General features: G+C 36.7%; 1 protein-coding gene and 1 long non-coding RNA gene across 8 annotated transcripts in view; both read right to left on the bottom strand.

Moving 5' to 3' along the window:
* Positions 1 to 33,421: 33,421 nt before the first annotated feature.
* On the bottom strand, positions 33,422 to 225,443 carry LOC118968704 (uncharacterized). 3 transcript variants are annotated; one of them, XR_012123672.1, is made up of 5 exons: positions 225,288 to 225,443; positions 159,466 to 159,590; positions 76,676 to 76,715; positions 40,679 to 40,735; positions 33,422 to 33,461 (listed from the first exon to the last, which is right to left on the bottom strand). It is a non-coding gene; the product is annotated as an uncharacterized lncRNA (long non-coding RNA). The 3 variants fall into 3 exon arrangements; XR_005056495.2 differs by lacking the exon at positions 76,676 to 76,715; XR_005056496.2 differs by lacking the exon at positions 33,422 to 33,461 and having other exon boundaries at positions 40,678 to 40,735.
* A 53,891-nt stretch (positions 225,444 to 279,334) lies between these two features.
* UBE2E3 (ubiquitin conjugating enzyme E2 E3) overlaps positions 279,335 to 288,358 on the bottom strand; it is a 92,459-nt gene continuing 83,435 nt past the window's right edge. For all 5 annotated transcript variants that reach the window (XM_073218596.1, XM_037000302.2, XM_017668146.3 and 2 more), the window contains 3 exons: positions 284,882 to 285,014; positions 281,611 to 281,758; positions 279,335 to 279,969 (listed from right to left, as the gene is read on the bottom strand). In XM_073218596.1, the coding sequence (XP_073074697.1) occupies positions 279,872 to 279,969; positions 281,611 to 281,758; positions 284,882 to 285,014 (379 nt within the window). In that variant the 3' untranslated portion in view covers positions 279,335 to 279,871. The remainder of the gene's footprint in view (positions 279,970 to 281,610; positions 281,759 to 284,881; positions 285,015 to 288,358) is intronic.

A 288,358-nucleotide genomic window follows, 5' to 3' on the forward strand; every position in this document is an offset into this window, starting at 1 on the left:
ATCAAAAAGACAAGAGAATGAATGCTCATGAAGATGTGGAGAAAAGGGAACCCTGTGCACTATTTGTGGGAATGTAAACTCATATAGCCACTGTGGAAAACAGTATGGAGTTCCTTGAGAAATCAGACACCTACTATCTGATCCAGCAATCCAACTTTTGGGTATATATCCAAAGGAAACCATTATATTGAAGAGATATGAATGCCCATATTCATTGCAGCATTATTCACAACAGTCAAGGTATGGAAACAATCTAAGTGTCTGTAGATAGATGAATGGACAAAAAAAGTGTGGTATATGTATACAATGGAGTATTATTCACCTTAAAACAGGAAATCCGGCCATTACTTACAATGTGGATTAACATGGAGGGAATTATGTTAAGTGAAGTAAGCCAGACATAGAAAGATGAATACTACATGGTATCCTTTATATGTGGAATCTAAAAAACAACTGAACTCACAGAAAAAGAGAGTAGAAAAGTGATTGCCAGGATTGTGGGGTGGAGAGAGATTGATAAAAGGGAACAAATTCAGCACTAAGATAAATAAGGTCTAAGGATTTAGTGTATAACATGGTGAGTATAGTTGATAATAAGGCACTGTATATATGAAATTCACTTAGGGTGTAGAACTTAAATGTTCTCACAAACAAAGAAAGAGGGTAATATGTGAGGTGATGGATTTGTTGGTTAATTAGATGAGAGAGGTGAATCTCTTCACAATGTGTACAGATATTTAATCATCATGATGTACACTTTAAATACCTTACAATTTTATTTGTCAATTAAACCCTGATAAAGTTGAAAAATAAAGAGTGGATGGATGATTGCCATGTTTTATACTGAGTAACTGAAATTAAGTTATATAATACTTGTAAAGAACTTAAAACAGTGTCTTACAGTATGGATTTAATAAATGTTAGCTTCCATCATTTCTAGTTAGTCTGGGTTAGAGTTTGGTTAGTGAAGAAAGTCCAACATGAGTAATACCAAAAAACTATGTACAAATAGTATTAGGAAGTTTAATTTTGTCTCTTGACATTAGTCTAGTTTTTGTTTCCTTTATCCCTTGACGTTAGTATAGTTCTCACTTCCTTTTTAACAAAACTCTGTAGAAGAACATATAAAATGTCTATTATTAATTCCTTCTCCAATAGATACTCACTGAATGTCAGACATCATGCAACATGCTGGGGATATAATCTACTAGTAAATAAGATACCATCACGTCTCTCAAGAATGAACTTATAACATAATAAGACTTACAGGTAAAAATATAATGACAGTGACTGACCCTCCCCACCAGATACTTAAGGAGTCAAGGAAGTTTTTATTACCGAAATTCAAAGTAAACTAAGGACCTGATGGGAAATTATGGCTACACTGGAAAGGGCAGGGAATAGTGGATTGTGGGAAGATGTGCAAAAGGCAGAGTTTGAAAACCAAGACCCATAGTGGATTCCCAGTGTTCCCTGAGGATGGAGGATGGCTAGAGCACAGAGCTGTGAAAGACAGACAGGCTGGAGAGGCAAACAGGGTCCAGGTGATGCTGGGTGTGGTAAAGCATCCCAAGGATTTTAAATTTTATCCTTATGTTGATGGGAAGCCACAGAAGGGTTTTAAAATAGGAATAATCCATTCTGATTTGTGCTTCAGGAAAATTACATTGGCTTTACTATAGAGGACTAAAGAAAGTATGGACCAAATTAATACAGGTAATGCAGTGGGAATGGAGAAAAGTGAAGGATTACACAAACTCTTGTAAAAGCATAAAATTCAGGGACTAATTTGGACACCAAGGCTGAAAGAGCGATAATAAGAATGATGACCTCATTTCTAATGTAGATAATTTGAAGGTTGATCATGCAAATTATCAGAGCTAGGAAATACTAGAGAAGTAACATCTTGGAAAGGGGGATGATGAATACATTTATTTTGGGGGGAGTCATACTACAGAAATGCTAGTAATCTGATATACCCAGCTGTTTTTTTTTAAAGTAAATGTCATTTTCTGAATCACAATTCTTATAATGTTAAAATCTTTTAAGCTTCTTACTTTACAAGTTCTTTTCTTTCTAAGTCTCTTGGCACATTTTTATTGTCAGAAATTGAAACAAAGGACACTGGAAGCAAAAACTGCTCATTGCAAAAATGGTGGTTAATGGCTCATTTTCTTTCTCTTTCTTTTTGTGCTCATGTCAGCCACAAATCTAAGTTTTAGGTGGAATCAAGTTTTATCTTGCAAATTGCTCTCTTTTCTTTCTTTATCCAACTTAACCTATGACTTTGTTTCCTTCCTACATACTTTGCAATTATTCTAATTATCTGGTTATATTCATTTTGATTGTTTTCTGTTATCTAGTACCACATCCCTTTATCCTGAGAACAGAGGGATGCTTAGTTACTTCAAAGTACCCAAATACCTTGGAAAATTCTATGAATTATTTGAGTATTTTAATCAATATTTCCTAAATGACTGAAGAGTTTGTATCATGACTTTGGTTATCTAATAATCTAAGTTCAAAAGAAATTCCATTTTTTTATACTTTTTTTCAAGTCCTTTAGCATCAATCTATATTAACAAAACAGATGATGAAATCTTATTCTAAAATTAGATGGGGGGTGTGGAGAGGTATGGGAAATGGGTGAAGGGAATCAAAAGGCACAAACTTGCAGCTATAAAATAAGTAAGTAATGGGGATATACTATACAGCAGTAAAAAAAGAATAAAAGTTTTATAAAGTAAATTCTTTTACAAAAAAATAAATCAATTAAACTAATCTTTATTTAATCTGTTTGATCTTAATCTTTTATTTTCTTTTTATTTGTTTAACATTAGTCCTTTTAAATATTTATGAGAGAAGATAATTTACCCTTCAAAATGCTTAGTCACCCAGACGTTAGAACACTAAAACTGTCATCGCCTAGGGTGTGAATAAATGGGTGCCTTTTTTGAGTGGTGAGACCACAACATATTTTCTTAGTTGCAAAAGCACCTCCAAACACATAAACCGTGAAAACCAAAATGTATGACTTCCCTCAACCGTCACATATCAGTTGTACATAATTAACATGCTCAGGTGAAGCCATAAATGATGTTACCAGTATTGGTACCACAATGTTGTAATCAGAACTTGAACGGTGTTTTGGAACTGGCCAAAAGTGTGACTTGTGGTGTCGTTAAAACAGATTCATTTTAGGTTCCTCACACTTGCATACTTTCCTAATACCTGAAAGATTCTTGTTTTTTCTTTTTCCTTTAAGCTATCTGATTAAGAAAATAGTGATTTGTGACTTGGGTTCTAGTAAAGGATTTCATCAATTAATATACATGTGATCTGAAAAAAAAATCCATATTTTTATCCAAATGAAAGATAAAAAAGTAAAAGGAAGGTCCCAGAAACCAAGTGTTCACTCTGAGGCACTGCTGAATCTGAGGCAGCACAGCGGAGGGTGGCAGAAGTACCAAGATGATCAGTGTTACGTGAGCAAGGCTCACTGGGCAGCAGGCACTGCCCTCGACTCATGGAGAAATTCATCACAGTGCTTGAGAAGAAAGAAAATACATCCTAGAAGTTTTATCTCTCATGATTTGCTTTAGAGAGGTGTGGTGGTCTATGGGAAAAAATTGTTATAAAATGTCAAACACTGCTTGAACAGAAGTATCCCTTTTTCAGTATCATACAATTTTTCTCTTACAACTTACATGCTTTGAGTAGAAAAACATCAAGCATCACTTGACTCTATCATAGCAATTATGAGCATGGGCAGTTGGCATATGTACTTCTTGCCTTGAGTGCATACATACATAAAGAGGGCACCAGAGCAAAAGCTGAATACATGCCCCGACCTCTAAGTATTCAAAATCTGGTCCTATTCCAAGTCCTACAGGTATTCTTTTGTAAAAATTGAGCTGCTTCCAAACATTTCATATATTGAACTTTTTATAAAATGGGATGTACTCACTAATAAGTTTTCTGTATTTGAGAAATTATAAATTTTATATATGTGATCTGGAAAAGTTGGCCAACAATTGAGTCAGGAATAAATTCCTTGCCTGTCTAGTTTCACAGGTGCAGGCAAACTCTGAAGTCAGCCAGGGAGGGTTGCAGAACTGGCTGCTTATTTTCTCTTCAATGACAAGGCTCTCAACAAGAAAAAGAAGGGCAGGGGATATCTGCTCCTTTGTGAAATAAATTAGGTGTTTGTCTACCTCTGGTTTGGTTCTCTATGAAATATAAAATGTATACCAATTATTTTCCCATATTATCATTTATTCTTTGATGAGAAAAAAATATATGTATCTGAAAATATGAAGTTCTGAGATTGCTTTGTGCCCAGGAAAATGAAATCTTGGCATTTAAGTAAGCACTGAATAGATAGAAACACATACCTGATGATTATAGAGAACATGAGCTAATTAATAGTTTACAATATGAAATAAGAGAAGTACTTGATTGTAAAATCTGAATATGCTGGACAGTTGATGCAAAAAGAATGAACTTCTGGATCAGTCATTATAAGAGTGAGAATAAGGAGAAAATGAAAGCCACAAATTAGAGTAGCTGTGCAATCTGAAGGACTCAGCTACTATTTGAGCACCAACCCTTCTCTGGAAGGTACCCAGAGCCTCTTCTGTGAATGTGACTATGTGCAGACACAGAAACCTACTCTAGAGCCTCCATGTAAGTGCTAGCAAAGACAAAACAAAGCAAACATTCCAGCACATAAAGGATGATAGGGTATAATATCTCATAAAACCTAACCACTCATTCTCAAAAGATCTAGGTAGTCCACATTTAACTGTATTTTGACTTTAACTGGGTTTAAACATTCTGTATGTTTGAAACTCTTTGTTCAATTAAAATCTTACACAAAATATGATATCTGAAACAGGTAAAAAGGAACTTCTTAGGTTTGGGGTGGGAGGTGGGATTGGCCTCAAATCCCACCCACTAGCCACTTTTTTTCCTTCCCTCCCTATGTGGTAGCTCCCCAGAGAAGTTCTGTGGAATCACTATATCTCTGAGGAGCCATATGAACTGAAACATTAAAATGAAACTTAGGCATTTCAATTATAGAGATTGGAAATATTTTCTGTTCAGTTTTGACCTATTATTTGTCGATTCTGGGATCCCTGACAGCAAAGACAAGGCTAGACAACTGTCAACATCTAATTAACATGGCAGACTGAACAAATGTTTATCACTGCTCTACTCCTTAACACTTCTAAAATGATAGTCAATCCGTATCATCATCCACAAAGACAAAAGGGAAAAAAGAGAAGGCTAATGTTAACAAAACCTGGGAAAATAGAAAGTTGAAATCTGTAGGTCCCAGGAAAGTGAACTGATTGATGCCCAGAACCTCAGAAAGGCTCAGGAATTGGAAGCATCAGGTTCAAAGGTGGAAGTAAACAAGAGGATTGTTTGAGCTTGGTAATTTAATTATCTTTCCAAGGAAATAGAAGATTTAATCCCTAGTGAGGCCTCAGACTCAAAGATATCTTACTGTTAAAGAAGGTTAAAAGAAAGACACTCTTTGAGCTCTCTTTCTCTATTTAGCTTTTAGAATACTGGGAATCGGTGATTCAAAACAGGGCAGAGGGAAAAGGAAATCCTAATGCACACACTTCTAGAGAGTAGTCGGTCGAGCTAGAATGTAACAGAGAATGGAGAAGACAAGTCCTTCTCCAGGAATGAGGGCTCTCCTTATTAGCTTTATAGTACTTTAAACAATTAGGTATATGTAAATATGATAAAAATAAATTTCAGTAAAAGTAAAGAATACTGAGTGCTTGGTTACCATTCAAGAGAAACAGAATCATAGCTTTTGAAAAATAGATTTCTAAAAAATCATTTCTTTTTGTTCTTTGAAAAATAGTTACCTTCTCAACTTTGTCTTGTCTAGATTAATAAAATACCATTCTGTGTTTTCAGTCACTACTTTGGAAGGAGGGAAGAGATATAAAAGCTTACAGAAAAATAGGGACTAGCAATAGCTATTGCTATTATCATGGATAATTCACCCACAGATAATCCAAATAGTGTTTTACCATTCAAACAGAATGCCTTATTTGATCAGGTATTGTCCAAATTGAATTTTTGGACATAACATACCATTTTAGAGTACTAACATTAAAAAAAAAAGCCAAATCATGTTTCTTCATACACTGCATAAATGGAATTTGCCCTCTTTAAAGTCTAGAGCAGTTACTTACTTTCTGGCAAAATCATCTGTAAAGATTTCCAACTGGAAATGTATTTTGCATGATAACAGGTTGAAGTCATGAATCACTTGGTAACTCATTAGAGTGACTAGCATCAAAGGATCCCTTAGGAATTTGGGGAAAGGTAGTTATGCAATTAATGAAGTTATTTAAAATCCTGATATGGCTGAGCCTGTTTTGAAGACTGCTAGGGATTAATATTTATTTAATAGATTGTCAGTTTCCATGCCAAAAAAAGAAATGTGACAGAAGTCACCCTAGTCTAAATGTAAAAAAAGTAGCCCATTTGAAGCATATTTTATTGCAGTAGTTGACACCATTATAGTCTGTACCATTATATCACCATACAAAAGCCATCATTCTCAAGCTGAAATTAACATTGCTGTTGTTTTCGATTAGAGGAATTGGCTCTAAATCCAGCAATTCTCTGCAGTGATTTATATTTTAGTAGCTGCCATCTTGCACCAGTAGGGAACATGTCAGAGTATAACTGCTCTCTGATGAGACATAAGGTATTAAAATTGATATGAGATGACAAAATGGGAGAAGAGCATTGTAGGGGCAAAGTTTTCACTTGAGGACAGTCTGTTACGGCTTCATCCGTGAGACTCTCTGCTAATCTTTATGTGTGATTCAGACTTAGTCCTTCCTATGGAAATGAACAGGATGTGAGCCTGGTGTTACATAATTAGCTCTTATCTCTTGCATAAAATACTGAAAATGTATTAAGTGCTAGAAGTATCTCATTTGTAAATATAAATGATAGCTGAGTTGATTGACAGAATGAATGCTCCTAGAGACATTTTAGTAGTTCCCTTCATTGTATTGATTTATTATCATATGTCGTAGCTAACTCCACCGTCTTTTATCATTAATCTCTTTTAAAAGCAATGTAATTAGTGATTTCTACCCTGATGTCTGGAACAATAATATCAGAAAATTTCATAATACTTGATCATATTAGTTTTTAAGTGACCTTTATCCCTGAAAACACTCAGAGCCCTCTAAAATCTCTATATTGAATTTCTCTTGCTTACCCCTGAAGCACTCTGAAACTGAGCCAGTACTAAGAGACAATATATATGAGTTTAAACTTTGGAAGGCACAGACTGCACCTTACTCATTTTCATATGCTTAGCATAATACCAGACACTTAAAGTAATGAATAAAGTGCCATAAGTGTTTGAATTTATGGTAGTATTATTGTTATTATACACAAATATTAAATACCAATAAAAGAAGCATGTTGGGTTTCATTCCTACCTCTGGGTCTTGAAGACAATGTCTTTTAGGGCTGGGAAAGTCCTTACACGTTATTTCCAGGATGCCTTTTAACTCCAGGGCTCACACTCTCTTGTCTAACCTCTAACAGAAAGGAGTTGCCTCTTTATCTCTACCCAAGGTTGGTAACTGTCTCTGTTGTATTATATCCAGTATGAATATCCCTTTTTCCATGAGAAAGAAATAAAAAAATATCATAAAAATAAAATCTTCAGCTTCTAATTCTGCACTGAAGGCATGGTGGTAGCCATGTTGCAATGAAATGAAAAGGTTGGTGATAGGAGAACAGGGTGCTTTTCTCACTGAAGGTACTAGTCAAACGGCTGAGGAGAGTGTGAGAGGAAGACAAAAAACTTCTGGAAATACCAGCTAACCATCAGTAAACTAGCTCTGCTGGTTTAACGACTACAGAACAATAAAGTCAGGTTCTTGAAGTGCAGTCAATGCCCTGTGAAATGTCTTAGATAAGTAAGACAAGCCAGACAATCAGCCAAATAAGGCATATAAGGAATGGTTTCTTGGCTATTAAGACGTATTTAAAAGAAAGCATTTCAAGGGAACCTTCATTCACTGTTGGTCAGAATGTCAATTGGTACAGCTACTATGTAAAGCAATATGAAGGTTTCTCAAAAAATTTAAAATAGAAATACCATATTACCCATCCATTTTGTTTCTGGGAACTTACCTGAAGAAAATAAAATCACTAATTTGAAAAAAATATATGCACTTTTACATTTATCACAGTATTATTTATAATAGCCAAGATATGGACAGAACCTAAGTGTCCATCAATAGATGAATAAGGATGTGTTACTTATATGCAGTGGAATATTACTCAGCCACATTCGCCTCAGCCATAAAAAAGGAATGAAATCTTACCGTCTGTGACACATGGATGGACCTAATGGTATTATGCTAAATTCACTGTCAGACAGAGAAAGACAAACACCGTATGATTTCATTTATATGTGGAATCTAAAAAACAAAACAAATGAACAAACAAATAAAACAGAAATAGACTCATAAACACAGAGAACAAACTGATGGTTGCCGTGGGGAGAGGAGTGAGGGGATAGGTGAATTAGGTGAAAGGGATAGAGGTACAAACTTCTAACTATAAAGCAAATTAGTTATGGGGATGAAAGCACAGCATAGGGAATATAATATAGTCAATAATATTGTAATATCTTTGCATGTTGACTGATGGTAACTACACTTATCGTGGTGACCATTTAGCAATGTAAACAATCGCCAATCACTGCCATATATCTGAAACCGATATAATATTATATATCAACTATATTTTAATAAAAAAATGAGAAAACATTTCATGCCATAGGATTTTATCACTCACCATCATGAATAAATATGATGTCCAAATGATATAATAATGTCACCTCTTATAAGTTAGATAAACTGTTAGGTTCATCACATGGTAATCATTTTTCTTGCACTTAACATTACAGACTCTGAAAATGGGAATCCATTGGTATAAATACTATTCCTTTTACCCCACTTCTCACCACCTCCTTCCTAACCTCTCACTTGACAATAGATAAACCAAGAACCTGATGTTATTGCCCTTAGAAGGTGAAGTGTACCTGGGTAAAAGTCATTGTGTAAAAGGATAGTTATATTACTATATTCAAGAGAAAAGGTCTGAGTAGGATTTTCAGTAAGCAACAATTCAGAGACCCTCTTTATCTCTCTGGAAGATTGGTACCTCTCACCAGAGACTCTATCATAAAGATGAGGAGATATTTGAACTTTTCTCTCAGGTGTTTAAATGTCTAGGTCTCTCACAGGTGTATTTTCCTCTTCACTATGGTTATTTTCCCCCTGATCATAACAATAGCTACCAGCTATCTAACCTAATCTACCTGAACATCACCTGGTATGCTTACTTTCCCTATTCTCACCCTCTGCATGTCTTCTCCTCATACATTGCTTATATTTCTCCATAGAACCACCATTTAAGCTTGGAATTTTATCTTTTTGATTCCTTTCTTTTGTCTGACATTTCTAATCACAGATTCTAAACTATTCTCAAGCTTCCATTATCTCCATCCTTCCTTGATTATAATACTTTCCTAATATTCCATGTGTCACAGATGGTAAGATTTCATTCCTTTTTTATGGCTGAGGTGAATGTGGCTGAGTAATATTCCATTGTATATAAGCTCTTCCCAGTTCCCCACCATCTCTGTGCATTTTCACCATAATCTTTCTAAAATGAATCTCATTATTATTCAGTCTTTTGCACCATAGCAGACACCATGCCCAGTACTGTGTTTACCATACCTATACCTTGTCTTCTTTCCAGGCACACAAAGGACCACGTCTCCCTGCCACTAGACTGGAACCAAGTGGCTGTGTTCTGGTGTACAGGAATATGAACTGACACAATGAATCACTTCAGGTGATGCACACACTGTCTTTCCCTTCTTTGATAATATAGGAAGCAATGTCTTCGGCATCATCAGATGAAGGGAGTCGAGATGTCCAAATGACTGGACAGAGGAAATCATGATCATCTATGGCAGACTTTTCATGAGCAAGAAGTAAACTCTCATGTACTGAGTCATTGACTTTTCAGGATTTGCCTGTTGCAGAACTTGAGGTTACACACCTAATAGTCTCAAAACTTCCATTTCATTTCCAGAAAACAACCTGTTACTCAGCCACAAGGTTCTTCATGATCTGCTCCTAACCAAGGCAAACACTGATTGGGTGCCAGGCCCTACATTTAGCATTTTACATATAACATCTTATTCATCTTTATAACAACCTAACAAGGGAAATTGAGGTTCCAAGAGGTTAAGTAATTAATTTATGCTAGCTCAAAAAGCCAACAAAATGGATAGGACTTATATCAAAACCCACTCTTTTGATTTCTTATCTCTTATGCAAGTTTCTCTCTTGCATAAAATTGCATGGATTTCAAAAGCATTCTCTACAGTCAGATACACTTGAGATTGCTGCCTGCTATACCTTTCTTTAGCCGGAGGTCTAGTTAGCCTTGGTTGCCTGGGAGTGACTACAATCACTGAGGATGGTCTTTCTGATTAGAGGGGGAGCCTGTTTCGTTATGCTCATGAAGACCTACGGAGCACCACAGAAAGGGAGGCAGGTGCACGATGTACCTGCACTAAGCTGGACATGAGGTTTTGTGCCATAGGAGTTTCTGGGGCCACAGCAGGTGTATCAGCAACGAATCAACTACTCTGGTAAAGGACACTGTGAACCAGTGAAGTTATGCAGAACCTTGGGAAGTTATGCAGCTCTATGCAAATGTGACGCAGGGCTGTATATTCACTTTCTCCCCAAGTCTGTTTGGAGTGACGTCACCTGAACACCAGGGTAAAAAATACTGGAACACTTCCATCTCTCTTTCAAACTCATCTCACAATGTTTCCATTAATAGCCGACAAAGCTCCACGGAGAGCTGTGATAATCCCGGGGGCGGAAAGGGTTGGTGTGAGCCATTCTGAAGCACCAGAGTTGGTAAATGGCAGAAACAAAGCAGCAGTGAAAGCTCATCGAGTCCCGGGCTGACCTAGCTTCTTGTGCAGAAATAGGTTTCATGTTCAAAGATTCATATTAAGTTAAAACATCCTTTTTTATTTAAACAGGAAGTCTCTGTTGGTAGCTATTCAACTTTGACCAGATATAAGGTTTGCCATGTGTTACTTGGCATAAGGACATGAAAAAGTTTCCTAATATGATATTCTTGTAACTTGAAAAAATTAGTAACTCCCACCATGCAACCCTTGTAGGATCATGTGCTAATGAAGAAGATGCTCTAATAATTAGGCCTGGAGCCCACTGAATGTAACACCTTCCAATTAGCACTCCCCAGCATGAATACCGCCATTATCATTAAACAACAAAGACAAAAATGGGTATCAATCCACATAATAGAAAATAATTGATGAAGTTGGAGGGCGTGATTATTTGTGATTACTTTACAGTCATGCACAGAAAGTAGGAGAACCACAGCTAGTGGTTAATCTCTGGCTACCTCTTTGAAGATAATGAAATTGGCTTCCTACTGATGATTATTCATTAACAATTAATTCTTTCTCAGTGATCTGCCTCATTTTCAGCTTCTCACTACAAACATGCAATGGAATAATTACAAGTGGAAATGAAAAAGCAATTAGTGGCAGATAATGCCAACATCTGATTAAAAAACAGTAGAACAGATTAGCAGTTCCATAGCTGTACGTCGGCCGCCTTCAGCAGGGAGGTGTGAGGCACCCAGTCATACTGCACTTCAAGCTGTGCTTTCTCTTTTATTGCCTCCCCTCCATCATGGTCTGCCACGTTAAATGTTCTCTTTTATTCTAGGGGGCATTGGCTGTGGTAAATACTTTCTACAGATGAAGTAGCTGTTGAGATGATTTGTGTTCCTACATTCTGAAATTCTATAAGGCGCTGCCTCATAATCTGATAGCTAAACCCTGTATCTATAATGGCTAGAGCCTTTCTTTGGGCATCCCAGAAAATATCACCATCCACTTCTTTACTTTTGTTTCAACTTAACCCTTGTTTAGTGGAGCATCTTCAGAAGAAGAGAATCACTAAACCTAAACAAGCCTCTTTCTTCATTAAGCAGTTTGTCTCCTTTCCTGCCTGCGCCTACTGGTTTTGGAGGTTGGCTTCTCACCTTGCAAAATGGACAGTGAGAGGATTTTTACTTAACATTTATTAAGGGTTAAGATAGTTCTAGCTGCTGTATAAATAAACCCTCAGTAAAAGATTTACCAATTCACCATTCTGAGCAACCTGGTTGGTATGTCAGCACTTCATCTGGCATAGAACTACATGAGCAGTGTCAAAACCATCAATGCAGAAGGTAACAAAGCAATTCTCTTTTAGATACCTTGGAAAATGTGTTAATATGAAGGTCTAGTAAGATCTCAGCTCCTCCCATGAGTGCAGACCAGAGTTGTTTACAGAAACTGGGTTTTGAAAAGAACTGCACATTTAATTATACAATCATTTGGTTATATATGACTTTACCAGATCCATGAAGATCAAAACAATAAAAATGGTACGAAATGGAAATAAAGGAAACTCTGATGAGCTCATATTCGGTTGCTATATACCAGGATGGTGTTCCTTACAATCAGAGAAGCATCTGTTCAGATTGGTCATTTCTTTTCAGTATGGCTGTTGAAGATCTGGAATATCATCCCTGAATGTAACAAAATATTTTTAAGCATCTTTTATGTATCTAGAGCTGTGTAGGGGTACTGATATTAATTACACATGGTGTTTCAGCCTCTCATCAGCTCAAAATCTAGTGGGAGAGAAAGACATGTGAAGAAATGTGTGGATAAAATGCAATGATTGCTAGATTTGGGGCATTTAGAGGGTACAAGTGGGAGCTCCACAGACACAAGCAGGAGCAGAAGTGACTAGAACAAAGTCATAAGCAGAGTATGCTTGAAGTAAGCCTTGGAAGGTATCCTTTAATAGAGCAGTGAGATTTGTTGCTGATAGACCTGTTGTGGCCCCAGATCTCCTATGGCAAAACAGCTGCATATCCAGTTTAGCAGAGGTTTGTCCACCTGCCCCGTTTCCATGGTGCTCTATAGCTCTGTTATGAGTGACACTAAATCAGCTTCTCGTCCAGACTCTTCTCAGTGCTTGATCACTCCCAGGCAACCGGGGCCCTATTTCTAACTCCCTAGGTGTTTTTCAAGATCATCTATATGCTGATGATATCCAAATTTATATCTGCAGCTCTGGGCTCTTCTGTGAACTCAGCTTGTTATTCTCACTGCCCACTCCGCATCAGTATCCAATGTCTACTGAATATCTCAGATCATTATGTTTTAAACTCAACTTTTAATTCCAATTCCTCCCCACATTTTTCATTCTCTCTAAGTTTCCTTCAATGGAAAATGACACCAAAAACCAAAGAGCTGTCCCAGAATTCTCTCTTTCTTATAGTCCATATCTAACCCATCAACAAATATTGTTTACTTTATCTTGAAAAAGTATTAGAATCTGACCACATTTAATCTCTTCTACTGCCACCATCTTCTTACAAGTCTCTTTATCTATCATCTAAATCTTGACAATATGTTTCTAATGGTCTCCCTGTTCCACTCTTACCTACCCTCTCCATTTTAATCCTTTAAAATATAAATCTTAATACTTCCCTGTTTGAAAGTCTCAGATGGCTTTGCGTATCAAAGTAAAATCCAAAGTCTGTGCCATGACCTCCAAACCTAGTCACGATCAAGTACAAGGCTACTCTCCTGTCTCATTTCTTACTACTTTTCCTACCACTCACTCTTCACTTTCTCAAGGTTCTCTGTACAGGGGATAAGAGAGTAAGTTCAAGAATTCAGTCATAGACATATTTATATTAACATCCTTTTGACATGTCCTACAGACATCAAGAAGGCAATTGCAACCTGGATCTGGAGTCTCAGTGGGGAGGTCTGGGACTCCAGATATATATTTGCAAGTCATCTGCACATAGTGTCATTTGAAACTCTTGCAATGGGTGTTGCAAAGAGAGGAGAACCAAGCCCTGGGAACTATAATGCATCATGGCCTACAGAGAAGTATGACATCATACAAGAAACTGACAAGCCCCCAAGAAGTAGGAGGAAAACTGGGGGAGTGATGTGCTACAAGCTCATGGAAGTGAGAAATGAGTGTGCCTGTTATCACACTTCTTTTGAGAAGTTTGGTAGTGAGGCAGAGATGAAGAAGATGCACAAGAGCGATGTGTGGTCAAGGAAAAAAAGTTATTTTTATGGGTGAGATCTGAACATATTAAAAGCTGATAAAATTGTACATTTGAAGGGAGAGTGATAATAAGTAAAATTTTTTAAGGGGGGAAATAAATAGCATCACTAATCTGAGAAGGGGGATGCCGTGAAATCACAAGCACAACTAATGAATATTTGAAGCTAATAACAGAAAACAAACATTTAAGGATGTTTTCAAAAAATATTTACTGGCTGGTTGTCTCAACACAAACCTTATATGTTAAAATTACTACAGAAGAAAATAAATCAATCTTGGATAATACAGTTAAAGAAACAATGAGAAGCAAATAAAATTAGAGAATGAAACTAAAATCAAAGAGAGTGAAGGAGCGGGAGGCCAGTCTATAAATAATGACAACAAAAATGAATAAGATAAATCAATTATTTAAATAGAAGATGACCAAATTTGGTCAAAAGCATAAAAATCCATATGCTGCATATGGAGGATGTGCAAGAGATACATGTAATAAAACAAAAGAAATTCAAAGTGAATATGAGGAATGTTAGACAACATTTATTTATGGAATAAGTTACAAAGATGGTTACAGTCTGTGATGAAGGTGCAGCTGTCATAATTTTAATGCTGAATAACTTAGTATCAAAGTATTTGTGAAGCAAAACTGTAAAAAAGAAAAAACAGAAAAGTAATGCAAAACTTTACTATAGCTGTATCAGTCTTTGAAAGAACAAACATAAAAGCGAATAAGGGTATAGAGGACATGAATAATATTATTAATCCAATTTAATAATTATATCCCAAGTTCTATACCTTACAAAGAGTGGATTCACCATTTTTTTCAAGTTTTTCAAAATTTACCAAAAAATGGCGTTAGGTAACAATCCCAAAATAGCCATTACAAATATCTCAGTGTTGACAAAAATTACGCCATTTTCACAAATCAGAGAATAAAATTCCATACATAACTTTAGCTCAACAAACTTTAGAAGAAGCTATTTTCAGAATATATTCTAATATGAATATGTCAAAGATAATGAAAAAATGTGGAGTTTACCCACTCACCAGTCATTCTCCCTGGACAAGTATGGAGAGATTTATCAAGTGAATATTCATAACTTTCAGAATATTTCAGTTACTTCTTCCAATGAATTGTTCACAAGGTCACTCATAACAATATAATAATCTAGCTCACTCCAGTCAGGGTATGTGTCCCACAGATTCAGGTAACCATCACATTGATTTTCAGTTTCATATGGAATAATAATTGAAATTCACCTGCCTTGAAAGGATAAGTTTAGTTTACCTAAAAGAGGGAAAATAGATCATTAATATGCTGATTGGATAATTGCAGAATCTTGGGAAGCGTAGATTTTGCTACCAGAGGCATGAAGCTTTTCTTCAAGTTACTATAAAAAACAATAATTGCTTGTAATCAATGCTGATAGTTTCTCAAAGCTGAGAAAAAGTAAAGAATTCGATTTGCTTGTCCTTGATGAGGTTGACAATATTTACTGGTTCACTGGGTTCATTCCTTTAATTTTTTAAAAACATCTCTGGCGGTGAGAGCTTACCCCATGCACAAAACACTAAGTAGATCTTGTTTCCAGTACCACAGCTTGGACTACATGGAACAAGCCGTTCTTACTGGATACCATCTCCTTAGCACCATCTGTGCATAACCCAGTACATCATTTGCATGTTATTGTTTATCTTGAAGTTATCAAAAATTTTAAAATCTCCTCTCTAGTTGTCAGAGTTAACAAAGATGCACTAAAAACATATCTTCTTGGGTTCCTTTATTCAGCTCATAACTGACAAACACTGAAAGATCACTTGAGTTGCTTTCATTAGGATTTCATCTTAGGTTTCCAGGGAATATTATGGACTTCTTTGTACTCAGTAAAATAAATGCTGCTCTTCATTTGTACCGTAACTGCCATTGTTTGATAAATTATTGTATTTGACAGAGTTGCCCCATCCTATTTCTTTTCCCCAGCTTTGTTCCAGAAAGCATCACCTGGATGTTTGACAGCCAAATAGTGACTGGTGTCTCACCAGTCATGAGCAGCTCTGACTGTGGTGACTGAAGCCACCACTATACACAAGGCTTCTGCAATTTTTATAGTCTCATCTCCTATCACCCTGTGCTGATGTTTCTGAGTTACTTGACTATTTTCCTGCTTTGCTTTAAAAAATTCAATACTCCCCATGGTCGTCTTTGTTCATTTCAAAACCAGTGTTTGAGATAGAATGCTTTCTCGTCAGAACTTTGAGTATCCCCAGACACACTGTATCTAATGGGAGAAGCTTACACTCATTGTCATTCCACTAAAATACAATTCCAACTAATTTTCACCACATTTTATGATATTTTGTTTTCTTTGCAGCTGGTGTTTATCTAAGTGGTTTCAGGTGATTCATCAATTTGGCCTTTCTGCTATTCTGAAAGGGTATGACTGATTTCATTGCAATCTCAGTGCACCTACATTTCCACCAGCATCTTCAGCATTATGCTTTAAAAGGCTTATTTTTAAAGCATTGATTCATGGTATATTCAAGAAAAAGGGAAATCAAGGAGTATGCAGTCTCATTTGCAATTTATAACTGACATTTTGCATACTTAAATATGTAGGTGCATCACTGAAGAGAATGCCATAATGACTGAAAAGTTCAGCATATGAAAATCCATTTAGTGGCCAATCTATGTTATACTCACATCCTAACAGCTTAACTAGTGAGGGTTTTGAAAGGCATGACTGAGCACTGTCATGAAATTCTTGTGGCCTATGTAGGTTGCTCACTTGTTAACTACTTTAGCTTCATCTCAAGTAAAAGTACTCTGAAATTATGGATTTAATCAAAAGTTAAACATTTAAAAATACACATTTAAATAGGAAATTTTTTTGAAACTTGATTCACCACATACATTACCTTAAGTCTTTTGCATCATCCATTTGGAAACACAGCATGTTTAAAATTATAGGTGGGAAATCAGATTTTTTTATTGTATTTCATCTCTAACACTTTGTAACTGCAGGACATGAAGCAAGTTATAATAACTTCCCTAACTGTTGGTTCTTTTAATCATAAAAGGAATAATTAAAGTACTTTTATCATAAGACAGTTGTGAAGATTGATGAAATATTCCATGTTTAGTGCCTGGAAGATAGTAAATTCTAAGTTAATTTTGACCACTAGGATGATGTAAGCACTAGTTTTTTATAGACTTTTTTGCGGGGGTCAACTAAGAGTTCTAGGATTTGTTTTTGCCTGTCAGCCCATGATCTCCAGTGCCTAGGTAATTAGGCAGCAAGCATACTAGAGAAGAAAAGACAAGTTAGTTTGTCTGTGCTAAAGCAACTTTTAGCTAGATGAGTTAATGACTAAAGCTGAACTTTTTATTCAAGGTTTATGCACAGTTTTATTTGTAAAAATAATTACATAATATTTCATGGTCATGCAATCAATAATATCAACAGATCTTATTTAAGCACCAGCAGTTCTAGCTGCTGTATAGCTATTACCTAAATGAATTCTATCAATATCCCTATGACACTAAGTGTGTATCATTATTTTTCCTATTTTAAAAATGAGGAATCTGAAGAGAAATTATGTAACCTGTCCATAACCACAGAAATAGTAACTAGGAGAACCATGACTCAAAAACTGGATTTAAAGTCCCCAGGATATGAGTTTTTGGCTATTATATTTTGTTGCCATTTATAGAAAACAGAGCCCAGAATTTAGCTGCATAACAATATTTCCTAGGGTTTATCTAGTAGAATCACATTTCCAAAATATTGGGGGTTTCTGAAAATTTTTATTTCCATAATTAATAGAGATTAACTAAACACTATTTGTTTTAAAGTTAATAAATGTTTGAATTTCTCTTTGTTGGATGTTTTATTCACTTTTACAACATGTCCAACTTAAACCTTTGCAAGATGCTAACTTCATCAAAAAATCCTATTTTTACCCGATATGTTGCTAACTTACTAAACAGTGGATTCCTGCTTGCTTTGTTTCACAAGTTCCAAATCTTTTCAGCTGAGAAATGATCTAGACGAGAGAATGGCATTTTTCACAAGTGCCCTTAATTTATATTTGTATATTTTTTTCTGAAGAAGTGTTGCAAAATATTAAGGTTTGTATGCACTCCACTAACAAATGCTTTAGTCTGCTCATATACCCATTTGCTTAAAACAAAAGAGCCAGATTACACAGCGTTTGAGTCTGAACCATCGCCCAGATGAGCTCAGAACTAGGCTGACCCTATTGTAAAAGGCCTATATAGGTTGAAGTAATTGTAGCTCAGTTCACATGTTTTAACTCAAGGTATGCCCATGGAATGTTAGGTCATACTCAGTATAATCTTCCACCTCTATAAATTGGGTAATACATGTCTCTACAATTTGTTTGATAATTATAGTATTTGTATCTATTTCAAAATGTTAAATAGCTACCATTTTGCAATTACAAACTGAAAGAATATTTGGTAGGTCAAGCTTAAATTATTGCTTGAAACTTTTTCCCAAATTTGAAAACAAAGTATTTTTTAAATTCTTAAAAATATTTAACATTTTTAATTTTAAAATATTTCAAAACATTAAAAAATTTTTAATTTAAAAAATTATCCATCAGTAAAACAAAGAAACACTAAAGGTGTAAATTTGGAGTGAATTACAACACTGGGATGTATTTTAAATATATCATAATGGGATTGTACTGTGTTTTGAAATATTCTATCATAAATTTCAATTTTTCTTTCATTAAAAAAATGTGTGTACTAGTTATTTTTACTGGACCATGGGGAAATGTGGTAAACAAGGTAGATAGGGATTTGCCCTCAAGGAACATATATTTTAGTTTGTTGGTACATTCAACTGATAAGAGAATTTCAATAATTTGGAAAAAAATTAAATCATATACTAGGTAAATTTTGAACAGCATTAATGCTAATAAAACTTGGAGTCCTATGCTTAAGTTTCCAGTTTCTTACAAAGAGAAAACAATCATGTAAGTAATACCAAAGAGGCTATAAAAAATCCTATTTTTTCTAAGTTATTTCTTCCTTCTCAAAAATAGGTAAATAATTTTAGAAGTCACAATTTTATTCTCCTTCAGTTTCTTTTCTCAATCAGCAGTATTTATCACTATCATCCAATAGCCAAGGGGATTCAAAATACAGAGAATATTATGGCAAAAAATGCAATAAATTCATTATGAAAAAGAAAAATTGAGAGGCTGAATATTGGTTCCACAGAATACAATGATGTATGATAAGAATCATCTTTTGGTGACATTTTATAAAACTAGAGCTTATCTGGAAGGGCACAAAGTTCTATTACTATGTTTACCAGAATCCATTTATATGGCACTGAGAATATTTGTGGCCAGAAAAATCTATTTAGTGATTTGTGAAGGTATAATCTTAGAGCTTGTACTGTTGGCCGCATTTAGCTTTCATAGGTATAATATAAACAGATTTGCAACTGTTATTTGCTCTATTTCAAGTGCTTTAAATATTCCACCTTGTTTGAAGGACAAGCAGCTATATGGATGAGGCTCCTCTGTGCCAGCAGTGATTAAACAAATTAAAATCAGCAACTCAAAACATGTTAAGTATTCCTTTAACTGAAATTTCATGTGCCTTCTCACTTATTTGACATTGTTTTACAAAATCAAAATCCCAAATTAGTTTAGAAGATGAGACACAACTTCTCAAATACTACTGGAATTTTTGAAAAGCTAGTTTCCTTGCACAACTCTATTAACCTCAGAGGGTTAGGGAAGTAGTTCTCCCTCCAGACTTTGTATTAGATAGCAAAGCCTTACAGAAAAAAGAAAGTGATGCTGGGGCCCCAGCCCAGAACAACTACCCTCTCACTGGGGCTCAGATTTATTTTAAATGTTTCTCAGGAGATTTGAACATACATCAAATGTTGTTAATCACCATGTTAGAGAAATAATGCTAGTAGAGAAACAAGTGAAGTACCACTGATATCTAATAGAAATATTATCAGAGTAATTTTAAATTTTCTAATATCTACATTAGAAAACATAAAAGGTAAAGATGAAATTTACCTTAACAATATATTTCAATTAACCCAATATAACCAAAATATCATTTCAACATGAAATCAATACAGTTATTAATAAAATATCTTACATTCTTTTTACTAATCTTCAAAATCTGGTATTTTATACTTATTGCATATCTCGATTTTGAATAGCCATATGTTAAGTCCTAAGAGATACATATGCCTAGGGAAAAGCATCCTGACAAATTTATTGCATGCTTTACAATATATGACTTAGAAAACCTTTACCTTCGTTAAAAAATATTTACTTTTGAATATATGACAAAATAGTATGAACATGAACAAATGATATAATACTTAGAAAGGCATATTTTATTAGTTGGACAAATTAGGGATAAATATCTCTGCCCCTCCCTCCCTTCCTTTCTTTCTTTTTAAATATACATTTTTCTTACAAATAAGTGCACACTCTAAGTACCTTTATAATTGTTTGTATAGTGCAACGCAGTAAAAGACTAACTGGGCTTTGAATATGGCCTCACTACATTCTCTCTTGGTCACTCCTCCATACCTCAGTTTTTTATCTGAAAAATAGGATTAAAAATAACATATATATCATAGAGATATTTTGAGAATAAAATGAAATTATGCAATTAACTATTCAATAAGTGTTAGGAATTATGATTTTAATGACTTTATTAGTATTATTATACTTACTATTTTAATATTTGATATCATTCCACACTAGGGACATAGCAAAACTTATCAGTTGTCAATGAATGACATTTGGGTTGCTTCTAATCTTTGGTATTATAAAAATTCTGTGGCATGTAATATTGTACATGCATCATTTTATACACAAGCCTATTTATATAGAGGATAAATAAATATCTAGAAATGGAATTTTTAGGGCAAATGTTATATGCTTCTTGCATTTTAGCATATATTGCCAATTGCTCTTCACAGAGGCTCTACCAATTTACCCCCTAATAACAATATAAGACAGTGTCAATTTCTCCTTTCACAGGATGTTAACAATTTAAGGTGTTTTTTTTTTTTAATGACATCTGAAATGCAACCTGATTTTAAAAACATTTCTGTGCTTGATTGAAGAAAGCATATTGAAATGACTTTGAATGAAAGGAAATCATCAAATACTTCAGAGTTTTAAAATGTAGATCTTGGAACTCTTAGAACAACTCTAAGAAGAATGTAATATAAGAGAAAAATAAGGAAAGATATCATCACTTAATTTCTCCAATATTTTTTCTATCTGAGTGGATAGTACTAATATTTCAATGTCTCACGATAATTAGCAAGTTAATTTCACTAATTCATCACTTTGGAAAGTTTAATTATTTCTATAGATCATTTTGGACCACTTTACATTCAATTAGGAAATAAAAGTAGTGGACCTATGGTATTATAATTTAATTTATACAACATTATGGTTTTATAACTAGCTCATATTATTAAAATAACTTATTTCAAAATTGAACTTTTTGATTACTGATCCGTGAATTCCTACAGACTCTGATTATAAAGGACTAATGATGAAGCTCCTGGGAGGCCGCTTTGTCCTTATTCTAGTGAGGCCCGCTACCCTGGGTCAGGGCATGAGCTGTGCCCGAGGAGTGTGCTGTCTCAGGCTTCCCTCTCATTAGCAAGCACAAGAAAAAAGAGGATGTCCCAGGAATTTTCTGGCAAGGCAATAGCATGCACTTACAGTTAAGCAAATTGAATAAATCTGACAATATAATACCTTCATCTTCTAGATAGGGAATGAAGAAGGTTTTCTTTCTTTTTTCCAGTTGTGGCCATTGAAGCTTTGAACACCTGCTTCCTCTCCTGGCTTTGTTACTCTCAATAAAGAAAGCAATTCCTGTTAAGGAGTGAGAGGTTAAGTGCCCAGAAATATTGCACCGATGCATGGTGTTGTAAAGGGAGAAAATCAGCTATAGACTAGCTTCAACTAGATTAGGAGCTATTGTTCAGGGGGGTGTTCATCTTGGAATTTTTCTAATTAAAGGAAAAATAAAGAGGCCAAATTTCAGCACTGTGAATCGAAGTCTTCTTTGGGAATCCTCTTTCCTTTATGAATAAATTAGCCTAATCATCTTATGCGTTCTTCTTGAATAGGAGGGATGCGTCGATGGATGGATAGAGGAAAAATAGATACATGTAAATATGGAATAAATATGAGCTCATGAGAAAGAGAGCCTAAAAAGAAATCAAGAGAAAATGTTTGAGAAATATCTGAAGGAAAGATAGGGAGCCCAGATAACCCACTGTAAAATAAATCATGCTGTTGGTAATATTGACAAGTTTACTGTGTCTCATAATGGATAATGACAAGATTACCCATGTCAAATGCCTCTTAAGGATAATCCATATGTTCATTTGCAGAGTGACACTAATGAGCAATATTCTAACTTTTTTCTTAATCTTTTTTGTAACTTGAAATGCAATATGGGAAATCATAATAGACAACCTATCAAACTGTAAAAGGGGTAGATATGACAGAGAATATTTATCATAACAAACCCCATTCAGGAGAAGTTAAATATATTAGACTAGATATTTTTATATTTTACATTTTAGTCTCAATTGTATCCATATTCTCTAATATGTATTCATTTCTGTAAGGAGTGAAAATGGGAAAAAAATAACACTGTTACTATATTCCAAAACTGGATAAAATGTTGGTTATATATTATTTTCTTTGTCATATTATATACACAGTATTTAGGTTTTATTGCCTCTCACAACAAAAGGAAAAATCATGATTTTTTAAATTGTTTTTCTCTTAGGCTCTATGATATCTGAACACTATATCTAAGATGATTTCCCATTAGGTAAGGTTGTAGCTAAGCTCAAAAAATTCCAATTGAGAAAATTAACCTGACACCAAAAAGTTGTGTATGTGCTTGCCTTTGTAAAATTAAATACCAAAGCAGGAAACAGGAGAGAAAAGGAAATAGGTTTTATAGCTGCTATAAATCAAAAGCATACTCAGGTCTAAAGAAAACAAATCCCCAAACTGCACTACGTTAGACAATTTTCCTATAAGCTAATACTTGGTCTATACATTGATACTGCATTTCCACACTCTTCCATAAAATACTATTCTCATCACCGACATTGCTAAAGTATTCCTTATTTCTGGCTTGTGATTTCACTGGTCCTTTTCCACAATCAGACATCTCTATGCTGTGTCTCAAGATTACCAAGAGAAAAACCAACAAAGCTAAAGAGGTCACCCAAACAGTTAACAGATTCGGCTATGTGTGCATTAAAAGTCAGGATAGGCTGAAGCACCACATTAGAGGAGAAGGACGTATAAGATGATTCTGAACACAGATAGGAAAGAACTTGTCCTCCTACTAGATAAAATAGTGTTGAGGCAGTTATTTTTTATTTAAAGTGATTGTAATCATTGCTTCAAATAGAGAAACTTAATCACTCTGGTAATACTTTTAATAAAGAAGAAACAAATATTGAACGTCACAGTATGAGGAAGAATTCAAAACATGTACTTGAGTGTTTGCATCTCAGAATTTTCAGCAGTAAGTACTGATTTCACAGGTGGTGCCAGAGAATGGAGCACATGGGATACTGAGGAGGTATTTGGATGGTTTCTAGACTGTCATGCTAACTTTACATGACAACCTCTTAGGGGTAGTGATAGTGTGGAAGGAGATGTGAGTAGAGGGAAATTCACCTTTGCTGACCATTACTCACATTACCTCATGCTATTGCCCAAACCACACTTACACAGTCCGATCCTTCTCTTTTTGTCAGAAACAGAGCTGATGTGAGAAGTTAGGTAGTTTTCCTCACACAGCTGAAGGGAATGCCAAAGTTGGAAATCAAGTCAGTGGTCTATAACCTTACCCTATGCCATCATGCTGTTGAATGGTTTATTTGAATTTGTCCCAAACTGAGAAAATCTGATTTAAACAATCTTTAGATTAACAGAAACTCCTTTTCAAAATCCTAATGTTCCCCCTCTGTTGCTGTTGAGCCTTCCATCTGATGTTCTACTTTTCTGAGGCTGGTGTTTATGTAAACCATTGACTGTGTGTTTCCTTAAAGACAAATTCCTCAATGAGAAGCATTGAAAACATTACTTTAGGAAAGCTATAGTTTATCTAAAGCAGGTCCATAAATATGTTTATATTTGTTTTCATTTTTTTATTCACTATTAAGTAGAAACAATACTTTGAGGTTCCTGCCAATTAGAGTGAATGGTTGCAAACCTGTATGATCAACTAAGTCAGTTTATCCCTAGCAAAGGAAAAGGCCACTGCAAGAAACATTTATTGCAGCTGTAGTTCTCCTCCCTGACCATGTGCTGTGATGAAGCTCATCAGGATGCAACCATCCCTCCTGCCAAGTATCTATAATGGAATAAAAAAAAAAAAAGTTAGCCCTCAGGCACCATGCTAGACACTGGTGTGAACAAAACAGAACTTGTCCTCAAAAAGCTTAGAGTATCAAGCTAGGCTGTCTAGTAGTCTCCATTAGCTCCATGTAGCTATTTAAATGTAAACTGATTAAAACTTAATGAAATTTTAGAGCAAGATCATCAGACACACCAGACATACTTCAAAAGCTCAATAGCCACCCTATGGGACAGGTCAGAATTTAGTCCATTTCTATCAATACAGAAAGTTGTGTTGAACAGTCCTGTTAAAGATGAAATAAAATCTAGAAGTGAAGAATGCAATCAAGCTGCAACTGGCAGGAGAGTAACTTCAAGCAGAAGAGTTGATGAGTCAAAGAGACAGCAGATTTTCAGTCCCATATGTACCTGAGTCTAGTTCTACAACTGCCATTTAATTCCATTGGTCCTGCTCTTTGTTATATGCTAGCACCATACCAATTCAATTGTAGATGACTTACAGTATGGGAAAAAATTCAAAACATGCATTTGAGTGTTTGCATCTCAGAATTTTCAGCAGTAAGTACTGATTTCATAGGTGGTGACAGAGAATGGAGCACATGGGATACTGAGGAGGTATTTGGATGGTTTCTAGATTGTCAAGCTAACTTCACACGACAACCTCTTAGGGGTAGTAATAGGTTTTAGTATCTGTTAGAGCCAGTCCCCATTCATAGAGCTTCTATTTTTTGTTTGTTTTGTGCCTTTTATTTCTTATTTTCAATTGAGGTATAATTGACATATAACATTATATTAGTTTTTTGGTGTATCATGTAATAATTTGATATAGGTATTTATCATGAAGTGATTACTACAGTAAGTTTAAATTCCCTCACTACACAGTTATAAATTATTTTTTCCCTGCAATAAGAAGTTTTAAGATCTACTTTCTTGGCAACTTTCACATATACAATACTACAGTCACCATGTTATTCATTATGTCCCCAGGACATAATCTCATAACTGGAAGTTTGTACTTTTTGACCCCCTTCATCCAATTGCTCCACCCTGGCCCCCTCCACCTATAGCAACTACCAATCTGTTCTCTGTACCTATGAGTTCATATTTTCTTCCAGTTTTTTTAGATTCTAGATATAAATGAGATCATACAGAATTTGTATTTCACTGTCTGATTTATTTCACTTAGCATGTTTTCAAGGTCTATCCATGTTATCACAAATGGCAATATTTCTTTTTATGGCTGAATAGTATTCCATTCCACTGTGTATATATAAAAAGACCTTCTTTCTAATATTTTCTTTGTATTTCTATTCTTGTATGTTCATTTTTCTGCATGAACTTTAGTATCAACTCATCTTGCTTCACAGAAATGTTTATCAATATTTTTACTGTACCTTTCATATTTAATGTATTTAAAAAATATTTTTCCATTATTTAATCTGAATTCCTTTTCAGACTATCTTCCATTATGACATGGATTATGTTGTTTTCCTTTAAATGTAAAATTTTATAATAAATAATAAATTAATATAAACTACTCTCATGAAATAGTTATTTCATTTTATGAAACAGTTTTGTATATATGAAGTAAGTTTTACACACACACACACACACACACACACACACACACACACACACACACACACAGTTTCATTCATTCATCCACTGATGGACACTTAGGTGGTTTCCAATAAACATGGAAGTACAGGTATCTTTTCCAGTTAATTTTTTCATTTTCTTCAGATAAATACTCAGAAGTAGAACTGCTGGATCATATGGTAGTTCAATTTTTAATTTTTTGAGGACCCTCTATACTGCTTTCCATAGTCACTGCACCAGTTTACATTCCCACCAACAGTACACAAGGTTCCCTTTTCTCCACATCCTCTCCAGCACTTGTCTTTTTAATAGTAGCCATTTTAACAGGTGTGAGGTGATGTCTGTGGTTTTAATTTGCATTTCCCTGATGCTTAGTGATGTTGAACACCATTTCATGTACCTGTTAGCCTTCTGTATGTCTTCTTTAGAAAAAAGTCTCTTAGGATCCTTTGTCCATTTTTAAAATTTGATTATTTTTTTTTGCTCTAGAATTGTAAGAGTTCTTTATGTATTTGGCATATTAACCACTTGTCAAATAGATCATTTGCACTATTTTTTTCCATTCACTAGGTTGCCCTTTTATTTTGTTGATACTTTCCTTTGCTGGGCAGAAGCTTTTTAGTTTGATGGAGTTCTATTTGTTTATTTTTGCTTTTGCTGCCTCGGCTTTTGGTGTCAAATCCAAAAAAATCTATGTCAAGGAGCTTACTATGTTTTCTTCTGGGAGTTTTGTGGTTTCATGTCTTATGTTCAAGCCTTTAATCTGAGTTGATATTTGGTGTAAGATGGTGCAGTTTCATTCTTTTTGAATGTGACTGCCCATGTAACTTTTCTTTTTAGTGTTTTCTTGACTATTCTTACAAGTTTATTTTCTGCTTGAACTTTAGTATCAATGTATTTAGCTTCATAAAAATATTTGTTGCTGTTTTTGCTTTACTTCTCATTTTATGTATTTTTAAAAATGTTTTTCCCTATCTCAATTTGAATTCTTTCCAGCATATCTTTAGTTATAACATGGATTGTATTTTCTTTAAAAAGTATGATTTTTACAATAAACAAATCAATTAAATCTCATTTTATTATGAAATAGTTATTTCAACTTCAAAATTATATAAATAATGTGTTAAGCCTATTGTGTGCTAAAAGCATTACATGGATTCTTATTGATAAAGACCACAAACATAAAATACAAATTATTATTTAACTTATAAATGAGAAATCTAAGGTATATATAGATTGTACAGCTTGTTTAAAACATTTAAGGTGGGTCTATCTAAAATCAATGCCTGCCATATTGAAAACATGTAATATTGTTCCCTTTAGAAAATAACATTTGTCAGAGTCCAAGTCATGCATGGTTCCATAAAGGGAAGCATTTAATTTCAGTACTGTTATGTCATCCTGAACACCAATACAGAGATGATTTTCACTGAATGTGACTGAAAAAGGTCACTGACCAGTGGAATGAACTGTAATCTAAAATAAAATAATACCATATTAGAACTCAAACAAGCTGATTCCAGCCTAGTTATTGCTACTGCTTAGCCAGAAACACTTTCTTGGGACTGTCATTCTATCTCTAACTCACTGTCTTTTACTGTGCAATGGGGCAACCTACCTACTCTGTCTCTCAGAGTCCTTGTAGCAACAAAATGAGTAAACATGCATAGTAATGCATGGACAGAATAGATATATGTAGGCCAATGATAACTAGAAGCAATTTCAAAAGTTGACATGGAAAACTAATATAAAGCTTCAGATAAAGAGGTCATTTAATAACAAGTCATTTTTCCAGATCACTGCACCTCCCTTAGCACTTTTTATTCTTTTTATACTATATCAAAAGAATGACTAAATGGTCATTTAACATGTTTCTAGGAAACCACATTTCTTTAATTTAGAAGTAGTAAGACTGATATGTGCCACATCTAGATAATATTCATCAGAAGGTCTAATAATTTCAATTAATTTTATGTAGTAAAGTCTACTAAGAGAATTTAGAAGGACAAATTCTTACAAAATGTATGTGACTTTCATTTTCAGTACTTCCTATTTTCATTTAGTATTTTCTCACGGGACTTACATACTTCTGCTTCTAATATGAACATTTGAAACACTAAGTACACTTTCAAGAGGATCATTTCGTATTTTGCCGAACTGACATACATCTCTAGTTTCATTTCTGAGTTGGTATAATCAGTTTTGAGGGGAATTTAAATAGTGAGTAGCTGGGGGAAGGGGATTTACTTTGTTCCATAACCTAGCAACTTTCTGACCCACAGTGTGTTTTCTTTGGAGATATTTTGAGTGATTTATTTCTCTAGAAATATAGCTCACAAACCCATGAAGCACGTGGCCTGCCTTTGTTCCCTTTTGGGCAATGCTGTCTTCCTGCTCTGCCATGACATCACCATTTTCCCAGTATTTTAGTTCGTACGGCTCATCTCTTCCTTTTGCGGTGCCCCTTCCATCCCTGTGGTCCTAATGAGAGAGCCTTGTCCATTTCACAAATGAGAAATATGAGGCATATAGAGATTACGTCACTTGCCTAGGGGATTTAAACTGGGTGTGCCTAGTGCTAAAGCCCAAGAGTATGAGGGAGCCACGTTATCTGTCACTTCCAACCTTATCCAGGCTGCCCCTGTTAAGGACTTTATTACCTCAAAATTCAGCTAGTCTAGCCTCGTGTGGCTCTCTTCTAAGCCACTGCGCATCTTTTCATGGCCCAACACACAAATTCTCTCATATTGCCAGCCCTCTCCCCCAGCCCTAACTGGAATTTTTTTCTCTGTTACCTCTGATCATTTATACCAAGGATTCCCATCTTGACTGAATGTTAGAATCACCTTAGTAGCTCTTGAACCATGTAAATGCCTGGGCTTCACCTCAGATCAGTCAAATAAGATTTTCTTGGGAGTGGAATTCACTATTTTAAAGTACAACCAGGTTTGAGAGTGCCAAACTTAAATCTACACATTCTTTAAATATCTGTCTGAGTCCCGCTTTCTGAGCTATATCAGTCCACTTGGTTCTTATGATCCCCTGAATGACCACCTGATAGTTCCTTGTATTTCTATTACCATGCTTAATTTCTTCAGATGTTTTCATTCATGCATTTAGTGAGTACTTGAGTACTTACTGAATATCTTTTACTTGAAAAACCTTATCTTACACCTGTCATATATGTCATCTTCTCTCAACTAATTGAAACAACCTTAAAGACACAAGTTATATCTCATTTTTATTCCTCTAAGCAAAACATACCTAATGCAGTTATAAGCTCCTATTAGATCTCAATCAATACTTTTTGATGATAGCTCTAGTTTTTTATCTTATTCTTGTTAGCCACCCAGGTTTTCAGCAAACATTTTTTATTGAACTGCTAATTATGCAGAAGATACTTCAATAGATTTTTTTTCATTTTAAAGAATAATCTTCTTCTTGACTGACTACAAATACACTTGTTTGCCTCTTTCATGACTTTCTGTTCTAGTGATTTTTGGTCTTTTCTGTGTTGGACAATGCAACCTGATAATGGAAATTTATTAACTTTGTCTTATATGTCAGATATTCTTCTGAGTTCTTTGCATTTATTAATTCATTCAGTAGTCTAATCATGAGATAGTACCTTCACAGGCAGTGCCTTCTGAGAGGGGAAATAACTTTGTCCAAGGTAACCTGCACAGTACAGGGCAGAGGTGGGACGGCCCGGCCTCAGGGCCTACCAGTTTGCCCTCAGCAAAGAGACACTTTTCTAAAGAGACAGTTTTCAAGCAAGCAGATGTTTCTTCAACTCAGGGAACATAGCCATTGTTCCCTTAGATCTACTGGGTTACATGTGGTTTACTGACTTACTAGAAGAATTCTAAAATAATTATGAAGTAAAAATTGCTATCTCTAGTACTAAAAATTGGTTCTCATTCAATTGTCACTAACAGCACAAAAATGTTTTACAGAAAAAAAGATCTAAGAAATCTTAATATCCAAGAGGAGTTGCCTAGTTGTTTTAAAGTGCTGTCACTTTAGATTATTAAAGAACTTTTTGAATCTCTACAACTGTCCCCAGATGAGGTTTGCATTTTGAGGTGGTTGGAAACAAACTTCTCCCTTCTAACTTCACATTTCATGATTTTTTTTCAAAGAGAAAAAAAAAGCAAAGGTTTCAGTTACAAAATAAACAGTCTATAAATGTACATCCTGTCTAAAGAAGTAGAGAATATGAAACCAGATGATTCTCAAGATTAAAGGGCAAAAGGTTTGCAGCTATTTTACAAATACCTTTATCCTTCTAGACATTTTTCTTTCATCTCCCCTACAGTACTTTTCTCCCTCCCTTTTTCCCTCTTTCAACTTTGATTCATTTCTGAATCTCTTTGCAGCTGTAAACAAAGTTCTCTGAAAATGTATCTGAAGTAAAGCTATTACAGAGAAATTTCAAAATATTTTGAAAGCATTCTTTTCCTTTCTTCAGTTAGGAAATTAGGTGCTTCTTTCTTGGTGAGATGTTAATACCATTCAAAGCCCAGTATTACCTCAATGAACTTAGTATCATCTATTTACAAGGCACATTTAAGGCACAAATTAAGAGAAATTAGTTTTTGAAGTCTGATATTTAGGCAAAATTGAGAACTGAATCAACAGCAAAAGGAAAGAAGACAAGTAACATGAAAACTCTCAGACATGTGTATTAAAATATGCATCAGATAGGCATGAACCTTTTGACTGAATTGTCTGCAAGGTGCTAGATGTGTCTTCTGGGTCTAATCAATACTGCCCAGAAAATACTAAAACGGTAGATAGTGGCAAAAAAAAAAAGTCAAGGTAGTTTCTTCTTGGATCCTAAGAACTGGCTATTTAGGAAACCTCTACCTAAATGGCAGTTGGCTTGTGAAAACTTGTCTTATCCAGAAACCCTCCCGTGGTTTTATACACCAGACCTAAGAAAATAGATATTAGTTACCAAGATGTCGATTACTAAGCCACAGGCAAGACAAGTATTCTGACCTTCCTGTATGTGCAGGAAGAGCACGGTTAGTGCCCCTGCTTCTGGGTGTGTGTGTCATCAGCATAATGAATAGGATTGTTATTTTTGCCTAAAATGAAAGATAAGTCCAAACCTGTCAGAAATAAATACTTCCACTTCACACATAAAAATGGGAATACAACTGAGAAATGGGAACTCTCAGCAAGAATGATATTCATGTATATTTTCTTCACAAACATCTGTTGGGCAGTTAATATGAGATTTGCTGGTAGGCTCTAAAATCAAGCTGCCTGGAGTTCCCCTACTCAGCACTGTGTACTGTTAACTGTAAGAGATTAATACACCTTTTGCAACATTGGCTTACTAATCTCTGGCAGAGTGAGATCGTAGTTGTATTTTATTTGTCCAGGGAAGTAATTAACTTTCAATAATTTAATGGAAATTTAGAACAACCTTGCTTGCCACAGTCAAGAGATGGAGAAAACTAGAAATAACCCCAGAATTGATCATCGTTTTCACTGGTAGATTCATATCGCAAAGAGGCACTAACATTGTCCTTTATCAACACTCACATTGCCAACTGCACACAAACTGTGAAGGAAATGTTGAGACTTGTGCTTTCCTTACAGACCCCTTTCGTCAATTTATCTCAACCGTTTTAATGCATGCTCTTCAAGATAAGGAAACACACCACATTACAGGGATACATACATACTCAGAATTAGTACAACAGCTTCTACCTGTCAATATAGCTCCTCAAACCGCAAAGAGCACCTCCCCCATACAGGGAAAACAACCGAATTATTTTGAGTAGTTCTCTCACACAATGGTTTCTTCTCTGTTGACAGCCCCTCAGCCTCTGCCTTGCACAGAAGGTCAGGGAAACTGAGCTGTATCATTGGATGCCTCCCACCTGTTGATTCCCGTCAGCCCTGCCAGTGACCCACACAAGAGGGCTCGCGAGTGCATGCAGCAGTGCTTTGTGCATTTGATCCACCAGGAGGCAGGTTACGGAGGTTTGGACTTCAATCCACATTTTAATCATTTCCAAGGAAGTATTTACCTAAGCAGACAGTATTTGTCAGTTTAAACCATGGCACTTGCCAAGATAAATTATACTTACTATTCAGCATGCTTTCCTTACCTCTGATGAAAGGAGTAAATGGCTCTCACACTCTCTAAAAATGCTCCCCTTCTTCAAATGGCATTGTTGATATTGATGATTAATTTAAAGATGAAAATAAACAAGATTTTAAAAAAATCCCGAAGTTCATGGCACTGTGATAGACTGAGTATAATTTTTGAAATCAGGATAAGCCCACTTTGGATTCCATTTAGGACCTGTGTGGCCTGAGGCAATTTACCTAATATCTCTGAGATTCAATTTCTTCACCAATAAAATAAGGAGAAGAAATACCTACTCATACATCTGGTGTGGGGTTTAAATGAGGTCAAATGTCAGGTATAATGTGAACATGCAGTAAATGCTAGCTCCCTTCTGTAGTGTGGGGAAAAAAAGTTCATGGGCTTTATCTTTGAGCAACTTTTCTATTATTCTTGAGGGAAATTAACAAATTAAAATTATAATATAAGGAAATGAAGTTCTGAGGCAATTTTTGGGCTCTTCACCTTCTGAAACAACACATCTGATGATCTCAGGATGATTAAACATCAATTTAAGAGGGAGGATTAATTCAAATTCAAACAACCACTTATGTTCTATTATTCAAGGTTTAGTGGTAAAATGAAAAAAGAAAGTTACAGACTAAATATAGTTATTGTCCTTTAAAGACCTGTTTTCCCTGATAGCATTATGGGCCTAAGATGTCTAAATGATTTCCCCAAAAAGAAGAGTCTAAAATGATTTCCCCAAGCTTGTGAAGAATCTAAAATCCATCACTACTACCCAACCAGAAACTAAGTTTTTTAACTTAAATTCTAAAAAATGTGAAAAGCATCCTTTAGCTGTTCCCAATCTCTTGTCAAAGAAGCAAGTTTAAACTGCAATCTGTGAAGATCTATAGCTAGATAAACTCACAAATTTATATCATAGTGGGGGCAATTGATACAGAGGCTCTAATCTTTAGTTCTAGCAGAGACTTCAAAGAATTAGAAAAGTCATACTTACCACAAAAACTAGTGGGTAACCATGGCTAACCAGCAGGCAGCTGTGGAATCAGAGATAACAAAGGCAAAGGGGTCATTTCTGTGTCTCATAAAGAGAAGGGTTGCCATTTGTTGCCACGTTCCCTTTATTGCCTGCTGCTGGGTGCTCTGCAGACGTGGCCCAAAGAGGAGGGCAGGTGGGACTTGACTCGAACTCTTGGATAACACATGGAGTGACAACTGGAAGGAGAGTCCAGATCCCTGGATGTCTTGCAACCAAGCTACCAAGGGTTGGGTAACTTTTTCTGTGCCCCTGACTTCAAATTAATAAATGAAACCTGCTCAGATATAACTGCCTGTCCTTTCCAAACTGACACGTGGACTCTGGAACAATTTTGAATCCTGATTCTGCCACTTTGCTGTGTGCCCTAGGGTAAGCTACTAAACTTTTTTATCTGTAAACTGGGCATTATATTTGTCCCCAGTGCATAGGGCTGTCAGGATGGTTAACCGAGTTAATATCTGTAAAGAACTGGGAACACTGTCTGGTGCACATGCAATTTTTCATAAAGTTTCTCAAGAATACCATACCTCCAATGTAACACCAAGATATTCAGAAAGATAATCTCAAGTTTATGCCAAAAATTAGTCTTTAACTAGGCCAGGAATCAACCAAGATTTTTAATTATTGAAATATTATTTTGCTTATTTTAATAAAAGTATGCATTAAATACCTAAATGCATATATAAATATGTTTAAATATATTTAAATATAAATCACATATACTATACACTATTTACTATTTATTTATCATGCTGACATATAAGTTCCCGCTTTTTAGTGTGACCAATATCAAGATCAGATCAAATGTATGTGTGTGAAAATAGAATGTTTTTGTATAGCTCATAACATTTCTATTCTATAATTGGTAAAGGTTATGACTGACTCTTGTCAACCTATCATCTATACTGCACTATCTTCAAGTAATAAAAAAACTGATTTTGGCAAGTTAGCTGTGCAAAGTAGAGTCATTGACTAAACAACCTATATATACAAAGACATAATCATGATGTGGTCCTAACTTGAAATAATCATATTTGTGGTCTTCAATTTTTTTCTTTTACATTTTGCTTTTGTGACAAGAGGTAGCTCCTTCATCCATGAAAAATATTATAAGAGGATTATTTATAATGAAACATAAGACATTGGGATTCTCAAAATTTATGTTAGAACTTTCAGTATCTCTTGAACATGTAAACTTAAAAATTCTTCACTCTTGTTTGCCACAGGAGCACAGAGCTGAGAAGTGGGTCCAGGTTTTCTCTGCTGTGAATGAGTATCATGTTTCTGTTGATGGACCTATAGGTGGATATTTGAACATACATATTTAAAGCATCATAGAGGTTTTGTTAATCACATCAATGATTATTTTACTCAAAACCATGCTGGCTTAAACCATATCTTTTAAATGATTTTTCATGTTTTACTCTTGAATTTACAAAATATTTCATTGAACAGACCACATATCTGATTTTTACAAAATAAGGCTATATGCCTCAAAATCAATTAGCTTTTCCTATAACTAATGCCCAAATTTACATAAGTGAAAAGCACTAACTATATTCTCATGCTGATGCTGAATGAAATTAATCAGCCCAGGGGTCTGATATATTTCCTACAGATTAGAGGGAGCATACTGCTCTGATTCATACTTTAAGTCAATTTTAGTTTCCTCTGGAGTGGGAGCCGAAACTGATGCATTTTTCTATTTCCCCAGAGTGTTTATTATATATTATATATAAATAAAAGTATGCTAACTCAAATGGGGAAAGTTGAGGGGACACATATGCAGCTCACTATAGAAGGAGCTGAACAGAAGAAATGTGTTTAAGTTATGATCATGCTATTTGAGATAAGGTACATCGTACTGAACATCTTCAATACAGAAAAGTAACAATCACATTTAGAAAAGTAATATTTTCTTATGTGGATATACAAATTCTCTCAAAAATCTGTTGTATCGTATTTCTATTTCCAATAAGAAGTGCTTCTTGGGAATTATGGTGACCCTCAACTTGGGTCGACACACTATTCCTTAAAACATACATACACACACACACACACACACAATGAGTGTCTACCTATTTTCCTCTTGGTCTGGCATTCCTTGCATAAGCTGAAAATGGTTCTTTAGTTATCAAAGCAGTCTAATAATTGGATATTTTTTAAAACTTGAGGTAAAATCAAAGCCCTCAGATGGCATAATTTAGGTACCAACAATATGCTGGATTCGCACTGCAGATGGTGGATCACTAATGGGTAACGCATACATGTTGTACATGTACAGATTTAGCCATATATGGGGATAGGAATTTTATGCCTAATTAGTCATTCACAGCTAAAGTCCATTACCAAACTTTTGTTTATAACCAAGCATAGGATACAATTTATAACCAAGCATAGGATTTTATAGTACAATGAAGAGCATAATAACTACTTCCTAAGACCTCCTAAAAATTTTTATACAAATGATATTTTCAATAATTAGAAAACTTGCAATAATCTAGAAGAAATTAGAACTACTGTAATGGTATTGAGATTGGAGAAAAACGGACAGTTTTGAGACATGTGATAGAATTGACATGTTTTGGTGATCCATTGGATATAGGAAAGAGGGAGAATCTGAATGATGACCATGTTTCATACTTGACTGCCTGGGTTCATAGTGGTGCTATTTATTGAGATCAGAAGCACAGGAAGTGAAACAGATTTGGAACTTGGAAGGAAGAAGACTGAAGTTGAGTGGAGTGTGGGATGTGTTTAAGGTGTGCATGGGACATCCAAATGAGGACAGATATCCAGGAAGCAAGATGTCATTGATGTGGGAAGGAGCTAGACTGGACGTATAGATTGGAAGTGTTGGAACACAGGTAATCATTGAAGCCATGAGGGGTATAAAATCACTCTAGAAGATAATGTACAGGGAAAAGCATGAAAAAGCATACATATCTTAAACTAGTCAAGAAGAGATGTTGCCTTACTGAAACTTTGAAATTTTAAAAATATGCACCATGATAGCATGAAGTGATGCTGTTTAACAACAGTGTAAAGCTGGCAAGGCTGTACATTAATTTTGCTTTCTAACCCCTTCAACATTCTTTTGTTACACAGTGTGGTTTCCTCAAGTTACCACACACATAACTCCCTGGGCTGTTGAGGCCAGCTGGTTTCACTTTATGCCACACAAACAAGCATGTGGCATCAGGTTATATCCTCCTAACTACACATCTTGTTATTTACCTATGTCTTAGAAAACATAGGCTTGCACAACCAACTAATTCACTTAGAATTATAAAAATCTTCTAATTTCTCATAGATAAAATTACCTATGGAAATAATTAGTATCATACATGTTTCACAATGACCTGTTTTTAAACTTCCTCTCTGAATGTTTTTCTATATCAGCTAACAAGAAAAGAAATGATTTTTGAGCTTTTGCCTTGTTTTTAACCTATGGTGAGTAAGACCTTTAAGAGAGTTCAAGAACTCATGAATCACAGGAGATTTATCTCTATTCTTTGCTGGTCCTATCAGTTACAAAGGATATTCTGCAATCATTAAACTCTACAATGAACTTTACCAAAACAGTAGGATTCCATGCATGCCTTATAAATTAAATGTTAAACTATACCAATTTGTCACAAGCAAAGTAATCTCAGGCTATATATATTATTATGCATAATTCTTTTTGTTTTGTTTTTAACATATACAAAACTACTCAGACATTCACATGCACACAACTGGGATATATCAGGTATCTTGAAATACAGTCTATATACAATATTATAGTGATTTAAGGTGTATAGCATAGTAGTTCAACAATTATATACATTAAAAATGCTCACTATAAGTGTAGTTACCATTTGCCAACATACAGATATTATAATATTATTGACTATATTCCCTATGCTGCACTTTCATCTCCTCTCTACTTTATTTTATAATTGGAATTTTGTACCTCTTTATCCCCTTCACCTATTTCACCCATTACCCCCACGCTCCTCCTTTCTGACAACCATGACTTTGTTCTCTGTGTTATGAGTCAATTTCTGTTTTGTTTATCATTTGATTATTTTAGACTCCACATATAAGTGAAATCATGTGACATTTTCTTTCTCTCTCTTACTTCACTCCACACAATATCTTCTAGTTCCATCTATTTTGTTGTAAATGGCAATATTTCATTCTTTTTAATGGCTGAGTAATATTCCATTGTATACAAGTACCAGAACATCTTTATCCATTCATGTATTGATGGACACAGGTTGCTTCCATATCTTTGTTATTGTACATAATGCTGCAACAAACATAGGACTGCATATCTTTTCAAATTAGTCATTTTATTTTTTGTGAGTAAATTTTAGTGTGATATAGTCCCACTTGTTTATTTTGCTTTTCTTTCTGTTGTTTTGGAAGACATATCAAGAAAAAAAGTGGTAAGGCTGATGTCCAAGAGTTTACTGCCTATGTTTTCTTTTAGAAGTTTTAGGGTTTCAGGTCACATATCTAGGTCTTTAATCAATTAAAGCTTATTTTTGTCTATGGTGTAAGATAATGGTCCACTTTCATTCCTTTGAATGCAGCTGTCTGGTTTTCCTAACACCATTTATTGAGGAGACTGTCTTCCTCCACTATATGTTCTTGCCTCCTTTGTCACAGCTTAATTGAATCATACACATGTGGGTTTATTTCTGGGCTCTCTATTCTGTTCCATTGATCTATTTGTCTATTTTTCTGCCAATACCATACTGTTTTGGTTACTACAACTTTATAATATTATTTGAAATCAGGGCTCATGATATTTTTCTTTCTCAATATTGCTTTGGGTATGTGGGGTCTTTTGTGGTTCCATACAAATTTAAGGATTATTTGTTCTAGTTCTGTGAAAAATGTCATTGAAGTTTTCATGAGATTGCTTTGAATCTGTTCATTGCTTTGGGTAGTATGGCCAACTTAATAACATTAATTCTTCCTATCCATGAACATGGAATATATTTCCAATTATTTGTGTTGTTTTTGATTTCTTTCATCAATGTCTTATAGTTATCAGAGATCAGATTTTTCACCTCCTTGGTTAGATTTATTTCTAGGTATCTCGTTCTTTCTGATGCAATTTTAAATGGGATTGTTTTCTTAATTTCTCTTTCTGCTAGTTTGCTATTTGTATATAGAAACACAACAGATTTCTGTATATTGATTTTGTATCCTATGACTTTGCTGAATTTTTTTATTAATTCTAATTGAGTTGGTGGAATCTTTAGGGTTTTCTATGTATAGAAAACAGTGACAATTATACTTCCTCCTTACAAACTTGGATACCTTTTGCTTTCTTTTCCTTGTCTGATTGCTGTGGCTAGGACTGCCAGTACTATGATGAATAAAAGTGGTAAAAGTAGACATCTTTGTCTTGTTCCTGATCTTAGAAGTAAAACTTCTAGTTTTTCATCTTTGAGTAAGCTATTAGCTGTGTGATTGTCAAAAGTGGCCTTTATTATATTGAGGTATGTTCCCTCTATATCCATTTTGTTGAGGGTTTTATCATGAATGGATGTTGAATTTTGTCAAATGCTTGTCCTGTATCTATTGAGATGATCATATGGTTTGTATCCTTTTTATTAATGTGTTGCTTCATATTGATTTGCAAATATTGAACCATCCTTGCATCCCTAGAATAAATCCCACTTGCTCATGATAAATATGCTTTTAATGTATTTTTTAATTTGGTTTGCTAATATTTTTCAAGAATTTTTGCACACATATTCATAAGGACATTGGTCTATAACTTTCTTTTTTTATAGTGTCTGTCTGGTTTTATTGTCAGGGTGATGCTGTCCTTGTAAAATGAATTTGGAAGCTTTCCTTCCTCTTCAATTTTTGGAATAGCTTCAGAAGATAGATATTAAACTCTTCTTTAAATGCTTTATGGAATTCTCCTATGAAGAGAATTCTTTGGTATGCAACAAAAGCAGTTCTAAGAGGGAAGTTTATAATAATACAGCGTACCACAAGAAATGAGTACAATATCAAATAAACAATATAAAACCCAACATTCAAAGGAAAAGAAGAACAAAGCCCAAAGATAGTAAAAGGAAATAACAAAGGTCAGAGTGGAAATACATGAAATAGAGACTAAAAAAGCAATTTGAAAGGTCAGTGAAAGTAAGAGCTGCTTCTTTGAAAGGATAAACAAATTGATAAATATTTAACTACACTCATCAAGAAAAAATATAGTGGACTCAAATAAATAGAATCAGAAATGAAAGAGAAGTTACAACTGAAACCACCAAAATGAAAAAAGATTCTAAGGGATTTGTATGAAAAATTCTATGCCAAAAAATGGGACAACATAAAAAAAATGGATAAATTCCTAGAAACATGCTTTCTTCCAAGACTGAACTTAGAAGAAATAGAAAATTTGAACAAATTACTAGGAAAAAATTAAATGAGTAATCAAAAAGTTCCAACAAACAAAAGTCTGGGACAAGATAGCTTATTATATGTAATCCTTAAACTATATTCTGAGACATTTAGCATTATAATAGTTGCTATATACCATTATGAGATTAGTCCATTTTCTTTTAATAAAATTTTTTAACAGTTCAATAAATCTGAGCTGTTTCATAATACCTAATTCCTCAACCACTCCTGTCCTTTGTGACTGAAGGCAAAATTTCAAGTTCATTTTTTTTTAAGTTACCCTCTTAAGCCTGGTGGCCTTATGAAAAATACCTAATTCCTTGTTAGTTTCACATACATAGAATTGATTTTCATTTATGTTTTTAAATATTGTAAAGTTCCACATTGGATGAATGATTGACTCCTCCTCAGATACAATATCACTAAGTTCTATGATTTAAGATATGTCTGTCACAACATCAGATTGTTTCTGAAGAAAGACTGTAATGAGGACATAATATTCACTAGGGTGGTATGAATATAATACACTTCTATGATCTTCAGTATCACAACATATGTCTCACTTCCTCTGGATTTAAAGAGAAACCAAACGGCATGTACTTTCATAATATTTAAGGCAGGAACTGACTGAAAGTTTTAGATTATTGCAGGTTTAAGAAACTGTGTAAGGTCAGATACTTTTGAAATGCTTTCCTGGCTGTGTTTCCAATAAAGTATAAAGCCAGGTTGAAAACTTCAGGAATTATCATTTTTAAAATAGAATAATATTCAGACTCAGAAAAATAGCAGGGAAACTAATACCTGAGTTTGATCCACAAGACTCAAATTGTTTCTTCATGACTGAGTGAATCTTTTTGCCTAGAACAAAAACAACATAAAAACACATTACCTATGCTCCATATACTCCAACTGGTATGACTTGTTTTCATTAGTAACCTTTCTATAATAGAATGAGGACTGGATAAACAATAATGATGACTGTGATTATATCTGATGATACAGTATTTCTCTTTATTATATTCAGTCCAAATTAAAGGAAATGTTTTCTCTGTCATATGTGTAAAAGAATAAAAATTATTTAATATCTTTACTTTCTGTTTTACTCTAATTTTGAACAGTGATGGGCTGATCTGTCAAAATGTTCAACCTCTACATGATTTAGCTAGACTCACCAAGAAAAAAAGCACTAAAATGAAATCAGAAATGAAAGAGAAGACATTACAGCTTATACCACAGAAATACAAAGTGTCATAAGAACTACTACAAACAATCATACACCAACAACTGGGGAATCTAGAAGTAGATAAATTCCTAGAACCATACAACCTTCCAAGACTGAATGATGACGAAACAGAAAATCTGAGCAGACTGATTACTAGCAATGAAATTGAATCAGTAAACAAAAACATATCAACAAACAAAATTCAAGGACCAGATTCCCAAATGAAGTCTATCAAACATTCAAAGAAGAATTAATACAAATATTTCTCAAATTATTCCAGAAAATAGAAGAGGGAGAAATAATTCCAAATTCCTTTTATCCTGATACCAAAACTAGATAAGTACACCACAAGAGAAGAAAATTATCTCTGATGAACATGTATGCAAAAATCCTATACAAAATATTAGCAAACCAAATTGCAAAATACATTCAAAGGATCATTCACCATGACTAAATAAGATTTATTCCAAGAATGCAAGTATGGCTCAATATCTGCACATCAATCAAGGATAAATATTATGCGATCATCTCAATAGGTACAGATAAAGCATTTGACAAAATTCAACATCAATTTATGATAAAAACCCTCAAAAAACTGGTAAAAATGGAACACATCTCAGCATAATAGCATAATAAAGACCATATGTGACAAGCCTACAGGTAACATCATAGTCAATGATGAAAAGCTAAAAAGCTTTTCTTCTAGTATCAGGAACAAGACAAGAATGTTCATTCTCATCACTTTTATTCAACATAGTACTAGAAGTTCTAAACAGAGCAATTAGTCAAGAAAAAGAAATGGAAAGGAAAAGTAAAACTCTCACTATTTACAAATGACATGATACTGTATATAGAAAACCCTAAAGACTCCACCTAAAAACTCTTAGAATAAATGAATCCTAATAAATGAATTCAGTAAAGTTGCAAGATACAAAATCAATATACAGAATTATATTATATTTCTAAATACTAATAACGAACTAGGAGAAAGAAAAATCAAGAAAACAATCCTTTTTACAATTGCATCAAAAAGAATAAAATAGAAATAAATTTAATCAAGGTGAAATACTTGCACACTGAAAACTATAAGACATTGATGAAAAAAATGAAGACATAAATAAAACATATCTGTGTTCATGGATTAGGAGAATTAATATAATTAAAATGTCCCCACATTATCCAAAGCAATCTATAGATTCAATGAAAACTCTTTTAAAATTCCAGTGGCATTTTTCACAAAAATATAACAATCCTAAAATTTATATGGAACCACAGAAGACCCAGAACAGCCAAAGTAATCTTGAGAAAGAGGAGCAAAGCTGGAGGCATCATGTGCCCTGATTTCAAACTATATTACAAAGCTATGGTAATCAAAGCACTATGGTACTGGCACAAAAATATATACAAAGATCAATGGAACAGAATAGAGAGCCCAGAAATAAACCCACATATATATGGTCATTTAATTTACAACAAAGCAGCTAAGAATATACAATGGGGAGAGGACAATCTCTTCAATAGATGGTGCTGGGAAAACTAGAGAGCCACATTCAAAAGAATGAAAGTAGACCCTATCTTATACCATACACAAAAATCAACTGAAATTGGTTTAAAGACTTGAATATAAGACCTGAAACACTAAAACTCCTAAAAATAAAGATAGACAATAAGCTTCTTGACATAGGTTTTGGCAATGATATTTTTTTTGGATTTGACACCAAAAGTAAAGAAAGCAAAAGCAAAAATAAGAGGGACTAAATCAAACTGAAATGTTTCTGCACAGCAAAAGGAGTCATCAAGAAAACAAAAAGGCAGCCTACTGTAAGGGAGGAAATACTTGCAAATCATATATCTGATAAGGAGTTAATATCTAAGATATATGAAGAACTCATACAATTTAAAAAAATCTGAGTTTAAAAATAGCAGAGGATCTGAACAGATATTTTTCCAAAAAAGACATACAGAAGGTCAACAGGTACCTGAAAAGATGCTCAACATGACTAATTCTCAGTGAACTGCAAATCAAAACCACAATGAACTATCACCTCATATCTGTTAGAATGGCTTTTATCAAACAGACAAGAGATAACAAGTGCTGGTGAGGATTTAGAGAAAAGGGAACCTTTTTGCACAGTTGGTGGGAAGTAAATTGGTGCTAACACTATGAAAAAGAGTATGGCGGTTCCTCAGAAATTTAAAAATAGAATTACCATATGATCCAACAAGTCTACTTCTGGGTGCCTATCCAAAGAAAATAAAAACACAGATTTGAGAAGAAAAATGCACCCCATGTTCACTGGTGATAGCCAAGATATGGAAACAACCTAAGTGTCCACTGGCAGGTGAATGGACAAAGATATTGTAATATATGTACATCAGTACATACACACACACACACACATACACACACACACACACACACACAGGTATAGACAATGGAGCATTATTCAGCTATAAAAAAGGAAATCTTGCCATTTGTGAGATGTGTGGGTCTTCAAAGGATTAAGCTAAGTGAAACAAGTCAGAGAAATACAAATATCATATGAACTCTTATATGTGGAATCTAAGAAAAAAAACAGGAAAGAAAAAACTAAGTTTATTGGAGAACGAATTGGTGGTAGCCAGAGATGGGGGTGAGAGGTGAGCAAAATGTGTGAAGGTGGTCAAATGCTACAAACTTCCAGTTATAAGATAAATGAGTCATTGGGATATAATGTACAGCATGGTGACTATAGTTAATAATATTATATTGCATATTTAACAGTTGCTAAGAGAGTAGATCTTAAAGTTCTCATCATAGGAAAAAAAATTCTGCAACTACATGTGATGATGGATGTCCACTAGACTTATTGTGGGGACCACTTTGCAATATATGCAAATATCAAATAATTATGTGCATATATGGAACTAATAAAGTGCTGTATACCAATTATATCTCAATAAAAAAGAGGGATTTGGTTCACAAATTAAGATGTAACAGTAAAATGAATGCTAAATATCCATTAAAATATAAAAAAGAGAACTATATAACTTTATGTGAAAAGAAATTCCTACCACATCATAGGGTAAATGATACAAACTTCAAAAAACTTAGCCAAATATGCAATTGCATCACATATCAATGATAATTTAGCTTACACCTGCCAGTCACTGAGCTACACAACAAATGCTGCACATGCAAGTGCGCACATGTGCACACATCACATATTCACATATGTATGTGTGCCCACGCATCAGATTTTTATTACCTTTGTGGAGTGGGATATTGGAGCAAAGGGTTGGGTAGAGGGAGAGGGTTTTTCAAGAAGGATAGTTCAAGAAGGATAAGGTTCCCTTACTATTACAAAGATCAGTATTTTCTTGAATTATTTTTATTATGGACATGTATTTGCTTAATTATCAGGGGAAAACAATCAGAATGCTTCATTTTGAAAGAGACATAGGAATATATGATGTGTATTAATTCTCCATTTATTATATTAAAAAAATTAACTACACTTCCTGTGTGTGTGTTGCTTTTTCAAGTATGGCACCTTGTTTATATTTGTATACCATGTAGTTTTTTCACATGACTAATTATTAACAAATGCTGACTCAACTGAATGACAAGTGACCGATATTAGAAAGTCTGAGGAATGATAAAGTTTGTTGATTGGATCTAGTTCCCATTACATTAAGAAAGTAATGCTATAAAAGTTTCCAATTTTTTTAAATGTGTATTTCTCCATAATATTCCCATTTCAAATAATAACCAAAAGTACAATTTTAGTTTTGTGAGTAATGTAACTCTGTGGACATTAAATGTTTCAACACATAAACATAGCTTTTAGTCTGTTCCCTTTGGCAAATTTACAAACTACATGTTATAAACAAACATATATGCACATGCATATTTCGGGTATCTTTAACATACATATTCTGAAACTGGTATATTCTGAGATTATTTAGAAAAATCGTTTGTCTTCCAAGAATGCCTCCAGCAAACGGTACCTTCCACCATCACTCCCACCATCCTGTTTTAGGATACACTTGGGCTCACAAACATGTAATTAAAATGCTTTGTCAGATAATAAAATGCCTTGGTCTAGGGGAAGACTTATTCACCCAGATTGAAAATGTGGGGAATGACATAAGGGGGTCTTAAATTCAATTTTAAAATTCACGAAAGGTCACTGCCACAAGAAATATTTATAACCAAAGGCTTGACTTTTTGCTTTTCTCTATCACTATCTTTTGTACCAGTTGTGTTATGAAATATGACATCAACTCTAAAGAAGATCATTCAGTCAAACAAAATCAAATAACCTGAAAAGTTTTCACTTCTGTGGGGTGGAGAATCACCCTCCAACTGTCAGGCAGCCATGTTTCTGGGATTCTCTAGATCAAGGCCTTCAATGTCTTTTGGAAAAAAAAAATCTAAAGCTAAATAGTATTATACTAAAGTCACAAACAGAAATATGTGGACTTGAAAATCACAAATACAGCACATTGAAGGACCCATTATTTGACACCAATTCACCCACCTGAAAATAATGCCATTATTGTGGAAGTGTGTGTTAAACAACACAGTAAGTTTCCTTTGTAAATTTCTGAACTGTTTTCCAGGTATACACTGCTAAAATGATTTTGACTGAGCATTCAAAGATGTGGAGAGTCTGCCTTATAACAGGACTCTGTTTAATAAGAGCATAAGGGCATGCCTCAACTTCTAAAAGATCCTTAAAAACTGCCATTTCAACTCAGAATTTATGTATTCAGCAAATGTAATTTGCAAATTATATGAAATATGATATTTCATTAGTGAAAACTGTTGAGTCACAAGGTAAGAAGATATTGAGTGACTAAATTACAATCTAGCTATGTTCCCTCTTAATACTAAAAAAGGTCACAAAAGAATGAGTTCTTTCTCACTTATGAATAAGTAGGAAAAATATACAACTAAGAACTGAGCACCCCTAGATTTAAAAGATGTTATGGGGTTAAGATACAAGATAAGTCTTGTTTTCCTGACACCAGTTTGCAAAAAAATTTTGTGAGTATTTTGTAAAAATTAAATCTTGTTGTTTGCATGGCCTAAGACTATTTAAGATTAGGTCAAGGTGGATCTTTGACAGAAAGAATCACTTTTAAGAAGAAAATATTTCAGTTTGTGTTTTGCTTACAAGTGATTAGACTTTACAAGTGAAAAAACTTTTCAGGTTATTTGATTTTGTTTGAATGAATGATCTTCTTCTTTAGAGTTAATGTCATATTTTATAACACAACTGGTGCAAAAGATAGTGATAGAGAAAAGCAGAAAGTCAAGCCTTTGGTTATAAATGTTTCTTGTGACAGTGATCTTTAGTGAATTTTAAAATTGAATTTAAGACCCCCATATGTGATTGTTAATTTAGCCCATAGAAACATCATATCAGCCTAAATGAAAGGTCTTAGTGAATTTTTAAACGTCAAATTAAAATATTATGCCTTTTGAAAAAAAAATTAGAATATGAAAAATGAATCAGAAACCAAGAAGTAACGGTTTGGCACTCAGTAGCACATAAAAAGATAACAGAAAGGAAGACAGTTTGTGCAATTTTTCCAGTGGCTTATGCTTTGTATCCATGTAGTAAGGGGAAAAGTTAAGGACATATCTCAATGTGTTAACTGTATAAAGCCAGAATTAACCAGGTTTTAATCTTCTATATGTCCTTAAAGCTAAGTGTAGGGCTCAGCAATATGAATCCTAGACCACAGGTGCTGTGAGTGAAAAATGTACTCACAAAATCCTAATAGGACAAAAAATAAGAGAGCTACATGGGCTGTAATCTGATGAATCCTGTGAGCAAGAAGTAAAAACAGGCCAAATGTTAGCAATGGGATTTTGAAGGAGCAATGTGGATTGTTCTGCAGTTTTGAAGGGTGAGGGAGTGGGGACGTGAAGGAAATGAGTTTCTAAAGCAAAATCCATCTCCAAAATGTTTCTGAAAAGGATTAGCTCAGTCTCTTGTTTTGAGACTTGTCTGATTATATGAATCACCCAGCATCCTCATTAAAAATACAGATTCTCAACAATGTTCACTCCACCCCAATTCTGACCCAGTAGGGCTGCCATAATCTGTATCTTTGGTAAGACCTCAGGTGAGTCTTACAATAAAGTAGATTTAGGAAATCCTTTCCTAGTCTCTTTAATTGTTCAACCTTGCACTTCATCAACACACTTGATTACTAATAATTCAGTACTGATGAGAGAAAACCTCCCTCACTAAAATAAGCAAGATCTTAAAGGGACAGATTTTACATTACTTCAAAGGGCACCAGCCAAAAAGTAGACTGGTTAATTTATGCCTTTTGCTAGCACAAATATTATTTTTATTTTGTTAGTCACAATGCTAGTAAAAATTGATTACTGAGAGTCATTGCATGCTTTCATACTGTTGTTATTTGACATGGACATTTTAGATAAAAGAAGTAAAGGAATACATTTGTTGTTGAATCCCCAGGCTATAATTCATTTTCCCTAATTTTCTACCAAAAAAAAAAACAATTTAGTAATTCTCAACATTCAGCCCTGGTACTTATGTAATTAAGATTTACTGGCTTTCAGTTTTTGATGTTATGTTCCAGTTATCTCATATTGAGATTCTGAAGCAATATACATATTCAATTTAATGTAATAGGCTTTGAATCAGAAAAAAAAATCAGAAAACATTTTATAATTTTAAAGCTTTTTTAAAGGAGAGTAATGCCTAGTACAAGTAATTCATCTTTTCTGTAATTAGTTCAAGTATCTTCTATTGAGCAGTCCCCCCCCACCCCACTGAGGACCTTGGCCCCTTTACATCACCACAGGGATGCTAATCTTCCCAATAGTTCCTTCCTTCCCCAAGTGCATGACTCTACCCTTACTTCAAAGGCTGAGCTCAAACCTTATGCTCTCTCTCATTGAAAGGCCTGCTGTAAACATTGTCTTAAATAAGATGGCTGCTGCTGTCTCTTAACTTGCTCTAATTACTTCCTTCAATCAATGAACTGGATCATGAAAAGGCTACATAGTTAGAACTGTTTGAATGATAAAGTTATATCCTCATGGATTCAGTTATTACTATTAATGATAAGATTTTGGTTTTTGTCAAAGAAGCAAACAAGAAACCACACATTACAATTCTTTGCTTCAGAAATATATATTGTTGAAAACATGGCCTATCTTTACCATAAATGCCCTTTATATAAACTCTCACATAATAAATCCCTTGAAGAAATCAATAACTAAACACCGCTTTACGTACTTGGTATCTTTTCTCATATACATTGAAAAATTATATGACTGGAGATATTCGTCTTTCTAACGCAGTCATGAATCAGAGGCAAAAAAAGCTCAAATTTGAAAGCCCAAATGAAGTAACTATGTTAGTCCTAACAGTACACAAAGATATACCCCATATAAACCCACTCAATTACATACCCGTACACTGACACTGGCTTCCCTTTTTGTTCGTAGTGTATAAGAGAAACAAAAAGGGAAGACAGTGTCAGTGCTTCTTTTCTTCTGTTTATCATTTTTTAAGTTTTTAAAAGAATTCATTGCAACTATTTTGTGGGACAAAGAAGGATCTTCTAGTTCTATTCTACCGTTAGTATTTCTACTACTACCAGTAGCAGGAATAAACCAGCAACAATTTACTGAGCATTTACTTTAAGCTCTATTATCAGTGATGTAATTATAATCATTTCTGTGTTACAAATGACATAATGGAAGTTTAGAGGCATTAAATAACTAACCCCTAATGTCACTGCTAGTAAATGCCAGAGGCAAGTATTAAAGTTCGGTCCTAGGTCCTAATTTAATCCCATGTACTAACACTGTGATATATTGCAAATTCCAAACAGTGAGATAAAAAAAACTGGTAAATTCTATCAATTTGACAGTATGATTATTTGAAATAATAAACAATTGTTATATATTAATCTTTATTTTCCACAGTAACACAGTTTAATATTCCATTACTATTAATGATAAGACTTTTTGGTTTTTGTCAAAGGAGCAAAGAAACCACACATTACAATTTTTTTGCTTCAGGAATATATTGTTGAAAACATGGCCTATATCGGTATCATGAAATGCCCTTTATAAAAATGTTAATGCCCTATATATAAGTTAGAGACCATGCCTTTCCTATGTTTTTACTTTACAACAATGACAATTCAGGAGCTCAGTTCACAGTTGTGAGAAAGGGAAATGCTACCAAAAATTGTCAACTTAAAAATAAAAACAGCTACCCATTAAACAAAAAGAAATTACTCTCATGTTACTTCACTATTCTAAACTGAAACTCAATACCCCTGGTCTGCTTCACTATTGGGTTACCTCATCACTAACACACTCACACTGCGTTAGACTCCAAAGCGAAATGGCTGAAAGAGATAGCAGAAGAAATCTACAGGGAGTCTGCCTCGCCTGATCCCGCTCAGATTCTAAGGGCCTCCTCTGATCTTCACACCAAACTCTAAGCTGCCGTGTGTAAGAAGTGCATTCTATTATATCTGCCTTAACTTAAAGTTAACTTATTTGCAGTACTCTCCTTTGCAAAATGGATTTGAGAATGGCAAGCAGAACATGGCTGTCCACATGTTCCACTAGTGGTAAGCAAAAATTAGGCTGTGGTTTCTTGGAATACTGCCAAGAAGACAGGTGGTCCTCTACATTTTTATTCAGGGCTCATATTTCTAAGTGCTGAGAAACCACAATGATAGATGACATAAAATGCATGGCTAGATATTCAAGGAATTAGTTGAAGTCAACTATTCATCAATTCTATCTTCTAACATTTGCTCTCTGGAGTTAGAAACTGGATTTTCAGATGCCCTACTCTATCAAGTCATGTCATGTTAGACCTCAAAACTTTGTATGGAATTGTATACAAGGCCTGTTCCTCAGTTCCATAGGGAAATAAAGTCTGTTCTTGTAGATAAAGACTGGTAATTTATACCAGTTTTCTCAAGCTATATATTAGCAAAAGTGAAACAGCAGAAACCAGTCTTTAAAACTGCTTGTATTACATTCGTAATCTGAAAATGTACTTTACTGCTTTACATGTATAACATGGTAGAAAAAGTTAACAGCCTTCATCAACAGCTATTTTTAATGTTATAAAAGTGAATCAAGTCATGGGAGTCTCACATGGAAGGCAGAAATCATTATCAATCATTCTAGCAATCATTATCAAGTCATACTACTTTCTTAGTTTCCATGTCTAATCGATCATAAGGCTACTGACTGAACTTCCTAACAATCTCTCAAACCCAAACTTTGCTCTCCATCACCACTGACATGATTCTTGGTCAGGCTCGCATCATCTCCAGTCCTATTAATTACCACTGTCTCCTCTCTGGGCCCAGGTCTGTCCTCTTTCCCCTCAGCCCACATACTGCTGTCATAGTGTTCTGTCTAAGAATCAGGACCAAACATGCCCCTCCCTTGATTAGAATCCTTTAGTGACACCCACCAGGCCAAAAGGGATAAATCCTTACTCTCACTTTGTCATGCAAAGCCCTTTAGAGTCTGGCATCTGCACACCCTGCTAGCTTTATCTTTCATCAGTCACTCCACTCCTCCACCCCAGGGATTAGCAAAATCGTTTACACTTAGTAAACAATCAGTATTTGTTGAATTGATCATTGAATTGTTTAAAGACACTGATAACACAGAAGAATTAAGTGACTTATGCACTATCGATAAAAGCTATTGTGGCTACCAAACTTTTTTTGACAACTTTTAAGTCTACCAAATAATAAAAGGTAAGCCATGAAATTGCTCTTTACAAAACACATCCAATTAGCTCATACTTTAAAGAGACAAGTGTTTGGTTATGAGTAAAATTTCTTCCTTCCTTCAATAAGATAGATAATAAAAATTGAATAAATTTGGGTCCAGGCTCCGAATCAAATTAAGAGGTTGCTGCTGTATTCACATTCTCTATGAATACCTTCCTCAGTTTGCATTAAACTGTTTATGCACATCTGCTTAAACTATGGTCTGTGAGTTGCTTTGCGTATGCTTCCCCTATGGGCTATTTCAGGGAAATTTCCAACTTTCAAGTGAGGTCTTGGAGTAATGTGTGGGCTCCAAGCAACTGTGTGATACTTTACCATGACCCCTTATGTCTTTGACAATTTGCAATTCTATAAATCACAACATAAACATAACTTTAAAATAATTTTATTCATATGTTCCAACTCTCTTAGGAAATTTTGCTATGCTTCATGAATTTAATAAATCATTAAATAAACCAAATGAAAGCAGAGTGTGATATAAATAGACACGAATGGCTTTCCCTGGATAAAATTTAAGTTTACAAATGAGCCAGGAGACTTGACCAATGGGAAGGCAGGCAGAATGTCTCTAGGGGAGAAAAGGCAGTATACAAACAATTGCATATGGTTCAATGTTAAAATGATTCCTGCTTATTTTCCCTGACATATTGACACAACTATTTAGCCTAATGAGTTTATGTTCCATTTATTCTGACTCTTAGAACTTTCTAATGCTACACTTTGACAGGGATCACCAGCGTGATAATATTTTAGGTTCATGTAAGTTCAGAATAGTGGGTTATGATTCATTCTTTCTGCCCGAACACTTTAAAGCTCTCACTGCTTTTCCTCTGTCCTTGCCAGCACCCCCGATATTCTAGGCATGTACAGTAAACAAATATGACTCCTGCCCTTGGAATTCAGTGCCAAAATATGCTGGAAATTAAGGTTAGTACTATTGTGTCAATCTCTTCAACCTTGAAATCTTCAATTTTGGTTTCGTAAAAGTCCAAGACACAGCTAATTATGTCAATAAATGTTATGTATCCTTAAGAGTATCACTTTTAATTGATTTTATTTAAAAAACATGCTATGCAGCACTTTATGGTAAAAACAAAATTGCTATGAAGAAAAGAGAATAATTTTCTGTATTCATACAGACAGGAAAGATTCAATCAAAATTTCTCTTATATCCATAAATTATGTGATCATATTGATGAATTACTAGGTGGATAATAATGCTTAATGAAGAGAAAGAGAGAATATGGAGATAGATTTTAATTGTCCTGATATACATTTTAGGTCGAGATTCTGTTATTTTGGTTGTATTCAGAATTACAAGGTCCAGTACTGGGTTAAATAAAAGCTAATTCTCAGAAAGCTACCTAATCTCCACTAACCTCCAATCTGTTAATCTGGAAACTAAAAGGGTTAGATTGGAAACTACTCTCTAAATGCCCCCTAAAGCACTCTGTACTTCCACCACTCCACAATTTCATTATTCTTCTTGTACATTATAATTTCTCGATCCCACTGTGCTAATTTTCATACATGTCTGAAATATCTTATTTATCTTATTTATGGCTCAATGTTAGAAGGAATATTTTCTTTGCAAGAACACTGAGGGAGCATAACCTTTCCTATTATTTAGAGGGAAGGAGTACAACCACAGAGAGACAAGATACAGAGAAACTCACAATTATTGCCACTTAATTTATCACAACCATATCTTGAGAATAGGGGATCTAAATCCTTTATTTCTGATTTATAAGGGAGCCAGTTACCTAGAGTGAAGATTTTTTTTAAATTGGCCTTTCAGGAGAATAAAAAATATTGAAAGTCTTATAATGGCTATATATAATATATACGTAGTGTTTATAACCAAAAGATTCAGTGCTTTCAAAAAATGTGATCAAAGAAACCTTCACATCTGGAGTAGTAATACATTTCTTATATGTATCAATATAATGCTGCTAAAGCACCAAGAAAGTTACTGGGTTCTCTGCCTAAGAAAAGCAACTGAAAAAAATAATAATAATGATACAAATATTTTTAAGAAGAAAAAAAGAATAGCAATTGAGTTAAACTGCTTTCTACTGGATAATGCAGAAACTATTGTGTACTGGAAACAATCTCAGGATGTCTGCCCAGCTCCAAACCTTCTCTGAGAAGACCCTCCACTCAGCAGACAATTCTGTGCTTTGCTCCCTGCTCACAGCTGATTGGACCAAAAATAGAAACCCTCCCCTAGCATGATCAATAGTAACTGAGCTATTACAATCAGTACTTCCAATAACTGGGTCAAGAGGCACTATCCATTTACTCAGTGGCACTCAAGTTGGAAGGCCATGTAACCTAGGAATGAGTACCATGTATACCCCAAAGTATCAAGAGATAAAGAAGGGAGAGTTAGAGAGTGCTATATTTCTACCTTTAGGTGTTAAAAAAATCTAGATCCCCAATAAATTTTCTTTAACTCAGTCTAATTTGAATTGGTTTTTCTTCCTTATACCAAATTCTTCCCTAAGACCCAGTGACTCCCAACTCATTCCATTATTTTCCCCCTAAACCTTATTTTATGAGACCAATGTGGTATCTCGTTACTCCTACCAACATTTGCAAAAGAAGATACAGGGATTGACTATTTATAAAACAGTCACCCAGTTCCATAAATGATAGCTCTGACCAATTACATTTAATAAGATGTGATTTTCTTTTCTGAAAAAGATCAATGTACTTCCCAGTTAACTTTGAGAAATAAAGAGTTCAAAGAGTGATTCTATGCAGATTCTAGACTACTGCCTTCTCTGCAGAGAGTAAGCTTTGGCTCTACTAGTTGTTATAAGGATCTATTATAAAAAAGTGATGGAAGCTAAAACTGATTCATGGGAGGTTTTGTTATTTCTAATTATTTCCTAAGCCAGGAGGCACAAAACTAGTCTAAAATGCTTTCATTTTATAAACTGTAATTAACTGGCATGGGGAATAAACTGGCAAGTTTGCATCCATTTTGAAAAAGTAGAAGAATATTACTGACTTCAACAATTGGTCCCTAATTTAAATCCTTTTTCTGTATTTATCTTACTGGTTATATGGGTATATATGGATATATGACATCAATTAGAAAAGCAGAACTATAATGAATTACAAAAAAAAGGGATTCATAATTGGGGGTGATCTTACACAACTGTGGGAGCTGGTTAAGCAATCTTTGTATGACGGTGCTTCTGCATGAGGTGCTGGGCCTGAAGGCATCAGGGCAGGCAGTAAGGAGAGAAAGAGGGACCTGAACTGGGGAGGGCAAAGATAAACTAGAATCAAAGTCAGTCTCTCTCATGGCCTCCAATTCCGATTCTGTGGGTGTCCTGCAGGTGCAGTTCATACTCTTCACCACAGACTCAACACACATCTGGCTGGGTGGCTGGGGAGTCAGAGTCACTGAAGATCCGGCTGAAGCTAGAGAAGCTGCAGGCCCACCACAGGCCCACACCAACAATGTGTGCCAGCAAATGAACAGCAACATTCGAGAGCTGCCAGCACAGAGTTGTGTCATGAAGTGATTTTCCAAGCATAAAACAACACACCTTTCACTTCACTTCCACCTACCAAATCTCACACATTGCGTCTCACATCCTGCATTAAACTGGAAGTAGGTGGGCAGGGATTTCTGAGGAACTTATTTTCAGTTTAGCTAAACTAACATAGTGCAAATCCACCACCCTGGGGCTGTTGCTTGCTAACATCCTCTTATCCATGAGGTGCCCAAATCTTAACTTCTTCATTTATTGACAAGTTATTTTCCTGTTGAAACAAGGAAAATTGTAGCATAGCCAAGTTTCAAGGTAGCATTTTTCTCACTAGAAACTTATGTCAACAGGTTGATATTTAATTACTATTAATGGTTAATGCTAGTAATTCATATTGCTGAATTGAATTAAATTTTATTTAATTAGGTACTTTGCAACCCAAAACTTGGTACTTGACCTGATCCCTTTTCATCTGTGTCAGTGTCCCTTGATCATCAGATTGAGCCCATATTTATTTCTCATTTCCTTTCTTTTCCCAGCTCTTTCTTGAGTAATTGCCAATAACGTACAACATAGTGTAACCTATGGTTAGTTCCCACGGCTCTTTAAATTGTTCAAACTGGAGAGAGGGTGTCTGATGACAAATAGCATGGCCTTCTAAAATATCCATCCATGTGGAAACATTATTACTGGGGTTGTTGTATTGCGCTTGCTTGGAGACATAAGCATAGCACTTACTTTGTTTTACACTTTGGCTATTTACAAAGCTTTTGTGGGTTATGCAGGTCATGTTTTCTGTGAATCAACTTGTCTCCACTAACAAGCTCAACTTGTTAGTGGAGCTCTATTTTCTGCAACACAGTTTGTTAATGTTTGTTTGAGAAATCATGGACCCTCAAGAAAATGTATGAAAGCTATGCACTCTCTTCTCAGCAAAGTACAAATAAATATACACTGCATACAATTTTTGAGGAGTCAGGGATCCTTTGTAGTCCATCCATAGATCCTTTGAAATGCTCATAGACCCCATATTAAGAAATCCTATTCTTGTTTAATGGTGATGGTTATGAAGAATACTTGACATTTCTAGGTTATTAATTCAAATGTATCATATTACATTGAAAACCCCTTGTGAGAGGGATGCTTATTTCACATTTTTAAAAGTCATATAAGCATCTACAATAGTGACTCTGTCATTCTGAAATGATTTTGGGGATTAAAGGCTGCCTCCTTTCATCTCCATCTCAACTGTTATTCATGCTTTCATTACTGTTTGACCGCCCACCCAGTGTTCTAAAACAATGCTTTGCCCCTTAATTGATGCCCAGCTCATGTACTTTAAGACATTTTAAAATACCATATGGTACATGCATATTTTATTATTTATGAAAACGTTTTCAAATTTTTTAACCATATTTTTCCATTTGATGCATGAGCCTCAATGTTATTTTCATCCCATGTGGTTCTGGTCTAATATCAAGGTTTGGACACTGTAGATAATCTCCAAACAAGGACGATGTTTTTGTTCTAGTAATCAAGTCTGGTTGCATTTGGAAAGTAGGTTTCCACAACTTAAAAAAAAATGTCCAGTTTTGCATGGAGAATTTTTTGCAGCCTACACAAATCTGTGTATGTTGTCCATCATCTAAATCACAAAGCAAGGTTCTGATTTTTAATTTGTTCTGCCATGAAATTGAGGGTAACATCTGTTTTGCACATGTTTTACCTTTTTACCCCTTTTGTTCATTACTATAGTTTTCCTACACAAAGTTTTCCAACAGTAAATGTTTTGAAATCTTCATCCTTATTCTTAAAGATTTTTAAAAAATAGTTCACTGTGCTTTAAACTCCATAAAAATGTTACGGCATCAAGTTGAGGAAATCCATGGGCTTGAAAAAACAAGAATTTATCTAGCTTTGTCTAAAACTGGCTTTTCTTTAGCATGAAGGTAAATGAAGATATAAATTATTACTATAGTATTATTATGCCTTGCCGATCGCCAGGGTCCGGCCACATGCAGAGCATTTACACAGAGCAGACAGAGCAGGCCACGTGGGCGCCACACCCCGCCCCGTGGGTACGGCTTTGAGCATCAGCGGGAGTTCCTCCCTGAGCGTTACCAGGTGACTCCCAGAGAAGTAAGGAGAGCGAGAAAAGGCTGTGGGACTGACATACTGCATCTGGACGGTGAGGACCTCACAGTGAAATACGGTGGCTGGAGACACAAGATAGCAGTGCATCTTAAAAAAAAACGAATTTTTTTCACACATTTTCCTTTCCTTCTGCCTTCAGATTTCTAGTCATAAACAGGTTTTTTAAAGGCCTTGTTGCAGAGGTTCTTGAATCAATTCCCTTCACTGTCTGAAGAAATTCTGCTGGGTGGTTGGGAGGGAAGAAGAGGGTAGCTATGCGAAGACCAAAGAAGGAGAGATTCCCTGGGATGGGACACTGGGCAGAAAGAATGGTGTGGTTGGTCCCCATGTGTGCAGGGCTTCCCTGCAGAGGCGCAAGCCACGTACATATAATACTGGTGGGTGAAAACAGTAACCCTCACCCACCAGTGTCCAAAAAAGAAACAGAAGTAAACATGCCAGAAAGTTAAAGGGACTTTTTCTGAAATGTCTTGCTCTTCTTCTACTAGTCTACATTATTGAGATTTTTATAAACACTGCTTTCTTTAAAAAAACAATTTCACAAAACAAAGATCACAAACTCTTTTAGGTCTGTGTTTCAAAACGAGGATGATTGGAAGGGGCCAGTTAGAGCTACATAATTTAGGTGCCTCAAGCTGTCTTTCTCTTAATTACTGCAAGAATTCATCCCAACACCATTATACGGTAACTTTAAATATACCCACACATGCTAAAGCATTTCTTGAAGTGCAATTCTCTATGTAAAATAATGCTAGACACCACAATAAAAGAAGCCAAATATGTGTTAAAATACAAGGTGAAAATTAATAAGAAAGAATTCTCAGAGTAACTTTTTAACATATTCAATATTGTGCAAATTGTGTAAATTTATCAAACTTCTGGTTTCTCTCTACATCTATAATCGGAAAGCTCTAATTTGGGAAATGTCACTTTAAGCACTTTTTCAATTACTCAGTTCTTTGAGAAAGCCCAGTAATTGAAAATATTAATTGTATGATGGGTGAGGAAAATAAAAAGAAAAATAACATGAAATCCATTCTAATACAATGTTGTAATTTGGTTGAACTATATCTCTTGCTGGGCTACTTTCAAAATTAACACTTAAAAAGACTAAATTGTTTTAATGATATTTCTTTTGCAAAAAAAACCTGTAAAAAACACAAAGCTTCCTAAGTCTGCCTGATTATATTTTCACTTACGTGCATTTTTAATGAAGATCTCCATGTAATTGCTAACTTTGGAGTAGTGGAGTATACAGATCTCTTTATTTTTGTTTAAAAAACACACAGCTGTCCCTTGGAGGGCCTTCAGGAGGTGAAGTTATATGATTCACCCATGCAGGAAGTTCCCAGCATTTATGGATTACACACATAATTTTTTTTTCACCACTTGTTCTTTACATTTAGTGAATGGCTAAATTTGGAAATGCTGTGTCTTGTTACTGAAAAATAACACTACACTCTGTAATCTAAAGACTTCTTTTATATTCAGCAAAATTTCTGATACCCAGAGTCTAAACATGGATATAAAACAATTCCATCAGCCAAGTATTGCTGGCTGCATCTTTTAAGTAGCTATAAAAATAAACTTTCAGAGAAACTGAAGATATTTTCACTTGCCGGTGTATAGACCTATAATACTCTTCATCAGTTATGAGGAGTTTTACTTTGAATTAATACAGAATTATGTGTTGAGCAGTTAACAAGATAAATGAGAGCATAACTATAAATAATGAGACAGGTTTTTCTCTACCACAAATGGAAATGTTGGCATTCTATCCATTTCTTACATGACAAGTAATCGTATATTCACCAAATAATTTGAGGTGGGGGAGCCAAGGACAGGCAGCATCCGAGGGAGGGAAGGACAGTATTCAACCCTTGCTGTTCCCTCAGGACACTTACTCACTCTGAGCCTCAGTCTTCTCACCTGTAGGGTGGAGAATATGCTGATCACCACACATAATGATGTGAAGATTGAAAAATGTATCTGGAAAGCACACAGTCCAGGATCCCATGCATTAGTTCTTGATGACTTTGTGATCATTGCTAAGGGGCTGATGATTGGGGCATATGTCTCTGATCTGCTCAGCTTCCTCAGATCCCTTTAGATTTTGTTGGGTAAGTTGTTTTCACTTCAAAAAGCCACACCTTGGACACCTCCTCAGAGGCCTACCCTTGGCCTGTTGAACCTACTTTTCCTGCTTGGACAGAGAACAGAGAGTACCTGAAGATTCACGTCCTCCAGATACAGTCCATGGCTGCTGATTGACCTTGTGTGGGTATAAGCACCCCAATTCCCATAACTGGGTCAGGAGAATCTGCCTCCAGAGAGAGCTGCTTCATGGCATTGAGACAAAGTTAACCTCTCTGGAATTCTGTTTGATATTTCGCCCTCCCTTGGCCTCTTCCCTTCCTAAGCCCACCACTGGCTTCCCTTCTGATATTTTCTTTGGAACATTTCTCTACAAACCACTTTTCTACAAATCCTCATATGAGGGTCTGCTTTGGGGGTCATGATGAAGACGGACGGAGAGGAGAAGAGAAGAGGAGGAAGATGGATGTGTTGGTAACTGGGTCACAAGGTGCTCAGATATTTTTCTGAACACCTCATTTCTGTGTTCTGTCTGTGAGGGTGTTTCTGGATGAGATTAACATTTGAATCAGTAGATTTAGTAAACTTAGTGAAGTACATTTCCCTTCCCAATGTGTGGGGGGATTCCCCCCCACCCCATCTGTTGGAGGTCTGACTAGAACAAAAGGAAGAGTAAGGGAAAACTCAGTCTCTGCCTGATGGTCTTCCAACTGGAGCATCAGTCTTCTGACTTTGGACCTGGTCTGGCATTTATACTATTGGCTCTTCTAGTTCTCAAGCCTTCAGACTGCAAATCTTGTGACTTCTCAGCCTCCCTAATTGTGTGAGCCAATCCTTTATACTGATATATATATATGTGTATATAAATACATATGTGTGTGTATATATGTGTTGGTTCTTTTTCTTTGGAGAACGCTGACACAGGGGAGGATTGAGAACTAAACAAGTTCTTAACATTTTTCACTTCCCTTGAATTAGCCTAAGAGTGGGTCAGAGACAATAAGCTTGCCTAGAGAGGGTATTTCTGTGGTAGCTGATGGAGCTGGGACCAGCCTTCCTCTCTCCCCCCACGAGAATGTAAGAGCGCACACACAAAATATGGATCAGAAGACACATTCCTTCCCTGTTGATTTTTAACGAGTCCGTTTTGCAACATTTCTCTGTATTAGTCTAGAATCCTGTCCCTATGAGGTTGCTTAAGATCAGCTGCTTAAGGCCACCTGTGAATCCCCAGTGCTCATTAAATAGTTGATGCATAAATTAGTGCCTAAGTAAATGAATAGAATGAACTTTACAGAATCATCTCACCAATGCTATATTTTGACACCATAGTTATACTATGTTTCTTTAAGAGAAACTACCTAGCATGATAAGACGAACAGGGGCCAGTCAGGAGCCCGGTATCCTGACCATTATGTTGTCACTATATACTAATCTGATCTGGGACAAGGTGCTATCTTTTTGAGCTTTAGTGTCCTCACTAACATATTGAAAGGTCTGAATTTCAAATTTTCCACTAGCTTTAACAATGTTGTTTGCTACTAGAAAAAAATAGGTTAAGGAGAATAGAAAATACAACTTTTCTATTTTTAACATTTTATAGGATCCAGAATGGTGACTAGCAACAAAACTTGGGACCTGAGGCATATCAATTTTGCCACCCTCTTTAAGAACAAAAAATTATAAATTCAAAACTAGATACAAAGGTATATATTATTTTTAATCAGAAAAATAATAAGAAATTATAAAATTCAAAAAGGCACAAATATCAACATATAAGAACAGCTACCTGGATTTGACAATTGTTAACATTTTGCCATATTTTACTTCATCTACATATTAGGTTTGTCAATTCACAAGTACTGGTGACAATTTTGCATGATACTTTATCTGAACCTGCCAGTCTACCTTAGGTAAAGATGAGTAAGATTCTCTAAGATGTGATATAATATGTTTAGGTACATAAAAAATATGCAACTTCTCACCCAGAGGTATTCACAGTATAATTATAGCAACATGCTCTCTGATATATTCTATTTTGTGTGATTCCCCTATATAAAGCATATATTGCATATTTAATGGTATATGCTATATTAGCCAGTATATTCCTGACAGGAGAGAATTTATATTTTTACTAGGCATGCATGGGAACCAAATCTTCACCTTCCCAATTTATATGCATTCTGACAGGATGGCTTCTCCCAGATTAACTGTGGCTCCATTTATTTTGACCCATGTGTTTCCTCCATCCCTCACATACTCTTTGCACCAGACACTGCAGCTCATGTTGTTTTAAGACTACTAGCCATGGATAGGAAGAGTATGCCAGAAGTCATTAGTACCCCTGGAGAGTTAACTGTAACTTCACTTGGTGCAGGAGTGATTGCAAGCAAAATTAATTATCCAAATGTTTTAAGTGGAATCCCCAAAATATTCACACCCATTCCAATCCCACTGATATGAATGTGTATGTGTATTTGGGGGCAGGAGGTTGTTTGTAAGGGAGGAGAAACCAGATTTAAAATAAATAGTAAGTTAAGCAATCACAGCTAAGATAGTTTTCCTTGGCAAACTTAATGTAAAAGGCTTTTTAAGGAAACATTTTAAGTGAGAGGGCCCGAGGCTGTCATTGCATGAGCTTCATGGTTTATCCTTCTCTGTTTCTGTCTGTCCTCTCATGTGTCTTTGGTGAAAACCAAGTCCAGGACTTCCACAGCTAACACTCTCAAATCAGTCTTGAATGGGCTTATGGTTATGGAGGAAAATTTCTTAATTTTGAAATATTTAAGCTGTAGTATTTAAGCATGAAATATCCTAACATCTATAATTCACATGAAAATGACAAAATTATTGGCAGATATACATGCTTTGATGAAGCAAATATGGCAAAATGTTAGCAACTGTTGAACACAGATAGTGTGTGTATGGATGTCTATTGCAACATTTTTTTCTATTTTTCAGTATGTTTGAAAATTTTCATAATAAAAATCTAAAGATAAGATACCATGGAAAACTGACTTATTTAACTGAAGAGGCTAACTGAGGCACAAGGAGCTGAATGACCTGCCCAAGATCACAACACAAGCTGCTCTGCATTGTGGCTGTTTCTCCTGATGAGAGAAGCCAGGGTTTTCCCTTAGGGGATCAGGTTTATATTTGACTCCTTACTCTCCAATATATCCTTTACAACACAACAGAAATGCACAGGAATTATGATAACAAAGTGCTAAAGAGTATGACTATTATCATCCTCTTGTTAGTAAGTTCTAGACAGTTAAGGTAGCCAGGCTATGGCTCTGCCACCCACTGATAAGCCTGGGAACTGACATAGCACTTTAGCTGATCTCCAAGAGTAAACTTCTTGGTTATATGCTAATTGTGTTATTTTGTTTCTAGGTGTAGAACAGTTTTCTCTAATGGGTATGCGGAGTACTATTTTCCCGAAGTAGAATCACTTGGGGAAATCCAGAGAATGTGTCCTCTTATATGAGGAGTTTTGCAACCATATGAAAATGGACAAAAGAAAAAGGGAAGATGAGTTTTACCTAACCTCAGCTGCCATCTCTATAGCACTCTGTGATTTTATTTTAAAGAAAACTGGGTGGTTGGTCAGTTCACAAATATGTACTGAGTATGTTTTCTGTGTACATATCTATCGTACTGCAAAGCTGTCATAAGGTAGATAATTATTGAAGGAAAGATGCCGGAAAAGACATACAGGCAAATAACACAAGAATTCATCTGTGAATAAAAGCTCCCCAGAACTGGGGACATAGAGGAGACATATGGAGCAACAAGCATCAGAGCCCCAGAGAATGCAAAGATACCAGCTATTGGGGTGAGAAGCATGTCAGACACTTAGAAATGTTCACTTCTGCTATCCACAACTTTTTATATGAACTCCCTTCTCCCAGAACAGCTCTAGAGAGGGTGTCTCTATGCCTGTTTGCTCACCAGGTCAAATAACCAATACCAAACACTCCCTCACATTCAATGTGAGACTTTGAATCATAGGTCCCAGGCATTCCAACTTTTCAGGATAGACTTCAGGCTTGCCAAAGAGCTCTTCCTGAAGCTTGCTTCTGGTAATGCAGCAATGAAAAAAAGACAGCCACTGCCCCTATGGAACTTAGAGTTCAGTGATCCAAAGAAAACATTAAACAACATATTAAAAAGAAATTGCAGGTTCCAAGAGAAAAAGATGGCAGCATGAGAAGTGAGGCAGAAACCTCCCCAAACCACATACAACATGAAAATACAGCAAATACAACTAGTTCTGAAAGAGTGACCCAAAGACTGCTACAGACTGCCTATACTGCGGAAAAGAGAAGACCTCACAGAAAAAGGTAAGGTAGCAAAGCTGTGATCCAGTGGGACTCAAGCCATCCCCAAACCCCAGCTCACAGGTGGGAGGAAGAGAAATGGAGCAGGAAGGGAGAAGAAGCCCAGGAATGCTGAACACCCCCCCTGAGGATCTGCTCTGGGAGCACAAACCCACATTACATGGTGCTCTGGAGATTAGTGGGGTTGGAAAGCAAAGACAGGCAGAATACTCAGAGTCACTGAGATTCCAGCCAGTTGTGGAGAATAGGTACCCACAACTGGTTGCTCCAAGACAAAAGAAAAGCAATTAGTTTGAAAGACTTCCCAACAGTGAGAGGGCTGTGAAGGGTCAAAGATTACACAGAGCTTGCTGCTCAGGAGAAAGGACAGGTGGACAAAACTGTTCTAGCACACTTAACCCAGCAGGTTGGAAACTTTCTGGAGCTTCAGATGCTCCATCCCCTTGTCTGGAAATGCAGTGCCCAGGCCCCTCACTGCAATATGCAGCCTGATGCTCCTTCCTCCAGGGAGGTATCAGTCCACACATCTGCAGCCCCCACCATCACACCAAGCCAGCCAGAGATGGCCCCACCTATGGCAGCTACATGGGCATAATTCAGAGCCTCCACCCTGCATGCTCGGCCCATTGGATCTGGCAGTGGAGGCAGGGACTGCAACCAGGAAGCAGGAAAGAGTTCCTTACTTCTGGCCAGCACTGTGCACCTGCAAACCCCACCATCACTCCAGGTGCTGGGCACCTCCAAAGAATAGAGCTTCTGGACATTAGCAGGCACCACCTACACAAAGTTATCAATAGTAATCATTAGAAATATGAAATGGGAAAGGTATTTACTCCAAAGAAAATTACAAGGAAAAAAAAAGCCAAAAAGAGGTTCAGTGAAACAGATATCATGAATCTTGCTGATAAAGATTTCAAAACAAAAATCATAAACATGCTCATGGAGCTACAGAAAAATATTCAAGATGTCAGGGAGGACTTCACGAAAGAGATAGAAAATTTGAAATATACAGCATCTGAAAGGAAACATACAATGGAGGGATTTAAAAGCAGATTAGAAGAGGTAGAGTAGATGGTAAATGAAACAGAAATTAGAGAACAGGAAAACAAAGAACCTGAGACACAGAGAGGAAAAGGATCTCTAGAAATGAAAGAATGTATGAGACCAATCCAAATGGGACAATATTCTCATTATAGGGGTACCAGAAGAAGAAGAGAGAGAAAAAATGATAGAAATTGTCTTTGAGAAAATAATTGCTAAAAACTTCCCCAATCTGGGGAAGGAAATAATCTTGCAGGCCACAGAAGTGCACAGATCTCCCAACACAAGCGATGCAAGGAAGACAACCCCAAGACATAAAGTAATTAAAATGGCAAAATAAAGGACAAGGACAGAGTACTAAAAGCAGCCAAAGAGAGAAAAAGATCATGTACAAAGGAAAGCCTGCCAGGTTATTATCAGACTTCTCAGCAGAAACCTTACAAGCCAAAAGGGAATGGCATGATATATTTAATGCAATGAAACAGAAGGACCTTGAACCAAGAATACTCTGCTCTGCAAGATTACCATTTAAATTTGAAGCAGGGATTAAACAATTTCCAGATAAGCAGAAGTTGAGGGAATTTACCTCCTACAAATTGTCTCTACAGTATATTTTGGAGGGACTACTCTAGATGGAAGTGCTCCTAAGGCTAAAGAGCTGTCACCAGATAGAATAAAACCATAGTAAAGAAAGTAGACCAATTAATAACTAAGCAAAAAGAAAACTAAATCAACTATTCACAAAATCACTCAAGTTATACACAAAGAGAACAGAATACGACACCTAATGTATTAAGAGTGGAGGAGGAAGAAAAAGAAGGAAAAAAAGAACCTTTATATTGGGTTTGAAATAGCATAATAAGCAAGTTAAGTTAGTCTGCTAGATAGTAAAGAAGCTGCCCTTGGACCTTTAGTAACCACAGATCAAAAGCCTGCAATGGCAATAAGTACATATCTACAGGTAATCAATCTAAATGTACATGGACTGAATGCACCAATCAAAGACACAGAGTTACAGAATGAATAAAAAAAAAAACAAGACCCATCTATATGCTGCCTACAAGAGACTCACTTCAAACCCAAAGACATATATAGACTAAAAGTGGAGAGATGAAAAAAGATTTATTTCATGCAACTAATAGTAAAAAACAGAGTTCCAGTACTTGTATCAGACAAAATAGACTTCAAAACAAAGAGAGTAACAAGAGACAAAGAAAGGCATTACATAATGACAAAGGGGTCAGTCCAATAAGATGATATAACCATTATAAACATCTATGCACCCAACATAGGAGCACCTAAATATGTGAAACAAATACTAACAGAACTAAAGAGGGAAATAGAATGCAATGCATTCATTTTAGGAGACTTCAACACACCACTCACTCCAAAGGAAAGATCAACCAGACAGAAAAAAAGTAAGGAGACAGAGACACTACACAATGCACTAAAACAGATGAACCTAACAGACTTCTACAGAACATTCCACCCAAAAGCAGCAGTATACACATCACATTTTCCTCAAGTAAACATGGAACATTTTCCAAAATAGATCACATACTAGACCACAAAAAGAGCCTCAGTAAATTCAGAAGGATTGAAATTGTGCCAACCAGCTTCTGAGATCAAAAAGGTATGAAATTAGAAATAAATTAGGCAAATATAAAAAAGCCCACAAACACATGGAGGCTGAACAACATGGTCCTAAATAATCAGTGGATCGATGACCAAATAAAAACAGAGATCAAGCAATATATGGAGACAAATGAAAACAACTCAACAACTCAAAAAATCTGTGGGACGCAGCAAAGGCTGTACTAAGAGGTACGTATATTGCAATACAGGCCTACCTCAGGAAAAAATAACAATGCCAAATGAACAGTCTAAACTCATAATTAATGAAACTAGAAAAACAATGAATGAGGCCCAAAGTCAGTAGAAGGAGGGACATAATAAAGATCAGAGCAGTAAATATAGTTGAGAAGAATAAAACAATAGAGAGAATCAGTGAAACCAGGAGATGGTTCTTCAAGAAAATAAACAAAATAAATGAACCCCTAGTCAGATGTATCAAGAAACAAAGAGAGTGTACACACATAAACAGAATCAGAAATGAGAAAGGAAAAATCACTACAGACACCACAGAAATATAAAGAATTATTAGAGAATACCATGAAAGATTATATGCTAACAAATTGGATAACCTAGAAGAAATGGACAACTTTCTAGAAAAATACAATCTTCCAAGACTGACCTAGGAAGAAATAGGTAATCTGAACAGACCAATTACCATCAATGAAATTGAATTAGTAATCAAAAACTACCTTAGAACAATATTCGTGGACCAGATGGCATCACCGCTGAATTTTACCAAACATTTAGAGAAGACCTAATAATACCCATCCTCCTTAAATAAAGTGTTCAAAAAAGTAGAAAAGGAGGGACTACTCCAAAACCCATTCCACCAAGCCAGTATCACTCTAAAATGAAAACCAGGCAAAGATACCATAAAAAAAGAAAATTATAGACCAGTATCACTGATGAACATAGATGCAAAAATCCTCAACATAATATTAGCAAACCAAATTCAGAAGTACATTAAAAAGATCATACATAATGATCAAATGGGATTTATTCCAGGGATGCAAGGGTGGTACAATATTTGAAAAGCCCATCAACATTATACACCACGTCAACAAAAAGGATAAAAATCACATGATCATCTCAATAGACACTGAAAAAGCATTTGACAAAATTCAACATCCATTCATCATAAAAACTCTCAACAAAATGGGTAAAGGGGGCAAGTACCTCAACATAATAAAGGCCATATACAACCCACAGCAACATCATAGTTAACAGTGAAAAGCTGAAAGCTTTTACTCTAAGATCAGGAAGAAGACAAGAATGCCCACTCTTCACCACTTTTAACCATAGTACTGGAAGTACTAGCCACAACAATCAGATAACACAAACAAATAAAAGGTATCCAGATTGGTAAGGAAGAAGTCAAACTGTCAGTGTTTGCAGATGACATGATATTGTACATAAAAAACCCTAAAGAATTCAAGCCAAAACTATTAGAACTAATTACTCAATTCAGCAAAGTTGCAGGATACAAAATCAACACACAGAAATTTGTTATATTCCTATATATTAATGATGAACTAGCAGAAAGAGAAATCAGAAAAACAATTCCATTTACAATTGCATCAAAATGATTAAAATACCTATGAATAAACCTAACCAAGGAGGTGAAAGACCTATACACTGAAAACTACAAGATACTCATTTGAGAAATTAAAGAAGACATCAATAAATGGGAACCTATCCCATGCTCATGGATAAGAAGAATTAATATTGTCAAAATGGCCATCCTGCCTAAAACAATCTACAGATTCAATACAATCCCTATCAAAATTCCAACAGCATTTTTCAATGAACTAGAACAAATAGGTGTAAAGTTCATATGGAACCACAAAAAAGCCCGAATAGCCAAAGCAATCATGAGAAGGAAGAACAGAACTCAAAGGATTACACTCCTTAACTTTATGCTCTACTACAAAGCCACAGTAATCAAGACAATTTGGCACTGAAACAACAGACCCATGTATCAGTGGAACAGAATAATGAGCCCAGATATAAACCCACACATATATGGCCTATTAACATACAATAAAGGAGCGATGGATATACAACAAGGAAATGACAGCATCTTCAACGACTGGTGTTGGCAGAGCTGGACAGCTACATGCAAGAGAATGAAACTGGATTATTGTCTAACTCCATACACAAAAGTAAACTCGAAATGGATCAAAGACTTTAATGGAAGTCATGACACCATAAAAGTCTTAGAAGAAAATATAGGCAAAATTATCTTGAATATAAACACGAGCAACTTTTTCCTGAACACATCTCCCTGTGCAAGGGAAATAAGAGCAAAAATGAACAAATGCGACTATGTCAAACTTCTATGTCAAAGCTTCTGTACAGAAAAAGAACACCATCAGCAGAACAAAAAGGCATCCTAATGGAAAATATATTCATATATGACATATCTGATAAGGAGTTAATAACCAAAATATATAAAGAGCTCACATGCCTCAACACCCAAAAAGCCAATAACCTGAATAAAAAATGCACAGAGGAACTAAACAGAAACTTATCCAAAGAAGAAATTCAGATGGCCAACAGGCACATGAAAAGATGCTCCACATTGCTAAATGCAAATTAAAACCACAATGAGATATCACCTCACACCAGTTAGGATGGCCAACATTGAAAAGACAAGCAACAACAAATGCTGGTGAGGCTGCGGAGAAAGGGGAACCCTCCCACACTGCTAGTGGGAATATAAATTAGTTCAACCATTGTGGAAAGCAATATGGAGGTTCCTCAAAAAACTCAAAATAGAAATACCATTTGACCCAAGAATTCTACTTCCAGGAATTTACCCAAAGAAAACAATATCCCAAATGCACAAAGATATCTGCACCACTATGTTTATCGCAGCACTATTTACAAGAGCCAAGATATGGAAGCAACCTAAATGCCCATCAGTAGATGAATGTATAAATAAGAGTGGTACATGTACACAATGGAATATTATTCAGCCATAAGAAGAAAAGAAATTCTACCATTTGCAACAGCATGGATGGAGCTAGAGGGTATTATGTTCAATGCAATAAGTGAGGCAGAGAAAGACAAGTACCAAATGATTTTACTCATTTGTGGAGTTTAACAACAAAGCAAAAATGAAGGAACAAAATAGCAGCAGACTCACATACTCCAAAAGGAAGTAGTGGTTACCAAAGGGAAGGAGTGGGGAGGGCAGGAGTGGAGGGAAGGAGAAGGGGATTATAGGGCATTATGATTAGTACACATAATGTGGGTGGGTCACGGGGAAGGCAGTATGCATGGAGGAGACAAGTAATGATTCTGTAGCATCTTACTACACTGATGGACAGTGACTGCAATGTGGTGTGAGTGGGGGGACTTGATAAAATGTGTGAATGTTGTAACCACAGTGTTGCTCATGTGAAACTTTCATAAGATTGTGTATCGATGATACCTTAATAAAAGAAAAGAAAGAAAGAAGTTGCAGGTAATTTCAAATTCACAGAGCTTTGCAAAAGAGAAAAGGGAGTGTCAGTCATATAGATATGGACATTGTCTATTCATCCATGAGGCTAGCAGATACACACCAATACATACATTCATTTTACTACAAATATCGTTTTTTTCTTCTCTGGTTACAAAGACTAACTCTGTTAAATAATGGTGCTTCAGACTAAGACTAGATATTCAAATAAGGAAGACAAGAATCTCAGACATCTAGGCAGACTTCAGGACTTGGGGTCACAGAAATGAGGCTTACAGAACCTCTAAAAATTGTGGGGAACTGGAAAGATAGCTGTTTTCCAGGGTAGCTGTTTCTATTTGGTTAACTCTTGTGCACCCCCAGCAAAAGGGTTGTGTTGATGTCAATGATGACACTGCACTTATACTATGGAGTACACATTGTTGTAAATGTTTTATTTGTATACAAGAGGAAGAAACCAAAGCACAGAAAATTTAAGTGACATTTGAAGTTCACAGCCCAGATTTGAATGTGGAAATCTAGCTCCAGAGCGCTCACTTTATCTATTTACTTCTCCTATTACAGTTAATTAACTTTTCTCTGTCTTTTGTCACCACCAGCTAACTACCTTATCCTCCATTCTGGGTACGGCACACACTCTCGCCTGTTAGGAGTTTATGTTTCACAGTCCCTGCCACTGACTCTCCTCTTTGTGTCTTTATGCTCCTGCTCCCACTGCCCACTCACCTTCTGTCTCTGAATTTAAAGTAAAAATTATAGAAAAATTAAATTGAATTGTCCTTTTCAATGTCCGTATGGTAAACCACCTCCTTTCTATAATCTGGCTGTTCTCAGGTCACATGTCTACACGTATTGGTTATCTATGTGTAACAAGTTACCCAAAATTGTATTGGTGCAAAATACCCACTTATTACCCTTGTGAATTTTGTGGATTAGGAATTAGTATAAGGCAGAATAAGGACCACTTGCCTCAGCTTCACTGTCTGAGCCTCTCTGGCAGACTTGGGAGTCTGGGGGTCTGTGACCATCTGAAGGCTCTTTTACTCATATAGCTGGAAATTAATGTTGGGAGTATTCAAACACAGGGGATAGGAACAGATTTTTCCCTTGGGCATCTCTCTTTATGTCTATCTAATCTCTTCAAATGATCTTTCCAGGGTGGTGACTTCAGGGTAGATGGACTCCATATAGTCTTGGAGCTCCTAAGAGAAATACATCCCAAGAGAAAGGGCCAGGAGGAAATTGTATTGATTTTTTATGACTAAGCCTTTGAAGTCAGGAAGCATCATTTCCTTCTAAGTTTCAGGCTTGCCCAGACTCAATGGAAAGAAGCCGAGAGCAAAAATAAGGAAGAGACAGTAACACTGATAAAATTAGATATGAAGCTGCTCATGGAAATACCTATTTGACAATTTCTTCTATGGGCCTTCCTAGCCTCAAAGTTATAATCTGCATCTCCTTTAGAACCTATGCGATAGTCTGCTGGCCCAAATGCTAGAACTATGATTATCCCATTAGAAAATTAAATTGTGTGCTCTGGTAACTGTGTTACTCCCTGAACTTAGCTTGCCATCCTCTTTCAGTATGGAGCCTTAGGAACAAGAAGCCAAGGGGCTACTTATTTTCATTGTGATAGTTTATTGTGAGAAGTAACTACATTATTGCACATGAAGAATATAGATGACTAGGTGCTACTCCCTACCCTAACCCCTCCAGTCTGTGGTATCTTTTCTAATCTTCTGGACAAAAGTCAGAAAATATATCTCCTTCAATTTGGGATTGGGTGAAGATGATGCTCACATTCTACATTGTCCTAAGAGAAAAGGGACTCTGTTTATCCCCTTTTAAAATAATTAATTTGCATGTATTTTACAAGTATCATTATGATTTTTTTTCATTGTTATAGTTCTAATGTAAATTCTCCAATATTAAATTGTGGTTATGTTCCCCAGTCTACAGTATGGCAAGTACTTTGTATAATATTTTTAGAAAACAGACAATTGTCAAGATAATATGGTTCCCTAAACACTAGGGACACATTTGATTTCGAAGAGAGCTAAAATAACACAATCAACCTTTCTCTCTTGGAGCTAATATTTGCAGTTAGATTTATAGAGAATCTCAGGTGGTTAGTTTCATTGCTATATTCAGCAAATCATCTTCTCAAAGAGATCACATTTGCCTTTTAATTTTAAGATGATATATTTGTCCTCCATATTAAATGTGAAAGATAAAATCATTTAATCCAGATAGATAAAATGTGAATAGACACTACTCTTTCAGGGAATTCCCCTCATATATCATTAATATCCTAAGCATGGAATTATGCAAATTTGTAGCAAGACCTTTCTCCTCTCTCCAATATCTCAAGCATGGTTTTCAATGACCACAAAAGTTCTTTGACAAGATCTATAAAATTGATAAACCTCTAGCCAGACTGTCAGGAACAAAATAGAGAAGATACAAATTACTACAGCTAGGAATAAGAGAGAGAGCATCTTCACACAGTCTAAACTATAATAGGATTATGAGGATAATGAAAATTTTATGTCAATAAATTTGAGAATCTAAATGAAATGGATAAATCTCTTTGAGGACACAAGTAATAAAACATCACTGAAGAAGAAATGCTAACTTGAGTAACCTGAATATATATATATATTTATATATATATATTCATATATGTATATGTATATGTATATTAAGGAAATTGAACTTGCACCTTAAAAAACTTCCCACAAAGAAAACTCTAGGCTTAGATGTCTTAGAGATGAATTCTACCAAAAATTGAAGAAAGAAATTATATGAATTTTACACAAATTCATTCAGAAAATTGAAACTTATTCTATGAAGTTAACATTACCCTGACATCAAAACTGGAAAAGACATTATAAGAAAAGTAAACTACAAATCAATATCTTTTATAAATATAGACACAAAAATAACATCAAATATAATCCAACAATATATAAAAGGGCTAATATGTCATAAACAAGTAAAGTATTATCTCAAAAATCCAAGACTAGTTCAGCACCCAAAAATGAGTCAGTGAAATTCCCCATATCTGTAGACTAAAGAGGAAAATCATATGTTCATCTCAATAGATGCAGAAAATGTCTAACAAAATTCACCATCTGTGCATACTAAATTAACTCTCTGCAAATTGGGAATATAAGGGAACTTCATCAAGGTTATAAAGGATATCTAGAATAAATGTATGACCAACATTATGTTTAATTGTGCAAGACTAAATGTTTTCCCCCCTAAAAAAACACAAAGATATACACTTTCACAACTTCTGCTTAAAATTCTACTGGAGGTCGCAGCCAGGGCATTAAGGAAAGAAAAGTAAGAGAAGGCATCTGAACTGAAAAGAAGAAATAAAACTATCTCTTTTTTCATCTGACATGATTGTATACATAGAAAACTCCAAATAATCTACTAAAAAGCTACAAAAATGACTAAGTAAATTCAGCAAAGTTGCAGGATACAAGCTGTATATCCAAAAATCAATCATAAGTTACATATTAACAACAAGCAATTGAAAATTGAAATAAAAAATACAATTCAGAGTAGTTCCAAAAATATGAAATACTTTGTCATAAATCTTACAACATATATACAAGATCTGTCCTTTGAAAACTATAAAACACTGATAGAAAAAAATCAAAGGACACAGAAATAAATGGAGAGCTATACCATATTAATGGATGGAAAAGCTCAATAGTGTTTAGATGTCAATTCTCTGAAAACTCATCTACACATATTTAACAAACATATGCAAAATAAACAACACAGTACTAAATAACCAATGGGTCAAAGAATAGAACACAAGGAAAACTAGAAAATAATTTGAGTTGAATGTAAATTAAGACAACATACAAATACCTGTGGGATGAATCTAAAGAAGTCCTATAGAGTGAAATTTATAGCAAACACCTACATCAAAAAAAAGAAAGATCTCACACGAACAATGTAATTTCCCATGTTAAAATGCTAGAAGAAGAATGTGAAGTCCAGAGCAAGCAGAAATAAAATAAATAAAGATTAGAGTGGAAATTAATGAAGCAGAATATCAATGAAACAAAGGAGAAAATCAATGAAACTCAAACTTAGTTCTTTGAAATATTAATAAAAATGAGAAAACTTTGGCTAGACTGATCAGAAAGAAAAAAAAGATTCAAATTATTAAAATCAAGAATGACCTTACAGAAATGAAAAGTTTTATAAGGGAATACTAAATGCAACTGTATAGAAACAATTTAGAGAAAAATTCTTTAAGCAATACAAAGTATAAAAACTGACTCAAGACAAAATAGAAAATCTAAATAGATTTATAACAAGTAAAGAGATTGAATTAGTAATTTGTAAATTACATAGGAAGAAAACTCCAGGTCCAAATGGCTTCATCAGTGAATTTCACCAAACATTTAAAGAATTCATACCAACTCTTTACAAACTATCCCTCAAATTAAAGGGAACACTTCCCAAATCATTCAATCAGGTATTATCTTGAAGACAAAGCCAAACAAAGACATCACAAAAAAAAAAAACTCCAGACACAAAAATCCTTCACAAAATACTAGCAAATAAAATACAGTAATAGATACAGTAGAACTTATCCATGGAATGCAAGGCTCTTTCAACATCCCCAAATCAATGATTATAACATGTTATACCAATAGAGTAAAGGAGAAAGAAACTCCATTGATTATTTTAACAGATACAAAATTGCACCTTACAAAATTCAACACCCTTTCATGATAAAAACACTAAAGATAGGAATAAAGGGAAACTTCCTCTAAACCTCATAAAGGACATCTACAAAAAAGACCCACTAAAAGCAAAAAACTCACAGCTAACATCATATTTAATGGTGAAAGACTGCTTCAGCCCTTAAATCAGGACCAAAACAAGGATGTCTGATTTCACAGCTTCTTTATAACAATGTACTTGAGGTTCTAGCCAGGTCAACGAGGCAAGAAAAAGAAATAAAAGTTATCCATATTGGAAAGGAAGAAGTAAAACTCTCTCATAGATAGAGAATCCTAAACCATAAACACACACACACACACACACACACACACACACACACACACACATTAGAGCTAATAAACAAGTTCAACAAAGTTATAGGATATAACACATGTACAAAAATCAATTTTACTTCTATCTACTGTCAATGAACATTCTGAAATGAAGTTAAGAAAACAATTTCATTTACAAGCACATCAAAAAGAATAACATATTTAGGAATAAATTTAACAATTTAACAATGAGAATGAAAAGGTACTCTTAAAGCTATAAAACACTGTTGAAAAATATTAAAGAAAACTAAATAACTGGAAAGATATTTCATGTGTATAAATCAGGAGACTTAATGTTGTTATAATGGCAATATTCCCCCCAGTATTCTACAGACTCAATGACATTCTTATAAAAATGCCAGCTTTGTAGAAATTGAAAACTAATTCTAAAATCCATATGATAATCAAAAGGACACATAATAGCCCAAGCAATATGGTAAAAGGCAGTTGATGGACACATCCTTCCTAGTTTCAAAACGTACTACAACACTAAGCAAGACTGTGGTACTTGCATTAGAATACTTATGGAAAAATTGAATAAAATTGAGAGTACAGAAATGAACCTTTACCTTTATGATAAACTGATTTTCAACAAGGCTGACAAAACAACTTAATAGGGCAAGTATAGTCTTCAACAAATGGTGTTGGAACAACTGGAGTTCCCCTCAGAAATAGGAAGTTTGACATCTACCTCATACTATACACATATATTTACTCAAAATGTATCAAAGACCTAAATTTAAGGACTAAAGTTATGAAACTCTTCTATGTTAGTACAGGTATGCGTATTTGTGACTATGCCATGCTTTCTTAGGTATGGCACCAAAAGCACAAGCTAAAGAAGAAAAATAGATAAACTGGACAGTCTCGAAAATAAAAACTTGTGTTCAAGAAACATCAGTTAAGTGAGAAGACAGCCCAGATAGTGGCAGAAAATTTTTGCAAATCAAGTATCTTCTAAGGGGCTTGTATCTGGAACATATAAAAAATGATTACAACTTAACAATAAAAAGAAAAATAGCCCAATTGAAAAATGGGGATAAAGTCTGGATAAATTCTTCTCCAAAGAAAATATATGAGTGGTCAATAAGCACATGAAAAGAGGTTCAATATCATCAGCCATCAGGGAGATGCAAATCAAAACCAAAACGAGACAATGTTTTATAACCACTAGGGTAGCTATGATCAAAAAGTGGAAAATAACAGGTGTTGGTGAGTATGTAGAAAAATTGGAACCCTCAGTTATTGATGAGATTATAAAATGAGGCCGTTGCTTTGGAAAAGAATCTGATGGTTCCTCATAAGGTTAAACATAGAGTTATCAAATGACCCAGCATTTACACTCCTAGGTATATACTGAAGAGAAATAAAAGTATATATCCATGCAAAACTTATATATGGGACCCATAGCAGCATTATTCTTAACAAAAAGTGGAAAGAACCCAAAGAAAATATACAAGTGGCAACAAGCATACCTGTTATTTTAAGAGTTTCATAGTTTTATTAATTTATTCAGTCTATCAACTGAGGAATGAATAAATAAAATGTTTTATATCCTTAACATGGAAAATTTTGGCCAAAAAAACAAAGTATTGATACATTCTAAAACAGGATGAACCTTGAACACATGCTGAGTAAAAGAAACCAGTAACAATGGATCATGTTTTGCACTATTACATTTGTGTGAGGTGTCCAGAACAGACAAATCTATAGAAGATAGACTGGCGGTGGCCTAGAATTGGGGAGTGGCAAATTGGGGATGTTGACAAAGAGATGCCAACTTTCTTTATGGGGCATTAAAGAGTTCTAAAAATTTTTATGGTAATATCTAATTCTGAATATACTGAATTGTACACATCAAATGAGCAAATGGTTTGATATATCCAATATATCTTAATAAAGTTATTTAAAAAACTGATGTATAGAGCCAAAGCAATTCTAATCAACATCCCAACACGTAATTGTATTTTTTAAAGAAATGAAAGCTGATTCTAAATGTTAAATTAAAAGCACCTTAATAGATCACTACATACCTATTAGAAAGTCTTTTTTAAAAATAGCAATACCAGTTGCTGGCAATGATGTAGAACAACTGGAACTCTTGTACACTGGTAGTAGAAATTCAAAATGGTGTAGCCATATAAACCTACCATGTCATCCAAAAATTTCATTCTTGGGTATTTAACAATTAAACTGAAGACCTCTGATCACACAGAAACATGGATGCCATTATTTATATGGGCTTTGTTAGAATTGCCAAAACTAGAAACCATAAAAATGCCTTTCAATTAAGAAATGGGTAGACAAAGTAGGTTACAGCCACATGATAGAAAACTACTCAGCAGAAAAAGGAAGGTACTATGAATCATTTAACAATATATATGTTGCTAAGTACACTGTGCTAAGTGAAAGAATCTAGACACAAAAGGCTACCTACCTTATTATTTCATTTATAGGATGGTCTTGCAAAGGCAAAACTGCAGGGAGAGAAAACAAATCGGTAACTGTCAGGGGCTCAGGAAAATTCACAGATTGACTACAAAGGAGCATGTGGGAACTGGGGAGCAAGGTGACAGTTATTTATTTAGTTAGTTATTTAGTTATTTATTTTGTTATCATTAATTTATAATTACATGAAGAACATTATGTTTACTAGGCTCTCCCCTACCCCAAGTACCCCCACAAACCCCATTACAGTCACTGTCCATCAGCATAGTAAGATGTTTTAGAATCACTACTCATCTTCTCTGTGTTGCACAGCCCTCCCCTTTCCCCACCCACCACATTATACATGCTAATCATAATATCCCCTTTCTTCTTCCCCGCCCTTATCCCTCCCTACCCTCCCATTCTCCCCAGTCTCTTTCCCTTTGGTAACTGTTAGTCCATTCTTGGGTTCTGTGATTCTGCTGCTGTTTTGTTCCATCAGTTTTTCCTTTGTTCTTATACTTCACAGATGAGTGAAATCATTTGGTATTTGTCTTTCTCCACTTGGCTTATTTCACTGAGCATAATACCCTCCAGCTCCATCCATGTTGTCACAAATTGTAGGATTTGTTTTCTTCTTATGGCTGAATAATATTCCACTGTGTGTATGTACCACATCTTCTTTATCGATTCATCTACTGATGGAAACATAGGTTGCTTCCATTTCCTGGCTATTGTAAATAGTGATGTGATAAACATAGGGGTTCATCTGTCTTTTTCATATTGGAGTGCTGCATCCTTAGGGTAAATTCCTAGAAGTGGAATTCCTGGGTCAAATGGTAAGTCTATTTAGAGCATTTTGAGGAACCTCCACACTGCTTTCCACAATGGTTGAACTAATTTACATTCCCACCAGCAGTGTAGGAGGGTTCCCCTTTCTCCACAGCCTCGCAAACATTTGTTGTCATTTGTCTTTTGGATGGTAGCCATCCTTACTGGTGTGAGGTGATATCTCATTGTGGTTTTAATTTGCATTTCTCTGATAACTAGCGATGTGGAGCATGTTTTCATGTGCCTGTTGGCCATCTGAATTTCTTCTTTGGAGAACTGTCTGTTCAGCTACTCTGCCCATTTTTTAACTGTATTATTTGCTTTTTGTTTGTTGAGGTGCGTGAGCTCTTTATATATTTTGGATATCTAGCCTTTATAGGATTTGTCATTTATGAATATATTCTCCCATACTGTAGGGTACCTTTTTGTTCTATTGATGATGTCCTTTGCGGTACAGAAGCTTTTCAGCTTGATAGAGTCCCACTTGTTCATTTTTGCTTTTGTTTTCCTTGCCCGGGGAGATATGTTCATGAAGAAGTCACGAATGTTTATGTCCAAGAGATTTTTGCCTATGTTTTTTTCTAAGAGTTTTATGGTTTCATGACTTACATTCATGTCTTTGATCCATTTTGAATTTACTTTAGTGTATGGGGTTAGACGGTGATCCACTTTCATTCTCTTATATGTAGCTGTCCAGTTTTGCCAGCACCATCTGTTGAAGAGACTGTCATTTCCCCATTGTATGTCCATGGCTCCTTTATTGAATATTAATTGACCATATATGTTTGGGTTAATGTCTGGAGTCTCTATTCTGTTCCACTGGTCTGTGGCTCTGTTCTTGTGCCAGTACCAAATTGTCTTGATTACTGTAACTTTGTAGTAGAGCTTGAAGTTGGGGAGCAAGATCCCCCCCCCCACTTTATTCTTTCTCAGGATTGCTTAGACTATTCAGGGTCTTTGGTGTTTCCATATGAATTTTTGAACTATTTGTTCCAGTTCATTGAAGAATGTTGTTGGTAATTTGATAGGGATTGCATCAAATCTGTATATTGCTTTGGGCAGGATGATGGACATTTTGACGATATTAATTCTTCCTAGCCAAGAGCATGGGATGAGTTTCTATTTGTTAGTGTCCTCTTTAATTTCTCTTAAGAGTGTCTTATAGTTTTCAGGGTATAGGTCTTTCACTTCTTTGGTTAGGTTTATTCCTAGGTATTTTATTCTTTTTGATGCAACTGTGAATGGAATTATTTTCCTGATTTCTCTTTCTATTGGTTCATTGTTAGTGTATAGGAAAGCCACAGATTTCTGTCTGTTAATTTTGTATCCTGCAACTTTGCTGTATTCCAATATCAGTTCTAGTAGTTTTGGAGTGGAGTCTTTAGGGTTTTAATTGTACAATATCATGTCATCTGCAAATAGTGACAGTTTAACTTCTTCTTTACCAATCTGGATTCCTTGTATTTCTTTGTTTTGTCTAATTGCTATGGATAGGACCTCCAGTACTATGTTAAATAACAGTGGAGAGAGTGGGCATCCCTGTCTTGTTCCTGATCTCAGAGGAAAAGCTTTCAGCTTCTTGCTGTTCAGTATGATGTTGGCTGTGGGTTTATCATATATGGCCTTTATTATGTTGAGGTACTTGCCCTCTATGCCCATTTTGCTGAGAGTTTTTATCATGAATGGATGTTGAATTTTGTCAAATGCTTTTTCAGCATCTATGGAGATAATCATGTGGTTTTTGTCTTTCTTTTTGTTGATGTGGTGGATGATGTTGATGGATTTTCGAATGTTGTACCATCCTTGCATCCCTGGGATGAATCTCACTTGGTCGTGGTGTATGATCCTTTTGATATATTTTTGAATTCGGTTTGCTAATATTTTATTGAGTATTTTTGCATCTATATTCATCAGGGATATTGGTCTGTAATTTTCTTTTTTGTTGGGGTCTTTGTCTGGTTTTGGTATTAGGGTGATGTTGGCTTCATAAAATGAGTTTGGGAGTATTTCCTCCTCTTCTATATTTTGGAAAACTTTAAGGAGAATGAGTATTATGTCTTCTCTGTGTGTCTGATAAAATTCTGAGGTAAATCCATCTGGCCTTGGGGTTTTTTTCTTGGGTTGTTTTTTGATTACCACTTCAATTTCTTTGCTGGTAATTGGTTTGTTTAGATTTTTTGTTTCTTCCTTGGTTAGTCTTGGAAGATTGTATTTTTCTAGGAAGTTGTCCATTTCTTCTAGGTTTTCCAGCTTCTTAGCATATAGGTTTTCATAGTAGTCTCTAATAATGCTTTGTATTTCTGTTGGATCCGTGGTGATGTTTCCTTTCTTGTTTCTGATTCTGCTGATGTGTGTTTATTCTCTTTTTCTCTTAATAAATCTGGCTAGAGGCTTATCTATTTTGTTTATTTTCTTAAAGAACCAGCTCTTGCTTTCATTGATTTTTTCTATTGTTTTATTCTTCTCAATTTTGTTTATTTCTTCTCTGATCTTTATTATGTTCCTCATTCTGCTGACTTTAGTCTTCATTTGTTCTTCTTTTTCCAATTTTGATAATTGTGATGTTAGACTATTCATGTGGGTTTGTTCTTCCTTCTTTAAATATGCCTGGATTGCTATATACTTTCCTCTTAAGACTGCTTTCACTGCATCCCACAGAAGTTGGGGCTTTGTGTTGTTGTCATTTATTTCCTTATATTGCTGGATCTCCATTTTAATTTGGTCATTGATCCATTGACTATTTAGAAGCGTGTTGTTAAGCCTCCATGTGTTTGTGAGCGTTTTTGCTTTCTTTGTAGAATTTATTTCTAGTTTTATACCTTTGTGGTCTGAGAATTTGGTTGGTAAAATTTCAATCTTTTTGAATTTACTGAGGCCCTTTTTGTGGCCTAGTATGTGGTCTATTCTGGAGAATGTTCCATGTGCACTTGAGAAGAATGTGTATCCTGTTGCTTTTGGGTATAGAGTTCTATAGGTGTCTATTAGGTCCATCTGTTCTACTGAGTTGTTCAGTACCTCTGTGTCCTTACTTATTTTCTTCCTGGTGGATCTGTCCTTTGGAGTGAATGGTGTGTTGAAGTCTCCTAAAATGAATGCATTGCATTCTATTTCCTCCTTTAGTTCTGTTAGTATTTGTTTCACATATACTGGTGCTCCTCTGTTGGGTGCATATATATTTATAATGGTTATATCCTCTTGTTGGACTGAGCCCTTTATCATTATGTAATGTCCTTCTTTATCTCTTGTTACTTTGTTTGTTTTGAAGTCTATTTTGTCTGATACTAGTACTGCAACACCTACTTTTTTCTCCCTATTGTTTGCATGAAATATCTTTTTCCATCCCTTGACTTTTAGTCTGTGCATGTCTTTGGGTTTGAGGTGAGTCTCTTGTAAGCAGCATATAGACGGGTCTTGTTTTTATATCCATTCAGTGACTCTATGTCTTTTGATCAGTGCATTCAGTCCATTGACATTGAGGGTGATTATCGATAGGTATTTACTTACTACAATTTCAGGCTTTAGATTCATGGTTACCAAAGGTTCCAGGTTACTTTCCTTACTATCTAAGAGTCTAACTTAACTCACTTAGTATGCTGTTACAAACACAATCTAAGGGTTCTTTTCTATTTCTCCTCCTTTTTCTTCCTCCTTCATTCTTTATATATTAGGTATCAAATTCTGTACTTTTTGTCTATCCCTTGATTGACTTTGGGGAAAGTCAATTTAATTTTGCATTTGTTTTGCAATCAGCTGCTCCACCCTCCCTACCGTGGTTTTACTACCTCTGGTGACAGCTATCCAACCCTAGGAACACTTCCATCTATAGCAGTCCCTCCAAAATAGACTGCAGAGATGGTTTGTGGGAGGTAAACTCTCTCAGCTTTTGTTTATCTGGAAATTGTTTAATCCCTCCTTCAAATTTAGACAGTTATTTTTTTATCTTAATTTTGGTGGTAACCATACAACTATGTAAGTTCGTCAAAACTTGGACAATCATACACTAAAATTTGTAGATTTTACTGTATGTAAATAATACCTGAAAATGGAAATAAGAAAATTAAGTGATATTTATAAGGTATAACATTTTCTTACATATTTTATGTTCAATGTTTTTAAATTGAATGCTGATTTTATGTAATAAAAACATTCATGACATAATTCAGAGTCATAGTCTAAGTTTTGGCTTTGACAGATTTTACTGTGTTGCCATGATGCAGTCCGTCTCAGGGAGCCGACTGAGTTTTCAGAATGTCAGTACAAGACAGACTTAATGGCAAAGGGGCTTGGAGAGAATGGAGCAAAGTGGTCCTCTACTCCTACAGAGGGGATCCTAAACCTGCTGCTGAGTGAGCAGTTCACTTTCAGCTAACTTCCTTGGGCGTCTATGGATTTAAAGAGTTGCTGCTTTTTTCCTCTTAACCCCTTAATATTTTAAACCTTCTTATGATGGTGAAATCAACAAAGAGTAACTGAATAAATGTTTATACATATGTGCTGCCTTCAACATAAGAATAGTGCAACTAGTGAACTAGGTCATGTTAGAGAATATGGTGCCTATAGGCGTAGCAATGGCCAGAGGGAGAAACATATAGAATATATGATGATGTGCTCTGACATCTGATATTTTCAAGATGAAAATATTGTTTCCAACTGTACAGGGCTTTCATTTTGTATTTTTAGATTAAAATAATAATATAACTTTATTGAGGAAAAGTGAACTTTATATTTATTTCATTACCTATTCACTATTCTCATCTGAGCAAATCTTAAAAGAATTTCAAAATTGAAAGAGATCTTAACCAAATAACTCTTGCCTGTTGAGGAATCTGAGATTGAGAGAAAATAAGTTTGCAAAGATGCAAATAGTTAATTACAGAATTGGTACTAAAATTCACCAGATTCTTTAAGAGTTTTAAACTATAGTTTAAAAAACTAATACTAGTTACCCTAACATAGAGAAGGAAATGGATAGGATGGGAATAGTTTAAAATACCTTTTTATTAAACTCATAATTTATTTAAGCAGATAATTTAAGGTCATGTTTATAGAACTAATAAAGATAAATTCGATGCAGTGTATAAAATGAAGGATAAGAAAAGTGATTAAGGAAACACAAGATATGGTTTTTGTTATCCAAATTAATGACCACTTTTCTAAACATTTCACCTTTTTTAATGTTACTACAGTAGTTGAAAATACATAGGATGCATTATAGAACACTGTGTCTAACTTTGAATTTTACATAACATTAGTGTAGATACCTTCAAGTCAAGCACACTAGTGTCCTTCCAGAAAGGTCCTTGGAGAATTGATAATAGAACAAAGTAACCAAGTTTATTTCTAAATGATTCATGTAATTAAAGTTTAACATAATTGGACATGAATTGTTATTGGAGTTTCATTTCTGTATTCTGGAGTACACATGATGGGAACCATTAGTAGTAAAGCATCTCCCTCAAGGATGTAAATGCCTTTGACATTGCTGGATGATTTTGTCATGGAGGGAATGGGCACCATCTGTCTCTGCTTAGTTGTGTTGAGAATGTTGACCTGACAGCACACAGGGAAACTGGAGAAGTCTGAAGGAGTATCTCCATTCCTTTTTAACCTAGTAATAAGTTATCTGAAGTATTGCAAAGCTGTATGAGTTTGTGTCTGTGAAATGAAGACAGCAGAATTATTATCAGTTTGCAAAAGATTAATTATGTGAGTTTAGAAAGAGAAGGACTTACACAGAAGCTATCTGGGTTCAGACCAAATAACCTTTCCCAGCTGTCATCCAGGAGGAAAGGGGAGAGACAGAGATTCTCTATTTGCCAAGGATTTAATTGAGACTGCAGAGTTAGAGAACCAGGTGAGAGAACACATGTAAGTGTGAAAAGAGGCTACACTGTTGAGGGTGCTGTATGATTAGATTAGAAAAACGTTGTACTTAATTCCCAACAAACTTGGGAGGATAGGTTTGTAATCATAATTCTCCTTTCCTTTTAGTCTATTTATAGTAAAAAAACAGAAGAGAAGCAGTCACAGATGTCAGGCAATTGCAAAGGTTTTATTTCCTCTGACCCACATGTCTAATTTTATAAGTAGTCAGTTATCTCCACTTATATTACATATGTGTAGCTAATTAACTCATCATATTCTCCTTGAAACATTCTCTTCCTCCTCCTTCTCCTGTGCTCTCACTTTCTATTAATGGAAATAGCATCACTTCAGTTCCAAAGCTTGGAAACATTTTAGCTCCCCCCAGCACCATCAGTTGCTTGGTGACTGATTCTACTTCCAGAATCTCTCCCTTATTTGATCCCTTCTTTTTGTTTTCAGTATTGCAATGCAATTGAAACCTTCCTTTCTTATGCTGTGTTTATTCTCCAAATACTCCACTATCTGGGCTCCCTATCCCCAATCTTCCCTCTAAAACCTGATTTAGGATGCATTTTCCTACAACACAATTCTAGTCATATTTCTGTAATATAAGATCTTTGGTCACCCTAAACTATCTATTGAATAAAGTCCAAATGCAAGTAGGCAATCATCATTTCCAATGCAATAACCCTGTATTTCCTCCATTCTCCTCCATGTTCCCTGCCCCATTTCTTTACCTCTGTACCTTATTTATGAGGTTTCCTCTGCCTGGGATGCCCACTCACTTTCCACTTAACCTTTAATATCTAGATACAATTTTGTATCCTATACAGAACTTTCTTGGATAATACAGCTTTTTTTTTCTATATGAATATTCCAGAATAGGGCTGAAAGTTACCCACCTAAGAATATTATGAGGACTAGATGTGGAAATCACAGAATCATTGGCCAACATATGTATCTTTACAGTTTAGACTACCATGTTAAAAAGAATGACAGATGGCTACTACAATTCCCTACCTTAAGATACCTTCTAAGGAAGGCCCTGGAAAATAAAGATTGGGGTGCCTTCTCCCCACATCTGGAAGTTTAGTTGAATCTATAATGAAAAGAACCACTGTTGAACATTGAGGCACAAAAAAAAATATGAACAAGAGGAACATGTGCTTAAAGGGAAAAAAATGCTTGAATAATCCACTCAATTTCTTTGAAAGGATAGATAGGAGTGAAAGAGATGTGGGACCCACTGGGTATCACTGTTGGACTTTCATGGCAGGGGAATGTCTGTTTCTTCTCCATCCCGATGTTCCCTAACAATCACACAAGGTTCCCCACAGTTCTCTAAGAAAGCCATGCCCTTTCTTACTGCCACGGCTGCTCATCTTCTTCTTGGTTCTTTGGGCTGTATTAAATGTCACCTCTTTTTTTAAGAATACTTTCTTCCAACAGAGGAATAAATCCACTTCCATCTTCAATTTCCAGGCATTTGTGTCCTATTTCAATTATGATATCCCTCACAATGCTGGCCTAATTACTTTTCTTACAGTATACTTCTACTTACAGATAAGCCCCTGGATTGGAGGAACAGAGTTATTATTCATTCTTGGTATCACTAAAATCTAGTCAAGTTGCTTAATACACAGCAAATATTAAACAAATATTGGATAAATGAATGAATGAATGAAGATATGACAGAGACTACTAACCCCAAGTTTCAAAAGGAAATGAGGCTCAGAATTTAAATTACTTGCACCTGTTCAGTCAACTTATCAGTAAAAGAACTAAGATTTAGACACAAGCTTTCTTACTCGAAGGCCAACAGTTATTTTCCAAACAGACTGACTCACATAAACTTGTTTGCCAAATCCTTGAATATTCAAACCAGGTGACTACTCTTGGAGCTTTAACTATCTAGGTTTTTAAAAGGCAAGAGACATACTTCTTTACAGAGGCTGAATGGTAATAGGCCTTTAAAATAAATAGCTCCACATGGCACATTCACAAAAGATTATTAAGGCAAGGCAAAATATATTAAAACAATTCTTAACTTTGAGAAAGCCAGACTCCTCTCCACATGTCTGCCCTTTATTTGACTGAGACAAACAATTGGACTCGATGAATCTGGGTCTGAACCAATATTTGATTCCAACAGATTTCAGCATGATAAAAAAATATGCATGCCCCCTTGATGTTTGTGGTATTGAGGATATTAACTGATTAATGCAGCCTGCTAACTATACCAATTTATTATTTTAGTCAGGCAAAAGAACTATGCAACTAGGTTTCAAAACAAATGGATTGTTTCAGGTTACTTGAGATTTTTTAAGTGCTTATAAGAAGGGTCATAGCAGCCAAATCTTATGCCCATATTGTTAACTGATTAGCCATGTATCCTATTTCTTAACTGATTCCAGCTGGGTCTATAAATTCAGCCATTGAAAAATTCCAAGAAACATTTACACCTACCAACACTATCCTTCTCCATGGCAGGACTATTGGCAGAGATAAGAAAAATTGTTATTCTGCTGTACTAGTACTGAGATAAAACATCCTAAGCTTAACACAGGTAGAAGAGAGCATTTACAAAGGAACCATTCTGCCCCATTTGTAAATACATGCTTTCTTTTGTCGTTGGATTATTTTTTCTACCCAAACATATGACACTGGCTACTTTGCAAATGCGTTCAGACTCTGTGGCTCATTGGTGTGGTGCATCATAGTCACATGTGTGTTTTTGCCTTATGTTCTCCTTATGCACTCTTTTTCTGTACTAATATTACAGAAACATTATGCAATTTGCTGTCATTTTATGCAGAACTGTTGCAGTGTGATGTCATTTTGGTCAAAATTAGATTGAACAAATTCAGAAACCCTAACCTGAGATCATTCAATTTCCCGAATTACTAGATTTACATATTAATAACTCCTAGGGTATTTTTCTTTTCACCAGCTCTAATTGCAACCAGAATTTATGGCTTGGGATCTTTCAAAATCCAAATGCAATGGCCAAGTGCTTAAAGCCTGGAGCCTTGCCACACTGCCGGAGGGATCCTCTGTGGACACCAATCGGAAAGGTTGGGGTTTTGCATTTTATTCTCTTTTCCCCCACGGGATGGTGCTCACTACAGTTTAATATATATTCACATACTTCCAACAAACCCAGTTGCCAAATGACAGCAACAAGAGTATTTACGGCCCACCGCTTCAAAGTTAGTTCACTTTTCTATCACATTCATCTTGATCATGATATACACGTAAAATTCAAGAAATCAGAAATGTTTTCCTTGGATTCATTTTGGCAATTTCCATAGTATCTATGAATTGGAAAAGAAGAAGTGTGAAGTCTGGTTATGTCTGCGTGTCCTTTCTGAACTATGAGTTTTGGATCTCCTACCTCCTTTGAGGTAATAGGATCTCCTGCAAAGGGAATGAGTTAGTAAAGAAGATTCTGATTCACTCCAAATATGCTTATCCTCCTTGCAGCTGGGAAAAGCAAGCATTCTTTGGTGGCATATCTCTCAACCCACTAAACAGAGTTTATATTTGCATGCACATGCTTAACAGTCAATTAAAGAGCCATTGGGAAGGCTGTACTACTTTGGATTTAAATTCAAAACACTCTTGGCCTTATTTAACAGCAGAACAAAGGGCAGTACATTTCTTATTGAAGATTCCTTTTCAATGATGTTCTCTGCAATGGAGTTTGCATGGACAGTGGTGAATCTGAAACCAGGGACGAAAATCTTTAACCAGAATACAGCTGACAGAGGAGCAGGGCCAAGATGGAGAGGCTGAAGTAGGAATTGTGTTCCCCCAAATGTTTCCTATATTAAATTTAGTTCTAAAAATATTGTGAATGACTACTCTGTGCAATGCAAAATCAAAGTTGCTTCAGGGAATGCCCAGATGTAAAATCAATTCCTGTGTTTTTATGGTAAGAAGGAAGGCTAAGACAAGTTCACAAACAAAATACAAAGTGGCAAGTGAGATCTGCATGGGTGAGAAACAAACAATTGCTGTGGAGTTCAGACATGAGAGAGATCACCTTCATTTGGAGAGACAAGAAAAGGCTTTGTGGAATACATTCGTGTACGATGGATTACAGAGAGAGGAAGATTTGGGTAGGTTGAGGGAGGAAAAAGAGGAAGAGAAACAAGATCAACAAATGACCTGGAGTTCAGAGGCATGGGGCAATCTAGGGAATATTACATAATTTGAATGCACTGGTAACTTAACATACAAGAGACAGAAGGGAACTACTTGGGGTCACATGGGAGAGAGCCCTGAAAGCTCTGCAGGACTTTTTACTGTTTCTGTTTACAGTCCTCAAAGACATCTTCAGGGGGGAATTGATTCCTGTTTATTTTGCTGTTAAATAAGAGCAAGGAATTTAGAATCAAACCACAATTTTAAGCTATACTCATTGGAAGAGCTTATTAATATTATTAATATTAAGTTAATTAAGTTAATTTAATATTAAATTAATCTGGCAAGATAGCTTTGGGGGGGTGAATCAGCAGTTAATTAAGAATTGCAGTAGTAATATAGGTAGGGGATAATCTGGGTTCCAAATTGATCCCCTTCTCTATTTGGCAATAATGACAGTAATAGTAGTAATTATAACAACTGTGCATTTGAGTCAGTACTTACTATGTGAGAAGTGCTTTACTTGGGTCATTTTATTCAGTTCTTACCCCTGCCCTATAAGGTGGATACTCATTATTACTTTACAGATGAACTGACACCCCAGATCTTCGTAAGATACCTAAGAAGCCAGGTCAATCTGACCAGACAGCGTGTGCTTGACTGCTGCTCTCTCCTGCCTTCCATTTGGACACCAGGCAGTTCTTTCCCCAGTGTTGGTAGCTGTGCAAGCACTTTTGTCCAAAGAGAGTCTTAGAAGGGCCTCACTAACCCACCTCCTCACACACAAGCACCTTGGCTCTTGGCAAAGCCTGTGTTGTGTTACTCGCCCTCCAGGTCTCCATGTCTGAGACGACCTGAGAGAGGGAGCTGCACACTGGAATGGGCACGGCGTGGGCTCTGGGTCCAGCTGCTGCCCCTGCCAAGTACCCCGTGTGGACTGTGGGCCAATTGCCTTCTACTCCTTGGTGCACTTCACTGATAAAATAGGCTTATAAGGGCACTACCCTCACAGGTTTGTTCTGAGGAATAAATGAGGTAATACATGTGAAAACTCAAAAACTTTATCTGGCAAATATCTAGTACTCAATAAATGTTCATTGTTTTCAACCAAACACTAGACTCATTCTTACACTTCCCCTTTAGGTGCTACAAAAAGGGAATTAGAGCAAGAACATAAGGCACACTGATTCTTCGTTTGGGGACACCTTAGTGCTCACACATATAACCCTCTCTCTGTGTCTGCGACTCTTCTTTATTCCTATGCAGGTGAGCTAGTCCCCAAGAGGGTTGACTGCCCAGGATATGCATGAAAAGTCAAAGGCAAACATCTAAAAAAATATGAGTCTTTTTCATTCCTCGGGCCAGGAGATCGTAAATCATTTACAGAATACAAAATAAAGTTCAGTCCTATATATAGAAGACAAGGAACATAATTGTCTTTTAAAAGCCACCCTTGCATCATGGAAAACTTTCATCCATTCTTTTTAAAAGGGCAGAACTATTGTTTTTCGCAGATGCTCAGCTTTCTGAAAACCAGTTAAGAAGCACATGTTGATGTTGGCAAAGTAAAGAAATGAACAGGGAAGGGGCACTGAAGGTTAGTCTCACCACTAAACCCTCACAGGCTCCATTTTTACATGACCTTTAAGTTCCTGTCTTTCAACAGCAATTTGCAATTATGTTTGGATTGCAGTTACAGAGGTGAAAGAAGTATCAACATTTTTATCTCTATATATAATGTTCTAAAATTTCCTTGGGAGACAGCCATCAAACCTTTAAAAATACTTCCTATTAAGTAAGGTGAGACGGGCTGGAACTGCTTTTTGCTCAGATCTGCTCCAGTCCTGGCCTTCCTCTTGTCTGTGTTGCAGGAAATCACATTTCCCAGGCAACCTTCCCTTCTAGCACCTAGGTAGGCTTGGCCAACGGAGGCGATCATGGAAGATTGGAGGGCAGGCTAAGGAGTGAAGCCACCTCTCCCTGGCTCTCTGCCTCCAGGGACATTGTTAGCACTGACTGAGTCTCCTTCCAGCAGACAGACCCCCACCACGTGGCTCCAGCTTCCATGGCGCAGTCCCAGCTGCTGGGCTCTGGGAAGATCACCTGCTCTGTGTCCCTCCAGCCCTACAGACCTGGGGGTTTCCTCCTCCTGTAATTAATCTCTGGGTTTATTCATTATCTCCTGTTGGGCTCCTTGGCCCTTACATCATCTGTTTAAACAGTGCCCACTTCTGTTTGAGACATTGGCTTCTGTGTTCTCTGACTGACTAATAACACTGTGTAACCCTTTAATCTAAAGGTTAATGGTAGGGTTTCCCTTGCCACAAGTATGAAGCAGGAATGCTGTTTTCCAACATTTCTTCTTTCTCTCTCTGTACCCACATCCCAGTGCTTCCATTCAGAGTCCCAGTGGCGCAGTGTCACCACAGAATGGCTCATCCTCTTTCCTTATCTAGTCTGTGCCTTCTCAGAGTGCCACATTGGCCAGTAGTCAGGAAGTTAACCTTATGTGGACCCTTCCTAGGGTAACTTGCTTAGAATCACCATTTTCCTTCAAAACCTGAACTCTCCCAGTATAGTTTATATTTTTCAGTATCACTTTTGCTATTTTAACTACGCTTGTTCAAAATGTCATGGTAGAGTTCAAATCCACACTTATCATTGTTCTTATAAGCAATTAGCTGCCAATAATAGTTCATCTTCACAGCAGTACCTGTATTTATCACTTTTCAATGTCACTGCCACCCCCAGGACCCCATCACCTTCACCTGGATGATTCTGTGAGGCTCACTTACACTTATGAGTCTGCCCCTATGTTTTGCTGGCTCTCACCAACCCTAAGTAAGTTTAACTAGTCTTAACACCATTTTCATAGTTCTTGACCAGAAGCTTCAATTGTTCTCCTTATAAGACTTATGAGTTCAAATTTCACTTGCCATTCGAGACCCCCATGCTCAGTCAAAACATACATTCCCAACAGTATTATCCTTTTACCTTTCAGATATGGAAAAACCTCTCCTCTGCTCATTCTGAATATCTCAAGTTAGACTGTTTATGATTTGCTTTTTTGGAGGATGATCCCCAAGAAAGACGTGATAGTCAATGAGCAACATACACTTGATTTTTGAGTGCCCCACACCTAAGTGTTGACAAATTCCAAAGTAGTTTAAGTGCTCTGTATATCACTGCAGATTTAGAATCTAGTCTTGTCCTGTCTTGAATCCTTTGGGTTCCTGAGAGAGTCAGGTCTACTGAAGGAGGCACACATGCAGGGGAGTAGATCTGGATTAGAAGAATCCATGGTAAACATAATAATACATTCTAATCCCTTTCTCAAGTATTTTCCCTCTATATATCCCTAAATTCTATATATGAATTAGGGTCCTAGAAGCTCTTTGGACCAAGAGATAAATATCTCATAAAAAGTTAGATTTCTTGGGGAAAACAACTCTGGTCTATACAGATGCCATGAGCTCCTTCAGAAGCAAGAGGGTCTTGGAGATGAGATGAGGTTTATTGGGTGGGTTGGACTATTGTGTGTGTTTGCTCAGAGTGCCCTAAGACCAGCCAACTGCTCTGACATTCAGAACTATTAGAATATTGAGGTTGGTGCTGGTGGTACATATACAAAGTTCCCAAAGGACAGGCAAGCCAGCTGTTGATATTTATGAGACCTCTATAAAATGATCAGAAAGAAAATATGTACTTGAACAGTTTAATATTATTCATAAATATTTTGTTAATTTATTTCAGCTAATGAGAGCTTCCAAAACAGTTCCTAAATCTTTTACTGAACATCTGTGCTAAATGTGAGTGGTTATAAAAGTATCTAACAAACTCAGTTTTTGCTAATTTATTGCCATGAGTTAAAATTTAAAACATAATTCTTTTATTAAAAATAACTTAAGGTACTAAAAGCATAGACCACAATTTTATATGAAGACATAATATGTTTTCTTCATTAGGGTATGTTTTTATCAAATCCAATATTCTAAGGATTAACATAAAATATTTTAGATAAAAAATACCAGAGAAATCCTTATGAATGAATGAAAAGCTGTAATCATTTGCCTACAACTCATGGCACCTAAAGATGGTATGGCTACTTTTGGTTCTCTTCAGATAAAGTTGTTACTTGGCATTCATCACTTCTTCCTCCTTTTACCTTGGGCTGCTCTCCTCTTTTCTTTCCTAATACTAAGCCAGGAGAAATCTCCTGAGCAATGAAGGGCTAAGTGTCAAGAAAGTGGATCCTTTTCTTTGCCTGTGGCTTATAGGTCAGTGATTATAAACTTTTACAGTGCTTACAGGAAAGAGAATCCAGGAGTCATACCTGTACCTATAAAAATCACATTACTTACCTAGATAATATAAGCAAAACAAATTTTTTTTTATCCAATTCGAAAGTATTTAAATCATAGTGTTTTCCTGGCTTTTGTTCCCTAGATAAGCCTTGGTACCTCACACTACTTTGCAATTTTCCAATTGCACTTGGCTTTAGTAGGATAATAGAGTGTGTGGAGATACAGGTAATTTTCTCCATGTCCTAAATTAATGAGTGTGTTAACAAGCTCTCTGGGTAAAAAACAGATTTGATCATTTTTTAAGTTATTTTGATTTAATCTTAAAATTTAATGTGCTTCAAAGACAATGACAATCGATTTGGAGGAAAAGTAAAAATTATTCTAGAAATCACCTAAGTGAAAGTCATGAAAAAAATCCAAGTAAATGCTGAAAAATGAAAGCAGTAAGGAAAATAGCCTGAGCAGATATTTAAGTGCTACAAAACTAGTTTTTAAAATATATCGTTGAACTAGTAAAGAAATAGGCAGGTATATTAATGAAACAGGGTAGAAAGTACAGAAACAAAGGCAAGCAAATAACAACTTAACATATGATAAGGTAATACTTCAAATCAGTTGGAAAAAATGTATAATTCAATAGAATATGTTAAGCTCAAGAGTTGATTATTAAATAGATATATGAGTATATGTATGTATACAAATATATACATGTGTGTATACAGACATATATATGTATATTTATGTTTAAATAGAAATATATGTATTTAGGTACTTACTATACACACACACACACACACACACACACACACACACTCACACATACATATACATGGCTACACTATACTTTCCACCAAATGCCTCCACGTAAAGTTAAAAAAAAGCCATAAAAAACACTTAAAGAAAACAGATGTAATAACTTTTCTTTGGTGAGGGAAAGGACTTTTTATGCTTTACAAAATGTAGAAACCAAAACACATGTGATTGGTAAATTTGACTACATGAAAATATAGAACTCCTCTACAAGTAGCATCATAATAATTATGTTTTAAAAAGGAAAAATGGCAGCACATAGACATTTGCAAAATACATCTCAGGCTCCAATTCTGTTGGATCTAAACATCTGAATCTATATGTCCATATATATTTATAAAACAAATAACACATGTGGAATATCAAAAACAATTCATTTTTGCCCTGTGTAATCTTTGGTTTGTAGTTTCCCTGAGGTGCCCATTTTAACTGCTAAGACTTGTGGATTCAGCTCAAAGGGATTCTTCCATCCTTGAAATTTATTGTCCCCAGAAACACAAAATGACCTCAAAGCACGTTTCAGCTAGACAGGAAGAGAAAGAACAAAATCTGCCTATTCTATCCTACTAGAGTATGGAAAAGAGAAAAATAGGGTAAGTAAAGAATCAGATAAAAGTATCTTAGAACCTCCTTCCTGAACCAAAACTTCAGAAATGAAGGGGTTTTAGAAAGATGGAAAAAGAAGCCATCATCAGGAGAGGCTTGTGCCCTGCTACCAATCTGAAACTCTGAAAAAGACAAAAATGGACAACTGATGGGGTTGGGAAGAGAAAGGGCCCAAATGAACACCGGGCTTCCTTTGGCTCTTGGGCAGTGTTTCCAAGGCTGAAGAGTGGAGCAACTAAGACAGAGATGGGTGAGGGCAACAAGACTCCTGCTAAGGTGGCCAAGGGACTCGGCCCTGAGCAAGCCAAGAGAACAGCTCGAGCTTCAGTAGAATATTCCAGCAGAGAGCCAATAACCAGACAGACAGAAACTTCACAGAGGAATACACAAACACCTTTGTACCCTTTGTTAGAGTAGCTCCACATTACATGAAATCAGTAAGTACCCATCTCTACCAACACATAATCAAACATAATCAGATATCACCTTGGTGAGAGAACAAGGTGAAGGAAAGTATATCTTGAAGTCTGAGCATTTACCTGAGATTAAGTTATTTAAAGAATAAGTCTGTTTAGACTAGAACCATCTGAGTGAGATACATTCACTGACAAGTTTAAGTTCTTCCCCTCGCCGCTTCCACCAACCTCCTCCTCCAGGAGTGGGAGCACATGAGAAAGACTGGACTAGTTATAGAAAATTAATAAACTATATTTCCTTTCTTTCTGGATAGCACTAAAGAAATTTTTTCTCCTACATATATGAAAAGCTCTTTTAAGGCAATGAAAGAGCATAACTAACTCCCTCATAAAAGTAAAAATTACAAACCTACCATGACACCAAGAGTGAACTCCAGTGCAAATTATGGACTCCGGGTGAAAATGCTGTGTCAATGTAGGTTCAGCAGGTGTAACAGATGTCCCATTCCAGTGGCAGATGTTGCTCTTGGGAGAGATTATGCATGCAGGGGGCCAGAGGCATTGAGAAATCTCTTTCTGTTAATTTTTCTGTGAAACTTAAACTGCTCTAAAAAATGAAGTCTACATTTAAAAAAAACTACCATAATAAAACATTAAATCTCACTAAAGCAACATGCTCTTTTTGTCTATAAAACTATATTTATTTTCTTTTTTAAGTGCTCTCTGTTGGTGGAAGTGCAAGGTTGCTGACTAGAATAAACTGGGGTTTCTGAAGGAAATTTAGCAATGTATTTTAAAAGCTTTAAAATTCCTTTTCTGGTGTTTGGGTATGTGTCCCAAGAAAATGATCAAGGAGCTGTGTGACTATCTAACCATGAGATCTTCTTTCACTATAATTTCTTTCTTTATTTTAAGCCTAACAAATAGGGAATTTTATTATTTTTATTGAAGTATTGTTGAATTGCAATCTTATATTGATTTCAAATATATAACACACTGGGTCATCAGTTTCCCATATTATTAAATTCTCACTCCCACTAGAGCAGTTTCTATCTGTCAACATAGAAAGATGTTATAGAATCACTGACTATACTTTCCATGCTGTACTACCATCCTGGTGACCAACTTATATTATGATTGAGAATTTTTGTGCCCCTGTACATCCCTCACCCTCCCCACCACCCACCTCAACCCTGTCTTCAGGGTAACCACCAGTCACTTCTCAGTGTCTATGAGTCTACTGCTGTATAATTCATTCTTTTGCTTTGTGTTTATATTCCACAAATAAGTGAAATCTTATGGTGTTTGTCTTTCTCAGCCTGCCTTATTTCACTAAGCATGATACCCTCTAGATACATCCATGTTGCAAATGGCAAGATTTCTTTCCTTTTTACTGTTGAATAATATTCCATTGTGTATATGTATCAAATATTCTTTATCCATTCATCTATTGATGGGCATTTTGGTTGCTTCCATATTGTGGCTATGGTAAATAATGCAGTGATAAACATAGGAGTGCACATATCTTTTCAAATTGGGGATTTTGTTTTATTCAGGTGAATTACTAGAAGTGGAGTCAATTGGTATTTCTATTTTTAGTTTTTTTAGGAACCTCCATCTGCTTTCCACAGTGGTTGTACCAATTTACATTCCCATCAGCAGTGTTAGGAGGGTTCCCATTTCTCCACATCCTCACCAAAAACTTTTTATTTTTTGTCTTTTGAATAGTATTCTATTCAAATAGCCATTCTAACTAGTGTGAGCCTATATCTCATTGTGGTTTTAATTTACATTTCCCTGGTGATTAGCATCTTTTCATGTGACTGTGGCCATTTGCATTATTTCTTTGGAGAAATGTCTGTTCAGGTCCTCTACCCAGTTTTTAATCAGGTTATTTGTTTTTGTTTCTGTGGGGTGTTTTGGTGTTAAGATATATGAGCCATTTATATATTTTGGGTGTTAACCCCTTATTGGATCGTTTATATTCTCTCATACCGTAGGTTGCCATTTTGTTCTGATGGTGTCCTTTGCTGTACAGAAGCTTTTTAGTTTGATGTAGTCCCAGTTCTTCATTTTTTATATTGTTTTCCTTGCCCAAGGAGATGTGTCCAGGAAAAATTTCTCATACTGATGTTCAAGAGATTTTTGCCTATGTTTTCTTCTAAGAGTTTTATAGTTTCATGTCTTATATTCAGGACTTTGATTCATTTTGTGTTTACTGTTGTATAAGGAGTTAGACAATAATCCAGTTTCATTCTCTTACATGTAGCTGTCCAGTTTTGCCAACACCAGTTATTGAAAAGGCTGTCTTTTCCCCACTGTATATTCATGGCTCCTTTATCATATATTAATTGACCATATATGCATCAGTTTATATATGGGCTCTTTATTCTGTTCCATTGATGTACAGGTATGGTCTTGTGCCAGTACCATACTGTTTTGATTACTGCAGCTTTGTAGTAGAGCTTAAGTCAGAGAGCATAATATCCCCAGCTTTGTTCTTCTTTATCAGAATTGCTTTGGCAATTTGGGATCTTTGTGATTCCATATGAATTTTAGAACTTTTTCTTCTAGTTCATTGAAAAATGTTGTCGGTATTTTGATAGGGATTGCATTGGATCTGTAAACGGCCTGAGTAGGATGGCAATTTTAACAATATTAATTTTTCCTATCCATGACCATAGGATAGATTTCCATTTATTTGTGTCTTCTTTAGTTTCTCTCATGAGTGTTTTATAGTTTTCAGAGTACGAGTCTTTCACCTCCTCGGTTAGGTTTATTCCTAGGTATTTTAATCTTTTTGATGCAATTGTAAATGGAATTGTTATCTTGATTTCTCTTTCTGCTAGTTCACCGTTAGTATAATAGGAATGCAACAGATATCTGTGAATTAATTTTGTATCCTGCAACTTTGCTGAATCTAGTTATTACTTCTAATAGTTTTATGGTGGAGTCTTCAGGGTTTTCTATGATTAATATCCTGTCATCTGCAAATAGTGACAGTTTAACTTCTTCATTACTGATCTGGATACCTTTTATCTCTTTGTGATATCTGATTGCTATGGCTAGGAGCTCCTCTACGATATGGAATAAAAGTAGTGAGAGTGGACATCCTTGTTTTATTCCTGATCTTAGAGGAAAAGCTTTCAGCTTTTCACCATTGAGTATGATGTTGGCTATGGGTTTGGTGTATATGGCTTTTATTATATTGAGGTACATACCCTCTGTAACCATTATGTTGATCATGTTTATCATGAATGGATGTTGAGTTTCATCAAATGCTTTTTCAGCATCCTTTGTGATGATCATGTGGTTTTTGTCCTTCTTGTTACTATAGTATATGATATTGACTGATATATGAATATTACACCATCTTTGCATCCCTGAAATAAATTCCACTTATTTGTGATGGATGATCCTTTTGATGTATTTTTTAATTCAGTTTGCTAATATTTTATTGAGGATTTTTGCATCTATGTTAATCAGAGATATTGGTCTATCATTTTCTTTTTTTGTAGTATCTTTGCCTGGTTTTTGGTGTTAGATTGATGCTGGCCTCATAGAATGAGTTTGGGAGTATTCCCTCCTTTTACTTTTTGCAATACTTTAAGAAGGATGAGTATTAGCTCTTCTTTAAATGTTTTGTAAAACTCAGCTGTGAAGCCATCTGGTACCAGCATTTTGTTTTTTGGGGAGTTTTTTGATTACCAATTTAATTTTGTTATGGGTAATTGGACTGTTCAGATTGTCTGTTTCTTCCTGGTCAATCTTAGAAGGCTGTATTTTTCTAGGAATTGTCCATTTTTTCTTGGAAGTCAGTTTTTGGGGATATAATTTTTCATAGTATTTTCTAGTAATTCTTTATATTTTTATACTATCTGTTGTGACTATTCCTTACTCATTTCTGATTTTGTTTGTGTACTCTCTCTTTTTTTCTTCATAAGTCTAGCTAGAAGTTTATCTATTTTGTTTATTTTCTCAAAGAACCAGTTTTTGGTTTCATTGATTTTTTTCTATTGTTTTATTATTTTCTATATTATTTCTGCTCTAATCTTTTTTATGTCCCTTCTTTTTGGGTTTTATTTATTCTTTTTCCAGTTTCTTTAGTTGTGAGTTTAGACTGTGTATTTGGGATTGTTCTTGCTTCTTGAGGTAGGTCTGTATTGCTATGTACTTTCCTCTTGGAACCACTTTTGCAGCATCAGACAAATTTTGAACTGTTGAAATTTCGTTTTCCTTTGTCTTCCTTTTGATTTCTGCCTTGATTTGTCGATTGATCCATTGCTTATTTACAAGCATGTTGTTTGTCCTCCATGTGTTTGTGGGCTTTCTTGTTTTCCTTGTGTAATTTATTTCTAGTTTCATACCATCCTGGTCTGCGAACTTGCTTAATACAATATCAGTCTTTTTTAATTTACTGAGGTTCATTTTATGGTATAGTGTGTGAACTATTCTGGAAAATGTTCCATGTGCTTGAGAAGAATGTGCATCCTGCTGCTTTGGGTTTGAGTGTTCTGTAGATGTCTGTTAGGTTCATCTGCTTTAACGTGCTGTTCAATGCCTCTGTCTCCTACTTATTTTCTGTCTGGTTGATCTGTCAATTGATGACATCAGTGTGTTAAAGTTTCCTGAAATGAATGAGTTCTAGTTTATTTCCCCCTTTAATTCTGTCAGTATTTGTTTCACATATTTAGGTGTTCCTATGGTGGGTACTTAGATATTTATAACGGTTACATTCTCTTGTTGGACTGACCCCTTTATCATTATATAATGTCCTTGTCACTTGTTTCTTTGTTTTGAAGTCTATTTTGTCTGATACAAGTACTGCAACTCTGCTTTTTTCTCCCTATTATTTGCATGAAATATCTTTTTCCATCCCTTCATTTTCAGTCTGTGTATGTCTTTGGGTTTGAAGTGAGTCTCTTGTAGGCAGCATATAGATGGGACTTGCTTTTTTATTCATTCTGTAACTCTATGTCTTTTGATTGGTGTATTCAGTCCATTTACATTTAATGTAATTATTGTGTACTTATTGCAATTTTATTCATTGTTTTCTGGTTGTTTTTATAGTTCCTCTCCATTCCTTTATTCTTTTTTTGTACTCTTGTTATTTGATGGTTTTCTTTAGTGTTATGATTGGATTCCTCTTTTTTAATGTTTTGTTTATTATATGCTTTTGGTTTGTGGTTACCATAAGGTTTAAGGATAGCTCCCTGACTATATAAGTTATATTAAGTTGATGAATGCTCTATTTCAAACACAATCTAAAAATTATTTTTTCTTCTTCCTCCTTCACACTATGTATTAGATGTGATAATATGCACTTTTTTGTATCCCTTGACTTTGTGTATAGTTTTACTACTTTTGTTTTGTTTTAATTTCATACTTGTTTGGTAAATAATTGGTCTACTACCTTTACAGTGGGTTTATTTTCACTGCTGAAAACTATCTGGCCCAAGGAGCATTCCCCTCTACAGAAGTCTCTTTAACATATCATGTAATGCTGTAGTAGTGGTTAAAAAAGGGGTAGTCTTTGTTTATCTGGGAATTGTTTCATCTACTTCAAATTTGAATGATAATCTTGCTGGGGAAAGAGTCTTAGTTGAAGGTCCTGATTCAATACATTAAATATCTCATGACACTCTTTTCTGACCTGCAAAGTTTGTGCCTAGAAATCTGCTAATAGCCTGATGGGGTTTCCCTTATAAGTAATATTTTTTCTCTCTCTCTGGCTGCTTTCAATACTCTTTCCTTATCTGTAATCCTTGTCATTTTAATTATTATATGTCTTAGTGTTTTCTTCCTGGGGTTCCTTTTGTTAGGGACTCTCTGTACTTCCATGACCTGGGTGTCTATTTCCTTCCACAGATTGGGGAAGTTTTCAGCAATTATTTCCTCAAAGAGACTTTCTATCCCTTTCTCTCTTCTCCTTCTGGTACCCCTATTATGCAAATATTATTTTGTTTGGAGTTTCCAGACAGCTCTCTTAGCAACCTTTCATTCCTAGAGATTCTTTTTCTCTCTGTTCCTCAGCTTCATTGTTTTCCTTTTCTCTAATTTCCATCTCATGGATAGTCTCCTCTACTTGCAGCAATCTGTCCTTTCTTCCATTGTGTTTCATTTCAGTTACTGCACTCTTCAGCTCTGAGTGCCTTTTTTGCAGCTCTTTTCTCTTTGTTGAAGTCTTCTCTGAGATCCTCAATGCTTTTCCATAGGTTACTGAGCATATTTATGACTTTTATTTTGAGATTTTTATCAAGAAGATTGGTGGTCCTCTTTCATTTAGTACTCTTTCTGGTGTTTTATCCTGTAGTTTGTTTGGAACATATTCCTATGCCTCCTTATTTTTTCAGGGTTTCTGTGTTTCTTCCTTTGTATTATATGGATCCACTATGCTTCTTGGTCTGAGAGCAATGGCTTTATGAAGAAGGCATCCTGTGGTGCACAGAAGCTCAAGACTCTTTATTCTCCAGTGCCTGGTTCTCCTTTGTGTTGGAACCCCAGTTGCTGTTGGTAAGCTATGGGTGGGCTGCCTTTCTGTCTGCCTGCTGGCAGTGGTCTTTCTCAGTCTGCCATTGATGGCAGTTCTCCCAAGCCTGCCCTTTTCAAACTGAGCAGTGGAGTTTCTGCTGGATCACTGTTGGGCAGGGCTACCCTCTGCCTGCCTTGCAACAACGGTGGGGCTGTAGTGTTAAAGGGGCAGGCAAGGCAGTTGCAGTTCTCTGGGGCATGACAAGTCAGTGTGAGTCACACTTAGCAGGGTGTGCTGTGGCAGCAAGTATCCTGGAGACCCACTGGTGGTGGCATGGCATGCAGCACTGGGCTTAGCCACCTGCTGGGAGGAAGGAGCTCTCAGAAGTGGCTCCTGCTGGTGCCTCCCTAGTTGGGCTGAGACAGGGTACAGAGAGCTGGGAGAGCCTTGGTCTGCTGAAGAGATAGTGAAGTCTGACACTGCTTGGTTGAGTGGGCTGGCATGTCTGCAGTGTGCAGGGAAGCACCTCAGGGCTGAACCACTATCGAGGGGGATTCAGCATCTGTGGCTCCTGAGAATGCCTGAAATGTTTGGCCAAGGAAAGGCTGTGGAGGTATCATCCACCTGCCCTTTCTCTTATGGAGAGAGCTCCCTCCAACCCTCACCCCTCCAGCACTCCTACCGCTGCTAGCAAGTCTTTCAATCTGCCATCTCTGTTTTGGGTCTCAGCAGGACCAGTGGAGCATACCCATCCTCCAGAAGTGGCTGGAGTCTCACCCTCCACCTGTCCCTGGTTTCCAACTCTGCTAATCATCAGAACCCAATGCAATCTTGCTCCCAGAACCACTCTCCAGGGCCAGGTGTGCAGAGTTTCTGAGGGCCTATCCCCTTCCTGCTCCATTCCTCTTCCTCCTGCCTATGGGCTGTGATGGGGTAAAGGTTTGGGTCCTGTTGGATTGTGACTCTGCCTCTTCAGTCTTTTCTGCATGGTCTTCTCTTCTTCACAAGGTAGAGATGGTCTGTTCTGCAGTCTTCAGGTTGTTTTCAGGTTTAGTTGTATTTGCTCTAGTTGCTTCCTTGATACATGTGTGTGGAGGTTTCTGCCTTGCCTTCCTACTCCTCCATCTTTTTTCGTTCCCCAGCTATCATTTATAATATTGGAAACATAGAAACAAGAAGTGATTTGTAAAATATAGTTCTATAAGTAGGATGATAAAGATTAAAATATCATGGAAGTATAGCTTTTCACAAGAGGAGTTTCACAATATATTGTTGCAGGGAATAAGTTCCAAAAAATATAGGCTTGAAAAATGTTTAAACCATATTTATATAGATTTAGCTAATGCAAAATAGGGTACCAATGAATTAAGGCTTTTTTATACAGAGGAGAAGTGATATTTAAAACTTACTGTCAATTTTTTATCTTTAGTGATGATAATATGTCTCCTTTGATTGTTCTTGGTGGAACCACTTTTGAAAGCTCCTTTATTTATTAGAAGCACTGAAGTTGTAATGGCTAGCACTGAGCCCTCACTATGTACCAGGAACAATGCTAAATGTGTATTCATATATTTAGCTTCATATAACTATATAGTTATATAATATATATAATATTCATATAACTACATATGAGAAAGTTGCAGTTATAATCAGCCTTGTTTTGTTGATGGAGACACTAAGGCGGAGCTGTTGGGTAAATTTCACAAGGTCATCAGCCAGAAAATCAAAGGGCAGAGCTTTAAATGTGACCTATTTGGATCTAGTGTCTGCTTTTTTAACCATTAAGCAACAACCTTCTCTAACAGAAAGGTCACTGAAAGACCAGTACCTAGTCAATGGTCAGAGGAAAGAATGATAATTAGGTTTATTTGGTATGACAAGGCCTGTATCTTAGGTGCTCTTAATTGGTGAAGCCAGAGAGACCTCTTCCCCCAGATGCTCAATTATATCCATAAATTTACATAGGAGCCAAGATGATGTCTAGAAAAAGAAAGTCAAGATAAAAACTCAATTCCTTTTAAGATTCAAATATTTGTTCTTTGAACCTGGGGTAGTGGGAGAACACTGGCTGAGTCCTGATTAGAGGCCAAAACCTAAGCAGCTGGAGCTAGCAGGCCCGGACTGGTGATCCTCTCGCAACACTCAACCTAGGCCATTAGAGGAGATTTGGGTTTGAAAACAGTATAAAGCTAATGCCTGATCTAGTCATCTGAGTGTACCTGGTAGTGTACCTTGAGAAAAAGAATAATAACCATGTGTGGGCGAAAAACCGATTACTGACAGCTCTAACTCTAGGGCTTACCAGTTTGGGAGAGGTCCATGACTGACCTCAATACCCAGGGAAGGTGTCACCTCTCCTGCATGCCAGGGTAGGACTGTGTGGAGTGGAAAGAGTGAGGCCGGTGGAGCATACTGAAGATTACCTAGGTTCTGCATCAAGGTGAGATATAATAGAGAAGTTCTCTGGCTTGAGTCAAAAATCTTGGAATTGTTTGCCACATCCAATAAAACATCATGGAAATGGGAAAGGCAAGTATTCTATAACTATGGGTATACAGGATTGGAAGTATCATAATTTTATTTTTTAAAATTTATTTTTATTTTTTTATTTTGCTATCATTAATGTATAATTACATGAACATTATGGTTACTAGACCTCCCCTATTATCAAGTCTCCACCACATACCCCATTATAGTCACTGTCTATCAGCATAGTAAGATGCTGTAGAATCACTACTTGTCTTGTCTGTGTTATACTGCCTTACCCATGTTCCCCCTGCCTTTACATTATACGTGCTAATCATGATGCCCCTTTTTCCCCCTTATCCCTCCCTTCCCACCCATCCTCCCCAGTCCCTTTCCCCTTGGTAACTGTTAGTCCATTCTTGGGTTCTGTGAGTCTGCTGCTGTTTTGTTCCTTCAGTTTTTTCTTTGTTCTTATACTCCACAGATGAGTGAAATCATTTGGTACTTGTCTTTCTCCACCTGGCTTATTTCACTGAGCATAGTACCCTCTAGCTCCATCCATGTTGTTACAAATAGTAGGGTTTGTTTTTCTTCTTATGGCTGAATAATATCCCATTGTGTATATGTACCACATCTTCTTTATCCATTCATCTACTGATGGACACTTAGGTTGCTTCCATTTCTTGGCTATTGTAAATAGTGTTGTGATAAACATAGGGGTGCATATGTCTTTTTCAAACTGGGCTGCTGCATTCTTAGGGTAAATTCCTAGGAGTGGAATTCCTGGTCAAATGGTATTTCTATTTTTAGTTTTTTGAGGAACCTCCATACTGCTTTCCACAATGTTGAACTATTCTACATTCCCACCAGCAGTGTAGGAGGGTTCCCCTTTCTCCACATCCTCGCCAACATTTGCTGTTGTTTGTCTTTTGGATGTTGGTCATCCTAACTGGTGTGAGGTGATATCTCATTGTGGTTTTAATTTGCATTTCTCTGATGATTAGCGATGTGGAGCATCTTTTCATTTGCCTGTTGGCCATCTGAATTTCTTCTTTGGAGAAGTGTCTGTTCAGCTCCTCTGCCCATTTTTTAAATGGCTTATTTGCTTTTTGTTTGTTGATGTGTATGAGCTCTTTATATAATTTGGTTGTCAACCCCTTATCAGATATGTCCTTTATGAATATATTCTCCCATATGGTAGGATGTCTTTTTGTTCTACTGATGGTGTCCTTTGCTGTACAGAAGCTGCATCATAATTTTAATATTGGAGGAAACATGGCCTTACTTTGACCCTACAAATTAGTCAGTTTTGAAGACCTGTGGTTTATATGCATATTTGGGTTTGTAAGTTGGACAGATGGGAGGTGGGAAGTTGCCTATTGATGTATATAAAAATCTGTATGAAAGAATATATACTAATGCCTTAAGCATAACTATTCTTGGGTCAGTGGAATTCTTATTATTTTAAGTGTTCTTCTTTTGTGTACATTTTCTGATATCAAGTATTGAGGTTTCTTCAACAGTGGAAATCAATTTTATTTTAGGGAAAAACTGAAATCTAGTTAATGTTGATCTTGTTGATGTTTAATTTTTTCCTATCATATTTAATAAGAGCATGTACCTTGTAACACACTCCTTCTCCAAAATGAACACATTTTCATTTGTCCTTTGAAATATTTTTCAATTGAAATGATCTTTTATTTTTCAGCTCATATGAACATCTCCATTTAATGTACATGGCAGAGAAAATATATAGAATTTTCTATAAGAGAAGTATGTTGGAAATGAAACATAAAATATTGTTCAGGTCATTAAAGTTTTATTATCTGGAGCTTGTGTTGTATTCTCAAACTGGTGACAAAGTAGTACAATTAAATCAGATTTGTTAGATAATACTGTTAAATGCTGGGCTGCAAACAATCTACAGCTTCCTCAAGACTTTAAATTATTGGCAAACAACCAAGTTCCCATGCAGGCAAAGCAATGAATGTAAATGAGAGAAGTTTTATTCATGATACAATTTAGTGATGAGGCCTTCTTTTCTTTATGCTCAAAGAAAAACATGAGAGAGATTTTAACATTAATTTATCAACTGCAAATACAGTAACTTTCTGTTGTTTCCAAGTTTTCTCTGCAGTTCCTACTGGGGAAAGGAAACACCTTTGTGAATTCAGTGACTGTACTCCTTTATCTCCCTATTAACTGTATAACTACCAGGACCTGGTGTATTCTATACTATTATGACATTGGGAGCTAGTTACTGGAATCCATGGGGATTAGTGATACACTCAGAATAACCATGTGGAAGGTCTTCAGAGGGAATTATGGAATTAAGACATTGTATAACCAAAGGGACTTGAAAAATCCACTAACCCACAACTGTCATTTTGCAGCTTGAAGAAATAACTAGAGACCTAGAAAGCTGCAATTCAAGTCCACAGGCAGTCTGCTGGCAGAATTCCTTCTGTATGGGGTGGTCAACCTTCATTCTATTAAGGCCTTCAACTGATTGGATGAGACCCACTCACATTACAGAAAGCATAATCTGCTTTAACCAAAATCTATAGATTTAAATGTCAATTTCATCCCAAAGAGCACTTTCACAGGACCTCGGATTAATGTCTGACCAAATATCTGAGCACCATGGTCCAGTCAAGGTAACATAAAATTAACTATCACAAGCAAGACCACCAATTAGGTCAAGAGCTGTCTTTAAAACTGAAATCAGGTTTGGCTTTAAATCACAAGAACAAATTCCTGGTTCCTTTATCACTGATGATGCCTGACTGGATTATTAGTTAGTTGGCTCATTCTCTTGCACCCACCAACAATTAAGAGGATTTGTCACTTCCATGTACACAGAAGAGCTGCAAAGAGATGTGCCTTGCCACAAACTCCAGGAAAATCTAGAGAACCATGTAAATTGGTTTGTGAAGTGAAAGCGCTCAGATTCCCCCCACCCTATTCTAAACAGCAGGGGAGGAATTATAATCCAGTAGATTTTATATAAAGAACGATCCTAATGGCAGATAAAGAGATATCGTGACTTTACAACCCAGACCAGAGCTAATCCTTGTGTGGAAATTAGACATCCACACAATGCCTGACAGCATGTCTGCGTAGAGCCCTCCACAGGGCCTGAACGTTTAGACAAGGTACCCAGTAGTATTCTTAATAAGGAAAGAGGCATGGGCGGTGGGGTGGGCAGGGAAGAAGCTCTCCTTTGAGTAGCCTTGATTTGTTTGACCTATAGAGAGGCATGGCCATTAATTCAGACAATCTGAGGTTGGAAATCAGCCACACTTCAGATGACAACTCCTAGAGAACAGGGTGAAAAAGATGTATTTCTCTCCTTCTGCCTCCATCCACATAAAGAAAAGTCTGGGAGTCTAACTTCAAACACAAATACTATATTACACTAGGTCAATTACATAAATTGTTCAGAAGGGATGCTTACGTGCTCATCTCTATAAACTACTTTAGTCTATTCTAAGTGAGAATTTGACTTTGATTCCCAAGCAATAAATCTTATTCATCTTTAGAATATTAAATTTACTAAATATAAACTACATACTAAATGATATTATACTTCAAGATGTTTCTAGAGTTTTGGAAATGTTAATTGAACACAGATCAGTATCTGGTTTCATACCCTGTTAAGATTCATCTTTCACCCTGGGCTTGAAGAGCACAGCAGGCCATCCTGTTCAATATACTCCCTCAGGCAACATAAAACACTATCATTATTTCCACTAAATTCTTTTGGTTGTTTTCAAGTTTATCTGAACCAAGATAGCTTAAGTGTCATATGATCACTTTGAGCATTAGCAATATAATAAAACAGCAATTAGTTACTCAAAATGACTTGTTGAAATAGCTTATCTTTCTTGATGATGCCTATTCATTCATGAATAAGGAGACACTTTAGGATAACTGGATGTTTTCAGTGCAAAAGATGTCAAGATGAATAACAGTCTGCAGAAAGCATTAAAACTTGAGAAAAATTCCTAAATTACTCTGAAAATTTGAATGTCTCAAATATCAGTTGGTGATTTGGGGAAAAAGGTATATTTCTATTAGGTAATTTTTTTTTCTTTTTTACTTTTCAAAGCAAAGACAGTGGAGAAAATATTTTAGTTTTGATGTCTATCTTGTCAGAGTCAAGCTCATAGGCTCAATTTGAATAAATTCAATGAGCATAATGTTGTTGTCACAATTCATTTTCATTGATAAAAACATATACTCCAAAATTTCCTTTTATTTTTTTCATAGAATATTTTGGCACAAGTTGTCAGAAATAGTCTAACTGTTCATCTAATTTTTTTATCACTTTATTCTTGGAAATTTAATCAGGACCATCTTGAATATTTATTATTTTAAACTTGAATGAAGAATGTGATAGACTTGTAAGTGTACTTACACTTTGCTTATACACATCTATTAACAGAAGAAGCCATATTCACCTAGGAGTTTCCTTTAAAAGTTTGGAAATTAGCCAATTACTGGCTAAATTATCAATATTATGATTCAGGCTTAGTAGTTAAGGTAAATTGTAATAAACATTTTAAGGGATTTTCCCTGTTTAAAGAATAATGCATGTAAACACAAAGGAAAGTTTAACTATGTAGATAACAAAAACATATCCATTTAAAACTGATTTTTAGATTTCAATCTCAAAAATAGTGATCACAGTAATTTTTTTAGTTTAATTTGAGATGTACAAAAATTGAATGAATCTCAGACTTCACTTGAGTCGATGTTAAATAAACTGAATAAGAAAAACTGCCATAAAGTTTTTCTTCTTTTAATATTTTCTATTAAAAATTACTAAGAATAAGTTAAGGAGAGAATCTGAATCTGAAATACAGCTAGAAGTTCTGGTGCTCAGGATTTGGCATTAATATCACCTGAGTAACTCTGTAACAAGAGTTAAAAAATTTTCCTTTGTGCCTCAAGAGTGTCACTGAAGAATCATCCCAGAAATTAAAATACCAAATGCCTAATCTAGACATTTTCATGTTCTCATCCCTTTCTAATCTAGATTGCATAGTTAAGTAGTCCTTCAAAAGGTATAAAGCTGAAAGCTTTTCCTCTAAGACTGGGAACAAGACAAGGATGCCCACTCTCCCCACTTTTATTCAACATAACAGTGGAGGTCCTAGTCACAGCAATCAGACAACACAAAGAAATAAAAGGCATCCAGATTGGTAAGGAAGAAGTTAAACTGTCACTCTTTGCAGATGACATGATATTGTACATAGAAAACCCTAAAGAATCTACCCCAAAACTATTAGAACTAATTACTGAATTCAGAAAATTTGCAGGATACAAAATTAATACACAGAAATCTGTTGCATTCCTATATACTAATAATGAACTAGCAGAAAGAGAAATCAAGAAAACAATTCCACTACAATTGCATCAAAAAGAATAAAGTACCTAGGAATCAACCTAACCAAGGAGGTGAAAGACCTATACCCTGAAAACTACAAGACACTCTTGAGAGAAATTAAAGAAGACACCAATAAATGGAAATATATCCCTTCCTCATCAATAGGAATAATTAATATTGTCAAAATAGCCACCCTACCCAAGCCATTTACAGATTCAATGGAATCCCTATCAAAATACCAACATTTTTCAACTAACTAGAACAAATAGTCCTAAAATTCATATGGAATCACATAGATACCAAATTGCCAAAGCAATTCTGAGAAAGAAGAACAAAGCTGGGGGTATTATGCTCTCTGACTTCAAGCTATACTACAAAGCTGCAATGATCAGAACAGTATGGTACTGGCTCAAAACTAGACCTATAGATCAATGGAACAGAATAGAGAGCCCAGATATAAACTGATGCATATATGGTCAATTAGTATACAAAAAGAAGCCATAATGTACAATGGAGAAATGACAGCCTCTTCAACAGCTGGTGTTGGCAAAACTGGACAGCTATATGTAAGAGAATGAAACTGGATTATTGTCTAACTCCATACACAAAAGCAAACTCGAAATGTATCAAAACCCTGAATGTGACTCATGAAACCATAAAACTCTTAGAAGGAAACACAGGCAAAAATATCTTGAATATAAACATGAACAACTTTTTCCTGAATGCATCTCCTTGGGCAAGGGAAACAAGAGCAAAAATGAACAAATGGGACTACATCAAACTAAAAAGCTTCTGTACAGCAAAGGACACCATCAGTAGAACAAAAAGGTATCCTACAGTGTGGGAGAATATATTTGTAAACAACGTATCCAATACAGAGTTAACATCCAAAATAAATAAAGAACCCACATACCTCAACACCCAAAAAGCAAATAACCCGATTAAAAAATGGGCAGAGGATATGAAAAGACACTTCTCCAAAGAAGAAATTCAGATGGCCAACAGGCACATGAAAAAATGCTCCACATCATTAATTATCAGGGGAATGCAAATTAAAACCACAATGAGATACCACCTCACACCAGTTAGGATGGCCAACATCCAAAAACAAGGAACAACAAATGCTGGCGAGGATGCAGAGAAAGGGAAACCCTCCTACACTGCTGGTGGGAATGTAAGCTAGTTCAACCATTGTGGAAAGCAATATGGAGGTTCCTCAAAAAACTAAAAATAGAAATACCATTTGACCCAGGAATTCCACTTCCAGGAATTTATGCAAAGAAAATAAGATCCCAGATTCAAAAAGACATATGTTTTCACATATGTCTATTACATATCACATATGTTTATCACAGCACTATTTACAATAGCCAAGATATGGAAGCAACCAAAGTGTCCAACCAAAGTGTCCATCAGTAGGTGAATGGATAAACAAAAGGTGGTACATATACACAATAGAATATTATTCAGGCATAGGAAAAACATCAAATCCTACCATTTGCAACAACATGGATGGAGCTAGAGGGTATTATGCTCAGTGAAATAAGCCAAGTGGAGAAAGACAAGTACCAAATGATTTCCCTCATTTGTGGAGTATAAGAACAAAGAAAAACTGAAGGAACAAAACAGCAGCAGACTCACAGACTCCAAGAAGAGACTAATGGTTACCAAAGGGGAGCGTGGGTGGCAAGTGAAGGAGAAGGGGATTATAAGAGCATTATAATTAACACACGTAATGCAGGGGGCTAACGGGGAAGGCAGTAAAGCACAGAGAAGACAAGTAGTGATTCTATAGCATCTTACTACACTGATGGACAGTGACTGCAGTGGGGTGGCAGTGGGGGGACTTGATAATATGGGTGAATATAGTAAACACAATGTTGCTCATGTGAAATCTTCAAAAGACTGTATATAAATGATACCTTAATAAAAAAAAGTGTAAGTACATTTAAGTGTGTTAAATCTTTCACCCTTAAAACACACACACACACACACACACACACACACACACATCTGACATTCCCCTTCAACTACTGCCCTTTATAGCCAGATTCAGAGTTGGCTACATCTAACAGATTTACCTCTTGTTTTCTGTTCATGCCAATGCAATATGAATTCTGCCTCATATTTAATCATAATTCTCACCAATTTTTACAAGTTCATTGCTTGTAAAACCAAGAAAACATTTTAGTGCTTATTTGATTTGATTTCTCAGTTTGGCACTGCCAACCACTTCCTTGTGCTGAAAACTTGACATCCACAGCAATGTATTCTATTGGATTATCCCATATATCCAAGTACTTAGCAATCTTACTGATATACTTCTGTCTTGTGTCAGTTTTAAATCCTGAAGCACATCATGTTTGTCTTTTGTCCCATTTCACTATATGAAAAATAGTGATAATATTTATCATGTGCTGATCAATTCCAAATTAACATTAAGAATAGATGCCTTCTGCTTGCCAAATTCATGTGTCCAATTGTTGACTGTGAAATTCCAATTAAAGTCTCACAGACATCCCAAACTAAACATTACCAAAATATCATCTCCCTTATTACTATGGTGTTCTGACTGATCTTGTCTCCAGTTCTACCCACAGACCAGCACTGTTTTGTTTAGTTTGTTTATTAATGTAAATATTAAATGTTTCTTCTCTGTGGAAAACCCTCCAGTGGTTCTTCACTGTCCTCAAGATCAAACCCAAACTCCTTGTGTTCCTCTGTAGCCTAATCTCTCCCCGCTGCCCTCCTTCCCACCTCGCCTGGCTAAACATACATTGTAAGCTACCTTCAGTCCCTGGACACTCACAGTTCACCCTCACCTCCAAGCTCTTGCACATGCTACTTTGCTCTGCCTGAAATAATCCCCTAAGTCCAGTCACCCACTCACATGTCATGTCTTCTGGAAAGTCTGCGATGATTTCCCAAGGCTGCACTGGATGCCCACTTGTGCTCATTTTGCACTCTGCTCTTCCCCAGGTCATCATCTGCATTGCACAGTTTTATAATTATCCATTTACTTTTCTGCACTCCCACTAGACCATAAGTTTCTTGGGGCAAGCCCCATGTGTTATTCATTGTTTTAGTCCTATTTACAAGATTACTGAATAAATATTACTTGAATTAATGCATATTAATTTTTAGCAACTTGCCTGACAAGAATATATTCCTTCTCAATGAATTACATGTTCCTATTTTGTGCAATGAACAAAAAATATATAAATACACATTCCTCCAATAAAAATAGTAGCAGAATCAAGGGACACATATTAATGGGAGTATGACACTAAAATTACACAAATAGAATGCAAAGACTTGGTTATATTGTTTCAGCTATCTGAATATATTAGAAGCTCCAAATTTTGGTTTTGTGGTGTACAAAGTAAACATAATTTTAAGGAATTATCCATTCAAGGGTAATGTGACAGCTAAAGTCTCTACAATTATGCTGATTCTTACCATCTTAAAATCACTGCCTGTTAATTAGAAAGGAGAGTTTAAAGCAAGCTCACCCTCTTTACTTCATAGATAAAGTTTGAAGGAAATAAAGTGACCTGCTTGAGTTCCCACAGTTAGCTGAATGGCAGCACAATAACCCAAGTTTCCTGCACTTCCTCAATTATCATCAAATTTATGTTCTGTGTCAAAGAAACACTGGCCATCACTAACATGTGCTAAAGTCTTGGTATGCGTCAAGGGAAACACCTCCCTCATTACCCCACATTCATTTCTTATATTAGGGCCCAGTCAGATAACTATGTAAAAAGTAACCACAAACACATTAGAGGAACCGAAGATTGGGTGGGGTCAGCAAGAAGAGCCTCCCCTGGAGTGTCAAGGACTATGGTAACATAATTACTTGCTGTCAACTTATAGTTGGTTCATTATCTCATAATAAATAATATGGACACTTATTCCCAAGCTAAGAAGTGACTTTTCCTTAGAAGAAAGTTTCTCACTCGGTATCTATTGGATTTTAATGAACAACACATACATACAGGTGTTTAGAGGAAACTGGGAAGAAAAATATCATTGACTTCTTTCCATTAAATAGTCATACTAAAAGCCACAAGATGCTAAAAGTTCAAGACTTCTGTTTTCTGAACATACTCAAAAAATGCTTTTCAGTGGTCTTAACCCTTTTTTGGAACTAGGTGGGGTTACTTAGAAATAAGAAAGCAAATTAGATTTTTTTAAAAATATTTGGCTGGTCAAAAATCAAACATTTAAGTGGGCACAATCTGGGAATCAGTTATATTTCAATAACATTCCTTATTATTGTGATTTGGAGATCTAGATGCTGAAAAAAATCGTCTATTAGAAAAAAATCTCATATCATGGCATTAAGTTATATTTTGGAAAAGTTTTGACTTATGAGTTATTATACATATCATATTCTGGTCCTGCTATACAATTCCCTAGTAGGGCTGAAAGCATTTATTAGAATAGTCTTATTTTTTTTCCCAACATATCTACAGGCAACATTGAATTAATCTACACTTTTTAAACAAAGCAATTAGGTATTTGGGGTTCACACTCCTTATCCATCATCATAAAACCATTAGCACCAGCTTCAGGAACAGAAGGAGGACCTTAGATTAAGCCATAGAATCACCCTGGTTCTGATGATAGATACTTGCTTGAAACTAACAGCACTACCAGAATGGGGCTCTGTCCAATGGACAGTAGCGTTTCTTAACTGTTTTTGATGTGCAAAAACTAATCACCTTACCAGCATTTACTCCTTCAGTCTGTCATTATTCCCATTTTATAGTTGAGGAAACTGAGGCACACAGAGTTTAGTAGCTTGCCTGAGACTTAAAGCAAGCAAATAGAGCCAGGACTTAAATCCAGGAAGTCTGGCTCCAGAATCCTCCTCCTCACTACCCTGGTCTACCTTTCCCTATACCCACCTTTCTATTTCATCCCACAAATGTTGCCTTAATGAGAGAACAAGTTCTCCCTCAGTTCCCATTTAATCTTTGCCCTTGTCATCAAAAACCAATAAAACAGCTGAAAATTTTTACTTTTATTAAAATAAGTTCACTTAGTGTAGCAAGGACTCTAAAACTCAAGGCTAGCAATTAAGCAAGTGGGGACCTCACAGGAAATGGTTATTTGTCCCAAGAGAGTCATTACAGCCCTCCCAGCTTAAGAAAGTGGCACAGCATATGCTTTTGAGGGTTCAACATAACCCATATGTCAGCTGCCCTAGCCAGTATTCACCAGAGAATTCCATGTATCCAAGGCCTCATGCTCATGTTTTAAAATGTACCGACAGATAATAACATTATGGCAATGCTGAAAATCAAGTTCCAAATACTGAGCCCAGACACATGGCTTTCATCAGCTCTTTCAAAGCTCAAGAGAATTTTATCACTCCCTGATCAAAAGAAGCATCAGGAGTTGATATAAACACACCTGCAGTGTCCTCCACTCAAGCACATCCCAGCAGAGCCTCTCCAGGAATAGACGGTACATCAGCTTTCGCTTGCAGTAAACAAATGAATGTGGGTCTTTTTAAAGGCAAATCTCCAAATATATCAAACTTAAAATTGGATCCTGATTTAGCCTGGGAGGCCCTCAAGTGGGTGTAAATTGCTATAAGGGATATCTTAGTCGTGTGAAGGTCCTATCAACTTGCTTCCAAACATGAATGGAGTGAAGCGCAAAAATCATGTGACTTCTTTAGTATGCTTAGCTCTGCAAGGATAAAACTGCTTTATTTGGAATTATGGGGATAGAAGAGGGAAAAGCATCTCTAAACCATGAAGCTTATTAAACAAATTTGTTTCCAAAGTACTTGAGGTACTCTCTCAGTCCTAATTAATGTCTCCTGCAAATGCACCGTCATAGCTAACATTCACTTTCCTAATCTAAGCCATATGTTCCTTCCGTCATCTTAACGATAGAAATGGAAATCATTGGTGTTTTCTCCTCTGAATATTTCTATTACAAAAACGTTCTTTCCAGGCTGATGCTCTATGCTGAGATCAATGGGTGAGAAAATCCCTCTTTGGAAAGTTACCCACATTTTTTTTTCCTCTTCTTACTGCTCATATGCAGAGGTGAGGCCTATGTGTGATTTTTAAGTGTTGCAGTAAGTATTTTGCCTGTGTTCAAAGCAAGCTTCTACAAGGGTAGAGCTCTTCACATAAAGAATGAATAAGTTGAAAAGGGGAGAGCTGAGTCCAACAGCCTGCACGCATGAAGTACTGTCATCACATCTCTCATGAGGAAACCAGTTTATGGTTTATGGCGAAGTTCAGAAATAACTTGCATTTTTTCAGAAGCTAATAGCCTAAATCAAATTCCATAATCTTTCCTATCTGCTACTCCATATCTGTTCTCATTTTAAGAAGCAATCTTTATGTAGGTACCTGCAGTAGAGATGCAGAGATCCATGAGGTCTCAGAGTTGGACGAAACCCCTAGTGATCACGCACTTGCATAGCTGGTGAGCCTCACTGTGGACCCCAAACATTTGGTGAGCTTGGAGATTGGTTCTTCCCCAGAGGGATTATATTTCAATTGACCTGAGGCAGACCTGACAGAACCAGATATATTATTTTCCAAAAGCACTCCCAGAGATTGTTATGCGAGGTCAAGGTTGAGAGGCACTGATCTTGTCCACCCATCTCTTTTGGGGCCAGTGATATTAACCCATTCATTCAGCATCTATAGCAGTTGTTTGTGGCAGAGGGGCGACTGTAACCTCAGACTTGCGGCCTCCACACCTGCACATTTTCCTCTACATTTTACTATATCTCTCTTACAATCTATAATTTTTAAAACTAAAATCAGTTTGATGATAGAAATATCTTTAAAAACAAAACAAACCCTAGAACTACTCTCCTCCTGGCCCCTTTACAAGGCCCTCCTCCCTATCTTGTATTTTTCTCTTACAGTAAACTCTCCAGATTGCCAGCTCTAAGCTAGCAGGTGTCACTAAATAACACCGGAACTAAAATGAAAATATTAGTAAACCATTCTAGACTTGCCCAAGAAAATACTATGTTTAAACAGCACAAAACACAATGAAATGACTCCTGTTTGGTCTCGTATTAAAAGTATAACAGCAGCCAAATAAGCTCCCTGTGCCAGGCACTGCACTCTGAGTGGTTGGCCTAGGTCATCTCCCTGCATCTGCACAACAAACTTGTGAGGTCAGTAAATTATTATCCCCATTTCACGGATGAGACAGCTGACCCACCAGAGTTCAGGTAATTTCCCCAAGTCGATTCCCCAAGTTCAAGTAACTGGGCAGAGCTGGGAGCTGGTAGGCAGTTGGTTTAGTTTAAAAAAAAATCAGTGTGAAACTGCCTCAAAAGTGGCTTTCTATTTTTAATCATGATAAACTAATATTTACAAAACATTTTTAAATGGACATTTTACTCATCTCTCATTCTTACGATCTCATGTAAACATTACAAGGTTGGTTAGCACCACTACTTGGCTAAAGAGAAACCAGGGCGCAGGGAACACCAAACCTCACAGGTAGTGGGAGGCCAAGCCCCAGTGTGAGCCTTTGTTCGTGGCGGTGCAGTGGGGCATTCAAGCCACCACACTGCTTTAAATCTGAAGATGGTTTCAAGGCTGTGCTGAGCATTTCATATGATCAGTCCTGCTAGGAAAATAGTGTAAAACTGACTATAAATACCCAAAAAACAAATGCCTTGCTGTTCAGATTAAACTGTTGATTGTACTGAAATTCATGGGTACACTTGGAAACAAAATAAATTGCAGCATATCTCCCCAAAGATTTTGTTGCATATCCTTTTGTTTTTATTCACATCATTTGTGTTTGCTGGGCTGCAGTAAAGGATGCATGGGCTATTTTTATTCAGAGAAAGGCGATAACACCAGCCAAGCATAAGGACCCATCCATGACTAGAATGCAATGGCCTTCATTATCTTCCAGCTCCTCCTAAATGACTCATGGAGAGCGGGCAGATGGTGTTTTCTCTCACCCCTTGCCTTGCACTTATTTAATTATTTTAACTTAGCTTTTGTGCTGCTACCATGATGTCTAAATGGGCAGATATATTCGGGGGTAGGTTTCCTCTTCTAATACTGACAGTGCATTTGGAAAAGTTCTCAAGCACTAAGTTCTGGATCAAGTGAGGGGAGAGAACAATGATGACAAAAAAATGATTAGCAGTAATCACTAACACTTCCTGTGCACAAATGATGTGCCAGATAATGAGCCAATGAATTTGCCTGCATTTCTCATTTTATCACCCAATGACTCACAAATGGGGAGGCTAAAGTATAGAGATGTTAAGAAATCTACTCTGGGTTGAACAGCTAGTAAGTGGTACAGGCGGAGGATCTGAGCCAAGCCCCTATTTTTAATCTTTAGATGACAGTAATGTGGTAGCAGTTATAAGCTCTAAGACCTTGGGGAAATAAACCAATATTGGAATATAATAAAGAAATCCACAAAGTTAATATTCAACCATCGGGAGAGAGAGCAGGCAGTGACTAAGGCATCAAGAAAATGAAGATTTGCCGAAGCTCAGAGATGCAATGTCCTCAGCCCCTGTGCAGCTGCAGGAAGTGCAGGTAGCAGGCAGCCTTCTGCCAACAGTTCCTTCAGGATCTGCTCTGATTGCAGAGAGCCACCTTACCTGCAGCCTTAGCCTACCTAGACCAGTCTGCATCCTGTGACTGAGCCAGGCAGGGGCACAAATGCCCTGTCATTTTGGCCGAAGGTCCTAAGAGGCAACACTCTCTCCACCCGTGCCCACCATGCTAGCTCAGGCTTTGCCAGGTCTGCTTCAAAGTTTGGCTTTTCCTCAACCAGGTCTTAATCTCGTCCCCTCTCCCCGAGGTGTTAATTCCTAACAAATCTCTTGTATCCTAAGAACCTAAATTGTAAAAAAACTTTAAGGGATTTCAAAAAAATAAATAAATATTTTTTTATTGCTAGGAACTCTTTGAGTCTCAAGAATCCATACATGTAGATGTAACAGATAATACATTTTTGAGAACAGTCTCAAGACATAAATTTCCCCAAATTGGGGCATGGCAGGGAGGGAGTGAAAGTAGTAATAAGTCAAGTATCTAGTTAATCCTTCAGACTGGACTGATTAGGTAATTCAGGACCGTATCTCGTTCCAGCACAGGGGCAGAACAATAGTCATCAGGCCCAGAAACCCCCCAAACAAAAGCCCATATAAGCCATCATATCTTTGTGGATCTACAGGGGTAGTTGATAGCCCCATACTATTATCCTAGGCAGTATATCCGGTTCCATGCCAGAAGATGTCTATAAAATTATCTTAAAGATATTTTCATATATAAAACAGTTCTCAATATTCCTTAACAGTTAATCCCTGTCAATATTCCTTAACAGTTAATCCCTGTGTTACAGCTGGACTCAATAGCCTGCACAGAAAGTACTGAATGACATATGATGCGGAGTTACCAGATCAGTCTCCGTTCCTTACCACCTTTCCTTCAGGTACCCTCTCATCCAGTGTACCTGTTATAAGTGCCATTTAACTCTCAGTCACTGTCACTGTTAATTCTACCTTCTAAATGAGGTGATGATGACTAAGCCATGTCAAGACATTTTTGCATTTTTAAAAAAAGGGACTAGGTAAGCCCAAGAAACCTTTCTAGACCCCATAGAATGAAACAATTGTAGTGAAACTAACAGGCATATGGCTCATTTGGGGGACACAGGACTTTCTGTCACTCCCAGCTGAGAGGCCATCTCCAGGCCCTGCGGCCAGGCTTATAGAGGGAGCATGTGTAAAGTAGGAGGTGAGAGGCAGCCATACACATGCTTTCCCTGTCCCTAGTGACCCACCTCACCGGACAGGAAAGGTAAGCTTCCATGAGCATCATGGTTTCCAAGGAAAACTGTGGTCTCCACTTCCTATCAATGGAAACATTGAGGTTTTCAAACTTTAATACTATAAGAAAGGTAAAGAAATAAAGAGAGAGAAAGAGACAGAGAGAGTGAGGGAAGAATGGAAGAAAAGAAAGGGGAGGGAAGAGAGAGAGAGGGAGAGACTGAAGAGTTTAATCTTGATTCATTTATAGAAAATTTGTAGATTCAGGACAGTGGAGAATTAGACAATTTATACATAATATGCCACTTCCATGGATAGTATCTGATATTAGAAAATATAATAAAGAAACAGTGATGGATATCAAAGAGGGAGAAGAGAATAAAAACATTTGGGTATAATTTACAAATCAGTCATTTTTAAATTATTTATTTTTTTAAGCTAGTCACAAATCATGGAGATGGGTATTGACTAAGTTATAAAACTGAAGCAAAAAAAATAGATTTTTGGAACTGAACTGTTTCTCTTAAAAATTTCACAAATTACTTCTAACTCATTCCAATTTTCTTTCACTTTTCAAATGCTAAACTGATTTTAGCATCCTGTCCACTCTGTTGTCAATTTATTTATATTAAAACTAATCTATGAATCTACTATTTAAGCAAATCCTAGATAAAATGGGTTACTTTAAAGGCATATGTTTTTATGAAATACTGTATGTTGCCCCTTTGAAGACAATTATTTTTGTTCAAAGAAAATGCCAACAAAATTCTGCGTGGGAATCAAGGTGCTTCTAATTAAGGACAGAAGCTGTTTAGGGGCTTTCAACGTTTAGTGGAGGCCTCCTAGAAAGTAGACACTTCTCTTTTTAGAGAATTTTTTTTCATGAGGTGAAGAATGGAGCCCATTGGGTCAATGGTTATAGAATGTATAATTATGCCATAATTTTAACAAAGAGGCTATGCTAGCCATTCTAATCAGTTCTAATATTTCATAATAGAGTACAGAGGCTAAATCTCAGATTCCTTTTTTAAGACAGAGACATAATTTCTAAATATATACTAACACACATTTCCTATGTTTATTTGGATTGAAAGAGCATTACTGCACATGACAAATGTAAAAATTACTTATGCAATAGAAAAGCTGTTGAAGGGATCAGTAGAAAGAAATCTCACCTGAACTTTCCATATCCGGTGAAAGTAGAGTCTCCCTAAAATATAACTGCCATAACCTCCTTCTGGGGCAGCTTCTAGCTCCTTCCAGGAAGTATACTGCCCACTAGAACTTCCCACACTCTCACACTGAAGCCCTAACCACCCCCCACCTTTGTGTTAGGCTGATGCATAAACCCTTACCTCTGCCTGTTCTATTACTCACTACTGAGGACTCCCACATGTGTAATCAACTTTTCTCCTAAGAATCTGCCTATTGTGAATTAATTCTTGGACCCCATCACTGGAGCCTAAGTAGGAGCTGTTCACTCTGACACAAGATGAAGGGGGGGAACATCTCCCCACTGAAACTCTACAGACTACCTAACCTAAAGCTAGCCTTTAAAAGGATTGTTTTATGATCTCTATATTCATTTGTGTTGATTTCTTTTTCAAAATCGTATGGAGTTTGGTAAATTTTGTTTTAGAGTTGGACGCTGCTCTTCTATTTTAGGACCACATCAGCATGCCTTTCCACTCTATCTAGTTAATTTTTGCAAGATGTTAAAAAAATAGCATTTTTTTTAATACAAATATGTTTGTGGTTAACATAATTTCTTTGGTCTGTCTAAATTAAAATTTCAAATGCACTGAACCAATTAAAAGCTGTTTTATAGGATGATAGCATCTCAGTCAAAGTAAAATATGTCCAGAAACAAAGCATGGAAAGTATCAGAAGGGAGATGGGTGATCTTGGTTTCATGTACTCAAGTTTTAAGAATCGTACATAAATTGTGGTCACCACACCCAAACAGTGTTGTTTTCATAGTAACTGATCTACTTAAAAAGAAACAGGGGTGATGCAGAAGAAGAAAGAAACTAGAGTAAAAAATAAAAGTAACTAGCCCTGAATATATAATGACAGCAAGAGAAAACACTATAAAACATGTCAAGATGGCATTTTAGCTCAGGAAACTATTAGGAACTTGGAAGATTCTGGAAGAAAAGAGTCATGTCTTTTGTCTGAACCTAAACTATGCACATACTGGGCACTCAAATACTTGAAAAAGAGGTAAAGAGGATAGGGGAGGGAGAAAGAGGAAAGGAGGGGAAAAATGAGAACATCCAAGAAAACAAATTCTCCTGTACTATCAAATCAACAGGCACCCAAATAATAGAGCAAATATAAATGATCATTTTCATCAGCAGACATACTGATCAACCATGAGTACTGGAGGGAAGATACACCTGATTAAAACCTATGATTACAGGTGTTCATAGATGCCATTCAAGTCCCTCTTGACCTCTGGTTGTCCCTGTAATAAGAAAGGCTTAGCCTGAAGGTGAATTATTTTCATGTTTTGAGTCTAATTTGTTTGGCCAGTGTTGAATTTTGAAAAGAGAAAAACATATGTTTCTTTCCCCAGTGGCATTTTTACACTCAAGTATGTCAAAAGCAACTATCTGGTTACTGAAGTAATTTTATAAAAATGCATGATTTTGAAGATTCATATGTTTAAATACACGTGTGTTTTACAGAATGTTTGCCGGAATTTTGGTTTTTCAAATGTGACCTTTGGGTTTTGACTTTTCATTTTGTATTTTCTATTCTAACCTTATCTATCTTTAAGCTTCCAATAGCAATTAAAAATTAAATTGGCCATACTGGAGAGGTTAATTTACTTGTGTTGCAGATTAAGACAGAAATAATTCAGGCTGTATTTGCAAAGCAGTTTGCCTCTGTAAACCTCAATGCTTTATAAAAACATTATCTGGTGATAAGTTTGGAAACATTGTGTTGACTGCATAGAAACTAACTATGTGCTCCTGTGACTTGAATGTGCACACAGATCCCCTGGCATCTTATTCATATGCAGATTCTGATTTAGAAGGGTTAGAGTGAGGCCCAAGGCTCACCATTTCAGACAGCCAGGTGATATTGAAGCTGCTGATCAGCAGACCACAGTTTGAGTAACAAGGCTTTGAAGAACTAGAATCTTTCACTAGATATTTTATATTTTTTTCTTTACAATTTGTGATTGATCCATTTAGAATTTTAACTTTTAGAACAGTGAAGTTTGCCATCCCTTTTCTTAGTACATAAAAGGAACTTTACACATGGAATTTCCTTAGAAAGCTGTAAGAATTGCTCACCCCAAAAGACTGATTTATTTTTTCTATCACTCTTTAGTAGAGATAGAGAGCCCTGATTAAATCCAAATCTTTCAACAAATTTTGCTGCATTTACAAAATGTGCTGATGTGAAAATCTAAATAATGGTCACAGATTCTGAAGATATCTCCAGACATGACCAATAATAACATTTCTGGCAACACATGGAGGAACAGGAAGCTGTAATGAGTTTCTTTTAGCCCAAAAAACAACCACAAACTCTATCTTATACTGTTACTGGAACAACAGAATCAATGCCCTCCATATGGGTCAGCAAAAAAAAAAAAAAGAAAACACCATTAAAATGTTATTGGGACGCCATCAATTGAAAAATGGTGCAGATTAAGAGAGTAATGATACAAAAACAGTCCCCAAACAGGAAGACTGAAAATCTTCAGGAACATTTTCTATGGCCTTGACTCTATTACAAAAAATATACATACACACATGGAAGTAGTTTTCCATGATTTTTTATTTCTAGTTTTAAACTCTCTCTAGTGGAAAGAAGGAAAATCCACCTTAAGAGAACCTGACACTGTGCAGTTGAGCTCATGTATTACAACCTCAATTCATTAAAAAATGATAAAACCCAGGGTAAGTTTGCCCCTGTGAATAAAGTCAGAAAAAACTGGTATATGGTTCTTCTGCTCCTTAACAGAGAGAAAAATTTAAATTAAAATTTACAGCTTCTTTTTTGTTGTTCTCTATTTGTCCACCAGCTTTTAGTATAATCTTGAGTAGGCAGCTAGATTGAATTACCTGGGTACCTACTCAAGACTGCACTATTTAATTAACCTTATATACCTAGGTACTGTGTTACAGCTTTGAATGAACTATACATGGTCAATGAGCAGAATACTTTATAAAGAAAGAGAGTAGAATGAACTTTCATTTATTTCATTTCATACTAAAAGAGAATATAGATCTGACAGCAATGAAAATTACAGTATTTTTCAATAGTTGGATGTTTAGCTTCTTCCAAAACAGATGTACTAAGTTACCTGATTTCAGCTTTGTTAAAAGCTGGTATAGACACTAAAATACTGTTATTAACCACTCCTGCCTTTTTCTTATTTTGTCTCATACCCATGTCTCTTAAGATGGATGGGGAAAATGTACATGATTGACTAGGCACATCAATGTGAGTCAAAAAGGAAGTCAAGTGCAGTTTCGGGTATTTCACTGTTTTCAAAACATCAGTTCATATACGTTGAACTCATCCAAGACTCTAAATTAGTATAAGAATGTAATGTTATCGAATGGGCTCAAAAATTCTTCAAAATGTAGTCCAAAATACTGTATTTGTATCCATGAACAGGATATGATAACTTTGAATGATCTGACTGACTCCTATCTTAAATTGGCAAATACGTTCACTCAAGTTTTTATTAAGCAACTCCCTAAAGCCCAGAACTTTGATAGGCATCACAATCCCTTTTGATATCAGAAAGTAGATTAATATTTTTCATTTGCTATGTGACCAAGGGTAAAAACAAAGATCTCTAACCCATTAGGTTGCACAGAGTCCCCCAGAAAAAGAGGAAGGATAAATTTCTCTCACATTTATTCTGGTATCTTAAGTACTGATGTCCTCATAAGCAAATCATATCCTACTCAGTAGGACATTTCATTGAATTCAGAAAGGAACTTCAAATTTTAACATCTGACAGCAATTTCTCATAAGAAGAATTTCTTATGCTGTTCAACATTTTTAATTTCATATAAAGCAGTTTTACTTACAGGTATAGAAATTGCTCCATATGATGCTAAGTATCTTCCCAGAATTCCAACAGAAATTCATATGGTTTACTTATAATGTAAACAAGAAGGAAAATATTTGCTGAACTTTATGCCTCTTTATGCATGAATCAATTTTTTTCAAGATTATGATAAGGCTTAAATTATATAAATAAAAGACAAAGAAAGTTTCTGAAACACAGTAAGGTCTTAATCTTGACAGTAAGTGATCATAGTTATTAAAAACACTTTCTTTTTAGTTACCTCATGTATCATTGGCTCCATGGCAGGCCCATAAGACCACTCTTTCTCTGATGTAGAGATGGCATCCACTTTCAGCTTAAAAATATGTGTGGTCCAAAGAATATGTTTTGTTTTGGTTTGCTTTTTGTAATTTGAAGGCCTTTAAAAGGGGGTCTCCACTTACCACTTCCCCTAACTCTTCACTCTTCCCTATTATTCAACACTTTTCAAATCCATCACTTTTGTTACCTGTCTGATCTGTGCTCTAAGCCTGGACCCATGAGCCAATGTCAGTGGAAAACCCCAAGTAAAATAGCACCCTCACCTTTCTTGTGACATCCTCACAAGAAAGGAATATGCTTCTTTTCCTTTCCCTTATGCCATGATGAGTAAGTATCCTTTCATTTTATACAACTGCAAGCCAATATTTGAAATGCTATGGAATACACAGCACAAACCAGTTTTGGCAGCATTTCAGCAACTCCTTAACTCTGAGCAACCTGGAAAAGAGTCTGCTGATCTGTATGCTGCTCAGCTTGGTATCTCAGTCTGCTTTGCAACATTATCTTGTATCATTGAATGGAAATGTAAGGTCTTCCCTGTTGTCTATCGCCATCCTCTCTACCCCTTAGACAATGGAATTCTCCATTAGAAAAGTACTTGGAGGAGAAAAATCTGTTTTTGTTCTCCTTCTTCTGTCCACTATAATACAATGCTTTGCTCCTCCTCCTCTTGGGAAATGTAAGGTTGGCTGGCAGTCAGTTTGACAGAAGGAGAGCAGTGCAGCGGAAAATTGGATAACAGTCTAAAAATCTATGGGGCCACAGGAATCCCATCAAAACTGGCTCCTCCTGTCAAAACCCAGACAAGTGACAAGGACAAATATAGAATGTTATTTATATTTAAATATTTCTAATGATATCATAATTATACTTCTGCCTCTGTTAGGCAGTCATTTTCCTGTGAGCCACCATTCTGCAAACCAAATGTTATAATGTTGGAGAAAATCTCCATAAGAATCAGACAGCTTCAATCAGACATCTAGGAAAATCCTATAAACTCCTCAAATAACTTTCTAAAGGACAGAGAATAACAACTTTTTTTTTTCAAAGACATTTTCCTTAGAGTACAATAGCCAAGTTCAATAAAAATAGATTATTCCCAGTGCTTTGAGAAAGGGAAAACAAAGCTATTCAAAAATGTCCTGATTTCTCTCTTTACAAGGTGTCATATAGAGTCATCCCATAGGTCAAGTTACTGACTGATGGCTTAATTTACTAAACTTTTCAACAAGCAATTAGCTGAAATTTAAATTGCCAAAATATGTAAATTTTCTTATTTTAAAACTTGGGAAAAACTTTCATGTATGGACAGAGCCAAGATGGCGGCATGAGTAGAGCAGTGGAAATCTCCTCCCAAAACCACATATATGTATGAAAATATAACAAAGATAACTCTTCCTAGAATAAAGACCAGAGGACACAGGACAACATCCAGACCACATCCACACCTGCGAGAACCCAGCACCTCGTGAAGGGGGAAAGATACAAGCCCCAGCCCAGCGGGTCCCGAGCACCCCTCCCCCCAGCTCCCGGTGGGAGGAGAGGCGTCAGAGCAGGGAGGATTGGGAGCCCAGGACTGCTGAACACCCAGCCTCAGCCATCTGCACCAGAGCGCAGATACACAGTGCGTGGGGTCTTGGATACTAGGGAAACAGGGCAGCAAGACCGGTGAGCGGGTACTGGAGGCCAGCGCTGGAGGACAAAAGAAAAACAAGCGGCCATTTTTGTTGTTGTTGTTGTTGTTTTGGTGAGTGCTTTTTGAAAGTCTTAAAGGGACAGGGACCCAATACTAGGGAAACAGGGCAGCGAGACCGGTGAGCGGGTGCCTGAGGCTGGCACCGGAGAATAAAGAAAAATGAGTGGCTATATATATTTTTTTTTGTCGTTGTTTTGTTTTGGCGGGTGCTTTTTGGAAGTTTTAAATGGGCAGGTCGGGACACTTACTCCAGAGGCAGGGAATCTGGGGAGCTCTGGGCACTCACTCTAATCCCCTGGGCAGCAGGGAGCACGAAGGCCACTTACAGAGATAAATAGCCTCCGGCCACTCCCCCCCCAATGCGACTCCACCATTTTGGAGCACCAGCCCAAGCCAGGCCACACCCACAGCAACAGCAGAGATAATCTCCATAGCAGCTCAGCAGGAAGCAGAAGCCCTGTATGCGCACAGCTGCCCAGCACAAGCCACTAAAGGTCACTGTTCTCCCAGGAGAGGAAGGCCACAAACCAACAAGAAGGGAAGTTCTTCCAGCCGTCACTTGTCCCAGCTCTGCAAACTATTCCTATCACCATGAAAAGACAGAATTACAGGCAAACCAAGATCACAGAGACACCAGAGAAGGAGACAGACCTAACCAGTGTTCCTGACAAAGAATTCAAAATAAAAATCATAAACATGCTGACAGAGATGCAGAGAAATATGCAAGAGAAATGGGATGAAGTCCGGAGGGAGATCACAGATGCCAGGAAGGAGATCACAGAAATGAAAACAAACCCTGGAAGGATTTATAAGCAGAATGGATAAGATGCAAGAAGCCATTGATGGAATAGAAACCAGAGAACAGGAACGTATAGAAGCTGACATAGAGAGAGATAAAAGGATCTCCAGGAATGAAATAATATTAAGAGAACTGTGTGACCAATCCAAAAGGAACAATATCTGTATTATAGAGGTACCAGAAGAAGAAGAGAGAGGAAAAGGGATGGAAAGTATCTTGGAAGAGATAAATGCTGAAAACTTCCCCAAAATGGGGGAGGAAATAATCAAACAGACCATGGAAATACACAGAAGCCCCAACAGAAAGGATCCAAAGAGGACAACACTAAGACACATAATAATTAAAATGGCAAAGATGAAGGACAAGGAAAGAGTTTTAAAGGCAGCTAGAGAGAAAAAGGTCACCTATAAAGGAAAACCCATCAGGCTAACATCAGACTTCTCAACAGAAACCCTACAGGCCAGAAGAGAATGGCATGATATATTTAATACAATGAAACAGAAGGGACTTGAACCAAGGATACTGTATCCAGGACGGCTATCATTTAAATATGATGGTGGGATTAAACAATTCCCAGACAAGCAAAAGCTGAGGGAATTTGCTTCCCACAAACCACCTCTACAGGGCATCTTACAGGGACGGCTCTAGAGGGGAGCACTCCTAGAAAGAGCACAGAACAAAACACCCAACATATGAAGAATGGAGGAGGAGGAATAAGAAGGGGGAGAAGAAAAGAATCTCCAGACAGTGCATATGACAGCTCAATAAGCGAGCTAAGTTAGGCAGTAAGATACTAAAGAGGCTAACCTTGAACCTTTGGTAACCACGAATCTAAAGCCTGCGATGGCAATAAGTACATATCTCTCAATAGTCACCCTAAATGTAAATGGACTTAATGTACCAATCAAAAGATACAGAGTAATAGAATGGATAAAAAAGCAAGACCCATCTATTTGCTGCTTACAAGAAACTCACCTCAGACCCAAAGACATGTACAGACTAAAAGTCAAGGGATGGAAAAACATATTTCAGGCAAACAACAGTGAGAAGAAAGCAGGGGTTGCAGTACTAATATCAGACAAAATAGACTTCAAAACAAAGAAAGTAACAAGAGATAAAGAAGGACACTACACAATGATAAAGGGCTCAGTCCAATGAAAGGATATAACCATTCTAATTATATATGCACCCAACACAGGAGCACCAGCATGTGTGAAACAAATACTCACAGAACTAAAGAGGGAAACAGACTGCAATGCATTCATTTTAGGAGACTTCAACACACCACTCACCCCAAAGGATAGATCCACCAGGCAGAAAATAAGTAAGGACACACAGGCACTGAACAACACACTAGAACAGATGGACCTAATAGACATCTATAGAACTCTACATCCAAAAGCAACAGGATACACATTCTTCTCAAGTGCACATGGAACATTCTCCAGAATAGACCACATACTAGCTCACAAAAAGAGCCTCAGTAAATTCCAAAATATTGAAACTCTACCAACCAATTTTTCAGACCACAAAGGTATAAAACTAGAAATAAATTCTACAAAGAAACCAAAGAGGCTCACAAACACATGGAGGCTTAACAACATGCTTCTAAATAATCAATGGATCAATGAACAAATCAAAATAGAGATCAAGGAATATATAGAAACAACTGACAACAACAACACAAAGCCCCAACTTCTGTGGGACGCAGTGAAAGCAGTCTTAAGAGGAAAGTATATAGTGATCCAGGCACACTTGAAGAAGGAAGAACAATCCCAAATGAATAGTCTAACATCACAATTATCAAAACTGGAAAAACAAGAACAAACGAGGCCTCAAGTGAGCAGAAGGAGGGACATAATAAAGATCAGAGAAGAAATAAACAAAATTGAGAAGAACAAAACAATAGCAAAAATCAATGAAACCAAGAGCTGGTTCTTTGAGAAAATAAACAAAATAGATAAGCCTCTAGCCAAACTTATTAAGAGAAAAAGAGAATCAACACAAATCAACAGAATCAGAAATGAGAACGGAAAAATCACGACAGACTCCACAGAAATACAAAGAATTATTAAAGACTACTATGAAAACCTATATGCCAACAAGCTGGAAAACCTAGAAGAAATGGACAACTTCCTAGAAAAATACAACCTCCAAAGACTGACCAAGGAAGAAACACAAAAGTTAAACAAACCAATTACAAGCAAAGAAATTGAAACGGTAATCAAAAAACTACCCAAGCACAAAACCCCTGGGCCGGACAGATTTACATCGGAATTTTATCAGACACACAGAGAAGACATAATACCCATTCTCCTTAAAGCTTTCCAAAAAATAGAAGAGGAGGGAATACTCCCAAGCTCATTCTATGAAGCCAACATCACCTTAATACCAAAACCAGGCAAAGACCCCACCAAAAAAGAAAATTACAGACCAATATCCCTGATAAATGTAGATGCAAAAATACTTAATAAAATATTAGCAAACCAAATTCAAAAGTATATCAAAAGGATCATACACCATGGCCAACTGGGATTCATCCCAGGGATGCAAGCATGGTACAACATTAGGAAATCCATCAACATCATCCACCACATCAACAAAAAGGAAGACCTAAACCACATGATCATCTCCACAGATTTGACAAAATTCAACATCCATTCATGACAAAAACTCTCAGCAAAATGGGAATAGAGGGCAAGTACCTCAACATAATAAAGGCCACATATCATAAACACACAGCCAACATTATACTTAACAGTGAGAAGCTGAAAGCTTTTCCTCTGAGATCAGGAACTAGACAGGGATGCCCACTCTCCCCACTGTTATTTAACATAGTACTGGAGGTCCTAGCCACGGCAATCAGACAAAACAAAGAAATACAAGGAATCCAGATTGGTAAAGAAGAAGTTAAACTGTCACTATTTGCAGATGACATGATATTGTACATAAAAAACCCTAAAGACTCCACTCCAAAACTACTAGAACTGATATCGGAATACAGCAAAGTTGCAGGATACAAAATTAACACACAGAAATCTGTAGCTTTCCTATACACTAACAATGAACCAATAGAAAGAGAAATCAGGAAAACAATTCCATTCACAACTGCATCAAAAAGAATAAAATACCTAGGAATAAATCTAACCAAAGAAGTGAAAGTCCTATACTCTGAAAACTACAAGTCACTCTTAAGAGAAATTAAAGGGGACACTAACAAATGGAAACTCATCCCATGCTCATGGCTAGGAAGAATTAATATCGTCAAAATGGCCATCCTGCCCAAAGCAATATACAGATTTGATGAAATCCCTATCAAATTATCAACAACATTCTTCAACGAACTGGAACAAATAGTTCAAAAATTCATATGGAAACACCAAAGACCCCGAATAGCCAAAGCAATCCTGAGAAAGAAGAATAGTGTGGGGGGTATCTCACTCCCCAACTTCAAGCTCTACTACAAAGCCATAGTAATCAAGACAATTTGGTACTGGCACAAGAACAGAGCCACAGACCAGTGGAACAGACTAGAGACTCCAGAAATTAACCCAAACATATATGGTCAATTAATATTTGATAAAGGAGCCATGGACATACAATGGCAAAATGACAGTCTCTTCAACAGATGGTGCTGGCAAAACTGGACAGCTACATGTAGGAGAATGAAACTGGACCATTGTCTAACCCCATGTACAAAAGTAAACTCAAAATGGATCAAAGACCTGAATGTAAGTCATGAAACCATTAAACTCTTGGAAAAAAACATAGGCAAAAACCTCTTAGATATAAACATGAGTGACCTCTTCTTGAATATATCTCCCCTGGCAAGGAAAACAACAGCAAAAATGAACAAGTGGGACTATATTAAGCTGAAAAGCTTCTGTACAGCAAAAGACATCATCAATAGAACAAAAAGGAACCCTACAATATGGGAGAATATATTTGTAAATGACAGATCCGACAAAGGCTTGACATCCAAAATATATAAAGAGCTCACACACCTCAACAAATAAAAAACAAATAATCCACTTAAAAAATGGGCAGAGGAACTAAACAGACAGTTCTCCAAAAAAGAAATATAGATGGACAACAGACAGATGAAAAGATGCTCCACCTCACTAATTATCAGAGAAATGCAAATTAAAACTACAATGAGGTATCACCTCACACCAGTAAGGATGGCTGCCACCCAAAGGACAAACAACAACAAATGTTGGCGAGGCTGTGGAGAAAGGGGAACCCTCCTACACTGCTGGTGGGAATGTAAATTAGTTCAACAATTGTGGAAAGCAGTATGGAGGTTCATCAAAATGCTCAAAACAGACTTACCATTTGACCCAGGAATTCCACTCCTAGGAATTTACCCTAAGAACACAGCAATCAACTTTAAGAAAGACAGATGCACCCCTATGTTTATCGCAGCACTATTTACAATAGCCAAGAATTGGAAGCAACCTAAATGTCCATTGGTAGATGAATGGATAAAGAAGATGTGGTATGTATACACAATGGAATACTACTCAGCCATAAGAAGAGGGCAAATCCTACCATTTGTAGCAACATGGATGGAGCTGGAGGGTATTATGCTCAGTGAAACAAGCCAAGCAGAGAAAAAGAAATACCAAATGATTCCACTCATCTGTGGAGTATAAGAACAAAGGAAAAACTAAAGGAACAAAACAGCAGCGGAATCACAGAACCCAAGAATGGACTAACAGGTACCAAAGGGAAAGGACTGGGGAGGATGGGTGGGTAGGGAGGGATAAGGCAGGGGAGAAGAAGGGGGGTATTAAGATTAGCATGCATGGGGTTGGGAGAATGGGGAGGGCTGTACAACACAGAGAAGACAAGTAGTGATTCTACAACATTTTGCTATGCTGATGGACAGTGACTGTAAAAGGGTTTATAGGGGGGAACCTGGTATAGGGGAGAGCCTGGTAAACATAATATTCTTCATGTAAGTGTAGATTAATGATAACAAAAAAAGAAAGAAAGAAAGAAATGGGGATTACTCCCTGATAGGATAAAACTAACTGTAAATCAACGATTAATGCATGCTTTAAATATCCTTAATTTTGATCACTTAAAGAGGGTCAGATGATTGGCTATGGAGGTACATTTTTCTGATAATATTCCTTTCTCTTAAAAAAAAAAAAAGCAGTTCCTGTGTGGTGACCTCCAATGAGTTCTACACAATGGTATAAAGGGCATATCAAAGTGTGGGCAAAGGGTCTGTTTTTGTTTATACAGAGGATCAAAGCCTAATTTGGCTACCCAGAAAATGAACTAAGATACAATATGAAGAAGAACTTCCAACATCAGCACTCTCTGGAAGACTCATACCAGAAGATGATCATCAAAAAACCTCATCAATGATCCAGGTGCTGCTACAGCTGTAGCTGCATTCATCCCACCGGTTCCTGGACTTGCCATGGGAATGAAGAAGGAGATATCTAAGCTGGCCTGTGCATACAGTAAAACAACAAATTTGACTGGATCTATGCTGTTGGAACTCAACCAAGAATTAGGAGAAGTGCAAGTTGTAGCGCTCCAAAATCTTACAACTACAGACTATCTACTTTTAAAAGAACATATGGGATGTGAACAGTCCCCAGGAATGGGTTGTTTTAATTTGTCTGATTTTTCTCAAACTATTCAAATTCAGTTAGACAATATCCATCATATCATTGATAAGTTTTCACAAATGCCTAGGGTGCCTAACTGGTTTTCTTGGTTTCACTGGAGATGGCTGGTAATTGTAGGTCTGCTTTGGTTATGTAGCTGTATTCCTATTACGTTAATGCATGTGTGCAATTTAATTAGTAGTTTAAAACCTATACATGCTATGTTACTCTACAAGAAGATTTGTCAAAGAAATAATCAATCTTCCCATGTTTTCTTCTGTCTGCTACTTCTATAGCTTTTCTTCTTCCTTCCTAATTACAACCCTTAAGTAGAATTCGTGCCTCATAACGAAATTACCGAGTATCATAATTCTTCCAAGTGGTAAAGATACCTCAAGACAAATGCTGGGCATAAAAGCCACAGGACATTAATCTGCAAAGAAGTAAAAGCTAACCTTTTCAAGCAATATGGTTTCTCTCTCACTTACCAGCTTTACATTTCCCTGTATGGCCCCAGAAGATGACTGGTTAGCCAGAGATGGGTAAGATTCCTCAAGGGAGGAACAACCTAAGACAGGCACAGTCGCAGGGGGGCCATCAGGTGAGAAATTGGGGATCAATAGAGGTGAGACTTAGAACCTCACTCGCCCGTTTTGAGAGAAATCTTCTGCATCCGTGGATGTTTTATTGCCCTTGTCTAGCTTGGATTAACACATATCTACAGGCACACACCTGATCATCTACATTTGCTCTCTTACAACACTAAACTATGTTTTCTACCTTTATCTTGCATCTACCTACCACTTCAGCATTTTATTAAAAATAAAAATAATAATAATAATAATAATAATAATAATAATAATAATAAAGGGAGAAATGTGGGATCCACATATAAATCAAGTATAAAAATCAAACAAATATTCATATTTGACCTGATTGTTTATAGTTCATAATGCGTGATCAAAACCAAAAGTTTCTGTGATGACTGCCCTTGCACTGTTCACCATGTAAGAACTTATTCACTATGTAAGAACTTGTTCACCATGTAAGAACTTGTTTGTTATGCTTCAGAAGATTGGAGACTGATGAGAATTAGGCTTGGGGTGGATTAATGATTGTGCATTGAGCATTGAGTCCCCTATACAGAATTTTATTGTTGTTAACAACCATTTGATCAATAAATATGAGATGCCCTCTCAAAAAAAAAAAAACTTTCATGTAGATATTCCAAATCAGTGTGCTTTATAATTAATTATATTATTAAAACCTGACATTTTAGAGTCAATACAAAATACCTTAAGAGAATACACTAGAAGTGATACCAAAGAATTTGGCATCATAATGGAGGACAACATTTATAAATATATACTCTGTATAGAATACAATTCATGGTATATTTCCATAGATCTTTAATGCTAAGATTCCTAAGGACTTATTGGTCATTAATATGTACATACTATTTGTCTTTTATAGAAGGATTGCCAAACATATACATGCATCAGACCTGTGCAACAAAAAACAAAGGACTGTCAGCCTGCAAACTCATTAATTTATATAAAAACAATTTATTTATTGCCTGTAATATACAACATGCCAAGTGCTGAGAGAAACCAAATATAAATGGGTATTCAGTCACAATAATATGTCATCTAAAACTTATGTTCAGAATGCTACAGACAGAGAACAGAGCAATTGAGGATCCTCCATCTGTATGTCATTTCCAGTCTAAACACATCTGGCATGCTATCAAGGCTCCCAACTATCTGAGCCTATTTTACCGAACAAATTTAATTTTCCCCAAATGCCAACTTTTTCCACTTTGTTTTAAAAGATTCCCTCCCTCTTGCTCACGTGCGCTGTTCTCATTCTTGCCTTCTCTTGTTTATGCTCTTCCTCTGCCTTGATTGCCCTTGATCCCTCTCTCTCTTAACCAAAACCTTACTCTTTGGGGTCTAGCTAAATTACCAACTTGTCTTGGAGACTTTTTTGATTTAATACAAATGATTGTTTATCTTGTGTACAGCATTGTTCTACGTGTTTAATATATATGACCTCATTTAATGCCACAAATCCATAAAGAGGTAGTATTCCATTTTAAAAATACAATAAACTCAGAGCAGTTAAGTAACTTGCCTCATTATACACAGCAAAAAAAGTACCAGAGTCCAGATCCATGGTACAATCATTTCACTCAAAGTCCTATATAGTTAGGGAACTATTCTGTGTTTTTGTTACCTTTGTAGTATCTTTTTCTCAGAATTCATGTTGTAGACAGAACTTTATGATTCAGTATTTAATAGTTCTCAAGTTCATATATACCACTCTAGGTTCTTCCATTAGATTATAAATGTGTAGTTTACTTATCCCCTCCTCTAGCCTAATACCAGACATTTAAGTTACTGATGGATTGAATCTAGGAAATCTACAGCATTTTAGTACATTACAAAGAAAGCTGTGCTTTTCAGATTATTGTTAATTTGCCATTGCTTTGGATTATACATAGTTCCACTAGCCCCATGGGACTATTTGCCTTCTAGTGCGATATAAAAGTTTTGTGTGTGTGAAGTCAAAAAAAAAATCTTAATCTTCATTCAACACGTCTTTATTGAGTAATGATTATGTGACAGCATTTTGCCAGACACAGAAGAAAATACTACAGAGATTTAAGAAAATCTCGGCTCTTAAGAACCTTATTATCTTGTTGGAGAGAGGTTTTACGTAGATTAAATTATACATATTAAGTATACGTTAAATGTAAGTATATATGGTATATTATATGTATATGAATTAGTTCACAAAACATACATAAAATAATGCCTTATTGCAGTGCCAAGCATACAGTAAGAGCTAAAGAAATAATATATTCATCCAGTCATAGCAAATGGACCACAGTGAGCAAAATTTAATCTGCCATTATTCATAATAAATGGTTATCATTTATTACCAAATATTTAGTATGTATATATCCTGTGCCTTTCTAGAATTTAGAGTCTGGCAATGTGAATGCTGAGAAGGAGATGTGGAAAACAACAGACTAATTTTTCTTACAGGAGTCTCTCCTAAAAAATGTCTTGTGGGTCAAATCCTTGGTATGAGCTTTTTCCAATATTGTTTTTTTTTTCCTCCTTAAAAGTGGGATGCAGCAAAAAAGGATAACGCTTTTGTACATCTAGTTTAGATAAACTCTGGCTGTGATTTTATTTCAGTATTAACATAAATATATAAATGCTTTCCCTTGTGACTGTTTTTATTACATGAATTTGGATACATTAGCCTAGGGTTAAGTAAATAAATGGAAAAACATCATCGATAGGTCTAGCATCAAAAACAATATGTGGTTCTTGGATTCTGTGAGTTATTTAATGGATTACAATGAGGCATCAGCTAAAGGCTGGTAATTTAAATTATAAGCAAAGGGTTCAAAGTTGTGGCTAATTTATTACTCATACATATCTAGTTGAGGTAGTAATTTAAAGTCATGTGTGTCCCATTAATTGTAATCTTGTTTCCATATGACAAGATAAATATCTCAAGGAACATAATATATTATGGTCATAGGTCAAACCAAATGAACATCTAAAATAGATTAGCACTAAGTGCAGGCAATATGTCATGTTTTATAAATTTTAAAAACGATAAATTGTATTAACATTTAGCAGATTGTTCATTACACATCATCAATGTTTAGTTGTAACTGTATTAATACTCAATTCAGTTACAGCAGTCTTTGAAAGAACCACCCAAAGAGATTCTGAAAACACACCCTGACTGAAAATCTAATATTTAGGGAAAAATATAGAATCACCTAATCTGTACCCATTCCCACCAAGATTTGATTGCTTTATTTCATGTGTATGTGAAATAGACATATTTTGGTAATAAAATGACTCAAACAAGAGCAATGTTAAAATTAGCAAAAAAAGAAAATGGCTGAAATGCCAGGTCCCTACCAATCTGCATCTATATTTATGCTTTTACTTTAAGCCTCTCCATCAGCTGAGACTGGTCAGAACCTCAAACATTCTCCTAGAGAAGAAAACCAAATTGTCTCCCCAGTACTACATGGCAAAATGAGTACAAAGTAAGGATGCAGGCTGACTATTGTAATTATAAAACAGAGACTTAGTTTTCAGATTTGAGCTGAAAATTTAACTGTAGCCATCTCAACACAGATTAACCAGTTTTCCTGCCTATAAAACCTGAGATCATTGGTGAAGTGTTTATCCAACTCTCTCTTTCACCATGTCTACAAGTCATTAGACACTTTTTTTTCTCAGCCAAAATTCCTGCTGTTAAAGAGCTTTGTACTATTTGGATGGCAAATCCATTTTCTAATGTACTTTTTCAATTAATTATGGAAATGGTGTAGAGAGAGGGACTGAAAAAGGAACTGCAAATCAACTAAACCCAGCCCACAGAAACATTTTATTTAGCTGGCATAGGTTTTCTTCTTGCTTTTGTTTGTTTGGATATTTGCTTTTCATTTTTGAATGTCTTTAAAACAAGGCAGGCAGCCTCTAGTTCATCAACATTTCCTCTATTCCCTCTTTCCTTCCACAAAGCCCCATCCCATGCCAATGTTACCTATCAGCAGGAGAGTTTATAATAGATGGCTGCTGATCCACTGATGATAGGACTTTCTTTGCCAAGTGGGGTATGCACAGAACTGAAACGATCAAGACAGCAGAGGGGATTTTTAGATTCTGTGTAAGGGAAGGAGGAAAAAATGACAGTTGATGCTAACAGCAGGAGAGGAATTTTGAGAATGAAAACAAACTATCAAGTGGAGGGATATGCTAAGGTTCTGCTGGACTGGGTGCAATGGGCTTCCTATCCTCTGTAGAGAATAGTTTTAGTAAAATATTAATTTCTCATGAATGCATTACAAAATTTGATATGTTCTGAGGACCCAACCAAGTGCTGAGTGTCTCAGTCCAAGGCAAGAGCTGAGGATACTTTGAATCACTGTGGATTATGTTAACACAAAAGGGTAAATAAATCCTTGCATTGGGGATTCTTTCTCCATCTATATTATTACATGAGAGTTTCCTGTCCCACAGCTTTGGTTTTACCAGATTCACAGGGGAATTTGTTCCGGGACAGGAACCCCCTTATTCCCAGAGCTACAGTAGCTTATACAACAGGAAGATGCCATTTTCTCACATTCCCTAGGCTCGAGTCCAAGATGAAGATGTGGGCAGGTCTGGCTCCTTCTGAGGCTTCCCTCCTTGTCTTACAGATCGCTTCCTCTCTGGTGCCTTTTCCTCTCTTTTACGGACATTGATCACTGTGGATTAGAGCCCCCATACTTATAATTTCATTTAACCTTAATTATCTCTTTAAAAGACTCACTTTCAAATACAGCTACATTTGGGGTTAGGGCTACAGTATATTGATTTTAGTGGGACACAGTTCAGTCCATAAGTACTAACAGTGCCTACCTCACAGGGCTGCTAGGAGGATTAAAATAATTTGTATTTATAAAGTTACCTATAACTGTGATTGGTACATAGTAGAGGCATACAAATATTTATTAAGTAATTTTAAAAAATTAAAGGCTTTTTTCTTAATCTCTTTGAGTTAATTTCCTCATCTGTAAAATAACAGAATCTCTTTTCATGGCAGATAGGAATCAGGCATGTGTATTAGTTATCTATTTCTGCATACCAGATTACCCTAAAACTTAGCAACCTAATGCAAAAATAAACATTTATTATCTCACACAGTTTCTGTGGGATAGGAATTCAGGAGAAGATTAGCTGCCCCATTCTGGCTTATTGCCTCATGAGGTTATAATTAAGATATCATCTGAAGGCTTGACTGTGGTTGGAGTGTTAACTTCTAAGATAGTTGGCTCACATGGCTGACAAGTTGGTGCTGGCTGTTGGCAGGAAGCCTCAGTTCCCGACTATGCTGGCTTATCCAGAAGGTTGACATGCTCTTACAACGTGGCTTTCTCTGAAATAAGTGATCCAAGAGTGAGCAGGGCAGAAGTGACAATGTCTATTATTTGGCCTCAGAACTTATGTACTATCACTTCTGCTATATTAGACACACAGATCAACCCTAATAGAAATGGGAGGGAGGTGCACAGGGGCTTGAATACCAAGTGGCAAATATCAACTGGAGTCATCTGAAAGAATGGCTACCATAACTGATCAATCAGATGCTCTTGCCAGGACTTTGAAACACGTAGAAGTGAAAAAAGGACACAGTGACAGTAGATTAGTTATAGCTCAGCACAAATATCAAGTAAGGAGAGCACCAGTTACAGCATCCAAGCAAACAACTATCCTGGTGAATTTGAATATGTTTTCCATTGTCTTACACTTTTTTATTCTTTCTCATTCTCTAATTTCTAGCCTCCCAATTAATTCTGTGATATGTCCAATATTTTTTCAATGATTTTTTAATCTGCTAATCAATTGTTTTCTATTGTTTATAACCAAGAATCTTCACTGAAACAATCTAGAAATCTTTCCCTCTACCCTCTGCCACTGTTACTCTTTCTCCTTCCTCTGACTGCACATCCCAGCTCACAGGTTATTTCTTCAAGGAGGCCTTCCCTGACCCTTCAGACTAGGACACCAACCTTATATATTTTAATGGCACTATTCTCATCCGCACCTCTGTTACTAAAAGTTATGATTATTCATCTATCATTATATAATCAATTTTCTTCCAGTAGAATTTTGCTCCACTAGGGTAGAAAACATGGCCATCCTGTTCATCGCTGCATCCCCAGCATCTCACATAGTAGGTCTCTCAAAGGATGAATAAATCAAGCACAAACTATTTGCTGTCTTTATTGTCTTTATGGGAGAGGTGACATCCTTCCATCATTTCAGTTTGAATTGGAATGATACTGTCTTCACTTTTACATTTTCTAAATGTACTTTTTCAATTAATTGTGGAAATGGTGTTTTCAAAGCTCAGTTTGATATTGCCATTCTATGTCAATAAGGTTGAATATATACTTTATTCAGTGAATTCTTTCCCTATGGGGAGGCTAAAAGATATGCTTGTTTCATGAACATGGGATTTGGAAATGAAATGAAAAGAGTTAATTATTTGATGTGATTGTTCAATGGCATCTGGCTAAGGAAACTTAAGAATTGAGATATTCCCGAAGAGACACCTGGCATGTCATGAGCTAGCATTCCCTCTACAGGGATGAGAAGTGCCAATGCTCAGCTCTCTGGCCCCCATTCTCTGTTGACCAATGACCCTTGCCCCCTTCCAACTGTCCCATTCTTTCTTTAGGTATGTCATTAACATCCAAGCCCTCATTTGATGGTATGGGAACAATGTATTTAAAGGTAATTCTATGCCTGTTCGGTTTTGGAAGGTAGAAAGGGGGAGAAGCAGAAGCAGAATTCTTAGGAATGACTCTAAGTTTTGTGTGTTACATATATTTTTTAATTAATACAGTAAAATCAGTGTGGCCTGCATCACCAGCTTGAGGTATAATTAAGGTCTTAAATCTTTCTAATAATCAAATTAATTATTCAATCCCCACAGGACCAATTTAAAAGGAAATTCAATGGCTACCTCTTGAAACCTCTCACCTTAACCAACTTGTCAGGAACTGTGGGTGCTTACCCAGTCTTCTGGATAAAAGGTGTCATCTCTGTTTCTTAGTTACTCATGTGTAGCAGGAGAACTGACACAGGAAGACAAGGAGGCAGGGAGGGAGGGCAGGAGGGAGAAAGCCTGAAGAGGATGAGAAGGAAGGCACTCAAGCTGTCTGACTAGTTTCATACTAGCAACATTCAATTGTCATTTCTGCTGTCACTGCTATGCAAATTCACTGCACTAAACTGACCTAGTCCCGCACATTCCTTTGAGACTTTCTACCCTCCCCAGCGACGCAGTGCAAGTTGCAGAGGTGGACCACACAGAGGCTTCCACAGCCACACATCTCCCACCCTTCCAGTCCCGGATATTGTTCCCACAATGTGCCTGTTGTGACAGGGAGGTCTTCTAACCACGGGCTGTTATGGAATGAACCTTCCTTCATTATTTCCTCTAATTCACTAGTCAAATATCTGCCTACTCTCCGGGCAAAATGCTGCTTTGGGGACACAGGTGAGCTTATTTGAAGTTATCTCAATCTATCTGATGTTCCAATAGATGATCTCAAATGGAACGGGGAGATTCTTCTTCCTTCTAGAATTGACTCCACTTTTTTCCAAACTTGCCTAGTATAAGATAAACGGAGGAAATTTTATCAAGCCACAAAATAAACTGACACATATTTTTCCTGAGTCAATATGTTCCTACTTCTTATATTTGCCTAATGAGGAACATTCAAGAAACTCCTCTCAGAATTAAGAAAATGTAATCCAAATTTATCGCCATAGTCACCTAGCAGAAAAGTGGCTTGCAGCTTCTTTCACCAGCCAAGAAATAAAAGTCTGCCCTATATTTTCAGGTATCCTTCATACCTCTTCAAAGAAAATATACTGTCCGTAATTGTTAAATATGTTACAAGAAAACGTGAAACTTTCTTGAAAAGTGTAATATGGTAGGTAATTAGACTATTTAGCATGGAGCTACCCTTGGTAACAGTACTCTAAATACTGTCCAAGTATCAGCTGTTCCTAGATGCAGCCTATGTGTTTGGAAGCAGCTGACTCCCCAGGCCCATAATCTCCAGTGGTAGGCATGTATCACAGGTCCAAACTAATACTTTTTCCCTGGTCACAGTGATTGATCCAGGAATAGGTCCACCACTCAGCATCAGCCTATGATAACCACTCAACATCAGTCTATGATAACCAACTTTTGCTCTGCTCTTGAAAGAGAGAAGCTATCTTTACTATTAGATGAGATCGCCACTAGAAAACCTGTCTTATAATGGAGCCAACCCAGAGAAAGCAGAACTAGTAAAAAAATCCTGGTCAAATCAGATATAGAGTGTTCAATTATTTCTGGTTATTTTGGTTTTTCTATTGCTTACTATCAAAAGATCCTTATCTGATACATACTAACCAATTAGCCTATTAGGAGATTTAAATTGGTGATGTACTGGGTAGAAGGGAAAGGGTGGGGAAGCGTATTTTCTTTCTCTCTTTAAATTTGCACTTCTTGTAACCACTATAACAACAGGAAGTACAGTTTAATTGGAAATAGGCTAACATAGTTCTAAGAATAATCATCTAAGGCTAACTGCCTGGGTAGTTTTGATGTCAGATAAATTGGCTCTCCTGTTATAAAGTGCATCTCTCCTGATTAGTACTTGATTAAATAACAACAAAAATAACCTCTTGGAACTGAAATATCAACAGCTTTCTAGATTCCATTTTTCTTAGCAAGATAATGAGCACAGCACATTGTTTAGCATGTTTTTAATTGGATGAATATCAGATACACAATGTTTTTCTATCATTGATGCCTTATGTGCTAAAAATTTCATTACATCCTGGAATTACTACATAAAATTTCCTTGTATTTGTTACAAACATATTTCTACACACAAAGATAATTGCCACAACTTTGCTATATGTATCTGTATATATACATATATATGTGTGTGTGTGTGTATATAATATATATATATATATATTTTTTAATGTATCTACTTGAAGCCACAGAGCACTTAGTCTTGTTGAAAGATTCTCCCCTTGACCATGATTTGTTCTTTTCAAAATACATATTTTTTTTAAAAAGAGGAAAATGTGAGTGGATTTTTGCTTCATCATTAAGTCCTAAACAGTTACAGGTTGCCCACTCCATGTGGTTGTTTAAGAAGAGACAAAGGAAACTGAAAATGTAATCCTTGCATTTCAGAAGTTTATAAGCTGGTTCATTACAAAATGTGAAAGGTGAGAATTTTTTAGTACTGTGTCCACACCAAAATACAAATAAATTTCATACAGAAGCATTAAGTGATGAGAAAATATTTGGTAAAGGGGCTCTTAGTAAATAGTTATTTATATAACTATATAAGTATATAGTTATATATAAGTATATAGTATTATATAACTATATAAGTATATAGCGTATATAAGTATATAACTATTTAAGTATATAGTCTCTTTAGGGGGAAATAGGTTAGTCAGGAGAGGTTGCTTAAAGGCTGCTTAAATCAATACCGAACGAGTTATATAACACCCCAAATATGATTTTTTAATTCATATATTCAACAAATGATTACATACATTCTCTGTGTAAAATGCTCTTGGTCCTTCTTGTTTTACTTAGTCTTTCATTCTGTAGGCAATCAGTTGTGCAGAATCATTATTCTTGGGTCTTAACACTATCACTGATTCATTCAAGGGCCACAGTTGGGTTATTTCCAGTGTGTTGCTATTATAAACATATGTTCATGTTTCCTGGTACACATGAGTATTCATATATATATGCGTATGTGTATATATATATATATATACACACACACACACACACATAAGGGAATGGAATGATTGAATCATCAAATGATACACAAATGTTTTAATTTACAAGATAATGCAAAAATTATTTTCTAAAGTAGACCTTTAGAAAATTTATATCTTTACCAGTAATGAATATGAAATCCAGTTAATCTACATCCTCACCAACACTTCATGTTGTTAGATTGCTTAAATTTTTCTAGTCTACAGTGTATGAAATGGTATCTCATTGTGGTCTTGTTTTCCTAATTAAACTTAGGCTGAGCATCTCTTCATATATTTTGTGGCAATACATGTGTTTTCTCTTTCTCTATTTTTGACTGTTAATATCCTTAATATTATAGGTACAGATATAGATAACAGAAAAACACATACAAGATCCTAGCAAGTCAGCAAAATATGAAGGATCACTGAAGAGCTACAATTCTCTTATATGCTTTGCTTCTTGATAGATGAAAGAAAACTTGTACTTTGGCCTAGTAATTAAAGGAAATATTAACTGTCCTTATGTAATTATTACTGTCCTTATATAACATTCATTATATTTGCATCATAATTCCTCTATTTCTCAGCATTTCCTATACATCACCTCATTCCCAGAGCTTATAGAATTCCAATCAAATCAAAATAAAATGTGGACAGGGAAGTCCTTTTGACACAGGACTGAGTGATCTAAGACCAAGACCTTTACACACTGGAGAGCTCATGAGTTCCCGGGATGGTCTCAATACTAGCTGACTGGCCAAGCACACAGGATTCATCAGAGCCACCCCTGATGACCATATCAGGGTGACATACTGTGAGTTCAGAAAATCACTTCAATCAAAAGTAGAATTGGAATTTATACCTGAGTCAAAGAGGCAAGGAACATTTGCTTGGAGCACATGGCTGAATACCTGTGCATAAAATTGCAGTATTTCCAGAATCTCTTGCCTGGCCTTAGGGCATCTGCATATCAATAGGTGTTTCCAAGGGGTGAAGAGAAGTAGTCTCCATATCAATAGGTAATTACAAGGGGGAGCGAGGGGGAGGGAGGGCATATCTGGACCAGAGCTGTTTGGTAGGGTCCCTTTCTATAGCTGGGTGCAAGAGACACAGGTGAGCAGAAGCAATGACTGCTTGTAAGCAATACATGGGTTTCTCCCACTTTATTTCTCCCTTTTACTGATTTCAGCTTCAGAGGTAATATGCCCAGGCTGGGAACTTATTTTCCCCCTGGAGTTACAATACCAATTAAAGTCACACTCATTTTTTTCACTTACCAGATGGAAAAAATAGAAAGATAACAGCACAAAAGTTTTTGTTTCACTAGGTGCCTGACACTTGTTGAAAAGCACATTGAAACACTGGAATCGATGTACAGCTATAAAGACAAACCAAACATAATTTAACAAATTACAATAAACATTCTCTCAAGTTTTTAAATGGTGGAAATGAATATTTACACATTCAAGCCAGATTCAGAATCTCTAAACTTTTAAGATCATGTTTTTTTCTTTCAATGAAAGTAAGAAATCACAAAACTCAAGAATCCAATTTCCAAACCAAGCATGAAAGATGGGGGAAGTCTCAACTGTAACGGTCTTCATTTGCATCCACAGACCATTGTCTCAATCCATTCAGGCTGCTAACAAAAAATGCTACAGACTGTATAACTTAGAAACTATAGAAATTTATTTCTGACAGTTCCGGAGGCTGGGAAGTTCAAACTCAGGGGGTCAGCATGGTTGCATCTTGGTGAAGGCCTGGTTCCTGGTTCATAGCCTGTGCCTTTCTGTGGTGTCTTCACACAGCCGGAGGGCTAGGGAGCTCTCTGGAGCCACTTTAATAAGGCATTAATGCCACTCACGAGTGTTCTACCCTTGTAAGAATGGGAATAAGTTAGCATAAGAGTAGCCATCTTAAGGGCCTAGAAGCCATTTTCTAAGTATGTGGCTTAGAAAGAAGAACTGGAACAGGGTAAGGCTTGAAAAACAAGTTAATCATGAACACCGGGTTGTGGGCAGCTGTGACCCTTGGTCAGCTAACCTTGGTCAGCTCATCATACATACCAAGCTTATCGTGCGGAACCACCCTAACAATCGAGGAGTGGTCTTATCTTACTTTTGCTTAACCCCAGGATGTATGACTTGCAAAAATAATGTGTAGCTGTGGAAAATTACTATGAGTTAAGTGTTTTGAAAATGCTATATAAACCCTTGGCTTTGAGTGCTCAGGGTCCTTGCTGAAACCCGCTGTGTTGGGCGGACACTTGGACCCCAGCTAGCTGGAATAATAAACCTCTTGCTTGTTGCATCAATCTGCCGTGGCCCTCGTCTCCTCACTGGGGGGAAGCACAGACCGAAATAAGGCCAGTAGGTCTTACATTTGGGGGCTCATCCGGGATCGCGTGCCCCTCCCCAGAGGAACGACAAGCCAAGGATCGGAGGCTTGCCCCAGCCAGGTATTACTGTGTTTGTATCCGCGTGTCTCTTGTCAAACCTGTAATAACATTTTGTGTTTAATCAGAAAGTGCCTTGCCAGCTGGTGAACGCACTCAATGTTTTTGTTTGCAAACAAGCCTGTATAAGCCTGTAGGAGCTCCAATCTGTATCTGGGTCAGCACTGACTTAGGCGGATGCGCTGGCAGGTCACCGACCAGGGGTCTTGGGAGGCATCCCTTGCACCCATCTGGAGGACGAGGTCCTCATCTGTGAGGAAAGTTGGCTGCCGCTGCAGTCCAACAGGCCCTCAACTTACTTTCAGTTTTGCCTCCGCGGCCACAGTAGATTCTTCTCTGTAGGCGCCTGTTTGTTGGCTATTGTGTTTGTCTTAGTCTTGTTGTTGACGGAAAGAATGGGACAGACGCAGATGACTCCTTTAGACTTGACTTTTAGACACTGGGGAGACGTAAAGAGTAGAGCACATAATCTGTCTGTTCTTGTTAAAAAAAGATAAATGGAACACTCTGGCCTCGGCTGATTGGCTGGTTTTTCAGGTTGGCTGGCCTCCCGGGGGATCTTTATCTCTTCCCCTTATACAGGCAATCAAGAAGAAAATTTTCAGTACCGGATCTCACGCACACCAAGACCAGATTCCTTACATTCTTGTCTGGGAAAACTTAGTCATAGAACCCCCCCTTGGGTTTAGCCCTTCTTCCCCCACCCATCTTCACAGGTTTTTGCGCTCCACAGTGACCTGAAAGAACCGAAGAAAGTTCTGTCTTCACCCCCCGATGCAGATCTCCCCCTCCTCGATCTTCCCCCTCCATACCCTCCTACTGCTCCCCCCCAACCTGCCGCCCCCCCCCCAGTCCCTATTCCTTCCCCCCTTCCTCTCCCGTTCCTCCCATTCCCATCATTCCCCCACCCCCTCCGACCCCCCAGGATAGCGGAGGGCAGAATGTTGGCCCAACCGGAGGAACAAGGAGCCGCTGGGCCCCCTCACCAGGGGCCGCTGTGGCACTTCCCCTTCGGGCCTTCGGCCCCCCCTCCGAGGATGGCCAACAACTCCTACAGTATTGGCCTTTCTCTTCCTCAGACCTCTACAACTGGAAGACCCAAAATCTTCCTTTTTCAGAAAATCCCAGAGGATTGGCTAATTTGATTGAATCTTTACTTTTCATCCATCAGCCCACTTGGGATGACTGCAACCAGTTGTTACAGGTCATGTTTACAACAGAAGAAAAAGACCAGATCCTCCTAGAGGCCCGGAAGAATGTACCGGGGGCCGATGGACGACCTACTCAGAACCCAGCCATTATCGAGGAAGGGTTCCCTCTGACCAGACCTGATTGGGACTTCAGCACCCCGGAAGGTAAGGAGCACCTGAAAGCCTTCCACCAGGCTCTGATGGCAGGTCTCCGGGGAGCAGCGAGGGGCCCAACCAATTTGGCTAAGGTAAGGGGAGTCCTTCAAGGACCTGACAAATCCCCCTTGGCATTTTCAAGAGACTCATGGAGGCTGTTCGGCAGTACACTCCATATGATCCAGTCAGTGAGGAACACAAAGCCACAGTTACTGTAGCCTTTATACATCAGTCTAGTAAAGATATCAGAAGGAAATTGCAGAAGCTAGAAGGACTGCAGGACGAAACCCTGCAAGTCTTAGTACAGGTGGCAGAGAAAGCGTATCATAATAGAGAGACAGAAGAAGAAAGAGAAAGTAGGAAGGTGCGAGAGATGGAAGAAAGGGAGCTGAGGAAGGAAAAACGACAAGAGCGCAACCTCCATAAAATCCTCACCACTGTTGTGAGAGAGACCAGAGAACCTAAACCAGGGCAAGGCGGCAGGAGACAACAGCTAGATAAAGATCAGTGCGCGTACTGTAAAGAGAAGGGACATTGGGCCAGAGAATGCCCAAACAAGAAAAAGAAACCTCAGCCATGGGAAAAACCCATTACCCACCCCAAAATTCTGACCATGCACGAAGACAGTGATTAGGGGGGACGGGGTTCAGAGCCCCTCCCCAAACCTAGGGTAACCTTAACTGTGGAGGGGAAACCTACTCAATTCCTAGTAGACACTAGGGCACAGCATTCAGTATTGTAACAAGCTGATGGACTGCTCTCCAATTGGAAATCATGGGTCCAGGGAGCCACGGGAAATAAATTATATCCTTGGACCACTGCACGGACAGTAGACCTGGGAACAGGACTAGTGTCCCATTCTTTCCTCGTGATCCCAGGTTGCCCATATCCTTTATTAGGAAGAGACTTGCTCACAAAAATGAAAGCCCAGATACATTTCCTGCCAGAGGGACCGCAGATTAAAAGGCCCTCAGAGGACCCCATCCAGATATTGACTGTGATGTTAGAAGATGAGTATAGACCCTTTGAATTCAAAAAAGAGAACCCAGGCTCAGGAGACCTCAGCCTGTGGCTAAGAAAGTTCCGTCAGGCATGGGCAGAAATGGCGGGAATCGGGAAGGCTAAACATAGGCCGCCTGTCTATGTTGAACTAAAACCACAAGCCACCCCCGTAGCAGGTCACCAGTACCCTATGCCAAGAGAAGCCAGAGAAGGAATCTGGCCCTACATCACCTGATTCCTCCAGTTGGGGATATTGCACAGATCTCAATCCACTTGGAATACCCCACTCCTCCCTGTAAGGAAGCCAGGCACAAATGAATACCGTCCAGTCCAGGATCTGCGGGAAGTTAACAAGCAGGTAATAGACATTCATCCCACAGTTCCTAATCCTTATAATCTTTTAAGTTCCTTGCCACCTCTCCAAGGCTGGTATACCATTTTAGATTTAAAAGATGTCTTCTTCTGCCTCCAACTTGCGCCGAAAAGTCAAGAGCTTTTCACCTTTGAATGGAGAGAACCAGACGGAGGAGTGACAGGGCAACTCACGTGGACTTGGCTCCCACAAGGATTCAAAAATTCCCCCACCCTCTTCGATGAAGCTCTCAACCAAGACCTGGCACTATATCGAGAAGCTAACCTGCAGGTAACCTTGCTGCAATATGTTGATGATCTTCTGCTTGCAACTGAAACAGAAGGAGATTGTCTGAAAGGGACGGAGAGACTTCTGGCAGAATTAGGAACTCTAGGATATCGGGCATCAGCTAAGAAAGCACAAATCTGCAAATGACAGGTAAGCTACCTGGGCTATGTGTTACAAGAAGGGAAGAGGTGGCTGTCAGACACGAGGAAAGAGACTGTTCTCCATATCCCTCTGCCTGAGACTCCTAAGCAAGTCAGAGAATTCCTGGGGACTACAGGATTTTGCAGGCTATGGATCCCCGGGTTCACAGAGATGGCAGCCCCCCTTTACCCTCTCACCAAAGCTGGACCATTCTCTTGAGGAGAGAAAGAACAGAAGGCGTTTGATGCCATTAAGCTGGCATTGATGTCCGCCCCAGCTCTGGGACTCCCCAATGTGACAAAACCTTTCCACCTGTTCATGGCAGAACAGGGGAATAGCCAAAGGGGTGCTGACTCAGAAGCTCGGATCATGGAAACAGCCCGTAGCATACCTGTCTAAAAAACTAGATCCAGTAGCCGCTGGCTGGCCTGCGTGTTTGAAAATAATCGCTGCAGCAGCAGTACTAGTCAAAGATGCAGACAAATTGACTCTAGGGCAAAATCTAACCGTGACTGCTCCACACGTGCTAGAAAGCATAATCTGGCAGCCCCCGCATTGGTGGCTTACAAATGCCTGGATAACCCACTACCAGGCCCTGTTACTCAACTCTGACCGGGTGACATTCTCTCCGCCGACCAGTCTCAATCCGGCCACTTTGCTGCCAGACCCCAATCTTGAACCCCCGGTGCATGACTGTCAGCAAGTATTAGCTGAAGCCCATGGGTGGCATAAAGACTTGACTGACCTGCCTTTACCAGACACTGAAGCCACCTGGTTCACAGATGGAAGCAGCTACCTAGACCAAGGAAAGCGTAAGGCAGGAGCGGCAGTGGTAGATGGAGAAAAAATAGTGTGGGCTCAGCCCCTCCCCGAGGGAACCTCTGCGCAGAAAGCTGAGCTCATTGCTCTTACGAGAGTGCTAGAACTGGGGGCCAGGAAGAAAATGAACATCTATAGAGATAGTAGGTGCGATGCCTTTGCGATGGCACATGTGCATGGAGCCATTTACCAACAAAGAGGACTCCTCACCTCCAAAGGAAGAGAAATAAAAAACAAGCCAGAAATCATGGCACTCTTAGTAGCTCTGCACAAACCAGCCAAAGTAAGTATAATTCATTGCCCCGGTCACCAACACGGGAAGTCCCACATTGCTGTAGGCAATAATATGGCTGATCAGGCTGCCTGAGAAGTGGCCTCAAGGACAGTAGAAATCTTCCTCTCTGAAACCCTGCCTGAGCCAAGCCTGCCACCCTATCAATATAGCCCAGCAGATCTAGAACTAATCTCCAAAGACTGTACTCACTATTTTGATGAAAAGAAAAGAGCCTGGTGCACCCACGATAAAAAAATCATCCTACCCCAAGCAACTGCCAAAGCCATAATCAAACAGATGCATCAGTGGACACACTTAGGAGCGCACAAACTTACTCAGACTGTCTTAAACTCCGGGTGGTATGTGCTGAACCTGCAGCAGATAGCTGAATCGGTAGTTAAGCCATGCGTTCCTTGCCAGGAAACAAACTCGCCCGGGAAGAAGAAATGGACTAGAAAACAGGCAAGGGGGAACCAGCCTGGACAGTTTTGGGAAATAGACTTTACTGAAATTAAACCAGGAAAGTATAAATTTAAGTATCTTCTAGTGTTTGTAGATACCTTTTCAGGATGGGTCGAAGCCTTTCCAACAAGGCAGGAAACGGCTGCAGTAGTAACAAAGAAAATACTAGAAGAAATATTTCCTCGATTCGGGATACCTATGGTAAAGGATCTGACAACACACCCACTTTCATTGCCCGGGTAAGTCAGGGGGTCGCTAAGTATTTGGGGACCGATTGGAAATTACATTGCATGTACAGACCCAGAGTTCAGGGCAAGTAGAAAGGATGAATCGAACCCTAAAAGAGACCTTAACTAAATTGACCATGGAGACTGGCTCAGACTGGGTGGTGCTCCTTCCCCTAGCCTTGTTCTGAGCTCGGAATACCCCTACCCATCTCAATCTAAACCCCTTTGAAATCTTGTACGGCTTCCCCGCCCTGCTTACTTGCCTGTATGACCCCTTCCCCATTACTCAGACTGACAACTGCGATTTATATAATAGGTTGAAAGCTCTCCAGGCAGTCCAAAAGGAAGTGTGGACCCAACTAAAAGCAGTCTACGGGCCCAGCACTTCAGAAGCAGCCCACCCATTCCAAGTTGGAGACTTTGTGTTTATAAGGCAGCACTGAGCACAGACCCTCAAGCCACGGTGGAAAGGACCCTACTTAGTGTTGCTGACCATGCCCACAGCAGTCAAAGTCAATGGAATAGCAGCCTGGATCCACGCATCTCATGTGAAACCTGTTGTCTCAGTTGAGACAGCTGATGACCATCTCGCATGGAAAGCCCAATCTACTGAGAACCCTCTCCGGCTTAAAATCACCAGAAGACCCCTAAAGTGACCAGGTGCATGTCCAGAGACACCAACGCCACCTAGCTGACCCATGCATCGTTCTCAAAAACTCTACTCCAAGATGACCATGTCAGCTGGACAAAAATAATCCTCAAAAGCTAAGACTGCACCGTTCACACCTATCCCACTAATATTACTTATACTGTGCCTTTCCCCAATTGCACCCAGCGACCCTAACCCCCATACTCCCTATCAGCTCACCTGGGAAGTAGAGAACTGGGAAACGCATGAAATATACAACAGCACTTCCCACATGACTCCCTTAGGCACGTGGTTCCCCGACCTGTACTTTAACCTAGACAGAGTAGCAGACTTAGAAAGAAGGGGTGGGAGAGTCAGCATTCAGGCCCTCCTCTTCCCTGTGTCCCCCAGCTCCATCCTGTTGGAATGGGAGGGGGAGACTGGCGAGAAAAACAGCGCCGAGTCTCTGTGAGTTGAAATGGGTTTTATGCATGCCCAGGGTTTCAAACAGGGCCAGAAGAGCAGCAGTGCGGAGGGGTTGAGTCCCGATACTGTGCACGCTGGAGTTGTGTTACCACCAATGACGGAGAGTGGAAGTGGCAAGTAACTCCCCAGATCATCACTCTCTCATTTGTTAAACCGTGCACCCGAACCAGGTACAATCCAGACTGTAATCTGCTCAGGCTCCAATTCACAGAACAAGGAAAAAAAGATACCCGATGGCAGTCAGGGTTAACCTGGGGCCTATCTCTATCAGAGCCCTCCTTTTGGAACCCTTATCCGAGTCAAATTAAAAGTTGAGCCAATGGTCAAGATAGCCTTAGGTCCAAATAAATTATTGAAACCCAAAGCACCCAAAACCCCTGGACAGCCCCTCAAGGTGACACAGCCCCCTAAGTCCCTTCCCCAGAGCCTGTTGAGCCCAGCTTGGACACCAGCCCCCGCTATAGAAAGCCAGCAATCCTGGCTCCTTAGTTTAATCAGAGGCACTTTCCAAGTTATCAACAATTCTCGTACCGAGCTAACTTGCTCCTGCTGGTTATGCTATGATGTTGCCCCCCTTTCCTACAAAGGTATAGCATTTGTTAATGCTCTCAACCAATATTCTGACCCCTCCCAGTGTAGATGGCAGCAGAAAGGACCAAGACTCACTTTATCCTCTGTAAGTGGGCAAGGAACCTGCATTGGGAAAGTTCCTAAAACTTATACCTCCCTCAGCAACAGGACAGAAGTATTAAGCACCACCCCAACTTATTATATTCCCCCATCTAACGGGTGGTGGGCCTGCCAAATTGGAATCACTCCATGTGTTCATTCCCAGAAGTTAGACGAAACTTCTGACTTTTGTGTTCTAGTACAATTAATACCCTGCCTCATTTACCATCCTTATGATGAAGTCCTGTCCCAACTAGGCCAGTCTCCGCCTCAAGTCAAACGAGAACCTGTGAGTCTGACTATCTCCCTCTTACTAGGCCTCGGCCTAGGAGCAGCGGGGGCAGCCACAGGAGCATCCTCACTAGTTCTCCAAAACCAGCATTACCACAGTCTCAGAGAAGTCATAGATGCAGACTTAGAAGAAATAGAAAAATCCATATCTACCTTGCAAGACTCTTTAACTTCTTTGTCAGAAGTAGTCCTACAAAATAGAAGGGGTTTAGACATGTTGTTCTCCAGCAAGGAGGACTCTGCGCTGCCCTTAAAGAAGAATGTTGCTTCTATGTAGACCATTCAGGAGTAGTAAAAGACTCTATGGCCAAAGTTAGAGAAGGGTTAGCTAAAAGAACAAGAGAAAAAGAACAAAACCAAGGGTGGTTTGAGTCCTGGTTCGACTCCTTGCCATGGTTCGCTACCCTCATCTCTACTCTAGTAGGGCCACTAATAATCTTAATATTAATTCTAACCTTTGGCCCCTGCATCCTAAACTGCCTAGTTACCTTTATCAAAGAACACATTAGCACCATGCAAATCATGATGTTGAGACAGAACTATCAGAGTGTTGACCAAACAGATGACTCCTAGTTTCATGATTGAAATAGGTGCAAGAAGAAGAAGGGAATGTAAGAATAGAAATAGGTTAGCATAAGAGTAGCCATCTTAAGGGCCTAGAAGCCATTTTCTGAGTATGTTGCTTAGAAAGAAGAACTGGAACTGGGTAAGGCTTGAAAAACAAGTTAATCATGAACACCGGGTTGTGGGCAGCTGTGACCCTTGGTCAGCTAACCTTGGTCAGCTCATCATACATACCAAGCTTATCGTGCGGAACCACCCTAACAATTGAGGAGTGGTCTTATCTTACTCTTGCTTAACCCCAGGATGTATGACTTGCAAAAATAATGTGTAGCTGTGGAAAATTACTATGAGTTAAGTGTTTTGAAAATGCTATATAAACTTTGAGTGCTCAGGGTCCTTGCTGAAACCCGCTGTGTTGGGCGGACACTTGGACCCCAGCTAGCTGGAATAATAAACCTCTTGCTTGTTGCATCAATCTGCCGTGGCCCTCGTCTCCTCACTGGGGGGAAGCGCAGACCGGAATAAGGCCGGTAGGTCTTATACCCTCATGGCTTACGTACCTGTCAAAGATCCTGCCTACTAACCATTACATGAGGCATTAGGATTTTAGTATAGACATGGGCCCATAGAGGGGGGGTTATGCAAAACATACATTTCTGGTATGTTTTCTTCCTCTATACTCCATTATATTTGGAATAGGCAGGTATTTAAATTTGCATTTTTTACCAGTGGACAACTTAAGTCAAATAGAAAGGAGACAATTTTCCACAAAAGCCTCAAGGGGATCAACTCACAAACAGACCTAGAAGTCACATCTTCTAAATCCTACCATGGCCTACGAGTAGGCAAAACTCTTTCAGCTCTTCTTTTGATAAAGGGGTTTAAAGTAAAAAAGTACAATTTCAATATTACATTGATTCAGAACTTCTTTTTTAAAAAGAGCTATAAAAGTGCCATGTGATAAGCAATTTAATTCTGTATGTATATCAGTAATCTGTGAAAAGCCTATGAAATGGTTACTAGCCACCTCAACTCTTTTTTTGTGTGCCCTTATAAAAATTCCCAGATGTCACAATTGTCACACCAACTTGTTAAATTGGAGAAATTCTTGAACCACAGTAAGCAGATGCTAGAACAGATGGAAAGTTTCTTTTTGGGCTGAGAAAAAGAAATTTCCAATTAAGAAATGCCTGGACACTATTTTATCTTCCTTCTAGTTGACTGAACTATGAGATTTCCTTATGTCACAGTAGAATTTTTTTTTAAATTCTATTTCCCACAACATTCTTTATTTCTTCATGCATCCATAAGCATTAGCTTAAAATCTTTCATTTCTATGTCCTCCTTATAAAATTGCTATGGTGCTTTAAAAATAATGGAAAATTAATGAAATATTTTCATGCAATGTTTACATTTAACACCTTATCCATCTCGTGGCAAGTTTGCCTCCTATATTTTCTCTCCATTCACTTTCAAATTTATAACAGTGTCTATTATGTGCTTAACACCTGTTTCCTAGTATGTTAGCCCCCACCTACCCAAAAATAAGCACTACAAAATGCAAAATAAAATTGATCTTTTGTGCAGGTATGGAAGTGGATGCCAGCTTTTCTACCAATTGTCATCCCAGCCCCCCAAGTACAATCTACAATCAACAGTTACCTTCTTTAGTATCTCTCTGGGGAAAGTGAACTGGTTCACTCATCTGCCAGACAGTTGCTTCTCAGACAGGTACTCTTGCTATGAACTCATTCTTTTTGCAAGCTCTTTTTCTGCTTCACTGCTGCTTCCATTCCATGCTCTTCACTCTCTGCAAATTATGAGGGTATGCAAAGCAGCCTTCATAGAAGGTCTGTGGCAGTAGAGGGAGATGTACAGCAGCTTACAGCCTAACAGTATCTTGAGATAAAATAACAGTGCTGTTCTTTAAATGTCCTCATCCATTTAAATCTGCATAATTTTTAGTGTAGTTTAAGTTCCAAAGAATTGAGCAGAAAGTACAGAGTCCCATATAGCCCTTTCTCCCCCATACACACAACCTCCCCATTGTCAACATCCAAGACCACAGTGACATATTTGTTAAAATCAATGAACCTACATTGACACACCATTATTACCCCAAGTACATAGTTCACCAGGATTCACTCTTGGTGTTATTCTATGGGTTTTGACAAAGTCTAGTGACAAGTATTCACCAGTACAGTATCATACAGAGTAGTCTCACTGCCCTAGAAATCATTCTACATTGCCCATTCATCCCTCCCTACCCGCAACCCTTGGTAACCACTGACATTTTCACTGTCTCCATAGTTTTGCCTTTTCCACAATGTCATATAGTTGGACTCATACAGTATGCAGCCTTTTAGCTTTGTTTCTTTCACTTAGTAATATGCATTTTAGTTTCCTCCATGTCTTGACATGGCCTGATAGCTCATTTCTTTTGGGCACCAAATGATATTCTACCGTCTGGATCTACCACAGTTTAACCATTCACCTCCTGAAGGACATCGTGGTTGTTTCCAGGTTTGGCAATTATGAATAAAGCTGCAATGAACATCCCTGAACAGGCTTTTGTGTGGACATAGTTTTCGGTTCAGTAAGGTAAATTCCAAGGAGCACAACTGCTAGATCATATGGCAACAGTACTTGAGTTTTGTAAGAAACTGTCAAACTGTCTTCCAAAGTGGCTGTACCTTTGTGCACACCGCCAGCAATGAATAAGAGATCCTGTTAATCCATATCCTCCCCAGGATTTGGTATTGTCAGTGGTTTGGATTTTGACCATTCTAATAGGTGCATAGAAGTGTCTCACTGTTGTTTTAACTGGCATTTCCCTCAGGACATATGATGTTGAACATAGCTTGTATGTTTATTTGCCATCTGTACATATTCCTGCTGAGGTGTCTTTTCAGGTCTCTGACCCAGTATTTTATTGGGTCGTTTATTTTCTTATTGTTGAGTTTTATTTTCTTTGTGTATTTTGGATAACAGTCCTTTATCAGATGTGTCTTTGGCAAATATTTTCTCCCACTGTGGTTTGTCTTATCTTTCTCTTGCCATATGTTTCCCAGAGCAGAAGTTTTTATTTTAATGAAGTCCAGCTTATCATTTATTCGGATGTTGTGCCTAAAAAGTCATCACCACATCAAAGGATATTCTCCTACATGATCTGCTAGGAGTTATAGAATTTTGCATTTTACTTGGAGCTCTGGAATCTATTTTGAGTTAATGCTTGTGAAGGTGTAAGGTCTGCATCTAGATCCATTTTTTGCATGAGGATGTCCAGTTGTTGCCTCACTCCCATTCATCCAATAGCTAAATTTCCAGCTTCCCTGAGCTCCACAAATTCCTGTTCATTGCTTAATGTGGAATCGTTTTTCATTCATAACCTCTGTTTTCCTAGAAGGCCTAATTTTTATAACCAAACTCACTGATTAAATTGTATCTAAATAAGTAAGATGATCCCTTATACATGTTCCCCATTCAATTATGTTAGGGGATATCTGGGTTAAGGGGGGTGGTCATTGGCTTGGCCAAAATTTTATTTGGGATGCAGATAAAACAGACTCAATGCTATTATATTTTAAAAAATAAATTCTTATGCTGGACATCTTTCTGATATTCATCTCATGCCTTTTCTTTCTTATCTCTCTTTTTTTTCAATGCTTTGAGAAATAAAACCACAAAGAGGCCTGATAACTAAATCCTTGTTTAAGAATTTAAGAGATGAGATATTTACTGTGTTATATATATGGTCTCTATATTTTATACTGAGGCACTTGTTTGCCAATATTTAATAAACTGTCTTAATTACCAAGTTTCAAATGTGTACTCTTCTATCCTAATTGTAGCAATTCTTAGCATTCTGTTTTCTAAGATATATTTTAAATAAGCCAGCACAACGTAGAAAGGAGCTTAATAAGTGACTAAGGCATCTTCTTCCCACCTGCTTCCCAACTTCAGCAGAGCATTTTAAAGAACAACTATTACATTTTTTACACCATATAAGGGGCCAATTACTGAGATTTATTTGTAAGGTATAATAGAAATGTTTCTTAAGAAATGATGTATCATCCCTATTGTTAATGAAGACATGAACTATATGAGGAGAGAGAGAGAGTAGTAAGGGCTTAGTGATGGCTACTGCAGCATAAGTGAGCCCTCAGAAATGTGAGGAGAGCATTAAAACAAAGTGGTTACATAATGCAAGAATTGACGATTACACAACGATACCCTTTTTCTTGGGTTTCCAATTGCATCAGGGTCCATTAAACATGGGTAAACAAAGTTCCGCTAATGTCCCTTAGGTCCTTAGCTTTGAGCCTCTATAAAAATATGTCTTAACTGATTTTGAAAGTTTGAAATATTTTGCAGACACTAACACTTAATGACATAGGAATAATCATTATTATCCTTTTTTGTTTCAGCATCATGTATACAGGCCTTAGAACTATTGGATAAGTATTTATAAATATTTGTAAAGATGTTCTTCATATCATGAAGTTAATTTAGTGTTTTCCTGCCTTCTATGAAAACAGGTAAGCAAAAACATAGAGAAATTAAATGAATTTTTGTAGATAAGAGAGGCAATTGCCTAAAGATACAGAGGTCATCATTCTAAACTATCTTCCCTAGAAACTGTCCCCTTTCTACCAAGCTTCTTGAAACAAAAGGATTTTTTTTAAAGGTAACTATCTAAAATTCAATGCCAAAGGTGTTAGGAATGTTAGGTAGAAAGACAGATGTGAGCAGCCAGAACAGGGGAAGATAAGGTTCAAAGAAGAAGCCGCCCAAACTCTGCCCAGGGACGGGTTCCCATGCGGAGACAGCAAAGGCTTTGCAGGGAGATAACTTCTTTCCCACCAGATCCCAAGGGGCACAATCAAAGGAACTAAGAGCTCCCCAAACCACACCTCAGCATGGAGAAAGGACATGCCCCCTGAGAGGGAGGACTATACAGACGGACGTGTAAATCCAATAACCCCACCTTGTCAAAGAGGTGCCTCCTAACCAGAATGCAATACATAAGCCTCCCACCTAACAGATTGGGGCCTTTGTCTACCTTGACCCAGGCCTGTTCCTCCCTTGGAGTATTTTCAAATAAAACTTTTCCCTCTGCTTTGCTATCGTACCTCTGCCTTTCAATTCTTTGTTGGGGCATGGACAAGGACCGAGGACCGAACTCAACCCGTAACAAAGATAACCTAAAAACATCAACCCATTATTCTGCTCTGGAAATTTAAGCAATAAATTGCTACAGTTCTATTAAAGTCGGCTCTAAATTAAGATTTAGTACCAAAATAAAAGATTAAAAAATAAAACTTTAACTTCATTACAGAATTAGGCTTTATATTTATATATTTACCTCTTTTTCCCTTTAACTTCTATTTAATTTTGTATGTACTTTGTGGGTTTTCTATTTTTCAATAATGCCTTTGTTTTCCCAAATAAAAGACATAATGATCCCACTAATTCTAAATTAAAATTTTACAGTCAAACTGCCATTATGCTTTTATGTTCACTGCTGTCCTTCAGAAAAAAAGTTAAATATCTCCATTACAAGCCAACAAAATAAGATCACTCCTTAAAACTTGTGCCCAATGCTGCATTTGTGGCCTTTTGCAAATGTACGATCACATTTCCATGCCATCAAAACAATAATGATTTCTCCTCCAAATTACTTTGTATCTCCATAACCAAATGGACAACTAAACAAAAGTTTACCAAGGTTGGAGATTGTCCTATTCAGAAGAATGGCTGCTTTAATTTGAAATGAGTGCCTCTTCATTTTTTATCCACTGCAAAAAAAGAGCTCCTAGCTTTTTATTAGCAACTGGGAGAAACATTTAAAGACTGGTAAGTAGCTTTTCAAGTCATCAGCCCAGCTGAGGAATGGGCCATTGACAGCTGGACTGATGGAATATTATGAGTCATCAAAGGAAGCCCATAAGAACCATATGAGTGACATACCAACACTTTAATGTGCCCATCAGAAACTCCCACAGCTTATGGTGCATGCACAGCTGCAGGTTATTAGGAAGGAGCCTTAAATGAACAAGGGAGCCCTCTTTAGGGTCATTCACTATCATAATAATGTTAACTAAAACCTGCTGGTGGTGAAGCAACTTGGTGAAGAACAGTATATCATTGTTTTTTGATGGCTGACATTAGCTATAGGGAATTCAGTCTTTTCTTTTGTGTGTTTTGAGATAGTAACTTTATGTCTGGGTTTTATAGTGATCTCCTGGGGCTAATAAATGTGGGTTTTTACCTGACTTGTACAGCTCTTAAAATTCTAAACCATGTGCTTATTAAATAAATAGAATTTCATTTGAATTAGATACAAAAAAAGCCACAAAACATATGAACAAAACAACCAAGGGAATCTCTAAATAATTTCTTAAATACCTCAGGTGAAAAATCAAATTAATTTATAATTTCCAACCAACATGGAGCTCTGGAATACCATCCTAGGCTTCATTTGAGATGAAGATACAGGAGTAGGTGTACCTCTCTGTAGTTTATCTCTTAGATATTATTGATAACAGGTTAAAAATACATTACAGTTGACCCTTGAACAATGTGGGGATTAGAGGTACTGACCCCCATACATTCAACAATCCAAGTATAACTTTGAATCCCCAAAAACTTAACTACCAACACCCTATTGTTGACCAGAAGCCTTACAGATAACATACACAGCTGATTAACACATACTTTGTATGTTATATGTATTACATATTTTATTCCTACAATAAGAAAAGCTAAAGAAAGAAAACGTTTTCTCAAACTGTCACAAATCTCCAAAAAGTTTTTCAATATATCTATTGAAAAAAAAAAACACTTGCAAATGGACCTGTGCAGTTCAACAGACCTTATTGTTCAAGGACCAACTATACTTATTCATAAAACTCAACCATTAAGTAAAAAGCAGCTTTATGATAAAGTCAGCCTATAAATGTCATTCTATGATGAAGAAATCGGGTTCTTTTCCCATTTGAATTTCAAGTATACAGTTATTCAGAAAAAAGTTATGATAAAATAAAAATCATATGTCATAGTCCAAAAATAATCAATGATTCCCTCTATTGTTCCTTCAACAAACACTTAGTAAGTACCTATTATGTTTAGGAGCCTGAGATCCCCATGATTAATAACTGTGGCTCACTTTAAAGAGCTCTGTTTCTGGACATAGCTAAGAAATGAAGTCAAGTGTTAAGCCGAATGTGCTGGCTTCTGCATCAAGCCAATAAGGGAATACCAAAGAATTGCTCATAGCTCATTATAAGATAATGATCAGATTTTTCTCTTATGTGTAGATGCTTTACTCAATGAGGTTAATACTGCTGAATCAATAAAAGCACTTAATCAAAATGCACAGCCAAGAAACCTATTAAATGAAAGACAGTTTCCAACATTCCCCTTTCAGTTGTAGTGCTTCTCCCTAAATGAACAGCACTTGAATGAGCACCAATCCTAATAGGAAAGTGTTACTCTGATGCAATACCATTCCTTCCATACTACAAACAATTGTCATTCTTCACACACAACTACATGTGGCATTCACACAGATGAGGAGCAGTGAATTAGGGCACATTTAGCTGCTGACAGTCTGATGAGCAAAATGTCTGAAAAGGACATTCTACCGCTGCTGGTTGGACAGTGACTCCCCAGCCCCAGAATACTCCATTGATTCCCCTCTTTCATTTGATTTTTAAGTTTTCTCTTTTAAACTTTCTGGCCTGCTTTGTATGTTTTATGAGGGGCAGCCACAAAAGGAGATAGAGGAGAGATTCAGGAAAACAGTTTATTATACTCACAGGTCCTAGGGCCAGGAGACAGGCAGGGCATGCAGGACAGGAACACGTGGAAGAACACCAGGGAGGTCAGGAGGCAGAAGACAGGGATGAGGGCAGGGCACAGGCCTCGGCCTTTTCTAGGATTTCTGTGGGAAAAGCAAGGCAGGTAACAGTTTAGGATTAGCTAGTCCAAAATTTCAGTAGGCTTTGGGCTATAAGGATGTTTGTCCTGTCACCTGTGCCTGGCCTGAGGTGGTGAAGGCAGAGGACTGTTGCTCCAGCCAGATAGAGGAGGTGTGGCTCAGCACTAGCTGGTTTGCATATCAAAGGCATGCTCTGCCTGGCCCTTTGCTCCAAGAAAGAAGGGGGGGGGGGGGCAGTTTCTCCCCAGCCAGAAAAATTTTTTAGATGTCAAAGTATCATAATATACAGAAAACTTAAAAATATATATAACACATGACCTTAAAATAAACCCAATTGAATAAGCAAGACAAAAAAAAAGAGAAACCTTGCATTATTTTTATTTTTACACAAAATCGTGGTAAATGATGGTCCCTTTTGCATTATGCTTTTCACAGAGCTTTGAGATTTGTTTCCCACCATGATTTATTTTTTTAACAGCAATTTTTATGATCATAAATCAGCAGAAAAGAAACAAAGACTTTAAAGTCCCATGGTCTCAGCTTCACTGCTCTCTCACTTTTGAGTTGTATTTCAGAATGCCCTTTTTCTTTTTTTTCCTTTTTTTTTTACATTGAAAGAAGGTTTGGATATGTAATATTTGTTTCTATCTAAAAGACATTGCAGTGCTGACAACCAGTTCTTTTGATACACACAAGTTTAGCCCAGAGGCCCCTCAGGCTGAGATCCAGGCTGTCAGGCAGGAGACAGAGCGAGGAACTTCGGAGGCCCATTTTGGCCTGGCACCAGGCACTGGGTCTTGCTCTATGTTGATGCCTAAATGTGTAAATGAAGGCTGAAGGCTAAGTAGAAAGGGATGAGCTGTAAATGTTCATGTATTAAACAATGCGAACACCCACAAGAAACAGATTATGTCCACTATTTCCAAAGTGATAAAAGTCCTTGGAAGGTGTTGCTTTCCATATGTCGGTTGCACTGCTAGTTGGCCACAGACGGAGGAGGCCTGAGTCCTCCCTTGCTGGCTTAACCCTGTTGTCTTAGGGTGTTTTGAATAAGTTCTCCCTTTTGTTTTTAAAAGTGACCTGATAGTTTTAGTTCAGATAATATCTCCACAATTTTTCAGGAGAACTGAGACAAGGTGCTTGACCCCATCAGTTTCATCATGTATAAATGGTAATAAATGTGCCTACTTCATAGGGTGGTTGTGAGAATGTATGTGTAGTAATGCCTATGAGGTGCTTAGAATAAATAGTGCCTGGTACTTAGCAAGTGAGAGTTAGCTATGACTTTATGTCTGTGATTTTATTTTATGACTCAAAAAGTATATGTAGTGGTTTCTTATATTATGAATCATCATTAGTTATCTGCCTATAAATATATATGAAATAAAAATCAGGAGACACTGTCTTTAAAGAGAATATACCTTTTTACTGCAGATAATATATAATTTTTGGCCTGGGGTAAACAGAACAGTATCAGTTGATTCTTTAAAATTGGAGTTAGGCATATAATAAATAAATGTAGAGTGTACTATTCATTTGATGCTGAAATACAGTATTTCTTTAAACAATTCTCAGCTCAGAAAATAACTTGCCATCAATGGATATAAAAACTCTGGTATCCTCCATTTCACAAAAAATTTAATTTTGGAGTCATGTGATCTAAATTCATGAAATTAATGATATTTGGATGTATATATATATATATATATATGCATCTGTGTATATAAAAATGCCACCTTCTCACATATGTGCATGTTTGTGTGTAGTGGCTTCATTCATCAAGATATTGATACATTGGGCCATATTAAAACTAAAAGACATTTAGAGAAAGTGACAAGACTAGCCACAAAATGGGAGAAGATACTTGCAATACATATAACTGAAGATGATACTATTAATAATATATAAAAAGTCATGCAGATCAATAAGAAAAAAACAGAAAAATGAGTAAAACGCAGAAATATTTCATACAAAAGAAATACATTTGGCCAATAAATGTATTTTTGTTGATCAATTGATGTTGATCAATGTCATGAAAAACCTTGATGATGCACGTGAGATTACAACACCATATCAAACTTCAAAATTGGTTGCAAAAATTAAGAAGTTTCATAATACCAAGTAGAGAGTGTAACTGTCTTGCCAGTTTTATGAAAATAAGTTATAAAATTTTAAATCTTGTAGACTTGAACACTTGTATACCCTATGGGCAGCAATTGCTTCCAAGGTATATACACAAGATAAATATTTGCATGTTTGCATCAGGGACTAACATAAGAGGCGTCCTGCACCAAACCAGAATTCAGAATAGCAAATGCTTTAAAATTTTCAAATGCCCATTGCAGGAAAATGAATAAATTGTGGTATATGTTCACTATATATTATAAAACATTAAAAAATGAATGGTTTACAGATACAACAACATGATTGAATCTTAGTAACAGTGCTGAATACAAAGCAAGACTAAAATAAAACCGATGTATTGTCTAAATAAATGCAGATCATTTTGTTTATGTATATATGTGATAGAACTATTTATAAATGGAATAAACCCATAATATAGAATATTATTTACCTTTGAGGGAGAAAAAAAGGTTGGAAAAGAGTATACAGATGAATTTAAGATAATATTCCACCTCGTGGGTAGGTTATAGACTCATAAGCTCCTTTACATTATTAAAGCCAACAAGTAAAAGAGGGCCATGCCTGTTCAAATGATAATAGTGTGTCCTGGAGCAAGAATTATGATTAATCCAATTCCAGGCATCTGGAGTCCAGAAAAGGCAGCTACCTTTGAAAGATTAGTGGTGAGTGGAAATATGCTTTTAAAGACTTTCCTTGTATTTTGTGTTGTACTTAGTAGCTTGCGAGAGTCACTCCATATGTCATTACTTTTTATTCAAATGACAAAAGAAAGTTTTACATAATAGAAGAGCTTTTTCCTTTCACATTTTACAAAATCTACTACAGTGATTGCTGCCTAGCAGGCAATGGACACTATGGCTTATGCCTTTAAAGATTCACGAAGTGTTTGGGGAACTTAGCAGAAATAGCAAATGGATCTATTAAAAAAAAACACACACACACACAACAAAGTAGAGAAACCTATCTGCTTTTCTTCTTGCCAGTCACCTTTATTTTGAGATCATAGGTGTTGTGCATGCCATGCACTCCCTATTCCCAGTGAAGATAGTGATCAAGTTAAACAGTCCACTGTCAGATGTTTAAATATGAATGTGTATTCCATTTTTAAGTAAAATCAAAGGGAAAATGTATGGCATAGTTTGTAAAAGACTCAAGAAAGAGCTTTTCAAGTTCATTAATCTTCTAATTTTTACTACCTACGTTTATACTTAAATGTTACAGAAAAGCACAGCTTTAGACTCATGCATCATGCTTGGTAATTTCAAGTTTAAAATTAAAATTCATTATTGTAATCAACCAAATTATTAGCAATTGAACAAAGAATATATCATTTAGAGGTGTAGTAAATATCAATAAAATAGAATGGTGGACCAACATATAGAATATAAAAAGATAAAACCCTAAGTTTGAACCAACTAACAAAACTGTTCACAAATATGTAGCCAGTTATTCACTCTACATCGTATGGCTGTGACTGACTCCAGAAATGAAAAGGCGGAAATGTTCTTCCTGCAGAATTTTAAGAAGACTCTGACAACAGACTTGGCATTTGATCATAATCTCCAAATTGGTGATGTCAAGAAGTGCAGCTGAGGAGCATATGCGCATATGTTTCCTCCCACGGTCCTGTGGCCATATTTCATTACTCATCTGTTTTTATCCGGAGAGCTTTCTAGTTCAAGAGAAGCCGAGAGTGAGGCATAATGAGTAGGAAAGGGGGCAAATTTTCATTCATGCAATAAATATTTATTCCATATCTTCTGCATGCCGTGAACTGTGCTGCCTGCTGGAGAGTAGTACTGAGCAAAAATGGGAAGGCCCCTGCCCTCGTGCAGTTTAGAGTCCTGCAGGGGATGCCGCTGAGCGAATGGAAAACCCAGCTGCGGTGTGCTGTGGTGGTACAGGCTGCCATGCTGTAACACTTCAGCCATCTGAACTCTGGGAATCCACAAACACATTCCCAAACCAGAGAGTGCCACACTCCAGATCAACTTACATGACACTCTCTAGGGATGGGACACAAGCATGGTAGTCTTTTAAGATCCCCCCCAGCTAATACTGAAGTGTAGATATCTTTGGGAGGCACCGGTCTAGAAACAAGAAGATAAAGGGTAACTAAACTGTTCTCTGCATAGTGGTTCTGGCATAATTTTCAGGCTATAAACTCAGATGTATAAAATATATCTTTCACTTTTCTATAAATGACTGCAATTTTTCTTCTAAGTCCCCAGTTCCACAAGGTAGCTGAAATTTGCCTCTCAGTCAATCCATGCTCTCTCTCACTTCTCCCCTGTGTTCTTTCTTCACTGGGGCTGAGGGTAGGAAAAATTATGATGTACCAAGATAGGAGAGAGGGGTTAGCAGGGTGAGCACAGTCCAACTCCCAGCTAACATCCATCCCTGTGGGCTCCAGTGAGTCCCCTCAACGTGTGGCTTCTCCACGGTTGCTGAGATCCTCTGCACAGCTGCCCCATCCCATCCACAGGGGCTCTCGGGCCCTCAGCTTGCTGCTTACAGCCCCACTGCCCCTGGCCCAGTTGCAAGCATTCTGCTCCATCCTACATCACACTGAAGTTCAAGGAGCAGGGTGAGCCTTCAAAAACAGGACAGAAAGTAATCACTGAGAGTGAGAAACACTGTTTAATAATATATCAAAATAAATCATGACATATATTTCTCCTATCATTCACTAATTTTGCAAAGGAATTTTTATATTTGTTAAACTTTGCTTGATTTGTATTATCAGTATTATCTTTGGCCCTCTGCTTCTTTCCTTAAATCTTTTTAAGCTAGTTGTCCATTTTGTGGGGGTTAAGTTTTGTATTAAAAAATATAATCCATAAGTCTACTTAACTGAATGCAAAAAACTGCAATACTGTGCAATATATTGAAAGCTAACACACTAGGAAGATGATCAGACTCTTTGCTCCAAAGAATTTCCAGTATTCGCTCAGGAAACGTCCTGGACTACATGTGACTCATGATTGGCTGACAAGCCACTGGTATCAATTTATTTTTAAGAGTAGTTAAATTTTCCATCAATACAAGTTAAATCCATTTAAGAATGAATCTTGGCCAGCATCTGTCTTGAAATATTTCTTTAGTTCCTATATGAATCTCTTTTTTGCATACTAATCTAGGGATTGTGTTTCTAGCACTGGCAAATAATAAATTATTGAAGTGACAGCCTGTATTTATGGTTGGTGAAATCACTGTTGCTCTATGACTTTGATTTTTTTTTTGATCCCTTGAAAAACTAACCGCCTCAGAATATACATATTTATTTCCTGTATCTCTAGATCACTTTCCATGAAAAAATGCAACAGTTCACTGGAATATATGAGGATGATTTTTGTTAGGTTAGGAAATCTTTAACATGAAACAGCAGTTCAGCAAAAGTTTTTACAAAGTATACTTAACATTAGTAAAAGATAAGTGTAGATTTGGAGAAATGCTGGAAACAAGAAATCAAATGCTTACAAATTAGGTGGCTCAGAAATGTGGGAAATGGGTATCTTTCTTTTAGATTTCCTTAAATCTTTCAATGTTTACTATAATGCTAAATATTTTTAATAGTCCCATAATGCTTATTGTGCTAGATAAAACAGAACTACCACTCTGCTCACTAGAATATAGTGCAGGGCATGTCTGGGCTTGAGTAAAGTTTCTAAAACTGTAACTAAAACCCCCATCCTAGCTAGTCAATAGCACAAGAATTAGGATACTCCTGTTACAAAGGAGTACTTCTTTCTATAAAAGTTTTTCTATATCCGAACATTGAAGGTCTAACTACCGTGGCAAGTTTATTTTTAAATTGCAGTATGGTGGTATAGGTATGTCAAAATATTTATCATTTATTAATAAAATTGTGCTCAATCTGAGCACTTTTAAATACACAAGAGTACATTCCCAGTGTACTCTGCGGTCATTTGATTGCCGTGTAGCAGCCTGCCTGATTGCCTGTTATCTGATCAGTAGAAGTGGTTCAGAACTTGATGTGGTATAGCGCAGAAAGTTCAGGTTCAGAACATTGACTCTGAGAGCTGAGTGATGCTACATGCTATTGAAAGACGAATTAAAAGTTCTCTAAATGAGAATCACCAAATCTGTTGCCTTTTTATTGAGAAAGGAATAGGAGCATCATCCAGGCTTCGATCAACTTTCCAAATACCAGCTGATCTTCCTGTGCACTGATGCTCCCCCCACTTAAAGTAAAGTGAGTTCTTACAGTCACGGTGGAAATGGTATCTGGATTATGGCAGGAAGAAGAGAATCAGAAGGACACACCTTCTTTTGATAAAAAGCAGATCGGTTGCAATTTCCAAATTGAAACAAAATGCCCAAATATAGATACTCTTCCCCCCAACTTTTGGCAAGTTCAAAATCAGGTTTATTGAGCTTCACTATACTTAGGTGCTATATGCGAGGACAGTGGGATTCCAGAGATGATCGCACCTCATGCATCTTATAGTCAAGTAGGAACATGTAAGTATAAACAGATAAAGTGCAAGGCAGAATTAAGGGATGTGCATAGACGAGATGACTTAAAGTTTGTAAGAAAGTTAGATGCTTGGCTGACAGGATCAGGAGGAACTCTATGGAGGGCACAGAATTTGAGGTAGACTGAAATTATAGGTAAGATTGCAATAGGCTGGATATAAAGAAGGCTTTTCTGCGGATAAGAACTGCAAGAAAAAAGACAGAGGGGCCAAGCCATAGAGGTCAGGATGGGAGAAAGTTAAGCCATGGAACATGAAGTCTGTACAGGGAAGTGAGAGAAGCACACTGTATAGAGAGTGAGCACACTATCAGACCATGATCTGAACTTAGCTACCTGATGACATGTTGGACCTTGTCAGATATAGTTTTCTTTTCTAACTGCACAAAAAGAGAAATGGAGAGAAAGGTTTATTTGAATTAGTTACCAGCATTTATACAATGGGAGACTACACATAAAGATCTAAATGTTTGGCTTCTCTTTTAAAAATGTAAAGTTCTGGCAGCAATGCAGGGCCTGTATTGCCACATATCAGTAATGAGTAGATATGAGCAGAAGTGGACCCCTGAACAGGGCATAAATAAATTCAGTTGATGGTCACAGTTTCTAGCACTTCCTATTTCCTCTTGCAAATGTTGGTTGCCATTTATTATTATGACTAGGCTGAATTTTTATATTGTTGTTGTTTGTAGTACAGGCAAAAGTTTTTCTTAGACCCTGATGCCTGTAGGTATTTGAGGTTTTATTTTTTTACCTCCATCATAGGGGAAGGCATATTTACATGTCTGATTTGGGAGGGGAAAAAAGATGGAGGAGTAGGAAGGCAAGGCAGAAACCCCCTCCTATATGCACACCAAGGAAGCAATTACAGCAAATACAACTAACCCTGAAAATGACCTGAACACTGCAGAACAGACCACCTATACCTGGGGAAGAAGGAGAGACACACAGAGAAGGGTAAAGAGACAGAGCCATGATCATTCGGACCCCAACCGTTCCCCCATCCCAGTCTACAGGAAGGAGGAAGAGGAATGGAGCAGGGAGGGGAGAAGCACTCAGGAACTCGGCCCCCGTGGCCCTGGAGATCTGCTCTGGGAACACGAGTCCACACTGCACTGGGTTTTGGTGATTGATGGGGCTGGACACCAGGGAGAGTTGGAGCACTCTGAGAGGCTGAGACTCCATTCAGTTGCGGAGGACAGGCACGGGAGTCCTGCTGAGACCCCACACAGAGGCAGCACTTAGAAAGATTTACTAGCAGTGGAAAAGGTACCTGATGGGTAAGGGTTGGACAGAGCTCTCACCACAGGAGAAAGGGCAGGTAGATGACACTTCCTCAGACCTCCCTCAGCCCAACAGGTCAGACACTTCTGGAAGCCTCAAATTCTCCATCCCCCTCACTGGAAACTCAGCCAGGAAGTGCTTCTCTGTGCAGGGCAGCACCTGCAGGATCCAGCTCGAAGCACTCCCTCCACATGGGTGGCCCAGTGCCATGCTGCATGCCCTGCTTTTGGGGAGTGCTATGCTACAGCCCTAGAGCTGCATGACCACCACCCACCCCTCTAGTTCAGCACCTCCATCATCGCAGAGCAGGTAGAGGGCAGCCCTCCCAACAATGATCCCAGAGAAGCGCCCCTGCTGAGCTCACAAAGGGCAGGCTGAGGCAAACTCCCATCCATGGAAGACTGAGGTGGGTCACAGTCAGCAGACAGACAGAAAGAAGGCCCCACCCATAGCTGACCAACAGCCACTGGGGGTCCACCCCAAAGGAGAACTGGGCACTGGAGAGCAAAGATTCTTGACCTTCTGGGCACCACAGGATGCCTTCTTCATAAAGTCATGACTCTCTAGACCAAGAAACATAGTGGATCCATACAATATAAACAAAGACACACAGAAACCCTGACAAAATGAGGAGGCAGAGGAATATGTTCCAAACGAAACTATAGGATAAGACAACAGAAAGAGGACTAAATGAAATGGAGATCACCAATATTCTTGATAAAGATTTCACAATAACAGTCATAAATATGCTCACTGGTCTGTGGAAAAGTATTGACAATTTCATGGAGGACTTCAACAGAGAGAGAAGAGCTGAAAACAAAGCCACTCAGAACTGAAGAATACAGGAAATGAAATATACAATGGAGGGAATGAATAATAGATTGTTGCAAGTAGGGGAGACAATCCATGAGATGGAAATTAGAGAAAAGGAAAACAATGAAGCTGAGGAACAGAGAGAAAAAGAATCTCTAATAATGAGAAGATGCTAAGAGAGCTGTGTGACCAATCCAAAAGAAACAGTATTCACAAAGTAGGGGTACCAAAGGAGAAGAGAGAGACAAAGGGGTAGAACATTTCTTTGAAGAAATAATTGCTGAAAACGTTCCCAATCTGGGGAAGGAAATAGACACCTAGGTCCTGGAAATAGACACACAGCCCCTAACAAAAGGAACTCCAGGAAGACAACACCAAGGCATATAATAATTAAAATGACAAGGATTAAAGATAAAGAGAGGGTAATGAAAGCAGCCTGAGAGAGAAAAAAAAAGATTACTTATAAGGGAAACTTGTTAAGTATCAGCAGACTTCTCAGCAGAAACTACAGGCCAGAGGGAGTGCCATGAAATATTTAATATAGTGAAACAGAAAGATCTTCAACCAAGAATCCTCTACCCAGAAAGATTATCACTCAAATTTGAAACAGAAATTAAACAATCCCCAATAAATAAAAGCTCAAGGAATTTATAACTACTAAACTGGCATTACACTACGTGTTAAAGGGACTGCTGTAGATGGAAATGTTCTTAAACCTAAGCAGTTTTTACCAGTGAAAATAAACCCACAGTAAAGGTACTAGAACAGTAACTTACCAAGCTAATATGAAATTAAAATAAAACAAAAGTAATAAAAACCAACTACACAAAAAAATCAGTCAAGACATACACAAAAAGTACAGATTATGACATCTAGTACATAATGTGTAAGGAGGAAGAAAAGAAAAAAAGAAGTAATTTTAGATTGTGTTTGAAATAGAGTGATCATCAACCTGATATAGACTGTTAGATAGTCAGGAAGTTATCCTTGAACTTTATGGTAACTACAAACCTAAAGCCTGTAATACATACACAAAAATTTTTTAAAAGAAATTCAATCACAACACTAAAGAAAACCATCAAATAAAAAGTATAAGAGAGGAAGAAAGGATCAGAGATGAACTATGAAAACAATTAATAAAATGGCAATAAGTACATATCTATCAAGAATTACCTTAAATGTAATAGGACTGAATGCACCAATCATAGATATGAATGGCAGGATGCATAAAGAAACAAGACCCATCTAAAAGAGAATCATTTCAGACCCAAAGACATACACAGACTGAAAGTAAAGGGATGGAAAAAGATAAATTATGCAAATAATGAGAAAAAAGAAGTCATAGAAGTACTTATATCAGACAAAATAGACTCCCAAACGAAGAAAATAACAAGAGACAAAGAAGGACATTACATAATGACAAAGGGGTCAGTCCAACAAAAGGACATAACCATTATAAATATCTATTCACCCAACATAAGAGCACCTAGATATGCAAAACAAATACTAACAAAATTTAAGAGGGAAATAGACTGGAACTCATTTATTGTAGGAGACTTTAACACACTGCTCACATTAATAGATCAATGAGACAGAAAATAAGTAAGGAAACCAGAGGCATGGAACAATACATTAGATCAGATGGACTTAACAGGTATATATAGAACATTCTGCCCAAAAGCAGCAGGATGCACATTTTTTTCAAGCGTACATGAAACATTCTCCAGAAAAGATGACATACTAGACCCCAAAATGAACCTCAATAAATTCAAAAAGATTGATATTGTATCAAGCAACTTCTCAGAACACAATAGTATGAAAATAGAAATAAAATACACAAAGAAAACAAAGGAGTCCACAAACACACAGTGACTAAACAACATGCTTCTGAATAAACAATGGATCAGTGAACAAATCAAAACAGAAATCAAGCAATACATGGAGACAAATGAAAACAAAAAAACCACAAAAGTCCAAAATTTGTGGGATGCCACAAAGTGATTTTAAGAGGGAAGTACATAGCAATACAGACATACCTCAAAAACAAGAACAATCCCAAATAAACAATCTAAACTCACAGATAAAGAGACTAGAAAAAGAAAAAAATGAAACCCAAAATTAGTAGGAGGGACATAATAAAGATCAAAACAGAGATAAATTAAATAGAGAAGAATGAAACAATAGAAACAATGAAACCAAGAGCTGATTCTTTGAGAAAATAAACAACATAGACAAACCCCTACCCAGAGTTATCAAGAAATAACAAAATCAGAAATGAAAAAGGAACTATATAACAAATACCACAGAAATAAAGAGAATTATTAGAGAGTTCTATGAAAACTTATATGCCAATAAATCAGACAACCTAGAGGAAATGAACAAATTTCTAGAAAAATACAACCTTCCAAGACTGACCCAGGAAGAAACAGAAAATATGAACAGATCAATTACCAGCAATGACATTGAACTAGTAATCAAAGGACTCTCAAAAAACAAAATTTTATGTCCAGATGACTTTACAGCTGAATTTTACAAAACATTTAAAGAAGAGCTAATCCCATTCTTCTTAAAGTATTCCAAAAAGTAAAAGAGGAGGAAATACTTCCAAACTCATTGTATGAAGCCGGCAAGACTCTAATACCAAAACCAGTCAAAGACACCACAAAAAAAGAAAATTATAGACCAGTATCCCTGATGAACATAGATGAAAAAACCCTCAACAAAATATTAGCAAACCAAATTCAAAAACACATTAAAAGGATCTTCCACCATAGCCAAATGGGATTTATTCCAGGGATGGAAGGATGTTATAATATTTATAAATCAGTGAATATTGTACACCACATTAACAAAAAGGATAAAAACCACATGATCATCACAATAGATGCTGAAAAAGCATTTGACAAAACAACATCCAATCATGATAAAAACTCTCAACAAAATAAGTATAGAGGGTACATAACTCAGGATAATAAAGCCATATATGACAAACCCACAGCTAACATCATACTTAATGGTTAAAAGCTGAAAGCTTTTCCTCTAAGGTCAGGAACAGGAGAAAGATGTCTCACCCTCACCATTTTTATTCAACATAGTACTGGAGGTCCTAGCCTTGGCAATGAGTTAAGATGAAGAATTAAAGGCATCCAAGTTGGTAAGGAAGAAATTAAACTGTCACTGTTTGCAGATGACAGTATTTTACATATAGAAAACCCTAAGGACTCTGCCAAAAAAAACTATTAGAACTAAAAACTAGATTCAGCAAAATTGCAGGATACAAAACTAATACACAGAAATCTGGTATATTCCTACATACTACAATGTACTAGCAGAAAGAAACATCAGGAAAACAATTCCATTTACAATTACGTCAAACTTCACGTGAGCAACATTGTGGTTTCAACATTCACTCATATTAAGTCCCCTACCACATCCCATTGCAACCACTGTCCATCAGTGTAGTAAGATGCTCTAGAGTCATTACTTGTCTTCTCCATGCTATACTGCCTTCCCGCATGACCTACCTATGTTCTGTGCGTTAATTATAATGCTCCTCAATCCCCTTCTCCCTCCTTCCCCACTCAATTCCCTTTGGTAACCACTGGTCCCTCTTTGGAGTAATGTGACTGCTGCTGGAGCTGTGTTGCTTTATAACCCCATACACAAAAATAAACTCAAAGTGGATTAAAGACTTGAATGTAAGACATGAAACCATAACACTCTTAGAAGAAATCATAGGCAAAAACCTCTGTAACATAAGGATGAGCAATTTTTTCCTGAACCCATCTCCTCAGGCAAGGAAAACAAAATAAAATATGAACAAGTGGGACTACATCAAACTAAAAAGCTTCTGTACAGCAAAGGACACCATCAGCAGAACAAAAAGGCAACCTACAGGATGGGAGAATATATTTGTAAACAATTTATCCAATAAGGGCTTAACATCCAAAATATATGAATAACTCATATATACCTCTACACCAAAAACAAGAACAAAAACAAAAAAAACCCACAAATAACCCAATTAGGTGGCTGATTGGAGGGGTCCCTTAAAAAGCTTAATCTAGAAAGGAAAATAAACTTGAAGAGGGAAAACAGAAGTGGGAAAAACAATTAGTGGCTAATTCATCAGTCAAGTAAGAAGTAAAGAGAGTTGGAGTTTGGTCCATGAGTGGCAATGGAAAGAAAAAGACACCTCAGTGATAAAAACCAGGTGACCTACTGAATTAGAAGATCAGATGGTTGTGGGGTCAACTGCAGAATTTCCAGGATCTCCCGCCTGGCCTTTGTCCATTTAAGTATCAGTAGGTGTTTACCGCTGCAGCCTCCCCCAGCCTCTGGGTCATGGGGTGGAGAGATAACAGCCATTCTCTCCTCCCCTCTGTTCCTGTACATAATTGGTCTTGTGTCTGCCAGTCACCAGGGACCCGCCCATGGAGTTCCTCCTAGAAGGGGCTGGCATGAAGTAGACTCACTAAGGACAGAGCCTGAGCAGTGGCTGGAGGAGAGGGACGGGGCCTAGCTACCAGATATGAACAAGCTGTGAGCAATAAAATACAGTTTCTTCCAACCTAGCCTTTCCCTTGACTTATTTTGGTTCCACTGATTTCATAGGGAATATGCCCAGAGTCGGGAACACCCTTCCCCCACAGAGGAACAGATGGAGAAAGAGCAAGTAATGAAAAAATGACTGAGACTCAGACAGAGTAGAATGGTGGTTCCACTAACAGAAATAGAGGTGAGCAAAGTATGGAGTTCTTTCTGATCTTCCCAGTGGAGATTATCACTTGCTTTGAGGCATGGTGAGTTTGTGTTGCCTGCTGGACACACTGGTGGAGAAATTCATCAGGAGGTGGAGCCATTTCTCAAGGTAAATAGAGCACAGCAATTAAAAGCATGGGCTTTTGAGTCAGAGCTGATTCCTCATCTACAAAATAAGGGTAAATAAGGGTAATATTAGATCTTACTTTCCTTGAGAAGCCTAAGAAAATATGTAATCCACAGTGACTGCTTTTGTTATGTATTTGAATTGAGAATTACCTAAATGTACATAAACGCTCATGGAAGCTATGAACATGGAAGAAACAGCTAAAGAAAAGACTATAGAAAGAAAACATTTGATGTGAAAGCCACTTAGAAAACAACTAGAAATGCAGTGATAACTAAGCCAATCTTTTGTTAATTCTGGATTCAACCTAACCTGACAGCCACTGGATGCAGACTAGGGGTCATAATTCCAGGGATATAATATACCTGCTTTTAAATTCTTGAATAGCCTCTTTTGGCACATGGATCATTAAGCTCTATTTCTATGTAGCTGACTTATCTTCAGTAGTGACTACAGACTTCAAGACACATCACTCAAGAGGATTGGTGAGTCAGATAAGTCTTAATGCCTGGAAGGATGGATGAGTGGATAGGGGATAGTACTGCCAAAATTAAAAGGATTTTGTCAAAAAATCTTATTCTCAGTTAGTTTAGAGATACAATAGACTCCTGGCATTAGAGAATTTAACATTTGTATTTTCAACCTCTCACAAAAGTCTGACAAAATAAAATTGGCTAGCGAGCAGGTCTAGTGTCAACATTTTATCTCAACATGTCTCTTGTGTTAAAAAAAAAAAATCCTTTTCCAACCTCTCTTCCCCAAGATAGTAAACCCTAGAGCTGGAAATAGAAGTAAAGAAGCCAGTGAGGACACTGGTTCTCACCCAATGTTCGGTTCAGCAGTGAGTTAGTTACCAGAATCTGAACAGGTCATACAGAAGTAAAAGCAATTGAACAGTTTTCACCTATAGTCCCATCAGAGTAAAAATTGTTCACTTAGTGAGAAGAAAAATTATTGAAAGTCAAGAAGATTGTTAGAATATGGTAGTTTGCATAAACATTTCATGTTATTTTAGGGATTCATGAGATGCCATGTGACAACGTGTGCCATATTGATTGGTTATGGGCATGTCTTTTTAAAATCTGTCAGAAACAAATACCATCTAGAAAGATAGTTGATCATTAGGCAGGGAAATAGGAATTTTAGTCTCAGTTTGCCATATAGCCACTTTTGTCCTGTCACATAAATAAGCTTTGGCAATTATGTCACTAAACCAGCCCAGTTCTCAGTTTACTTAAGGCACAAGGAAAGGAGGTGAATGAATTAAACTGAATGACCTCTAGTTTTGAGAACATTCCAAGCCTGACAATTTATAGAAATGACATGCAATAAACAGGGATTCTGCAATATGTACTATGTTAATCTGCCATTCTTTGCACTCATCTAAATTGTATGTTTGGGATGAGTTAAAGAGTTTATCTGCCTTCACAGAGGACCTTGTTTTTTGTTAATTTCCCTAATACTAGGTTCTGGAACGACTGATAAAATGGAGCCTTCAAATGAAGACAATTATCCTAGGCTTATCATTAGGGTACGCCTAGAGATAGCTTACTAAGTACAAGATACAATTTTGAAGAATTTCCAACTAACCCAGAGAATCACAGGGACTTCTTTTAGCTGCTCCTGGTACACAGTTTATATCCTCAGCCTCCTACTAGTTCTTCAAAAGAGGCCAGCACTGACCAGCATTTTGCTTTGTTTTTCAGGTTCTCCTCTTCGAGCAAGAGGCAATGGTACAAAGTTTTTCAAAGAAAAAAAAATGCTCAAAATTGCCTCAACTTAGGATATGTCATCTGTTTTTGCAGCTCAGTTACAATTCTTGGACAAACTGTGTTAGAGGCAGTGCAGGACAGGCTCTGGGGCCCAGGGAGTCCAAGCTTCCTCATACATACCTAGATTCAGCTAGAACAGGTCCACATAAAACAAAATGAAGTCATCAGAACTGTTTTTCCTCAGGAGATACACTGATTGTTCTTCTTCAACTGAACTCTGTACATCTTGATGTATTGAAAAGCAATTTGTAGTAAGGAAAATAAAACCCAAATTTCTCGATAGTATTTTTATAGTAATAATTTTCACAATTTTAAAGTTGAGGAATTGAAAATGTATTTGAAATATTTGACCTAAGTTGTCAAATTTTGACTGATTTTATAATAAATACTCATACAGCAAAGCTACATTTTTGTGGCTTTCATTACAAAAATGTTCCCAATCTGCAGAGCTCCCAACTAAAACCATTAAATATTAGACACAGAAATCTGCTTTGCTGGCTGGATATGACTGCTAGAACAGTAATATATTAAAGACAAAAAGCATTTTACTGACTAGAGATGGGCAGTGACCTCTTGGAGAGAATACAAAGCATGCTGAATAGATTTCAGGCAATTAAGAGCATAGGAAGTGCATCCAGAATATCACGAATTTATAAGACAGAGGCATTTTGTTTCAGACAATTTTATGGCATGTACTTTTCCCAAGTTCTAATATTTCTTCCTTGAATAAAATATTCACAAAGAAACTCAATAATCAAAATTACTTTGAGCCTCCTGGCCTGGGTCACAAAGTAATTGTCAGAATTTTTAGAGAGCATCTGACAATACTACCTTCAAGATCAGAGCCCTCTAATTTTAGTACTAATCAAACTAAACCGTTTGGAAACAGTCTGATTTGTTACTCCTGTACCTCATTATATTCATTTTCTCACTTCAATCAGGTCCTGGATGATTTGTTTCTATTCTAGTTAGAGCCATGTAAGAATAGTGTAATCCTACTAATAAGCATTGGCCTGATTCTCCCATCCCTATGCTCGTGTAACTTCAACAAAGTTGAAATCCCTTTCAAAGTTGAGAATTTATGTGCTGTCCATATGGGAATATTTGTGCACCTTTAAGCTGATTGTTTCTTTGTTGCTATTATTTATCTTGTCTAAACAAATAGAACAAGTAGGGCATGTCATGCCCCTATTTTTGAGAGAAGAAATTCTAGAAAGTACTTAGTGGTCCAGCTGGGAAACATTCTAACAATACAGTCTTTCCTGGTTTTTCAATTTACTACAGGTGGATAATCCCTGAAAAACCCAAGACAGTGAACAGATTGAATCATTTTTAACAATTTGGATCTTGAATAAATTCCAAAGTGCTTAGAGTCAAGCTGTTTTTCCTCTCTTTAACTAATATCTCAAAGATTAAATATTTTTTCTTTGAAAATTGGTCGAAAGTACTGGAAAATGTCTGCTTTAGAAAACCACTTTCATTATAAAATGAGCATTTGGGCATTACAATTACACTGATATTTTAATTGGTGTTCATAAACTTAGGGGGAGGAACCATCTCTTCAAATCTTTCTTTGGTAGGCTAAAGTTCTCCAAAAGAGACATAATTCTAGCAAATTGAGTAATTAAAAGATAACTGGAATATTTCACTATACAAATACTATAATGGGGCTTTGAAAAGAAAAGATGCAGACTTTCAACATTCAATACACAGCAAGGTATTTTCCAATCTTCTAATGGACCTCAGAATTCTAGCTTGCTATAAAGTCCATCACCGGCATGACATGACTACTCTAAGTTTAGCACCAATCAACCGTGCAGACTGAACTTGCCAGCAACTGAAACAAAGGTCAGGGAAGTAAAAGTATGCACATTGCTTAAAAGCCAGTGCATATTCAACTAAATTATAATACATATAACAAAATAAATAAAAATACAAAGCTTAACCAACTAGCATGCAATCTCTGAGATTTGATTTCAATATACCTGAAAGTAATCTCTCTTGGTTAAATATATACACTTGGATATTTTCAAAATTTGCTTTGGATTTCCATTATCAGTGAGCACAGCCAAAACTACCTCTTACTTCCTTTCAAAATGGCAAATGTTAAGGAGAAAGATAGATTACTGATTTCGGACATAAAGGAAATAGCATTAGCAATAATGTCCAGGAGATTTATCATGGTGTATGAAAATGCACTTTTTATAGTCATCCTGTGTCAAGGAAAACCTTTCAATCAAGCCATCTCATTCCACTATATGCACAGGAAACATTTATCGTCATAATCTCAGGGATCAATGAACACTGTAGAAACCACGTCGTGAGGTTAAATGAGCACAGGCTTTGCTGTCACTTCCAGGTTGACAAATTCTGGCCAAACTTACATTGATGCTATGAGAATATAAGCTATTCGGGAGGAGGCATAAAGACAATTTATTCTAGCAGTTGCTTTGGAATTTGAACATTAAGGGGAAAAAATCAAATTTGGCACCTGTGTTGTATGACATGCATAGCTACATAAGAAAATCTCATCTTTTTTGTGAAAACTTCTGTTTCCCCAGTTGCACTGCTTGAAAGTGAATCTGTGCACCAGAAGGTTGTTCAGGATTATGAAACTTAATGCATTTTACCACAAGCAAATATAAACATTTTCAAGGAAAGCACGGGCAAGAGACATGAAAGACCATATGTTTCCTATGCTCTCCATGTCAAAACAGTAACAGTCTCCAGAAAATAACTGTGAGTCATATTGAGTTATTTTACCAGATATTTTCCAAAAGTTACTTGGAAGAAAGTACGGTGCACTCCATGTACCATGGAGTGGATAAAATAGATTTCCTCAGACCAAACATATTACATTCATGAATTATTTTATTGGCCATAATACTTTATAAAATGTCTGAATTTTACTGTTCATGGGTAGTGGCAAAACTAAACATGAGATAAGAAAAAACAGAGGTTTAATTTTCTGGAAAATGTTTCTCAACAAGCTGTGTCAACTCCTTTAAGTTAAACTAATATTCTTAAAACCCCAAAATAAATGGCATTTTCCATTCCCAGAGGCTGATTTTCTATTCTCCTGCAGAGAGCCTGTAACCTTTCATGGGTTCATGCCACTTCTGCCACGCTCTGTTTTGCAGTTCAAGCACACACACACACACACACACACACACACACACACACACACACACACACACACACACACACACACACACACACAGAATAAGAACAAATGAACCTGGGAGAGAAAGGGTTTAGGCAAAGGTTCTGTAAGCCTCCTTCCAGCTCCAACATGCCACAGGTGACATTTTTGACCTGTATCAAAATATGGCTTAGGTGACTAGCTGGATGGAACACCACAAATGATGTCCAGCCAATCATCCTTCTCAGACTGTTCTTAGAAATGGCTTCTTGCATTGCAAACTACTTTCTAAATAATGATATCAAACCTTGGGGAATGAATCCTAAAAAAAAAAATCCCTAATATTAAAGAAAAAAACATGCACTAGAAAGAGCCATGCAAATTGAAGACAGGGAAAGAGAAGGGCAATCAGAATGGAAGGATTCTTCACTTGTGATTCTGATAACTTATCTGTCTCTTCCAGAATTTCCTTCCTAGTCTTTTTATATTTTCAGGATCCCAAATTTACTTCCTAACCCCTCTGTTTATTGAAGACCTACTGTGTGCCAGACCTTTGGCTAGATGCTTACTATACCCCACTTCATTTAATCTCTATAGCAACCTAATGCACATCGTGACACACACACAAGGGCTAAATAATTTTCAAGGCCCAGTACAAAATGAAAATGTGAGGTCCCTGGTTCATAAAGCAGGTCAAAAGTGTCATTACAGGCACTAAAATATAAAGCCTTTACCTTTCTTTCAAGGTCTCCCTCAGAGTGTTTTTATTTGCTATACAGTAGTCCCTCCCTAGGGCTGGGGAATGATCTGGATCAGAGCAGCTGCTAACAAAGCCGGAGCCCGCCCATCACACAGAGTGTGTGAGGACCTGCATGCAGACGGCTTGTCAGCTGCCAGATGGCCTGGCTGCATTTGTTGGTTACCCAGTACAAACACTATGCCCTGTTTTGGGGTAGGGATTGAACCCTCACTATAAGCCCACACCCCGACTCAAGGCAGATGGGTCACATTAGTGACCTGAATCAGGAGTGACTAAGAGGCCTGCCACCATCTGTGCAATGTACCAAGGCCCTGCTCCCAGACACACTGGGGTGGGCCAGACCTTCCCTCCCCTGCACCCAGGCCCCTGCCAAGGGAGGGGCCAATCTCCCCATTCAGGGTGGCAAAGAGTCAGTGGGGAGGCCCCAAGCCCCCACTGTTATTCGCCTTCACTTACAAATCACAAAATCAAAGATGAAATTACTAAGACTTTTAGAATAGTGACCATAGAATTTGAACCAAGTGTGGGACCCTATTAAATGGGAGGCTCTGCAGGGCGGCTTCGGTCACATGTTCATGACACTAGCTCTGTCAGCACAGACAATGCCCCATACGTGCGGGTCCCTTTCTCACCCAAACTGTTTCCTTACTCTAAGCCCCAATAACCCCACCCACCCAACTGAAGGCACGGGCTTCTCTAGACGAAAATATAGCAGATATATTTCCATCAAGGGAAGAGAAGAATCATTTCTTATATCCTTTTACTTGACAAATGAGGAAACTGATACAGTGAGAGCTAAGTGACACCTCAAAGATGATCCATATGATGTGTTGTGGTGGACCTGGTCTAAAACCAGGGTCCTTGACCTTTCCATGACATGGAGATATCAAGTAGCTAAGAGTAGAAAAGGCTTGATGAATGCTTCCTAATAAACAGGTTGATATCTAACAATGTTACAACCCTACTTTTACCACTGACTTTTAGGGGAAAAGATAACCAAAACATCCTGACACTTTTAGCAGATGTTTGTGAAATAGCTTCCTTTTACATTTATGGTTTTAATATGAATGCAACACTTGAAATAAGAGTCTCCTTGAAGCTGGTCATCACTAACTTGTTAACTACTCATGCATGGTATCATGTAAAATTATGTTGTTTTACTGATTTGTACTTTAGAAATAGTAAGTACCTAATTATAAGCTTATTCTTATAATAGTCTTGAAATGCACATGCATAGCATTATACAAGCCAATATATTTAAGATAACTTATTTATTCTTTAAACTAACTAATATTAATGAAAACAAAAAATAATATTATAGAAAGGTTGGAATATGTGGAAAAGGAAATAGACCACCCATAATCTTTCTAGTCCCCAAAAAACACATTTTTAATTTTGGTGTATTTGCCTTCCAGTATTGTTTTATAAGCAGCAGTATACAATCATACTCTAGTCCTTTGTTTCAATAAAAGAATAATTTAAAACCAAAGGTAAGAAAAGGCCACATGCATGATATTACCGTTTTGCCTAAAACCAGAGACATGGGTTCATCCTTTTTAAAGTTCCTCTATATTGGAACTGAAATTATAACTTTTTCATTTGAAAAATACTTAAAGGGCAAAAAAAAGTGGGAAGCTCCATCACCCAAAAAAGCTCACCTACGAAATAAAATGTTCTCCCCATTCCACCCATCCAATTCCATCCCTTAGCTTTAATGACTCTTAAAGTTTGTGCATATCTTGCTTAAAATTTCCCAGATCTAGATAGACATACATGAACACACATGTGAATTGTTATAAAGTCTGAATCTGGCCTGTAACTTTATTTGTATCCTCAAGTTTATACCTTTCATTTGGTACTAAAATGTTAAATCACAGTTTTGATGCTTATGTTTATTAATGTCTGTCTAAATAAGTTAAGCCTAAAGGGTTAAGATATTTTCAAGTCAGAAAATAATATTTCTGATTTGGGGAAGATGACAGAAGAGGAGGGTCTTGTGATCACATCCACCCATGTACACCAAGGCAGTAACTGTGTTGTCCAGCTCACGCGGAAAACAACCTCAAGTCTGGCGGCGCAGGCCCTCCACAGCTGATGACAAGAAGAAGGCCACATCAAGAGTAGCAAAACGGGCAGAGGGGCTGTCAGTCAGGACCTGAACCCTTCCGCCTCCCCAGTCTGTATGTGTGAGGGAGCAAGGCACGGAGGGGTAAGGGGTGGAAGTCCTGACCCTGCATGCCCGGTCCCGGGGACTTGCACCAGGAAGACAAACTCCTATAAAGTCTGCCTTTGAACATCTCTGGTGCTTAACCCCAGGAGCTTTGAAAACCAGGGTGGCTTATCTCTGGGAGAGCTAGAAGGCTGTGGGAAACCAAGCTTCCACTCTTGGAGGGCTGGCATGCTATGTGGATTGGTCTGAAATCCAGCACAAAAGCAGCAGTTTGAAAGTGCCTGGATTATATGTGAAGGAGATTTATTAACGTTGGATCATGCATGTACTGAAGGGTCAGGGATCTGCAGAAGCTTTTTCTCAGGGAGGGCAGGTGCCATTACTCTTGCCCTCAGCCAGCCTAGCTGGCCGGATGCTCGCAGGAACTGGTCTGACATGCCATCTACTGCACCAGCCCTGCTTGTTCCCCTCCAGCTAACCCTATGCTCCCACCCCAGCCAACCTGTCTGCCCTGGCAGGCACACCACCACAGCTGGTGGACAGCCTCAGTCGGAATTGGCACCAGCCCACAGTGACCACCCCCCTTCCTCACCCAGCGACCAGCCTCACCCAGTGCTCCTCCAGAGCATTGCCTGCCTGGGCACAGGAAGAGAGTCACAGCCACCAGCAGACCTGCAGCAGATGTGCCAAGAATAAGCCCTCCCCACCCTCGGGCCCCCAGTAGTCTGGGGGCCACTGCTGACAGCCGGGCTCAGGGCTGGCTGCACCTACCAGCTGGCCTGCAGCAGCTGAGACTCAGCCACACAGGAGTGTGCATGCAGCCGACCCAGGAACAACACTAGAGCACCTGGTTCTGGTGAGCAGGGGGGTCTGTGCCACTGGGACCCCAGTACGCCAGTACACAACACCACTGCTTTCAAGATCAGGAGACATAGGTTTACAATGTGGAATGTATCAGAATAGTGAAAAGCTTGTAAAAATTTGACTCTCTTTAGGATCTAGGAACAAATAATTATTCAAAGAAATCCTTGTGTAAGATTTTGAACTTGCAGTTCTATCAAATCATACACATATGCTTTAAGTTATTAACAGATACATACAGGAATGTTTTGTGTGCATCAGAGTTTCTCTATTCTTAAACATGCTTGACCTTGTAAATAGCATTTTCCCTTGTTTGATTCCCTATTCTTTCAGATTTTGATTGTGAAATTTTTGACAGTTCACAAAAAAGAGAATAGTATAATAAACTCACCCCCAAATTTTAACAGTAAATCAGCAAATGTTTACAATCCTAACAGGGACAGAACTTGCTCCCAGAGAATGCTACACCAGTTCTTGTCAGGCTCCTTTTCCAACTCTAGACAAGGCTCTATGCAAAAGTAAACAGAATGAGTCACCTCAAAACAAATGATTCTCAGGAAGTGAAAACCGGAACCGTATGTCTACCCTGAACAGCTGCTTTTAGTGCAGGAAAGGCCTTACGCTTAGCCATATTGTTTGCAAAATAGAGCCGTGAAATGCAGAGCAAAGAGGAGAAAAGGCCACATGTCATCAAGGTGTCCAGAGTACAGATGTGCCCCCAGAACTGCCCTGGACCTGCTCAAGTGCACGCAGAAGGGACGAGGCACAGTCCCTGCCATCAAGGAGCTCTCGCATTTGTAGGGAACTGATAAGCTACCTAATTATCAGGAGAAATGTGTGCATTTAATTTGATAAGCCAGGAAGAAATCATTACAATCGTGTTGAATCGTTTCTTTATATTCTATGTACTTCAGTTTTTCTTTCAGTCCAAGTAATAATTTTCCTTGTTTCCAAATTACTAGGATACATTAATGATAAACATGTAGTTTGGTGGAAAACTCCAACTTTCCTACATTTAACTATCAATAAAACCATATAAAGCTTTAAAAAGTCTCATGTAGTGCGTATGTTACCAATGATCTAATTATTTCTGTTGTAGCCTGTGAGCAATCTTGCCCAGATATTATGTGAAAGAGTATGTAACTCCTTTTTAGTTGACTAATCTGCAAAATTTTATAGAAATTATCCTTCAGCCTATCATTTTAGTATCACAGTTCACTGACCTACATAGACAACTGCTGGAGAGAAGGGAAGTAAAGAAAAATGAGGAGGAATCGTGAAACTTACTCCGATCCCTCCTCCACGTTATGAAGTGTGGCCCATGGACCGTGAGCGCATAGGCATTCCCTGGAAGCCTGCTAGAAATGCAAGTCTAAGACCCATCCTAAGCTTTACTAAGGCAGAATTTGCACTTTAATAAGATCCCACCTGACTGGTTTGCCAATTAAAGTTTAGGAAACACTGTCCTAAATTTTCCTCTAACTATGTGCAGTGACCACGTCTATGCAGACACCACAACAAAACTAACAATTGTATTATTTTGCCACATCTCTGCTAACATGATCTCCCTTGATTAGAGAAGCAGGTTTCACTCTTTTTGAATGATATCTATGCTCATGGATATATTTGATTTTGTAATCTTTTGTATATAAATCTTGGGCTTAAAGACAAGCCTATTAGCTGTTCTCCTTTAAACTTAATATTTAGAGTTGAAAACTTTAATTATTTCTAGCAATCAGAAGTCTCACATAGAGAATAAAGTCATTTCACATTTCCATAACAGTCAACAGATGCACCTATGTTTTTCTGTCTCAGCAGGAGAAAGTGAAGAAAGAATAAATATTAAAAACCAAATATTAGATAGAATAACTGGAAACATTGTCATTAGCATACTCTAACCCAAGCCATTATAAAAGCACATATACACACAATTGCATAGCATCTTCCATAGCCATTTCTTATAAAGAAGGTATGGATTTAATCTTTAAAAACCTTTTGTTTTCTGAATATCTGCAAAATATTTTTAATTAGAGAAATATGAGAAAACTAAACTGCTTTCTATTTTATTTTATTGGCCCTTTTATTGGAGTAAACTCAGACTTTCTAAAGTATTTAAAATGTTAATAAAATTTTTCAGATTACATATATTTTTACTAGCAATTGCGAAAATGTAAATATACACTTTAGTGTTGTCTCTTGTATAGGGTTAGAATATATGTGTCACAAATGTCTTTATGAATCTACAGAATATTCAACAGATCTCCCCGACCTACCACTTTTATTAAAAGACACATCTGATTTCAATGAACTAACAGTTCCTTTGGAAAACTTTAATGTGACGGGGTGGAAATGAGAACTGGCAGGCCAGAAGAGAGTTCAGCTTTGGTCCTGGGCAAAAAGACAGATCCAGACATTGGATGTGTGGTTGGCTCTAATGTGGGGGGTGTGGGTAAAGAAAGGAAACAAATCTCCACCTTCTTTCCCCTCCTCTTCCTCCATCATGACAACCAGCTCCTACACACCATCACAGGTCAAAGCTAGGAAAGGCCAAGTAACATCTTCTTTGTGCTGTTCCCAATAATTCATCACAGGCAGCTTATTAGGGACTTTCCCTAAAGATAGAAATATTTAATAGCCTTAGTTTTAAATTAATCATATTTATGTTTTTAACAAAGGACACAAAATCGCAGGTATGGTCTTAGTAGTTAAGGACACCCCTAAAGGGTTTATTAGAATACATCTCTGATAGGTTTGAATTATAAACTTAATGCAATTCAGCATCACACTTGCTAAAATTTAAGCTTCCTGAGAATGGAAGATGCTGGGATAAGGCAGACCTCAGGCTAAGAAAGAACAGTAACTCCATCATGGTTCCAGAGGTTGCGGGCAGATGTCTAAGTCAGATTATCCAAAAAAGCCCCAGTTCACATTGGCCCACATTAGCACCCATAGCCAGTGAGGTGCAAACATGTGCTTGATGGCAGCAGAAGTTGCAAGCGAGGTCAGTCCGTGAGGACAGCTAGGTAGTCACACCTTCTGAAATCTTTTCCTTGTTTTGGTAAACAATTATATTTGGGAAATTGGAACACAGACATCTGAGGCTCTGATAATAGCTCCTAATTGTTCCTCCTAAGAAATACTTGGCACCTTTCCTCCTTTTGCTTTTCTTCTGCCAAAATCCTCTCAAACTTTAGTTTAAAATTTAGTCTAAATTCTCTGTCAGTCTGAGATTATCATGACAGATCCACGTGCTGTAATGAGATGCTTCCTTCTCCTGGCAGACCCATGTGTTTTTCATCATGAGCAATGGTAAGTCAAGAAAATAATGTTCTTCAACATGATTTGTGGAGTCTATGTTCCATTTCCCTTGTTCTTGTTTCTATTCCAAATTCTTTATTTTCAAATGCAGGAAGAGATTTTTTTAAATTTGATTTGTAAACCCAAATCTTTCCATTTCTACCCTAGAATTAAAATTTCTAAGAAACATTCCAGATGACTTTCTCAAGAGTATTGTTTTATTCTTGGTGTACAGGCAGAAGCATGTCAACGTTGGTGAGCTGTAAGGGTCTTGATCCACCTCATGATTTGCTGTGGAAACTGCTACAGCAACAGGCCTCCCAATGTCACCCTGGTTTTTTCCTCTAAGGTTAATGCCAAGATCATTACTGTTCCATAGGATGTGAAAGGTTCTTCTTCATCAACAGATCAAAGCTCTTATTTTCTGAGAAGAGCTTTATCTAACTCCATGAGCAGTTTCTTCAGCTTTTTCTCTGTGACATAACATGTACATCTACTTATCAAGATTTTTGCCCTTTTACCCTCTTAGCCAAGATTTTCTTTTGGGTCCAAAAGCTACCAGGCTTCAGAGTATTGGGAATGAGCACTGATATGCACCATCTAATGAGCCCCAACTACTTCAGTAACCACAGTAGCAACCCCACATCCTCACTAGCAATGTAACAAAATATTTCATTCACCTCTTCCTGCTATTGTATGTGTCTCTTACTGCTTCTTGCTTTTGGAATATCAGATTCCTAGGGTATTTTAAAGCCTTCTTTGACTACTTTACAATCCCTGATCCTTCCTGTGTGAAATTTTCCATTTCTAATTTAAGAATAAACTAGATTCAAAAGAATATTTATGCTCTATATTTATGAATTTTACTTTTTCATAATTATAAATTATAAAATTATAAGTATAAATTTACCTTGATTTTCATATATCTCTATAAGTCTTTTTGTAGTTGAATAACAACAGGGGGAAGAATGATTAACAGATTCTTAAATGGGGACAGATAAATGGAGAGCAAATGGTTACAGTTAGAATTCCAAGGCACCTATAATTCAATACATATTAAGTATCAGCAGCATTCTGTTTATGGAAAGCTACTTATTCATCTATAAATCTTTACAAGTATTACTCATCTTTGAACTTCCAGAACATAGCATGGTGTCTACTGTATAATAAATAAGCTTAGACAAACTATACACAGCATTGACTCACATAGCAAGGAGACTTATGACAGAAATAGAGGATATTTATATATTTTTAAGAAATTTTCAATTTAACAAAGCTGTAATATATAACAAATGTCACATAAATATGAGAGGATGTGTTATTAATTTTGGATACAGAATGAGTTTCTTTACTGAAAAACTTCTTAGACCCGTTAATGTATTCTGATACACTGAAAAGGTGGTTACAGTGAGAACTACCCAAATATAGTTGATCACAAATTTCTTTTCCAACCTGACCAAAAGAACACTTATTCATATCTTTCAAGAAAGCAGTGCTCCATAGAAAACCTTTCAAAAAGTGACGAAACTAATGTGATGGCAGTGGCTGAAACAAGATGTGATTAAGCAAGAAAATATTCACAGGCAGGAACCTTGAATTGAGTTTTGAAAGAGGGTGATATGTTTGGAGAAGATGGGAAAAGGCATCAGAAGACAAGACTAATGCATGTTCTTTAACTCTTGTTTAAGAGAGATATAAGGAATTAAATATAGAGTAGCTTAACTGTGGTGGTACAGCTCCAAAGCTGGCAGGGAAGGAGCATTTAGGTAGAATTTACTAGAATAGATGGAGAACGATCCAAACTCTTAAAACAGATGTTTCACAAAGACTGTGCTTGTGGATATATTTATATTGATATGATAATGAGTATACATGCAAACCATAGAAACAGGAAAATAAATGTACTTTGCTGTCTACAGTAAGTAATATTAATCTAGGACTGTGGGTACAAGTGGGTTCCCTTATCTGTTTGGGGGACTGAAGGTCATCTTCCAAACTGAGCGCCCATTTGGAAAAGCTGAAATACATTAGGACCTACACGTTTACTAAAAGGAAGAAATGCAAGATATGTGGAAGCTGGGGATTGGATGAACTAGGGAAAATAAGAGAAAAAAAAGATAAATAGTATGATGCTCTGTGTCATTCTGCCAAATAGTTCTAAGGCTGGGTTTATGACACATAAGGAAGAAAAATTAGATTCAAAGCTAAAGCTGCTATTATCCAGTAAAACTGAGATTGTGGGCTCTGGCACCTAAATAAAAGTTTGAAACTAACATGAATAAAAGGAACATCCCCACCTCTGGACTGAAAGAAAGTGGCAACATCTGGTACAGCCTGCAGAGCCGTGGCTGACCCATGGTCGCCGCCTTTGACTGAGACCAGCGGATTGACGAGGAAGCTACCTTCCCAGAAAGGCATCAGCTAAAGGGGTTGTGCTGTGACACCTCCCTAAGCAGTTTGCAGGCAGCATGGTGGAAACCATGACTGGGTTTTCTTCTCTTTTGCACACATGAGACATTCTGGGAGATTTACAGAAATAAGTGGAACTAAAGTCCAATAGTCACATATGTAGAAGAGCCATAATTCATTAATGTTAATGAGATGTTTTAACTTAGAGACCAGTCAGACCTGGTGACATTCATGTACTGCAGAGATAAAGGGTTTTCTATGGGTTTGAAGACCCTTCAAATCCTAGGATCAAGAATTGCAAACCCTTAGGTCTACAGGCCACTGTGCAACAAATGCAAATACGTGTGGTGCACAAATAAGACAGTAGATACAAAACAGCTTGGGTTCCAACCCAGCATCACTCTTCCTGGATTTTACAGTTTAAAACACTATCCAGGTGTTACCAAGGCTGTGTGAAGCTAACAGACCTCTACTGTTTCAGTTTGCTCTTGCTGCTTCTCTTGATCTTTCAGTTGTTCCCCATTTTCTTACAAATATCATCCAGTTTGATTGTTATGTCACATGAGCGTCCATCATAAGTTACCCTCTCACCCTGTCTTCATCTCTCATTGTCCTTCAAGTATACTCCAGAATCCAGCTGGAAGTACATGATGAATGTGTAAATAAAAACATGTGTCTTTTCCCAAACACTGTTTAAAGCATGGTTGTGACAAAAATTCACTTGCACAACTATTCCTCAAAAGTTTGATCCCACATTTCTCCACGAAATGGACATAAACTGTAGAACAAGAACATGGCCTTATTAATGCCACAGTGAAAAATAAGAGTAGTTCCAATTCATTTGTAGTATGTCACCATTTGACTAAGAGACTTCCATATGCCAAAATTCCTGCTTCCAATTGTTCACAAAGCTGCACGATGTTCCAGGTGCCAAAACAGCTCTGCATTCCTCTTTAGTCCATTCTAGGCTGGAGAGGCTGACTCTTACCTACAGACTAGGCTTTTGAATACACCCCATAATGTCTTCCATATTTCAGCATCACTTTTTATGAGCCCAAAGTGCAATGCCCCTGTAGACCGGCTCCATCCTATCCAAGTAGATGGACACTGAAGGCACTCATCCAAATGGCCAATTTCAATACAGGTTTTATTGGGATCACACAGCTACACACCTATAGTAATAATTACTACCAATTTTTCCCTAGTTTGTCTAAATTCATAATGTTAATAATTTCTATCCCATGTCTTCTGACTATTCTATAATAGTCATTGAAATAAGATCCATGCACCATAAAGAAAAAACATCTCATCAAGCTGCTGTAAATAAGCTACTCCACCGAAACACATCAAACTTATTTGGTCTAGATCACCAAGACTCACATATTTCCACAGTAGAAATTGCTTTTCTGCAAATTCGAGGCAGGATTTTGAAACATCATTTTCAGCCACTCTGATTTTGCTTAAAATAGTACAGAGTGAAATAAAGTATTTTCTTTGAAATCGTCTTTTCTTAAAATTACTTTGAGTCCATGGTTATGCTTGAAGAAAACAAATAAGGGCATAACTATTTACCAATTGAGCAGGAAACCAAAAAGATGTTAAACGTAACTTGTGTAGGTTACAGAGTTGTCTTCAACAGGAAACTGTTAGGACAACTTGTTCAGGGTCTTCTTCTCTCTTTTGCTGATGAAAACTCGCTCAAGTGCCTTCCTAGTTCTCTGGTGCAGATGCTGTCTCTTGATAAAGCAGGCTTCCTTCTCTGTAACTGCCTTGGCAGACATGCTGGCTACATATGATTAGTGCAAGGATGAAGTTTCAGATTCTTGGGTCTTTAAAAGCACTTGAGCCTGCAGGATCCAGAAAGGTTACACCACGGTAGCCTCTCTGATGGAGCATAGCTGATTCCTCTCCCATTTTAAAGGTCATTTCAAATCCTTCATATTTTTATGTCCCATATCTGACATCTACTTGACAAGCCAAGTACACTAAATCTAAGAACTTCAAAGAATCACAGGCTTCAGATGGACTTGAAGAATCATGGAATACCACCTCTTACTTATGAGAAATGCTACACTTAACCCATCCCAGAAAACTATCCTATTTTTAAAGACCAGCATAGAAAGATTTTCCTAGGTTTCTTAAACATCCTATTATAAATCTCTAGCAGGCTTCCTCTGTAAAAAAAATTTCCTCCTCATATATTATCTAAACTTTTCACATCCTAGCTTAAACATGTTTTTTTTTTACTCTAATCCTTTGCTATCTCACCATCTTTCCTACCAAATTCTAATGCTTATTTCAGTTGATAGCATTATTCTCTTTAGTTACCAGTTGTCTAAATTGCTAATATCGATCTTTTAGGACTTCCAAACTGTCTCCTGACTGGTCCCCAATTTATTCTTCCTCCACAAACTTTCCTAAATGCATTTGTTTCCCTTACATTCCCATAGTCTCCAGCCAAGTTCACAATGCTGTCTAGTATGTGAGGTATAGTGGAAAGAATGCTGAAAAAACTCCTGGTACCATCTCCAACATTGGTTCTGCCCAAAATAGACTAATGGCTTTGGATAAGTCACTGTATCTCCCTGAGCAAATTCCTCCTCAGTAAAATAAAAGAATTAAAATTGATTTTTAAGGTTAGTTTATCCTTTATTCTTCTGTCAATTTATGGTTCATTAGAATTTGTTAATTTATTCTGTTTTTATATTCCCTTCACCCTGTACACTGCTATGAAATTAAAATTCTCAAGTTGCCATTACCTCTTCTTGAGGAAACTGAGGTTTAGAGAAAGGAACTTACACTTTGTAAGTGACAGAACCAGGATATACTCTGAGCCAGGACCAGAGTCAGGCCGAAGAGCACAGGCACACAGTCAGGAGACACTTACTCTCAGGCTAGTGCAAGGGCGAGGCTGGCCCCTCAAAGTGCCCCCTAAGTGCCTTGCCCGCCACACCCTTTAGACACATGGTCTCCTGCCTCTGGAATGATGTGATCATTGGAACCTATAACATTTATTTTACTATTATTTGTACTGCATTAGATTTGAAAGGACATAAAATTTTATTCAAAAAAAGCACTTCCACTATTATTTGTTTTAAATGAAGAAACACACATCCTGCTTTATTTTTTAATTCAATAGAATTCCAAGTTAACTGAACAATATCAAGATTTTATATTTCTTTCACCTGTAAATAAACACATGACTTACATATGGATGTTCGCATGATAAATTTAAAGATCATGCCGTCATGAGATACACGGTGCTATATTTGAGCCCATTCTCTGAACCTTTGAACCTAGCGCCAGGTTACTTCTGAGGTAAAAATAAAGTTTCCCCACAAAAGCCCAGATGCAGTTGTTTAATCTCTTGATGTTCAATGTTGGTATAAATTCTAGTCAATGAATATGCCCAGGTTGAGGTTAAATCTCTCACTCCAGGATTCAAACCTGAGTGGGCCTAAGGAGGGACTTGCAGGAATCAGCCTCCTAGCCTGAGGGACACAGAAGCCCCTCAGTAAACAAAGAGAAGAGATAGTAGACCTGTAAATGTTTTTATCAAGAACAGCAGGTTTCAGAGGAGAGAAGTTTCTGAATATAGCACTCATTCAATAATCATTTGCTGATCCCTTATTTTGTGTCATGTGTCATGTAAGTTGTGAGAGATAGAGAAGTTCATAATTGAGAGGAGTACCCGGAAAGTTATGGTGTATTTTGTCAACACACTTTTGGATAGTTTAGAGGCATGCTGTGCATGCTGAGAGAGCACCAGGAGAGTTATCTCACCCACCCTCAGGCAGGCAGGGATGATTTCCTACAGAAGAAGCCTCTGATCTGTATCTTAAAAGGAAACTAAGAGTTAACCATGCAAAAACTAGTAGGAACTGCAACTCCAACAGGAGAAACAGAATGTGGCAGAGAGTAAGGACCATGGTTTCTGACATGGAGATTGCCCTCTGGCATGGGGCTGTGAATTCACAAAAGAGATTAATAATCAGAAAGCAGATAAAAAGGAAAGGGAATTGCTTCTCAGAAATCTCCACAGGATAATTAGAAGACAATTTCCCAACTCCATCAGTACTAATAGTTTCTGCAGAGTCTAGACCACAGTGCCTTTAATATCCTTGAGGGATTGATAGGCATCAACAGTTATTTTAATGCATTTAGCTGACATATTAACAAGTATATGAAGAATTTGGCCTTGTCCAAAAAGAAGGGGTATCCTTTGGTAGGTAATCTCAGTTTCTGGAATGCAATATCTCCTGATAGGAGTGACTTGGTTTACCTCAGCACCTCATCTCATGGTGAATTGTCTAACAACGATTCAGGGTTGGAAAGGGCCAAAGTCCAACAATGCAGTCTAAGGGAGAGCTTTGAGTTACAACCAGATGGTCTGGAGACGAGACTGAGATCAGCTACAGAGGAAATCATTCATGCCTCTGTAATGGAGCCCCCAGTAGAAACTCTGAACACTGAAGCTCAGGTGAACATCCCTGGTTGGCAATACTCTGCGTGTATTTTCACACTAGTGGCAGAAAAGTAAGGCATCCTGACTCCAGGGGGAGAGAACAGTGAAAGTTCTGGGTTTGGCACTTCTTCCTTTGGCTGAATTTAATCTGTTTTGTTCCCTGTAATGAACTGTAACCATAAGTTTAATAGTTTTCAGTGAGCTCTGCATGTCTTTCCAGTAAGGCATCAAACCTGAGAGAATCCCCAGAACTTGCAGTGTGTGTCAGAAATGAGGGCTGTCTTCTATGGGGACTGTTTCCTCTAATATTGGACCAAAATTCTCACAAAGGATACAAGTTCTAGCAAGCCAGAGAAGGAGAAAAGACAATGGCAGACACTATTTATGGAGAATAAATTGAACATCCCTGGGGACTTCCAAATAATTTGGGAGAAATTTGTGGAAAACTGGAATTCCCACTGAGTGGGTGGTGAGCGGCTAGGAATTGTTATTTCAGAACTATTGTTATGAATCTATTTTAACCCCTTATCAAGTATAATCTGAGAAATACAGGACATTTCTTTCTGTGTACATTCTATTTCCTGTCATAGTCAAATAAGCTGTTCTCAGACAAACCCTACTGTAGATAAAATTATTAAAATCTGAATAAAGCATATAAAACTACCTGAAGGCACTGGAGAGTGAACAAAGGCAGAATGATACTAGAGGGGATTCAATACTTAGATGAAGGAAATGGCCTGATATATATCCTATTTTTTTTTTTACTCAAGTACAGACTGCTGCTATATGGGACGTATACATATGGTGGCTAAACATCAGATAGAAAGCCATGATCTTATGGCTTATACAACCAGAGAACAAACTTTTGGAGAACTATAGGCACTGGAAAGTGGGGAAGAACTAAGATGGGAAGACTTCATTTCATATAGGGGAACAACAATTCAAATGACTGTTGACATCTCTTCAGAAGCAATGGAGGCTAGAACACCCAGAAACACCCTTAAAGAATTGAAAGGAAAAAAACCTGTCAACCCCAAATTCTATATCTAGTGAAACTATCTTCTAAGAATTAAGGCAAAGTGTGTACTGGTGGGCACATGCCAGTAAATGCCAGGTCAATCAGGACTATTTCCTGTTTTACCTCCAGTCCTTTGATTCCTATAGGAAATTTGTTTCCTAACTGGCCTCAAAAACTCAAAATGTGTTAACTGTTCATATAAAGCATCTTCCACTTAGTGTTGCACAGTTTACCTGATAATTTATCCATTATATCAATATGTTCCTAAACTTTATGGGATTGAGGACCTACCTTCTATATCTTTCTATATCTGCCATGGTTACACCATTGTCCTAATGAATGAGAGATACCAATAACTTTGTTTGTGTCCTAATTTTCCGTAAGCAAGAAAGCTGACACATCACCTCCCTTAATGGGTAGGGCAAGTAAAAGCTTGGGGTTGCTTCAATATTTTGAAAGATTTACACAAAAGGATTTCAAAATAATTTATAGCCATGTTAAAAACTCAAACTGTTGGCACTCAGATGTAGACATAGAGGTTTACATTTATACAAAGTGTTTTGAATTCCTTGGAGAAAATAATCATGTAAATATAGTATATTTTGATAGTGTGATATCCTAAATAATTGCTGTCTTAGATAACTTTAATATGATAAAGTCAATACATATGAACATTACTATATCCATTTTTTTCTTTCCTTTTCCTAAATCTACCAAATTAAAACCATCTTTTGAGAAATTTGAACTTCTTTTTGTTTTCTTTTTTGCACAAATATTAATCCTTTATGAAATAAAAATACCAAGTGTTGTTTATGCTTTGAGTATTTGCTAAGATTCCTGAAGACTATTTCCATTTAAACATCTGCTGTGAAACCAGATATGCTAACTGACTTCCAAGTTTAAGAAGCAAAGTAAGCAGAAATTTTTTCACAGTGATGCTTGTTTCAGAGGATCCCCATAAGTATTTTTGGTGGGAGTACTGGCTGCAGTACTGAGGCAAACCTCATGGAGAATTCTATTGTTAATTGAAAGGGTCTCAGCCAAATAATGTCTGGGGAGCTTTGACTTCGTGGCTTGGTTTTATACATCAAACTTCTCATGTTACATTCACTAGGCTTAACCCTGATATGACCTCTTTAAAATTGAAGAGCCATTGTCAGTAAGCATTTTCCCACCACACAAAAGTATTCTGTAAGAATTCTGTAATCACAGACCACAGAAAAAAAATTGATGTTGTAAATGCCCATTTTCTTAGTCATTTTCATTCTTATAAGTCACACTACACTGAGTTATTCAAGGAAAAAAACAACCCACTACTTGTTAGAGAAAAATCAATTTTTTTTCTTGTTTTAGAGTTTTTTCACCCATGCTTTGTTTTTGAAACTCAAGTTATAAGGTAGTTCAATGTAATCATTAGAAATAAGTCAACATAAGTGAACGTGCTAACACAAAGCATCTGCTTGCTGCTGTGAACTGCCCCCAAGCCCAGGCCTCTGCTCCTGCAGTTCATGCTTACCAAATGTCAGCTACCCCAAGAGGTATTTTCTGTACATTTCCTAATTTCATTCTCACAAAAATTTTAAAACAATGCTATTTTTCCCCATTTAAACTTGAAAAGACTAAGATTTATGGAAATTAAGTAAAGTATCCTAAGTTGAGTTTTAGGGAGGGGCAAAACCTAAGATCTGAAACATGTGGAGTTGATTTCATTAGTATACTACCCTGTGGTCCTTCTTTTAATAGAGTGAGGTGATATACAATATTTGATCAAATTATATGTATATCTATGTTACAAAACTATATAGCTGTATGTTTATATTACATATTATATGATTGCAATATAATACATATAACATAATGCATATAACATGTTATATTTAAGTCATATATATAGTACAAATTATATAAATATATATTATAAAATAATATAAATTATATAATTATTCAACACATATGCAATTAATATCTGAGTTCTAAACAATCTGTATATTTGTAATAATCTGAAAGTACAAAGTCTTGAGAATCCTGAGAGTTTTAAATGGTTTTGTAGGTATAATTGTAACTGAACATTAATGAATCTATATATTTTACTCATATCTCATACTCTGTAAACATCCTTGCACTAGATCTATGTAACACCTCAAATTCTTATTGCTTCTCCACACATCCATCAAATGGCCTTGTCAGTTTTGCTACTCTAGAAGAATCACAACTAATTATTTCAGCCAATAGATGTGGCAATAATTTTTGTTAAAGCAGCTTGTATTGATTGCAATGAAGAACTAGAATAAGATTTATCAAATTAGTCTCTTCATTGAAAATAATCAAGTTATGGTTTGATGACATGGAAATTAACCTACTGACAATTGCTTTGCTACTTTTTGATGCTGACAGATCTATCTGTGTGCTTCAGAACAGCAAACACCAAAATAATATGTGTCTGCCATGATTAGCTGTTACCTGTGCTATCTTGGTTGTTAAGTATTTTTAATAGTAACCCTTTTGCATAAATATATACAGCTTGATTTTCCTGTGCTTTTGTGGTAAAGATAAAGCTTTAATAAGTAGCTCTAACACTCATATCACAGACATTTGGTTTAGAAATGGAGGTGTGTATTTTCTTTGTGGTCCTTTTAACTCATTTTCAAAGCACATTTGTTTAATATTTTAACTGGATAAACATACTTCCATCAGATAATAATATACAGTCTAATGAAACAGTATTCAAATGAAGGAGACTGAAGGAACTTTTTTAATTCAAGAAAAAAATTTCAAAGGCCTATAATCACCTTATAAATCATCTGTTTTTTAATAGTTACACATCAATAAAAATGTACATATATATGGGTTTGATAAATAAGCGAAGTTACTGTAATAGACACATATAAAAAAATTTTAAATGTAAATCTGACAATTTGAAACTTTTATTGGATAAATTGATGGGTTTCTTTTTTCTTAAGCTGCGATCTTAACTTGCCAGAAATGAATTCCTTTTTTTTTATTTTTCTTGTATTTTTCCATTTCTTAGTAGTAGGGTACATCTAGAAATGATTTCAAGTAGAAATGCTTTTGTTTCTGCTTTGCTTTTTGGCAGGACAGGTGTTTCATTGGCATAAGCAAAGAGTGATACAGGCAGAGTATGAAGAAAGTAAAACTAATGAGCTCTGGTATTTAAAAAAAGTGTGAAGCCAAATTAAAAATGGGTGAGAAAAATACATATGAAATAAATAGCAGAGCAAGCATGAGAAAATATGTAGGCATTAGTTACTAACAGGTGTGAATGTAACTTAAATGCTTGTGGAAAAGTAGTGTAAAACAGCATGTAAAATAAATTAAATTTATGTTTACAGCTGCAATTCCTAGAAGAACTCTCACCAACCAAACCAAGGAGCACGGCACCTTAAAGACACTGCCTACCCACATCTGATGTAATCTCCACAGTGACACCAAGCGATAGCAGTCTTTGAAAGGCCCTACACTGCACATCCACACTGGGTTATTGGCAAAGGGCAGTTTGGAGTTTCCAGTTTTGCAGTTTTGATACCTTAGAACTCTGCTCTGTTTGATTTAAGTTGAGCCACAAAGAATCACACCATGCATTTCATTCCCAGAGGCTACAAAGTATATGTAAGTGGGAAAACAGCTTCATTTATAATCTGTAAGGAGAGTAGGACACAGAATTTAAAATGATGTGTAAATATTTGAAGTTTTGGGGGATTTTCTTTTCTTTGGCTTGGATTGGCCTTATACGTTTTTAAGACACAGCTAGATGTATTTCCATATAGCTTTTAGGTGCTTGCCTTTGAGGTTCTTTGATAGCATGCTAATTGAAACATTTCTGATTCATTTTCTTGGAAAAATAAAGATCATGGAATGTGGAATCAGAAAAAGTGGGTTTAGTTCTGACTAACCTTGAACAAATCATTTACCTTATCTTAGTCTTAGTTTCCTGGGGCTAAAAAAATCTCTAAAAGTGTTAAATAAATACGTTGAATGACAATCACTATTTTCTTTAAAAAACTGCTAAGCTAGATGCTTTACTTACTGTAATTCATTTAATCCTCATAATTCCCAAGGAAAGGTTTCTTTATTTCACTTTTCAGATGGAAAATGGAAGCATCAGTAGATAACTAACCAGCCTTAGCTCACACAGTGTGGGAGTCACAAGTTAAATCCAAGTCTGTCTTATCTCAAAGACCATGTTCTTTTCTTTATACCACCCTACCGGCCTAAGGGATATGACTCTATTTGTAAATTGAGAAGTTTATTAAATGTTATTATTATTGAAAGTAGGAGTAGTGATTAGAATTATTGACCACAATATATAACCAATTAACCCTTTGCTTCATGTTTTGAGCATGGTGTCATACACAGAAGGAATTTATTTCCACTTTCTATCCTGGTTGACATACAGATGAAAATTCATGAAGAGATACGTGGCAGATATTTCCTTTTCCTTCTGGCACCACAACTAGACTATGTTTTCCAGCCTCCAAGTCGATTAGAGTGAGCCATGTATTTAAGTTCTGGATGATGAACCATCAGCTGAAGTAATGTACAAAGCCTTCAGGGCTGGCCTATAAAACCTCCCATTTCTCTCTTCTCTCATCAGCTGTTCCAATGCTAAGGATCCAGGAGGTACCCAGTGCAGTGGTGGGGCCTGCCAATCTACAATGGGCTTTAACTTAAGCAATAAACGTTTGCTGTATGACATTCGGGAGGAATCCATTACAGCCATTAGTCTGCACTGTCTCATACAAGACTGTGCCTAAGAAATGGTTTATTACATCAGATCTGTGGCCCATTTAGTTCAGGCACCTCAGACAATTGCACACACAAGAATAATATAGTAACAATAGCATCTATCATTCTGTTAAGTGCTTACTATGTGCTAATACAATTCATTCTGACTCCCAAGCCCATGTCTATGTCCATGGGACAGGAAGGTTTGGTACCCTCAATTCCCTAAACAACCTAATCACAATCTATCATTATAAGATTATCTAAATGTTTTGGCAACATATTTATAGTTTTAATTTAGATTACCTCAGCTCCAAACAGTTACTAACTTCTTCATAAGTCTTCAAGCTTCCTGCTTGGAGATACCAGAACTAACTCTTCATTCTCTGCAGTTCATTGACTTTCTTGATGTGCAAAATCCAAAATAATAACTAGCAATAGAGGTCTCAAAATTCCATTTTTAAATTGACTTTGCAAAAATATTTTGGTTGGTTTCAAAGGTCTTTTCTGATCATTCCTAAGATTCCTATTTGGTCATGAAAGAATAGTGAGCTGATATTGACCCCCAAAACAATCATCTATAAGACGTCCATTAATTCAGAAGTAAAGTTCTAATTATTTTCCATAAAGACTGCCTTACACTTATCTGTACCAAATTTCTGCTCTCAGAGCTTGTGGTTTCTTCTTCTCTCTGAGATTTCACTTGCCAAAAATCACTGTATCATATATAAATTTGAACATTTCACTCTGTCTTCCTTACTCTAATACTAAAATAGTCAGTTTTCATCACCATCACTAACCTACAATGGACACTAGAGGTAATGCTCTATCTATGTGGTAAAATCACTGTCTATCCTTACTTAGTCCTTTCTTTTTTAAAGACAGTTCCCAACAAGCAACAAAATATCTTCTCCAAGATGTATGGAGGCTTTTTTGCCAGCACAAAGCCAGGAGTGATTGGGGGAAAGAATGAGAGAAAATATTTTGAGACTACTATTGAAAGGGGTAATGAGAAAGTTGCAGAATTTTAAAAAAGGTTTGTCCCATGTAATGTAGAGTACTTGTAAATTGGTTTGTTCATAATGAAAAATACTGTTAGTAAAAAATTCATACTTGTTCTTATGCAAGTACTTACTTTTTTGGCTATAGGATAGCTTATAATCCCTTATGATCAGTGGGAAAAAGTGCTTATCTTAGACTTCACTATCTTAATTTTACCACTCTGTACATTTATCCTTTTCAGCTCTTCAGTATGGATAACAGAAATATAAATGACATCTGATAAAAAGTAAAAACTGGATTGTCAAATTGATTATATTAGTGACCTCTAAATACATTCCCCAGATCAAAATTTTGCTTCTAAAGCAGCCATTCCCCAGTGATAATTGTTAAGCAGTTTTTCACTATATGGTCTCCAAGGAGCATAGCTTCCACTTTACCCTGATTTTAAGTGGAGCCTGGGAGGAAAGTCTCCCACTAATCCATCTACAGTATTTTCCTCCTGTAAGTTTCTCATCTACAGAAAAGAGTAAATTTAACACACAAAAAAAGCACAGAGCTGTTTTTAGACTTTTCCCTTAATTTTCTGAAGCTTTTCCATGCTTTTCCACAACCTAGTCCTTGCCTACATATTCAGTCTTCACCTCACAGATTTTGCATCAACAATACAGAACTAGTGCACCAAGCAATTTGTCACTTCCACTTAATATGTCTTCACCCTCCACAGAGCTTAACTCCTCACAGTTACATAATTCACTGTTACCTCCCCAGGAATCCTTCCCTGAAACTGTGCTCCCCATCCTACCTCAGGAGAGTCTACATTTTCTATCTCCTGGATGTTAGAATCACCTATGCCTAATGCCATCACTGCTTTTGCCACATTGCATTGTAATTATTTGCATATATGTTTGTCTTCCTTATTACACTGTGACCTGGAGAGCAGAGACTTGTTTAATTCCTTTATTTTTATTTTTATTTTTTCTATTTTTTTATTTTGTCATCATTAATCTACAATTACATGAAGAACATTATGTTTACTAGGCTCTTCCCTTCACCAAGTCCCCCCACCACAAACCCCATTACAGTCACTGTTCATCAGCGTAGTAAGATGTTGTAGAATCACTACTTAATTCCTTTATTTTTAAATCCCAATGTTTCAGCAGATGTTCTAGCAAACAGAAGACACTTAGTAAATATTTCTTGAATGAAAATAAAATTAAATATATTGACAGCAAGCTTAGCTGAACTACCCAAATTTAAGATTCTGATTCAACCTTGCTGATATTCCTATCTGCATATCTATGGCTGCTGCTGCCTCAAATCCTGTCTCACAGGTTTCCTTTTCACTGAGCACCTCTTTTGAACTATGCGAGTTTTTTTAAACTGTCTACTATTCTACTTCTCCAAGGTATTTAAAAAAAATTTTTTTGCACCTTTGCTCAGACATTCTATTTTTTTTTCTTTCGCTCTAGGTTCTCATACAGTATTATATGGTTAGTGAGTAATAGAGTGGTTAGCAGAAATGATATCACACCTTGTATTTTTTTAAAACTGTCCGTAAATAACTGTAAATGCTGCTGTGATGTTTTAATAATAATCTATGATTTAACTAATGAAAAATTATTTCAGTGTATGTGTATTTATACCCATTTTTTGACCATCTGCGAATTCAAAATCAGTATCAGTCCATAAATTAGCTTTACTGACAATTGGTTTCAGATTAGCTCTAGGGGTTACAAATTTCTGCATTCTTAAAACTGAGGGTTTTGTCAACTTCTCTCCATCAACCTCAAACTTGTTTAACTTTCTTCCTCAAATTTTGCTCTAAGTAAGGTATAAGGACAAATATACCTAAGGGCAGAACATTTTGATTGTTTATAACGCAGCTGAGTAAAATGTACTTGATTTCATGATAGAATTAAAGCTAAAGATGGCTGTTCTTATGATAGTTCTTAGCACCTCAAAGTAAAACTCTTCACCACCCAAAAGTGCAAAATAAAGGATGTACATATTTCACACCTCAAGGCAAACAAAACAAAATATACAAATCAAGCAGGAAAAAAAACTGCTTTTTACATATGTATGTGCATATATAATATATAAAGAAAGACTGACAATAGTGACTTAAAGAATAATGGCTTGAATTATATTTTAATGTTGCTATGCTAGCAATGTGCAAAAATTAAAGACATGGTCCATATCAAATTACTTTTCTACAGTATAAAAAAATAAAACAATATATATATAAATTCTGATGTATTATATAAATTTATAATACAATAAGAAATGGAAAATAAAGAACTACATTAAAATGTTAGCAATATTTATCTTTGAGTGAAAGAAATATAGGTTTTCTTTCTTCTGCTTTTCTGTGTTTTTGTTTTCCAAAATAAAGATCTATTCAAACGGAAAGAATAAATTCCGTTCAAAAAAAGCAACAAACAAGGACACGATCTTTGCCTTTTCATAGTTCAACATCAAGCTATGATCTAATAATTTGCAGCTTTTAAAGTATTTTCACATTTAATGTCATTTGATCCTATAAGAAACCTGATTCCTACAAATGAGAATTAGGACTAGGACTTAGGGGACTTTCTCAAGATCACCCAGCTATTAAGTGGCAGAGACTTTAAACAAATGATAGTTTTATTTTAAGTGCCAACTACTTTGATGAAAGGGGCAATCACAGACTCGTGAGAAAGGTATGGGAAGAAGAGGGAAAGCCCAGAACCGAAGAACTGGAGGAGTTACGGGGAACTTAACCAAGGACTAGCATTTAACGTGTGAGGGCTGTATGTGCCCCACTGAGTCCTAAAGCCCCTGGAGACACAATGGCTTTTAATATTCTATGAGGTACTTAATATTACCGTCTTCATTTTACAAATGGGGAAACTGAAGTACAGAGAGGTTAAGGAAGCTGGTCAAAGTCTCGGAGAAGTACGTGGTGGAGACAGGATGTAAACCCACACATTCTGACCCGTTAACCCAGACTCTTCGGGGCTGCTCTTCGCTGCTCCCAGCATAAACCACAGAGGTCACCAGCAGACCTCCATCAAGTTTCAGGCTCTCTTGAAAGAACCTGAATGGTCAGAAATGAATCAACTTTTCATCATTTCAGCAAACTAAATTCTTGAAACCTCATTTTTAGAATATTTGTTTTAGTTCCTTTTCAACAGTGAAGGGAAATCAAAGGATTAAATATCAAAATGTAATAGTGATTTGACAAGGTATTTTTTTTTTGATCCTGACTTTATGAAAGAAAAAATGGTTTTATTGCATGAAACAAATTATCTGGATATATTAATTTGGGACTAGATTGAAAAACAGAATAAACAAGAGCAATAAATAATTACCTAATCTTCAGGTCACAGTATGGGAACATCTTTAACCCCACCCATTTATCTATACGTCTAATATCTCGGCTTTGGTTCCTCCTGCTGAACAGAGCGTCAGCTGTGAGACTTTAAACAGGGGAGCAAGGAAATACATAGCTAGCTAAATAGATAGATAGATAGATAGACAGATAGATAGATAGATAGATAGATAGATAGATAGATAGATAGATAGATAGATAGATAGATATGTACAGTGTATGTGTAACAAATATATATTGACAGAAAGACTTTCTGGAGTCTTGTCTTCTCACACTAGACCCACAGATGGAGCGGTTTTACCTTGGACTTTACTAGACTGTTGAAAATAGATATTCTTACCCATGATGCTGAGTCAAAAAACTTCAGAAAAAAATCTGAGTTCTGTAAAACTAGACTTGAATTTAACCATTTAGCCCCTCCAGATGATATACACTCCATTTCCTCCTGGCTCTAGGCCACGTACAAGTACACCTTAACCTACTGCAATCACACTTGAATATGGTGCCTTCCGTATCAACAAGCATCGGAACAGTGTGACTAGGTTCTAACACAAATAGTCTCAAGTTCATTTCGTTTCCTGTAGGCTGGCTACATGGAATCTGGTGAATTAATTCTTAAATATTAGTGTCATTCACTGAGTTAGGTAATCTACTCGCTTCACTGTTCTAGTCTTACCTATTAATTTCCTTTGTCTTGACTGATTTTTCACAGATAGAGACACAAGATATATTGCCTGGCTCAATTTTAAACTGTACCTTTAGGCATTTTGTTCTGTTTTTTTTTTAATCCTAGCAAATTTAGACACCACAGAAAACTGTTATTTGCCTCATAATGGCCTCTTCAGTGTGTTCCACAGTCTTTTGTGGAAAATAATGACATAATGATAGTGTTCTCAGACCTATATTTTCTACTTGATAAACTAGCAATTATATGATTAAAGCATTTTTAGAAATTCACATTAAGTATATGATACCCTAGAAACCCATCCATTGTGTAATTACAGTCAGGAGAGAAATAATTTACATAACTAAAAACTATCTGAGACAAATTCATGACCAGCATGTGATTTTTTAAATGGATAAAGATGTAAGAAATATTAAATACTCCTAAATATAATAAACTTTCAAAGATAGTTAGGATTATAAATGAATTTTATGGATTGTGTTTAAATTTTTATTTTCCACCCTTAAAGAAAGGAAACTATGCTTAACTCTGCTGAAAACATGGGCTAATGTGCTGGATACATTAGGACCAACCCAGAAAAACCTTGTAATTCCTCTCCAAAAAATACATGCTTACAGAGAAAAGAGAAAAGCAGGTAATGCCTAGGTACTTAAGACTCATAAACACCAATTTTGCCCAGGACTTGTCTTAGACGTATCCTAAAGGCAAATGGACCCAGATCTTTGTGATTTCCCCTGGTCATTACAACAGCACTGTGAAGAGATGGAGGAGATATAAATAAACTCATACACATCATTTTCTTTAGGAAACAGGAAGGGCATTTAGCAGGGCGCTTCTCTGGGTCTTTCCTTCAGACTCTCAAGTGCTTTCCCAGCACAACTGCCCACTTGGACTTGCAACGAGACTTTTGATCACACAACAAATAATATATATACTTGTATAATTTGCAGCTATTAAAAAGTATCTCTGTAAATATACACGAGAAACCTATTGCAGAGTTACTTTGTGTCCATGGTGTGGAAGGATGCTTATAAATTAAGCATGTGGGCAGGCAAGACTTTCAATGTGTATTTGTACACTTCTGATTTTTTAATCATTGAATGTATTACTGACTCAAAAATCATGTCAATTAAAAAAAAAAGGACAGAAAGAAAGGAGTGTTGATCCCTGTGTGGAATAGGTAGGGAGCATGAGCTAGACAACCCCATGTCTACCTTTTGATGCTTAGCTAGGATGCCAAATGAGCTCAAGTGCAAAAAGGCATCAAAATTAGACGCTTCTGGTTACTGGTTTATTCCTCCACCACCAGCAACTCCTCAGGGACACTGGCTTTTATGTTTTCTAGCTCAAAAGAAATTGGAGACTATACCATTTTATGTCATAATGATAGCAAGCTGACAGAATCAAACCACCACAGGGCATCTGGGCATCTATGCTGGCCTGACAATCATAACACTCTTGACAGTTTCTGAGAGAGACAATGAGGAAACCAGCCATGGACAACAAATAATCATCACCATGCCAATTAAAGCTTGACTTCCACCCTACATAATACAAGTGGGATACACATTCTCAAAAGCCCTGACATTTAAAGCACTACAAAGGCTGCAAATAAAAACAAAGACAGCTAATGATGTACACAAATACCATAACAACTTTGCTGATCTGACCAAATCTATGTTATCTTCTTCCAATCTATACTTTCTGAGCCATTCAGTTTGTAACTGGGAATCAGTGACTCTGATTTAGGAAACAAAGAAAAAAAGAATTTTAATTGTTCAGTCCTTGTGTAAAGGATAAAAATGATGGAGTTACCATCTGACACTGGCATAAAGCTTCACAGAGCTATCACTTACAGAACCTTGTGGCCCTATCATAACTGGAAATTAGGCAGGCCAGGGATCACTAACTTGGCTTTCCTATCACTTAGGGGGTGAAGAGCTGTTTTCTGTGTCTCTACTGAACATGCTGTTTTCTATGTCTCTACTGAAATTTCTTTGTATTGGTCAAAATTGCTAAAAAGGAACTCCTGTGTTTTGCACAATGAAAAAAAACATTGACGGCAACATTTAAGAACACTGTATTCTGTAGTTCTTATTTCAGATAACCAACATAATTACTGATATAACTCCTGGCTGACCTTGTCAGTTTTTATCTAGGGATGCTTGAATGAAAAAATACTAAATTATTTCTTTAACCTATTTCTACCTACCTATAAAATTCTCATCTTCCTAACCACAATGGGAGGCAGTGTGAGAACATGCCAACAATATAACACACTACAGAAAAGAATCAAAACCTGATGAGAAATTTAAATCATACTACACTTTGGGCAAGTCAAATAAGAAAAAACAAATGCACCTTAAAGACTTTTCTTAATTTATTTCCACTGTACTTTGGTATGTGCTGGTAGAGTTTCAATGCACACTAGCTCTCAGGCCTTCAAAGTAAAAACTTTGGAGGTCTTGAGGTCAGGCAGACTACCCTGTTGTCACTCATTTCCTGTGCTAATATCACTCTGAAGAAGTTTTAATGGTTTGGTGTAAACAGAGAAAGATTAAAAAGAAAGCTTTTAGAAAGTAGACTTTCAGAAATTTAATGACAATAATTATTTCATTAAAAACTCCATCATTTGTGCCTTAAAAATATGACCTATCATAAAAATGACATTCTAATTGTTTTACCATCTAAATTTTTTATATTTATTGTTATTCCCAGCAGCTAACAGTAAGAAAATAGCAGCATTAAGCCCACTTTGAGACCATTTTTTACTAGAAATCATGATACTAATGAGCCGTGAACAAAATGTTGCTACTCATACTTCTTTTACAGCCTTGTAAAATAATTTCCAGTGGTTATATATAAAGTGTATATAAAGTAAACACACATATGTGTGTGTATAGCTTGACAGGTGGACTTCTTTAATCCAAAAGAAAAAGAATTAGTTTTTCTCTTTTATACAACAAAGCATATTTAATGAATTTTACTTAAATTTCACAGAAGAGATCAAATACAATAGAACACATTGCAACAACATATTTTAGCATCTGTTGAATAGATCTCAGATCCTGACTATGGAAATATGTGTCACCAAAGCAGAGTATCCTGTATTTTTTGGGTAATTGAGAGGCCTGTGACTACAAAGCCTGTGTGTTGGTCTTGGGGACAGAGGTTCTGAAGTCTAGTCCTGATCTAGTCACATACTATATGCTTGTATAATTCTCAGCTTCACATCTCTAAAATGTAGATCATAATTCTTATCTTATGGATTATTTGGGAGAATTAAATTCAGTATATAAACAAAAATACCTAACAAACTATAAAATGATACACAAATGTAAGGTAGCATATTATTAATAACACCTGAATTTTAATGCCAAGGTTAGTATTATGATTCTAGTGTACAGACTCAAATAATCTGATTTTTAATGAGTGGAAATAAGATAGGTTATCATTTTAATTTTTATTTCATTATGTTTTTAAAATATAGATGATACTTATATTTGGGGGTGAGCAAAAAATCTGCATTTATTAAAGATAAGTGTTCATCTTGTACTCCTACTTATTAGGCAAAACACAAAATGTTAATCTCCTACTTGCTAGACAAAACACAAAGATGTTAATAGTGTTATATTTAATATGGCAGTGTAAAAGCTCAATGCTTGTGGGGAAAATGGAACTTTCTAACCAGGATTCCCGCTTGGCCTTGATAGTGCCCGTTGTATATACATGTAAGAGCCTGTTTGCACACTTCCTGGTGGCAGAGCCACTGGTCAGTCATGAGAGTTCCAGCCCTAGGGAAGGGTAGAAAGACTGTCCTTGCCTGAGTTCCTGTACGTATTGGACAGGTGTCCACCAGTCACCAGAGTCCCCCCCACCCCACAGAGTTCTCCCAGGGCAAGGGACCAGGGAAAGGGGAGCCTGGCTAGGCCAGAGAGAGTGAGCTTGGGGGCCGAGACGGTGGGGGTGGGGGCAGCCTAGGCAGCAGAGGAAGGAGAGTCAGGCAGCCAGGAATCTGGAGTGTGGCCAGGTGGGGAGAGAGAGAGCAGCCGGGTTTCGGGTTTCGGAGCAAGGAAAGACTGAGCGTGAGAATAAACTCTTTCATTTCCAACCTCTCGCCTTTATTTTCCTTTGGTCTCGCAATATTCGTAAGGAACTTGCCTGGCTGGGGAACCCCCTTCCTCTGGGAGCTACAGTTCTAAAACCTACCAACTTCTCAGATCCACCCACTAACTTTGCAAGCTCTGGTAAGTTACTAAACATGTTTCAGTTTCTTCACTTATGAAAAGCAGATAATGGTAGTACCAGTGTCTCAGAACTTGTGAATATAAATGAGTTGTCATAGGTTTAGAGTTTAGCACACTGTCTGACACATAGTAAAAAATAAATGTTTGTAGTTACAATATGATTATATATTTCTTCACATGGGCATTTCAGACATGCTGTCTACTTCCCAAACATTATTTGTAAACACAAAGGAGATGAGAAACCAATCCAGATTCATTTTCTTTCATGAGTCAGGGCACTTGCTCTGCAGTCGATTCAGATGAAAGCTAAGTGGTACCTACTTTCAAATGATGCTCATGAATTTGATAACCAAAATCATCTCACCAAAAAATAAATAAGTAAATAAAAGCTATAATACACTTTAATAGCTTAATGGCTTTATTTTCTAGTCTTAATCACGCAGACTTAGTAAAAGTTTATTCAAATTTGCCATATAGCTTCATTTCTTCATTCATTCTTTTTTTTTTTAAGTACTTATGGAACCCCTGTCATATCCCAGGCACTGTATTTAGTATTGAGATACAAAGTTAAGCAAAAAGTAAATATAATCTCTGCTTTCATGTTTTAAGAAAGAGAATACTATACAAAATCACTATACAAAAATGAATCTAAAATTGCAATTGTAAAAGGTTCTATAAAGGAGAAAAACCCGGTGCTTATAGAAGTACATTAAAAGGAAATGAACAAATGATGTTGGCAAAGGAAAACTTCCCAGAGCAAGTGATAATTGAGTTGATATCAGAAGACAGAGTGGAGTTCACAGGATAAAAAGTATGGGCTACTCTGCTCCAAGTACAAGGATCTATGTGTGAGTAGGAGGGAACTTGGCCCCTTGAGGAGCCTGAAGGAAGGCAGGTGTGCTTGGAGCTTAGGAAAGGGGAAGGATGGAGTGAATGCGAGGAAGCTGGAGGAGTGAGCCCAGCCCTGCAAGCAATGATAAGAGTTTGTTTTCTTTAACCCTAAGAACAAAGGAAAACCGTTGAAGGATTTTAAGCCTGGATATGTTGTTGGTTTTGAGGTGAGGAAGAGGTTGATACGATCCAATGTGCATTCTCTGCAAGAAGAGCAATTTCAAGGGGGTCAGAGTACCTAAGAAGAAAACAGTTAAGAGGCTGTTGCTGGATTCAAGGAAGAGAATGTGGAAGCATAGATTAGGGTTGTTGAGCTGGAAATGTTTGCAAGTGATAGAGGAAGAACTTGGTTTTCCGTAAAACATACATTCTTTCTTTTCATTGCCCAGGCACATTTTTCATGTAAAGACATTTTCCTTCTGAATTGCTCTAGAGGATCCAACTAAAGGTTAATGATAAGTAAAGGGTGTCCCTAAACACTTGCATTCAATGAGGGAACAATCAAAACAACAATTTCTAAATAATTATCTCTCTGTAGGTGAAAGCCCTTGTCCAGTTTTGCTATATAAACATGAAACACTGAAAATGAACTAAAGGAAATAATTTCCATTGAAACACATTTTTATTATAAAAATTCAAGAGGTAAACAAACATTTATGAGAAATTAAACCAAGGAGCAGTAATATTTTTTAATTCAAGCTTCAAGAAAGGCAAACACTTCAAGGAAAGGAAGGGACCCACAGGAAACATCCAAGCGTAGCAATTCTACAATAACCAACAGCATCATCTTTGGAGTCTGCCAGAAGACTAGCTGCTGCCTTAGGAAGACTATCTCCCATATGCTGGCCACTAAGCAACCATGCTTTATATGTAAAAGTGATACATCCAATAGCCAAGGCACCTTCACAATACCCTCCTGGCAACTGAGTGAATGCAGAAACACACACACATGAGCACAAAGAGCGCTCAGTGTACTGAGCTCACACATCTCAAAGAATTAAGCAGAAAAACAAAGACAGCACAAGATACATCTTCATTTCACAAAACAGACCCACAGAAACATCCATTACAATTTTCTCTAAGATAAATTGTGTATCTCAACCAACAGAAAAAAAAATGAAATCATTGGCAGCCTGGTTCTCTTTGAGTAGAAGTGAGACATTAATTTAGATCATTGTGCACATTGAAAAGTTATTGCACTGCAGGGATTTCTGATTACATAATGAAGAATCAGAACTCTGTTTAGGTGTCACTTGGCTGCAGTATCCATGGGTGAGCTGTGTAACACTCGTCTGTCATGTAGCTCATGTGAGAAAAGAATTCTGCTGTTCCAAGAAATGGCACTCATTTTGGAGACCTTCCCAGTTACACAAAAGAGCATAATTTCCACATTATCTCTAGGCATACTGTCTAGGATGATAAGTCTATGATAGCTTTATGTGTAAATTATATACACAGTTCTACTAATGAAAGGATCGCCGACTGCTTTTTGGTGGTGGCAGTGCAGAAAAACGAAATCAATTTGTTTTTCAATTTCTAAAAATGACACCTGAGCTATCTCTAATAATCAACAGACGGTGGCGGTTAGATGGTAGAGAGGGTAATTGCACTATGATTATCTAACAGATCAGAACTGGAGTTGGCAAGCAATATTGAAAGAGTACAGACTTACCAACCACCTTATCACTGGCTTATTTCAGTACTTTGGTTTTAAGTCCTTCAAACTTTTAATTTCATACTTATCTCAGTTTTTCATCAGGGACTGCACTCTTTTCCATTCTGGTTTAATTTTTCTGTATATGAAGGCACAGTTACAAAAGATAAATAAGAAGAAAAAATGAACATCTTCATACTTGTCTATTTGTGACAAAAATTTCACATGTATTGCATAGTGTGTGCCAGACAGAAGAGATAAATGGGGGACAAGACAGTATTCTTTTCCTGTAGAAGCTCACAGTTCTCTTACTAAGAAATCCAAAACATGATGCTAGTTATCAGTATCATCTGGAAGATTTGTTAAATTCAATCACTTTAAAGAAATAGAGAACAGAGTATAGAAAATTGATGTAGGTGTAATAATACTTAATATTTGTTGAGTGTTTACTATATATGCAAGGTTTACCCATATCTAAACCTAATGACAACCCCTGTCATTAGGTTATTATAATCTTCATTTAAAGATAAGAAAATTGAGGTTATACAAGTCATACCACAAATCCCAGATCTAATAAGCCTAGCCTGAATTTATACCAGTGTTATCTAATTTCACAGGGCTCTCTTACTCATTTCTCTAGACCACTCCTTTTTAACATTTACTATAACCTGAATATTCAGGCATCTGTGTCTCTGTTTTGTTCGTTTCACTTTATTGCTTGATTTGGGAATGTTTTTTCAGTCCATTGTCCTTTTATCTTATCTTGAGGATCTTAGTGGGGAAGGTTAGCTAAGTCTTTTCTGGGTTATCCCATGTTGCTCTCTTAATCTACTCTATTGCTTTTACACTAAAATGTACTTACAGAGCACCTGTTATATGCGAAGCACTGTTTTAGCTGCTTTATGAGTAAAGATATGGTCCTTAACCTATACTTACAGGAAAATCAGAATTAAACAATAAATAAAATAAAGATCTAATAAATGATATGTTAGGAAGAGTTCAGAGTGCTAAGGAAATGACTGCCAGCAAAGGCTCAGGGCAGGCTTCCTGTGTGAAGTGGCAGTTGCACTGTCACTTGAAATATGAGAAGTTTCTGGGTGTCTTTAATCTTAATTTTTCCCACCTTGACCTCATCTCCTGGAATGTGGCTTTTCTCCATACTCCTCAGCTGCATCTGCATTCTCGTTGGCCTCCAACCAACACCTAATTCCCAAATGCAACAAATCCCCAGATGGCAGTCTACACTGTCCACTGACACAGCTTGAGATTCTCTCTTCCCTTAGTATCCCTGCTTCCACACTAATTCACTTTTTCTCCCTCTACTCCTGACCACCTATATCCATTTGTCTTTCACCTTATTGCTGTTCTCTTTACATTTACCTGGAAACTTTCCCTCAGTTTAGGAGAAAATTCCCTGTCTCCCTCTTTTAAGCTCTTGATTTGAACTATTTTCTCACCTTTTTATTTTGATGTTGATTTTCCATCATTAAGTAGCATGAATGATATTCATATATATTTGTATACAAAACCTATAATAGTATATTATATATATACTATATATAATGACTTAAAATTAGAAAATCAGATTAAATATTTAAAATTGTATCCCTACCTAAAAAAATTGTCTAAATTATATGACTCATTTTTGTGTTATGTGTGAAATTAATATATGCTAGGATATTTTTAAAAAGGAAATATATTACCTATCCTTGGAAAAAACAGGAAAAAGAGAATTATAAGAATAAATAAGTATTCACACCCAAAATGCCACTGATCTTCAGAGCTTCCTTTTAACTTGTCAAGGGACAGAGATGACAGTGGTCTTCTTTGACGGGACTGGGGCCAGACAAGCACTGACACGTTTCCACAATTGCTGAAAGTGAAGGTAATGATACCATCTTCTCAGATAATATATTTTGTGTAGAAATTCTTATGGCTTTCCAACAGTTCAACCACTCAAAATTATCAGAAAAATGAATGAAATGTTGAACTAAATGCTATAGAGTAAAAACAAAATGTTTATTCTCTCAAAGATGAAAATACAAGTATTCTGGGAAGTTAGTTGAAAAAAGACTTTGAAGCTAGGAATAAATAAATGTTTCTGTATTAGATGACATTTACTGAATTTACTATGAAAAAGGTAATCTTATGATTTGAAATAAGTTAAGATACATATGATGCACATCCTAAATTCATCATCCTTATCAGTTAAAGAAGGACAATGAAAATTATGGATGTTACAGTTCATTAAAAGCTCATGAAATATATTCCACATATAAGAAAATCCATCTATCTCTCCTTGCCTTCTTCTTTCTTTCCTAGGAAGGTAGTGGGTCATAGGACTATGTTGGCCCAGTCTGATGCATGGTATTGTGGTGTAAGAGCCCAATTAGGGTTGGACATTGATTTTGTGGAGGGAAAGGTGGTGATCACTCATAGCAATAAACACACATAACACCAAGATGTTGGTTTCTAAATACCATTTTCCATAAAAGGAAGCAGAGATGCTTGATCAAAAACTAATTCCAAGGCAGAAATTATAGATGAGCCTTCTTGTGTCAGAAAGTAAGAAGGTGCTCACTGAATGAAAGGTACATGCTAAAAATACATGGAAACCAGCATAAGTAGTCTCTGACTGGCCAGATCTGGGACAAAATGAGCATCAAAATAAGTAATAATATTAGCATATAAAAGTGAATCCATACTGATAAAATAAGCAAATAAATAAGGAAAAGAGAAAGATTTTTCTTACAGCAGACTACAACTAATAAATGCAGAATGAATAATGGAATTAGAAAATCACTGTTTGTTAACCATCATTTTAATAATTTAGTCAAGAAACACCAATGGATACTAAAAATAGGGAGAAAGTTTGATAAAGACTGAGATTTTTATGTAATTTCAATCACCTCCACACAAATAGTCATTAAATTACAAGGGGACAATGACTAACTTTACATTGGAGAAACATGACAAACATAATCTTAACCAAATGATTGAAATTATATCACTAGAAAATAAGATCAAATGGGCCATAAGTATTCTATACCAGGGTAAAAAAACATAGCTTCCTTTCTATACAGTCGTGCCAAAATTTCAAATCTGAATCACATATTGAGGAAATATCAAATGTACTCAAATTGGGGAACAATCCACAAAATAGCTGAACAAGTGTCTAGGTCACAAAAATCAAGGAAACACTAAGGAACTGGTCCAAATGGGAAGTTTCAAGGGTCATGGTATCTAAATACATCATATGATCCTAGATCATATCCTTTTGTTTAAAAGAACTGTTTGGAGACAGCTGGTGAAACTTGCATAGGACCTGTGGATTATATGTTTACTAATGTATCTATGTTAGTTTCCTGTCATTGATGGCTATATTTAGTGGTAATGCAGAATGTATATATGTGTGTAGACACACACACACAAGAAATACTTGAGAATTAATTTCCAACCAGTGTTTTTCTCTCTCTCTCACAAACTTTTTCACTCACATGTGAAAAATGCATAACTTTCTCCCTCACTCATAAACTTGTGGACACACACATCTACCAGATTTTCTCTGTTTAGTGGAAAACATTTGGTATTAATTTCTGTCATTTGCTAAGGATGTTTCTAGTTCTGGAGAGAAGTTCCCTCTGCAAAAGGCGGCCAGATGAATAACACTAATGTAGAAATGTATGAATATTCCAATTCTTTTGTCTGGCATATACTTTTCTATAAGGTATAAATGGGCTTTTCTTCCATCTGGGCAAGGAAGGATAGCTACTGAAAACTGAGAGTAAGCACTGCAGTTTGGGGAACATAGAAATTTCTCCAAGAACAAAATTGCTCATCAGCATTGGAAATCACACATAATGACCAGATAGAAAGAGAGCCCGAAGTGTGCTTTTAAGTGATGGGTAAATGGAACTACTTCAGGGAGAGCTGTCTGCATGGAGATAGCAACCTCAGATCAGCCTGCCCAACTACAGCTGATTGAAAGCTCCTTGGGCAGCAAGGTATCTCAGTGCAAATAAGGATTAAACCCTAGTTACCTCTGATCTAGTCAGTGCACTCTGATAGCTACTGAAAGGGGGAAAGGGCCAGAACTTATATCATCAACTTTGACAAACCAGTATCTACATAGAATTTCAGATATTAAAAGTGTCTCACATGTTCAAATAGTTTTAGAAGGTTAATCACTGAACCCACATTCCAAACAGATGGGAAACTATGCAGCTGTAAACAAACAAGAAACCAGCACAAAGGCTGACATCAGCTGAATAACTGTGCTTTTAGCAATTCCAGACATCACAGAAGAGAGGGACCAGCCATCAGGTAACAATAGGTGCTACATAAGACAGCACAGAATGTTGACAGTATTCACACATGAGGACAGTGTTCTTAATGTGAGAACCTCTTGGGAGAATGAGAACAGTACTCTTGAACATATGGAATATAACCTGATCCCTCAGAAATGTCTCTGGTCCTTCATAGTCCCTATTTTTCCTAAAGGTTCCTGTAGATATTTTAGAGAAGATTTCAAGGACTCCAGGTTGCCCAGCAGTACAATTGAGCAATTAAAATCGCATGCCATGAAGCCAAGTATTAGTTTTGTAACTTTGAGAGAATAATATAATCTTTCTGAATTTCATTTTCCTATCTAAAAAATGGGAATAATAAAAATGACTGCTTTGTTAGGTTATGAAAATTAAGTGATATATATTGGCTATTACATAAATGTTACCTGTATTACAGTCAATGGAACATATAGTAGATACAAATATAGATATAGAAATGGGTTGAAGATTAGGATTTACCTGGCATAGGTAACCATGGCACAGGGAGTATTTATAGTTTATGTCTCAGAACACTTTTTATCCCTTCCTTCCACTCTCATTCTTTCTCCCCTAAATATCCTTCTCATAAGACAAATGATGAGTTATTCACAGATTCACTCTACCCCTCTGGCTTTTACCTTGGGAAATGATTTCATAAATTAAAGTCTAAAAGCCAAATTTTTCCTCAAAGTAATAGCTCTTAGAGCAAAGAGATTATTCTCTAGTTGTGGAATTTTAGCAAGCAATAAGAAGGTAGCAATGACAGCTTTTCTAGAATCAGGAACTCATACCAAATATGACTTCAACTCAATCATTTCCTTCATTCAATCAACAAAGTATTGAATACCTGCTGTGTGACAGGCACTGTTACCTGCTAAGTATATGACCATGAGCAAAAAGATATGGTTGTGCTCTCCAAAGTTTATAATCTAGTAGAGAAAGACAGAAATAAAATATGTAAATAAATAGCCATATAATTATAAAACATAATTGCAAGATGGTTATGGTCCATGAAGATAACAGGCAAAGTACTATGATAGGGAACAACAGAGTAGTTAAATGGAAAGTTTAGTGAAAGCTTGTCTGTAGAGATATTATTTAGTTCAAGACTTGAAGGAAGAGAGCACATTAATGATAACACAAAACTAGGAGACAAATATTCCATGTGGTGACGAGGCTCTAAAATAGGAAAGAATTTAAAGTTTTTTAGACAGTAAAAATGCCAGTGTCACTGGAGCATGAGCAGGATGTGAATAGTTCAAGATAAGTTTGGTCAAATATTTTGTATCTTGTAGAATAATTTTAAGGAGTTTTAATTTTTATTTTACATGCAACAAGAAATATTTTGAAGGATTTTAGTAATTTGACTTGGTTTGCAGTTTTAAAAGCTCACCAACATTGCTATGTGATAAATGATTATGATGGGGTACAGGAGGAAGCAAAGGAGGCAATTGAAAGATCAATTAGGAAACTATTATAATAATCTCAGTAAAAGATGACTGTGCCCTCCACTAGGATGACAGAAAGGGAGAGAAATACAGGGACTGAAGGTATACTTGGGAGGTATAATCTGTGTGAAGATTGGGTATTGGTCATGAAGGAGAAGGAGCAATCAAGTATGATTTCTGCATTTAAGTTTGAGCAACTGTGTGTTTGCTGATGTCATATATTGTGATGGTAAAAAAAATGGTGTGGTGGACAGTTTTCAGAGGGGAGCTTAGAGTTCTACTTTAAATACATTAAATTTAAGCTAATTGTCAGTCCTCCAAGTGGAGATGTTAAGAAGCTAGCTAAAGAAGACTTCCACTTCCATCAGAAATAAAGTTGGCACAACCAAAACAATCAAACAAAATGGACAAAAGACGTGTTTCAAGACACTTATATCAGCAACAAAACAGAATCATCCCTGAGGCACAGGAAATAAATGAGTGAGCCTTAAGAAGATCTCATTTAAATCCGTGAGTGACTTCCCACAAGGTAGCACAGAGAAGAAGAATCTGTTAAAGACCCTGACTTGAGGAGAGGGAGCTGAGAGTCTAGGGAGAACAAGAAGACTAGAGCTGATAAAAGCTGGAGAGGAGAGAGCTGCACTGAGAGAGAACTCTGGAAACCTGCAGAGAACCTCCCGCAAGCGTTCAGTACAGTACTGATCATCACGAGCATTTGAGGAAAATACCTGAGGATGGAGGAAAAAATCATCTGAAAGGGTGAGAGGGAATGGAACATGGAGCTCAGATAGGCTGGGAAGAGTACTGGTCACACCAGCCAGACTGGGAAATCTCATGATGTATGGGGCATTAGGCAGGTGCTCAGAAGGATCTTGCTGCAGTAATGGTAATTGCCTGACAAAAAACTGCTCTAATACCATTAGTAAATCTTTAAAGAAGACCTGAAAGGATCAAATTGTTTTCAAGTAACTTAACTTCATCTCAGAACAAAGTTCAAGAATATTTATAGGAATAAAAAAATATATCCAGCACAAACCGGGTAAAATTCACAATGACTTTGAATCAAAAATTACCAGTATTGCAAAGTATCAGGAAAATATGACCCAGTATGAGTAAAAAAAATGAATCAAAATGAATCAACTGAAACTGACCTTAAAATGACACAGATGTTAGAATTAACAGTCAAGAATATTAGAGCCTTTATTATATAATTGCTTTTGAAAATATATAATTTATTTTCAAAAACTCAAGACACAAGGAAGACATAAAAAAATCTGGGATGTTCGCTGTGTCTATTTTGTTTGTGGTGGTGGGCAAAGGGTTTGTGGGTGAGGCATGTCCAGACTTACCAAACTGCACATTTTAAATATTTGTAGTTTATTGTATTCAATCATTCCACCATTAAGCTGATGAAAGCTTAATGGAAGACAAGGAGGAGGAGAGTTAGGAGCCCTAAAAAGAGAAGAAAACAGACTGATGAACTGGAGAAGTGGTGTTTGTTAGAGTTAATAAATTGAATAGTCGTCAATGTATAGATGACATTTCAAACCTTAGGAATGAAAGAAATTACCTGGGGAGAGATAAGTCAGAAAAGAGAAAGGGACATAGGATACTGCCTAAGGAAAACACCAAAATTTAGAAGTTTAGGGTGAAGACGATCATGATGAATTATTTGCTTTGCTTATGCTGTTTAAATCTAACCAACATCAAGTTTGAAGCATCTAATCAATTTTATTCACTACAGGCTAAACTAGTTGGAGTAAGGATCCTTTTAAGATAGTCTGTTACTTAGCAATTATTGTGTCTTTTTATACTCGTTCCTAGTCATTAGCCCACAACATTTAATACAATCATTATTGACCTTAATTCACAAAAGTCATCTTTGTTTTTTCCCCAATGTTATGATTTTTGAAAGCTCCATTTGAAACTGTGAAAATATTTCTTATATTTCTCTGAAATATGCTAGTATGTTCCAAATATGTACTGCCTTCTAACTTAATGTTAAACTAACTGCATTATACTTGGCATGTGTCATCAGTAAAGTACAAGAATATAAAGCAGTCACAAAAGTGAAAATAAGAACATTGTCATTTTAACTGATATTTATGAGACATATATCAATATATTCCAAATTAAGTTTATTATAGTTCAAAAATAAGTATATTTTGTATTTAAGCTTAATATCAATTGTTTCAAGTGACTTTTTAAAATTCCGTTTGGTTATGTTATAAGCAGTAGCCTTAAAACCTTCTAAATACTACAGGAACCTTCTAGATTAAACCCTATTTATATCAGAAATGGAGTTTCATCTCCAAAACCCAAGAAATCAAACACATCTTTTCCCTCGATCTTTTCTCCAGCTCAGACTATTCACTTTGCTTCTTCCTGGCCATTATTACATGACTCTTAGAGCAAAGAGATTATTTTCTAGTTGTGGAATTTTAGCAAGCAATAAGAAGGTAGCAATGATAGCTTTTCTAGAATCAGGAACTCATACCAAATATGACTTCAACTCAATCATTTCCTTCATTCAATCAACAAAGTATTGAGTATCCACGTGCCATTCCTCTGAGCCAGGAGGTCTTCTGAGACTGCTCCCTTAAAGCAACCATGAAACCTCCGTGCCCAGCTTCCCTGAGCGCGCATCTCTTCTGTTACTGAGCTTGCTCTAACATTTGACACTACAGATGGCTCTGCTCTTCTCACAACTCCCCTTTCCCAGTGTTCTACCTCCTCTTACTTTGTTGGCTATTCCTTTCAGATTCATAAGTTTCCCCTTCTCAGCTTAAATTTTGCATTTGCGTGCTTCTATTTTCTGCCATTTTCTTTCTCTTCCTTCTTCCTGGACAATCTTATCCCCACCCATCTTTTTCCCTTCAATCTCCTGAATTATTTGCATATGCATGAGAGAGAGACTAACCTCTCTCGGAGCCGAATACCCTCGCTTACCTCAGTCTCTCAACTATTCACACTGGCCCTGGAAAACTCAGGTCAAGAAAATGTGTAATTCTTAACGGCTTAGAAGCCATGTTTATTCCACAATAAGCCAGTCTGTTATCAAAGACTAAACCTTACCAAAAACAAGTTTTTCCTGCTATCTGAATGTAGAGCATTCCTATGAAATCTTTTGTAAACCGAAATGGCATAAAGTAAAGAAGAAATTACCATTAATTGGTATGGAAATTTTTTTGAACATGCCCAGAAACAAAAAAATAACCTCCCTTAGCCTTTTCTAATCCTAAGGAAATATCTTGCTAATGGATGTACAAAATAAATCGAGATAAAGCACGGACGCTCACATAGTTCAGAGCTATGGCATTTGGCGCTGAGACGCTGAGTGTAGCTCCTGGGGAAGGCGCTGGGTGGCGCCTCTCACGCTCAGGGTGCACGCTGCCTCTTCAAAAGTTCGCTGCGGAACAGACGTTGAACGCTATTTTCACTTTTCGCTTTTTTCGTTAAGAGCAAAACTCCTCTTTAGATTTTTTTGACTAGCAAAAACAGGAACTAATGCAGGTCTTTTGTAAAAGTGAAGTCGTGAACTTTCAAAAAAGCAGAGGTTACCTGTAAGTATGTTGTAATATAATACTGTTTAAAGTAACAACCAGTCTAAGTTTTAACAAATTTACTTGAGGTGATTTTTAAGAAACACATAAACAAAAACAAGTATTAACTTGTTAGTTATCGAGCAGTATATAAAAGTTGTGGGGAAAGGCACCAGAGAGTAAAATGAAAGAAAGGGTATGAACTTCCCACTTGGCCTAGAGCCAGTGCCCTCATCCTACATGAATCCAGTAAACATCCTGTCTAGTTGTAAGTAAACAGGAGTAAAAGCTATAACTTCAACCAGAATTATGCTGAAGCCTTGAGAAGCCCTGTGCTTAGTATTTGTGACGCCTCACTGTTCTGGATGAAGCCGACTTAAAGTTCTGAAACTTTGAGTTATATACCTCTTTGGACATAGCCCAAGGCACATCCACAGTGAGACTCATTTTAGTGGTTAGGGAATCCAGAGGATTTATTCATGTATATGCCAGTAATGGACGAATATGTTGTATTGTCACAAAGGCAAATTTCTCTTCATTTCTAAATCAGATTATTCACTGAAGAAACTCTTCACTGAAATCATAGAATATATAATTTTTGTATCCATGTGTTCTATAATAATGTAGAATTAATCTGTGTAAAGTATTTTTTCATTTCTGAGAAATACATTCTTTGCATTTCCCAAATAAAATTTTAGTGCTTAATAGCTGTCATTATCTGAAGTTTTATATGGTCTTCAATCTCAATTTTCATCAAAATAGTCCATGTTTGCATTTGGTATAGAAGGAGTGTGTGTGTGTGTGTGTGTGTGTGTGTGTGTGTGTGTGTGTGTGTAGAGAATATAAGAGAGAATGGGATTAAGAGATGGTATAGAAATTAAACATTTATTCAAGTGAATTTTTTACATAAGACAAAGGGTGGGTCATAAAATAAAATATTAAAAGTTTTACTACACATAAGAGATTTTACTTACGAATTTTTTAAATGCTTATTTTTAAAGATCTCTGTATTCACATGTAGAAACACTTGCATATTTCTCATTGTGTTTCCACTAACATGCCTATTTTTCTTGTTTTTTGTTTTGTGATTTTTATATCTGAATTACATGAAAACATTTAGTGAGCTCTCCAAACATAATTATTTTTAACCTATTTCTCAGTGCTTCCTCTTATTTATAAAATAGCGGATAACATAGTACATATGCACAATTACAAGGAAAGGCACTGTGTTTATTATTCTTTGGTGATGCTTTACTAGAAATCTATATATTCATGTAGTTTTAAGAAGAAAACAGAAAGCTATAAATCTTAAGAGACTGCAAGTATAGAGTAGGTAGGTCAACAACATTTATAAAGAGCACTATCTTAAGCAGCTGTCCATTAATAAGCTTCCAAGCATATCGCTTGGCAGACACATTTACAATACAAAGAGCCCGCTAAGGCTTTTATTTCAATTACTGTGAAGATTCTCCAGGGTGACTCAGGTGTCCAGGATGAAAGGCTACTGTAGTTAGTCAATACATTTTCTACTACTAATTTTCCCTACTAATAATACTGAAGTACATTCTTTAATTGTTTAAGGTTTCAAGATCTTAAAAAGGGTAAAGATGTTAGACTTCACAACCAAGCAAAACCCTAGGGCACAGGAGAGTCCTCACTGTAGAAACTCGGCAAGAGTTACTGAGATGATGTGTAACATCTATACTGACTTTTACCAGAACACAGCTGAAATGGCTCTTGCATGTTAATATTGAAAGTAAGCTTCTCCGCTAACTGGCTCAAACTTGCCCCATGACTCTTATAGCTGGGCTTTCAGCATAGTTTTATTGTTCAAGAAATCTAGCTCATTCATTTTGAAAGGGACATTGAAAAGTCCCCACCCTGCAAGAAAACTATTTTTCAGAGGAGTTAACTTAGAGCTACAAAAAATAAAAGGTCAGTCATGAACTCACAGGAAGAGTAATAGTCTGACCTACTGCTCTTTACAAACTGCTGATTTCCTTCTGCTTTGCTTTAAAAAAAAAAAAGGAAAAGGATATTTGCATTTCTTTCTTTATGTGTTTGTTTTTGAGCTTTGACAGTTCACATAATCAAAAGACTTCTGTCCTAAACAAGTGATTGTCAAAGCCCATTTATACTGAAAGAAAACAATTATTAATCTCTGCAATTTGTTGCTGTTTAATAACCATGCATATCAGAAATACAGAATTCTTAGTCCATCACTCTACCCACTTCTCTTCACATTATGTACATTTTTTATGAGAAAAGGAAAGAGTTTGGTTTTATAAATATGTTCATGAAGGAAGTGACTCAAAATCTAGAGCTTGGAAAAATACTCAGGATTTCTTTTTCCTGACTTCAGGATTTAAACATCTTTTTCTCCTCTCAAAAACATAATTTTTGAACTAATTTTAAAATGTCCAAAAGGGTTAGGACATGTATTGGCCCAGTTTCTTATTGTACTAGGATGATTTTCAATGTTCTTCTCCAATTATACCAGTGGTGTTTATCTTTAAAACAGTAGTAAGCTAGAAACCCTGTAAAGATAGAGGTAGTAACACACTTACATTTTAACAAAATCATGTGTATCTTCTAAAATCAATCACTATGAAATCTTTATCTTGCCTTCAGGAAGCATAAGTTTAGAATTAGTATTCCCAAGTAATTATATTTAAAGTGAAGACAAATGGGTTCCTGCAAATTGCCGTCCAACATCAATGAATGTGATATATAATCCCATCTTTAGAGCTGGCAGAAAATACAACTAGATTAATGAATATAAAAACTGACATGTCTGAGAGCCATGATAAACAGGATATATTCTTACCTTAAAATGTATGTTTTCTGGTCACTAATGGTATTGTTAATTGTTTAAGCCATATATATTTTGCCTCTGTCATCTTGCATATCTAAGACAATGCTGCTTTATTTTCAGAATGTTCACTATTTTTAATTCAATATTGTTCCCCAAATTTCTATTTGATGACTCCATACAGTTCTCTTTATGTATGTGAAGCACATTACCATGAAATTAGTGTTGTCATCCACCCAGGTACCCGTCCCTGGCTCACCATCTTTATGGGCCCTAGTGAACCACAAAGACCTAAGTAGTTGAGAATCAATTTCATAGTTCAAAGTTTTTTCAGAACCCCTCCAAAAATAAAAGGTATCAGCTGTAAGAGCATCAAGAACTCATTGCATTAAAAACAAGAGTAAAATACATAGTAAAAGACAAATATCTTTTTCAGGTAATGCAAATAAATTACAAGTGGTGGGCAAAGGAAAGACTTGACAGCACAGCCTGGAACTTCTACCAGAGCATCAACATTAAATTCCAAAGGAGAGTAACAGCATTGAATCAGCATCCAGGATTTTACACCAGCTTGACACTACAGTAGGGGGTGTGGGGGTGGAGGATTTGACTGAAGTTGCTGTGAAGTGTGTCTAACTGATAGATGCAAGTGAAGCTGGATCTCACAATAGCAATCATTTCCTTTCAGCCAACTTTTAGCCTCTGGCTTTAGCCTTTTCTACCTCCTGCTCAACAGTTGTCCTGTGCACTCTTCCCTAGATCAATGCTTACAACCTACTGAATATATTTCTGAATCCATTCTTATGAAATCACAAGTAGATAGGCTGGGTAGGTAGGAGGTTTGACCATTGCTTTGTCAACCAAATGTATTATATACATTTGTCTACACCTGTATGTCTTGCTTAATAAGGCACTTTAGAACCCCCATGACATAGATCTAATTCATTCTTCTCAATAGCTGAATAATATTTTATGTTATTGATATACCACAATTCATCCAATCATTCTTTTACCAATGGGTATTCCCTTTGTTTGTTCATTTACTACTGCAAACAATTCATTGAAGCAACAGGTCTTTATTAAATGCCCTCTAGTGCCTAATCAACTCTAGCAATAGAGCAACAATTATAAGTCCCCCATCAGAGAAGATCCATTCTTGTGGAGGGGATAGATAATCATTCATTATGTAACATAATGTTATATTTTTATGAAGTTAAGTAAGGCAATAGCAATGGGATTGGGGGAGAGGACTTGATAATATGGGTGAATGTTGTAAACACAATGTTGCTCATGTGACATCTTTATAAAATTGTATATCAATGACACCTTAATAAAAAAATAATAAGGCAATAGAAAGTCAGAAGAAATTATGTATTACTTAAATGAGGTGGTAAGAGAGGACCCTCTGAGGAGATAATTAATGAGAAACTGTAATGACTTAGAGAGTAAGCCATGAGGAGTGTTCAGAGAAGAGAGATCTAGCCAGAAGGAAGAGCATACACGAGGAACACCAAGAGACAGGCAGGGAAAGGGGCCGAGGGATATCCCGCCCAGGGCCTGATGGAGTAGGGTGTGATAGGCTGAGGTAGACACTTCAGAAAACTGCCACAGTGCATATCCACAGATACTGTGACCTTGGCCTCCAAAAGGGCTATCACAGTTCACATTTCTACAATCGATCTGAGTATACTTTCCCCCTATACTAGGTGCCATTATTTTCTAATTTTTAATAATTTGATAGATAAAAAGTCATATCTAATTATTTTTATTTTCCTTTCCATGAAGGCTAGGGAGGTTAAACATTTACTTATTTTTATTTATTTTATTTATTTATATAAATGCTGACTTTCAATTATAATAAAGTAATACACATAAAACACAGAAGTACTATGTGACATGCACTTTTCATAAATTATTTAATTTAACAACCCAGTGTGGTAGAAACCATTGTTTTGCAGAAGAGGGAACTAAGCCAGTTAGCTGTTAGGTGACATGCCTAAGGTCACATAACTAGTCAGCAATGGTTTAACTAAACATTGGCAACTGGGCCCCAGAGTCTGTACAGCTATTTGAGTTTGCTATTCTATAAAATCTACTAAAATCTACACACAACCTGGAAAGGTATTGGGGAATGAAATATTTGTATATAGAACTATATAAATGCAAACTAATTAGCTTATCATGTCTGTTAAACTCAAAGAGAGGTCTGGATATGAGATCCACCAGTGAGAAATGGGACATTTTCACAGTAGGAAAAAAAAATCCCATCTCTGGTTGAGAATAAAATGAAATTCTGGGGCAATCTCATATCCATTATCCCCTGGAATAATAGTTGCCAGAGCCAGAACTGGACACTTCAAATTGGCACAGAGCTATTGGACAGGATAAGTTGCTAAAAAGCCCAACATGTATCAACATGATATAATTTGCTAGGTTGGAAGGAAATGGTTTTGTAAATATACCAAAATGCTGACTTTCAATTATAATAATAATAAAGTAATTTATATCAATAAAATGCATAAAGTATGTAAAAATCAAAATTAAATGGAACTTGTTTTAATCATCATTGTCCAGTCTTTTCTCAAAACCTCTGGTTTCATCTCTTAATTGTATATCTTGTATAGACTTTTTTTGTATTTGATATGCATATAATTATATATCAATATATCTTAATTGGCACGTCTTACATTCTGTGGGGAAGGGAGGGGGGAGAGTGGGAGCAGCTTGGACAAAGCACTAAAAGCATGAAGGTCAAAGTGGGGGCAGAGTCCTGAGAATGAGAACTGCCAACACTTAGCAGATCTACTTTGCTTTTTCACAAAAAGGCAAGGGCTAAGGAGCCTTTAATAATCTAATATTTATAGCATACAAAACAAAAACGTTTATTTCAAACATTGAAACTTGTAGCTTTGTTAGATGATTATGAAACACCCATTTAAAATAGTCATATACTCTGTATTTGTGAAAAGGAGACTAAGAAAAATTGATTCCACCCCAAGTTTTAAACTCTTGATGGGGTAAAAAAAAAAAACCAAAAAAACAAAGAGGACACCTGCTATGCCACAGGCCTTTATGCTTTTGGAATCTCTAAGTTTTAATTTACATTTTGGTCTTAAAAAGTAGACTTTTAGAAATAAACAAGAAGAATGAAGATAGTCTTCTAAAAACCAATTAGTCAATAAAACTTCAGGTATGTTTTCTAGCCATCCCTCAAAAAAATAAAGTATTTTCTTTTGTCTAGACAACGTAAGCTGCTTCCTTCTCAGAAAGGGCACTTGGAAGCCCGGGCTCTGGCTCTCCATGCTCTCGCCACCGTGATTCCACAGAAACAGGGCTCTGTGTCCCCTCCATGCCCCAAATAGGGGACCCTTCAAGGTGGTGCTCCTGTCACTCTTGGGTCAGTGCCTTCACCAAACTTTGTTCTGAAAAGTGTTTGTTCTTGCATGTTTTTTTTTCACTTACCTTATGAAGTCTCACCCTCTTGATATCTGACAGCGACTTTGGGTATAGGTTCTCAGAAAGAGAAAGCAGCAAGCAGTGGTTAGGGAGGAGAGTTTCTGTGGAGCAGACAAGTTGAGGCTGAGTAATCTAACACAGAACATGCTAAGTTCAGGCCAGCCTCCTCTTACTAAAACTGAGAAGTCAATGGTAGTGTAATATCAGGCAGCTAAATGTTTGTACCATATCCATACATGGAGTAATGCAGCATTATGACTGCTGAATTTTCTTTAATTACAGAGTTCTGCTTTTTAAAAATATTTCATCTAACTAATAAAGACTTTTATAATAGTTTGTATTCTTGAGAAAGGGAAGCCTTCTACCTTTATGATATATTATCCAGGATACCTCAACACCCATAAAAGAAAATACCCCAATTAAAAAATGGGTGGAGGATCTAAACAGTCACTTCTCCAAAGAAGAAATTCAGATGGCCAACAGGCACAATGAAAGATGCTCCACATCGCTAATTATCAGGGAAATGCAAATTAAAACCACAATGAGATATCATCGCACACCACTTAGGATGGTCAATATCGAAAAGACAAGGATCAACAAATGCTGGCAAAGATGCAGAGAAAGGGGAACCCTCCTATATTGCTGGTGGGAATGTAAATTAGTTCAACCACTGTGACAAGCAATAGGGAGGTTCCTCAAAAAACTAAAAATAGAAATACCATTTGATCCAGGAATTACACTCCTAGGAATTTACCCTAAGAATAACTTCTCAGATTCAAAAAGACATATGCACCCCTATGTTTATTGCAGCACTATTTACAATAACCAAGATATGGAAGCAACCTTATCAGTAGATGAATGGATAAAGAGGAGGTGGTACATATACACAATGGAATATTATTCAGCCATAAGGAAAAACAAATCCTACTATTTGCAACATCATGGATGGAGCTAGAGGGTATTATCCTCAATGAAATAACCCAGTTGGAGAAAGACAAGTACCAAATGATTTCCCTCATTTGTAGAGTATAACAAGAAAGCAAAACTGAAGGAACAAAACAGCAGCAGACTCACAGACTCCAAGAAGGGACTAGTAGTTACCAAAGGGGAGGGGTGTGGGAGGGCGGGTGGGGATTGAGGGGTATTATGATTAGCATATATGGTGTATGGGGGGGGGGCGTCACAGGGACGACAGTGTAGCACAGAGAAGACAAATGGTGACTGTGACATCTTACTACACTGATCGACAGTGACTTCAGTGGAGTATGGGGGGGACTTGATAATATGGGTGAATGTAGTAACCACAGTGTTTTTCATGTGAAACCTTCATAAGTGTGTATGTCAATGTTACCTTAATAAAAAATTATTAAAAAAAGAGTGTATATCATGACGCCTTAAAAAAAAATAAAATATATTTTTAAAAAGATACATTATCCAGGCACCATTATATGTATCCTTTATTAAACATTGCTATTGTATCTTTTAAGTATTTTCAGGAAAGGATCATCTTCTATTTCTTTGCATTACTAATGATACTAACATTATGTGTTCCTAGGAAGTGAAGGCATGCCTGTATATGTCTTATGCTTATTTCTTCATCCACTCATCTATTATTCATTCATATAGTTTATTAGACATATACTGAGTTTCTCTTCTTCATGTCCTGAGAGTTAACCACAATTGAGACATAGTCTCTGCCTTTGATGAATTCACAAAATCTGGTTGAGATAAGAAAACTGAGCAAATAACTGAATACCACATGAGAGTTAGGATAATAGTTTATACAAAATATATTAGGCCCCAAATGAGGATTTGAGCCCTCTAACTGAAGTGGAAGAATTGATCAAAGAATATTTAACTGTTCTAAAGAGTACTGCATGGGCATTTTCCATGCAAGAACATGCAATCTCAGGTGGAGACCTAGCATATGCAAAGATCCAGAGGCACTAAAAGTAAAGCATGTTCTAGAAACTGTACTAATTCTATATTGATGGAGTGTAGAGGACCCTAATCAGGGATGAGGCTGAAATATTAACAAGATGATTTTTAATGTCAGGAGGCATTTCTCACACAGAATAAAAATAAATGACAAGCATATCCATGTAAAACTTCTTAAGAAATGTTTTAGTTAAAGATTGATCACTTTGAACAAAAATGTTAATGAAATGTATCAAGGTGTTTTCCATAATATAGTCCAATCCAGAAAAAACATGGATATAGCTGATTTCCACAATGGTGAATGCTCTAAGTGCTAACACATGAAGCAGAAATAGATCAAATACTAATCCCTTTTGAAAAAATTATGTTCACTTTATTTTCATTCACCATAATGACTTATATCTAACAGAAAATGACAGCAACTATAATGTTTGGCGCATAGCAGGCACTCATAAATAGGCATTGATGGAAGTACCACGTAAAACTGCATTTGGCAAATAAATGCTGTGGGTACTGACTTGGACATTTCCAGCTGGGCTTACTACTGCTCTGTTGGTACAAGAGTCTTTTTCCCTTGGGATCCCTGGAGTTGCATTCACTGAGTCTCTTCTTGGTGCCTCCTCGGAACTGCCTTTCATCTGTCCCACACAGAGCTGGAGGATGTATGGGAAAATGTCGTCTCTAGCTGTGTCTGGACAGGTTCGAAGGATATAGGCCTTGGTCATACAAACCAAATGAGCGTAGCTGCAGTTACCACCATCAATGGCAACTCCGAACGTGCAGATCAAAAAGGGGAAAGCAAGTAACTCCATGGGCTGCCACAATAAAAGGAGCCGAGAACTGTTTCCTCTGCACTCTGCTTTCTACCGTTTGGGTTGGAGAGTGATGAAGGTGGCGGAAGTGCAGGAGAGAGAAAAGGAGAGGCATTAAGCTGGGGATCCAGGAATCTCAGGCCACAGCCCACGCCGTTTCAAATGCTGAAAATGCCTCTCGACGACGCTCACTCCTGCCTCGACCTCACTCACCACTTCGGGGTTTGCTGCTGGCCACTCTGACTCCTTTCCAGTCCTCTTTGGAATCCCTTTCCTGATACTCCTTCCATCTCCTTGTTCTAAAGTTATCCCCCTACTCGCTTTTCATCAAAATAGATCAAAGCACTTAGAAACTATGAGCTGGGTGGAACATTATAGACCATAAGACTCAAGCCCCTCATTTCACATTTGAAACAGTAGGCAGGAAAAGTCCAGCTTTTCATCCAAGACCGTATTTCTGGTGTGCAGCAGAGGTGCACCTCAGTATCCTGACAATCCCCTCGCCAAGACCAGGCCATCCACCGTTATCAGGTCGTCACTGCTCCTACCAGCTGGTCAGTGGATGGTTGCGGCTGCATGTAGGTGTCACACATGAGACCTGGACTCTGTCTTCTCCCCCACTAGCCCTTTCCAATAAATCACCAACTGGTATTGAGTCCGTGGCTCCTCATGCCCTGTGCTTTTGTTCCAGTTCCATCCACTCAGATACTTTCCATCCCAGACTCAGTCGTCTTGTCTTTCTATGAATTTATCTCTCAATTCCCTACAGCGTTCTTTCCGTCTTCTGAACTCATGACACCTCCCATCTGAACTATTTACTTTGCAAGCATGTATTTACTTCCTTGATTAAACTCTTGAATTGTGATTTGACTTATTTCTGTGTCTTTTCTTTTTGCCCAGAAGATAATCTTCTTGAGGGTAGAAATCACATATTGTTTCTGCATATACCCATTAACTGGGATCATACTGTGCAAAGGATAGAGATATTTGCACAAGGAACAGACCGTGGTAATAGAACGGATACTTTAGTGAAAGGAAGATTGCAATGGAAGATAAACATTTCTGGGTACAAGGCCTTCTACCATAACAGCCAGAAATGGACCTGGCAAAGGTGCAGAGACTCCTTGGCTCTAACCTGTGTTTGTAAATTAGATAAGAGGGAGGAGAAAGAGTTGTCACTCAGCTTATTCAAATTAGAGTGATATGCCTAACTTGCTGGTCTCTACAGATCTACCCACCTCCTCAATTCTAAGGGCAACAGTACATGCTGCCAGAATTTGGCACACCTACATTTACAGTGTTCTTCAAAATGTTTTCCTAGAATCACACTGCAAACCTAAGCAAACAACTTCATCATTCAGCCCCTTTCTTGACAAATCTTTGTCTTATTCTTGAGAAGATATGGGAGCATGGATTTTTGGTTTGTTTGCTTGCATTATGTCAAGACTGGAGAACCAAATGAAGTATTTCCAGGAAATAAATTTGGAACCCAGAATGCTTTCCCCCATTAACAGTACATGGAAAGTAGAGACTAAAACATAATTAGCTCTATAGTTGGGATACATTACAGGTAAAATAAATTTTACTAGTGAGACTGAGGACATACCTACAGCCATTTCAGTTTTATATATAGAAATTTGCATATAAAATTCTAGAATATTAAGTTACAAATAACTATTTGGAACAAAATCTGTCTATACATTAGGGACTGTTTGCAGTTACATGTTCTTGAACTCATTTTTTCTAAGTAGAATGTGGTTACATATCTGAGTGTACTTATAGTCTTTCCTTGATTGGTCCCATAAGAAGGGATAGAGCTTAACATCTCACCAATTTGCAATATCTTTGCAAAACCTATTTCCTTATGAAGAAATCAGCTACCATATAGTACTTAATACATGCTTGGACAGATTTCATTTCTATACATGAAAATTTTAAGTATTAAAATATTCCTTATAATTTAAGCTTTAGTTACTTATGTAAACTTCAAATAAAACAAAACTAACATCAGTTTAAATGATCTCAACTGGAAATAAATAATAGTATTCTTTAATAGTTTAATATCCTGCTCTTACCCAGAATTGCATCTTCTCTAAAAAGATGTCTAGTATACATTCTACACACCTCTCTATATAAAAGTACAACAAATAAGGATATTATTTGAACTCCACAAACTATTAAGCATCAATTACATGTAGGAACATGTACCATTCTAATGGCAGAGTCAGTTGAGTTTGAAGTAACAAGACTTTCTCTGCTCTCAACTTCATCATTTGCTAGGGTATATCTGATGTCTTTATTCACATTACTCAGACAGATTCTAGGCAAAAATTGTACTCAACTCTTTAGTGCAAAAATTCCAGATAGCATTATAATAGTAACATGGCCTAGAAGAAAGAGCTCAGTCTTTGGAATGAGGCCAATATTGATCTAAATTCTGCTATTATCTTCTATTAGCTGTGTGATTTTGAACAAGTTAATTAACCTCTCTAAGCCACAACGTCCTCATCTGTAAAATAATGCCTCTCTCTGGAATCAACACAGAGGTATTGCCATATTGAATATAGCTGAAGTACTTTCATACATTAGTCAATAGCTGCTGCCAAATCTCACCAAGCCACATACCCTACTGTAAACCAGGATCCTCTGGATACCCCAGATTCAGGAGCCAAACGATCAGTGCCTCGCCAGGAAGGGAGGCTTCTGGAATTTAGCTCTAGTACTGCCCTTCTGACTGGTCAGCGCCCTTGCTTATGGGTTGTTAAACATAAAATAATAACCATAAAACACCTTGTGCAGCTCTTAGGATTTAGTGAGATAGCAATGCCTTGCATTTAGTAGGGATGTGTGTTCTGTGACCTGTCTGTCCTATCTGTGCTCTATCCGACAATGCTCAATGTGTCTGCCCCGATTTCTCAAGAAAAACTCTCACTTCATAAGATCACAGAAGCTTTTACCCCCAAATTACTTCCTCCTTTCTTTGACTGCTGGCAATTCTGACTACATGTCCATAGAATAAATGTACTTAGCAATCTTAAAATGCATTAAATATTAAAGATTTCTAAACTATATCAAACTGGGTTCATAGACTGACTTTGAATTTCAAAATGGCCTATTTTTTACTTTCATACCAATTCATTAACTTAAGGCAAGTCTGTACATTGTTTCTTTTTGTGTATGGTTTGACATTTATAATCATCAGTACACACACAAAAAAGGAGAATAAAAAGGGTTATGGTTTAGTTTAACTATTAAGAATGAATCCAAATTATTGTAATCTCTTGTTTTAGGCAATGAAAGGTTTAGTTTTCAAAAGAAATGATAAAATTTGCTTTCTGCAACTTATGCTTAAAGAAAATGGCTACTTCAGAAAAACCAAATGCAAGACTCATACACCTTTGACTCTGAAGAGACCAAGTGTGTAAGAAAACAAATAGATGCACTGCAAAGCTGTTTCTTTCTTTCCCTGGTTTGCTGCTAGTCCCTTTCAGTGGGGCATGATAGTGTGAGTGTACAGCCCCATGTATTTCCACTCAGAATGGATCTGTGTGCATTGGATCAGAAGTATTTCTGCTCTTCTCTATTCCTGTTGGTCTCATAGTGCATAATTAGCATAGAATATTAGGTAAGGTAGAGAGCAGGTAGCTTGCCAATCAGATATACTGTTGAAACAGTGGGTGTTTCCACTTGAGCCATTTCTGACAGAACTGTTAGGAATTAAATCATGGCACTGGATGAGCACTATTTGGCTCTGGAAACCTAGCAGGTCATCAGTTGGTGCCCCACCTCCCAGACAAGTGGCAGGTGGACCAGCACTAGCCCTTGCTAATGCCATGAGCTGGAGGCTGTGGCCAGGAGACGAGAGTTTACGGGGTTTTGTTTTTTTTAATTCATCTGGCCATATGCTGCCAGCCTCTCATGCAAATAGACAAAATTACAAATAATAAAAAAGAACCAACTGTTTTAGTGGTGGGCTGTTTTCTGTCACCATTGCCATCTATGTGAGAGGATGGTTAATGAAAGAGAAGTCTTGGGCTCCCAGTGACATCAGCCTAAAAGGATGGGTACTTCAAAATCCAAGCTTCATTCAAAACATGTTAAACCTCTGCCCTAGGGTAGCCTAGAGCCAGTGTCTATCTGGCTGAAAATCAGGGAGCCTGCCTGGCCTTCCAGCTGGTCTCGAGACTGGGCAGGCTTCTTAATGTTCCCTGCAGCTGAGACCCATTGTCCACTGATGTGAGAAGAGAGAAAAGGTTACATTTTATTTAGGTTGGGTTAAGTTGGGGCTCCTGGGTTTATCAGATTCAGACACACTTAGAATAAGCAGCTTTAGAAACAAAAGATTTGTCAATGCAATTTTATGTTTTAAAATTACAAGAAAATTAGTATTTGTAGGATATTTGGAAATCCCTAATTTTTTTTCTTTTTTTTAAATTGAGGCACCTATAATTAATGCACAAATCTTAGTGTACAGCTCGGTAAATTCTGATGTGTGTGTACCTCCATGTACCCATATCTAATTTTCCAACATTAAAGACTATAAGAAAATCTCTACAGCGGAAGAGTAAATCCTTCCCCTGAAATATTTGCATTTAAAATTAAAATGATGCTAAACTTTTGTATATTTTCTGCTGTTTCTGTATTCATAATTATTACCAAGTTTCCAGTCTGTACAAATGGAGAATTTCACACCCTTGATAGAATTCACACATTTATTTCCCATTTTAAGGCAGTAAATTCCCAACCAAAAAATGAAATAGACCGACTCTGAATTTGTATTTATATGTGTATATTTTAAATGATTCCATTTTAGAAATTTGCACCTCTTTTAGGTCTCTTTGAAACCGCACCTTTTTAAAGACAATTCAAAACCAGTTGTGTGCACTCAATTAATATACATTGTGTTACAGTTCAAGAATTGTTAAAATAAAAGTATCATAGACATATGTATACATGTGTGTGTAATGCTGAGAGCAATTTTTGATGGGTCTCTTGTTCAAGGATACACCAACGATGGCTTTTGCCCACAGTGGGCACAAAAATGTCCTGCAGGTAAGCAAATGCAAATTATTTTCCTTCCTGTTTTCCCTACCATGTCACCCGTGTTCCTTAGTGTGTCCCTGGGTTTGTTTTTACCTCCTGGCTAACTTCTTACCTAAATTATGCTTATAAAACACACATGGGCTTAACTCTATAGGAACAGTTCCTGGATCTACTGGGGGAGACAGAGGTGGGGAGCAAATCATAATAGAAAGTTGAAAGGGCTTGTCTCCAACAAACTGTCATACACTCTACCAAAATTTGACAGCTTTTCAATGAGAAAAACTGTTAGTTCATAGATAATATTAACACTGTTAATAAAACTATTTCATGTTGCACATAAACAACAAGGACAATGAAAGATAACACCCCCTTTAATTGTTCAAAGGAGTAATTACGAAGTCCTATAACGGGCTCTATTGTCACTGATGCTCATGGTCCTGTATTCCAAATCAGTTTGAACTCTTTTCTTTCCTAATTTGAGAGGGTTTATCATTGGGAGGCCCATGGTATAATACCTTACAAAGAAAGTTTCAACTTTCCAACAAACTTAAAGCTCAGAAGATAGCACCCTGATTGATTCTGAAGGTACATTGAAGAAAGGAGTAATTCAGCCAGTTCACAAAGGATAAATGACAAAATTTTCAAATGGTTTTATGTTATGGGAAACTACGAAGGTATAGAAGAATAGGTGATTTTCTAATATCTCAGTAGGAAATTTCAAGTATATTAATTTTCACAGTGAATTCTAAAATTTACAATTCACATTTAATGGTTGTAAAAATTCTCCTTTCACATGAAAATGAATGCCCCACAAGCAAATTTATTTACATAATGCAAAAATGTAACTAGACAGTACTATGTACTCAGGTCTGACACCTAGTCATAAATTTTAGGAACAAAGTGGCTAGTCAAATTCAGTTATTAAAAAACCAAGCACATAAACAACTTACTGGTGAAAATCCCACTCCTGATTAGATAAAGTAATAAGGCCATAAATAAATCAAAATGTAGATGGTTCTTATATACAGGAAGCAAACCATTTAATCATATCCTACAGTGATTCTTTTATATAAATGATAGATTCAATCACAACTCTATCCCATTGAACTCTGAGTGAAGTTATTTTAAAGAATAAAGAGGTTATACTCTGAGGCAGAGCTGAACTCACGCATTTATTCACTCATTCATTCAACTAATATTTATTGAATTCCCTGTCATTATGTGACAAGTTCTCCCTTTTCTAGGCACTGGGCATCCATCTGTGATCAAGATAGTCTCTCTCTAGACTCACAGAGAGATCAACCCGAAGCAGGAAAATAAACAAATAACCAAGATAATCAGAGGATGTGGTTAGAGCTATCAAGAAAATGAATAGGTAATATAACTCAGAATCACGCTAAGAAGAGCCATCTCAGGTAGCTGAAGATGATTCTTTCCCTGGTGTGGCAAGAACAGTATCATTTACTTATGACATACTCAAAGACACAAAACCAGAGAACCTAATCTTTTCTAAGCTAAAAATGGCCTGAAAGATCATTCAGTGTCAATCATCCTCATTTTTATACAATAAAACCAAAGTCCAGGTGGGTTAAGTGGCTTACTCAATGTCCCATAGCTGTAGTTGAACAATTACCTTTCACTGTTAAAGAATAAAGTAAAAACTTTGTCATTGTATATTAATTTCCTAATGATTCCATGTTAGTGAGACTTACATTTAAATGGCATAACTAAATCTGGTTATCAGTCTGTTTACAATAGGAAGAAATTCCATAAATAATTATCTTCATCCAATTAGGATGTTTCATAACTCTAACATGGGCTGTGAACCTGAATATTTGACAGCAAATGTCCACTTTTATCCCTTCATAATAATGGTTTTTCTTTCCAGAATGATCTAAGAAGACTATATTCCTTCGATATTTTATACATAAGCAGATGCACAGAAAACATTAGCAACAAAAATGCTTACCTGAACTTTGTAAGAAAGATCATCAAAGTATTAAAAATCTATAGGGCTAGATCAGATCTTAAAGCACATTTAATAGTTAATAATAATAATAGAGGGATGATACCATCAAACACCTATAAACCATTTTATCATTATTTCTGCATATAATTTGATCCTCAAAATACATAAAAATGGCATAAGTAGAAGAGATACTATTACAACTCTTTAGAGGTGATAACTGATATTCAGAAAGAGTAAGTGACTTGTCTAAGGTCACACAGCTAGCAAGTACCAAAGAGAACTCAAATCCAGACTTGTCGTCCCAATCTTTGTGTGTTTTCACCCAAATATCTACTCCCTCAAAAACATGTATTACAGAGTCACTGGGGGCTTAACACAGTGCCAAGATTCCCGGCCTTTGAAAGAGAGACCCAGTCTTTCCCCTCTAGCAGCTCATAGTGTAAATGTACACACACAGAAATGGACTGTCTTGCTTGAAGGATGAAAGAAGCAACAGTTCTCAGCAGCCAGGCCTTTCTACACAGACTCTCATGCAGGGGAACTTCCCTCTCAAAATGTCCCTTAGTAAATTCTCAGGCACGAAGGTATTAAAAGTACCCAGTGTTAGAGCACTATCTGTCTAGCTTTTTTTCCTCTTGCTTTCTAAGTGTCGTATTAAAGAATACACCAAAAAAGTGCATGTGAATAATTAAAACAAACTAATTTGCTTCCACCATTAACCTAAATGCAGTATATTTAAACTATAATGGACAGAGGCAGCATGAGCTAGGCAAGTGCCCCAGGCATCAGAATGGTTTCATTACTAGGAAATTTGTTCCACCAGGCTAAAGAAATCCACTATAGAGAGATCGATTATTCTATTATCCTGTGGCCAATATTGCTATTATGTGAGTCCAGCTCGGCACCACAGCCCTAACAGCAGATGAGCTAGCCAGTGGGATCGCCAAGTGCTTGCCCAGAGATCTGCTTGTAAAGCTCTAAAACGGTCCATTACATCAGGTGGTTCAGAGGCATTTCATGATCCTGACTTTTAGAACAAACATAGATAATTAATAAGGCTGACAGAGCCCATTATTTTTACACTCAAGTGCATTGCATTAAATTAACAGACAGAGGCCACATGATGTGTAACATTTTTCCACCGATAATCATTTATGTGGTACCACTTTTGCCACCACATTTTTCTATCATGGGTTGAATGCCAAGAGCCAGTCACTGTGCAGCCATTCTATCAGCACCCAATTTTTTGTTTTGTTTTGGTTATCCTTAACGGGGAAAGCTACTTTGAGCACGTCTCACTGGTGGGATTCTGACATGGTGGGAGAAAAGTTTGCTATAAAATAAAATATTAGCATAAAGAGAGACAAAATATAGAAGCTGACACTGTTTGAGTCAAAGCATATGCAGTGTAGAAAGGAAGAAAATATGACTTTACAGTGTTTGTTAGAAATAACTTGAGTCTACTCTTATATTTTCAGAAAAGGTATCAGTTGATTCTAATGAATTACCTCATAAAATGCAGCTATTCTTCGAGAAATTAAAGAAAATATTCATACCTACCTGCTTTGTACTTTGATTATATGATATTTTATAAATTCTCATTTTCACACATTAAAAAAATCAAACAGAAGATCTATTATATCAGTAATGGTAGAAACAGTGCACTTGTGTATTTACTGTGGCTTTCATTACAGAAATAATTATTGAAAAGTGATGGCTGAAATTAAGTACTTCAAAAGCATTAAATCTGACTGCAGAACAATTAAACCTTTTTGGAACAAACACACTGGAACATATATATTCAAATATTTGCTGCCATCACAGTCTCTTTGGAAGGAATTAAAAAGCCAATCTGCTGCCATTTGGAATTAAGTAGACAGTTTCAATATATGCATGTAAAATGGCTCTTATTTCATAGTTACAGGCTTTCTTTCTTTCTTCCACCCACCCTTCCATCTTTCTTTTGACCTAAGACAGTTTACTAGAAATTGACCACCTAATTTACATATGGCTCCAGAAGACCATGTTAAGTAAATATCAAATCTACCCTTAAATACTGAAGATTTGTCACCAGTGAAATATTCATCTGCCATATAGTTCATATTTGTAGTGCAACATCTTTACCTATAGAATTCAACACCATGCATTTACTAATGATCAATATAGCTACTAATACATATATTTCTGTGGTTATGTAGAAAAGGGATACCCCAAAACAGGATCTGTCCAAGTTACAGTAAAATAATTACAGTTTGAAAATACCATTCCAAATTATTTGGTTAACTAATCTCAGTCTATGGGCCCTACCTCCAGCTAGAAAACTCTTCTTTTCTTCTGTATCCCAATATAGTCACACTTACTTTTCCAGCTTCCTTACATTCATTAGCTAAGAAAATAAACTGGAAATCCTGAACTTATCGATCAAGTTGTTTTGAGACACCCTATTCAGAGAAAAGAATAACTTCTTGCTATTCTGCTGATAATTTGAAACATCAGCATTGAAAATTTTCAGATGGTGTTCTCTGAGCTTGTAGGGTAAACTTTGTCTGGGACACTGCTCTAGGCTCCGCGTCTCACTGATTAAGTCTGTCATTTATTGGAGAGCTGCAGGCTTCTCCCTGTCAGCTCAGGTTTGTGTGCAGATAAGTCATGTGTGTAAAGCCCACAGAATGCCACATAAACAGATGCCCATAAAACATGAGATATGGGTGTCATTTTTAAAGTACCTTAGAAACAAAATCATTTGCTGAGGTAGCCTTAAGGGCCTATTATAGAAATGTAAATTTTTTATGATTGTCATAGGGTTGATTGGGTTACACAGAATTGGCCACCAAATTCCTACAAATCTGAGAAAGTGTCCCTGTCTAGAGGACAAACCTCAAAAGAGGACAGAAACCACTTGACAGACATAGTGTGATTCAACAAGATGTATTTGAGAAGGTCAACAGTCCCTCAGTATGACCCTTACTGACTTGTGCCATAATAGTATCTTCCCCATGTGTTAAAGACTGCAAAAGTGGAGACGAGTAGCAGAAAGGATGACTGAAGAAGAAAAAGACACCACAGATAAAATTCATTTTCTTACAGTCTTCTCAAGGACCTTGCTTGATTATAAAAACAACTATTGTGTAGAAAAAGATGCAAACAGCCTTTTCCCAGTAAATAACATTGTCCATTAATTTTAAACCGAGGCTCTACTGATCCAGATTACCTGATAACTCCTGTTCTCCCATCTAAGGTATAATAAATTAGATGTTTTTTTAAAAAATTGGTCTATAAAAAATACTCTACCTTGATCTGTATCCACTTGTTGACTTTCACTATAATTTTAGGATTCAAAAACGATCAACCCTAAAATTTCAAGATCACCTTTCAGAATATAAATGTTTATCTCCACACGCTCTGAGTAAGACTCCATCCCCAGCCACTGCATCACCATCAGCAGCCCCATCTCTACTTGTAGAGTCTAGAATCTAAACAATTCTCCTTCCTCCCGGTTTTGAATCTCATACTGTCTTACTTTATGAATCTCCTCTCTGCAAATCAACCATTAACCAGATCATTTCCCATCATTTCTTGAAGACGTATTCCCAACTAGCTTCCAAAACTTCATGTCTTGAATCCTATTGGAGATTATATCTGATCTCCTTTGCTATAGACTGAATGTTTGTGTCCTGCCTACCTCCCCCAAAACCCATGGGTTGAAACCTAATTATCAATATGATAGTATTAGATGGGGCCTTTCGGTGTGGGGGGAGCCTTTTGGAGGATGGTGTTAGAAGGTGGGTCTTACAAAGGAAACCCCAGAGAGTTCCCCTGCCCCTTCTGAAGGTTACAGCAAGAAGACAGGGTCTATGAACCAGGAAGCAGGCCCACAACAGACCCAAATCTGCTAGTGCCTTGATCTTAGACTACCCAGCCTCAAAAACGGTTTTGAAATAAATTTCTGTTGTTCATAAGCCACCCAGTCATGACTGATATTCCATTACAGCAGCACAAACAGACCAACACAAACACTTTTACCTGCCTAAGTTTGCCTTCCTTTCTCATTTAATAAGACTTAGTGACTCCTACTTATTTCAGCTCTTTTATAAAGCATGACATAATCCTCCTAGCCCAGAGTTTTTCAAACGTTACTTCAAGTCACTTGGGCATCTTATTAAAATGCAGATTCTGATTCAGTAGATGTGGGTGGGGCCTCACAGTCTGCATTTCTTCCAAGCCCCCAGGTTCCCCTGCTGCTGCCAGCCCTTTGGTTCACTTTGAGCACCAGGGTTGCAGCCTTCCACTGTATCTACTTCCACCAAATTCATACAGGTTAGGGCAGACACCACATGATTTATTCATCTTTATATCTCCAGTGAATCACAGAGTACTTAACACTTCAAACCCCTTAATAAATATTTGTTGAATCAATGATTAAGTAAATGGGTAACATTCATTCTGGCACTTGGAAAATTTTGCTTAAAATACAGGATTTTCATATGCACCTCTTCTTTCACTAAAACTTAGTTAAGGGCAGGTATCATACTGTACTTCTTTGTATCTTTAAAGAGCTATATATACCCTTTGTATCCACAGAAAGTAGGCACTCAATATAAATACTGGTTAAGCAGTCAATTGATAAAAGGATTGATTCACTGGCAAAGGAGGGGTGTCAGGTGTAGTGTATACCTGAGCTTCCAAGAACACAAGGGTCACTTGACAAGCTGACCATAATTACAGATAGAAAGGCTTCAAGTCCAGCAAAAGGCAGAGTAAAGGGGCCAAAATCTTAAAATGAGCAACCAGGAGAAAAAAGCCTTTGTAGACACAGACACACTAATGAGAAAAGTGCTTCAGTTAGTTAAAATGCCAAGCCAGTGGTTGATATGCTTGGGAATAAAACCAAGCATTATTACATGGGTAGGCAGATGGTGTGGGGTTTTTTTCCTTAATTCAAAGCTTCACTTTTGTAAATAACAATGGAAATTGAACAACTGGCACAAACCAAGCTTTGCAGACTGTTAAGGGTTTACAGAAATGAATTTCTTCAACAATTTCTGCCTTTGGAATATTTAAATGTATACCAACTTACAGTATTATTTATTCAATATTTCACATATGCGTGTTATCTTCTTAATCAGGCTGCAGCCACCCAGGGGTAGGAGCCTTATCTGTACATATGTTGGGCACACAGTAAAATTTGTTGAATAAATAAAATATTTAGGGGAACTTGAACGGCACACACTCTGGTTTCAGATATGGATCTGGTATTAGCAGGGAAGAGGGAAGAGGGTCCGGAAGTGGAATTTGAGGCACGTAGTAGCTTGAGCGGATTCCCAGACTGAAGAGGGACTTCACGTACAATGGACATGGATTTCTTTTTTTTTTTTTTTTAATTGTATCCCGGAAGTTGAACTACTTTAAGATTTCTGCCAGTGACTGGTTCTTAAAAAATATCACATTATGTAAATAGATGAAAACTGTGGTGCCCTGAAGCTCTCAGGATCACTTCACCAAACACGGACTCTGCCACCAGATTGTAAGTAGGCCAGGTACAGATAGTTTATCAGTAGGGGCAATGGGCTATTACCTTCTGACTACACTATATTTGTCAGAAAAGTGATTAGGGTATTGGTCCTTAGAGATATAGAGGATATTATATACACACACACATACACACATACATGTGTGTGTGTATGTGTGTGTGTGTGTGTGTGTATATATATATATAAGCTCATAACTATATAGTTCGAAATACATCTATAATATTTATGGCTCATGTTTTAATCTACTAAGTACCCATTCCAGAATTACTAGACAAGTATGCTTTGCTTCTGCTTAAAAAGGATTCTGCAAGAACAAAGGGGCTTCTCACACATAAAGTATTTAAAATAGAATGGAATTAGCAATCTGTGATTTAAAATTATACATGACATTTAGGTTCATTTAAAATTAGAGCACCAGAATAAGCATATTTCCATGGCACTTTCATTATTCAGAGAGGTAAACAACAAATAAATAAGCCAACATGAATATGAAATTAACAGCACGATAATTGCTTTACTCCCAGAGTGTGTGCAATATTAAATCCTCAAATAAACACTTACTTAACCTCATTTTCACATATGCCTACTGCTTTTATCCGAAGCAGCATATCTGGAACACTCAAACTAAGACAGCTTCCACAGTGAGGTACAAAGTCCACAGATTTCACTGACCATCCCTGGAAATTTCAGAGTGATTTCTTTCCAAGTTCTCGTATTGTAGATAGATTTGACAGCCAGTGGAAGTGAGAGGAAAATTAGAAGTCAATTACAAGAATGCATTTCACATATCATTATTATTTGGCATAGGACGTCCTACTTAACTCCTCTGCTAGTTCTTCAAAAAGGCTCATCCAGATCATCTTACACTCTCAACAAGAGCTGGCTAGAGTCTGTCTTGTGCTCTGGGCCCAGCTCTGCCCTAAATTTAACCCCTAGTAGTGGTTTCTCCATCTTACTCAGAGCCTGAAACTGACTCATTTATAAAAAGGCTTCTGGCACTACTGGAGTTTTCCAGTAAGCAAGAGTTAAAGGGTCAGTAATAATGTTACCTCTGTCCTTTTAAGCATGAAACGGGTAGAGCTCAAATTATTTGATGTAACTTGATAAAAATATCTCATCATTTTCCAGAATGTGCTCAAAGGTAAGATTCAGAAGGGATGTATGTATGGCTTGTGTATGTATGAAACTGTTTTACCTAGCAGGAAATATTAACCACTTCATTGTAACTGACGACCAAAAAAATAAAAGGAAAAGAAAAAAAATTGTGGGTCCAAATGAAAGAAAATCTTGTTCCAAATAAGCATCTCAAAAAATTATTAAGTTCTATTGTTCCAGTGATGAAATTAGTATGTCTTTGTTGATCTAAACTTAAATTTGACACAATGGGTAAATTTAAGCCTGAGGCTTTGATGCCATTATCAGAGCCTCTGTCAGTGAGCGCTTGAACCTAATTACATTTGATGCAGCAAATCAACAAAACCACTGCTGGTTATGACCTCTGCCAAGAGCACTAGCGAGCTAGACAAATGGAGCTTAAGATGCTCTTAGTTGTTCGGTTGCAAAGTTCCAGATAGAACCCAACAGGAGGCTGTGGCATCACTTGGGCATGCATCCTCCAGATGGCATTCTGTACTGGCTTGTGGCAAAGCTCACAGGGATACTGGCACATTTTCTCTGTCAAAATGAAAGTTTTCCAATTACAAGGAGATAATGTGAGGAGATGCAAACTTAATCTCTTGAACAAAAGGTTGCAAGCTGTGTAATAGCCATTTCAGGGGAGAGATTTCACTATCGTTCAATTGATTTAAACACTGCAAATCTCAAAATGGGCTATCTTTCCTCATAAAACTAAGGAATAAGCTGGAGTTGATTTCATTTCCTGAAACAGTGTTGTAATAATTTCATCGTCTAAGGGAGGCCTCTTTTAAATTAGTGCTCTTCCAGTGAATTCTTTTTCTACTGTGTAAGCAGGTATAAAAAGAGCCTTTTTTCCTTTTAGCTCAACAACAAATGCCTTTAATGAAGGCTTTATGTATGGTGTTTTAACAGACCACTGCTGGATAGATACTACAACATAGATATTCATTAGGAAAACTACATGTTAAGTGATAAGAAAACATGATATCATCAAAACCTATGAGATTATTTAGCTAAATAAAATATTTGCTTCATTTGCTAGACCTGTGAGCACTGGTAAAAATGGCATGTAGAACTGTCAATAGCTATGGAAACGAGGTGACATGCTTCAATACTCGTCCAAAAATAACTGACCCATCAAAGGAAGTCAGCAGGTACTTTGTTGTAAGGTTACTTCTCAGGAAGATGGGGATTTGCCACTTGACGTGAACATGGTGTGACAAAGCAGTAGAGCCTTTGTATATCGACTTCTACAAATCCAACAGGGACAGCACCATACGAGGACAGCACATGTGTGCAGCCAGCAGAATGTTTCACAGAGTAACATTAACCACACTCTTGTACTAAATATGTTATATGGAATGTCAGCAGGGAGTGCATGCAAATGATCATACAGTTCTAATGCAAAGATCCTTCAATATTTATGCTGGATTCCTTGTTGCATATGTGATTTAAGAAGAATTAACCAAGCCAGACTTTCTAAGCAGTTTCAGAACATTAAAAAGGGACAAGGCAGGCTTCCAAAAATTAATTAAGCCAACCCACACACACAGAAAATACTTTTACATCAAATCATTTAAAATATTTTACTCATTTAGGTGAAGATCAATATTGCAAGACTGTACAAAACACCACATTGCAGTCAATAAGATAAAACCATAGTCAGCAGGTGCCTTTTGTCATTTCTGTAAGAAGTAGCTGGGAAACTGTCTTTTCTTTACTGAAAATTCAGTCAGCTAAATAAAGCAGGATTATAAATTCTAAGTAGTCTCAACTGAAACATTGTAAGATCTGTAAATCAGTCAGAAATATAAGCAAGCCCTTCAAATCACTCAGAAAACTTAACAGATTCCTATGTAAGAGTTAACATTTTCAAGCAATGAGCATTTTAAAAAAGTCTCCACATCAACATAAAGTGGTCTATAACAGCTGTTGTAAAGCTCAACATCAATTTTATGTCGGCTCAACTGCTAAACAGCAATCACAGTGACATCCCTTAGGAAGCATTTAAGGGCCCCAGTGTACAGCAATTTAAAAACTGAGCAGGAAATCAAAACTAATTCTTAGTCTATTTACAAAAAAATACTCCCTGTGTACTTGTACCACCACCTAGTGGCTACATAGCTCTCAATCGGCCCATTAATAGAAACCAAACAGGAGCTGTTGTGATATTTAAAAATGGAAAGGAGAAAGGCAGGGAGAGAAGGCAAGGAAGGAGGCAGGGAAGAAGAAAGGAAGACAAGAGAAACAGAAAACCAGGAGAAAAAAAGAATATAAAAAGGAAAAAGGAGAAGAAACTAAAAACAAAAACTGTACAAGATTTCTACATCTTAGATCTACTTCCCCATAAAATTCATAGAATGTTATTAAAATTAAAACATTATTTAAAACCATTTTGCTTTGTGCATTTATAAAGTAATGAAAATTCTGTAACTGACATAACTGTCTGCTAAAAAAGAGATGGGTGAATTTCTAGAGATTTATCCTACACTATGTTTGCCTGTGTGTGTGACCTGATGTAAGTACAAGATCACACAGATTATTTGTAATAGCTTCTCTGTTGATCCATAGACCTTCTTATGTAAATTAGAGCACATCTGTAAAGAAAAGAATGAAATAGATTTTTATTTTGTAGTAGAACAATCATGAAGAGATTTAGTCAAGTAGGGGAAAAGCAAGATGTAGAACAATATATTTTACATACTACCACTTGTATAAACATAAATGTTTTCATCTGTCTACGTAAAGTCTCTCTGGAAGGACGGACAAGAAGCTGGAAAAATTACCTCCACAGAGCAGAAATGGGTAAACTGGAAGCCAAGGAGAGGAGACATTATGTAGTTTAAACCACATGGATGTATTCCCTACTCTAAACTAAATAGAAAACAAACTTTAAATCTAAAAAAGAGCATACAATTAAAAGAAATTTAAAAGTGGTTTAGTTTACCATGTGGCTTTTCTTCATTAATAAAACCACCTCTGAAATTTTTCATTGGGAGAACTATTTGTCAACACTGAACGTGAATGTAAATTTAAGGTACTGTGACAAAAAATGAAGCTTTAAGTTTTCTCTATAAAAAGAGATACAATAGTCCAAAAGGGAGCATTTATTTGTAAAAGACATAAAATTAATGAAATGCTAAAACCATTTCACTCTCAAAGTCTGACAAGCTTTGTAGACCTGGGTTGATGAATATTCTTTCCAAAAAAGTCAGCATATTTTAGGCCTGCTGCACTGTGGCCTGAAAGGCTTAGACAGTGAGAAAAATACACTGGAGGCAGCACTGCTCACCAGATGTTGGGAAAAATCGAGAACCATTAGGAGGCAAGAAGTAAGGAAGGCCTATAAAGTCTTTACAGGGGAGGAATGAGATCAGGACCATTTGGAGTCAGCTCAACCTTCACAAAGGACTGTACTTTTAGAGGTTAGTCATTATCTTCCAAATGAGATCACACCCAAAGCCCAGGGAGTGGTAGCTATGGGACTGGAGGACAAATGAGAACACAAAAGGTATTCTAATCAGAAGTGATTAGGTTTTCTTTGGGCACAGGTGTGGGGAAGAAAATGTGTCCAAGAAGCAATACAATGGCAGATACTCATGAGGAGTTTGGTCCAGCCTCATAGCTTTGGACAAAATTGCACCAGCGCTCACTAGCACAGGTATTAGCTCTTGAAGACAATATAACAAATTTTTTTCTGCATTAAATTTACATACTAACTTCAACATGATTTTTAAATTTTTTAACTTATTCTAAGATAATTGTATACTAACATGCATTTGTAAGAAATTATACAAAGAGATTCTGTGTAATTTTACCATCCCCTAATAACATCTTGCAAAAGCTATAATGCAAAATCACATACAGCCAAGATACAGAATATCTTCACCACCCCCAAAAGCATCACTCATATTACCACACCCAATTCTCTTCAACCCCTACACCTTCCTTAACCTCTGGTAACCAGTAATTTGTTCTCCATTTCTATAATTTTATCAAGTATGTTATATAAACAGAATCATACAGCATGTAACTTTTGGGGATTCTTTTCCTTTGACACCATTCTCTGGAGATTGCGTTCAAATTGTTGCCTATACCAACAGTTCATTCCTTTTGGTTGCTAAGTAATATTCCATCATGTGGATATACCACAGCTTGCCTAAACAGTCACGTGTTGCAGGATATCTAGGTTGCTTCTAGTTTGGGGCTATTACCAATTAAAGTTACTATGATTATTCATATACAGGTTTTTGAATTCACATAATTCTTCCTTTCTCTACGATAAAGGCCCAGGAATTCAACTGCTGGGTCATATAGTAGTTATAAGTTCAGTTGTTGTTTTTTCCCCCCTCAAAAAAGCCAAATTGCTTTCTAGTGTGGTTGTAATATTTTATATTCCCACCAGCAATGTATAAGTGATTCAGTTTTTCTGAATCCTTGCTATCATTTGATATTTTCAGTTTATTTTATTTTATTTTCTATTAGATGTGGAGCAATATCTCATTGTGGTATTAATTTGCACGTACCAAGTCGCCAGACTGTTGAATACCTTTTCATGTGCTTATTTTCCATCAGTATATCCTCTTCAGTGCAATGCTTTTTCACATCTTCTGTCCATTTCCATATTGGATTTTTTTGAACATTGCTGTTTGAGAGTCCTTTATTCTACACATCAGTTATTTATCAGATAGGCCTTCAGATACTTTCTCCCAGTTTGTAGCTTTTCTTTTCATCCTCTTAACAAGGCATTTCCCAAAGTTTTACTTTTGAATTTTGACAAAGTCTGATTCTTTTTAAGGACTGTGAATTTGCTGTCAAGTTTAAGAATACTTTGTCTTGCCCTAGATCCCAAAGATTTTCTTGTTTTTTCTAAAAGTTTTAGTTTTATGGTTTACAGTTAAAGTCCATGCTCTAATTTAATTTTTATGTAAAGTGTTTTGCATGAAGACTTAGTTCAAAATTCATTTTCTTTGTCCTATAGATATTAATTGCTCCAGCACTATTTTGATTTGTTTTGAATTGCTTCCATTGAATGGCTTTTACACTTTTGTGTTTTTCAACCACACTATTTTGATTTGAATTGCTTCCATTGAATGACTTTTACACTTTTGTCCACCATTGGTTGGGCATATTTATGTGAATCTGTTTCTAGACTCCCTATCCCTCTGTGACTATCACACAGTCTTGATTACTGTAGCTATATAAGAAGTTTGAAACTGGGTAGACAAATTCCTCCCACTTTTTCAAAATGGTTTTCGCTATTTCAGTTCCTTTTCCATATGTATATTTTAGAGTGATATTTTCAATATCTACAATCAATCTTGCTGAATTTTGATAGGAATTGAGTTGAACATGTATATCAGTTTGAAGAGAATGGACATTTACTATGTTGTTTGTCAATGCATTTATGTGGTATGTCTGTATTTATATAGATCTTCTTTGATTTCTTTCAACAGTGTTGTGTAGTTGTTAGCATACAAGTCCTATACATGCTTTGTTAGATTTACATCTAAGTGGTTTTTTAAGTGATTTTAAATGGTATTGCATTTTTAGTTTCTGTGTCTGAGCTCGTTGTATATAGAAAATATGATTAATTTTTGAATGTTTACTTTTATATTTTGTGAAGTTACTAAGAACAGTTTAGAGACCTAGAAGAAACCTTGGAAATGAGTTAATAATAACATAAAAAACTAAAAAACCAAATTAGGTAATATTTGGATCATTTAGAAGTTTATGGTTTAGTTTCTGGGAATTTGTAATGTACCTATCTCTGTTACTGATTTCTAGTTTGATGCTGCTGTGGTCAGAAAACATGCTGTATGATTTCAATTCTTCAAAATTTGTTAGTTTGTTTCATAGTGCAGGACTTGATTTATCTTGTTACATGTGTGTTGGACACTTGAAAAAATTTGTATTCTGTTATTGTTGTATAGTGTTTTCTAAATGTCAATTAGATCCTGTTGGTTGATGGTGTTGAGTCTTTCTGTTGATCTTCTTTCAAGCTCTTTCAATTGGTGAGAGAAGGGGGTTGAAGTCTTCAAGTATAATTGTGGATTTATCTCTTTCTCCTTTCAGTTTTTTTTCTATCATTAATGTACAATTACATGAACATTATGGTTACTAGACTCCCCCTGTTATCAAGTCCCCCCCACACACCCCATTAGAGTCACTGTCCATCAGTGTAGCAAGTTGCTATAGAGTCACTACTTGTCTTTTATGTGTTATACTGCCTTCCCCATGTCCCCCACGTCTACATTATACATGCTAATCGTAATGCCCCTTTTTCCTCCTTATCCCTCCCTTCCCACCCATCCTCCCCAGTCCCTTACCCTTTGGTAACCGTTAGTTCATTCTTGGGTTCTGTGAGTCTGCTGCAATTTTGTTTCTTCAGTTTTTTTCTTTGTTCTCATATGCCACAGATGAGTGAAATCATTTGATACTTGTCTTTCTCCACCTGGCTTATTTCACTGAGCATAATACCCTCTAGCATGTTGTTGCAAATGGTAGGATTTGTTTTCTTCTTATGGCTGAAAAATATTCCACTGTGTATATGTACCACATCTTCTTTATCAATTTATCTATTGATGGACATTTAGGTTGTTTCCATTTCTTGGCTATTGTAAATAATGCTGCAATAAACATAGGGGTGCATATGTCTTTTTCAAACTGGGCTGCTGCATTCTTACGGTAAATTCCTAGCTGTGTAAATCCTGGGTCAAGTGGTATTTCTATTTTTGGTTTTTTGAGGAACCTCCACACTGCTTTCCACAATGGTTGAACTATTTCACATTCCCACCAGCAGTGTAGGAGGGTTCCCCTTTCTTCACATCCTTGCCAATATTTGTTGTTGTTTGTCTTTTGTATGGTGGCTATGCTAACTGGCATGAGGTGATATCTCATTGTGGTTTCAATTTGCATTTCTCTGATGATTAGGGATGTGGAGCATCTTTTCATGTGCCTGTTGGCCATCTGAATTTCTTCTTTGGAGAAGTGTCTGTTCAGCTCCTCTGCCCATTTTTTAATTGGCTTATTTGCTTTCTGTTTGTTGAGGTGCATAAGCTCTTTATATAATTTGGATGTCAACCCCTTATCGGATATGTCCTTTATAAATATATTCTCCCATACTGTAGGATGTCTTTTTGTTCTACTGATGGTGTCCTTTGCTATACACAAGCTTTTTAGTGTGATGTAGTCCCATTTGTTCATTTTTGCTTTTGTTTCCCTTGCCATGGGAGATATGTTCATGAAGAAGTTGCTCATGTTTATGCCCGAGAGATTTTTGCCTGTGTTTTTTTCTAAGAGTTTTATGGTTTCATGACTTACATTCAGACCTTTGATCCATTTTGAGTTTACTTTTGTGTATGGGGTTAGACAATAATCCAGTTTCATTCTGTTACATGTAGCTGTCCAGTTTTGCCAACACCAGCTGTTAAAGAGGCTGTCATTTCCCCATTGTATATCCATGGCTCCTTTATCATATATTAATTGACCATATATGCTTGGGTTAATATCTGGACTCTCTAGTCTGTTCCACTGGTCTACGGGTCTGTTCTTGTAGCAGTAACAAATTGTCTTGATTACTGTGGCTTTGTAGTACAGCTTGAAGTCGGGGAGCATAATTCCCCCCACTTTATTCTTCCTTCTCAGGATTATTTTGGCTATTCAGGGTCTTTTGTGGTTCCATATGAATTTTAGAACTATTTGCTCTAGTTCATTGAAGAATGCTGTTGGTATTTTGATAGGCATTGCATTCAATCTGTAGATTGCTTTAGGCAGGATGGCCATTTTGACAATATTAATTCTTCCTATCCATGAGCTCAGGATGTGTTTCCATTTATTGGTATCTTCTTTAATTTCTCTCATGAGTGTCTTGTAGTTTTCAGAGTATAGGTCTTTCACATCCTTGGTTAGGTTTATTCCTAGGTATTTTATTCTTTCTGATGCAATTGTGAATGGAATCATTTTCCTGATTTCTCTTTCTGCTAGTTCATCTTTAGTGTACAGGAATGTAACAGATTTCTGTGTATTAATTTTGTATCCTGCAACTTTGCTGAATTCAGATATTAGATCTAATAGTTTTGGACAGGATTCTTTAGGGTTTTTTTACATACAATATCATGTCATCTGCAAACAGGGACAGTTTGACTTCTTCCTCACCAATCTGGATGCCTTTTACTTCTTTGTGTTGTCTGATTGCCATGGCTAGGACCTCCAGAACTATGTTGAATAAAAGTGGGGAGAGTGGGCATCCTTGTCTTGTTCCCAATCTTAAAGGAAAAACTTTCAGCTTCTCACTGTTAAGTATAATGTTGGCTGTGGGTTTGTCATATAAGGCCTTTATTATGTTGAGGTACTTGCCCTCTATACCCATTTTGTTGAGACTTTTTATCATGAATGGATGTTGTGTTTTGTCTAATGCCTTTTCAGCATCTATGGATATGATCATGTGGCTTTTGTCCTTCTTTTCGTTGATATGGTGGATGATGTTGATGGATTTTCAAATGTTGTACCATCCTTGCATCCCTGGGATGAATTCCACTTGATCATGGTATATGATCTTTTTGATATATTTTTGAATTTAGTTTGCTAATATTTTGTTGAGTATTTTTGCATCTGTGTTTTCATCAGGGATATTGGTCTGTAATTTTCTTTTTTGGTGGGGTCTTTGCCTGGTTTTGGTATTAGAGTGTCTACTTCAGTTTTATCAACTTCTCTCCACATCTTTTGCATCTCATGTTGTTTGATGTACACATATAGGATTTTGGATGTCCTGTGTCTTTTGGATGTCTCTCTCTATATCTAGCAATTTTCTTTGCTCTGAAGCCTATTTATCCAATATTAACATAGCCACTACTGCTTTACTTTTATTAATATTAGCACAATACTTCTTTTTCCATCATTTTACTTTCAACTGGCTTCTGTTGTTACATTTTAAGTGAGCTTCTTATAGGCATTAAATAGTTGGGCCATATTTTTTAAAACACTCTACCAGTCTTTGTATTTTAATTTTTGTATTTAGAACCATTGTAATTAGTGTGATTATTGATGTTAAGGTGTAAGTCTGACATTATTTTCTCTTTTAGTTCTGTTTTTCATTTTTTTCTCTGCCTTCCTATGAGTTACTTGAACCTAGTTTAGAATTGCATTTTGATGCATCTATCATGTTTTTGAATGTATCTCTTCGTATGTTATCTTAGGAGTTGCTTTAGGTGTACATTATATATATATACACACATAACTTATCAGTTTACTGGTGTCAACTTAACTAGTTCAAGTGAAGTATAGAAACCATACCTCCCTTTATATTCCTTTATTTTCCTCTGTTTACAACTGAATATTTCTACTATACAGATTTAGAACTGCATCAGTGTTAGAATTTTCATATTTACCATCGAAAACATAATTTAGAAAAAGCAAACTCTATTTTATTTACCTTACCCAGCCATCCACCCACAGAAAGTCCCCAGAACTGGAACAATGTGGTACCTCTGAGGGCAAGAGTATGAGACTGGGGCACTGACTGAAAGTCAATTTGTCTAACTGGTAATTAGATGCCTGGACTCGCACCCTCACCTGGTACAACCTTCCACCATTCTCATACTACAGGTGCTTCTAGAACAACAGATAGCTAAAGAAAGTGTGAGACATCCATGGAAAACAGGGGTATTACAAAAGAACCTGCATAATAACAGTAATATTTCAGTCTACCATCTCCATCTCAGCCCCCTGCACCATGCTCCACTCCACACTCAGATGCTGGCAAACAAGATTATACTCCCATGCTAAATACTAGATGATCCCTTTGGTTACTAAACTAAATTGAAAAGAAAAATCCTATATATACTGGCCCTTAGATACTTTTACCATTGAAAATCCTTATTATCCTATAGTGAAACCTACATAGTCTATAAACACAGCCATACACATAGAACTTCCAATGTGCTTTATAATGACTGACTTTTAAATATTAACAATCAAGAATCATCTGGCATTTAAGGAAAGCAACTAATGTGAAAGAGAGAAACTAAAGCAAATAAACAAAAAAAAAAACATTTGAAGGAATTAAGGACAATGCAGTAAGCTGGATAAGAGAAAGAGAAGATCATTCATGAAGAAAGAGCAAGATAACAGAAAAAGAACATTCAGAGCATAAGAAAGAGATTTTGAAAACTAAAAATATAACAAATAAAAGATTTAGTAATAAGTTGAGATGTAATATTAAGGATGTCCTTTAGAAAATAGGAAAAAAAACAGAAAAGGCATGAAAACAGAAGAAAATAACAGAATCAAATGAGGAGTTGCAACACACACTAAGAGTTCCAGAAAACTAATTCAGATAAAATGAACAGGGAAGAAATTATTAAATAATAAATAATATGTGGTTCAGACTGGAATGAAAGGCAGAGGGCCTGGGAGTGCCAACTTTGTGGAAAAATTGAAACTGATAGGTTAGCTGTGCATTAAACTATACTAAGAACAGTTTAGTGACCTAGAAGACAGCTGGGAAATGAGTTAATTATAAGAACAAAGAAAACTAAACAATCAAATTAGGCAATTTTTAAGGGTGGGAGTAGTATATAGAAAGGAAATTTAATTATAGAATAATGTATTACTTTACTGTGAAAGACTTTTATGCTGTTCAAATAGGTAGAAAGATAGACATGAGCAGCCAGGGAAGAGGAGATAAGGTTCAAGGAAAAAATTGCCCAAATTCTCCTCGTAGGGTAGGGGGTCCCACATAAAGACAACAAATGCTTTTCAGGGAGATAAGTTCCTTGTCTGTTGGAACCAGACCAGACCATACTGGTCCCAACCAGGTCCCAACACTGGCTCAAACAAAACTCAGAACTGCCCAACCCCTCGCCCCACCCACCTATGGGCTTTTCTGTGCGCATTTTGGAAAGACATGCACACCAAGAGAACTGGGTGTCTAGCTAGAGCTGTCAATCAGACTTCACCCTGTCAATCAAAGAGGCACCTCCCCACTAGGTCATAATAAATAGACCCTTCTCTAAAAGTCTGGGGCCTTTGTCTACCTTGACTCTGGCTCACTCCTCCCTTAGAGTGTAGTTAAATAAAACTTCAGCTCTGCTTCACTATTGTGTCTCTGCCTTTCCATTCTTTGTTTCGGCAGGAACAAGAACCAAGGAGAACAAACTCAAACCTCTAACAGTTCTACAATCTAACACTGAATATATGCTTAACCCAAATGTGATATGGTTTGGGGGAAACTGAATGAGGGAAATTGGGAAAAGGCATGGGGGAGGGGTAGTGTAAAACTCATCTTCCATGGTATTATCAATAGATAATTTCTCAAATCAGAGAGCCAAGAAATAGCTGTATAAATATATTTTTGGAAACATATTTCAAAACCAGGAAAAAAAATAGTTAAAAGTGAATGCCTGTATGAAATAGGAATCAGGGTGGAGAGGGTTAGAACAGAAGCCTGTGAAATTCCTCATCAGTTTTGCAGTATTATTTTACTTCAACTATATATATGTTGTGATGAAAAACTAGTTTGAAAATAAAAGGAACAGTGATCACAGTGCACTCTGAAAGTGTGAGCACTACATATGGTACTACCAGAAAAGTAAGTTTCTCCCCCTTCTCTACTGCCCAAGGTGACATATCCTCTCTAGCTGTAAAGAATCTGGTGTATATATGTCAGGCCTTTTTTTCTGCATGTGCAAATGTACATCTAGGCAAAAGCAGCAGCTCAGAGATAAGTAGTTACGGTGAATCTTAAATGTCAGCTTGGTTAGGCCATGGTATTCAGATATTTGGTTAAACTCTATTCTAGATGTTTCTGTGAAGGAATTTTTTGAATGGGTTAATGTTTAAATCAGCAGACTTTGAATAAGGCAGATAACCCTCTATAATATGGGAAGGCCTCATGCAATCAGTTGAAGATCGTAAGAGAAAACGGACTGAAATCTCCAGAGGAAGATTCTAGAGTATCTTCAAATTCAAGTTGCAATTCTTTCCTGGGTCCCTAGCCTGCCAGCCTATCTTGCAAATTTTTCCTTTGCCAGCCTCCATAATCATATGAGCCAATTCTTCAAAATAAATCTCTTTGATCAGCTCGTCTATCTGGGTGTGCATGTATATACATGCACACACATCCCACTGACTCTGTTTCTCTGGAGAAGCTGACTGAAACAATTGTGTTTTAAGAATATACTGAAAATGGACTTGAAGCTGAGAGGACTCTAAACTAAGTAATATGGGATAGGGTCTAAAGAAGTCTTTGGTCAGAAAATGGAAAAGCAAAGATAACCTGCTTATGTGTTTTGCATGGTGGCAGTACAGAGAAATGCATTAAAGGGTCATTAATATGAGGCATGTTTGCTCAAGGATTTAAATTTTAACAGTAATTTAAGAGATGACATATTAGCAGTTATGTTCACATTAACAGAGCTGCAATTCTTTCACTCAAGCCAAAGACTGAAGAAAAATTTGGGAGAGAAGATGAAAGAGTAGAAAGTAGTAAGGAATCAAACTAACTTCCAAATCCTCCAAGACAGACTTAGTTCCAAATCCTTATTCTGCCTTGAATTTGCCATATTGTCTTGGACTGGTTATTTCATTTCTCTAATCCTGTGTTTTCACATCTACAAAAACGGAGATGATTATGCCTCTCTCATATGGTTATGGAGATAATTAAATAAAATAATGTGTGTGAATGTAAACATTATTTTGGGCAAGTAGTCATTAACAAGTAATGAATATTAGATGCTCTCAGGGAGCAGTTTCAAGGTCACCAGGTCCTTAGTGGCGTTTTGGCAGGAGTTTCCATCTCTCTCTAATCATCACAGGGGGGGCGAGGGGAGAAAGTTAAAGGGGAAGGAGAGGGCAGTGGGGGGCAGTGGGAAGACCCTGATCACCCAGAAATAAAACAACTGCCATTTAGAAGAAGAATGTAAGTGGAGTGTGCAAGTTAGTGAAGCAGCGAGCTTGAGCCTCAGGAGAAAGCAAAGAGGAACTGGAGGAAATCTTTGTTATATTCCTCACTTGACATTGTATGTGCAAAATTAATTTTTATTAGGTTATTTTTTATTAGGATGTTAGTAGCTGGCCCCCGAGTTTCCCTTAGGGAGAGAACTGTCCTTGTTCAGGAAACTGCTGTGCTAAGGTGCTCCTTCCCACTTTGGTACAGAGCCGGGTGTCAGCAAGAAACAAGACATCAGAGGAAGCGAAGCTGCCCCGCATGAGATGAAGAGGGATTTGTTTGTTTGTTTGTTGCCTTCTGGATAAAAGGGTCAAAAGGGGGTAAAGTTCAGAGAGATGGAGGGAGACACCAGTAAGACAGAAAAAAGCCTGGAAGGCTAGGACCTCACCTGTGAATTAGTGAGCACCTGGGGTGGTTGAACAGCCAAGAAAGAAAGGCCTGGTGGGCTGGTTATTTTAAGGCATTTGCTTTGTTGTCATGCAAATTCCTATCTTCTGTTCACATTGAACTTCTCTTAGAGTAGACTTGAGGGGACTAAGCTCACACATGCTAAGAGGGGCTTTCATCCCTATACTGGTCCTTTTGTTCTCAGGAGCATTTTGAAGACCCCACAGCTGAAGGAAGGTATTGCACGTGCCTCCAAAATCTCAAGGAACATACCTGTTTTCATTTAGTTCATTTTTCCAACCTCATTTCTCACTCCTCAATGCATGTACATATCCTCCTACAAGTATGTCTCAGCCCATTATCCACTAAATGTACTTTTTCATCACCACCAGAGGTTTTATCACTGTCTTCTCTAATCTTCTGCTCCCTATTTAATTTCTATACAAGGCTCAGTTCCATGAAGCCTTCCTTACTCCAGCCCAGGGCCATCCTCCCTACTGCCACCCTCCAAAATGCTGAGGATATATGTCATTAATTGGATGATAAATCATTATCTTTCATATCCATATAACTTAGTCTCTAGACCATGTGAGGGAAGGGGTGAGTGAATTCAGTAAAAGCAACCCCAAACATCAGAGAGCATCATTGCTTCATGTTGTTGAGACAAATACAAAAAGTTGTCTGTGTTTTTCAACTATATGTTTAAAGCAGAATCATGAATAACAACATAAAAACTGGTAAATCTTCATTTCTTTGAGATTTTATACTAATTCCACACACAGCTTCAGCTAATACTACCAAATTAATCGTCAAAATCACAAGCTACAAAACATTTGGGCAGGGTAGGACTCGGGCTCCATCAGTGAGTAGAACAAATTTACTATGTGTATTTATCAAATGCTCAGAAAAGTATCTCTTGAAAAGGATTACTTAGTAATAAGTATGGTTTTCTGAGCACAGAATATTTTTGACTGAGGGTTTTCAATCAACATTTCACATCTTTAACAACATGGATAGATACATAAATCAAATTATGTTATTGATTGTTCTAAAAATATAAAAATAATGGAATTTTGGAGCCAGAATGCTGTCTGCAGAAACATTTTGATTTTTCTTGGTCACTTTTGGTTTCTTATGATACTATGGCTCAAGAAATAAGTGATAATGACATGCTGTGCTCCATGGGGCATATTTTTGCTTCCAGTTTCATTGACAGATCATTGTATTGGGGGAGCACTGCATGGCAATATAATAATACATTACATGGGAGAAAAATATTCTTGGCTAACTACAACAAAGACAACTACAGATTACAACTACAGAAATTAGAAAATAACAATGCCATGAAAATTTAATGCCAGTGTTTTATAGCATATGAAATAACCCTCTTACCAAAGCACGAACTTTTAGCCAGCAAGAGGCATCTTTCTAGATGGCTGTTGCTATAACATAGGTATCTTGACTACAGCAATGATCATAAGCAAATAAAAATAATGACTTTCTTCTTTTTTGTACCCCTATGTATCTCAGAATTAATATAAGAAAAATGTACAACATATAGTTGTAAAAAAATATTTCTAAGTGTCTATTCTTGCCTGCTACAGTGGGAGGTGTTAAAAAGAAAACCACAGGTTGAAAATGGGGTCACTTATGCTGGGCCAAGTGACCAAACCAGGGCTTAATAACTAACCTAACTGCAGTTTCAACCTCCCCCAGAAATGCAGTCATTCAGGGATTTTCTGGCCAGCACCAGAGAAGTAATACGTCACATGATCCCTCTCTATCCCCCTCAAAAGCAGGTGAGGTCATCTGCATAAGACCCCCTGGTCTTGGGAGCATGGCCTTGTCTGAAACAATCCCTTTTTTTCTTTTGCTAGTGGCTTCTTGCCCCACCCTCCTCCAATAAAATGGCCACTTTATACAACTCCTAGAGCATCTCTCCACTTGCTAGGTGGGTTGCTGCTCAATTCGTAAATTACTTAAAAAAGCCAATAAAATCTCCAAATTATTCATTTGTATTTTATTTTTAATAGAGGAATGCCTCTGCTGTCAATGACAGACCTTGTATTACAACAGCCTATCTACATACACCTTGACCAGTTGTTTCACATGTTAGTGTATATAAAAATTGCATTGGATGTTTATTAAAATGAATAATAAGGAATCATAGGCCCTATGTTTTCTACACTAGAGCATAGAAATTGTTGTACCTATACCCAATATTTTCCAGAACCTGAGCCAATCTGGGCTCTGAAAAAGTTAATCATGTCTGAAACAGCATGTAACAATAGGTAAGAAAGGACTTCTAACATGGAAATTTCCAGTAGGAAAGGGTCAATATAACAAGATCATATGACTGCAGTCAGTTCAGTACAGGGACATTTGATACTTGGTTTCAAGAACTGTATAAATTTATAATTATCAAAACATCAAAACAATTCAGTGCTGTATTTTTGGTGATTTGTGTATATAATTTTCCCTTTAATTAAATAGCATTTGATGGAAATTGAGAAAGTATGACTGGGAAAGTTGTTGCAGACATTGAATCTTAACAAAATTATTAATCTTTTTGGCATTTTGTTACATAGGATTATTTTTAGAGTTGGGGCACAGTACTAGCAGCATAAGGGGCACCCTTAAGATAGTTCTGAGACAGGAGGTAACCAGTGGGATAGGCAGAACAGGACATGTTGCCTTGGTAGAGATCAGCCAAGTGGGACACTGACACCAGACACTGCGGTCAGCTGGCCAAGTGGGATGCATAAGAAACCACTCCCTGACACTACCAGCCTGAGAAACAAGGGGGTTTTCTGATCCCCCACTCTGGCCCTAGCAAGAAGACCTAGGCAACCATGTGGACCTCCCAGCCTGGCCCTGGCAACAGGTCCGAAGCAACCAGGTGGACTTCCTCCTTCCCAGCGCTTACAATCCTCTAGACACTGCAGCCCAAACATCGCCCTCCTTGAAGCCTCTCCTGATTAGCAGGGTACCTTCTCTTTTCACTCCTCATTAAAAGCTTTGCTGGTTGCTCCATACTCTTGTCTGCTGGCTTCATTACTCATTGTCTCCAAGACACAATCATAGGAAGAAGAGTGACATTTCCACCCATAACAGTATTGCTGTTCACTATGGTGTAACAAAAGGCCACTGGCTTTGCAGTTAAAGTGTCTAGAGTTTGAATCCTGAATCTGCCACTTTAGCATTGCAACTGTGGGCAAATTAGTCTTGATAAAATCTTGTGTATTGAGGTTTTTTTTAAGGAATCAAAGAAACCCTATATGGAAAGGAAGTCACATGGTGAGTTCTCTCCCTGTCTTCTCATCCTTAACAGTATTTTCTCTCTTGATTGAAAGTATGACTATATAACAAGACATTCAAACTAGAAGGTTGGGTGTCATTTTTAAAACTCCACCCCTTTCATGTTTCTTATTCAATTCATCACCAAGTCTAACAGTTTTGCTCCTAAAACCCCACCACGGCCGTCTGCTCTATTGGACCTTTATACTTGATGCCCCCTTTACCTAGGATGACCTTCTGCTTCTATTCTTCTACAGGAGAGCCCTGTCTCATGATCTCTGAGTGACATTAAGCCTTTGCTCATGCTTCCCAAAGATAACAAGGCAGCTGAGTGCCACACAGTTCTACAGTCAAAACCATGGCACTGTGTGCCTCGATTACTCCCTGTGGCTGAGCTCCTTCCTCATCTGAACCCCTGCTATCATGGTTAAAGAGTGAACTTTTCACACAAGCTGTGGAGGGAGTCCTAAAGACAATTGTCATCCTTAACATATATAATAAATACCTTCCCCTGCCCTCCCTGGAGGCTCCTAGGGCCACCTGTGCCAAAACAATGCCCACTGCCAGCCTACCCTTTGGGGACTTAACCCTTAGGAAATAGAAATGAACCACCCCTTTCACAGATACCTTAGGCCAGATCAAATGATGCCATTGTTTCATTTTGACTAAAAAGAGTTTCTTTTGAGTGGATTTTAACAAAGGGAATTAAGATAGAGCATCTATGCTCATTGGAAACATAGAGGCCTAGAAAAAAAAGAAATGAGATTTTCAGAGAAAAAAAATTCTCTCTCAAAGTAAGAAAACCTGGTATTTGTATTTTTAAGAATGAAAAACATTTCAAATGATTCATCTTGAAGCTTAACTACCCTACCCTGCTTACCTTGGTTCCTCCGAATAGTTTCTGAAAACTAAACAACAAAAGTACATGTTAGGAAACCAATAAACATGTTAAATAAGTGATTTTCAGAAATCAGTAGATCCACTATAAATGATGGACCTAGATATTAAAGATCACAGTTACACAAAATACAAAGTGCTAATCAGAAGAACAAGAATTTTGTTTCCTTATTTTTTTGATGCCAGTTCCTAGACCAAGTTTTTAAGGCTTACAAGTCAATTTATTGAGAGCACAATTATAAACCCAGGGGTGGCAAACTTAGAACTGTTAGGGGAAAAAAAGACCAGGGACTGAATTCATTGTACATGGTCCAGGAAATCTGTTCTCACCAGGGTTAAAAACATTTAGGACTTCACAACAGCTGAGATCATTCAAATATTTGCCAAATAAAAGACAGCTTCATGAGGTTACTACAAGAATGTGTTCCAAGATTCAGAGGCATTGATCCTTCTGCAACATCATGACAGGAGGCTTTTGCAAGACACAATGAAACTCCTGCTTTATTAGTGTATCGTCAGTATAATTTTTTAGCAAGTTCAGCTATGGTTGGAAATGCTCACGCCAAATAAAGAAATAATCCCCCTATGAAAGGATGGTATAGGTGCAGTTAATCATAAGATTAGAGCTAGAAAAAGAACTAGGCTAGTCAGATTGTCTAGGAAATAGGGCTCCTTTTCTGGAAAGATTGTGGAAGAATTGTTTGACATTATGTACATCACCCAAAACATAATAACTGACACTGACAGAGCACCTATGTACCAGGCTGATGTGGAGTTATGCTACATTCTTTATAACTCTTAACTCATTCAATCCTTACAGCAACCCTATGAAATAAGTACTATTGCTATGTACATTCACAGATAAAAATTTTAAACTATACGGACGTTAAGTAATTTACCCAAGGTTAAACAGCTAACCTTGTTAGAGTCCATGTTAACTGCCATACTATATGACCAGTCTTACTATGTAACGTTAATATTATTAAGTAGCATTTAACTTTTCAAATTTTGTCTGCTTCTCATAAACTGGAAAAACAAAACAAAATGTTGTTAAAATATTTTAAGATAATTATCAGATCATCATTCTTACTCTGAGCATAAAACTAAAAATTTAATTAATTCTGATGAGATTATACTATAAAATATATACCATCAGAACTAAAGGAAGGGGAAGTGCTTTGTTGTTGAAAACTAGGATGGGGAAAAGCCAACAACATTCTTAAAGTCTGAAACGAAGTAGTAGTCCTATTAAAGACAAAAGGAAGCTGTGTAGCTCTTGCGGGAAGGGAGGCCCCCTTCTGAAGCAAATTCCCCTACAAATTCAGGGAAACTGAAGTAAGGCAAGGGGAAGGGCAGGTTGGGAGAAACTGTTTTATTGCTCACAACTTGCTTAAATTCGCTGGCCAGGCACAGCACCACCCACTCCTCACAGCCGTGGCACGCGGGCTCCCCAAGCCCTTTCTCCCTGGTCGCCGCCAGCAGAGCCCAATCTGTGCTTATTTCTCTGCAGCCATGCGCACGTGCTCTCCATGTCCTCCTCGTAACTTCTGAGAGGAACTCCATGAGCAGGTCCTTGGTGACTGGCAGATGCCAGAACAATTAGTACCAGGAATGTAAGGGAAGAGAGAATGGCTGTTTCTCTCCACCCCTTGCCCCGATCCACTGGAGGCTGCAGCGCCCCCTGCCAAGCCCCGCCACAAGCTGCAACTGTAGATGCTCCAAGATAGGAATGCAAGACTTAGTTAGCATGTCTCATAAAACTCATAAAAATTTGTATCTACACCCTCTATACAATAATACTAAATGTAGAAATTAACTTGATACACCCCATTTGCTTGTTTCCTTAATGTTGAATTTTAAGATATCAATGAGCTCTTTCCTAGTCGAAAATCCCCTTCTCTCCCAGAAATTATGCCAGCGACGGGGAGACTAATGGCTGGCTGGGCAAGGAGGATCTGGAGCACTGCTAGGTAGGACACAGACCAGCTCATGAGCCCACACCTTCCTGGAAGGAGAATGCTCAGGCTGGGTTTAGTTGTGAATGGTGAAAAAACAACTTATAAAACCACTTCGGAAGCATTAGAAACAGTGTGCTTAGCAAGCTACCTCCTTCGATGATGCGCTGGGGCGGGGTGATGGTGGTTCAATTTTATGAAAAGAAGGAACAGAAGTGAGATCCCTAGTTCCCAACATAGAAGCAGTAAGATACTGCCTCAAATATGCTTCATCCTTAATGTGTTAAGGGCACAAAAGTGTGTCATCAGGTTAGACACTAAATATAGAAAAATGACAAGTCAGTTTCCAAGGACCCTACTTGTAGTGTAGGATGGGCCAAACAAGATTTTCAATAGTTCCTAGCTGCAGAGGGGGCTGCTGAGTTCACTGGGAATGGAAGCAGAAAAGCAGAAAAGTATGGTTTCATGAGGAAAAGTTTGGCTGTGCAAGCCTTGATAGCTCCCATCTTCCTGGAGGATGCAGCCTTGTGTGTGAAGCGATGGCAGCTGGGTACGGGTGCGGTGGTAGCAGCCCCCACAGCCAGTGTTCTCAGGCCCATCCTGCGAAGTCAGTCAGAGAACCAAAGCAGCCACATTTTAACTGAAGGACGACGGCAGGTGGGAGACTTTAGAGCCATTACCTCTCCTTTATTTGAACTTGAGAGAAATTTGCGGGACCAAAGCACAAAATAACTATTACCACACACTCTGATTAGCAACCAAGGCTGATGACCTAGGGAAATTATATATTACATATGAGTAGAGAGACATCCTTAATAACAAAAAGTATTAATATGTATTTCTTGAACTATGTTAGGCTGAAGGCATGCAATGAAGAGAAAGAAGGCATGGTCCTTGTGCTCACCTGCTTTAGAAGCCCAGGTGAGGAAGGTATACAAACAGACACACAAATGAGAAAGTAGAACTGAAGTGATTTTTACTAAGCAAAGAGTCTGGTGATATAAGCATGTAATAAAGGAAACTGGCCTCAGAGGTTGGTGGGGTGGAAAAAGTTTCTCATTTGAAAATCTTTTATTGTGATAGAAAAGTATGTAATGTAACTGACCTATTAATGGATGACCTAGAAGATTCTCTAAGTATGGAAGGAAAAGAAATTGCTTGGGACAGATTTGTTCAGATTAGCACTCCAAAGTAGACCAGCCTCTAACAAGCAACATTTGGCAGATCATATTGTAGTTTTATATAGTACTTGTTCTTGTTATGCAACCAAGGTTTCTTAGCTATTTCCAATTGTAATACTCAGCTGTGGCATGGGGCTCTTTATTATGTATCAGTTCTCTTAGAAATCCCCAAGGACGAACGTTAATGTTCTTAAATGCATGCCCACTGAGAGAAATTTTGTAAATCACAGCACACTATAGCTCAAATAGGATGGCTATATATTAATGAAAGGAATAAAACTGATTAAAAAATGAAAAAAGGATAATCTCCATGTTTTCAAATATTTTTAAACATAGTATTAGCATATTTAATCTTTGAGACAAATTAAATTTTGATAACCCTTAAACTGAAGTAATTATCATCAAATTATGTGAATGTCAAGGAACTATAACCATATTTTCTCATAATAATGGTAACACCACATTCGAAGATATTAAAGAAAAATAACTGATTAAAATGGAAAGGGAACTGGTAGTTGGAAACAAAAATTTGAGTAACTGTTTTGTGTTTATGATGGACTGAAGTTTCTTTCAAGTTACGTTAAAATACTTTTATATTTCGTTCCATCTGTATCTTTTAACTAGAGTAAGCAGTACTAAGGACGTAAGAATTTAAGTTCCTCCCCCTGTTGTCTATTTTTTCAATACATTTTCAATATGTCCAATTTTTCAATTCTAAGAATTTCTAAATCCTTAAAATACCATTAAAGTTTTGAAGAGGCTTTTCCAAGAAAAGCCTGCAACATTTAAAACAGTATCCTTCCTAATGCTTGCTGAATATCCTTAAGCAAGTTGTGGATTTCAAACAATTCAACCCACCACGGGCCAGGAAACTATGATCTAAATGATTTTGAGGCTTCTGCTTACTGAATTTTATTCTATGCTCCTGATAACTTAGTATGCAAGCCCGCAATACACAACCTTGATCTTCCTGTGTGTGGCTAAGTTTACAAAGACAAGAAAGACAACACTATGAGAGTTTGAATGGGGAGATCTCCTTGCTGATATTTTTTGGCAAAAATAAGGATGCTAGGCTCACCTTTGCAGCATGTCAGGAAGTGCCCACAACTTAGACACCAGCATACGTTGGGCTATCAGGAGCTCTGCCAGGGTTGCAGATAAGGCTTGGGGACATGTGGTCTAAAGCATTGCTACTAGGTCTGTTCCAGGCGTAAGCAGTTAGGAAAATGCATGGCCCTCACCTACTGAGTCAGAATCTTTGAGGTGGGGACCCACCCAGCCATCTAACTAGCTCTCCAGGTGATGCTTAGTCTCACTTAAGTCGAGGACTTCTGATCTAAAGGACTCCTGGTGTGGAGTACAGGGCTCGTTATGACAAACAGGTGGAGGAGATGAAACTCCTCCCTGCCAGCAGCATGGACATCACCCAGGAGCTTGTTAGAAATGCAGCATCTCCTCTGCCCAGGCCTACAGAAGCAGAATCACATTTTAGTTGGAAATGGTTCTCCTGGAAGGAGCAGTCAGCCCCTGCCCCATCTCAAGCAGTAGCTATAGCACTTTGGGCTGCTTCTCTCTCTCTCTCTCCATCAAAATTCCCATTTACCCACCTTGCTTCAATCAGGTGTGTGTGGGTGGGGGAGTGATTTTTGAGCTAATGAGTTTTAGTGTATAGCCACTGATAAAACTCAACTTGTTACTGATTCCTGTAATATCAATATTAAAAATAAAAGATTCTGGAGATGTCTATATTTTAAGCCAAAGAATGGAACTGTAGGTGCAATGAGAAAGAACAGAGAAAAAAAAAAGTTTTCTGTGGGAGCAGTGGTTTTTGATATGCTACAAATCAGACAGGGGTAGGCTGAGTTGGTCTTGATCTTCCACCTGGATTCCTTTCCTTTATGTCTAACAAGAACTGACTGAACAAAGAATTCACCTCCAAATGGGAGCTAATTGCCCCTATTAACCTATCATGTAGATTTGTTTCAACTATCTAACCTTACACCAAGGTGTTTTAGGCTGGTAAACATTTAGTGGCTCCAGGAGTCCAAGAATGAACTTAAACTGAGTATACACCTAGTGGGTGGGGTGATTTTGAAAGTTTTATATACACCAGTACTTTGCTTCACCCTGAGTCTTGGAATTGTGCACTATTACCTCCTCCATCCTCCCACCCCACTGCCAAATCTGGAAATCCAGGTTTCCAAATATCTTGATTATAGGATGGAGATGGTGGCAAAGAAACATATGGGTTTTAAAAAGTTTTCTAGGTAATTCTGGTATCTGTGCCCTACTTCTCCAACTGATAATCACGAATCAATTGTGTAAGTTTTATTATTGTCTATGAAGTTTTTACATATAATTGAATGGTGGTTGCACTGTTATTACTTGAAATGAGACATATCATAAAAGCAGTTTTTCTTTCATATGTGAAGTACAATTTTATAACTCACTTTGATCCATATGTGATTTGATATATATAAGTTCTGAATCAAAACAGATCCATGCATGAAAAACCAGTAATTTTGAAGATCTCTTGAACTCTACTGATTACTCTCTTAATCTTACCCTATTTAAAATGAAAACAATCTGAGAAGAGCTACATTTACTAAATACTTCTTCATCTGGTATCTATGCCCTAGATATACTTAACATTGACAATACACTAAATACTACAGCAAACAGCCTGCTGGGATATGGACAATAATTTTTCACTTAAAATTCACAGCAAAGTTTGAAAATAGGACCCTGTACTTCTGCCAGCTTAAGCTTGATTTCTATGATTTAACTGAGACAGTTGAAATAAACAAACCAAACCAAACCTTCCTGAATTTCAATTGTTTACAATGTGTCTCACTGATATAAAACCAGTCTTTCTACAGTTGAGATTATGACAAATTTTTACAAGCTGGACAATGGAGAAACCCTTTTTAAAATTTATTATTTATTTTACTTTTTTATTATTACCTTATTATTGTTCATTATCTCTTAATGTATTATTTAAGGCCCTTTTTATTATAAACAGTATTATCACATAAGGAGGAAACTAAATTTACCCATAATCCCAGGACACTAACATATTTTTTGTAGTCACTTAATCCTTACCCACAAAAATAACTTTCAAATAGTTGTAACCTGTGTATTTACACAATTTTGGGAAAATCACTATTTAAATCTTAATATACACTATTTATATCCTAATATAATATCCTTAACTCCTCTTTAAGGAAAGTAAACAGTGTAAAACCTACACCACGCAATATACCCCATAATCCCCAAATATCCAAAAGCTTCAGCCTTCAAAACCAAATTACAACTGCCTGTCTTTCCTTCTCCACTTGAGTACAGGAACTAAACTAAGGTTCACATTAGTCCAAGTTTGCCATCTCTAAAATGGTACATGTACAATATAGTTGTTATAATTTTGGTTGTTTAACACATCATCTTTGAGTAATCTTTATAAAATCTTAAATTTTATCTTAAACATCTTCATACTAATTTAATTTGTAATCTCTATGGTTCTTATTATTCCACTCCTCTTGAGTTTGTGTTATAGGCAAGATAGTTAATACAAATGACAGACAAGGGAATCTACGTTAACTATACTACCCCGGCCAAAGGAGAAACAGCACTATTTAGGTAGAATAGGTCCTGTAATTGCAGAAATACCAGCCTGCTTCCTCAGGTGTCAACTGTGTGATCCTGAGCCAATCATTTTGTCCCTTTGCACTTCAGGTTACTCTACTGCAAAATGAGTATCTGCATTGTCTTTGGGGCATTATGGCAAAATCCAAAATACAAGTAAGGCATTTTGAAATCCCTCCAATGAAAGGTACTGGATTTTTAAAATAAGATTATTTTTTATTAATATTCATTAGGACAAGTACAACTTATTCTTGACCTGTATATTAAAACTGCTCTGTATCATGAGTTCACCTTCCAATTTGTTTCAAGCACAGGTCTGGAGAAGTGCTGAACCGGTTTCATTTGGTGACACACTGACATCTAGTGGAGATTTATGGTGTGCTATGGAGTACTGTAGACCCCAAAATCACCAGTTTCGGTGGGGGCGAAGAAGCAAAAGCAACTTTGGGTCTTTATGCAACACTAAGAAAAGATAGAGACAAATTAAAAATAAAGGTACACTACCATATTTAAGTTTTTGCTTATTCAATTAAACGTTGGCCAATTCTCAAGATATTTGATCAAATGTTATGGGATGATGTGGGTGGGGATAGTGAAGAGCTGTTTTAGTGTTGAGTTGTGGGAGATCCCCCAAAACCACGCTCTGATTCAGAGTTTAATGAGGCAACAACATACTGTTCACCTGATCTTTTCTTTCTGCAGAGAATTCTGGCCAGGGTGGAGGGAGGGCAGGGGGGAAGGGAAACGCCAGGGAGTAGTTCTCTGGGCTTTTCATTACATCCTTTAATTTTTGTGGTTAGAATTTTATTAAACCCAAAGGGAAAGCTCCTATAAACACATATGTGGAAGCTTTTTGGCAACATCACTAGCCATTTATCCAAATCTGCTCATTTAGTACACTGCGCTTACTTGGAATAAAAATACAACATGTTTCTATTACCCCGAGCTTTCACAAATGCACAGTGCCCTCTGTGAGGTGTGGCTCTTTCCTCTCTGTCCCTTCCAATGGCTTCAAGAAATAAATGATGATTTCAAGTGGAAGTCAATTTGACACTCACATACTTTAACATGTGATTATTAAAAAAAATACTAACAAATATTTGTTGGAATATTGTCACAATCACGTATCTGCTACAGTACAAATTTAACTTAAATTCTGGCCCCTCCTCCCCACCTTGAGTGAACATGGGAAGGACTGAGTACTTGATCTATACCAGCCTGTCTCCTTGTTTTCTATGGAGCTTCAACCTCTGGATGGGACTTCTTTACACCATGTGTAATGGCTTCATTATTCCAATGAACAGGAAAGGTTGAAGAGGAGGAATTCTGGAAGCTGGAGTAAATAATATTTTATACTGTTGTGTGCTTATTTAGCCTCTGGTTCTGGCAGACCCTTTCACCACACCTCTTCTGGAAAAAAAAAAGGAAAAAGAAAAGTGAAAACATCTTAACTGTTGGTCTGAAGGTAACATGGAACTAAAAGAAACCTCAAGGAATAGGAAATGGGTGACTCTCTTGAGTAGAATGTGTATGATTTTGTTCCCACCACACACAGAATGCTAAGTTCTTTAACTCCTTCACTCTTTCATTTATACTTGGGAATCAGAAGGATAATCTAGAAATGATTAGATCAGACCACCTCTCAAACGTAAAACCTAGAAGAATCTTATGATAGTTTGTTTAATTGTGACCAAATATCCTTAAACAGGTATCCATTATTGGGGTTATTAAATTTAAAAAAGAAATATACTCACTTATATACTTCTTGGCAATTAATAAGTACACTTCAATCTTCAGAGCCCAGGGACAAAAACAAACAAAAAACAACAAAGAAAGATGCAACATAACCTATTAGCAAAGCAACAGCAATGTTCTATTAGGGAAACTTCAAGCTGCAAACATGTAATTAGCCAATTTGCAATTGTTTTATGTTTACTGCTTAAAACGCCATTCCAGATACTTTATAACCGCCCTGTGTTTTACCACTGAAACAATTTTTTTCTCATCACTACATTTCTAGTGTTGCTCATTGTTTTTTTTTGTTCAATAATTGAGAAAATTCAGTCCCAGAAGTTAAAAAAAAAACAAACCTTATTTACAGAGCAAGACAGTATATAAGACATTTATTTGAAAGCTTAGTTACTCCATTACAGGCTGGTGGTTAAATTAATTAATTAAACTATTTTGGCTCTAGAGTTCAGTATCTTCAAGACCCAGAAGTCAGAATTGAACTAATTATTGGAGTGTTTTACTCAGAAAGAAAGCACTGTGATAATCGGTTTACTTTTAGGTGATAATACAACTAAAATTTAAAAGTTGTGATCTCCACATCCATTTCTTTCAAGAGCAAGTGTCCAAATATGTCATGCTATAACCCTTGGTAATTAGTTCGAATCCATGAAATACGTATTTTATTGGCTGTCTTGTTTTGGAAATGGTGACTTTAAAGATTCCTGGGCAGGGCCCTTACTCTGGAGCTAAGGTTACTATCCTACTGCATCAAATAAGCAGATTTCAGTGATTTTCAGTCATTTTGGCGTGTGTGTGTGTGTGTACATGGCCTCCTAAATCACTCTTGCAGTTTCACTTTCCCACAGTATGCCACATTATGCAGTAGACAGGAACTGAGTCTCCAGACATGCTCAAAGTTGTGGATGCTAAAGAGGTGCCTATTAAGAGATTTGTCCATGGGTATGTTATAGGAAATGAATCGAGATGTCAGTGTACCTTATTTATATTTAATATATAAATATGTTTATATGTTAGTACAAAATATTTAATATTGGAAAAATAATTTACAGTAACATTATAGAATCAATACTAATATTCCTACCACCAGAATCCACAAGCTTTTGTGATCTTGGCTTCCCTGGAAATGTAGAGAAAATAGACAAGTCTGGTTTACAGAATCTGAGGAAACTTTTATTGATTTCTTTCTTCTTTCAGCATTGTAAGAGCAGGCAATACATTTTTAACCCAAGCTCAAAAGTTGTGTACCTTTTCCTAAAGCTTAAAGGGTCTGGTCATTTTCTCCACATTATAGTACGCTCTTCTAAATCAACCATTCTCCTCTATCAAAATAACAACCCACAACGGAGCAAAGAACAGGAGAGCTTTGGCTGCTTCTCTTCAGAGGTCCCCATTGCACTGTTCTTCCCTGTGGGCTTTTGGCACCCTATGGTACTTGACACCCTGTGTTCTCAAATGATAACCAGTTCCATATATTCTACTTTGCGAATACATAAAATGAAAAAAAATACATTTCTAGCTAATCACTAAGAAGGCTTCAACAAGCTGCAACTCAAAAGGAACACAAAATGATTTATAATTTTAAGTAACAAAATATAGGGCTTTAGCCTTCATTGTGGTCTTCTAGCCAGGCCTTAAGTAAGGAAAAGCTGTCTTAGCAGTGCCTGATAAAAGGTGGAATAAAATGGAACTGAGACAGCCAACATGAGACATAAAAACCTCTGCTCCTTCTACTCACTCTAATAACATTTGAAAAACCTCTTTTCTGATCTTGACTACCATTAGCATGCCTAACAGTTAACTTTAAACCCGGAAAGTTTTGTGCCTGTTTAAATATGGCTGAATACTTGTTTGTCTTACTAGCAACATTATTACTACATTGAAAATAAAAGTAAGTGGTGCCATATGTCACACTGATAGACAGTGCTCGTCCAGAGTATGTCCTTACCTATGTATAGTTAATAGGTAAGCTAAGACACTTCAAAATACTCAAATCCAGCCAAAAAGAAGACCATATAAAGTTTGCCCACTCACCACTGAATTATTCGGGACTGAACAGAAGCTCAATTTCAGCACTGCCAAATGCTTAGGTACAGAAGCAATGCACCATCTGTCTTGAACCACCAAGTACATAAATTCAGACTTAAAATACTGGTATGCCTAGCATCGTTCCTTAAGCAATGATTTTCTGATGGCTTGAAACTTAACATGACAAGAAACAAGGTTACGTCCGTCAACACTTGGAACTGCTAGGAGTGAAACAACTGTAGTCCTATGAGCAGAAAGCCAAAAGGAGTCAGAGGATTAAGAAAGTATTCTCCATAAGTCACTATTGCTATGTCTCTGAGAAAACGTTTTCACGTTATAGATGGTGCCGCCGCTGCCACTGGCAAGAATGACTGTTACTTTACTACGACAAAACAAGTACATCTGAAGCTGCTACTGAAATGGGGGGTGGCTTCATCAGGGAGCGCACTGACTGTCAGGGCAGGACAGTAGGCTTCTGAGGAGTTTGGACTTTATTCTGTAAACAATGACATGCAGTCAAGTCTTTTCATCAAGGATTGTCCTGTTACTCTGGGAAGATGATGTGATAGTGTTGGAAGAATGGGTTTGAGTCTTGTGAATGGACAAGAGGACACCTTAAAAGGCTCCTCTAGATAAGGGATGACCTGAGGGCTACAGTGTATCTAGGACTGGGGAGAATAGAATCAAAACACGATGTCCTTCATATGTAAGGAGAGAAGATGGCCACTAACAGTCTGTATAGTATATGTGAGATATTCTAAGGAATATTGTACAATTTAAGGAAGAAGAATCATATACTATATCATTAAGTTCAGGTAAGTATAGTGGGTTGTAACATTCAGTAATCACAGCAAAAGCACAAATCAGCAAGACTCAATCAGGCAAAACAAAGTTACTTCTGAGTATTTAACTCTTGATACTGTAAGCAAAATTAAGTGGTTGAGCCAATTACAATTTAGGTTTCTCTCTGACTAGGTTTTCAGAGAAGTTAAGCTAAGATATGCCCCATTTCCCTAAGGTTCGAATCTTCGGAGGCAGGAACTCAGGACAGTAGCATGAAAAAGAAAGCAAAATAAAAGGTATGAGTACTGGTCATAAGCTCACTACCCCACAGGTTTTCTGGAAATGAAAAATGTTCCTCAAATTCCCTACTTACTGAGTAAGGTGCGGCCCAAAGAGATAGAAGGCCTATCTTATCATGGGAGTAGGGGTAGAAGTCAGGATAATAGAAGCTGGTGTCACTATGTTCTACTCTGACTATCACATCCACAAAATACTCCAAGTGTAAAGAATGCTCTTTTCTAAAAGCATCTGAATGGGCAAGAAAGGATTTCTGATAAGCCACTTTTCTCTTGCTAAATGAGAGAAGTCATGTGCCACATCACCTACTGAGGTGTTTCCAAAAACTCTCTATACACCCAGGAAATCTCTTTTCCTGACTAGACTATGATAAGGTCCTTGGGAAACATGTTTCTTCTGTTTCCAGCATTTAAAGCAGTAAGGGCTTTCAATAAATACTTAAATCCCTCTAATTAAATTTGGTGTCATGGTGGATTCTTCAAAGCCATAACAAAAATCACTTATAGGAAAGAAAATACTAAGGTATTTAAGATACAAACCAATTAACAATTGTTAACCATACTTGATGAGTCATTCCAAATGCAATGACATGTAACTGAAATTAAAGACCCACCTAGACAGACAATTCTCTCAAAACATGTACTTTCTTAACAAATGACTTCTGTCCTGGGAACAGAGGAGTCACACAGAAACATGAGTTCTGGTTCCCCCATCCTCACTTTCAGCCAATAACCACTTACTATTTCATGGAGGAGTAGAAGCAAGAAGAGAGCTTCTCACTACCCAGCTGAACCTCCAGTCTGGACTTCCCTTTGACTGCTGCCTATTCTATTAACTCTGCATGCAACACGATGTCTGAGTTTCACAGCAAAGGACCTGATTTGTATGCTGGATCCTATCCCCACCTGCCTACCTAGAAGTGAAGAATTGGTGAAGGCCAACAATGTTTAAGTGGATATCCTGTTTTCCAAAGAGTTCTTAGTCCAGTCAGTAAGAGAGAGAAATGCTCAAGGTAAGTGTAGAGAGCTTTGCAAACACCTTCAGTACAGTACAGTAAATATTTTCTCCAGGACATTGCCTCTCTGCCCTACTCATCCACTTCTCCCTATTTAATCTTTCCCATCAACATGCACTGTAGTATTTCCCATCTTAAAAAAAAACAAACCCCCCAACAGCTCCCCACTTCTCTACTTCAGGACTAAATTATCAGGCGTCTCCAATTTCTCTCCATCTTTGGCACCTACTCCAGTTGAGCTTTTGATCTCACCATGCCAACAAAAGAGCTCCTCAAAGTTCCCCATGACCACCACCATCAGTTGCTTAATAAAATGGCATATTTCAGTCCTCATCGTATTTGACTCATCAATCACATCTGATGCAGACCGTTCCCACCTCCATGAAATTTTATTTCCTTTCCAGGCCCCACACTCTCCTGGGTTTTGCTTTTACTTCTGCTTGCTCCTTCCTGGGTTCTTGGGGATTCCTCATCTCCTCAGCTTCTTAACGTTGGAGTGTCCAGACTTCCTTCTTCTCTAGCAGCACTCATTTCCTGGATGACCTCATACAGTCTCATAGCTGCAAATATTACCTATTCACTCATAAGTCCCAAATGTACATGCCCAGCACAGAACCAATTTCCAAATTCCAGATTTATGTACCTACAGCTCTGACACTTCTGTTTGGATCTTTAATAGGCATTTCAAACTTAACCTGTTGAGAGCTATAAACTCTTAATCTTTCTCCAATCCTACTCCACACCCAGGTACCTTATCTTAGTTAACTCAAACTCCAGTCTTCTAATTTGCTCAGGTGCCAACCTTTTGATTCCTTTTTCATATCATAGTCAAATCTATTATTAGCAAGTCTTGCTAGCTCTACAATCAACCAGAATCTGACCATTTCTTACCAGCTACATTAATGCCACCCAGGTGGAAGTCATCAGTACCTTTTGTCATGCTCCCCCACACCCAAGTCTTTCCCTAACAGTAATCCAAGATTGTACTAAGACACGTCATATCCTATCACTCTGACTAAAAATCCTTCAATGGCTTCCCATCTTAATTAGACTATTACCCAGACTTCTTTCAATGGCCTACAAGACCCTATGTCACCTGTCCAGAAATCATATTCCTGACCTCACCTCCTACTCTTCTTCTAGCGGCTCACTCTGCCGCCTTCCCTGGCCTGCGCTGTACTCTGCACGCATCAGTCATGCTCTTGCCACAGGTCTTTTCATTTGCTATTCTCTTTGCCTGGAATACTCTTCCTTGTGCAGTTTAATCCCTCACCCTGTTCAGCTAGACTCACATCTTTCTGGAGAGGTCTTCTCTGATTACCCTTTTTATGACTGCACTGCAACCTTTCCTTTCTCTCTCCCAGCATACACATCCTATTTATTTCCCTTCTCTGCTTTAGTTTTCTCCACGGCAATTACCATTTAATGTGTATTTTTTACACTTTTTGTTTTTTAACCTTGTTTTTGTCTGTCTCCCTGCACTGGAAAGTAAACACTGCTAAGACAGGGATTTACTTTTTGTGCCTTGTTCACTGCTAATCCTAATCACCTAAAGCAGTATTTGCCAGAGCATACAACTAATAACTTACTAAGTGAAATGAACTGGATTTGATTTCTAGGCGCTCATGACCAAATTAGGGAGGTGACATACAAACACAAAATGTGTCATAAAAAAAGGAACTGTAGAAGAAAAAGCATTGTCTCACACACATTTAAAATGACATTTACCATTTGGGAGTTGTGTGGCCAATACAAAGAGTTTAGGAGAAGGGTCAAGTGCTCCTAAAATAATTATAAAGGAATCAGGTAGGGGTGTCAGGGATACCCCTACACACAGCTTTATTCCCTCACTCCCTTGTGCTCATTATTTTTCATTACTCTGTTGAGGAAAACATGAAATGTTCAAATAAAGATGGGTCATAAGCACCCCAATCTCAGTCACGAGAGAATCTTTGCCTTTCCTTACACATGCGGATGGCCCCGTAACTCAGGATTTCTCTCGGTGCCCAGTACCTCTTTGTGATCCACTTCTCCATAGGTTTATCTTTTACTCCTCTTGGTCTGAGGTGGGTCTGGAGTAATAAACAGCCAGCATAATTGAATTTGCTCGGCTGATTTATGAATACTCATGATAAATGAGTGGAAGTTGCTGGAATTACACATCTGGAATTAGGGATCTTTCAATTCTACCTATTGGTGGAAGAATAACATGGGGCAATACAAAAAAGTTAACTCCTCTGATTTCTTGTCATATTATATTTCCCTTTCTCACACATGCTAGAAGCAGGTAAGAAAAACAATGAAGAGACTTGACTATTTCAATAACCAACTTTCAATAACCAAGGACTGCCTCCTTCCCCACTATATACTTGGTCCCTTTTCCCTAAATATTTCTCTTGAAAGACAAATTTTTTTTTCAAGGCCATCATTTTTATTAATTTTCCTAAAAGAATATTATAAGCAGATAACATGTACTTCTCTGTGTCTTTTTCTCTTTTTACCAGTAAGAAAAATTACCAATTAAGAGAGTAATGGTCATGGGAAATTATGTACATTTTATAAGAAAGAATTTTGGTAAATTTAATAACCCTTAAAAATTACAAGATTAATTCATTTTCCATTTTAAAAAGGTAGACATTAAGTAGGTTTATGAGAATAACCCATTATTACTTCTCAAATTTCAAGTTAACAGGAATATATTCAGTACCTACCACGTATAAAACACTGAATCAGTATGATTGGGAAATTAAAGACTACATGACTGTTATGCTTCACATGGTCTCTTGATAACCTTTTGCAGAAGACTTACATCTATGATATGATATTTACTCATTCAGCAAACATTTATCATGTTTGATATTGGGCTGAGATATACAATGAGAACTATGGATATTATCCTCCAAAATCTCAATATCCAGAAATATGTATAAGGTGCTAAACTGAATAAAATGCCAAAATGGAAGTTAGAGACACTGGTTACTAAGAGTAATTTGAAAGACAGAGAATTATTTTAAAAGCATCAAGTAGTGTTAAGTACGTTTAGTATGATATAGCTAGGGTAAAACCAAATTATTATACTAATATTTTCATAGCTAAATGAACAAGGACATCTTCTCAATTTTTCATTTAACAGAAAATGGGTACACACTAGCAAAGATGTGTTCTCTACTAAGGAGAAATCTGGACAGGAAAATGATAAACCATTTAAGGATATTCATATTCATCTCTGTGTGCATCAGTGCTTGAAATGACCTTCAATTAGCAAGCACTTAAAATATGTAGAATCAACACATGGAGGTCAGTTAAGGGGTTATAGAGCATAATCACCTCCTCAAGGAAAAAATTAAAGAAAGAAAAATAGAAAAGGATTCCTGCTGAGCAGAGTACCTGGCTTGTTGCTAGTAGCACTTGGAAGTATGCACATATTTGAATATTCTTATTATTTCTGGTATTTGTACAGATGGGGTCTCAGAGAAACAGTCAGGACTTAGACTAAGACAGAGTGAAGGTATGTGACAGTAAAATGTAAAGGTTTCACCAAAGGAGTTGGATTGAGATAACTTTAGGGACTGAAGAAAAATTGATTTTAATGTTTTGTGTTGGGTAGATGTTCGTAAATGTCTTTAGCCTCATTAGATTTCAACAAGATACCTATAGATGATATGAAAGATTTAAAGTGACTTAAATTTCTCATTGGTAATATATAGATTTGTTGAACAATTCCTTTGCTATGCCAGAGTTCTCTTTATCTCTGAACATATCCAGGGCTAGTACCCAGAGCCCTGTTGCCTAATCACAGTCAAATCACTCTTTCTCATATATATTAAAACTAATGACACATACTACTTACTAAAGGATGTTTATACTGTCCTTGTGTACGAATCTGAGTAATCTATTGCTTCACTTTTTCTTTTTATTAATTTTCAAACTTAGCTTCTTAATGGTTTGGTCTTATTAACATATATGAGATGGAACCACAAAAAGGTGAGAGCACAGCAGGTGGCAAAGTAGAACGAGAGATTCCACTGGAAATCCAAGATACTCGCTTCAGAAAAGTGCTCTATGAGTTCAATGGAAAAAAAGAGCAAAGTGAGGCTGAGTGATACATGCATCCACATTGAAGGGCTACTCTTCATTTCTCATTAACAAAGTTGATTTTGTCTGACAGGTGTTGACACTACCCATCATGCTGGCAATGATGTTTATAAATCAGTTCCAGAAATTCACTTAATAACCATTTTGAAAGGACTATTAGTCTACTATGGAGAAATGTCCCATTACACATTAGAGGTACCCAATTAAATCATTAAAGAACTTTACAACAATAAGTGAAAAAACTAGTTACAAAAAATTTGATGTTTCAAATAATACCTAGCTACTAAAATGTAATTATGGTTTATTTTTTATTGGGTATTACTTAGTGATTTATTTAGACATGAAACAAAATGATTTATATATTCTATTTATCTAAAATAAGAAATACTAACTGAAATACAAGTGGATAATATAATTTTTGTAGAATCATTCTCAGCCTCTTAAAATAATTTGCAATGGTTTTATGTTTCATATCATGCCTACGATCTGTCCAGACTACAATACAAATGTCAACTGAAAATGTGTTAATGTACTGCATTAACATGACTAGAATTAGGGAAGTATTTTAAATTGTAAGACTGTAACTGACTTAAGTTTTACATTCTTATGTTGTTATAAATATACACTTGGACAAGTTAGTGGGCTGACTCTAAGTCCAACACCTCAAAGTTCTTATTATAAAGAGTCATAGGTCAGTGGGCCAATTCAAACTGCAAACATCTATAAAACTTTATTTCCGTGATTACTTAAGATTTCCCAGCAAGATCTAGACAACTAATCTATTTTGAAAAAGGTAGTCATCAAATGCTTGCTTTATCAATATAAATTTCTGATAAAAATACAGAAATCAAAATTTGATTTTATCAAAATCCCATACAGATATGTGATTATTGGGAAATTTGGTTAAATACATTTTAAATAAAATTATCCCATTTTCCAAATAAAAAGAAATCAGTGATGTTAGAAGTACTGCTATGATAAATATCTAAGCAGAAATACAAATACCCATATTCAGTGGAAACAATAAAGCCTTATTTTGTAAGATTCCATTTGAAACTTTTAAAGAGTATTAAAATAAGGATTTACTAAAACGCAAAACTGTACTTTCTCTAACAGCAATTTTCAGAAGTTATCAATTAATTTTTATAAATCTATTTTTACATATATATTCAATGTCAACTGTGGTGTTATAAACTAAAACTCTTAGGCTAGTGGTAAAGAACAGGGGCTGTGCCTTCAAATCATATTTGGCTTTGTAATTTGGGGTAGTTATTTAACCTATCTGCATCAGTTTTATTCTGTGATCTGAGGATCATGAGAGTGTCTCCTCTCCTAACGTTCTTTGGGGATATTAAATGAGGTAAGACATATCAATAACTAAACAATGTCTGAGATGCAGTGGTGCACTGTCGGCTCCTGTGAGGGTACTGATCATAACTAGGACACTAGGCTCAATGGGATGCATGGTGCCATGATCATTCTCAAATACTTAAAAAGTTACCTTTGGACTTAAAACTTGTAAAATTTATAAAAACGGATGAGAAAAACTCTGAGTTTTGAAATAGCACAATTTACATCTAGAGCAAAGTTTCAAGTTAAAAAAAACACAACATGTACATAGGTGCATACCTATGTAATGGGAAATGGACCTAAAGTTTTTCAGAAATAGAAAACAAGATAAAAAAAAATTTACAATTTTAAGGGAATGTAATAGTAGAAAACCAAATGTGGGTTGTTATTTTTCAGTCTATGTGAAATTATAGCCTGTTTCCTGAAAGAGAAAAAAGCAGAACAAGCAAAATAAATTTTCTAGGATTTGAATTACTGTGAAGGCTAACAGAAAACAGGGAAATCATGAAATTCAACCCTTGTGTTTCATATATGAATAAACTGAAACTCAAAGAGGTTAAAGTGTCTTATTCAAGGCCGCACAATAGGTTGGGGGTAGTCATTAGGCTGTTGAGCTAATATGAAGTCCAATGACAGCATCACTAAACATCCTAATATTCAGTATGATGAAAACTTATTCTAGCACCAAGAAAGGTTCATTACTCTAGGATGCACAAAATTGGAAGTGGGGAAAAACTACTTTCTATATAGCTCACCTACATAGGCATCCTTATAGCTTACATAAAAGGTCCCTACTGTCATGACAGTGAATTGAACTCTATTACATTATTATTAGTTACTGCTTAAAATAGCCAATGCTCAGAGGTTTTCAAAGGCCTAAGTCTGAACTCTTCAAGATACTAAACTAACTTTGTATTTGGTGCTCCTTTGTAATATGAAGAAATTGGGTGATAGGGTGAGTGATGTTTAAGTGAAAAATAGACATATTAAGTGCAATTTTATTTTTACCCCCATTTGAGACTTCTATTGACAAATTCTCAATTAGGAGTCCACTATTCCTAGTGAGGGTATATGCAACTGTAAATGTTTTACTTTATTATCTTGAAGCAATGTATTTTCATGATAATAATTCCACTCTAAGTTTTAAGATGGCACTCTACTTCTGTATTTAGAATTGAGGCCATCTGCCTCATATTCCACAACCTTGGCTACATGACCAGATAATTTACCTCAACAATTATTCCAGTGCTGGAAAAAAAATAGCACATTTATACTGTGTTTACCAAACCTGAATACTGCAAAGAAATTCTGTACGAAATCTAATATTTAATAATTACAGCTAGAAGAAGAAACTTATATAACCTATAAAAACCTTAAAATTTGGTATTTTTTCAATTGAGAAATATTGCCACATTGGCACATTAACTAGAATTCTATTCTACCTTCAGGGAAGACAAGGGTTTCAGTGTTCAACTCTACCTCTGGCTCTATACGCTGACCAAGAGCCACAATTAAGAATAGTAATGTACACCATGCACCACGAAAGTCAAGACCAGGATTAGAAATAAAGTAAAAAATACACCAAGGACATAGAAGAGCTACCAGATTAAAGTTATTTGACAATATTGCCCAATGGTGGACAGAAATCACCAATTTGGAAATAAAATGTTCCACAAGACCATACTAGATTCCCAAGTGAGCCAGCATTTCATGTTATTTTTAGTTCAAATGTCACTTTATGAAAGAACAGATTTGTTTTTGAGACCAATGGTTTAAAATTCAGTGTTACATATTTAAATTTATTATATTCTCGCTAGGACTTAAAGGAAAAAACTCTACACATTTAGTAAGATTTCAAATGTTTCCAATTTAATAATTCATTCATTTGTACTAGTCCTTAGTAGTTGATCCTCATATCTACATTTTTATTTCATCAACAATCATCTCAGACACGCCTTCTAACAAGATTGACTTAAAATATTACGACAGGAAACTATGCCTTCAGGAGCATGTTTATTGTGTTTGAGATGATACATCAGGTGCTCTCTGAGCTACAAAGGGTAAAAGGAAATCCTCTCATTACAAACTGACAAAGGTAAAAGGTAAAACATTTTTCACAACAGCATGAACCACATACTCAGAAATAGATCTGGGTTTAATACAAATGACATAATTCCTAGTTATCTACGGCTACTTTTATAACTTCATACAGATAATGAATTAGGCTAAAATGCACTATAATATTTGGTAGACTTCAGGACCAGTATCCTTAGTACATCACAAAATACATTTTGATATCCCAAAGAAGCAAGACTTGCAAGTAGGCGTTTTAAACATAACTAATCTACAGCTACAAAGTTCTACTCTTGATAACATTTACCTTTTTTGGGAGTCTCCCAGTCTCCAAAGGATAAAAGCAGAGAGTAGAATCAGTATAACATATACACAGAAGTCCGTATCGTAAAGGCTATAAAGATTTGCAGCACAGTGAGAAGATGCCTTCTGCGCCTTCACACTGCATACAAATTATGTGAATTATGTTGCGTATCTCTTGGTCCACTGTCTGGCTATCCTGTCATGTTCTGCTCTGTTGGTCAAATACTGAGTGGCTATGCTTCCAACCAGAGGATCCGCTGCAAAAGTGGAAAGAACATTAGAAGATATTATACGGTGTCTCAAAGGTACAGTTTTAGTATTCTATTAAATTGAAATGCTGGTATTTCAGCAGTATCTTCATGTATAATGGCTAAATTTTCAAAAGAAAAATGTTTGAAGTACATAATAATCTATGTATTTTAAAATTCAAATTAGAAAAGTCTTTAAAGAAAAAATGAATGTTAAGTTAGTAAATTTGATTTATATAAAAGATGTGTAAATTTAATATACAAAAAAACTATTACTCTGGCATTTTATTCAACAAGGAAAGTACACCAGGTGATTATATTTTTGTCTTTTTATGGATATGAAAAAAAGTACTTTTAAATAAAAACTTAGATCTTGTAATGCTATTAAGAATGGAATATTTCATTATGTGTAATAATGACCCAAACCATTATTCCTCATCTCCACTGGAAAACTCGCCGTTTTGTTTTAAATAGAATTATAAACTAAAATACAAATCTGAGATAAAGCTTTTGCTTTGAATTTATGTACAAATTATGTACACATGGTACAGTATCTGAAGTGTACCAAATGGCAGCCACTAAAAAGCTGCCATTCCTGATTCCAACTATTTAGAAGTTTCTCTCCCCAGCAAACAATTATTGTAGAAACAGCATTTCTACAGAGATATAAATATTTACAAGCATTCAGAATATTGTTACACACATTAATTTTTCTTCAGGGCCTCACTTTTACTTACTGTTACCTTAGAGAACGTTTCCAATCAGTACCTAGAGAGCTGCCTCATTATTTTTAATAGCATATCATCTATTAATAGACATTGTTTCTAATCTTTTGCTTTAATAAATGATGCCACTAAGAATATCCTTCTTTCTATCTGTCTGTTTGTCTATCCATACAGTCATCTATTTATCTACCCACCCACCCAACCATCCATTTTTCATTTATCAATCTTTGGCATACATATAACTACTGGGCCTAAAATAATAGTAATATAACAGTCTTCGGTGAGTAATCAAAGATTTAGAAAAAGTCAGTCAACCTCTAAAAAAATGGCCACATGGTAAGACGAGGCATGTAAAGGTCCCAGGCCTACACAACCCTTTCTCAAGTCAGCTAGCCATGTTAAAAATCATGTGTGCTAGTTATGCATTTCTTTACAAATAGTGAATTATGTACTAACGACTTTATCTCTGAGTTGACAGAATCATAATCTAGTCCAACTTGCTCATCAACTATAATTATAATATCCACTATTACTACATCTAATACAACTAACATAAGCCCTTCATTACTAAGTGGTTGCTTTAAAGCAGATGGCAGCATGGAAGGAACAAGAAAAGAAGGCACTGGTGTCAGAAACACTGCTTTACTCCTGTTAAAAGTGGTCTGTACAGCTCAAACTTTAGAAAACAGAGTCTATCAATGACAGGGAGGACATAATTACAAGGTAGCATGCTATGAACAAACTGAAGAAAGTTACTGTGAAGTTTTGGGTCTATTCTGACTGAAATGGCAATGATCATTTCCTTGAAGAATGTTTTAGGCTGATCTAACAATACTATTTACATCTCAAATACACATTTAAGGTAACCTAGAAATGCACACTGGTTTTGTAGCCTCATTGTATATGCTACTGAGGATCTGCTTACCAGGGTTGCAGTCTGTCAAAAGAGAACAAATTGACAGCAAAACCTTTGAAATAGTCAAAGCAGGACTCCAGTTGTCTTTAAGGATATCCAGACAGATGACTCCCTGACTGTTGATGTTGCAGTGATAGATTCTGGTGCGGAAAGTAACCTAAGGGGAATGACATTAAAAACAGAAAGAAAACGAATGCTTTATTACCAACTAAAATTCTCACCAACAAAAAATGAAGGGTACTACATCAGAGATGATACTAAATAACAAATAATTTAACTAAAGAACTAATCAAATACTAGGATTTTAGTAGTAACAAAATTAAATGATTTTATTTAATTCAAAGAAATTTTTCATTTTTACCCAGTAGAGCTGGAACCACTTTGATTTTAAACTAAAGTGAATAGTTGATTTCAACAGTTTATTCTAAATGAATGATACAGTCATTCTATGGTACGTATGTATGTGTGTGTGTGTTTATGTACATGCACACACCCCTGTTTAAATACAGAAAAAAACAGAAATGTGGTACCAAAGGTAAGAAAGACTAATGAGGAATTTTGTAATATACAATGAAAGTTATATTCATTTCTTAGTAAAAAAGATCAGTGTATCAACTTAGCTAATTTCTTGCCATATGTCAGAAAATACTCGAGAAGGATTTAGAAGAAGGCTGGTGAAATCAAGGGCCTTACTATTTCTCAGCTTTTCATTTCCATGGCCATCTTACTGTCATGCTAGACTAAGACAGTAAAACAAGATCTTATATAGGTAATAAAGGAAACTAATATATCCCTGAGATGTGTGCAAAAAAGAAGATAAATCATAGGAACAAATACTGCCAAGTTTCAAAAAAATCTCAAACATTAATTGGGTAGTTAACTCTTAAGAGTTGCAGAGAAAAAAGTTCCTGTTCTGTTGGAACTAGCAGTATACTCTTGATTTCCCAAGTGGAGTCTAGGGAGAAAATATTAAAACCCTCAAAAGTGTATTTCTGATAAGGAAGTATGATTGAAGAACAAGAAAGAAACTACTGGTCTAGCAGGGGAGGAGGAGGAAGAGACCATGCACCTCTAGAAACTTCCTTAATACAGTATACACCAGTTATACAGAGCTCTTAAAATGTGGCTAGCTGAAATGAAATGGGCTAAGAAGTATAAAATACATACTAGATTCCAAAGACTCAGTACCAAAAAGAGAACGTAAAATATCACGTGAATAATTCTTTTATATTGAGTACATGTTGAAATGACAGATATACTAGATATACTGGGTTAAATAAAATGTTATTAAGATTAACTTCACTCTTTCTACACTTTTTAATGTAGCTACTAGAAAATTTAGAATTATACATGTAGCTTGCATTTATATTTCTATCAGACATTCTGCTCTAGAATATGGGAATACTGTATGTTCAGCTCATTGACAGCTGACTACTTGATGTACATGGTTTAAAAATACAATTAATATTTTGAATCTTTTCAGCTATTAACAATCAGTAAACAGAAGACAATTAAATTTATTCCTCAATACCTTATCTGAGCTTCAAAAACAGGCAGTAAAGAAATAATTATACCTAAAACCAACATAATAGCAGAAGTCTTATTTCTTCTTCATGACTTGTCCAACAACAGATCTGAATAATGCTTAATGATACTGTATAAGGTATCTTAGGCAAGAGGAATGAATCAACATGAATGGATCAGAAAATCAAAATATTGAGACATAAGCAAAAAAATTAACAGGCTAAATAAATACCTATTATATTAACCAAAATAATTGATAAATCACATACAGAACTACAGTTTGAAACTCTCATGTAAGTCAATTTCTATTTTCCATTAAAAGGTGCTAAGAAAAATGTAGGAGTCCTTTTCTTTAACAAGCTTTAGTACATACAGAGATAATTTTGTAAAAATAAATCTCACATTTTTCTGCTAATTTTTCTACAATGTTAAAATAATGTCCAGTATAAAAAAATGAAGCATGTAGCAATAACTATCACTATTTATAAATACTGTGGTGAGCTACTTGGCTATCAGTTTGTTATCTGTAATACAGAAAACTTAACCACTGAATGCAAACTGGGTAGTTAGTGATATGGTAGCATTTAAAATGTGCCATTTTAAATGTGAAAACAATTTATGGTATCACTAACACAAGTCTTTTGTCCCTTTATTTTACCGATAGAGCAAGACACAAGTCTATGTACCTGGGAGCATTAAATAAGACAATCATTTAAACATCTTAAATTCTGATGGGACCACATATTAAGCACTTAAAGAATGGATAGCTGTAGGTGAAGATCAAATACCTCTAGGTGATTGGGGACTTTGGCACTTGCAATTTGAGGTAGCTATCACTAGGTGAAACTGTTACCTTCTTACATAATGCAGAAACAATCCTTTTTTTTTTTAATACAATTAACTTCATTTTTATACACACACACGTATGTGAGTACAGGCATGAAATCACTAGATATATTTTAAATAGTTTGGGAACATAAGGAACTATGTTGAAAAGAAAATCATTTCATCATAGTTAAGGGTTTGGAAAAACAGTTTTCCCTGACAGGTCAAGTCTCTAGAGCATAATCACCCTCTGCTTAATACTGGTGGTTTCTACTTGCTGGCCTGAACAGTTTGTAATGAGACGTCAGAGTAGGAAACCAGTCAGTAAATGTTATGTTTAAGACCTGCAAAATAATCACCAGTCATTTACATGGCACAACTCAACCCTTCTCTGTTACCCATCCAATTCATACTCAAGAGACAATAGGTGGTGTAAGTCACTCAGCCACAATCATTCCCATTACATTATGTCTACTGACAGTACAAAGTTTCCTAAATAGTATTAGTTTCTCTCTTCTTTTCTATGGTTTTCTAGTTTTTGCTCATCTATAAAGTTAAGTTATTTAGCACAAATTCAAGTTATTAAAGCCTTATTTCTAGAAGTTGTCAAACAAGTTTACTATTTATCATAATATGTTTCTTAAGGAAGGAAGGGTTATAGGATATTTTCCCCTCATATCATAAAACTAAAATTAACCTATTTTATTGATGTGCACAGTGATGTACTTTTATTAGCAATTAACAAATCTCTTTCTACTGATTACAAAATTACCTGAAAGGCATCAATTACTTTTAGTTTTAAAGAGAGTTTCCATATCAATTCATGAAAAATAATGAAATAATAATGATTATATCAATACCTATTTAACCTCTAGAATACACTGATTTTGGAGAAGGTTAAATATTAAAGAATGTACTTCTAGATTCTTACCTTTGGTGGTTTAAATGGATAATCGGATGAAAATGTGATATCCAGAAAAAATACACCACCTTCATATACAGAACCAGGTGGACCAAGTATAGTTGATCTCCACTCATAAATGTTATCTCCTTTAGGCCCAGCACTATTTAAAAGAAATTAAAAATCAATGTGTACACCTGTAAGCAATGAATGTTAACATCTTAAACCAATTAAGTAATTGTTAAAGGTAAATTAAATTAGCAACATAGAACAGTAAGATACGGGTATAAAGACCAAATAAGCCCCAATGAGTGCATGCATGTGTGCATAAACTTACTCGGAAATATTTCAAACTCACAGAAAAACTGCTAGAACAAACACGTGTGTAACTTAACCTAGAGTCTCCTTTTGTTAGTATTTTGCCCCATTTATTTATCACCCTCCCAAATATATGTATATATACACACCCAAACACAAAAGTATTTTTCTTAGCTGTCTGGAAGTAAGCTAAATATAATGTGGCCCTTTCTACACAAATATTTCACTGTGTATTTGCTAAAATATCCTCCAATACAATCACAATACAGCTAAAATTTCAGTAAATATAATTAACAGAATAACCTATAATTTTCAAAATAATGCTGTCACCTGACCCAATAATGCCTTAAAAGAAATTTAAATTTCCTCCAGATACAGAATCCAGTCTTGGGATCATCTATGTACTGTGTCTTTAGTCTCCTTTAATATGGAACCTTGTTTCCTCATGATTAGATGCAGGTAGTGCATTCCTGGCCAGAACAGCACATAAGTGATGTAGTTAGCATTCTTAGGGTATCATATCTGGAGGTACATGGTATTCACCTGTCCCAAACTGGTGATATTAATTTTCATAATCCAGATCAAGTGCTGTCCATTATTTCTACCACTTAGTATCTTTTTCCCAACCAATAAGCAACCTTTGGACAGACACTTTAAGACCATGCAAATATCCTACTATTCATAAAAATTTCTCCCCTAGATTTAACATCCATTTGTGATTCTTGGCTGAACTAAACAAATTTTACTGTGATGATGATAAAAATCACACTTTTCTGAATCTAGCACATCTCCTACATTTACCAGTTGGCCCTTGAACCTGCTTTTCTACAATTTGTATGAATGTGTGTGCTTTTGGTGAGGTATCATGAATTCCTATTTTCTCCCTAGAGATTATAATCAGCGAACAGGTACAGTGCACTGAGCTCATCACCATCCTTTCATTTTAAAATACAAACAAGAGAGGTAATACAAATACAACCTAAACTCACAATTATTATTTGTGGTAATGCACATCCAATACTCGTTAAACTCTTCAAATTCACCTTACAGGTCTATTTTTCTCTAACATTTCCACTGTAAGTAATCTTAATTTTCTGAACTAATGTATATATAAAGTTTTTTTCTTCTAAAGTAACCATCAGTTTAGAAATGCTCTACATATTTGTTTTAAAATTATTGCAACAAGTACTGATAGAATCAACCATATTAATTACAATAGGGCATTCAGAAATAGTTAAAATGACCTAACTATATCTCATTACTTCTATTAAAATATAAATAATGAACTATAAATATCAGTTAAACAATGTTATCGATAATTAAATGTGTTCTCTGTAAAATATTCATTCAGAAAAGGTATACAAAACTTGAGAAAACCAAAATGTTTACAAGATGCTTCAAAAATTCATCTTTAAGTCAGATATATATATATATATATATATGAACAATAAAATCTTACTATCTTGACCTATTTAGGGAAAACATATCTTTGAAAATAAATACTATTTTATTAGGTTTAAGTGTACACAGCAACTGAACCTGCAGTAATGGCTCATAGTTTTGTCATCATCTGAGAATCAGGTATATTCCCTATTGAGTTTTCACTGTAACTAAAAATAAACAAAATTAAGTATCAATTTTGTAAAACAAAACAGAAAAACCAACCAAACAAAAAAGTGTTTAACCTGATTCAATGGCATTCCTTTGCTAATTATTCCCTTGGTGACTCAAGCTAATCATTAAACTATAGTGTCAGACATGTTTATAATAAAGCTGTTCTACCAAACTATTTCTAAACTATGCATGTCACACACCAGTACCTGTAGTAGTAACGATGATGGTGATAACAGCCATGGTTGACTCCATCCTTATGAGCCAGGTGTTGTTCAAGGCATCACAGTGCATAACTTACTTAATTCTTACAAATTTATGAGGTACTATTATTATATTCCTATTTTTAGTTCAGATGTTAAAAAACTTTCAGTTATGTCCCAAAGCCACAAAAAGATACTATACAAACAAAATTTGGACAAAGTCTGTGAACTAGTCTGCATTGTCCTCAATACTTTTGATATATTTCCTCTTATAATTTCAGTGCTGCTACACCTAATCTCCAGTCAAATTCTACAAATATGTTTTTGTGTATAAGGACCTAGGGGAGTTGTTCTACAAAGAAGCTAAATTTCCTCAGTGATTTTTCTGGTCCTTAGCAGAACTAGGCCATGCTACAGATGGCTGGATAGAATACTCAATTTTAATAAGTAACAGGCTTTCAGACTGGAAAGCATCTGGTTGAAACCAAACCACTCCCTGTATACTTGAAACCAGGGCACAGAAAGTGAATGATTAATCTTAAATTCCCTCTGGGGTAGAAGAGCTCCGATTCCCATACCATATACATGTTGGCTCTTAACATTTGCTTCTTCTCACTTACCATGCCATTTTGCCACAGGAAAAAGGATGTTTATTCCAGTAGGATATTAAATATGACTTTCCCTGTTGTCCTGTGTAGACTCAGTAGGGCAGCCGGTTACAGTAGTGTGTTTGTAGTGTGATTCCTTTACTGTCCAAGGATACTAGCCTAAGGTGAGTGAAGGCTAAAATACACCCCTTGTGTTGGTTGCCTTGTCTAGAATAAAGGGCTCCTATTCCTTCTCACAAAGGTGCTGTAGCCAAGACAGGGGGTGGGGACAGGAAGGAGGGGGACCTCTTCTCTTTTCTACCTACATCCAATCTTGGTGATTCATGTACTTTTATAGCTTCTGAAAGTGCCAGTAAGCTCTTAACTCCCAAATCTGTACCTCCACCATAGAAATCCATCCTGAATTCTGGAACTGTACATCTAAATGCTTGCCAAACAGTCCTTATTTTGAAAGCTAGTATTTTTAATTTGGTAATTTTCAAAAATACCTCTATAATGACAACTCCATTCTTCTAGTGCTTCAGGGCAGAAGTATAGACCTATCCCTGAAAATACTCTTTCTACCCCATATCCAGTATGTACCCAACAAATTCCGTTGGTTTTATCCTCAGAACATAGCCAAATTCTAATATATCTCCCTACTCCTTACCATCTCAGCCTTGATTTAAAACACCAGCATGCTTCTGCCTGGCTAATTACAATCTGCTCCCACCTCTGACGCTGTCCCCACCACAGGTAGTCTATTCTCAGTGTGACCAGGAAGTGCC

The sequence above is a fragment of the Manis javanica genome, chromosome 12 (genome assembly GCF_040802235.1).
Source record: "Manis javanica isolate MJ-LG chromosome 12, MJ_LKY, whole genome shotgun sequence".
Taxonomy (NCBI): Eukaryota; Metazoa; Chordata; class Mammalia; order Pholidota; family Manidae; genus Manis; species Manis javanica.